Source organism: Salvelinus fontinalis, chromosome 29, assembly GCF_029448725.1.
Source record: "Salvelinus fontinalis isolate EN_2023a chromosome 29, ASM2944872v1, whole genome shotgun sequence".
Lineage (NCBI taxonomy): Eukaryota > Metazoa > Chordata > Actinopteri > Salmoniformes > Salmonidae > Salvelinus > Salvelinus fontinalis.
The window spans coordinates 23,294,463-23,564,720 of record NC_074693.1 but is presented as its reverse complement, the minus strand read 5'-3'; the positions used below and the strand labels follow the sequence as shown (position 1 = coordinate 23,564,720).

Below are 270,258 nucleotides of genomic sequence, written 5' to 3'. Positions count from 1 at the left end.
TCAGCGTGGCGCTAGCGGCACACCCCCCCCCCCCCACTGAAAAACCAGTGCCGCGAAATTCAAAAAAAAATTTTTTTTTAAATATTTAACTTTCACACATTAAAGTCCAATACAGCTAATGAAAGACACAGATCTTGTGAATCCAGTCAACATTTCCGATTTTTAAAATGTTTTACAGGGAAGACACAATATGTAAAGATGTACATCTATTACCTAAAAACACATTAGCATAATCCACCATCTTTTATTTGTCCACCAACACCAGTAGCCATCACCAATTCGGCTAAACTAAGATATTTATAGCCCCTAACCAACAAAAAAACTCATTAGATGACAGTCTGATAACATATTTATGGTATGGGATAGGTTTTGTTAGAAAAAAGTGCATATTTCAGGTAGATGGCATAGTTTACAATTGCACCCACCATCACAAATGGACTAGAATAATTACAATGAGCAACGTGTTTACCTAACTACTAATCATCAAACATTTCGTAAAAATACACAGCATACACGAATCGAAAGACACAGATCCTGTGAATACAGACAATATTTCAGATTTTCTAAGTGTCTTACAGCGAAAACACAATAAATCGTTATATTAGCTTAGCACATAGCAATTAGCAGCCCAGCATTGATTCTAGCCAAAGTGAGCGATAAAAGTCAACATCGCCAAAAGATATTAATTTTTTCACTAACCTTCTCAGAATTCTTCCGATGACACTCCTGTAACATCACATTACAACATGCATATACAGTTTGATCGAAAATGTTTATATTTAGCCACCAAAATCATGGTTAGACAATGTGAAATGTAACTCAGCTGGTCAGAATTTGTCCTTGCGCCACTTAGACAGTGATCTACTCTTATACATAAATACTCATAAACGTGACTAAAAAATATAGGGTGGACAGGGATTGATAGACAATTTAATTCTTAATACAATTGCGTTATTACATTTTTTAATTTATCCTTACTTTTCAATACAGTTTGCGCCAAGCGAAGCTACGTCAAAAAACATGGCGTCCTAAGCCACTAAAATGTTTCGACAGAAACACGATTTATCATAATAAAAATGTCCTACCTTGAGCTGTTCTTCCATCAGTATCTTGGGCAAAGGATCCTTTCTTGGGAGAAATCGTCTTTTGGTGGAAAGCTGTCCTCTTGCCATGTGGAAATGTCAACTGCGTTCGGGATGAACTGAAAAGCGTGCCCAACTTTTCACATCGTTGCAAAAATAAATGTCCCAAAATCGCACTAAACGGATATAAATTGCTATAAAACGCTTTAAATTAACTACCTTATGATGTTTTTAACTCCTATAACGAGTGAAAAGATGACCGGAGAAATATAACAGGCTAAACTAACGCTTGGAACAGGTGCGCGCCGGTGTCCTCTAGGCTCATGACGCAGCTCCCAAAGAATGACTAGCTTCAGGGTTTTTTCATTTGTAGGGCCTGTGAACGCGCAATCGACCCCGTTGGAATCGTCATCACGTAAAGGCATCCAGGGGAAGACGTAAGAAGTGTCCGTATAGTCATAGCAACGACAGTGCCCTTTTAACTGACTTCAGAAGAGTGGCCAACATTTCTCAAATCTGACTCCATGTCAGGGAAATTGCTGTAGAATGGGCTCTGTTCCACTTAGAGACAAAATTTAAACTCCTATAGAAACTATAGACTGTTTTCTATCCAATAATAATAATAATATGCATATTGTACGATCAAGGATTTTGTGGGAAGCCGTTTAAAAAATTAGCCAAATTAGCATAAATAGTCTAAACAGCGCCCCCATCCCCAACAGGTTTTTAAGAACCCACTGGATTCTCCAATTACATTGAATGAACTACAGGACAAAATACAAACCCTCCAACCCAAAAAGGCTTGTGGTGTTGATGGTATCCTAAATGAAATGATAAAATATACAGATCACAAATTCCAATTGGCTATACTAAACTCTTTAACATCCTCCTCAGCTCTTGCATATTCCCCAATATTTGGAACCAAGGACTGATCAGCCCAATCCACAAAAGTGGAGACAAATTTGACCCCAATAAGCCAGGGGATATGCATCAAAAGCAACCTTGGGAAAATCCTCTGCATTATCATTAACAGCAGACTCGTACATTTCATAATCCGAAAACAATGTACTGAGCAAATGTCAAAAATGGCTTCTTACCAAATGACCGTACAACAGACCACGTATTCACCCTGCATACCCTAATTGACAAGCAAACAAACCAAAACAAAGGCAAAGTCTTCTAAAGCTTTCGACTCAATTTGGCATGAGGGTCTGCTCTACAAATGAATGGAAAGTGGTGTTGGGGGAAATATGACACTATAAAATCCATGTACACAAACAACAACTGTGTGTTAAAACTTGGCAAAAAACACACACATTTCTTTCCACGGGGCCAGGGGGTGAGACAGGGATGCCCCACCCTCTTCAACATACGAATTGGCGAGGGCACTATAACAGTCTGCAGCACCCGGCTTCACCCTACTAGAATCTGAAGTCAAATGTCTACTGTTTGCTGATGATCTGGTGCTTCTGTCCCCACCCAAGGGAGGGCCTACAGCAGCACAAAGATCTTCAGCACAGATTCTGTCAGACCCTGACAGGAAATCTCAGTAAGACAAAAATAATGGTGTTACAAATAAGGTCCAGTTGCCAGGACCACAAATATAAATTCCATCTAGACACTGTTGCCCTAGAGCACACAAAAAGTGCTGCCCTAGAGCACAATAAACATCAGCGCCACAGGTTCACAAAGCTGGGAACGATCTGAGAGACAAGGCAAGAAGGGCCTTCTATGCCATCAAAAGGAACATAAAATTCGACATACCAATTAGGATCTGGCTAAAAATACTTGAATCAGTCATAGAGCCCATTGCCCTTCATGGTTGTGAGGTCTGGGTTCCGCTCACCAACCAAGAATTCACAAAATGGGACAAACACCAAATTGAGACTCTGCACGCAGAATTCTGCAAAAATGTCCTTCTTGTACAACGTAAAACACAGAATAATGCATGCAGAGCAGAATTAGGCCGATACTCACTAATTATCAAAATCCAGAAAAGAGACATTAAATTCTACAACCACCAAAAAGGAAGCGATTCACAAACCTTCCATAACAAAGCCATCACCTACAGAGAAATTAACCTGGAGAAGAGTCCCCTAAGCAAGCTGGACAGCAACACAATTAGATCCAACCAAATCATGAGAAAACAAAAAGATAATTACTTGACACATTGGAAAGAATTTACAAAAAATATAAACAAACTAGATTGTTATTTGGCCCTAAACAGAGAGTACACAATTGCAGAATACCTGACCACTGTGACTGACCCAAAATTAAGGACATCTTTGACTATGTACAGACTCAGTGAGCATAGCCTTGCTATTGAGAAAGGCCGCCGAAGACAGACCTGGCTCTCAAGAGAAGACAGGCTGTGTGCACACTGCCCACAAAATGAGGTGGAAACTGAGCTGCAATTCCTAACCTCCTGCCAAATGTATGACCATATTAGAGACACATATTTCCCTCAGATTACACAGACCCACAAAGAATTCGAAAACAAATCCAAGTTTGATAAACTCCCATATCTATTGGGTGAAATACCACAGTGTACAATCACAGCAGCAAGATGTGTGACCTGTCGCCACAAGAAAAGGGCAACCAGTGAAGAACAAACACCATTGTCAATACAACCTACATTTATGTTTATTTATTTTCCCTTTTGTACTTTAACTATTTGCACATCATTACAAAACTGTATACATAATATGAAATAATATGAAACATTTGAAATGTCTTTATTATTTTGGAACTTCTGTGAGTAATGTTTACTGTTAATTTTTTACTGTTTATTTAACTTTTGTTTATGATCTATTTCACTTTCTTTGGCAGTGTAAACATATGTTTCCCATGACAATAAAGTCCCTTAAATTGAAATTGAAATTGAATTGAGAGAGAGAGAGAGAGAGAGAGAGAGAGAGAGAGAGAGAGAGAGAGAGAGAGAGAGAGAGAGAGAGAGAGAGAGAGAGAGAGAGAGAGAGAGAGAGAGAGAGAGAGAGAGAGAGAGAGAGAGAGAGAGATGGAAAGTGGTGTTGGGGGTAAAACATACGACATTATAAAATCCATGTACACAAACAACAAGTGTGCGTTAAAATTGGCAAAAAACACACACATTTCTTCACACAGGGTCGTGGGGTGAGACAGGGATGCAGCTTAAGCCCCACCCTCTTCAACATATATATCAACGAATTGGCGCGGGCACTAGAACAGTCTGCAGCACCCGGCCTCACCCTACTAGACTTTGAAGTCAAATGTCTACTGTTTGCTGATGATCTGGTGCTTCTGTCACCAACCAAGGAGGGCCTACAGCAGCACCTAGATCTTCTGCACAGATTCTGTCAGACCTGGGCCCTGACAGTAAATCTCAGTAAGACCAAAATAATGGTATTCCAAAAAAGGTCCAGTCGCCAGGGCCACAAATTCCATCTAGACACTGTTGCGCTAGAGCACACAAAAAACTATACATACCTCGGCCTAAACATCAGCGCCACAGGTAACTTCCACAAAGCTGTGAACGATCTGAGAGACAAGGCAAGAAGGGCATTCTATGCCATCAAAAGGAACATACATTTCAACATACCAATTAGGATCTGGCTAAAAATACTTGAATCAGTCATAGAACCCATTGCCCTTTATGGTTGTGAGGTCTGGGGTCCGCTCACCAACCAAGACTTCACAAAATGGTACAAACACCAAATTGAGACTCTGCACGCAGAATTCTGCAAAAATATCCTCCGGGTACAACGTAGAACACCAAATAATGCATGCAGAGCAGAATTAGGCCGTTACCCAGTAATTATCAAAATCCAGAAAAGAGCCGTAAAATTCTACAACCACCTAAAAGGAAGCGATTCCCAAACCTTCCATAACAAAGCCATCACCTACAGCGAGATGAACCTGGAGAAGAGTCCCCTAAGCAAGCTGGTCCTAGGGCTCTGTTCACAAACACAAACACACCCCACAGAGCCCCAGGACAACAGCACAATTAGACCCAACCAAATCATGAGAAAACAAAAAGATAATTACTTGACACATTGGAAAGAATTTACAAAAAAACTGAGCAAACTAGAATGCTATTTGGCCCTAAACAGAGAGTACACAGCGGCAGAATACCTGACTACTGTGACTGACCCAAACTAAGGAAAGCTTTGACTATGTACAGACTCAGTGAACATAGCCTTGCTATTGAGAAAGGCCGCCGTAGGCAGACATGGCTCTCAAGAGAAGACAGGCTATGTGCTCACTGCCCACAAAATGAGGTGGAAACTGAGCTGCACTTCCTAACCTCCTGCCCAATGTATGACCATGTTAGAGAGACATATTTCCATCAGATTACACAGATCCACAAAGAATTTGAAAACAAATCCAATTTTGATAAACTCCCATATCTACTGGGTGAAATTCCACAGTGTGCCATCACAGCAGCAAGAGTGAAGAACAAACACCATTGTAAATACAACCCATATTTATGGTTATTTATTTTCCCTTGTGTACTTTAACCATTTGTACATTGTTACAACACTGTATATATATAATATGACATTTGTAATGTCTTTATTGTTTTGAAACTTTTGTATGTGTAATGTTTACTGTAAATTTTTATTGTTTATTTCACTTTTGTATATTATTATTACCTCACTTGCTTTGGCAATGTTAACACATGTTTCCCATGCCAATAAAGCCCCTTGAATTGAATTAGAGAGAGAGAGAGAGAGAGAGAGAGAGAGAGAGAGAGAGAGAGAGAGAGAGAGAGAGAGAGAGAGAGAGAGAGAGAGAGAGAGAGAGAGAGAGAGAGAGACAGACAGACAGACAGACAGACAGACAGACAGACAGACAGAGCTCTCTCAGAGGTCTCTCAGAGGTTTCTATGTGCCCCCAGGCAGAGCCATCTGGCTGCAGCCCACTGGAAGCCCCTCCAGTGCATTTATCAGGGAAACACACAGAGAACAAATCACCTAATCAACTCCATACCAGGGGATAATTAACCAGGCAAGAACATTAAACAAGACCAGATTAATGTCAAAGGAGTGCCATTAGTTCTACTTACACAACAGCAACTGCCTGGTAGTCAGGCTTTTGCCAACAGCCGAGATGAGAATGTTAACACAAAGGATGAAAAGGGGGTTGGGAAGTGTAGAGTGCACTTGCACTTTAAGGGGCCAGAGGTGGGTGGATGGTTATGCACTTGCCCTTTAAGGGGCCAGAGGTGGGTGGATGGTTCTATTAGTTACTGAGTCTTGTGTTCTTTTATCCTATACACAAGTACTTTTGGATTAAGACGTCCTTCTGTGGGTGTTTAAAGAGGCGAAAGAGTATTCTTGTGTGTATGGTAAAAGTGTTGGATTTTGTGTGTCTGGCTGGTTGGTTTTGTCTTTGGCTGTCTTCCATGGTGGTATTTGCAGAGTTTGCCATCTGTCCTGTCATGTTGTAAACCTGTCGCTCTCTGGAGCGGAGGAGGAAGGAAGATTTTCACCAAGCAGCAGAATCATACTTGTGGTCTCAGCTTCTTACAAGGAAAAACTCCCATGTTAACACAGACTGACTAATTCCTCCTTCTTCAACCCTCTCTCCCTCCCTCTCTCCCTCCCTCTTCCTTCCCTCTCCTTTCAATCTCACACCAGATGGTCTGTATCTCAGATGCATGTCTCAGGGTGTAAATGTATTAATGAGTTCTCCACGTCTTTTTCCTTGGAAGTCTGACATGGGACTCACATTAGGAGGTGAAGAGCCTCGCCCTGACATAACCAACCCACATAAACCTCTCCAATAAGAGGCTGTTTACTTTACAACCTCTGGGAAGAAAACATGACTTCTCCTTTGATGATGCTTCATTAAAAAATGTCTTGTATCATAGCTTTGGTCAAATAGCTTTTTACTGTGTAAGGAGGTTAACATGCTAAGGTCAAGTAGGGTTCGCCAGTGAAGATCCCTTAGCAATGTCAGAATAGTACCATTTCTTGCAACCTTGTCATTTTCACATAATTTACTGTACAAATTGTAACGACCATGCTCAGTATATCAATAGGGATAGTAAAGGGCTGGGGAAATAATGGCACATCTGTTGTATTGGCAACTGTATATATGCAATATTGTATCAACTGTTGGGCCTGCTCCAGTTATAACTGACCACATTAAGTTGTGATTATACACAGTCGCTTTTCAACTGTCATTGGTCAACAGTCCTGCAATATTCTATACTGAACACACTACTTACATTAGGATTCTTGGGGAAGTGTGGAAAGCAGTGGACAGAACCAACTTTGAACTCTTCAACAATTCCGGGGGTGTCCTCAGCTACATTAGTATTCCAACACTTACAGGGGGTGCCCTGGTGTGTTGTTGGAGGGAGTGCGCAGGCAGCTGGCCAGCACCCCTGGGCACCCTCATCATTTGTCCCCTGGTTGGTTGTTCCATATTGATGAGGGCATCCAGCAGGTGTGAAGAGCTGCTGTTAACCTGATTAGAGTATTACACAGGTGTCTGGTTCCTGCACACCTGGCCTGTCCTGGTGCCAGTGTACTCTAGTAAGTCTATAGGCTCATTTACAACAAGGCCATGTTCTTTGTCATAAAACGAGCGGCAAACGTTATTACCACAAGAAAAAAAGAATACGTTCATACATTGGTCACAAGTTTTTGACCAGTCCAAATGACAGCCAGGTGTTCACAACCCTCTTTAACGTGAGAGAATAGGGGCTTGGTCATCTGATACACAGCATGGTTCTAGAAAAAGAAAGCCACCTTAATAAATAACCAACGTCGTAACAACGTGACCTATCTATAAGTCTGGTATTGTTCTGACTCATATACTTTGATATCTAATAATACATCATTGAGATATTGTTCCTAAAAACATGATTTTTTTCTCTGTACTCAGTGATATCAGATACCTTGGTTGGTACATGTTTTTCTTCCCACACAGTCTGTCTTTAATCACACAGGCATGTGTATCATGTTTCTGAAACCCCACAGCTTAATCACAGCCGCAGATTGTTGAGATGGGCCCACTTTCTCATGCCAAACTGGAATGCATTAGTTTTAACGTACATCAGTGCCCTAAAGACTCCCTCATGCCCTGGCTCCTTGGAGGCACTGTTCCCATAAGTGCAGGGGGGGTTATGACAGGATACAGTGCTCTGTACTCTTTGGTAAATGTCACTCCTACCTGAGGGAGGCCTGCTTGGTGGACTAATGAGGTTAAACAGAACCCAGACCAGGGGGGGGGGGGGGTGCTGTGACCTTCTCATGCTCTACACACTACTCTACAGTGAGGGTTTTATAACCATAATCACCACCCATAGATGATGGGATGATTAGATTAGATTTTACTTTATTGTCTGATGTGTTTTGCATCACATGCTCCTTGCCACACAGGTATGATCATGATTAGCATCAGAGCTACTGTACTGTCTGGTATAAAAGTACTCCTGCTCTAGCTGCTCCCAGATTACAAACTAAATGACAAGGCAAACACAGAGCTTTTAGCCAAATGTAATTCAGTGTGTTTTCCACAACAGTCCCTAGGTGGACTATAGAAGGAAACTGTAAACATGGACACCCCAGAACAATTTGGAGAAGAACAGTAGAATGGGAACTAAGTTGAAGGTAAATTGAAGGTAAGCTGCAAAACATTTGGACTGTTGGAGTGGTCTTGTCTCTTGCCTTGTGTGCCAGTAGGCAAGAAACGGATAAGAAATTGTCTTCCATATTCTAAAGAATTTATTTTTATAAAAAATTATTCCAACATCCTCATAACGTGCTACCAGCAATTAAAGTGTGTTTTAACAAGATTGGAGGGTTGAGTGGAATGCTTAGACCCAGGGTCTGTAGCCCCACCCTACTGCTGAGTACAGTATGCAACTTCCCTAAGTATCCTGTTCACAGACTCAACCTCCACTCATATCTCCTGCCTACGTCAAAACACCTCTGGTTAGCCTGGTTTACTGGCATGACATGTTGCACAACTACCTCTTAGTCCAATAAACAACGTTCCTTTCCCTCCAAACATGCTGAAACGTCCCATTTCATGTTCTGAAGAATGACTGCAGCACAGACAGCAATCAGTCTAATTTCCAAAGTACTGTACAACCGAGGTAACTCTACCATGTTATCTTTGGGTCGTTCCACCAATTGGGTGCCTTTTGAGTTGTGTAACTTGGTGAGGAAAAAAACGTTTGATTTCACCTAATTTTATCGTTCTGTTATAAAGAGGACGTGTTCAACTTAATAAAAAACGTTTCACCATCTCAAAAAAAATACTGGGTAACAATTAAACACCCAAATGTGATTGTTTTCAATTAAAATGGCCAAAAAGACACAAAAATAGCTTCTTAGCAAAGAGCAATTTTTCACGCAAGATTTTAGCTAGGACTGTGTGAGAGTGGTCTCAGTGGAAAACGGAAAGCTAGCTGTTATTGGCAGAGATTTTCCACCTGGTGAATTACCACCACCTAATGTTTCGCCTGGTGATGTCACAAGGCATGCCAAAACTCCATCCCACCAAAACAGATTGAAATTTCAGGTGGTCTTTTCAAACAGCTCTTACACTAAGGGCATTGTCATCATTTTCACAATTTCACAGTATTATTGTGGAAATATATAAAACACTGGAAAATCACATTTAGTACTGCACTGGGCCTTTAAGTGCCAAATAAAGTAACAGGGTTGACTGTAACAGGGTTGACAATTTAATTTTAAAACAGCCATAAATCCACTTGTGACAGGGGGAATGGACATTTGTAGTGCGCAACAGGGAGGGGCAATTAAAAGTAAGCTTCACCCCAAACAATGTATTGTAAAAAGAATTTGAGCCTGTCTATCTATGGGTAATAGTGTTTACATGTTAAGTTCGACCACTTTTACATCACAAAACACCGGAACGTGGCGAAAAAGAGTAGAACCAGCTCACCTGCTTTTACACTATGGTTTGACTATTAGACTTTAAAAGGAATTATTTTACCACATTAAAACGAGAGTTCAGTTTACGTGACAGGGTTGACTTTAAAATGAGGGACAGACGTAAATGAATTACTAAACACATGAAATAAATAACAATGTTCAGAAATGACTTTGTCAAAGAAAGAAAATTACTATGGCTTGCAATGATGGTGAAAACTTGGAGAAAGTTTGGGATTAAGCGGGTTAAAAACTTCCTAGAAGTCACAAGATTGATTGAATTCTCCATGTGGTCTATATTAAAGGGGATTTCAATTAATACAGTGCCTTCGGAATGTATTCAGACCCCTTGACTTTTTCCACATTTTTGTTACGTTTCAGCCTCATTCTAAAATGGATTAAATACATAAAATCCTCAGAAATCTATACACAATACCCCATAATGAGAAAGTGAAAACAGGTTTTTTGATTTTTTTTGCAAATGTAATAAATATAAAAAACAGAAATGCTTTGTTTACATAAGAATTCAGACCCTTTGTTATGAGAATCGAAATTGAGCTCAGGTGCATCTCGTTTCCATTGATCGTCCTTGAGATGTTTCTACAACTTGATTGGAGTCCACCTGTGGTAAATTCAATTGATTGGACATGATTTGGAAAGGCACACACCTGTCTATATAAGGTCCCACATTTAACACTGCATGTTAGAGCAAACACCATGCCCTGAGGTCAAATGAATTGTCCATAGCTCTCCAAGACAGGATTGTGTTGAGGCACAGATCTGGGGTTCAGTACCAAAAAATGTCTGCATCATTGAAGGTTCCTAAGAACACAGTGGCCTCCATCATTGTTAAATGGAAGTAGTTTGGAACCACCAAGACTCTTCGTAGAGCTGGTCACCCGGTCAAAATGAGCAATCGGGGGAGAAGGTCCTTGGTCAGGGAGTCACTCTGACAGAACTCTAGAGTTTCTCTGTGGAGATGGGAGAACTTTCCAGAAGGACAACCATCTCTGCAACACTCCACCAATAAGGACACTCCACTTTATGGTGGAGTGGCCAGACGGAAACCACTCCTCAGTAAAAGGCACATGACAGCCTGCTTAAAGTTTGCTAAGAGGCACCTAAAGATTCTCAGACCATGAGAAACAAGATTCTCTAATCTGATGAAACCAAGATTGAACTCTTTGGCCTGAATGCCAAGCATCACGTCTGGAGGAAACCTGGCACCATCCCTACGGTGAAGCATGGTGGTGGCAGCATCATGCTGTGGGGATGTTTTTCAGCGGCAGGAGTAGTCAGGATCGAGGCAACGTACAGAGAGATCCTTGATGAAAACCTGCTCCAGAGTGTTCACGACCTCAGATTGGGGCGACGGTTCACCTTCCAACGGGACAACGACCCTAAGCACACAGCCAAGACTGTAACGGCTGTCGTCCTCCTCTTCCTCGGACGAGGAGAGGAGAGAAGGATCGGTGGACCAATACGCAGCAAGGTATGATGACATAATGTAATTTATTGAAAGACGAATACGAAAACACTTGGAAAATTACAAAATAAGAAAACGACGTAGACGAAACCTGAACATGAACTTACATAACTACACGTAGAACTCACGGACAGGAACAGACTACATCAAACGAATGAACAGCCAAACAGTCCCGTATGGTACAGACACGGACGACACAGGAGACAATCACCCACAAACAAACAGTGAGAAACAACCTCCCTATGTATGTCTCTCAATCAGAGGAAAACAAAAACACCTGTCTCTGATTGAGAGCAAACAAGGTCAATTAACCCTTTAACCCAACATAGAAACACAACACATAGAAATGCCCACCCAGCTCACGCCCTGACCAATAAACACATACAAAACAAGAGAAAACAGGTCAGGAACGTGACAAAGACAATGCTGGAGTGGCTTTGGGACAAGTCTCTGAATGTCCTTGAGCGGCTTAACCAGAGCCCGGACTTGAAAATCTGTTGATGTATCCTTGAGCAAGGCACTTAACCCTAATTACTTTGCTAAATTAATAAAATATAAATGTTATTACCTTTGACAACGTAAAGTGCCATTGATTCAATATTTCCTTTTCCAAGCCAACTGATTTGGCAGTTGAAAGGGGGCATCAAACACTTTATTGTCAACACTTCAGCAAGGACACTACTGTATTCTTGACAGAGCCACTACAGCCCTTCGTCAGTGGCTAGTATCTAGATCCATGGTTCACAAAATAATAGCAGTTAATGTCTAGCACAGCTTCAGAAACACAGAACCAACTGTAGCTGCAGCTATTAACAAACAATAAACCTCTACCCACCCATGGGGCCTTGCAATCAGACAATAATACTGTAGGAACGCCAAGTATCTCAGAAAAAACACCCAATTCCCTGCGAATGAATGCTATTGCTATCAATCTCCATGGGGCTTACAGAATTCTACATAGATTCTATCAACATCATGTGAGTTGTGACTGTGTCCTGTGGGACCCACTGCTGTAGCTTCAGCTGAAGGGGGAGCGGAGGTGGGGCCTTTGGGGAGAAGGAGAGGGGAAAGAGAAGGCAGTGGATGTGGATGTGTTGGGTAAATTACCTCAGGTCCCAAGAGGGAAAAAAGGTACATGAGTAGGGCTGATGAGCTGGGCTCCTGATTCCTGAGAGAGAGGGGGAGGGGGGGAGATAGACCAGAGAGAGAGAGATCAATAGATAGACCAGAGCGAGAGAGAGACCAGAGAGACAGAGAGAAACATTTCACTTGCTTTGGCAATGTAAACATACAATGCATTTGGAAAATATTCAGACCCCTTGACTTTTTCCAAATTTTCTTACATTATAGCCTTATTCTAAAATGGATTAAACAAAACATTTTCCTCATCAACCTACACACAATACCACAAAAAGACAAAGCGAAAACAGATTTTTAGACATTTTTGCAAATTTGTCCACCCGGCCAAACTGAGCAATCGGGAGAGAAGGGCCTTGGTCAGAGAGGTGGCCAAGAACCCGATGGTCACTCTGACAGAGCTACAGGGTGTTCCTCTGTGGAGATGGGAGAACTTTCCGGAAGGACAACCATCGCTGCAGCACTCCACCAATAAGGCCTTTATGGTAACGTGGCCAGACGGAAGGCACTCTTCAGTAAAAGGCACATGACAGCCTGCTTGGAGTTTGCCAAAAGGCACATAAACACTCTCAGACCAGACCATGACCAAGATTCTATGGTCTGATGAAACCAAGATTGAACTCTTTGGCCTGAATGCAAAGCATCACATCTGGAGGAAACCTGGCACCATCCCTACGGTGAAGCATTGTGGTGAACGGAGCAAAGTACAGAGAGATCCTTGATGAAAACCTGCTCCAGAGCGCTCAGGACCTCAGACTGGGGCGAAGGTTCACCTTCCAACACGACAATGACTCAAAGCACACAGCCAAGACAATGCAGGAGTGGCTTCAGAACAAGTCTCTGAATGTCCTTGAGTGCCCCAGCCAGAGGCCGGACTTGAACGCGATCGAACATCTCTGGAGAGACCTGAAAATAGCTGTGCAGCACCGCTCCCCATCCAATCTGACAGAGCTTGAGAGGATCTGCAAAGAAGAATGGGAGAAACTCCCCAAATACAGGTGTGCCAAGCTTGTAGCGTCATACCCAAGAAGACTTGAGGCTGTAATCTCTGCCAAAGGTGCTTCAACAAAGTGCTGAGTAAAGGGTCTGAATACTTATGTAAATGTGATATATATTTTTTATTTTTTATAAATTAGCAAAAAAGAAATTACCTGTTTTTGCTTTGTCATTATGGGGTATTGTGTGTAGACTGATGGGGGGGGGAACGATTTAATACATTTTAGAACAAGGCTGTAACGTTAAAAAAAAAATTTGAGAAAAGTTCAAGGGGTCTGAATACTTTCCGAATGCACTGATTGTTTCCCATGCCAATGAAGCCCCTTGAATTGAATTGAGAGAGAGAGAGAAAGAGAGAGAGAGATAACTTTTGTGAGTGTGATGTTTATTGGTCATTTATATTGTTTATTTCACTTTTGTTTAGTATCTACTTCACTTGCTTTGGCAATGTAAACATACCAATAAAGCCCTTTGAATTTAATTTAATTGAGAGAAAGAGAGAGAGAATAAAGAGGGAGAGAGAAAGAAAGACCTGCTCTGTCACCCTGCTCAAATTTTTCTCTCCCAACCATGGGGTGTTGGATGGCGATGCTGCGGGGCCCAACCGACAGTAGGCTAATTAGCAGCTAGGACCCAACAACCCAATGGTGTGCTGGAGGGCAACGTGGTCTCAGGGCAATTCATATTATTTTGTAGGTAAGTCTGTAACTCTCCATTTAGTATGATACTGTATGTTACGTTACATTAGGTTACATTATGAATGGAATAGCGGTCTTACGATATCATACAAATTATAGGAGATATAGTATCATACATATTACCCGGTTATACAATAGCATACAAATTGGATGATGTCGTTTATCATAAGTCTTGGAGGATTTATCTGAGACGAGGTTGCTTGTTGGACTGTAACAAAATGAAGAGAATTACAGGGAGAATTGACGTTGGCGGTTAGGGGAACTGATGGAAAAAGGTTAGGAGAACTAAAACGACAAAGGTTAGGTGAATTTGCGTAGCAGGTTAGGTGAATTGGGTTGAGTTTAAAATAAGGGTTAGGGAAGGGTTAGCTAAAATGCTACATTGTCCCCGACACGACTCATACATGCAACCTTTGGATTGCTAGACAGTCGTGGATTACGCCCACCCATCCTCCCTAACCATCCTCCCTTACCATCCTCCCTAACCATCCTCCCTAACCAACTGCCCTAATCATACTCCCTAATCATCATCCCTAACCATACTCCCTAATCATACTCCCTAATCATCATCCCTAATCATCATCCCTAATCATACTCCCTAATCATCATCCCTAACCATACTCCCTAATCATCATCCCTAACCATACTCCCTAATCATACTCCTAATCATACTCCCTAACCATACTCCCTAATCATCATCCCTAATCATACTCCCTAATCATACTCCCTAATCATCATCCCTAATCATACTCCCTAACCATACTCCCTAATCATACTCCCTAATCATCATCCCTAATCATACTCCCTAATCATATCCCTAATCATACTCCCTAATCATCATCCCTAATCATCATCCCTAACCATACTCCCTAACCATACTCCCTAATCATACTCCCTAATCATACTCCCTAACCATACTCCCTAATCATACTCCCTAATCATCATCCCTAATCATCATCCCTAATCATACTCCCTAATCATCATCCCTAACCATACTCCCTAATCATCATCCCTAACCATACTCCCTAATCATACTCCTAATCATACTCCCTAACCATACTCCCTAATCATCATCCCTAATCATACTCCCTAATCATACTCCCTAATCATCATCCCTAATCATACTCCCTAACCATACTCCCTAATCATACTCCCTAATCATCATCCCTAATCATACTCCCTAATCATACTCCCTAATCATCATCCCTAATCATCATCCCTAACCATACTCCCTAACCATACTCCCCAATCATACTCCCTAATCATACTCCCTAACCATACTCCCTAATCATACTCCCTAATCATCATCCCTAATCATACTCCCTAATCATACTCCCTAATCATACTCCCTAATCATCATCCCTAACCATACTCCCTAATCATACTCCCTAATCATCATCCCTAATCATACTCCCTAATCATATCCCTAATCATCATCCCTAATCATACTCCCTAATCATACTCCCTAATCCTCATCCCTAATCATACTCCCTAATCATACTCCCAATTCATACTCCCTAATTATACTCCCTAACCATCTTCCCTAATCCTCCTCCATACTTTAGTTTCTGTCTCAAGTAACTACACCATTAGTACACTCGTAGAAAAGGTTCTATCTAGAACCTAAAAGGGTTCTCCGGCTGTCCCTATAGGAGAACCCTTTAAGAACCCTTTTTTGTTCTGGGTTGAACCCTTTTGAGTTCCATGTAGAACCCTTTCCACCAAAAAGGGTTATCCTATAGGGACAGCCAAAGAACCCTTTTGGAACCCTTTTAGGTATCATATGTCTTGGAGGTGCTCACAAATACGTAAAGTATATTCCATATGGCTCTGAGACCAGGCTGAGGGAGTGGATTCACACACCATCACCACCACCACCACCCTCCTTCAACTCAACTCAACTCAACTCTACCACCATCATCACCCCTCTCTACATTAATGGAATGGCCCGGTTCCACTCGCTGTGTAATTGTGTTGTCAGTGTTTGTCCTACATTACTGTGTTGCAATGCATTCAGAGGCATATTTCCGCATGTTTATGGTCAACAGTGTTACTATGGGAAAAATAAATGTGGAAGTGTCTTTTTGTGTAACATAAAGGTAGTGTCAGCTGATACAGCTGTGAAGCTTGTGCAATACAGTTTTCAAATGTGTTTTCAATTTGGAAAATGCATTGCCTGACTAACTCAGTAGCAAAACAACATCCCACGCTGAGTTCACTTTGGCTAAGTACAGCCATTTGTGAAGATGAAAGGCAAACTAACTAAAGTCATGGCTCCTGGTCTCGTCTGTAGCCCTTGGTTTCCAATGTCGGGTTTCTTCAATCCAAGAGAGGTGGAAACAATTATGTTGCACAACAATAAACACAAACACTGACTCCACTAATTGTACATGTTCTCATGTAGGAATTGGAGTTCAGACAGAGTACATGATTTATAATAAGACAACAGGGACGTTATCCAAGACACAGAGAAGTGACTTTTTGGTCCCATCCCAACCTCTCTGGCTTGCTCCACCACCTGTATCTTTGTACAGTAGAAAATGTTGTCCTCTATGGCTGAGCTTCTTGGAACAATATCCCTATCCACAGCTGTGATAAGATCTTTATGAAGTGGAGCAGTGGCATCCCCCCTGTTTGTCTTGTGATGATAGCTGTCCTGGACTCAATGCTTCTGGTGAAGTCCCATTGTTGACCTGCTCTGTCAAATACTGCTTCATTCTAACACAGGCAGACAACAATACAGATCAAATTGAATGCTCTTTATTCCAGGTGCTTCTGGTGGCTTTGCATGTCACATTATGTATTTAGAGTTATAGCGATAGACAAGCACATATTCCCTATATTCACAGTCTTTTGTGAGCTGTGGCTATGTACCTCAAAAATGATCTTATTCATCAATGTTGGGAAAATGACTCATTGAATATCACAAGAACTTTCCCACTTAATTTCAACAACAAAAAATGGCAACGTGATGGTGTTGAATCAACGTGGAAAACGGATTGAATTTTCCAAAAGTCAGCAACCTAAGGGAATTTTGTATTTTTTTTTCACCCAAATGTTCACCTAAATCCAATGAGATAGTGAAATGTTTTGTTGATTTCTTGTTCAAATCACGTTAGTTGGCAACTCAACCAAATGTACATCAAAACTAGACGTTGAACTGACGTCTGTGCCCAGTGGGATCTGTCTGTTGAACTGACGTCTGTGCCCAGTGGGATCTGTCTGTTGAACTGACGTCTGTGCCCAGTGGGATCTGTCTGTTGAACTGACGTCTGTGCCCAGTGGGATCTGTCTGTTGAACTGATGTCTGTGCCTAGTGGGATCTGTCTGTTGAACTGACATCTGTGCCCAGTGGGATCTGTCTGTTGAACTGACGTCTCTGCCCAGTGGGATCTGTCTGTTGAACTGACGTCTGTGCCCAGTGGGATCTGTCTGTTGAACTGACGTCTGTGCCCAGTGGGATCTGTCTGTTGAACTGACGTCTGTGCCCAGTGGGATCTGTCTTTTATTTTATTTATTTAATCTTTATTTAACTAGGCAAGTCAGTTAAGAACAAATTCTTATTTACAATGACGGCCTACCAGAAGGCTATGGGCCTCCTGCGGGGACGGGGGCTGGGATTAAACATTTTAAATTAAATTAAAATATAGGACAAAACACACATCACGACAAGAGAGACACCACAACACCTAAGACAACAACATAGCATGACAGCAACACATGAAAACACAGCATGGTAGCAACACAACATGACAACAACATGGTAGCAAAACAACATGGCACAACATGGCAGCAGCACAACATGGTAGCAGCACAACAACTAACGTCTGTGCTCAGTGCGATCTGTCTGTTGAACTGACGTCTGTGCCTAGTGGGATCTGTCAATAGTATTATTTATCCTCTTCACAGAGTAAAAAAATCTGGTCAATTTGGAGTTATGAACTCCTGCTGTACCCCTATATGTACAGACTTTTTGAAAACATGTTGTACAACCAGCAGTCTTTGTGATTCTACAGGCAAAACTTTATTCAAAACCACTTAAACTTTATACTAAACATCATGTTTTAATCTGAAGGTACTGTATGTGCTTCAGGCCTCTGTTCAAACTGAACCTTTCCTTCGGGACAACTCTCACCGCAGTGACTCAAAAAGTGTTTCAAGCCAGTGATTTCCAGTCAATATAAAAACAATGCATAAACATTCTAATTATTATCTTTGCAGGAGATGACAATAAAAATTCATTGCGGGCTGACATTTCAGATCCATGTGCCAGTAGTCTTGTGTTTTCTCTGATTCTAGGGAAGACAGACATAATAAAACCTCATTTCTGGTCATCTCAGGGAAATGAATCCCAGTTCCGTTGGTAAGAGGATTACATTATAGTAAAGGTAATTATTGGCTTAGCCTCTGGCAATACAAGACTATCTACCCACGAGAATCCCTCCATCATTCCATCATTTCTCAGAGAGCAAGATTTATAAATGTAAATTTCCCTAACAAGTGCCTGTGGGATGACATCCTGTAATCTTTTCTATAAGCCCCTCATTGTCAGCTTCCAAATATGAATGTAGAGAAGTTTGATGACGAAAGTATCTAAATATCCCTTACATCAGATCAGACGTGCTCCACAAGTGTGTCATGAAGAAATATGCACATTGAGTGGGACAGTTGCATATAAAGTACGTCATAGTATTTTTATCTGAAATGGGGGACAAAAGGACTCTGTTTGACTTAGCTTTGTTTCATATCCAAACTCAAACAAACTGGGGATTTCTGTACATGAAGGGCATGAACAGTGAGAGTCACAAACTAAGAATTGAGTGCAACAATGTACTCAAAAAAATATGGTTACCATCATTCTTCATCGTTCTTCTTCATCACCATTCTCCTTTCTCTCACAGAAAGAGATTCTACTCAGTTGACTCATTTGATGACATCTCTGCTATCTGCGTCTGATTAATGGCAGGATGGAGATGGAGTCTGCCTGTAAGTCGCTCTGGATAAGAGTGTCTGCTAAATGACTAAAATGTCAATGTAAAGACAGAGAATCAGTCGCCCGCTCTGAAAAGTAAAATAGCCTGTTTCTCCTGGCTTGTGGAACAGTTGTGACGCTGTCCAGTCTGAGACTGCAGCATGCTGATGTTGGTGCAGTTACTCCAACAGGCATCTGCTTTCCACCGTGCCTGCCATTCCAAGTAGGGTTCCCCAAGCCAGCAGATAATGTGTGCACAAAGAAGCCATTATGACCGATGAAAAAATACCCTACCCACTGAGTGCCGGCTTGTCTCAGACCTTGTGTCTCATTCACAAATAGTTTCCGCAGCAGCAGGTCAATAGCAGTTGCTTGGATGCTGGGTTGGTCAACGAGACCTTGCCAAGGTTGAGCTTAAATCAATGAGGAAGGTGCCTGCTTTTTATGCCTGAGACAAAATCTGCACCCCGAGCAGTATTTGTTTGTTTTAAGACAATATTATTGCAGGTATTTAAATTCAGGTCCTTGCTCTTGGTCTGCTGAAGGTTCTAGAGTTCAGAAGGTGTAAGCTGACATTCTATATAATTCCATTGATAAAGGATCAGAACAACTGCAGGTTAGGAATGACTTTTCTACAACCTTTTGTAGGGATTTGGGCTGATTACATTGTTGTTTGTGATAAATAACACAGCTTTATTAATTTAGCAATACAACAGCAGGAAACTCAAGAACCAAATTTATACCGAATAATAGTATTCTGTTTTGTTGTTGGCCAAAGATAGGAAGGTCCACATGAAAAAGAAGGTATGTTGAGACTGTTGACTGTTTGTGATTGCAGGGCTTACAGTGAACGTGTATAGTGACTGGACAGATGGCCTAAGCTATTAGTAAAGTCAAAGAAATCTAAACCTTGCAGGGAGAATCCGGTGACCAAATATCCAGGTGATAGTGTCTCTGACGCCTGCCACATATAGTTTAAGGTTAAAGTAGATGGAGATAAGTGACAGACATTAAAAATGCAAAAGGTTCATGAATATCCAATGGCAATAAGCTGAATGCAAAGGCCTGGGTTTCTCCTTAAAAATGGCCTGAGGATCTCCTTAGAATGCCCTGAGTATCTCCTTGGAATGGCCTGAGCATCTCCTAAGAATGGCCTGAAGATATCATTAGAATGGCCTGAAGATCTCTTTAGAATGCCCTGAGCATCTCCTTAGAATGGATTGAGGATCTCCTTAGAATGGCCTGAAGATCTCTTTAGAATGCCCTGAGCATCTCCTTAGACTGGATTGAGGATCTCCTTAGAATGGCCTGAACTTCTCCTTTAAGATGTACTTCCTGACGGATGTAAGTAGTGAGACATCTCCGGGATATCCCTTTACATGTCACTGTAACAATTAAACACTTTGCGGATAGCTGTCTTGAGCCCGGCTTTAGCTCAATGAGCCATGTCGTATTCACAGTAAACAGAGTATGCACAGTGCACAACCTGCCACTACCCACCAATAACACACAAATCCTGATGACTCAGCACTCTGTGTGGAGAGACGTATCTGTGCAAACACTTTTGAGACAGTTGTTAAAACAGGGATTTGTGTGGATGTACATATTCTGTCTCAGGTGGGGCCTTTGATCAACATGAAGGTAGCACTTACTACCTCCAGGCCTGCTGTTCTTACAAATACTTCAGATTGGCTGGATTAAAGCGCTCCAATTTCTCTGTCAAGGTCACAGAGGACATACTACGCAGACCAGCTGAAACTATTGTTTTAGGTTAAGCCAGTAAGAGATGTGATTATACTACACTTATGTTGTCAGACATGGGACTGCCTAAATGCTAATAGGTGGAATTTGGTGAATTATGTGAAACACTGGATCTTAATCACATAACATGATGTTGTAAACATACCAGTTCCAGTTCCAATATCAATCAGTTGATATCTCTTCACAAATACTCTTCCCTATTTATCTAGGAAGCCTCATCATGTTAAAGCAAATTGTTTCTCAGTATTATTGATACATTTTCGTATTCTGACAATTAATCATCCCTCAGACACATTGACACAGCTGCTCTTTTAACAGTTTATTATTTGATGAACACCCAATATAAGTGATTCACCCGATTAAATAATAGCTCAAAAATTACTCTGCTCTAAATTGTTAAAAAACATACTCTGTGCCAGAGAAGATAGAGACAGATAGACTACACATGGGGTTTATTGAGTGAGGGGAGTGATAGCTAGATGTTGTTTGGACAGGGGTGCAGAAATCCTAGTGCAGACTGAGGTTGCGTCCCAAATGAAACCCTATTCCTTATTTGGTGCTCTACCTTTGACCAGAGCTCTATGGGATGTCATTTGAGACAGCCTGAAAGCATCAGTGGTGTGGAGATAATGGTGGGGGGCATTGGGCCTTGTGGGGCTAATCAGCTTATTTTACTGCTGTTTATTTACATTGTGGTGGGATAATGTTCTGGTTCTTGCCTAGCAACCTCAGTGACATCTAAAACCCGCAGGGCTTTATTTTCCCACAATCCACCCCCACTAATCTCATGCAATGTGGATTATTGTTGGGCTGCACTCCAGTTTAGCATTCTCCCACAGAGAATCAGACACCCTGCCTCCATTCCCCCAGTCCTTCTATCCCATTAGCCAGGAGTGTTCGTCTGTGTTCTCCGCTCCTACAATTACTCTATTCCCTTCATATTTTTTGACGAGCCCAGAGCTCTCTGTTTGGACATCAGGTTTTCGATGCAGATGGGTTTATCGCACCACTGGATTACATCAGTCCCACACTACAACATTCAAATAAACCATCTCTCTCTTGACCGACACAGACAATTACAGATTAATCATGTTCAGAAAAAGCAAGGAGATATGGATCCTGAGAGAAAAGGTTCACCTCGGTTTCGATACACCATTAATCAGCTGAATGTGTTTTGGAGAATCAGTGGACAAAGATGTCTTCCTTCCTAGCACAAACGACTTACTGGCTTGCTGGTGTTTCTTATATAGTAGAGGACCAAAGGGAGTGCTCTCAGTGACATGATTCTGGAATGCATCACAGAATGAAATCCCCAAACACCAGTAGAAGGTATAAAACACATAAAAAGTATCCTAAGCGATAAGGCCAAATCCATATGAAAATACCAGAGAGATGTTCCATACTGTATGTTCCCCTATGCAGTATGCACATAGTACAGAATGTTCTTCCTGCTGTCTGAAAATGTTATCACTATCCAGCTGGGTCTGTTGACAGCCTGGTACAGGCCTGGATTCCTTTACTTATGTGAGCAAATCTGGAGCCTGATGAAAGCGTGTCTTTTCACCCCAAGCCACTCTGACTGACTCTGACTATGGTTCTGGGAAGAAAAAAAAGAAAAGCACATCAATTGCTTCGTGGACTTTATGTAAAGTTTATGTAATTCAAGTAAACAGTGACCACAGAGATCCAGGAAGTATACATTTGATGCATTTCAAATGTCAAATGTCAGCTGATAAATGTGAACTGCACTGTTAGTTTTTAGAAGTGCCTTTTATATAATCAAGGTAACTTATATAACATCAACAACAAACCTGCCCTCTCTGTGAAATACCTCAAAATAGTACAAATCCTTGGCTAAAATGTGCTGCTTCCACCAGGAGCGGCTAAAGGTATAACTTACATAACCTTGTCTGTGAGTGTCCTTCACATGACTCACCAAAAACCAGACATTATGATGATGAGAATGATGTATGTAAATCTGCTGAGGCATAAGGCATGACATGTACTGAAGCATGGAACAGATCAACACTGCTGCAGGATCCTGGCATCTGCTAATGCCTCCTTCTGTTGATGTGTTGAATGAGATATGGGAGCATTTGGTTAAAATGATTTGAAATGGTCCTGTCTTAGATAAACTGTTTTGTTAGAGATTTGATAGAGTTTATTAGATAACTATTTCTGTGGCGGTACAAATCATATACAAAGGACATTGTGGTCTGGTTTAGTTCTTTCCACTGTTCCCTGACCTGGTTCAGACAGTCAGTCACTCTATATGCTCACGAGAAATCTATACATTGCTCAAACTGTTTCAGGTTAATAAAGGTTATTTCCAGGATTTTAATATTAAGAAACCTTGTATACTGTATCTTTGAGATTGTTGCGCACACTTTTGTTGGACAGTTGATAGACACTTGAATACAAAGAATGTTTTTTCTATCGTCGATAAAACTATGGTCTGCTCAATGTTGAGAGTTCTTCCACGCGTTTCTGAAATCATTTATTTTCTCTGGTAGTAGGATGATTCACGTGGTGAAAACAGAGAATCTGACACCAACAGTTAACTTTCAAAAGCTGCCTGTCATTTCAAATATGTCAGTTCCTACCTTCAGTTTAGTTTCTCAGACTGACAGTGATTCACTCAAGCATCCACTAGAACTTGTAATGGCTTGATTGAGTTTGATTTTAATTATTCATGTAACTCAATAAATAAAACAACCCTAAATATATAATCAAATTGTGATTAAAACTATTTGTGGACCATAAAACACCCCAAAATCGAATTGTATCCGGTCCTAATATAATGTAATGTAGAATATAATACTGGGTTGTGTTCTGTTTAAACAGACAATAATCATCCCCTCTGTAGCCCTATGGGCCCTTGGTCAAAAAGTAGTGCACTATGAATGGAATAGGGTGCCATTATGGAAGTAGACAAAATGATCTATGGCCCTCCAGGCCTAGGCCAATTAGGTTGCCAAGGTCTTTATTCGCCTGACAATGTCAACAGTGGCACAGCCCTGCTGTTGATTTCACTCATACTGTATCTCCCAGTCATACTGCACACTACTGGACCTTATAAATTCCTATGTAAGCTAACAGCCATCAGGGACATCTAATCAAATGGCTACCTAGCCCCCCCCCCCCTTTTACACTGCTGCTACTCTCTGTTGTTATCATCTATGCATAGTCACTTTAACAACTCTACATACGTGTACATATTACCTAAATTACCTTGACTAACCGGTGCCCCCGCACATTGACATTATACCGGTACCCCCCTGTATATAGTCTCGCTATTGTTATTTTACTGCTGCTCTTTAATTACTTGTTACTTTTATTTCTTATTCTTATTTGTACTGCATTGTTGGTTAGGGGCTTGTAAGTAAGCGTTTCACTGTAAGGTCTACACTTGCTGTATTCGGAGCATGTGACTAATAAAATGTGATTTGATATGAAGTCGTCCCTGGGAGTGAGCCAGCATATACACATACATTAATCAACTCAATGTTGCTAAAGACAGCTCAACCCACGTTGCCACCTTTGATTGGACTGGCAGGATTCAGACACTATATATAAGTGAAGCTCCATCACCAGCATCAGATATGATGAGGATCAGAAAGCAGCGCTCCTCTTCAGGAGTTGGTTGGGTTTCCTCAAAATGACTCAGAAGGTCACAGGCACATATGATTGCACACATGTAGGCCTTGGTGATGTCCCAGCAGCATCCTGAAAGGTGAACGTGAATCAATGTAGTTTTTGCGGTCAGCAAACAGGCGTCTTTGGCGGAGATGGACTGTGTGGACTTGATTAATCATCGCCTTCACTGGAACAACTAATGTTTGGAGAGACCCATCTCCCCATCCCACTCTGTCTGCGTCCCAAATGGAATCCTATTCCGTATATAGTGCACTACTTTTTCCAGAGCCATATTTTGACCAGGGCCCATAGGGCTCTGTAGGGAATATGGTGCCATTTGCTACTGAGAACCCAGAGAATTGAAACGTAGCTTAGCTGATCTGTTTGGGTTTCATAGCAAGACCATCTTTTGGCAGAAAAAAGGCTGCATTTCATCCAACACTGGCAGGGCCCCTCCATCAGTGACAATATCGCATCCAGTGGAAGACAAAGAATAGAATACAATGTTTGACTTAGGGATAAAGTTTACTTTGGGCTGTGAAGTAGTTCTGTGATAGACCATTGTCAAGTGTACTAAAAGCACACAGACACAATACAGGTGTGCTCCTAAGAGATGGGGAGTTTATAATTTCATAAACAGTTGTGCACGTTGTCTAACCCATAAATGTAAGCACAGCTATTTTTTTCATATAAATACTTCCGGTTAAATGAACTAAAGTGCTCAACTGATGATCTGCTGAATGTTAAACTTTGTTATTCAATTTTACACTTTTTGGATAACATTAAAAGTTTCCAATGTTTGAACTGGATAACAACCAACCAACCAAACTAGGTCCTAATTTTCTCTCAAAATCCTGAATGGATAAAGAAGGTATCACTGCCTTCTGTGGGTATGTATAAACCAGGTCAACAAACATCAACTAGCATTGATTTGGACTGATCCAATTGATTGGAATCCAGCTTCAATCTCTTCTCGTTGTGAATAGCTTCAAGTCAAACAGGCCAAATGTTACAGTTGGATTGCAAAGAATGACTTATGCTTAGCTTCAAATTTAATTTGCTCACTTTTCATTTTCCACACAGCTTCTGAGAGGCTGCAGAAAGAGGAGGAGGCCGGTATGAGTGAGTGATGGCAGATGGGATAAGAGGATTGGCTAAAAATCCAAGCCAGGAAAAGAAGGGTATATTCTGATGAAGGCTTTCTGTTCACCAAATTATTGTAGCACAAATGGGAGGGCCAAAAGGGTTTTCTCAGGGCTATCTTTTACAAGGAACAACACTGCATGGTAATCTGCAAAGAAACAATGGGTGCACGTATTCCCATGTACCCCTATTAACATTGTTTATCCACAAATGTTCCAAATAACTGTTTTATTATGACCAATACACAATATGCCAACACGTCTACAGTCAGTCACTTTTCAATAGGATGTTATAAGAAGCATGACTTCAGTTAGCTGGCTATAAATTCCTATTTTGAACTCTTCTTTTGTTTTGATACATTTTAAAATAAAATAGCACTGTGTTGTTCTATGGTATATGATCAAGGAATGGAGACAATTAACTGAGTACAAATGTTTTCTCATCTATTGCAATTATACTGTATGTCCCTCTATCAATGATCATCTAATTACTTCCAGATGTCAGTGTCAGTGTTTTCAATCTTTCTCAGGAATTTAAACAGGATAATCCCTTTGGAACGTCTTTGAAGTCTCTAAATTCCTGGAAGTCTTGAGATGGCACCAAAGTACTATTTCACCACTACTGTGATTATAAGACATGTTTGCCTTAGAAACATGTGTCAGTAGATTCAATCAGCCTGAAAATAAATATTTGGAATGGAGAGGCAGTGTGGGCCATGCACAAATGAACAGCTCTAGCTGTCCCAGGCAACTTTGAAAATCAGCATAATAACTTCAATCAAATATATAATTAGTAGGCTAATCTAATTCTAAACCTTCCATTTCCCCCTCCTTCTTTGATGTTTTTTCATAACTATTCCACTCTCTTTTATGTATTCCACTTCTCTTTTTCAAGTGTTTGATTCGTTGGCTGGCTGTGCATATTAATGAGATGGGACAGAGCTGGTTTTTAAAAGCTGCGGCTCAACAACATGTAGGGATAAAAGGCCAGAAACGCGAGTGCCGTCAAATGCGGATTACATTTCATCTGATTTGAGCGCTCTGGACCTAAGGAGTTCGTCAAAACTCGAGAGTATTCGGAAGAATAGAGATCAAATACTGTTCCTCCTGTCATCTCTAAAGTTAAGGAGCGAATACAAGGATAGTGTTGTTTGAGTGATTTTTACTAAGCGAAACCAGTCGGGAGGTCCGAATTTGAGGTTCATCATCAGCAGACAAGATGCATCGTTGTACAACAGCAGCGTTGCTTTTGTTAATTATTGCTTTATATTCCCTCCAAGCAGAAGGTAATTATCTATTACTATTTGAGTAATGAAAAACGTGTTTTAAGCATTTTACATGTTAATTAAACTGATGGTAATGAGTTTTTATAAACAATTGGTTGGTTTGGCAGCCACATTGCACGTGTAATGTTTTACCATTGCAATTAATTTACCATCTCCAAATCGGCTTGCTCACTTTTGGCAACAGTAGGCTATTGTTGTTTATAACCGTTGAGTTATTACTGCGTTGTACTTCTTGGGTTGTTTTGTAAAATTGTGGCTTTGTTCGTTTGTTGTGTTCACCACCCACCCACAGTCTGTAGCCAGGTTACTTTGTATCAATGTTATTCTTCATAGTTTTACATTTATCCAATTCATGGTGGTTAGCCGGTGCTGGTCTTCACCTAACAAAACATATTACAGTTTTGAAACTGCAGTAAAAGTGCAGTAACTGCACTCAACTGTTGTATTTTGGATGCAGTAATTGAAGAATAACTGCAGTGTACGCAGTTGAACTGCAGTTATACCACACTGTAACTGCAGTTACACTGCAAAATTACCTCATATTTTGGACAAGTATTTGTAGCATACTGAAGTTATACTACAGTCATACTGCATATTTTTTCTGATTAGTCTTGGTCAGTTATCGTGGTTGATGATGAGAATTGTAATGGAATTGGAGATGGTTGATGAGGTCGCCTTGAAGATGTGGGTCACACGTTCCATAGTGAGCACGAGCCTGACCACATGCATGCGCGGGAAAGCACTTCGAGATATTAGCTGATGTACGAAGGGCTATATAAAATAAACTTGATTTAATTTGAAACAATCCCAGTGGCGGTGTGAATCAGCGCGCCTTGATTTACAATGGAGATAATAATTACGTTTTTCTGTTTTATACTGTCGTTACTGAGCCCTCTTAAATCGTTCTCGTTCTCTTTGTTTTATTCCATACAGATTTAGTGAGTACTAGGCCTATGCTGCACCTGACAATCTGTGTGAAGTCAGGAAATCATACCAGAGAGCTAGTCTACAGATGGCTGAAAACGTTCAGACCAAAGTGTTTATTTGAAAGCTTTTATAAAACACATCTGTTTTCTTCACAGCCTACAAGTGCAGGTGCACAAGAAAAGGGCCAAAGATTCGCTACAAGGATGTGCAAAAGCTGGAGATTAAACCCAAACATCCTTTCTGCCAAGAGAAGATGATATTGTGAGTCTTTGAATCATTTATCTCTCTTGCTCTCTCTTTCTGCATTGCCATTGTCAATCCCATGTTCTGTTTGTTTCGGAGATGTCAGTCATTGTGTGCTATTCTGTTTGTTTGCCAAATGCAGTATCTTGTCTAAATAGTCACTCTGATGTTCTAATCTCCTACTGTATCAAAACAGCTGATTGGCCTATAAATATGTTGCTCTGGAATGGAATCTGATAACTCCTCAATCCAGACATTCTTGAGAAAACCTATTATCTTAAATTAGACAGTAAATGATGGTCTTTGTCCACATGCACCATCCAGTCGCCTATTATTCCCTATCATTTGATCTATTACTTCTATTACTTCTATTACTTAAAGCATTGCTTGCTCAACTGGACCACAGCACAGACAGCTACTGTTGTCAGTGTGAGTGGCCTTGGCATCCAATAGGGACTTTCCCTCTGCAGATAAGAGCGACTGTTTACCTCTTTTTGAGGGTTCAAAATGGAATTGTATTGCCCTATACTACTGCATGCATCAGACCCCATTGTCAAATACACACTGATCTTACATTGGAGTCATTTTCGGTGGAAGCAGACCTTACTTTTGTAAAAGGTCACATACTCTTTCGCCATCTGCTGTTCACTTGAGGTATCGCACAGAAATGTGTTCCCATCAACAACATAAAAATACCTTGAAAACAAATGTCGTTTTGTCCTGCTGTTATGGAGTACAGTACATTGCTCTCAATATGATCTTAAGACTTTATAGTCCGTCCAACAAAGAGTTGTGTTGGCCCTTGGACTATTAAACTGCTATTTGCTGCTTTATTTACTGCTGTCCTGGGGTCAATGTGATAAACCTAATATTCAGGCAGATTAAACTTTCACAGCAGTGCTTCCAACTCCAACTTAGGAGTTAACCAAATTAACCAAGACCTCTGTTGGCTGGGCAGGTGAATCATTCACTAAGAAGCAGACACACTAATAAGAGATTGATTTGAGAAGCCCCTGCATAGCTCTGGGCACAACACACAGCACATGTCATGACCGGCTGAAATATTTTTATTTATTTATTTTATTTTACCGTTATTTTACCAGGTAAGTTGACTGAGAACACGTTCTCATTTGCAGCAACGAACAGGGGAAGAGTTACAGGGGAGAGGAGGGGGATGAATGAGCCAATTGTAAACTGGGGATTATTAGGTGACCATGATGGTTTGAGGGCCAGATTGGGAATTTAGCCAGGACACCGGGGTTAACACCCCTACTCTTACGATAAGTGCCATGGGATCTTTAATGACCTCAGAGAGTCAGGACACCCGTTTAACGTCCCATCTGAAAGACGGCACCCTACACAGGGCAGTGTCCCCAATCACTGACCTGGGGCATTGGGATATTTTTTTTTTTTTTTTTTTTTTTAGACCAGAGGAAAGAGTGCCTCCTACTGGCCCTCCAACACCACTTCCAGCAGCATCTGGTCTCCCATCCAGGGACTGACCAGGACCAACCCTGCTTAGCTTCAGAAGCAAGCCAGCAGTGGTATGCAGGGTGGTATGCTGCTGGCAGGGTTATGCCATAATATGCCATAAAGACAGACTAGTATCTCTAACTGCTGGTCTGAATGTCAATGGGTTCATCTAGCCATGCTCAGAGATCATGTATAGGCCTGCCCACCCAGTGCTGTTTCTAAAGCCTGTTCATAGAACCCCTCCATGAGTGTTTACATTTAAGATGTCAGAGATAGAATGTATTAAACTTATTGCAGTATTCTTACCACATTGCTTCGGTTGTTATAATTACTTTGCAGCTAACATTAACCAACATCGCTTATGATTCTAAAGCAGTAAGGTGGATTAGCTATTTTCTCTTACACTTTTCCTCGCTTCTTTGTTTGTCAGTGTCACCATGGAGAATGTGTCGCGCTTCAAGGGGCAGGAGTACTGTCTGCACCCCAAACTGCAGAGCACCAAAAACCTGGTCAAGTGGTTCCGGATCTGGAAGGATAAGCATAGGTGAGAGGTCATCCCACTACATGAACTAAAGTTGTAAGAGTACTGTTGTTGCATACAGATATGATCTTATTTTAATCACCCTGTTGCAGGAGAACTTTACTGCAAGGCAGGAAATGTAAAACATGTAGTGTATTTGAGATTTAATAAGGCTTCTGAAGTTTTCATCATTAATTATAATCTACATAATAATTCACATTTCCTGTTGCTGCAGGATAATGTTCCTGCTGTAGCAAACTGGCTCAAATTAAGATCCTACATCTGTACTGCAGTTGAAACACATTTAGCATTTTGCAAACGGTTATGTTACATACTGTTTTATAGGAACAGAACTGGCACCTATTGTTCATAATACGAACTATAATGTATTATAGTGCTATTGAAAGTTTGGTTTTAGGAATCTATATAGCTATGTAATTGTGTATGATATTTGGCTGTATTTAATACTTTTTTTCTTGTCTCCTTTGTAGGGTGTATGAAGCTTAACATATAGATTATGTATACAAAGGGAACAAGTGAAAAAAAAAACATTAAGACTGTTTTTGTGAAGAACAAGACATTATCTCCCAGCAATCAGTACTTGGTCTTGGAGTGAGATTTATCAAGCAGTGATGTCTAGTTTTCTGGTGCCGTTTAAGTTGGCCATCAGGCTAATTATTGTTAGTCACTTAAGTCATTTCAACTGTAATAATGGTCATATTTCTCCAATGCCAACGTTCAAGGCTGTGAAAGATGATACAGGAGGAAATGCTGTGAAAGAGGTCCTTCATGAATCTGGCCCAAGGTGTTTTTCTTTCGAATAGGAGATGTTTTGTATGCCCTTGAATCATTTGTTTATTCTGGTGACTACAGTATGTGGATGTCTTGTAAGATGAAAGGAACATAGGGTTCTTGTTATTGTACCAACTGGGAGTAATCCTGCTGTATCTTGCTGTGCACTCCAGAAGTGTCAAACATAGCACACTGTATCTAGCGAATGTGATGAAGATAATTATTTAAAAACAACTCTGTATATCATTCATTTTGTACATTTGAGTCCATTCAAAGAGAATAGTGTACAAGAGAAAGAAACACATTCAGATGACTAGGTCAATGTCATTTTAGATGTCCTTGGTGCCATCCCCTTTCCATTATGCAATAAATCAGTTGTAGGTTATTATAAGGGGTATGTAAAGTCAGCCTGTTAATTTAGATCTTGTAAGACATATATTTTCTGTACTTGGTAGGAACTATTGTAAACAGCTATTGTATAATAAATTGTCCATTTGTCGTATTTTGTATCATTTTCCTGATGTCTTCAGTGTTCTTATGCTGTATTTTACAAAGACTGGAGTTCATCAATATGTTCCATTGTAGAAGAAACTCTTCATCCTTACCTATGGAAAAGTAATCTTATCAAGATATATCTAATTGTACATCATAAGAATCAAGACATTGAATCATGAAATTGTTACTTAACAAGTGGTTGATTATAAAGCATTTTCGTGATATTATCCAACACCTTTCTGAATGATAACCTTCAAGAAGGTGTGATTATTTTGTAAGCCATTGATATACGTTGTTACAATAGCGGTTACATTTTTATTTCACCAAACAGAATGCTCAATATACATTTTCTTCAAAGAAGGTGCATCCTCATTTTATATATACATATATCAACAACCATTTTGTAAATAGACCAATAGCCTATGTTAGTGAGAATGAATTCATCTCAGACGTTCTAGTGTAATGTATTGTATTATTGAGTTATTGTTGTTTTGCTATTTAAATGTTCATTCGGTAAGAGAATTTTGGAGTATCTGTTTGAACTGACCCACCAAGCACACATTAAAAACATTCTAAGGAGTGTATGTCAACAAGCACAGCTATATAAAACATTTAAAAAGCACTGTCTAAAACATCCCTTTTATTGTTTCCTTGATATTGTATGTTAATTGCTAAATCAACGTTGTATTTTCACTCCACACATCTATGAGCTTTCAGACAGCCTAAATATCAAAATATCAGTCCATTTGTTATCGCTAGATGGTACTGTGCTACTTAATGAACTGGTCACTAAGCCAACCTTCTCTGACAGAGCAACAAAGACACTACACAGATTAGATACAATTAGTCTTTCCTTATTTCCAGTGTATCTCAGACAGGACCCATACACACAGACAGCACACATGGTTATATCACACTTATATCACACTGGAACTTTACATTTGCCTTTCTAGAAATGCAGAGATGTCTGCATCACAAACACTGTTTTCGAAATTGAATTGTGTGGCTACCAATCTCAAATAATAAACAAACAATGGAACAAGTTTGCGATTTACCTCTGGTAGTGACACTGATGAAGAACGCATGGAGATTATGGTTGTTGTTGTTTTATTGAGCAGGGCAACAACAGCAAAAACGATCTAGTATTTTCCCCAGTAGATGGCGCACAAACGCTTTCTATCTGATCATTGTGGACAGTCCCAAATTATCACATTTCAAATTCAAGATACACAGTCTGTATCAAATAAAGTCATCTTTGGTTTGTAATCATGTCGAATCTATTGATCGAATATATTCAGTTTGGGACAGTCTGAAAAGTTAAACCTTTTAGCCCGAAGTGACCTGTGCATTTTCAAGCAGTAGCTAGTTATTTGTTGTAATTATTATTTTCAGGCCATATATTTTAATTTGTTAAAAATGATATGTGAACGACTGCAATTGTATGTATAGACAATTTGACACTTGCATATTTATTCATATGGTCAATTATTTTTTAGGCAGCATTACTGTATGTACATTTACCTGGTAAACATTTAGATTGTCTGAACTGTGACTGTCTCTTCAAAATATGTAATGCCAAAATATAGCTAGATATTATATATTCTGCATTTGAGTCGGCTGCAATGCTGTTAGTGTATCTGACATTCAGATGGTGGTGTTTGCTTGCTGCTACTGATGTGAGATGCGCGATGTGGATGGATGAGGAAGTTTTCAATTTGGTTGTCTGGTGGTGCATCTGGGTGATATTCATTAGAGAACGTGGAAAAACGTTAAACAAAATGTGCACCAAAAAACGAAAACAAGCTGTTCTTATAGGACAAGTCCATGTAGTCCCTTCCTGTTTTAGTAAAAAAAATCGTTTAGTGTCTTATGAATACAAACCTGTTCGATGGGAGAGGCGGGGATAACATTTGGCAGCTTCATCTCTTGTGGGTGTGAGCTGCGAACGGAATCTGAATTTTAACAAACGGGAACCGAATTGTTTTCAAATAGCTAGCTGTGTTCTCGACATTGTTTGTTTGCTAATATCTGTTTCATTTTGATCAAATTTGTCGTCCGTTAAGACGTCAATTAAAGACTCAAAACGAGAATTAATGGTTCTTGCTCTCCGTTCCTGTTGGATTTGACCTGGTAGGTGCACAACATTTGCTCGCCAGTTTAGCTAACATCGTTAGCATGCTAGCTTACATTTCCCAATGATGTGTACATGTATTTTTTGGCTGTTTGTTTGACTAAATAATTGCATTGTTCTGTGGTCACATTCACAGGCTGTGTGATGGTTATGAATTTGACAACGTCTTGCTAAAGATGTTCATTGTTTTCATTTAAACCATTGCCAAGAATTGTATGCTAGCTAGCAAACGTTGGCAAGCTTGGAAAAGCAGCGTTTGCTAGTTAGCTAGCTAACTTAAAGGGGAATTGAAACACTAACGTTTGGCTTCAGAACACCAGCTAACTGTAAATCGCCATATTGGCATTGTTGCATCATCGGTAGGAGAGTTTTGGAATTCCTGAATTTACTGAGACCATGACCTCTGCGTACATTAATGAACATACTTTGCTGGTGTCAAACCATATATGAAAACATGATACATGTTTTGAAAGCTGAGAAATGGCCCTTTCAAATGATGACAGTGCAGGAGCTTTCATCTTTCCAAGTCCGTCCATTAGACTATGTTCACCGAAATTCACAAATTACATTATGTTATAGAGACCTCTGATTATTCACTGTTTATACACATTTTCCATGACTTCTCTATGAATTTTGACCACATTTTCATGACTTATTATAGCCTTTATAGAAAAAGTAAGATTATTGACACCGGAAGGCTGCTGTGTCTGATCCCATGTAGACCTGCTGTTGTGCCCTTGATCAAGGCACTTAACCCCCCACAAAGTAGAACTGTACTGTTAATTACAGGTTGTCATCATGTGGTCAACCCTCCATCTGGGGAGCTCCTGGTTGTGCAGGCAACTTTACAACCAAATACTTTTGTCTTTTATTAAATTAATACATCAGGGATCAAATGGATAAGGTAGGCTACTTCAAAGCAAGGTATCTAACTAGACATGTTTATATATAAGGCTCAAATATTCATGTTTCGGGGGAGATCTATGCACAGTAAATTGTCAATTAGGCTATTAGAATATTGTTAACGTTGTCGCAATTACATTGCTGCTATTTAATAGGGAAATCCCATCTTTCCAAAGTTTCAGTGCTTGTAGAAAGGTGACATTAATTCTTAACTATAGTTAACTAGCAAGAACTGCTCTAAGTTATATTTTAAATTGGCTATCTAGTTAGCCTGTCATTATTTTATACCTGCTGCTGAAATGTCATTGGGCAATGGCCCACTGGCACACACGCAGCACAAACACACACTGAAGGGTCATTCTGAAAATGGCTGATACTGTAGATTTTTAAGTGATTGATAATATTTAAGTGTGCCTTCATGAATGACATTAACAGAAATTATGAAACTAATTTCCATGACTTTTCATGACCTTCCAAGTTGTCAAATGAGGTTTGTAACAGCACATCATGCACATACATACTGGCACATTTTCAATCTGCGCAATCTCGAACAGCCTACTGTCACGCACAGATTCACAGACTAGCGGCAAATAAACTTGAACAAAGCAGAATCGGGAAATTCATTCACACTCTCCATTGCTATTCAATGCAGATCCTGCCTTAATTCCGTTTTGATCAACCTTTTTTGCATCTGTGTGTGAGTCTGGGCCAGCGATAGACTACTTTGTTTGTTTTTAAGAGGAACCGGTACGCAATTCCCCAAAAATTAGAAGGGCCCGTACAACACTCCGGCCCAAGTCACGCACTGACAATAGCACCACATCAATCAAATGGTAATCAGTCAAGAAAAAACACCTGTGAAAATGTGTCTTTTATACGCCAAACAACTCCTAAATACACAACTTTCTAATGCAGGGGTTGTCAAAGTGGGATCTGAGGTAGTGCACGGGGTCCGCAGCCAGATTTTAAAAAATCTAGAAATAACCTTTCCTTTAAAAAAAAAAAAAAATGAATATTACGAAGAGATTAAACAACTTTTGGCCAAGTTATCAGTGGAATAAGTGTGCAACATGCAACAATTTAAATTATTTTACTGAGTTACAGATCATATTAGGAAATCAGTCAATTTTATATTCATTAGGCCCTAATCTATGAATTTCACATGACTGGGAATACACATGTATCTGTTGGTCACAGATACCTTAAAAAAAAATATATCAGGAAACCAGTCAATATCTGGTGTGACACATCTCCTTCGCATAATCAGGCTGTTGATTGTGGAATGTTGTCTCATTCCTCTTCAATGGCTGTGCGAAGTTGCTGGATATTGGCGGGAACTGGAAGACGCTGTCATACACTTCAATCCAGAGGATCCCAAACATGCTCAATGGGTGACATGTCTGAGCATACAGGCCTTAGAAGAACTGGGACATTTTCAGCTTACAGGAATTGTGTACAGATCCTTGCGACATGGGGCCGTGTATTATCATGCAACATAAGGTGATGGCAGTGGATGAATGGAACGACAATGGGCCTCAGGATCTTGTCATGGTATCACTGTGCATTGAAATTGCCATCGATAAAATGCAATTGTGTTCATTGTCTGTAACTTACAGTGCATTCGGAAAGTATTCAGACCCATTGACCTTTTTCCACATTTTATGTTACAGCCTTATTCTAAAATTGAATAAAAAATCCTTGTCAATCTACACACTATCCCATAATGACAACTAAAATGGGTTTTATACATTTTTGCAAATGTATTTAAAAAATAAACGGATACCGTCTCTACATAAGTATTCGGACCATTTGCTATGAGACTCAAAATTGACCTCAGGTGCATCCTGTTTTCGTTGATCATCCTTGAGATGTTTCTACATCTTGATTGGAGTCCACTTATGGTAAATTCAATTGATTGGATGTGATTTGGAAAGGCGCACACCTGTCTATATAAGATCCCACAGTTGACAGTGCATGTCAGAGCAAAAACCAAGCCATGAGGTGAAAGGAATTGTCCTTAGAGCTCAGACAGGATTGTGTCAAGGCACAGATCTAGGGATAGCCCACTTGGAGTTAGCCAAAAGGCACCTAAAGGACTCTCAGACCATGAGAAACAAGATTCTCTGGTCTGATGAAACCAAGATGGAACTCTTTGGCCTGAATGCCAAGCGTCACACCTGGAGGAAACCTTCCCTACGGTGAAGCATGGTGATGGCCGTATCATGCTGTGTTGATGTTTCTCAGCGGCAGTGACTGGGAGACTAGTCAGGATCGAGGGAAAGATGAACGGCGCAAAGTACGTAGAGATCCTTGATGAAAACCTGCTCCAGAGCGCTCAGGACCTCAGACTGGGGCGAAGGTTCATCTTCCAACAGGACAACAACCCTAAGCACACAGCCAAGACAACAAAGTGGCTTCGGGACAAGTCTTTGAATATCCTTGAGTGGTCCAGCCAGAGCCCGGACTTGAACCGGATCGATCATGTCTGGAGAGACTTGAAAATAGCTGTGCAGCGACGCTCCCCATCCAACCTGACAGAGCTTGAGAGGATCTGCAGAGAAGAATGTGAGAAACTCCCCAAATACGTCTGCCAAGCTTGTAGCGTCATACCCAAGAAGACTCGAGACTAATTGCTGCCAAAGGTGCTTCAACAAAGTCCTGAGTAAAGGGTCTGAATACTTGGTTAGGGGAAAACAAAGTTACATCATGCTATCACCTCCAATAGGCTAATTGACATCATTTGAGTCAATCAGAAGCTTCTAAAGCCATGACATTTTTCTGGAATTTTCCAAGCTGTTTAAAGGAACAGTCAACTTAGTGTATGTAAACTTCTGACCCACTGGAATTGTCATACAGTGAAATAATCTGTCTGTAAACAATTGTTGTAAAAATTACTTGTGTCATGCACAAAGTAGATGTCCTAACCGACTTGCCAAAACTATAGTTTGTTAACAAGAAATTTGTGGAGTGGTTGAAAAATAAGTTAATGACTCCAACCTAAGTGTATGTAAACCTCTGACTTCAACTGTACATACAACGTTCATTTCAGGAACGTCATCAAAATTCAACTGTAATTACAAAATATTTTAAGAATAAGACAATTGGCTTTTACAACTTCAATTCTTATTGCATACAATCCACTAAGTCTATAGCCTAATAATCATTTGGCTGTGCCTGCTAAAAAATCTTCTAAACTGTGTATGGACCAATAAACTTTGATTTTGAATACAGGAACAGTCAGAATGGGAACAAATTAAAAGCTTGCAAGAAAAGGGGAAAGACCAGTGACAATCTGAGCTACTGGGTGAAGACTAGGATTTCTCTTTGCTCGTAGCTATGTATGGTATGTGAGTCATGTGAGGGTGTGATTGTCCCTCAGCCCTGTTTGCAGCCACAGCAGCATGTTGTCCAGTCTCTCCAGCCCCTGCCTATCCTTGTCACCGTGGGGGCAGCTATTGACTCCCTGGCTCACAGGAGACATGTCTATAGTGTTGTCCTCTTCACAAAGGTCTGAGAGCTGACATCTATCACAGGGTCCTACAGACAGAGTGAGTATTTAAAAAATCAACACATTTTTATATATATAATATGCCGAATAGTACATTCAGATACTTTCCAGTCAAAAAGCTGAGCTGAGAGGGACCACGTGGTGCCTCTAACTTCCTCCAGCTCCTCCATTTCAATCTCATCCTCTTTGTCCTCGTCTTCCCCAAGTAGCACATAAAGGGAATCATGAATGGAAGGGAATTGTACAAGTTATCAATCGGCTTACAAGGCGGCAAAGTTACATTTTAATATCCCAAGGTTTTCATTTGATAACATATAACAATGTTATCTGATAGTCCATATCTGAAATAATGTGATGTATGCATGTAAGTAGCTGTCATGAACCAGCTACACCAGGATAGTTTAGTTACAAAGCTGACTACCAGCATTAGATTTCAGAAGTCGTTATAGACTTAATGCTAGGAGTATAAATACCATGCATCGTTTCCATTATCCAAGGTTATCGGACCCATGAGAACTCTGGTGCTTCAGAAACTTCTGCAAGGAGGAAAAAGTATCTGTACACTCAGTGCATTCGTACAGCACCTCTGCTGGACCAATTTTTTCACCATTCCAACCCTTGACATCATCAATGTCCCCATGACCCACTAAATCCATTACATTGTCTTGGTCTGAGTCCAGGTCTGGATTGGAGTCAGCAGTGGGAGATGCCTGTCCTTCCATGTCCGTATATGTTTTTTGTTGTTGGACATAACACTAAAATCACCAAGAAATCAGCTCAAAGTATTTGTTGTTGTTGGAAAATCTGTTCCCAAGTATTCCCATGCATAAATAGAGGCACATTTGTGATCATAACCCATTGTAAACAAGGTTTGAAATTATTCTGTTTTTGTCCAATTCTATATCTGTTAGGGATTCAGCAGCCATGGGACAATTTGTCCTTGAGCGAAGTGTAATTGGGGACCCCTGTCATAAGGGTTTTGCTTCAGGCTTAGGCTACATACATTCTTGCAATCAACATCCAGCAGGCTTACTATTGTTAGCTAGGATTCCTATCACAGATAACTTGATATATGATGTTGTTTTTATGTAGTTAGCTAGCTAGATAATTACTATAGCTTGTCTACTCGCCTTGTTATCAGTTTCATTTCACAGACTAATCAATCTGAAAAAATACTCAAATGTGCACATAGATATCCAAAATAAAAACAAATTGTTTCTTACCTTTATTCATGTCCTGATCTCAGTGACTGAGCTGTCAGTTGTGAGAAATTTTTCAGGTCCAGTAGAGGAAAGGTGCCTGCCAGTGGCAGCATTCACTTTCAGTATCCACGCTAAAACTCACATTTTGCTCACTTCTACCAGCGAGGCATTGGCGTCAGTCGTTAGTATGGAAATTAAAGATGGCGCTACCCAGACTTCTAATAAACATTGTTCAAGATCAAGATACTAAATATAGAGATGTTTTTATGTTACAAGCACATGTTTAGTATTAATGGATTGAAAACATCACTTTGCTTAGATCTACTTCCTGTAGTGTTTCCATTACCCTTTAACAACCTAAGTCACAAATATACTAACCAGCAAGCTACCATCAGCCCTCCAAGAGATCGCTAGCTACGTTTTAATATTGGTTTAGTATTCATGTTAACATTAGATATAGCTATGACATGACCCCAATTTTGATCAGAAATGCAATGGTTCATTGGATCAGTCTAAAATGATGCTCATACACTGCTGCCATCTAGTTGCCAAAATTTAAATTGCACCTGGGTTGGAATAATACATTATGGCCTTTCTCTTGCATTTCAAAGATGATGGTGCAAAAAAAAAAGAACGGTTGTATTATCTTTTACCAGATCTGATGGATTATATTCTACAACATTAATTTCACATTTCCACAAACTTCAAAGTGTTTCCTTTCAAATGGTATGAAGAATATGCATATCCTTGCTTCAGGTCCTGAGCTACAGGCAGTTAGATTTGGGTATGTCATTTTAGGCAAACATTTCTTTAAAGGGGCGGATCCTTAAGATAGGAACAGTGGGTTAACTGCCTTGTTCAGGGGCAGAACAACAGATTTTACCTTGTCAGCTCGGGGATTCGATCTTGCAACCTTTCGTTTACTAGTCCAACGCTCTAACCACTAGTCTACCTGCCGCCCATTAGTTGAAGGATGGCAAAACAGGAACATCAAGTCACTAAGTGCACAGCCTCCTGCCATGTGAGATTGTTGCTAGGGGATTGTTTTGTAATGGAAACGGGCCAAGCATAACCAAATCTGGTCAGATTCCCTGTCGAGCCTAGGACAGGACGTCCAAAGAGCCTGAAACCGATGAGCGTGAAACTAACCTGCTAACCCAAGAGGTTCTCGCAACAGAAAAAGGCGAGCCTTAGAATAACTTGGCTTCTTGGGGCCCCTGCCTGGGTAGGCCTATATCCAAAGGGATACGGACATATCTTGTGATCAGATGCTTGTAGAAGATGCGTTGAGGTGTCCTGTACTTTAAACCTGCTGAATGTCTTAGACAGTTCAGATTACCACAACCTAAATCAGCTATCAGGCCAGGGGGTTTCTCTGCTTGTTCTCCTCCTGGTCTTGGTTTGCCACTCCTTTCCATCGCTATAGATGGACAGTCGTGAACCAGGTGGTGCACCAGTATGAATTACCCCCCCCCCCCCCACATACTGTAGCTGTTGTGACTGTCTATCACTTTTTATTGAGTGAAAGTGTTCCTATGTCTTTAGGCTTATGTCTTGTTGTGATAACTTATTTCATGGGTCTAGTTATTTTGATTGTTTAGCTTTATGAGTGAAATGTTAGTAAACCTGATGTAGTCTAATGTCTGTAGGCAGGGAAGTGTTTGGCAGCAGAAGATGAACATGTTGGGATGAAGCACCATCTGACAACTGCTATATTGAGGCCATTTTGTTTTCCTGTTGATTGAGTGGAAAGAGCAGTGGATTTGAAGGCACAGGATTTTTCTTAACTTCTTAAAGCGTTGTTGTTTAAGGGCTTGTACGTAAGCATTTCACTTACGTAAGTCTGTTGTATTTGGTGCATGTGATATCAAATTTGATTTGATCCCACTATGTATGAAGCACAGCAGAGCTCCAAGCCTTCTGGACCAGTAGGATCCAAAGCTTGGGATGCTTCTTTGATGCTCTTTGAGGGCGACTTCAATTTAAATGTTTTGTCAATTCAGGAAATTACTTTTAAAATGTTCCATCTGGAAAATTCTGGATGTATTTACAGTTTGTTTCAAATGATTATCCTGTTCTATCTTGAGTTAGTGTATTTAAAATGGAAGGATCCCACTGCTGCTCATGGAGATGGATTCTGTTGTAACATTCCAGACTTTGATCTGCCTAGTGTTATGTTAACTGCCTCTTGTCACAATGACTCATGCCTTGGTGAGGCACTTACCATTATTACAATTCAGTTGTTACTTCCTTTCAGCCCTCTCGGCAAGACGGCAAAGAAGGGAGCTTCTGTCTGCAACGTCATTCTGTGTAGTTTTGTCATTGTCTTGATTTTAGTAGGTTCAGGTGAGGGTTAGGGTAATTTCGCGGAAGATATTAAATTCACACACACACATATCCAGCTGTTTTGAAAAAGCTTTGCCTATGTGTTAAGGTAGTGGTTCCCAACTCCAGTCCTCTTGTACCCCCAACAGTACACGTTTTATTGTAGTCCCAGACAAGCACACCAGAAGCTTTTTCCATATCATTGATTTGACAATGGTGTTTTTTTTTTAATGCTGATTTTATTTGAGCCAGAGGTGATAAAGTCGATGCTTAATCAATAATCAGAATGTCATTGTTTAAGGCAAGCAGACCAACACGGCTAAGGCGCAGGCATTTCATGTCTACACCCACACCAAGCCTTCACAGATGGCTGACATCCGTATCAAAGATGGAATTTGTATGCAAATGCAACAATATGATTAGCTCTGCCCATGCTCAGACAGTAAGATGGCATTGTGACTGAGACACTGTAGTAGCTGGAAGGCACACTAGGTCCTAACCAATTGTCTGTTTCCATATGCTTACTCAGTAAGATCTACAAAACAATCTAATCTATTGCCAACCTGTATACATGTATATCAGCACTGTAACCTGAAACATATTACACTAATTGGTATTTTGACCGTTCAGATCAGCTCTTAACTTCTATGAAAATATGTGAATGGTCAAAAGAGCAATTTGTGGAACAAATATCAGAATTGGGCTGCCTGTGTAAATGCACCCTCTGCCACCCTGGCCTCTGGTTTAAATAACAAGCCCTTCTCATTCCTATCCCTTAAAGTATCTAGTTATTAATGCCCAGGGAGGATCAGGCAACAGTAGCATAGCATCCCTGGCCCATCCCTACTACCCCCAGTTGTATCTCTCTCTCTACCTATATTATTGACACTCAATTAGAAAGTAGGTGTCCATTGGCAAAAAGTTTTCAACCTCGGGAAGAGCATTGGGGTCAACTGTAGTGTTGACATTGCAGACAGGGTCTCTCTGTCAAAGTCCCCCTAACCTATATCCTTCTCCCATCTTTCCTCCAGTCAGTACCACACTGCCCTGTTGTGAAACCTCTGTCAACATCACCTGTTCTCTTTCCATGCCAGTACCACTGAGAGGTTAGATGTGTCAGTACTTTGCGGTCACCTCAGCCCTACAATAGTAATCTGGCGAGGTGGAAGTCAATGACTTGGGTGTGTTTTAGTCATCATACCTCGTCCCCGTTGTGCTCTCTACTTGCTTTCAACACAGCCACCAACACACTACCCCTCCATCACTTCTGGAGATCAGATAAGAGAAAATCACATGTTGGTGTTTGAATAAGGTAATGATAGTGTAATGGATTGGAACTCAAGTCTCAATGGAGTCGTGAGCTTCTCAAATGACCATAAGCTGTCAAACTCCCAGGATTTCAGCAGATTAAGTTAAGATTCAGGAAGTAGCCTTTTAGTTTTTTTCATTTGTTGAAATGTCATTTGCATTAGTGATGTTTAATTGTTGAAAATGCCTAACGCTTCGAACACACCAACTGCGTCATTGCGTTTCGATACACCAGAAGTACATTCATTTCCAATGGAACGCTGCATTTGCCTTGCAGCATTGCGTTGCAGAGGCAGTTGCAGTGCGTTCTGTGTGGTGCATACGTTCGATAAATCGAACGTATGCATCAAATTGTATGAGTGGACTTGACAGAAAGTAGCAAAATATGAATGTAGATTTATTTTTTTTGCACACATTCAGTAAAAATTTGGGATTACATAAAAACAGATTGATTGCATAATTTCTTTACATTTTTTATTTATTTATTTGCCACGTATATTATTTATTCGATGACATCCTCAAATTAATTGTGAGAGCCTATAATATAATTTCCCTCCAAAATGCAGTTTGAGCGAAATGCAATAATAAATAGTCAAGATAGGCAGAGTAGGCTCTTTCAACAATGAGACCAACGTTGAGGAAGGTGGTCTTGATCGCGCTGTTGGGCCGGGACCAGCCCCGCCGAAAGCTAGCTAACGCTAACTAGCCACATCTAGCACAAGCTCACTACTAAACTGACCTGGCAATCCTACTATCGTGGACACTTGTCTCCAAGCAGCATTTTTTGTGTTTATGTCCCTGTAGCTGTCAGCAGTTGTGTCAAAAAGACACGGTTTTGAGGATACTGCGAAAATGATTCTCTCCTCCATGTGTCCAACCGCATGCGACCATTTGCAAAAGGTACCTGCATCAGGATAGTTGCTTGCTGCGCAAAATGTTATGCAGCAGTGATGCAATGACGCAGTCGGTGTGTTCGAAGCGTAAGTGAGACTGCTGCTCGGCCTGGCAAATGAGATGCAGAACAAGCCAGAAATAAGGAACCAGCTCATTGCCTGCTGGTTCTGTCCTGTCTGGCCCGCTCTCCTCCCCCCACGGGGGTTCAGCTCCTGCTCAGCCCAGTCAAAGCTCTTCTCTGTCCTGGCACCCCAATGGTGGAACCAGCCCCCCCCTGAAGCTAGGACAGCGGAGTCCCTGCCCATCTTCCCGAAGACGTCTGAAACCTTACTACTTCAAAGAGTATCTTAAATGAATCCCACAGATTGTGCTTAGCTTTCTATCAAGTTTGTCTGTGACCCTTGCCTAATTAAAAGCACATCTGATTTAAGAAGAACATACTGCATGGTCGTGGAAATCGCACACTGTGATAAACCAAGGCTTCATAGAGGTTGGTGACAAATGTGCATCCCAAATCGCACCCTAACCCAGGACGCTAGCCTGGGTTTTAGGATTAATAGATCATATGGACGCTAGCCTGGGTTTTAGGATTAATAGATCATATGGACGCTAGCCTGGGTTTTAGGATTAATAGATCATATGGACGCTAGCCTGGTTTTTAGGATTAATAGATCATATGGACGCTAGCCTGGTTTTTAGGATTAATAGGTCATATGACCGCTAGCCTGGTTTTTAGGATTAATAGTTACTGCACAGTGCCATTAATGGCGCTCAAACACCCTACTGTCTCCCCAGAGAAGGCATCTCTTACTTAGCCGACAAGCTAGAACAGCCTGTAGTTAGCGTAGCTTTGTTCGCTTGAAAGATTCCTGAGCTGAGGAATCGTTTGGGGGGCCATGAGACAGGCCAGTATGCACAGATTCCAGTTCCACCATCTAGCTACACTAGCCTAGTTAGGAAGAAGCCTTGCTCAACTGGACTCTATCATAGGTGTCATGTCTCTCACACCACACGCATGTGGATAGTTTCTGGATAAAATGTCCAGATTAGGCTATTCTCTAGAATGCTAACGGTATGCTTTGTGTGGGATACCTGGAATATCTTCATTTACTGTATTTTTGATAAATGTTTATGGAACTACATTTCTTTTGAACTATTAAAGTGCAGTTATTATTAGGCATGTTTTGTGGTCGTTGTGATGTGGATCAGCTGATGGTAATTAAGTGGTCATTGTGGCTTTGTGGTTTCTGAACCTAGCCAGGGAGTATGTGGCGACACGAGAGGGTTTACTACACCAAAAATCTGTCCAGGAAAATAAGACAACGAAGTGAGAAATTTGTGTGTGGAAGTAAATGAGTGTGTAGTTTGTTTGACAAATGTAATTGCTAATTTTCTACATGAGGCTTATTTGATCGAATACAAGTTTCGTCATGGTTAGAGTGTGACGAATGCCCTGATTTATAAATGGATGCGCGTGCAATTTCAGCTAATTTTTCTCGAGGATTAAAAATCCTTCTTTAACCGGTCTCTTCCCCTTCATCTACACTGATTGAAGTCTATTTAACAAGTGACGTCAGTAAGGGATCATAGCTTTCACCTGGTCAGTCTGTTATAGAAAGAGCAGGTGTTCCTAATGTTTTTTACACTCGGTGTATACTGCCCTAGTTTTTGTAAGAAAAGTGGATATAAAATGAATGATTTAATCTCTCGAAGTTGTATGACTTTACTTAAAACATGTTTTAAGACAAATGTTTGATAATGTAGGTGGAAAGTCGGGATTGGGCTTAATGCTTACCGAATGTACTCTTTAAGCCCATGGGTGATCCAAATAAACCCACCTCTTAAATAATCAATTTTAATTCATTTCCAAATGTTCAAAACTTAGACTGACATTATGTAAAATGTGATTATATTAATCTCCCCTAAAGTTATTCAAATATACTGGTCATTGCTATTCTTCATGAAAGTAGAACGTATGTCCAGTCGTATCCACAATGTGGACTTAGGCTTTAGTAGTTGTTGACCAGTACAAATCCCATTCAACTAATCATAGACTTCAATCAAGACATGATTAGTTGAATCAAGTGTTTTATTGCTTGGTTAGACCACAAATCTGGGCCTGCTGTGGATAAGAAGCTATGCAACAAGACCATAACACACACAACTTTATATTAATTATCTGAAAGCTGATTCACATTTGCTGTACTACTGTTCTTGTTAATTAGTTCCATTTGTATTCCTAACGTGGATGAATAAAGACAACCATATGACTATGATCCCAACCAAAAGTGCATGAGTAGTTGCCCAATAGTGATATTGTCCCTCATTTGTAGGTCTTCTATCTCTGTCCTTCAACCCTGGTCTTATTCTTCTAGCTCTGCATCAATGACTGTCCTCTCCAAATGTCTTTAGAGTTTTCTAACTGGTTCAAATCATGGTAAAGGCAGCCTGGCTAGATGCACAATAATTGCATAACTGTAGTTTTGGTGTGTTTTAATCAACATAAATCTGAACAAAAAACATTTATGCTTATGTTCATTGAATATTAGGGAAATCAACACACTATCCCCATGTGTTTTTCAATGCAAATAGGAGCATACTGGGCTTAATAGAAACAGTGATTTATGGTGAAAAAGACCAATAGCAAAGTCTACTCATAAAATGTTTGAACTAATAGACTACAATATTATGCAAAGTTATTATTAAACAATATTGCTTTGTCATTTACCTTTTGTATAGAGCAGGGTTCTCTCAACCCTGTTCCCGGAGATCTACCGTCCTGTAGGTTCTCTCCAACCCTGTTCCCGGAGATCTACCGTCCTGTAGGTTCTCTCCAACCCTGTTCCCGGAGATCTACCGTCCTGTAGGTTCTCTCCAACCCTGTTCCCGGAGATCTACCGTCCTGTAGGTTCTCTCCAACCCTGTTCCCGGAGATCTACCGTCCTGTAGGTTCTCTCCAACCCTGTTCCCGGAGATCTACCGTCCTGTAGGTTCTCTCCAACCCTGTTCCCGGAGATCTACCGTCCTGTAGGTTCTCTCAACCCTGTTCCCGGAGATCTACCGTCCTGTAGGTTCTCTCCAACCCTGTTCCCGGAGATCTACCGTCCTGTAGGTTCTCTCCAACCCTGTTCCCGGAGATCTACCGTCCTGTAGGTTCTCTCCAACCCTGTTCCCGGAGATCTACCGTCCTGTAGGTTCGCTCCAACCCTGTTCCCGGAGATCTACCGTCCTGTAGGTTCGCTCCAACCCTGTTCCCGGAGATCTACCGTCCTGTAGGTTCTCTCCAACCCTGTTCCCGGAGATCTACCGTCCTGTAGGTTCGCTCCAACCCTGTTCCCGGAGATCTACCGTCCTGTAGGTTCTCTCCAACCCTGTTCCCGGAGATCTACCGTCCTGTAGGTTCTCTCCAACCCTGTTCCCGGAGATCTACCGTCCTGTAGGTTCTCTCCAACCCTGTTCCCGGAGATCTACCGTCCTGTAGGTTCTCTCCAACCCTGTTCCCGGAGATCTACCGTCCTGTAGGTTCTCTCCAACCCTGTTCCCGGAGATCTACCGTCCTGTAGGTTCTCTCCAACCCTGTTCCCGGAGATCTACCGTCCTGTAGGTTCTCTCCAACCCTGTTCCCGGAGATCTACCGTCCTGTAGGTTCTCTCCAACCCTGTTCCCGGAGATCTACCGTCCTGTAGGTTCTCTCCAACCCTGTTCCCGGAGATCTACCGTCCTGTAGGTTCTCTCCAACCCTGTTCCCGGAGATCTACCGTCCTGTAGGTTCGCTCCAACCCTGTTCCCGGAGATCTACCGTCCTGTAGGTTCGCTCCAACCCTGTTCCCGGAGATCTACCGTCCTGTAGGTTCGCTCCAACCCTGTTCCCGGAGATCTACCGTCCTGTAGGTTCTCTCCAACCCTGTTCCCGGAGATCTACCGTCCTGTAGGTTCTCTCCAACCCTGTTCCCGGAGATCTACCGTCCTGTAGGTTCGCTCCAACCCTGTTCCCGGAGATCTACCGTCCTGTAGGTTCTCTCCAACCCTGTTCCCGGAGATCTACCGTCCTGTAGGTTCTCTCCAACCCTGTTCCCGGAGATCTACCGTCCTGTAGGTTCGCTCCAACCCTGTTCCCGGAGATCTACCGTCCTGTAGGTTCTCGCTCTAATCTAGCGCACCTGATTCTAATTATTAGCACGAGTACGAGTCCGTACGGGAGTTGCAGCAATGAGACAAGACAGTAACTACTACTAATTGGATACCACGAAATTGGGGGGAAAAAGGGGTAAAAAATCTAAATCTGACAATGTGTTTAAACATGTAATCTGTGAATGCCTGAAATCAATTATCTTGTTGTAGTTAACAAAATGATGTTGATACTGTGACATACAGGCACGACTGATGGCATGAAAAACCCATGTTTTAAATTGTCAAGAAATAGTCATGAATGCTCATAAAATATGCTGTGCGTATATCAGCACATCTCTTAATTTTAGATAAAAGATCACTTATCTTAGAAGGTAAAAATAAATGAAATGTGTTTATCTGAGGGTAGCCTTTGAAATGTGGAACTTACACAATTGTCAACAACTTAATAAAACACGTGATTGTCTTACTAAAAAGGTTATGGATATAACAACTAGATTAATTAGTTGAAACAAACAGCAGAAAATGTCCGTTTTTTTACAAATTTGAATCCAAATATGAAAGTGGACTTGATGGGTATGCTTACCTTAAAGCTCCTATCTTGCTGCGTAAATTCTCCTAACCTGATACGAAAACTCCATTTTAACATAAGTTGTATCCCATCTAGACAACCCTAGAATGGTCCCACCTGATCTTGCCTCCTACCTGCCTTCCATCTTTTGAGGACATGTATTTTCATTGTTCGAGCGATCATTCGACTATCTTATCAATATAATAGAATGTCTTGGAGCTAACGAAGCAGCTTCTTTCAAACACTTTATTTTCTTACTCTCTCCATTCTCTCCTGCAGCTTAGCTACTGAAGTCCTGATCAGGATTCGCGGTCTGTCAATGAGGAACTACAGGCTCATCTTTTGCCATAACCTGAAGCAGCCATAGATGACCATTCGATTCACTGCTAGTGAGTGGTGCTGAAGATAAGGTGAACTACTGGGTGTTTTAAGTGCTGAACGGTGAGTACAACAACATATAGGTTTGTGTGAGCATTGAGCTAACATTTTTGTCCTCATGTTTAGAACAAATGGAAAACCACAACACACCGTCCCGGGCCTTATTGCTTAAGTAGATCCATTCTTTAGGGAGGTCGCTGGCCTGGGTAGTGTGTGTTTGTTTGTTTAATAGTGCACAGAACACTGAAACCCGTCACTGACATGTGGCCTAGCTAGCGCTCCAAGCCCAAGCACCTGCTCCCATTAACATTGTAACTATCTATGCTTGTTCTGATGGCTGTCAGACACATCCACATGACACTACTTAATAACCCACTCACTCCGAGCTAGCTGGAACCTGATAACAACTACACTGGATCAGCGCTGTCTGGGTCTGATAACAACTACACTGGCTGCCCTGTGTGTGTTTAGATATGTATGTTCGATGGAGAACACAGCCCGTGACAGTGTCTCTCCCTCTGTCTCTCTCCTGTGTGTGTTTGGTGGTGGCTGACATCCAGACCTTCGGAAGCAGCTCGGCTGTGGAAGCGATGAGGAAGAGCCTCTCTCCTTCCCCCAGCAACTCCCTGACACCAGCCAGGGTTTTTGGGGTTCCCCTAGATGAGGTGCAGCAGAGCGGCCAGCCAGGCCAGGAGGTCCCCCTACTGGTCAGGCACATCGTAGAGTACGTCGAAGAGCATGGTGAGTGGGACATTCACAAGCTGTATTTCTAACTAGAGACTCATTCCTCAGGCATCAAACGGGAGCCAGTACTTCGTCCAAAAGCTTATTTCCTGTTTGTCTATCGACCGAGAGCAACACAGGAGAGCTCCACAGATTGGACCTCCAAAATACATGCTCCCTCTCTGGCAAATTAATCACCTCATTGAGCATCACATTTAACTTAAGGTATATTTTTATGTGCACTGTAAATCCCATTATTCTGCCACTGTCTTGTTTTATATCGTCGGGGATTGTTTTGACAATTCTCTCCGGTAGATGAACATGTACCTGTTGTCATTTCGTCATTTCAGCCGCTGTAATCCATCCCCACTGGCGACACTTCGACCTGTCGTCATTTCAGCCGCTGTAATCAATCCCCACTGGCGACACGTCGACCTGTCGTCATTTCAGCCGCTGTAATCAATCCCTACTGGCGACACTTCGACCTGTCGTCATTTCAGCCGCTGTAATCAATCCACACTGGCGACCCTTCGACCTGTCGTCATTTCAGCCGCTGTAATCAATCCCCACTGGCGACTCTTCGACCTGTCGTCATTTCAGCCGCTGTAATCAATCCCCACTGGCGACCCTTCGACCTGTCGTCATTTCAGCCGCTGTAATCAATCCCCACTGGCGACCCTTCGACCTGTCGTCATTTCAGCCGCTGTAATCAATCCCCACTGGCGACGCTTCGACCTGTCGTCATTTCAGCCGCTGTAATCAATCCCCACTGGCGACGCTTCGACCTGTCGTCATTTCAGCCGCTGTAATCAATCCCCACTGGCGACGCTTCGACCTGTCGTCATTTCAGCCGCTGTAATCAATCCCCACTGGCGACGCTTCGACCTGTCGTCATTTCAGCCGCTGTAATCAATCCCCACTGGCGACGCGTCGACCTGTCGTCATTTCAGCCGCTGTAATCAATCCCCACTGGCGACGCTTCGACCTGTCGTCATTTCAGCCGCTGTAATCAATCCCCACTGGCGACGCTTCGACCTGTCGTCATTTCAGCCGCTGTAATCAATCCCCACTGGCGACGCTTCGACCTGTCGTCATTTCAGCCGCTGTAATCAATCCCCACTGGCGACGCTTCGACCTGTCGTCATTTCAGCCGCTGTAATCAATCCCCACTGGCGACGCGTCGACCTGTCGTCATTTCAGCCGCTGTAATCAATCCCCACTGGCGACGCTTCGACCTGTCGTCATTTCAGCCGCTGTAATCAATCCCCACTGGCGACGCGTCGACCTGTCGTCACTTCAGCCTCTGTAATCAATCCCCACTGGCGACGCTTCTACTTGATTGACATAAGCACACAGATGATAGGGTGTAGGTTATTATTTAGGAAGAATCTGCTCATGTTCCGTATAGCCTAGCCGAACTACTGGCTGAAAAATAAACATTTACAGTCATGACTGTCCTCCTTGCAACACGATAAACCAAACATGTAGTTGAGAGATCTTCTCTTCTCACATGCTTCTTCCGTTGCATAGCTTTTTTTTTTTTTACCAACCTCGACTCCTTTTAAACTCTGAAAGAATGGGTGTAGGGGGGAAATGAGCTAGTCAATCCGACGCAGGCATAATGCTGCAACTCCACAGGCATAACATCCATTCAGTTCCTATTACCATGACAGGAATTCTCACTTCCTCCTATGCATTTCAGCTTGTTTTATCTGCAGGAAGCTTATCAGTCAACAAAATTCCATTTGACATCAGGTGTAATACATCACACACACCTTTCATTCACATGCCAGTCGCCATATTAATGATAATTGTGCAGTCCAGAAATGAATCCGTCTCTTTGCACTCACAACTGGATGCCATCACTGTAACTTAATAAGACCTCTGTGAGCAGCAGGAGACCAGGCCAGCGAAATGCTGCTGGGGTCCCAGTGGGGTTAGTTAGGCTGGGTATGGAGGGGAGCTGGGTAGGGGGCCTGCTGCTGGAGTCCCAGTGGGGTTAGTTAGGCTGGGTATGGAGGGGAGCTGGGCAGGGGGCCTGCTGCTGGAGTCCCAGTGGGGTTAGTTAGGCTGGGTATGGAGGGGAGCTGGGCAGGGGGCCTGCTGCTGGAGTCCCAGTGGGGTTAGTTAGGCTGGGTATGGAGGGGAGGTGAGCAGGGGGCCTACTGCTGGAGTCCCAGTTGGGTTAGTTAGGCTGGGTATGGAGGGGAGCTGGGCAGGGGGCCTGCTGCTGGAGTCCCAGTGGGGTTAGTTAGGCTGGGTATGGAGGGGAGCTGGGCAGAGGGCCTGCTGCTGGAGTCCCAGTGGGGTTAGTTAGGCTGGGTATGGAGGGGAGGTGAGCAGGGGGTCTGCTGCTGGAGTCCCAGTGGGGTTAGTTAGGCTGGGTATGGAGGGGAGGTGAGCAGGGGGCCTGCTCCTGGAGTCCCAGTGGGGTTAGTTAGGCTGGGTATGGAGGGGAGGTGAGCAGGGGGCCTGCTGCTGGAGTCCCAGTGGGGTTAGTTAGGCTGGGTATGGAGGGGAGCTGGGCAGGGGGCCTGCTGCTGGAGTCCCAGTGGGGTTAGTTAGGCTGGGTATGGAGGGGAGCTGGGCAGGGGGCCTGCTGCTGGAGTCCCAGTGGGGTTAGTTAGGCTGGGTATGGAGGGGAGGTGAGCAGGGGGCCTGCTGCTGGAGTCCCAGTGGGGTTAGTTAGGCTGGGTATGGAGGGGAGCTGGGCAGGGGGCCTGCTGCTGGAGTCCCAGTGGGGTTAGTTAGGCTGGGTATGGAGGGGAGCTGGGTAGGGGGCCTGCTGCTGGAGTCCCAGTGGGGTAGTTAGGCTGGGTATGGAGGGGAGCTGGGCAGGGGGCCTGCTGCTGGAGTCCCAGTGGGGTTAGTTAGGCTGGGTATGGAGGGGAGCTGGGCAGGGGGCCTGCTGCTGGAGTCCCAGTGGGGTTAGTTAGGCTGGGTATGGAGGGGAGCTGGGTAGGGGGCCTGCTGCTGGAGTCCCAGTGGGGTTAGTTAGGCTGGGTATGGAGGGGAGCTGGGCAGGGGGCCTGCTGCTGGAGTCCCAGTGGGGTTAGTTAGGCTGGGTATGGAGGGGAGCTGGGCAGGGGGCCTGCTGCTGGAGTCCCAGTGGGGTTAGTTAGGCTGGGTATGGAGGGGAGCTGGGCAGGGGGCCTGCTGCTGGAGTCCCAGTGGGGTTAGTTGGGCTGGGTATGGAGGGGAGCTGGGCAGGGGGCCTGCTGCTGGAGTCCCAGTGGGGTTAGTTAGGCTGGGTATGGAGGGGAGCTGGGCAGGGGGCCTGCTGCTGGAGTCCCAGTGGGGTTAGTTAGGCTGGGTATGGAGGGGAGCTGGGCAGGGGGCCTGCTGCTGGAGTCCCAGTGGGGTTAGTTAGGCTGGGTATGGAGGGGAGCTGGGCAGGGGGCCTGCTGCTGGAGTCCTAGTGGGGTTAGTTAGGCTGGGTATGGAGGGGAGCTGGGCAGGGGGCCTGCTGCTGGAGTCCCAGTGGGGTTAGTTAGGCTGGGTATGGAGGGGAGCTGGGCAGGGGGCCTGCTGCTGGAGTCCCAGTGGGGTTAGTTAGGCTGGGTATGGAGGGGAGCTGGGCAGGGGGCCTGCTGCTGGAGTCCCAGTGGGGTTAGTTAGGCTGGGTATGGAGGGGAGCTGGGTAGGGGGCCTGCTGCTGGAGTCCCAGTGGGGTTAGTTAGGCTGGGTATGGAGGGGAGCTGGGTAGGGGGCCTGCTGCTGGAGTCCCAGTTGGTTTAGTTAGGCTGGGTATGGAGGGGAGCTGGGCAGGAGGCCTGGTCTGGGCCAGGTCACATACCAGAGCGCTCTCCCTTACAGTTACCGCCCACTGTTTTCTTTAACCAGGCAGCTCACTATGAACAAAGCCTAGTGGCAGATCTCCTCATTCACTGTGGTGGAACAACCCAGAGTTGTGGAATGACATGACAGTGTAATGATTGCGTTCTTTGTTTCCTGGTTGTGGATTTCCTTGTGTACAGTACACACCCCCTGCTTCAATAGTGGGAATTGATTCAACGGACAGGCATGATGTCATCTGGCTGCTGCATCTGGAAACAGAGGAAGCCACTAACACAACCACTCACTGAAAGGGATTGTTGGTAAAATAAAATTCCTTCCTCCCCAACATTAATATGCTCTGTGATTGAGCTGTTAGTACATCTGCATAAATTGTAGTACCACTACAAATCTAGGAAATGGTGCAATTTCACCCATTTGAGAAATGACAAGTTGATAAGTTTATTTGTGTAATTAAATCACTGTGGGATCTGTTTGAGAAAGTCAAGCGGCCATTCTACCCATTCAAAGCGAATTAATGCTGTATTCACAGTCCTCATTGATATGGTCCATAGAGGATTCATTCATCAAGAACTGTTAAGCGGAGTGAGCCAGTGATTGACTACTATCCTCTGTGCCTCTGTGTTGCTCTCAGGGCGTCTGGATCTGGAGGGGCTATTCCTGGTCAACGGTAACGCGGAGCGGGTGGAGTGGCTACGGCAGCGCTATGACTCTGGGGAGGAGGTGGACCTGGAGAAAGAGGCTGACCTGGCCTCGGCCGTCAGCCTGCTCCGTCTCTTCCTGCAGGAGCTCCCAGAGCCCATCATCCCTGCAGGCATGCAGGCCCACATCCTGCAGCTCTACCAAGGTACGTTAATCTTAGTTCTCTTCATCATTCACCTCTCCACAGTCCCCTACCTCTTCATCCTCCTGTTGATGTTCTGTGGATCTGACCTGTACTCCCGATAAAGGTGCTGCACGTTATTCCTTCTCTAACTTTCCACCTGCCCTCTCACCTTACTTTCTTCCCTTGGCAGCATCATCTATAAACCCTTGTTGTTGTGTGTTGTCCAGACTACAGCAGTGAGGAGGAGCTCGCCCGCAACATGAAGTACTTCCTCCAGCAGCTGCCTCAGGTCAACTACAGCCTGCTGCGCTTCCTGTGCCGCTTCCTGTCCAGCGTGGCCTCGCTCCAGGAGGAGAGCTGGAGCATCGGAGCCCTCGCCGCCGTCTTCGGACCCGACATCTTCCAGTACGACCAACAATAGTGACAGCACATCAACTATCCATCCTAAATACCTCCATACCTAAGGCCTGTAGTACTTGTACATACCTGCATATCGATGGCTCTTTCACTTTGCTGCCACTTTTGCTCATAAGTGGTTATAGAGCACAAATTATATTTAATTATAAACTGGGTGGTTTGAGCCCTGAATGCTGATTGGCTGAATGCCGTGGTATGAGACTGTATACCACAAGAATGACACAAATATATTTCTACTGCTCTAATTATGTTTGTAACCAGTTTATTATGGCAATAAGGCACATCGGGGATTTGTGGTATACAGGATGGGCAATATACCATGGCTAAGGTCTGTATCCAGGCACTCTGCATTGCGTCGAGCAAAAGACCAGCCCTTAGCCGTGGTATATTGGCCATATATCACACCCCCTCGGGCCTTATTGCTTAATTGTATAACGTCAATTTATATTCTGAAATAAATAACCAAACCCAGATGACACCCAGATGTGTTTTGGAGACACGTGAGGAGTTGCTTTGCTCTGCAAAATAATAAAATAATCTTCTAGACTAGAGATTGTCTGTAGCCAATGTTCTGAAAACAGCCGTGTTCTGTTGACTTCAGGGAGATAACAGCTGTTCTGTCAATGCCAGAATCTAATTATAATACCACTAGCCGTATACGTGTTTGAAATGCATATTTCAAATCAAATGTTATTTGTCACATGCGCCGAATACAGCAGGTGTAGACCTTACCGTGAAATGCTTAACTTGCAAGCCCTCAACCAACAATGCAGTTCAAGAAATAGAGTTAAGAAAATATTTACTAAATTAAATTAACAGTAACGAGGCTATATCGTTGTGTACGTACTAACATGTATTTCTTAGTCATCTGACTTCACATCAGGTAACTTATCTGAAGTCAAACATAATGATGCAATAAGCTACTGTATTTTTATAAGGTGTGATGGTTGGGATAACAGCTGATCTGAGGTCATTTCCCCTCTCTTTTTGTACTGTAGTTTACACAGGGACGTAGAAGTCCTTTCAGTTATGAAGGTTTATCACAGCTGATCTGAGGTCCTTTTTTGCCTGTACTGTAGTTTAGTCACTGTGTTTATGATAACGGCTGATCTGAGGTCATATTTTCTGTAACTCTAGTTTAGACACAGATGTGGAGGACCTGAAGGAGCAGGAGTCAGTGAGCCGCATCCTGGCGGAGCTGCTGGAGAATCAGGAGGAGTTCTTTGACTCGGAGGACGATGACGTTTCTACCACCAACGACTACAGTTCCATCAACGAACAGGTAAGGCCCTTCTCTCCGTTATCCCCTCGAAATGTCTTATATTCTGGGCCTAATATACAACCTCACTCACTCTATTGCATGGGTTAACGGCTAAAAGCTTGGAGGTAGGGAGCCCGTATGTCAAGGCATAATGGTCTTTGGTTGTTATTACCTATGTAATAATTGGTAACTCCCTTCTGCCCTGCATGTGTTGAGCTGAAAATATGTTCTGTTGTATTTCAGTAATGAGGAAGTAGAAGGGTTTAACGTTATTCCAGCCACTCTGAGTGTGGCACTGCCATGGAAAAGGAAAGATTATGAAACAGATTCTGGAATTACTGCATTGTTGCTTTTCAAGGCAGTCTAAATGTTGAATATTGTTTTTTTGGCCCCAAGCCAAAGACAACTTGAGAGAATAGAGAAAGTAAAGAGGTGTTGAGGAGGAGTTCTGTCTGCATGCCTGTCTGTCTTTGTATAATAGGGATGGTTGCTCGAAGTAGCCAGCATTTAGTGGTAAAATGGGTGTTCAGGAGTTCCTCTCAGCCATGTCTCCCTAGCATCCACAGAACACACACACATCAGTCTTCAGATCAGCATTGAGTACAGTACCAGTCAAAAGTTTGGACACCTACTCATTCCAGGGTTTTTCTTTATTTTCTTTTTACTATTTTCTACATTGTAGAATAATAGTGAAGACATCAAAACAATGAAATAACACATGGAATCATGTACAGTCATGGCCAAAAGTTTTGAGAATGACACAAATATGAATTTTTCACAAAGTTTGCTGCTTCAGTGTCTTTAGATATTTTTGTCAGATGTTACTATGAAATACTGAAGTATAATTACAAGCATTTCATAAGTGTCAAAGGATTTTATTGACAATTACATGAAGTTGATGCAAAGTGTCAATATTTGCACTGTTGACCTTTCTTTTTCAAGACCTCTGCAATCTGCCCCGGCATGCTGTCAATTAACTTCTGGGCCACATCCTGACTGATGGCAGCCCATTCTTGCATAATCAATGCTTGGAGTTTGTCAGAATTTGTGAGGTTTTGTTTGTCCACCCGCCTCTTGAGGATTGACCACAAGTTCTCAATGGGATTAAGGTCTAGGGAGTTTCCTGGAGTTTCTATGGACCCAGAATATCGATGTTTTGTTCCCCGAGCCACTTAGTTATCACTTTTTTCCTTATGGTAAGGTGCTCCATCATGCTGGAAAAGGCATTGTTAGTCACCAAACTGTTCCTGGATGGTTGGGAGAAGTTGCTCTCGGAAGATGTGTTGGTACCATTTCTTTATTCATGGCTGTGTTCTTAGGCAAAATTGTGAGTGAGCCCACTCCCTTGGCTGGGAAGCAACCCCACACATGAATGGTCTCAGGATGCTTTACTGTTGGCATGACACAGGACTGATGGTAGCGCTCACCTTGTCTTCTCCGGACAAGCTTTTTTCCGGATGCCCCAAACAATCGGAAAGGGGATTCATCAGAGAAAATTACTTTACCCCAGTCATCAACAGTCCAATCCCTGTACCTTTTGCAGAATATCAGTCTGTCCCTGATGTTTTTCCTGGAGAGAAGTGGCTTCTTTGCTGCCCTTCTTGACACCAGGCCATCCTCCAAAAGTCTTTGCCTCACTGTGTGTGCCTGCTGCTGCCTGCTGCCATTCCTGAGCAAGCTCTGTACTGCTGGTCCCCCGATCCCGCAGCTGAATCTGCTTTATCTGCTTCCTGTCGCTTGCTGGACTTTCTTGGACGCCCTGAAGCCTTCTTCACAACAATTGAACCGCTCTCCTTGAAGTTCTTGATGATCCGATAAATGGTTGATTTAGGTGCAATCTTACTGGCAGCAATATCCTTCCCTGTGAAGCCCTTTTTGTGCAAAGCAATGATGACAGCACGTGTTTCCTTGCAAGTAGCCATGGATGACAGAGGAAGAACAATGATTCCAAGCACCACCCTCCTTTTGAAGCTTCCTGTCTGTTATTCGAACTCAATCAGCATGACAGAGTGATCTCCAGCCTTGTCCTCGTCAACACTCACACCTGGGTTAACGAGAGAATCACTGACATGTCAGCTGGTGTAACGCTCGTCTAATGCCTCCTCCTCGTACGAGGAGGAGGAGTAAGGGTCGGACCAAAACGCAGCGTTGTATGAAGACATAAATGAATTCATTAAACAAGACGAACACTGACACGAAATACACTTGAATAACTACAAAACAACAAAACGACGTAGACAGACCTGAACATGGAACTTACATAATAACACGAAGAACACAGGAACAGACTACATACACGAACGACAACGAAACAGTCCCGTGTGATGCGACATACACAGACATGGAAGACAATCACCCACCAACAAAGTGAGAACAGCCTACCTTAATATGGTTCTCAATCAGAGGAAACGTCAAACACCTGCCTTCTATGTGTTGTGTTTCTATGTTGGGTTTAATGTGTTGCCTGATATGAGAACCATATCAGGCAACACATTAAACCCAACATAGAAACACAACACATAGAATGCCCACCCCAACTCACACCCTGACCAACTAAACACATACAAAAACAATGGAAAACCGGTCAGGAACGTGACAGCTGGTCCTTTTGTGGCAGGTCTGAAATGCAGTGGAGATGTTTTTGGGGGGTTCAGTTCATTTGCATGGCAAAGAGGGACTTTGCAATTAATTGCAATTCATCTGATCACTCTTCATAACATTCTGGAGTATATGCAAATTGCCATCATACAAACTGAGGCAGCAGACTTTGTGAAAATTAATATTTGTGTCATTCTCAACTTTTGGCCACAACTGTAGTAACCAAAAAAAGTGTTAAACAAATCAAAAAATATATTTTATATTTGAAATTCATCAAATAGCCACCCTTTGCCTTGTTGACAGCTTTGCACACTCTTGGCATTCTCTCAATCAGCTTAATGAGGTAGTCACCTGGAATGCATTTCAATTAACAGGTGTGCCTTGTTAAAAGTTAATTTTGTGGAATTTCTTTCCTTAATGTGTTTGAACCGATCAGTTGTGTTGTGACAAGGTAGGTGGGGTATACAGAAGATGGCCCTATTTGGTAAAAGACCAAGTCCATATTATGGCAAGAACAGCTCAAATAAGCAAATAGAAATGACAATCCATCATTACTTTAAGACATGAAGGTCAGTCAGTTCTGAAAATGTCAAGAACTTTGAAAGTTTCTTCAAGTGCAGTTGCAAAAACCATCAAGCACTGTGATGAAACTGCCTCTCATGAGGACCACCACAGGAAAGGAAGACCCAGAGTTACCTCTGCTGCAGAGGATAAGTTCATTGGAGTTACCAGCCTCAGAAATTACAGCCCAAATAAATGCTTAACAGAGTAACAGACACATCTCAACATCAACTGTTCAGAGGAGACTGCATAAATCAGGCCTTCATGGTCGAATTGCTGCAAAGAAACCACTACTAAAGGACACCAATAAGAAGAGACTTGCTTAGGCCAGAAACATGAGCAATGGACATGAGACCAATGGAAATCTGTCCAAATGTGATTATTTTGGTTTCAACCGCCGTGTCTTTGTGAGACGCGGAGTAGGTGAACGGATCATCTCTGCATGTGTGGTTCCCACCGTGAAGCATGGAGGAGGTGTGATGGTGTGGGGGTGCTTTGCTGGTGACACTGTCAGTGATTTAATTGTATTTATTTAGAATTTAAGGCACACATAACCAGCATGGCTACCACAGCATTCTGCAGTGATACGCCAACCCATCTGGTTTGGGCTTAGTGGTCCTATCATTTGTTTTTCAACACCTCCAGGCTGTGTAAGGGCTATTTGACCAAGAAGGAGAGTGATGGAGTGTTGCATCAGATGACCTGGCCTCCACAATCACCCGACCTCAACCCAATTGAGATGGTTTGGGATGAGTAGGACCACAGAGTGAAGGAAAAGTAGCCAACAAGTACTCAGCATATGTGGGAACTCCAACACTGTTGAAAAAGCATTCCAGGTGAAGCTGGTTGAGAGCATGCAAAGTGTGCAAAGCTGTCATCAAGGCAAAGGGTGGCTACTTTGAAGAATATAAAATATATTTTGATTTCTTTAACACTTTTTTGGTTACTACATGATTGCATATGTTAATATTTTTGATGTCTTTGCTATTATTCTACAATGTAGAAAATGGTATAAAAACAATAACAAAAAAATGCTTGTGTGAATGAGTAAGTATGTCAAGTTTTGACTGGTACTGTATATGTGCCCCTTAATCTTGACCTAATCCTCGGCAACAGCAGCATATTTGCGTTCGAGGCAGGCGCTCTCTTACTCAGGAAGCTGACAATGATAAGCCACAAAGTCCTTCCATGTGACTCCTTTCTCCCCCCTGTATTGTGACTGAGTAGCCCAGGATTAGGCTGTTCAGAAATGGCCCTCTGTTCTCTGAAGGAAAATGTTTAACCGCTGTGCTTACATAACCATGGTGATGTAACGGTGGAACTGACACCTGCGACCGTCTCAGGAAACAGATGTCCCCAAACGGACCTTGAGGAGTATTAAGACAGCCTGGCCTGGATAGAATCTAACTCGCACAGGCAGCCAGTAGTGCTTATTCCATCCTGTCTGGCCAGAGACCATGGGTCGGAGTGGGAAGTGCTGCCTTTAGTTTCACTGCATTTCAGCCTTGGGGCTGGGCTAGTCCTGGCTGGCCTGGGCTAGTCCTGGCTGGCCTGGGCTAGTCCTGGCTGGCCTGGGCTAGTCCTGGCTGGCCTGGGCTAGTCCTGGCTGGCCTGGGCTAGTCCTGGCTGGCCTGGGCTAGTCATGGCTGACAACGATGAGACAGCCTATATGGAGGAGGTCAGAGAACTGGCAGTGTGGTGGCAGGACAGCAATCTTTTCCTCAATGTGAGCAAGACAAAGGAGCTGATCGTGGACTACAGGAAAAGGAGGGCCGAACAGGGCCCCATTAACATTGACGGGGCTGTAGTGGAGCAGGTTGAGAGCTTCAAGTTCCTTGGTGTCCACATCACCAACAAACTATCATGGTCCAAACACACCAAGACAGTCGTGAAGAGGGCACGACAAAACATTTTCCCCCTCAGGAGACTTGGCAATGGTCCCCAGATCCTCAAAGTTCTACAGCTGCACCATTGAGAGCATCCTGACCGGTTGCATCACCGCCTGCTATGGCAACTGCTCGGCATCTGACCGTAAAGCACTACAGAGGGTAGTGCGTACGGCCCAGTACATCCCTGGGGCCAAGCTTCCTGTCATCCAGGACCTATATAATTGCCTATGTCAGAGGAAAGCCTATAAAATTCAGAGACTCCAGTCACCCAAGTTATAGACTCTTTTCTCTGCTACCACACGGTAAGTGGTACCGGAGTGCCAAGTCTAGGACCAAAAGGCTCCTTAACAGCTTCTACCCCCAAGCCATAAGACTGCTGAACAATTAATCAAATGACCGCTGGACTATTTACATTGACACCCCCCTCCCTCCATCTGTTTTGTACACTGATGCTACTCGCTGTTTATTATCTCTGCATAGTCACTTCAGCCCTAACTACATGTACAAATTACCTACTGTATATAGGCTCGATATTGTTATTTGATTGTGTTACTTTTAATTTTCTACTTTAGTTTATTTGATAAATATTTTCTTAACTTCTTAAACTGCACTGTTGGGGCTTGTAAGTAAGCATTTCACAGTAAGGTCTACACTTGTTGTATTTGGCGCGTGTGACAGAGTTTGATTTGATCTAGGATCAGTTTTGTCTTTTAGATTATAATGAATAAGATTTATAGGTAGAGGTCCTAGATTAGCACTTCTACTCTGAAATGCTTTGTGGATAGGGCCCTCCTCAATAAAATTCACTTTTTGGTCCATCAGCCACTGGCAGGTGGATTTAATAATCTACCAGCTACTCAGATTTATCAGCCAAAATATGTATTTTCCACTAAAATTACACTAACAAAAAACGATGAGCATGCTTTGTAATGTTTCTTAAACAATGTGGTATATTGTTTAATTTCATTTGAGTCTTTTAACCAAAGTATCACAGATGAGCCAAACATTTTCACCTGCCCCTTTAAGGGTGGGAGGTTACCACATAAACGCGACTCGTAATGTTTGTGCCTCCTGAGATTGAGTCTGACAAGTAGAGGTGTTGTCTTCACTTCCCTAGCAGTTGAAACTCAAACATAGGAAAGCCTAGCTTGTGAACAAAACAATGTAAATAGCCAAGAAACATAAGGACAAAGTCTCACTTCAGACTTTTTTGTTTCAAGTAAATTAGACCAACTTTTATGCCTGTCCCCAGCCAGGCAGTGTTGCAGCGCGAGGTGGAATAGGCTATATAGGATTCATAGTTCTTTGTGCGATTTTAATTTACCTGCTATGAAACAAAACGGCATAAATACTTTGAAAACAGCTACTGCAGAATTTATTTTACTATAAATGTCATCATACTTCATTATTTTATTCACAAATGTGAGTGAAACGCTCGCACTGTGGAGCCCTGACCACCTGCCAACGTGGCTGGTAAAATAGATTTTGGTATTGGCGGGTAAAATGTCTGTGGCTGGCGTTTTTAATTTTAGGCCCTGGCTCCTGATCTCTGACTGCACTCTTCCTCCTCAAAACTCCCTTATGAGCTCTCTCTCTTTGACTGCAATTCTCCTCCTCAACACGCCCTTATGGCCTCACTCAGGAATTTTCAATTTATCAGGCTGAGCTTTCAGTGGTCCGAGCTGTGATGTCCTGAAGCAGGCCACATACACCAGGGTTTCCGTTAAAAAAATGTGGTGCTGGACAACGTGACCGGGAAGATTTTTACTTTACTGGCAATTTGATACATTTTACTGACCCATATGCATTGGGTGCATACCCCATTAGGGCATCTACCCACGGTGCTCAGAATGACCGAAACCACATTTAGGTTACGGTAATATCTTTAAAAAACGTGTAACCCGTGATGAAGCAGCCAGTAAAACGTAATTTTCAAACATTTGCCAAAATGCAATTAGTGAGAGAATACCATTCAAAACAGCGCACCTGATAGCGGTTCCATATGTGACAGAGATGAGAATGTTAGAAACTTAGAGGAGGAATTTAAAGATGCAACAACTAGGATGGGTTGCTAATATTACATGGACTGTGCCTTTGGCTTCTGGACAACAGAAAAAAATGTTGATATGAAAACCAATAGAACAGGAGAGAAATGGCATAGCGCTGGGTCCAATAGGGAAGTAAATGGAAATGCATGTATAAAAGCGTGTTTTACTCCAACAGCTGAGGAGCTGCAGGAGAAATCCTGCTCAAAATAGTTGTGTTGGGAAAATAAGATACATGATGACCAATGAAAATACACACAGGCCAATTTAATTGCACTAAATTGTTAAATGAACCATTCCATCAATGAATAAAAAGTATTTATCAATGGGATTTTTTTTTTTTTCTGTAATTTTGGCCACCAACAGGTTTTGATTTATTGGCTTTTCATAATTTTTACAGGGGCAAAATCTGTCAATTGCCGGCTAATGGAAACCCTGACACACATACTCACACACACACAGAAACCAAGGTTAATGCCCTCTTTTGTTCCTCACATTCTTGTCTCTGACCACTGACCCACACTGAGCCCTCTTTCTGAAACGTCATCCATTAGCTAGCATGTTGGGTCTGGAACTTTCCACTGACTCGGAGGGACTATTCTGTTTCTCTGATGGTGTGGGATACAGAGTCAGCTTGTGGCTGGTTCACTGTGTTTGACTTGGACTCATGGTGACAGCCTGGGATATTGGCCATCACGTTCACTAGTCAGTAACTAGGGGTGTAATGGTTCACCAAACCTACTGTTCAGTATGTATTGCGGTTTTGGATGACATTTCGGTACAGCAGGAAAATAAAATTCCAACAGGTACTTTAGTTAATTTGTTTATGAAAATCAAAGGTGTTGGTATTCCTGATTCATAGTGGGGAGAACAAGTAATTGATACACTGCCGATTTTGCAGGTTTTCCTACTTACAATGCATGTAGAGGTCTGTAATTATTATCATAGGTACACTTCAACTGTGCAGTTAATACAGGTAATGAGTGGAGAACAGAAGGGCTTCTTAAAGAAAACCTAACAGGTCTTTGAGAGCCGGAATTCTTACTGGTTGGTAGGTGATCAAATACTTATGTCATGCAATAAAATGCAAATTAATTACTTAAAAATCATACAATGTGATTTTCTGGATTTTTGTTTTAGATTCCGTCTCTCACAGTTGAAGTGTACCTATGATAAAAAATGACAGACCTCTACATGCTTTGTAAGTAGGAAACACTGCCGATTCTGCAGGTTATCAAATACTTGTTCTCCCCACTGTATATGATCACCATCAGGAATAACACCACTTTTTGGATTTTCTTAAATGAAAACACATGGACTATTCATCAACAACAACACTAAAATAAAGTGCAGTATGCGTGTGAAATCAATATCAAACATGGCTCAGACATTGTATAGGCCTATGCTAGTATGTTTTCTTACAAAGAGAAAAATATGCAAATTTTGTGTGACTTGTACAGTGCCTTCAAAGTATTCCCACCGCATGATGCTGTCTTACAGCCTGCCTTTTTTAAATGACCTACACACAATACCACATGATGTCAAAGTGGAATTATGTTTTTCAAAATATTTACAAATTAATAAAAAATGCAATGCTGAGATACCTTGAGTTAATAAGAATTCAACCCCTTTTGTTATGGCAAGCCTAAATAAGTTCAGGTGTAAACTGTTATTATTTACACTTTGGATGGTGTATCAATACACCCAGTCACTAAAAAGATGCAGGCACCCCTCCTAACTCTGTTGCCAGAGAGAAAGGAAACCACTCAGGGATTTCACCATGAGGCCAATGTTGACTTTATAACAGTTAGTTTAGTGATTGTGATAGCAGAAAACTGAGGATGGATTAACAACATTGTAGTTACTCCACAATACTAACCTAAATGACAGAGTGAAAAAGCCTGTACAGAAGAAAAAAATAATCCAAAACTTGCATCCTGTTTGCAATAATGCACTAAAGTAATACTGAATGAAATGTGGCAAAGAAATTACAAAAGAAATTCTGAATTCAAAGCGTTATGTTTGGGGCAAATCCAACAATGCATCACTGAATACAACTCTTCATATTTTAAAGCATGATGGTGGCTGCATCATATTATGGGTATGCTTGTCATCGACAATTTTTGGGGGATAAAAAGAAACAGAATTGAGCTAAGCACAGGCAAAATCCTAGAGGAAAACCTGGTTGTCTGCTTTCCAACAGACACATGGAGACATTCACTTTTCAGCAGCACAATTACCTACAACACAAGGCCAAATCTACACTGGAGTTGCTTACCATGACAACATTGAATGGTCCTGAGTGGCTTAGTTACAGTATTAACTTAAATCTGCTTGAAAATCTATGGCAAGACTTGAAAATGGCTGTCTAGCAATGATCAACAACAAACTTGACTGAACTTGAATATTTTAAGAATAATGGGCAAATATTGTACAATCCAGGTGTGCAAAGCTCTTAGACTTACCCAGAAAGACTCACAGCTGTAATTGCTGCCAAAGGGGATTCTAGCATGTATTGATCAGGAGGTTGAACACTTATCTAATCAAGACACACGGTGTACAAAACATTAGGAACATCTTTCCATTCGATTGACCAGGTGAAAGCTATAAATTCACTTGAATCTTGTGTAGATGAAGGGGAGGAGACAGGTTAAAGAAGGATTTTTAAGCCTTGAGACATGGACTGTGTATGTGTGCCATTCAGAAGGTGAATGGGCAAGACAAAATATTGAAATGCCATTGAACAGGGTTTGGTAGTAGGTGCCAGTCGTACTAGTTTAAGTGTGTCAAGAACTGCAATGCTGCTGTTTTTTTTCTGGGTTTTTTCATGTTCAACAGTTTCCCATGTGTATCTTGAATGGTCCACCACCCAAAGGATGTCCCGCCAACTTGACACAACCATGGGAAGCATCGACGTCAACAGCATGATTATATATGTGTATATTGTTGACAAAAAAATGAATTGAATCCCACTTTGTAATAATAATACAATAATTGTAATAATAATACACATAATAAAATGTGGAAAAAGTCAAGGGGTGTGAGTACTTTCTGAAGGCACTGTAAAGGGGGCATGCTGTAGCACGGTACTTGTCATTTCCCAGTCTGGGTAATGTGATATGGCTGTCACTGAAGTAGCCCTGGAGGTCCATCCATCGGTAGTAAGCGCAACACAGGGTGCATTGGCCAATTCGTTGGCAACTTCAGCTTTACCTTGCTTATATAGAGCGGGTACTGCCTGTTTGCTGAAATGGGTGCAAGAGTGCGAAGTTTGTAACGAGGTACATTACATTGTACAAGATGTTCCATAAAGATCTAAAGATACTATAGATCACACCATTCACCACCTTAGCTGAAAATTGTTCCACGCACTATGTTTAATCTCATTGCAAGGAGAGAGACCGACTCAGTGGGGTAACCTAACTGAGAATAGGAGTGACTAATAGATATTCAGTTTGCATCTATGGCTGTGTTTACACAGGCAGTACAATTCTGATATTTTGCCAATAATTGGTTGACTGCAGTCTAGAAGACAGAGCATTCCCCTGCTATTCTGATATCTCAGAACCCATACTCAGTCTCTCTCGACATCTCTACCCCTCCCTACCTCCATGCCAACTGCGATCTGCTGCCGTGTCACAGCCGCATTGCCAAGGTAACAGCTATCTGACACCTCTGATTGGATTTCAGGGCCTTCTCCCTCATCGTGTATGCAGATGGTTATGACTCATGGTTGTGTTTTCATGGCAGCGGTGTCTAGCCGCTGGCTGTAGTGTAGCAGCAGAAAAACAAACCGGGCCCAGAGGGGCGAGGATTCTCACTGTTCCACCTGATTAAACCCGTTTATCCACATCAACAAAGACCAGAACATTGCGCATTTAAATATACTGAAGGGGGAGACGACAAAAGAGATCTGAATAGAGAACGAGATCAAACACCTAAAAAAGGTCTCTAGTGGATGGATGGGGAGTCAAAGTAACCTTCACGTTTTACAACACCAGGTCCTGACAGCTGGAAATGCCCACTACAGAAAGACCATTGAACATTCCCCGTCATTGTCAGAAGCAGTTCATAAACTGCCCGGTGTGGACACTGAGAATTATACATTGAGAATGACCTAAAACAATTTCCCATCAAATTCAGATGTATAAATTCTTAATTTAGCTGCATTTCTGTTGATTGTTCTCAAAATGTAGACATGTAATTTTCATCCAAAATATTAAGTGATAGGGTAGTCAATGGCGTCTACTATCTGCTAAATGAGGAGGAAGTCATGCGTTCATATTATTCATGCATTCATATTATGTAACAGTATCAGCTGATTAAGGGTGAGGCCAGACTGGACCATTGATTTTTATCAATATCCTTGATTTCCAATGGTTTGTCAATGGGTGTTGTATGTTGACGGTCATCAGGGATGACGCGACCATATCCATAAAATGTTCATCCATTTTCACAGACAAAAATTATGCGTTCAAAACAACTGGGAACTCGGGGATAGCTCCGACTGGGTCAATACTTTTTGAACGGTCATCCAACTTTCCATGTCAGAAACGCAGACATCTTTCTAGAGCTCTGACTTTCTGACCTGAAGATCACTGACGTCATGATTTGATCTAGTTTCCCCCCCCCCCCCTTTCCCCCCCCCCCTTTTGATGGGCTGATGGATACGTAACAATCCGTTTAGCCAATTACGCACACGTTCTAGCATTTAAAACGCCACACAGACCACGGACCAAAATGTATCCGTTGTGATTTTGTATCCATTCTCCATGGATCAGTCTGGCCAGGCCTTGCCTTTAATTTCATTGGTCAAAATACCAATTATTGGCAAAATATCTGCATTTTACTGCCCGTGTAAACACAGACAGATGCAAAGACAAAATATCTATTAGTAATTCCTATTCTCAGTTAGGTTACGCCAACGAGTCTTTCTCGCCTTGCAATGAGATTAAACATAGCTGCAAATTGTTCCGTGCCCTAAGGTGGTGAGTGGTGTGATCTATAGTATCTTTATGGAACATCTTGTACAATGTAATGTACGACCCATATTAGCAGCAGGCTCTACACTCACTGCACCGACTGCAGAGTCATTATCTAGGTACATTTCAAGGGATGTCAACACCACCGAGTCAGTTAGGATCTATTTAAGGAACAGCCAAGCCTGGCTGAAAACGTACAGCAGCAATCACTAATTGGTAACAGATGTTTGCTTTGTGTTTCTAGTCGTTCTATGTTGTGAACTGTACAGAAAACATTGGAGCCCACATGACCGGTCCTGTATGGGAGATGCTTTGTTTGCAGTTTGTCTATGTACGTTATTTGTTGATATTGGTGCAAATTGCATATTGATTCATTAGGGCAATAATGGGATAGGTGCCCGTATGGATTTTTACAATACCGTCTATAACAATATTTTGATACAGCTAAATAAAAAGTAAAAGTTCAACAAATTGGACAATTTCACTGTCAGATTTGTCTTATTTTCTAAGTATAAAACATTCTGAATGGTGAAAGCAAATTCATGCTCTCTCCATCCGTGTAGAAATTAGACTGCAACCACAGCGCACACACCCAGGTAGCGAGAGTCGGGACCGACAGCAGACTGTCAAACCAGCAGGGTTTCCCTGTCACTGCTCACTTTGTGTCCTATCAATAGATCACTAGAAGATGCATATTATTCATTCTACCTGGAGAGGGTTTGGCTGACTTTAGTTCATTTAAGTGGGAAAGTACTTGGCTGAACATTATGCTGTAGTCGGCTGTATAGCCAACAGCCAGCGCTAATGGAAAACACTGCCATCAGAAATTAGAAACATTTGTGAAATTATATTTTGGCCATATTTCCCAGCCACTTGTAACCTACATAATGTTACATAATGTTGTCTGGCTGACAGTTTGTTGTGGTACAGCTCCGTCAGAGGTGTCATGTATGATGATACTTAAACCTTCTCGCCTACTTCAATAAGATGACATCTGTTGGAGTGCCTCTGTCGAAAATGTCCCCCAACCCTTCTCTCTCCTGCAGATCACAGAACTCCTGGACGATGACAAATTAGAGGCGTTTGAGGAGCTGCCCCAAGATGGCGAGGATGGCCCCCCTTCCGCCTCTGAATCCCCCCAACACAGTAACACCCAGGTCCAAGTCACCCCCTCCAGGTAAGATCAGATAAATAATGACTTGTTTTATGGCTTTGTGCATATATTGCAAACATATCAAGCGTAGACAAAGGACATGGACAATTACAGACCATAAATACACTGAGAATCGAAGTGTCTCTAATTCTTATGATTCATCTGTACACTATACACATCTACACTGTATAAACACAGACCCCTCCGTGTACTCTTGTCTCCTCCCTGGTGTACATACACCCACCTCTCATGTTTCAGTGTGTGTGGACATGTTCAGGCTGAATATGAGCGTGGTGTGGGGTCACATTCCAGCCCAGCTGCCTGCTTCACCACAGCTATGTTCTTGAATCTGGTGGGGGAAGCCATAAAGATCTCTTGCAGCACAATGTTATAGGGTCAGCTCAGCTCCCACATGATACAGTCTTACATAATTGGAATCGTGACACCATTTTTCAATCATGTGACCCCACATGTGCTCCTGAACCCAAGTTTCAATACACTGAGAAAAGTAGTGACTTAGATCATTATCATGTTTTTCTCATTCAATGCATGGAGCAAAATAGTGCTAGTCCAAACAACAGACTTTTCCCAGAACCGGGGTAGCAGCGTCTCTGCCAGGACAAAGCTGCTGTGATCTCAAGTCTCCACAGTGCTAAATGGATAAGTGTGTCTCCTTTCAAAAGTCCTGAGGTCTAGATCTGAGAGAGATTCCTGTTCCCTGGAAGTCTTTGTGCTGATCTCCTCTCTCTGTTTAGTTCCAGTGCTCCTGCACCCACTTTGATCTGAGCGGAGCGCCAACAGGGCTGTTGAGAGCTCCACCACAGGGCCACCATACAGCAGCTAAATGTCAGGCCGGTCTGGAATGACAGGCCGGTTAAATTATATTAATCAAATTTTATTAGTCACATGGGCCGACTACAACAGGTTTAGACCTTACAGTGAAATGCTTACTTGCGAACCCCTAACCAACAATGCAGTAAAAAAATAAAAATAAAAGCAACAAGTAATTAAAGAGCAGCAGTGAAATGACAATAGCGTGACTATATATAGGGGGGTACCGATAGTCAATGTGTGGGGGCACCGGTTATTTGAGATAGTATGTACATGTAGGTAGTTATTAAAGTGACTGTGTAGATGACAACAGAGTAGCAGTGGTGTAAAGGGGGTGGGGGCACTGCAAATAGTCTGGGTAGCCGTTTGACTAGATGTTCAGGAGTCCTATGGCTTGGGGGTAGAAGCTGTTTAGAAGCCTCCTGGACCTAGACTTGGCGCTCCGGTACCGCTTGCCGTGCGATAACAGAGAGAACAGTCTATGACTAGGGTGGCTGGAGTCTTTGAAAATTGTTAGGGCCATCCTCTGACACCGCCTGGTATAGAGGTCCTGGATGGCAGGAAGTTTGACTCCATTGATGTACTAGGTCGTTCGCATTACCCTCTAATGCCTTGCGGTCGGAGGCCGAGCAGTTGCCATACCAGGCAGTGATGCAACCAGTCAGGATGCTCTCGATGGTGCAGCTGTAGAAACTTTTGAGGATCTGTGGACCCATGCCAAATCTTTTCAGTCTCCTGAGGGGGAATAGGTTTTGTTGTGCCCTCTTCACAACTGTCTTGGTGTGCTTAGACCATGTTAGTTTGTTGGTGATGTGGACACCAAGGAACTTGAAGCTCTCAACCTGCTCCACAGCAGGGGCGTGCTCAGTCCTCTTTTAGTGCCCACAAAGCTCATCACTAAGCTAAGGACCCTGGGACTAAACACCTCCCTCTGCAACTGGATCCTGGACTTCCTGACGGGCCGCCCCCCAGGTCGTGAGGGTAGGCAACAACACATCTGCAACACTGGGTCCCCAGATCCTCAAAGTTCTACAGCTGCACCATCGAGAGCATCCTGACCTGTTGCATCACCGCCTGGTATGGCAACTGTTCAGCATCTAGATCTGAGAGAGATTCCTCTTCCCTGGAATTCTTTGTGCTGATCTCCTCTCTCTAAGGCGCTACAAAGGGTAGTGAGTACGGCCCAGTACATCAATGGGGCCAAGCTTCCTGCCATCCAGGACCTCTAGGCGGCGTCAGAGGAATGTCCAAAAAATTGTCCGACTTCCTAGTCTGTTCCCTCTGCTGTCCGCATGGCAAGCGGTACTGGAGCACCAATTCTAGGTCCAAAAAGCTCCTTAACAGCTTCTACTCCCCCAAGCCATAAGTCTGCTGAACAATTAATCAAATGGCTACACGGACTATTTGCATTGAACACACACACGCTGTTTATCTATGCATAGTAACTTTACCTCTACTTACATGTACATATTACCTCAATTACCTCGACTAACCTGTACCCCCAGACATTGACTCGGTACCGGTACCCCATTTGTACAGTGCATTCAGAAAGTATTCAGACCCCTTGACTTTTTTTCCTCATTAATCTACACACAATACCCCATAATGACAATGAAAAAACAGGTTTTTAGAGATGTTTGCAAATGTATTAAAAATAAGCATACAGTATCTGTCAAAAGTTTGGACACACCTACTCATTCCAGGGTTTTTCTTTATTTTGGCTATTTTCTACATTGTACAATAATAGTGAAGACATCAACTATGAAATAACACATGGAATCATGTAGTAACCAAAAAAGTGTCAGATAGGGATGCATGATATATCAGTGAACATATCGGAATCGGACGATATTAGCTAAAAATGTCAAAGCTGACGTGCATACCTATATAACGAAGGTACATGATGTAATGACACCACGTAAAATTTTGCGCTACACGTGCAACACAGATACAGTAGCACTGCCAAAGCTGTACAAAAAAAGTCAGCAAACACTGGCCACGAACGATGTGTTTACAATACCGCGTTGGTAATAAAGCATAATTTGTTCGACCGCAACTTCTGGGGTAGCTAGCTTTAGCTTGGTACCTAGCTAGCACCAATACAACCAGCCTGAAAACAATGACCAGTAGAAACTGCAGTCATTTTCATTATTCTTAGCAATGATTTAGGAATCCTTGTAAGTATTAACTAGGTTGCCACTTGTTTGCCTAAATAAATGGCTAGCCAGCTACTTAACCCTGTTGCCCAAAGCTAAAGTTATAAGCAGCCAGCTAGCTTCATCTGGCTAGTGAGGCTCGACCGGGTTATGTGTTGTGAAGCTATAAGGATTAGGCACAATAAGGATTAGGCACAATAGTGGAATTTGCGGTTTGCCTTCAAAATAAAAGTATGTCACTGACATTGATGCAAATTAATACAAATAGTAGAATTATGCCATACTTTTATTTTGAAGGCTAACCGCAAAGTCCACTATTGTGGCTAACTTCACATAGATGGGTCCGGCCAGCATTAATCAAATAAGAACTGTCTTATAAATTAGGGTTATTTTAGATGACACCTAGCTATATAGTTAGCTAGCTAACTATAGCTACTGAAACAGATTGTCGTTTTGCTATGTTTTTAGGGAAGAACATTGTTTGCATCCAAGAATTAGCTAGCTTTTGTTATGACAGGCACTGTAGGTGCGCGAGACAACTTTACCGGCATCATAGCATACGTATCGATGAATCGTTGTGACATATGAAATACGAGTGATAGTGTAATCGATGTGTAATAACCACGTAATAAATGTATGAACGCGTTAAATAATTATGTGATGTGCAGTGTAATTAAAGGTCCTGATTGGTCAACAAGCTTATTTGACACGTTAAATAGTTTATTTTTTGACACGCAAAGACCCTAACGGTGTTCCATAGAAATCCTGGTTGAGAATGAAACGAATGAACAATGAAACAGCACAGCAAGTAAGTTAAATAAATAGGTTTTGATTACGTTATACTGGTAATGGGGACATATACGTAAATGCCAACAATAACTTTTTTGGTGTGTGTAACCTTTTATTTAACTATGCAAGTACGTTAAGAACAAATTCTTATTTACAATGACGGCCAAACCCGGACGACGCTGGGCCAATTGTGAGCTGCCCTATGGGACTCCCAATCACGGCCGGATGTGATGCAGCCTGGATTCGAACCAGCGACTGTAGTGACGCCTCTTGCACTGCGATGCAGTGTCTTAGACCGCTGCGTCCGTGTGTGTGTGTGTTAACTATACTAGAATGCTTAAAAGGCCGCAAAAAAATGTGTATCGGTTATCGGTATCGTTTGTTTTTTTTGGCAAGGAAAATATCGGTATCGGCCAAAAAGGTCATATAGATGCACCACGTGTTAAATAAATCAAAATATATTTTGATTCTTCAAAATAGCCACCCTTTGCCTTGATGACAGCTTTGCACACTCTTGGCATTTTCTCAACCAGCTTCATGAGGTAGTCACCTGAAAAACAACCATGACACTGGCGGAATGTAAGTGCTTCAGGGCTATTGTTTTCCCATCAACCCGAGTGCTGCATTGTTCAACACTTTGGTATGCCAAACAAGAACAGAGAAGACCCCCTTCGCCAAGTTGACCTCTCCCTCAGTGCCTCCAGCTTCTGAATCATGTCACCAAGGAACCAGTAGTGAACTGTAGTTGTGTGTGTGCGCTTCTCCTGGTCGTTCTGTTTAAGGCTGGGTGGTGGTTGGACATGAAAGCATGTTGTGGTTAGTGGGATAGGGAAAGGCTTTGGGTGGCAGCTGCTACAGCTGACCCAGACATAATCATGCAGTTAACATTAAATGGCTTAATCAGTGCCTTCAGAAAGTATTCATACCCCTTGACTTGTTCCACATTTTGTTGGTACAGCCTGAATTCAAAATGGAGTCAATAGATTTCTTTCTCACCCATCTACACACAATACCCAATAATGACACAGTGAAAACATGTTTTTAGAAATGTTAGCAAATGTATTGAAAATGAAATACAGATATCTCATCTGCATAAGTATTCACGCCCTTGCCTCTCTTAATTGGTTCGTTTAAACCCTTGACATTCCACAAAGTGAATGTGAGCCCCGCCCCCCTCTCGTTTGTAGTTCCTATGGTGGCCTGCATAACATGTAACTGAATAAAAAGGTAAGAAAGCACACCAAACCATCACGATCAGCATATGTAGCACCTACACCCGAGCAGTATCCAACCAACCCCTCCCCCCCTGCAAGCACCTTGACTTCCCACCCTGTTCCCCTACTTTCCCCAACATTTACCCCCCCGATCAACCCACCTTTAACAAGCATACACGAATAGGAGAGAAAAAAATTGAAAAATAAAAATAATAAACACATTGTCTGGCCGATGCCAAAAAAGCACGGCGCGACCTCGAACGAGGTAAAACAAGAATAAAATCCCAACTATACGTATCTCACTATCCTAGAACTTCTACTTACATATGAACTGAGGAGGCTCCCGCGAATAAAGTGTTCAATTAGCATCTAATAAACCTAAAGAGAATAAGTTGCAACTTTAACATATTGCGCACTTAAGCGTCATCTTGGGTCAATCCCTGAGATAAGCAAGATATAGCATCACAAGATTATATTGCTAAGCAATGCCGGTCTAAACATGAACCATCAGCAACCGACATAGACAGCAGTACATTTACATATTGTGGGTTAGGAGATCGGAAACAAGGATTTTTCTAAATTAAACGTACCCCCCAATAAATAAATGAATTAAAAAATATATTTTATATATATATATATATATATATACACATATATACACGTGTATATATACACATACAGTGGGGCAAAAAAATATTTAGTCAGCCACCAATTGTGCAAGTTCTCCCACTTAAAAAGATGAGAGAGGCCTGTAATTTTCATCATAGGTACACTTCAACTATGACAGACAAAATGAGAAAAAAGTCCAGAAAATCACAATGTAGGATTTTTAATGAATTTATTTGCAAATTATATTGGAAAATAAGTATTTGGTCACCTACAAACAAGCAAGATTTCTGGCTCTCACAGACCTGTAACTTCTTCTTTAAGAGGCTCCTCTGTCCTCCACTCGTTACCTGTATTAATGGCACCTGTTTGAACTTGTTATCAGTATAAAAGACACCTGTCCACAACCTCAAACAGTCACACTCCAAACTCCACTATGGCCAAGACCAAAGAGCTGTCCAAAACCGAGGAGAGCCAAATCTTCTCACCGGAAGGCGGTGTAAAGTCTTGCAGGGAAGAGCAATGCTGGGCGAAGATGGAGTTTGTAGAGTTTGGTCATGACATCTCTGTAGCCGGTGCGGTGCTTTGCCACATCGGGCGCATAATCATCATAGACATGGAAGGGGTGCCCTTTATGTAACAGGTTGCCCCTCATTAGGGCCTCACGCAGGATAAGATCCTTGGTCTTGAAACTGTGACAACAGATGATTACTGGGTGAGGACGTTTCCCGGTCCAGGCACTGGGACAAGGGCGCGATGTGCACGGTCCAGCTGGGGATCCGAAGCCAAAACATCCGATCCCATTGCATCCTTCAATAGCTTGGCGAAGAAGTCGGTGGGGCGAGAGCCCGCCTCCACCCCCTCTGCCAGACCAACAACGCAAAGGTTATTACGTCTGGAACGGCCCTCCAGGTCGACCACTTTCACAGAAAGCCTCTGCACCCTATCCTGCAGTGACGAGCATAGCTTTTCTAACTCGTCGATCCTACCAGCGTTGAATTCAGAAGCTTTCTCAGGGTCCACAATACTCTGGCCCTGCGAAGCGACCGTTCGAATTGTGCTCTCGATTTTGGTGTCCAGTTCAGCAATAGTAGCCTTAAGATCCTCAGCTAAAGCAACACGTAGTTCTCCCAAAGCCCGGTTAAGTTCTGTAAGTGTCACGTTGTTGCCTGTGCCTTCCGCCATGTCTGTCTCGTTGTTTGGTGTGGAGAAGGCCTCCGGTGTGGATTTATTGTCCTTTGGTCGCTTATTACTTGGCATTTTTACACAGAACGTTACAATGTTGTATTAGAAAGAAACGTTTGTTGTAAAAAGTATCATAAAGTAGGTTAAGTTAGATTATTTCGCAAAAAAGTTGCAGAGCCTCTCACACACCGCCGTTCACTCCAACATGCTCGCTCCGCCCCCGACCACCATCCTCAACAAGAAGAATGTTGTCTTAAATGTTTTGATAGGCAAGTTTTGCTTATGATGGTGGTCATGGATCAACAGTAAAACTTGATCGATCATGTCCGATGTCGTTCAGTCATGGAGGGAAAAACTGCAGGCTTTGCTGACTTGTTTGTGCCGAGCCCTGACAGACATTAAGCTTGTCCACATTGTGCCCTGACAACATCTCAGCGACAGCTCCCATCAAATCTAAATATAAGCCCATTGGACCGTCCACCATCCGTTCCCCGCTACATTTTTTTTTATGGGGCACAGAAATAAACTCTGAGGAACAGCGTTCTTGAGACATGCTGTTGGCTGAGGTGCGAGACAGGGGAATGTGTGAACAGCCGTTTGCACCATAGTGACTGTCTGTGTGAGGTGGCAGGGTCACAGACCTCCCTCCACCTCTCCCTCTTCCCTCACCCTGTCCACCTCTCCAACTCAGTGCCTGCCTGCATTCCTTCCTTCCTTCATGACACCACCTACAAGCCAGTGGTTGCATCCAAAATGGCACCCTATTACCTACATTGTGCACCACTTTTGGCCAGGGCCCATAATAGGGTGTCATTTGAGACTTGGACAGTGTCCGAGTCAGAGGATCAACAGCCCCTGGGCTAAACTCCTCCTCATAGTCTACTTTCTCCAGCCAGACCTGTCCTGAGGACCCTGTGGACATTATTTATGAGGGCTCCGAGGCCACTGCATGCCACAGAAACCTGCCGCTCTTATTTGTGTCAACAGAGCACTTGCTGTCTCTTTCATGAGGACGGCGGAGTTACTCATCGTAGACACATTGAGAGGCGTTTACATGGTTAGCAGCACCCCACAAGGTGGACTCCGGCTCCACTCGTGGCCTGGGCCCATCAAAACAAGTTCCACCTACTGAATGTGTTCCATATACCCACTCCTGGTGTTGGTCTGCTCCTGGGTTTATTTTGAAGTAGCTGATCATTTATGTCCACTGCTGGTCCTCTGCGGGCGTGATGTCCAGCTACATTCCACCCCATTCACCTCTTAGTTACTTCCTACTACCATCCTTTCCCAGCTTACCTTGTCTCACTACCTGATTATGTCAAGGCTATAGGCACCAGAGCCGTATGTTTAGAATGTATGGCTCTGATATGCACTACCTGGCTTGGAATATAGTATCCACGCGACCTACATAACAAATATAACATATGTTATCAGTTCTCACTCACAGTAGTTAGACAGACTTATCTTAATTTTCTAGGAATTCTAACACACTTTCCACCCAGGAAAGATGACTTTTATAGCAACTAAACAACTGTAGCGATGATAAATGGGTCAACAAAACATTCAGTTAGATTAACAACAAACCTGACCCTTTTGCTGCAAGTGGACATGATGAAGCATTCTCAGAACACATGGAACTTTCTGAACTGATTCCATCATGGTCAGTTCAGGCGGGCCGGTGACCTGGCTCAGGATGTATGGAGAGTGTATGTGATGTTTGTTTGTCTCGGGAGTGATAAGGAACAGATGAGGTAATTGCTAAAGAGAGCCTGGGTGTGGCCATCCTGTCCCCCTAGCTGAGCTCCAGTCAGAAGCTATAAGTGAGCCAGCCCTGCCAGTGAGCCAGCCCTGCCAGTGGGATATGATTGTGTAGGATATGGGTGCCAAGCGGACATAGGGGTGATGTGCCTGTTATATAAAAGCCAGGGTGACAGGTTTCAGTGTGTGTGTTTAGTGATTGGGGGGCTGCTGTGTTGTATTCTGTGTTTACTGGGTGTCGGTTGGGGAAGCCCACCCCCTCAGGCCAGGTAACTGGCCAGCGGGTCAGGTTCCCTGGTTGTGTCAGGCAGCCCTGTATTTGAGCAGGGTTTTGGATTGTTTACTGCAGCTGAGCCCAACACTACGCAGCCAGCCAGCCAAGGACAGGGCTCCACAATATGTACCCAGGTAGTCAGGGTTTGTTCTTTGAGCTGCTCATACAGAATTTATCACCAATAAATGCTCAGTCCAGATAACCCACAAAAAAAACTACACTCGACTAACCAAGCAGAACCAAGAACCAGTGAAAATGGCGTGTGAAATTCTGCTGCACAGGTAAAGTCCCGGTGGGAAGGCTGAGAGGGAGGAGGATTGTGACAGCTTGTGTGTATTGTCACATACAGTTTTGAGATTTGTAGTGTATGATAGATTAATACAGCCCCATGATGTCAGAGGTCATGCCCAGGTAGTTAATGATGAACTTAATCAGAGGACTAATTCTACACCTCCACTACTTTCCCCCACAGGAAGGTTGCAGGTCTGATTGACAGACGTGTTTAGTTTTCATAAGGAAAAGAGGTGTTTACGAGCTGAAAGGTCAAGCCTGGGAGAGTGTGTAGGGGGGTGCTTTTCTTGAAGTACCTGCTGAAACAGTGTGATGTATGGCAGCATTTGACTCCCGGAAGAGTTTGAGTCAAAGCCTAGGCTACCTGTATTTTGGATGAAGATTGCTTTGACCTACCACTTGGAGCCCTTTTCCCTGTGATCAGGAGGTCAGGTCAGCAATCTACTTTGTCAAAGAGCTATGTGGCATATGATATGGCAGTCGTTCCCCTTACCCAAATCACTTTGGCAAAGCTGGCGCGCTTATTTCACCTCATTACGTTAGCCAAATGCATGAGGCCCTCCAGGGCTTTCTAAAGCTAGTAAAGCTTGTTGTCTTTGACTCCAAAAACCTTGGCCTGTGTTCCATCTAGTCACACATGCTGATTTCTCCACAGTCTGGGAAACAGGACTGATGAGAGGCAGTCTGATCTGATTCAGAGTGGGAGATGCACTAACAGATCTCTGTGCTGTGCGCTCTGGCCTTTGTCTGGCCCTGTCCAACAGCACTCTCATTGTTTCCCAAGCAGAGAGAATGTTACACTTACAGAACAACGCTGACTGCAAAATAAGGACTGCCTTGGGATTCAGTGAGATGGAATGGTACTGGTTATGTCATCTGAACTCAGTAGGCCAATACTCAACTATACTCTCTCTTTCTCTCTTGAGCCATACTGGCTGCTTCACTGGCCAAAGTCCAAACGAAGGCATCATTGTCTAGCTGTGCTGAAATGTTTACGTAACGTGTTTAACTTAACTGTCAGAAGGGGAGGTGCGGTGGTGGGCGACTGAGCGTCTGGCCTGTTTAGTCTCTGAAAAGCTTGTGGCTTCAGTGTTTATGCCTCTTACTGCAAAGTCAGTGTGTAATCAGAGTGCTGCTTTTTTCTCAGTAAACAAAATGGGGGGAGAAGGGGTGACGGGTGACTCTGTTAATAATTAAGGTGTTATTGAATATATTTGAGCAGCTGGGCAGAGACTGAGGTGAGAGCCAAGGGGATATATTTTTAACACTAGAGAAAGAGCACTGAATCCTATTGGCATATGGAGGTCCTGTTGGCTGTGAAAAGTGATACTGGAGATGGTGAACCCCTTTAATATTCTGTGATGGGTCAGAGTCTCTACTGTCAGTGGTTTCACAGATCTAGCCTAAGGATAGGATAGGAGAGGATAGGATGGGGCAGTAACACTATTCTACTGTTAACCTTTGTGCCTGTTTGTCTGTATGGCATGCTTGAGGAGGTGACCCACCCTGTCAATATCAACCTTTAGAGCACCTGTCTTTTCCCCTGGGGTGCCCCTTTAGTTGCCCCCCCCCCCCCCCCCCCAAAAGGGAAACTCTGGCTCAACCCGACACTGGCGCTAACAGTGGCGGGATGTTATGTAAGCACAGAATCCTGGCATGCAACAAACACTTTGTTTATGAGCCGGAGGGCGCATACTGCTGAATCAACCCGACCCCTTCTTCCTGTCAGCTGCCTCAACACTGCCTGATGAGCAGAGAGGCAGGTGTACTGTTTGACATTTACCCACATCATTGAAATGGACCCCGTATTTGTGTGGCATCAGGAAGGGGTTGCTAAGTACAGTAAAAAGGCCTCTGACTACCCGCCCGCACTTCCTGTGTGCCTGCCCTCTGTCCACCCTTGGTGCTTCTGGGAGTGGCGATTGAGAGTAAAATTAATGACATAAGGTAAGGACATGCAGTGCTCTCATGCAGTGTGCAGTGCTCTCATGCAGCACCCACGTCACGCACACTTCACGCACACTCACACCACACGCACACATTCACGTCATGCACACACTCACGCCACGCACACACTCACGCACAACCATGTCATGCTCACGTCACGCACACCCACGTCACGCACACCCACGTCACGCACACCCACGTCACGCACACCCACGTCACGCACACCACACGCACACTCACGTCACGCACACCACACGCACACTCACCACACGTACACTCACCACACGCACACTCACATCACGCACACCACACGCACACTCACGTCACGCACACTCACGTCACTCACACCCACGTCACGCACACGCACACCCACGTCACTCACACCCACGTCACTCACACCCACGTCACTCAAACCCACGTCACGCACACCCACGTCACGCACACCCACGTCACTCACACGCACACCCACGTCACTCACACGCACACCCACGTCACTCACACGCACACCCACCCACGTCACTCACACCCACGTCGCGCACACCCACATCGCGCACACTCACGTCGCGCACACACTCACGTCACTCACGCACACCCACGTCACGCACACACTCACGTCACTCACGCACACCCACGTCACGCACACCACACGCACACACCACACGCACACACTCACGTCACTCACACCACACGCACACACTCACGTCACTCACACGCACACAAACGTCACTCACACGCACACCCACGTCACGCACACCCACGTCATGCACACCACACGCACACACCACACGTGCACTCACATCACGCACGCGCACGTCACGCACACCCACGTCACGCACACCCACGTCACGCACACCCACGTCACGCACACCCGCGTCACGCACACTCGCGTCACGCACACTCGCGTCACGCACACCCACGTCACGCACACTTCACGTCACGCACACCCACGACACGCACACCCACGACACGCACACCCACGTCACACACACCCACGTCACACGCACACACTCACGTCACACCCACGCACACTCACACCCATGCACACACTCACGTCACACCCGCACTCACACCCACGCACACTCACGTCACACCCGCACTCACACCCACGCACACTCACGCACACTCGCGTCATGTGCACTCACGTCACGCACACTCGCGTCACGCACACCTACACCCACGTCACGACCACCTACACTCACGCACACCCACACTCACGTCATGCACACTCACACCTACACTCACGTCACGCACAGCTACACTCACACCATGCACACGCAGGTGGCCCAGCCAGAGCCCGGACTTGAACGCGATCTAACATCTCTGGAGAGAACTGAAAATATCTGTGGAGCAACGCTCCCTATCCAACCTGACAGAGCTTGAGAGGATTTGTAGAGAAGAATGGGAGAAACGCCCCCAAATACAGGTGTGCCAAGCTTGTAGCGTCATACCCAAGAAGACTCAAGGCTGTAATAACTGCCAAAGGTGCTTCAACAAAGTACTGAGTAAAGGGTCTGAATACTTACGTAAATGGGTTGTCTTATTTTATTTTTTTTATTACATTTGCAAAAATTTCTAAAGAACAGTTTTTTCTTTGTCATTATGGGGTATTGTGTGTAGATTGAGGGGGAAAAACTATAATATATTTTTGAAATAGTCTGTAAGGTAACAAAATGTGGAAAAAGTCAAAAGGTCTGAATATTTTACGAATGCACTGTATGTAAACAAAATGTCCTCTCTGAAAACGGATAAGGGTTTGTTGCAGAGCTGGGCACAGCCAATGATGTACATGCATATCTATTGGGCTCAACTATACCACAAAATGGTGACCAGGACTCTATGCAGTCTTGTGATTGGGTTCTTGCCAGGGGCTGCTTGGGCTTGACCAACCACTGGCACCTTCGTAGATGGCTATGCTGAAGCTAACCCTTTATCCATCTATGCACACTTCTGAAGCCAGGAATACAGCAGAGTTCAGTACAGCTTAATGAGCAGGGAGTTTGGTACTTAGTTCTGATATTGCTGTATTATATATCACAGGACTTTTCCCTGGTTGACTTTATTATACCTGCCAGAGATCAGGAAATGGGTCGCGGAGCAGTTCAACTCAGCTTCTCATGCTCCTTATTAGATGGATTCAGAGGGTTAGTACTGTGGCAACAGAAGTTAATACTTTGGGCTTGTGTTGTTTCTGCAGCATTATAAAGAGGACCATCCATGCTGCAGTGGGACAGCACTTCTTTTACCTCAAGAGCTCCATCGACAATGAGATCATCTATGAGAGCCAAGGGTGAGCAGTGAACACACACACGTACATGTACTAACAAGATATTGCACTTCACACACATACAAATGCACATTGGGCTCCCGAGTGGGTCAGCGGTTTAAGGCACTGCATCTCGGTGCATGAGACGTCAATACAGTCACTGGTTCGAATCCAGGCTGTATCACATCCGGCCATGATTGGTTAGTTATTGTAATTGTAAATAAGAATTTGTTCTTAACTGACTTGCCTAGTTAAATAAATCAAATTTCAACATACATGATGCAACTATTTCGACACGTACAGAATGACATGTATCAAAGCATGCACACTTAGAGTGAATGGCTAACATGCATGTCACCCTGTTCACCCATACTGTACATCCTGGACAGAACTGGGTGGCAGGCAGCTCCAGAAAGGTCGTGTTACCACAGCCAGCAATGCTGATTGTTGCTCCATGTGGCTTATTATGGCTAATGACTTGGTTGGTTCCCACAGGGCGGGCCCCAGTGAGAGGCCAGGGCCGGGGCCATGTGAGGGCCATGGTGAAGAGGGCCTGTGTGAGAGTGAGGAGGGCCCCACAAGCAGTTCCCTGTCAGCCCCAGAGACGGAGCAGCACTCAGAGCACAGCCCTGAGGCCCAACAGGTCAGTTATACTGTAAAGTCAGTCACTCAAACACACACACCGCAGACAAACAACTCCACATGCTCTGGCTGTCAGCAGAATATTGAATGTTTACCATGACTGGCGCTATCAATTCATTACAAGGTTGATGCTTGTTGCTATCAGCTTGGCCTTTTGTGTGGCCCATAACAAAGATGTAATTCTCCTGGGAGGGCTGGGGTGCTGGGAGACGAGAGGAGGTTTGTCAGATACATATACTGTTCTGTTCTCGCCAAGCAGAGCCAGTCATGCCTGACAATCACCATCACACACACTATATAACTGCCAATTCGATGCACTTTAGATATCCTACACAGAATCAGATTTAGCCTGTATAGCATAAGATGATGTCATGGATTTGGGGGGAGACATCTGAAGGAATCGTTGTATATGACTAGTCGTCTTCTGACATGGCAGTCATTGGTCCATCAGTGTTCCTGGGCACCATTTTAGCTCTCCTGGCTACTGGCCTTGGATAGAGGCTGGGTGAACCCTAGATAAAATGGCAGCTCGTTTACACTGATGTCTACCCAACTTCTCCTTCTCTCCTCCACCACCACATAGATAGCTGCTGGCTGGGCTCCATAGCTCCACAGCCCCTCAGCCCAGAGGTGGGACTCTCTCCATGAATTGGGTCACCCTCTTTAAATAGTCTGCCTGCCCCCCAAAGAATAACCACAACACCTGTTCAGACCACAGACACTCCTCCCCTCTCCATACATGTATACATACAGGGCCATCTTCACCCACTTAATAGAAAGGAAAGGAGGCCACATTCCAGGAATTCAAGCTATAGCATCTCATCAATATAACCTCACAGTTGGCTGTTAATGGTGCCTCCATTTGACAGAGAGCCTACATGTTGGGCTGTGCTTAAGGGTACTACTTGGCAAGTGGATGCGTAAGTGTGTGTGTGAGAGAAATTAAGTCTAATTCTTGAGACATTGTTTCTGTTTTCTCCCAGGAGGTCCAGGATTGTGACTCCCATAACGCCGCCCTGGAGGAGAGTTCTGGAATGGACCTGGACCACGCCGAGGCTCTCGTAGACGCAGAGAACAATATCAACACAGCCAGGTTGGCTTTGAAGCATTTAATTGTATTGCTAAAATCCACAATTACCTCAACGGCTTAAAACACCAAGGCTTTGCTGTCTACTTTACTTCCTGCCTTCTTAGAGAAGGCTGATGGCTGGCATTCAATCAAACAAGTTGTATGCTAATCTGGATTTTGGGGCTTTGTATGAGTGTTTAGTTATTACGTAGGACACAAACAGCTCTAACATGGTTTTGAAAATAATGATGTGATGTGAGCCATCCGCTGTGAATAGACTGGAGGGAGACGTTCTTCTGTAAATAGACCGAGACATGAGACTGTCATGTCTGTCTGGTGCTGCGGAGTGGAGGACACTTGACTCGTCATGATGTCTATTCTAATCAGTTGGATACGGCGTCATCCTACCTCTGCTCATCATTGGCCTCAACATAAAGCAAGCATACAGACACACACACCATGACAGTAGTCCTCAGTTATTGTCAGCTGATCAACGGTCACTCTAATACATTGTGCATAAGGCATTGTGTTCAATAGTCAATGGCGAAAATAGCCACAGTAACAAATTAAAACATTAGCATCACCAATGAGGTCAACCATCATACGTGCCTCTCTGTAGTTCAAATGGACCATTATTCACGTGTCTCTCTCTCTCTCTCTTGTTGCAGGCAAGAAAACCAAGCCTGTGAAAAGATGAACCAGGCTGATCTCATCGCCTGTGTAAGTGTCTATGCCAATGCCTTCTTCACGACTAGGGTCTACTGTACGCTGTTTAACCCTGTCTCTCCACCCAGGTCTCTGATGTGTGTGAGTGTGACCAGAATGCCAACACAGAAGCCAGGGGGTACCCCTCTCACCCTGCCAGCTGCCCCAGCTCCCACCACCTCCACCGCATCTTCCCCCACAGCCAGTGGGAAGGTAACTTTCTCACCATGGTTGTTGTGTGTTTAATACACAATGTTCCCTAAGAGACAGTTAGGATAGTGATGGAGTGAAGTGGGGGAGGCAGGTAGCCTAGTGGTTAGAGAATTGGGCTAGTAACCGAAAGGTTGCTAGATCGAATCCCCGAGCTGACATGGTAAAAATCTGTCGTTCTGCCCCTGAACAAGGCAGTTAACCCACTGTTCCTAGGCAGTCATTGAAAATAAGAATTTGTTCTTAACTGACTTGCCTAGTTAAATAAAATGAAAAATAAAAAAGTCAGTGGAGACTAACAAAAAAGCATTTCCAAGTAATAAACATGGATGCAAATGATTGATTAATTATGTATTGTGCTAGCTAGGAATGAAAGTGCCTTAGAATGCTTGCTCAAACTGGTTGCCTGAAACGTCAGCTCACGCGGTGTTCTCTGCCATCTCTCTCTCCCTCCTCCCTTAGCACCATCCCCAAACCATCTCCCCCTCATAGACTTCACATGTATGCACCTGCAGGGGAGAGGTCATGGTAAGTAGGAGCTCTCCATCCATCCATCCATCCATACTTCCTTCCTCATCATCCTTCTCTTTACTAATCCAGACCTTGTTGGACCGGGTCCCTGTCAGTGAGACTAATCCAGAGTTCTCTGTCCTTCACCTCTCTCTCGTCTTTTCTGGGCGACCAGCTTAGGGCTCACTCAGCAAGTTCATTCTCACACCTCTCCTAATGGTTACTCCTCAGTATCTAAGAGTCATCGAGAAGAGTCAACTGCAGACCCCTTTACTTTTCCCACATTTTGTTACGACTTATTCTAAAATGTATTATAGTTTGTTTTACCTCAATCTACACACAATACCCCATAATGACAAAGCAAAAACAGGTTGTGTTTTTTTTGTTGCTAAAAACTGAAATACCACAAGTATTCAGACCCTTTACTCAGTACTTTGTTGACGCACCTTTGGCAGTGATTACAGACTCGATCTTCTTGGGTATGACGCTACAAGCTTGGCACACCTGTATTTGGGCAGTTTCTCCCATTCTTCTCTACAGATCCTCTCAAGCTCTGTCAGGTTGGATGAGGAGCGTTGCTGCACAGCTATTTTTAGGTCTCCAGAGATGTTGGAAAGGGTTCAAGTCCGGGCTCTGGCTGGGCCACTAAAGGACATACATAGACTTGTCCCAAAGCCACTCCTGCGTTGTCTTGGCTGTGTGCTTAGGGTTGTTGTCCTGTTGGTAGGTGAACCTTCGCCCCAGTCTGAGGTCCTGAGCATTCGGGAGCAGGTTTTCATCAAGGATCTCTCTGTACTAGTCTCCTAGTCTCTGCTGCTGAAAATCATCCCCACAGCATGATGACAGATTTCCTCCAGATGTGACACTTGGCATTTAGGCCAAAGAGTTCAATCTTGGTTTCATCAGACCCGAGAATCTTGTTTTTCATGGTCAGAGACCTTTAGGTGCCTTTTGGCAAACTCAAAGCGGGCTGTCATGTGCCTTTTACTGAGGTGTGGCTTCCATCAGGCCACTACCATAAATGCCTGTTTTGGTGGAGTGCTGCAGAGTTGGTTGTCTTTCTGGAAGGTTCTCCCATCTCCACAGAGGAACTCTGGAGCTCTGTCGGGTTCTTGGTCACCTCCCTAACTTAAGGCCTTTCTCCCCCGATTGCTCCATTTGGCCAGGTTGGCCAGCTCTAGGAAGAGTCTTGGTGATTCCAAGCTTCTTCCATTTAAGAAGGATGGAGGCCACAGCATGATTTTTACACAGGTGCACCTTGTGCTGGGGGCAATAAAAGGCCACTCTAAAATATGCAGTTTTGTCACACAACACAATGCCACAGATGTCATCATTTTTGAGGGAGCGTGCGATTGGCATGCTGATTGCAGGAATGTCCACCAGAGATGTTGCCAGAGAATGGAATGTTCATTTCTCTACCGTAAATTGCATCCAACCTTGTTTTCGAGAATTTGGCAGGACGTCCAACCAGCTTCACGACTGCAGACCACGTGTATGGCATTGTGTGGGCGAGCGGTTTGCTGTTGTGAACAGAGTGCCACATGGTGGCGGTAGGGTTATGGTATGGGCAGGCATAAGCTACGGACAATGGACACAATTGCATTTTATAAATGGCAATTTGAATGCACAGAGATACCATCACCTGAACCTGAGGCCCATTGTTGTGCATTTCATTCGCTGCCATCACCTTATGTTTTAGCATGATAATGCACAGCCCCATATCGCAAGGATCTGTACACAATTCCTGGAAGCTGAACATTTCCCAGTTCTTCCATGGCCTACATACTCACCAGACATGTCAACCATTGAGCAAGTTTGGGATGCTCCGGATCGCTGTGTACAACAGCTTGTTCCAGTTCCCGCCAAGATCCAGCAACTTCGCACAGCCATAGAAGAGAAGTGGGACAACATTTCACAGGCTACAATCAACAGCCTGATCAACTTTATGCGAAGGAGAGGTGTCGCGCTGCAGGAGGCAAATGGTGGTCACACCAGATACTGACTGGTTTTCTGATCCACACCCCTACCTTTTTTTAAGGTATCTGTGACCAACAGATATCATATCTGTATTCTCATGTGAAATCCATAGATTATGGCCTAATGAATTTATTTCAGTTGACTTATTTCCTTAGGAACTGTAACTCAGTAAAAGCTTAGAAATTGTTGCATGATGCGTTGATATTTTTGTTCAGTATTTATTTCAGGCCACAAAGTGTGAAATTGAGCAAACAATACCAAGATGGAAAATCTAATGAGAGGTCTAAAGAAAGCTGAGGAAAGAACCATGTGTAGTGTAGTTGGCCTAGGCCTATTTTCATATTATTCTAGCGTTGTGCAACCTATCTTCAACACATAGTAGCCTCGGGTAATCATTTATAATGTTCCAGTTCTGAGGACAGCAGAGTTACTCTGCAGCCCAAGATGATTCTCGTTGACTGTCACTAGATTCATCTGCACGCTTCGGCACGGACATGCCCACACATCCTAGACAACTACACATGTCTTTAATGCCACAGCTCCACCAGAGAGGAATAGGCTCCAAAATATTATTTGTCAATAGTTCAGGTGACTCTTAGCCCTTCAGCAACCAAAGGAAAGGAGGGGTACTAAAAAACAATGACAAAACTTCCTAAAGGACAAATTAGAGGCAGAAAGGAGTTTGAGCACTCAACAAAAATGGCAGAGTGATTGATTTTAGCTCACTTTAATCCATTGTACAGGAGCCTGTCTCAGTAGGTCCTGGAACTGCAGTGCTGTAGATGACCATTGTTACACACTGAGACTCATCTGTACGTTTCTTTTTGTTCCACCCAGACCCCGTGCCAGCCTTCAAGTCATGGCAGGATGAGAGTGACTCTGGTGAGGCCCAGCTGTCCCCCCTGGCCGGGCGCATGGTGCCCCTGCCCCACGAGGAGGACTCCCATCCCCTCATGGCCCGCCGCTTCCTGGACTTTGGCTACAGCCAACGCTTCCTGCAGCACCCCGACGCAAACTCGCCCACTAAAGCCCACCAGTCCCTGGGGAGGTGAGAACACACTGACTCACTCATCAGGAATGGTTATTTCTATAGATATGATGGGCGACTTTGATGTTTTCCTGTTTAGTTATTCGATCTTATAAACCGTGTTTGTAAGCCAGGATTTTGCATTGAGACTTCAGGTGCATGGTCACCGCCTCTCACACTCTCACTCACTTGTCTCATCTAGGCCTCACCGTGCCTCCTTCACTTCCAAAGAGAGCGCTGTGAGGAACGACTCGGTCCCCCACCAGCTCACCAAAAAGCTGCAGAACCTCAAGAAGAAGATCAAACAATTTGAGGAACAGTTTGAGAAAGAGAGGAACTACAAGGTTAGATACAGTGCATTCGGAAAGTATTCAGACCCCTTGACTTTTTCCACATTTAGTTACGTTACAGCCTTATTCTAAAATTGATTCAATTGTTTTTATCCCTCATCAATTTACACACAATACTCCATAATGACAAAGCCAAAACATGTTTTTAGACATTTTTGCAAATGTATAAAAAAATGGAAATATCACATTTACGTAAGTATTCAGACCCTTTACTCAGTACTTTGTTGAAGCACCTTTGGCAACGATTACAGCCTCAAGTCTTCTTGGGTATGACGCTACAAACTTGGCACACCATAATTTGGGGAGTTTATCCCATTCTTCTCTGCAAGTCCTCTCAAGCTCTGTCAGTTTGGATGGGGAGTGTCACTGCACAGCTATTTTCAGGCCTCTCCAGAGATGTTCGATTGTGTTCAAATCCGGACTCTGGCTGGACCACTCAAGGACATGCATAGACTTGTCACGAAGCCACTCCTGCGTTGTCTTGGCTTTGTGCTTACAGTAGTTGTCCTTGTGGAAGGTGAACTTTCGCCTCAGCCTGAGGTCCTGAACATACTGAAGCAGGTTTTCATCAAGGATCTTTCTGTGCTTTGCTCTGTTCATCTTTCCCTCAATCCTGACTAGTCGCCCAGTACCTGCTGCTGAAAAGCATCCCCACATCATGCTGCCACCACCATGCTTTACTGTAAGGAGGGTTCCAGGTTTACGGGCCTTTTGGCAAACTCCAGGCGGGCTGCCATGTGCCTTTTACTGAATGGCTTCCGTCTGGCCACTCTACCATAAAGGCCTGCTTGGTGGAGTGCTGCAGAGATGGTTTTCCTTCTGGAAGGTTCTTCCATCTCCACAGATGAACTCTGGTGCTCTTTCAGAGTGACCATCAGGTTCTTGGTCACCTCACTGACCAAGGCCCTTCTCCCCAATTGCTCAGTTTGGCCGGGCAGCCACCTCTAGGAAGAGTCTTGGTGGATCCAAACTGCTTCCATTTAAGAATAATAGAGGCCACTGTGTTCTTGGGGACCTTCAATGCTGCAGAAATGTTTTGGTACCCTTCCCCAGATCTGAGTCTCGACACAATCCTGTCTCGGAGCTCTACGGACAGTTCCATCGACCTCATGGCTTAGTTTTTGCTCTGACATGCACTGTCAACTGTGGGACCTTAAATAGACAGGTGTGCCTTTTCCACAGAATAATAGTGAAGACATCAAAACTATGAAATAACACATGGAATCATGTAGAAACCAAAAAAGTGTTAAACAAATCCAAATATTTTCTATATTTGAGATTCCTTAAAGTAGCCACCATTTGCCTTGATGACAACTTTTCACACTTGGCATTCTCTCAACCAGCTTCATAAGGTAGTCACCTGGAATGCATTTCAATTAACATGTGTGCCTTGTTAAAAGTTAATTTGTGGAATTTCTTTCCTTAATGCCAATCAGTTGTGTTGTGACAAGGTAGGGGTGGTATACAGAAGATAGAGCTATTTGGTAAAAGAACAGCTCAAATAAACAAAGAGAAACGACAGTCCATTATTACTTTAAGACATGAAGGTGAGTCAATCCAGAAAATTTCAAGAACTTTGAGTGCAGTCAAGTGCAGTCGCAAAAACCATCAAGCACTATGATGAAACTGTCTCTCATGAGGACCGCCACAGGAAAGGAAGACCCAGAGTTACCTCTGCTGCAGAGGATAAATTCATTAGCGTTAACTGCACCTCAGATTGCAGCCCAAATAAATGCTAACTACTACAGAACACCAATAAGAAGAAGAGACTTGATTGGGCTAAGAAACACGAGCAATGGACATTAGACCTGTGGAAATTTTGGTTCCAACCGCCGTGTCTTTATGAGACGCAGAGTAGATGAACGGATGATCTCTGCATGTGTGGTCCCACCATGAAGCATGGAGGAGGTGGTGTGATGGTGCTTTGCTGGGGACACTGATTTATTTAGAATTCAAGGCACACTTAACCAGCATTGCTACCACAGCACTCTGCAGTGATACGCCATGCCATCTGGTTTGCGCTTAGTGGTACTATCATTTGTTTTTCAACAGGACAATGACCCAAAACACACCTCCAGGCTGTGTAAGGGCTATTTGACCAAGGAGAGTGATGGAGTGCTACATCAGATGACCTGGCGTCCACAATCCACCGACCTCAACCCAGTTGAGATGGCCCAGAGTTACCTCTGCTGCAGAGGATACATTCATTAGAGTTACCAGCCTCAGAAATTGCAGCCCAAATAAATGCTTCACAGAGTTCAAGCAACAGACATATCTCAACATCAACTGTTCAGAGGAGACTATGTAAATCAGGTCTTCATGGTCGAATTGCTGAAAAGAAACCACTACTTTTATTTAACATTTATTTAACTTGGCAAGTCCGTTAAGAACAGATTCTTATTTACAATGAAGGCCTACACAGATTTCCACAGTCTACTTCTAAAGGACACCGATAAGAAGAAGAGCCTTGCTTTTGCCAACAAACAAGATCAATGGACATTAGACCGTTTGCCAACACACCTCCAGGCTGTGTAAGGGCTATTTGACCACGAAGGAGAGTGACGGCGTGCTGCATCAGATGACCTGGCCTACACAATGACCTGACCTCAACCCAATTTGAGATGGTTTGGGATGAGTTGGACCGCAGAGTGAATGAAAAGCAGCCTATTGCTCAGCATATCTGGGAACTCCAGACTGTTGAAATAGTATTCCAGGTGAGGCTGGTTGAGAGAATGCCAAGAATGTGCAAAGCTGTCATAAAGGGTGGCTACTTTGAACAATCACTTTTTTGGTTACTACATGATTCCATGTGTTATTTCATAGTGTTCATGTAGTAAGTAGTAAAAATAAAGAAAAACCCTTGAATGAGTAGATGTGTCCACATTTTTGACTGGTACTGTATGTAAATAAAGTGTTTGTTTTAAATGTTTTATTGATGTGCAACAAATTATGAAAACCTGTTTTCCCTTTGTCATTATGGGGTATTGTGTGTAGATTGAGGGGAAACAATTTCATCAATTTTAGAAAAAGACTAACGTAACAAAATGTAGAAAAAGTCAAGGGGGCTGAATTCTTTCCGAATGCACTATAGATACTGCAATATGAGTAACAGTTTGAGAGAGTGGAAATACAAGGATATATAAATACACTGCAATATGAGGAACAAATTCATGCTTAGAATAAATGCACAATATGCCATCAGCTGGCAGGATGCCATTCATCATCAGTATTCACTGTCCTCCCCACAGCCGTCTCATGGTGATAGTGCAGCTAACCCAAAGGTCCTCAAGTGGATGACCGACCTCACCAAAATCCGCAAACAGTTAAAAGGTAAGAGCAGTCTCTGTCTGCATGGTTGTGTTGGTGGGAGTGGGAGGGTGCTTGGTTCCATGGCAGGGGTGGGGTTGGTTGGGCTGGGCTCAGCTTGTTGGGTAAACTTTTGTGTGCCATACTGTTCCTTCCCTGGGCAACCTGGTCCTGCCCTGACCCACCTGCCTGACTGCCCAGTCCAGTGGTGGCGGAGCTGGGTCAGTCTCATCAAGGCATGGGTATTACAGTACACACCAACTGTGGCTCTAACATAATGGCCTTCCCTCACTGTGTTGGTCCATTGTGAAAGTCCCCCCCCCCATCCATCTATATCAATTCCATTTGAACACCCCCCCCCCATCGGGAGATGCAAAGCCGAATAAGTTTCTCTCTCTTCTTTAAAATTCTAAAACCGGACGTCCCCCAACTGCAGGAAGACAGCATCTCTTTCTCAAAGGGTCCCTGAGGCACCAGGCGGTGCTTCAGTCATACAGACGCCACCACACCTCCTCCACCTCCGCCCCGAACACACCCCATTTTACACTTGCACGCCCCCTCACTGCCTCTAAACAGACACCCTACCTATGTAAGTACACTAACAGCAGTAAGTAGAAACCAAAAATACTTCCAACTGAAGGTAGACTCTGTTCTTTCTCTCTTCTCATAGCTCTCGCTCTCTCCCCCTCAATTAAATTCAAAGGGCTTTATTGGCATGGGAAACATATGTTTAAATTGCAAAGCAGGTGAAATAAACAAAAGTGACAAATCCACTGGTAACACAGAAGCACATCCCGCAGTCTGGGGTTTGGCAGTATGTCATGTAGTGGGGTAATTTGGGTGTAAATTCTGCGGCGAACAGGGTGGGAGTCTCTAGCCAGAGTGTGGAAGCTGGATTCCAACAGTTATTATTTTGAATGGATATGGTCCATGAGAACATGCGTTTTGGAACATTGTAAAAGGAATTTAGTGCAGACTGACTGGTTTATTTGATTTTCTGCTCATCCATCCGTATGCTCCTGTGGCTTTAGACAGACCTTTAGCAGTGGCTAGTCTGGTGTGTTTGTGTCTGTGGACATATGGTTGATTGTCAGGGCTATCCCTTTTCTCTGTCTCTGGTTGACAGACAGGAGGACTCATGGTAGCTGCAATAACAGCCCATCAAGCTCCTGCATGTCCACTGTTAATTAACCCCTCTGTTCCTCAGTCACCCTCACGTTTCTTCTCTTTACCTCTTTTCTCTCCCACTCAGATGCCAAACACAAGGAGGCTGAGCTGACCACTCAGACGCGGCCACGCAGCAACACCTTGCCCAAGAGCTTTGGTTCCACCCTGGACCAGGCAGGCCACGATGTTGGTGGAGAGGCCAAGGGCCACCTACCCACTAGAGAGGAGACCCTGAACCTCATCCAGCGCCGCGTCAAAGGCAAGAGAGAGGAGGACGGCTGGCCAGAGGACACCAAGGTGAGACCGGGGCAAAATACACTGTCTAGCTACAACCAGATAGTGAACTGAGTTCTGTCCTAAAACGTAATGGTCCCTGTGATAGCTGGAAAGCCATAACAGACAATTTATGCAATGAATGTCAAATGTTTTTTTCCCTGTAGAAAATGACCAAGGAGCAGCTGTCGTGTGAGAAGACGGTCCTACAAAAGAACCTCCTGCACTACGAGGGACTCCATGGTAGACCTGTGACCAGAGAGGAGAGGCTGGTGGTCAAACCGCTGTACGACCGCTACCGTCTGGTCAAGCAGATGCTCACCCGCGCCAGCATCACCCCCATCATCGCTTCCCCCTCCAGCAAGCGTCGCAACCACACCCTGAAGCCCATCATCGAGGGAGAGACTGCCCACTTCTGTGACGAGATCGAGGAGGAGGAGGAGGAGGAGGGCGAGGTGGAGGAAGAGGTGGCCACAGCCAAGGAGGAGGAGGAGAGCAGTGTGGAGCTCCAGAGCTCGGGGTCGGAGGTGATCATGGCTCTAGACCCAGTGTTCCAGCCCCAGACCAGCTCCCAGAGACACAGAGACAGCCTGCTCAGGCCCAAGATGGAGGAAACCTCCGGGAAACTGGTCCTGGACCTGCGCCTGTCCAGCGCCAACGCCTCGTCAATGTGAGCATACACACCTACACACACACACACACACACACACACCTACACACACACCTGCGCGCACACACACACACACACACAACCATCACATCTGCATGCCACTACACTCCATTCACAACAGCCTCCTCATTCCTCAATAATCTGGGACAGTCACCAGTGTAAATCTGCCATGTAGTTTACTACACACAAAACTGCACATCCAAACCCGAAATGTCGGCCGTGGAGGTTAAATGGGCTCTAGCTCTGGCTGTCATATGACGTGTATTTAAAGCACCTGGAACCGGGTTGATGGCAATTAGAGGAGCTGGTCTGAGGAGTGTAAACTGGATAAGGCAGTAATCTACCTAGGGGCGTGAGGGAGCACATAGCCCCGGGCGGCAGGTAGCCTAGTGGTTAGGGAGTTGGGCCAGTAACTGAAAGGTTGCTGGATAGAATCCCCGAGCTGACAAGGTAAAAATCTGTCGTTCTGCCCCTGAACAAGGCACTTAACCCACTAGGCCGTTATTGTAACTAAGAATTTGTTCTTAACTGACTTGCCTAGTTACAAAAGCAGAGGGCTGCCAGGCCAGATTTAAGACCAGGCAGCAGAGAGGACTGCCAGGCCAGGCCAGATTTAAGACCAGGCAGCAGGGCTGATTCAAGTGCTGTGACCGAAGGCAAAGATGATCTATTATATTGACAAGATAGCAGAGTGACCGCTCTAACAATGTAAATACACTGCTCAAAAAAATAAAGGGAACACTTAAACAACACAATGTAACTCCAAGTCAATCACACTTCTGTGAAATCAAACTGTCCAATTAGGAAGCAACACTGATTGACAATAAATTTCACATGCTGTTGTGCAAATGGAATAGACAAAAGGTGGAAATTATAGGCAATTAGCAAGACACCCCCCAAAACAGGAGTGATTCTACAGGTGGTGACCACAGACCACTTCTCAGTTCCTATGCTTCCTGGATGATGTTTTGGTCACTTTTGAATGCTGGCGGTGCTCTCACTCTAGTGGTAGCATGAGACGGAGTCTACAACCCTGCACATTTGTGGCCTGCTGGAGGTCATTTTGCAGGGCGCTGGCAGTGCACCTCCTTGCACAAAGGCGGAGGTAGCGGTCCTGCTGCTGGGTTGTTGCCCTCCTATGGCCTCATCCACGTCTCCTGATGTACTGGCCTGTCTCCTGGTAGCGCCTGCATGCTCTGGACACTACGCTGACAGACACAGCAAACCTTTTTGCCACAGTTCGCATTGATGTGCCATCCTGGATGAACTGCACTACCTGAGCCACTTGTGTGGGTTGTAGACTCTGTCTCATGCTACAACTAGAGTGAGAGCATCGCCAGCATTCAAAAGTGACCAAAACATCATCCAGGAAGCATAGGAACTGAGAAGTGGTCTGTGGTCACCACCTGCAGAATCACTCCTGTTTTGGGGGGTGTCTTGCTAATTGCCTATAATTTCCACCTTTTGTCTATTCCATTTGCACAACAGTATGTGAAATTTATTGTCAATCAGTGTTGCTTCCTAAGTGGACAGTTTGATTTCACAGAAGTGTGATTGACTTGGAGTTACATTGTGTTGTTTAAGTGTTCCCTTTATTTTTTTGAGCAGTGTACAAATCCTCAATGATTGAAGGCAGGCAAGATCAGTAGTTTGTCTCAAAGTTGCAAAGTTGCCGGAAGGCCACTTACAAATGTACTGATATAAGTGGATGCAACAGCCTAAACCCCTCAAACTCAACTCTGGACCTAGAAGCCAGTTTCAGTCCATGTTTTCTTCTCATCAAGGGCTGATTTAGACCTGGGACACCAGGTGGGTGCTATTAATGATCAGGTAGAACAGAAAACCAGTAGACTGGCCCTCATAGGGTAAGAGTTGAGTAACCCTGGCCTAAACATTACAAAACTTCTATTCGATCAAATAATTTGACGCTCTCATAGACCTCCGTACAAAAAAGGTTAATCTCACACGGACAGATTTTGGGCGTAGTAAATACTCTCACTTCGCCTCTTCCTCTCTGCCCTAGGTACTGACCTGACCTAACCTGACCTCTGTAATCTGGTCACTACCAAACCTGAACTCTCTAATCTGGTCACTACCTAACCTGACCTCTGTAATCTGGTCACTACCTAACCTGACCTCTGTAATCTGGTCACTACCTAACCTGACCTCTGTAATCTGGTCACTACCTAACCTGACCTCTGTAATCTGGTCACTACCTAACCTGAACTCTGTAATCTGGTCACTACCTAACCTGACCTCTGTAATCTGGTCACTACCTAACCTGACCTCTGTAATCTGGTCACTACCTAACCTGAACTCTGTAATCTGGTCACTACCTAACCTGACCTCTGTAATCTGGTCACTACCTAACCTGAACTCTGTAATCTGGTCACTACCTAACCTGAACTCTGTAATCTGGTTTGCCAGGGCAACAGCAATCACTTCCTGCTTCTAAACACACACTCTAAACAGACTTCCTGTTTTAATCTCAGATGATAAAACACATTAAGATGAATAGAGATTAGAGGTCGACCGATTATGATTTTTCAATGCCGATACCGATTATTGGCGGGCCAAAAAAAGCCGATGCCGATTTTTATTTATTTATTTGTAATAATGACAATTACAACAATACTGAATGAACACTTATTTTAATTTAATATAATACATCTATAAAATCAATTTAGCCTCAAATAAATGAAACATCTTCAATTTGGTTTAAATAATGCAGAAACAATGTTGGAGAAGAAAGTAAAAGTGCAATATGTGCCATGTAAGAAAGCTAATGTTTAAGTTCCTTGCTCAGAACATGAGAACATATGAAAGCTGGTGGTTCCTTTTAACATGAGTCTTCAATATTCCCAGTTAAGAAGTTTTAGGTTGTAGTTATTATAGGACTATTTCTCTCTATACCGTTTGTATTTCATATACCTTTGACTATTGGATGTTCTTATAGGCACTATAGTATTGCCAGCCTAATCTCGGGAGTTGATAGGCTTGAAGTCATAAACAGCGCAATGCTTGAAGCACAGCGAAGAGCTGCTGGCAAACGCAGGAAAGTGCTGTTTGAATGAATGCTTACGAGCCTGCTGCTGCCTACCACCGTTCAATCAGACTGCTCTATCAAATATCAAATCATAGACTTAATTATAATATAATAAACACAGAAATACGAGCCTTGGGTCATTAATATGGTCAAATCTGGAAACTATCATTTCTAAAACAAAACGTTTATTCTTTCAGTGAAATACGGAACCGTTCCATATTTTATCTAACGGGTGGCATCCCTAAGTCTAAATATTGCTGTTACATTGCACAACCTTCAATGTTATTTCATAATTATGTAAAATTCTGGCGAATTAATTACGATCTTTGTTAGGAAGAAATGGTCTTCACACAGTTCGCAACGAGCCAGGCGGCCCAAAATGCTGCATATACCCTGACTCTGCTTGCACTGAACGCAAGAGAAGTGACACAATTTCCCTAGTTAAAAGAAATTAATGTTAGCAGGCAATATTAACTAAATATGGAGGTTTTTTAAATATACTTGTGTATAGATTTAAAAAATTATATACTTGTGTATTGATTTTAAGAAAGGCATTGATGTTTATGGTTAGGTACACATTGGTGCAACAAAAGTGCTTTCTTCGAATGTGCTTGTTAAATAATCACCGCATTGATTATATGCAACGCAGGACAAGCTAGTTAAACTAGTAATATCATCAACCATGTGTAGTTAACTAGTGATTGTTAAGATTTTATTGTTTTTTTTAATAAAATAAGTTTAATGCTAGCTAGCAACTTACCTTGGCTCCTTGCTGCACTCGCGCAACAGGTGGCCAGCCTGCCACGCAATATAATCGGCCATAATCGGTGTCCAAAAATGCAGATTACCGATTGTTATCAAAGCTTGAAATTGGCCCCAATTAATCAGCCATGCCGATTTTAATTGGTCAACTACATATAGATAGATAGATATCTATACAGTACCAGTCAAAGGGTTGGACACACCTACGGTACTCGTTCAAGGGTTTTTCTTTACTTTTACTATTTTCTACATTACATCAAAACTATGAAATGACACATGTCATGTCGTAACCAAAAAAGTGTTAAATACATTTTTAAATGTTTTATATTTTTCAAAGTAGCCACGCTTTGCCTTGACAGCTTTGCATACTTTTGGCATTCTCTCAACTATCTTCATGAGGAAGGCTTTTCCAACAGTCTTGAACGAGTTCCCTGCTTTTCCTTCACTCTGCGGCCTAACTCATCCCAAACCATCTCAACTGGGTTGAGGTCGGTGGATTGTGGACGCCAGGTCATCTGATGTAGCACTCCATCACTCTCCTTCTTGGTCAAATAGCCCTTACACAGCCTGGAGGTGTGTTTTGGGTCATTGTCCTGTTGAAAAACAAATGATAGTACCACTAAACGCAAACCAGATGGCATGGCGTATCACTGCAGAGTGCTGTGGTAGCCATGCTGGTTAAGTGTGCCTTGAATTCTAAATAAATCAGTGTCCCCAGCAAAGCACCATCACACCACCTCCTCCATGCTTCATGGTGGGACCACACATGCAGAGATCATCCGTTCATCTACTCTGCATCTCATAAAGACACGGCGGTTGGAACCAAAATTTCCACCGGTCTAATGTCCATTGCTCGTGTTTCTTAGCCCAATCAAGTCTCTTCTTCTTATTGGTGTTCTGTAGTAGTTAGCATTTTTTTGGGCTGCAATCTGAGGTGCAGTTAACGCTAATGAATTTATCCTCTGCAGCAGAGGTAACTCTGGGTCTTCCTTTCCTGTGGCGGTCCTCATGAGAGACAGTTTCATCATAGTGCTTGATGGTTTTTGCGACTGCACTTGAAAAAACTTTCAAATTTCTTGATATTTTCTGGATTGACTCACCTTCATGTCTTAAAGTAATGATGGACTGTCGTTTCTCTTTGCTTATTTGAGCTGTTCTTGCCATAATATGGACTTGTTCTTTTACCAAATAGCGCTATCTTCTGTATACCACCCCTACCTTGTCACAACACAACTGATTGGCTCAAACGCATTAAGGAAAGAAATTCCACAAATGACCTTTTAACAAGGCACACCTGTTAATTTAAATGCATTCCACCTCATGAAGCTGGTTGAGAGAATGCCAAGAGTGTGCAAAGCTGTCATCAAGGAAAAGGGTGGCTGGCTACTTTGTTAAACAAATCTTATTTTTTTGGTTGCTACATGATTCCATGTGTGTTGTTTCATAGTTTTGATGTCTTCACTATTATTCTACAATGTAGAAAATAGTAAAAATAAAGAAAAACCCTTGAATGAGTAGGTGTCCAAACTTTTTGACTGGTACTGTACACACACACACTGTGTTCTGCATTGATGAAAGCCCTGGTTGAGATTGTCATGATGACCCCTCCTGTACAGGCCTGAGCTCCTGGAGCAGCTGTGGAAAGCCCGGGCTGAAAAGAAGAAGCTAAGGAACACCATCCGCCAGTTTGAGGATGAGTTCTACCAGCAGAACGGCAGGTTGGTACACACACACACACACCTACATACAGTGCATTTGGAAATTATTCAGACCCCTTGACTTTTTCCACATTTTGTTACAGCCTTATTTTAAAATGGATAAAAGTATTTTTTTCCCTCATCAATCTACACACGATACCCCATAATGACAAAGCGAAAACAGGTTTTATAAATGTTTGCAAATGTATAAAACATTAAAACAGAATTACCTTATTTACATAAGTATTCAGATCCTTTTCTGTGAGCCTCGAAATTGTGGTAATTATATTAATATAATTTATATAACATAAGGTCCCACAATTGATAGTGCATGTCAGAGAAAAAACCAAGCCATGAGGTCAAAGGAATTGTAGAGCTCCTAGACAGGATTGTGTCAAAGCACAAAAAAATTCTGCAGCATTGAAGGTCCCCAAGAACACAGTGGTCTCCATCATTCTTAAATGGAAGAAGTTTGGAACCACCAAGACTATTCCTAGAGCTGGCCGCCTGGCCAAACTTAGCAATCGGGGAAGAAAGGCTTTGATCAGGGAGGTGACCAAGAACTCGATGGTCACTCTGACAGAGCTCCAGTTCTCCAAATGGCACCTAAAGGACTCTGACCATTAGAAAAAAGATTCTCTGGTCTGATGAAACCAAGCTCTTTGGCCTGAATGCCAAGTGTCACATCTGGAGGAATCCTGGCACCATTCCTACAGTGAAGCACGGTGGTGGCCACATCATGCTGTGGGGGATGTTTTTCAGCGGCAGGGACTGGGAGACTAGTCAGGATCGAGGGAAAGATGAACGGAGCAAAGTACAGAGAGATCCTTGATGAAAACCTGCTCCCGAGCACTTAGGACCTCATACTGGGGCGACGGTTCACCTTCCAACAGGACAACAACCCTAAGCACACAGCCAAGACAACGCAGGAGTGGATTTGGGACAAGTCTCTGAATGTCCTTGAGTGGCCCAGCCAGAGCCCGAACATGAACCCGATCAAACATCTCTGGAGAGACCTGAAAATAGCTGTGCAGCGACACTCCCCATCCAACCTGACAGAGCTTGAGAGGATCTGCAGAGAAGAATGGGAGAAACTCCCAAAATACAGGTGTGCCGAGCTTGTAGCTTCATACCCAAGAAGACTTGAGGCTGTAATCACTGCCAAAGGGTCTGAATATTTATGTAAATGTGATACATTTGCAAACATTTCTAAAAACCTGTTTGCTTTGTCATAATGGGGTATTGTGTGTAAATTGATGGAAAACAATTGAAACTATTTTACAATAAGGCTGTAATGTAATAAAATTGGGGAAAGTAATGGGGTCTGAATACTTTACGAATGCACTGTACAGGGATGCTGAAGTTTTAGTACCTGCGTCATCTCCCCACCGTGACAGATGAAGCGCTTGGGATGACTAGTTGAGTTGTCTCAGACAGTGCTCCTGTCTTATTTACTACAACAGTTTCTTTGTTTATGATTGTTCAGCCTTCCGACGCAGTAAACAACCGACACGTATCCAACTGGTGTCTCAGGCCTTCTCCCTTTCCCTCGACAGGAACGTCCAGAAGGAGGACAGGCTACCCATGATGGACGAGTACAAAGAGTATAAACGGATCAAAGCCAAACTGCGCCTGCTGGAGGTGCTCATCAGCAAGCAGGATTCCTCTAAGTCTATCTAGAGAGAGAAGAGGGAGGGAGGCCACCCTGCTTCCCTCCATCCACCTGACTGAAGGTCCCCCATCTCACCCCTACATGGCCCCTCCCTTATCAACCATCCTCCTACCTGCACCCCTGAGAGATGGCACAGCATCCACCGTATCTCACTACTGTCTCCCCAAGACCACCCATCAGATTCTGCCATCCCCAGCTAATGTTCAGTGTAGGCTCCTTTCTAAGGACTCTGATGAAGAAGAGACATCTTCATCCCGCCAGTCAAGACTCGACACACCCTTTTGATTTCTTTCTACCTGTTTCATTGAGGAATTTCCTCTTTAGAGTTTAGTTTTTGTTTCAACTTAATTTGTTTCATTAACTTCATGTATGGTAGTTTGTCATACTGAGAAATCCTATTTGACAGGAGCGTGTAGTGTGTTGTAGTCGCCCGGCCACAAGATGAACTCTCCCTCTGAGCAAGGACACTGCTCATTCTATTTCAGATATTGATTCAGTTAACCAACTCCATCGTCATCATTCAACACTAGGATGTTTTTTGTGTCGTCTTGAGTGAGATTGTTTGGGGAAAAGTAATTAATTAATGTATGTTTTCTTGTACATAAATATTTACACAAATGTTTGTATGTTACAGTATGTCATTTTTCTTTAATGAAGAGATTCTCTCAAGTTTGAAAACAAACTTAGTTTTAAGTGTCTTATGCTATTCCAATTGTTACATTATTACACAATTGCCACTATGGAAACTGAGCGAGTTTTATCAGTTGGGACTGGTTGGGCTCATCCTTTCTGTTTTTATATTTTAATATTCAGTCATCACTGAAAGGAGTTTGACACATCAGGTGGGCAGGACAGCCAGTTAGGTTCATCACTTAGCATTGTTACCTTAACCGTCTCCATTTTTTGGCAATAAGGCTGGACGGCTTGACTTTAGCATATAAATATGTCCCAATTTATTTTATTTATATGCGTTCAATTTCAGTTGCAGAGTGGATCTTTGTGAGGTGTCTTGAGTTGGCTCTGATCTAAAGCTGTTCCAACTGCATCAGTATTATGCTAAATACAGCATATGGCAGTGTTAGGGCGTGATGACACTGGTTGGTGGAGTGTATGGGATATGTCCCATAATGAGCCAGAGTTTTTGGCCAGGCAATGTAGAGCCAGGTCATTGTCAGGTCCTGAGGAGTTGTCTGACCACAGAGCTCTGAGAAGCCTTTACCACGGCCAAGCAGAACCAATAGCACCTCGACCCCTGACATCAACAATTTGACCCTGTCCCTATTTATCCCAAAGTTCTTAAGGGCTTCATTCGAAAGGTCACATGCAACTACAACAGAGTCAAAATGATGCATGTTGGGAATGACACTGGGGTGTGTCTGGTCTTTTGGCGTCATGCCTCCTGCCTGCCACTCCGTAGATATTATCGACCCCAACCTTTTGACCCCTAGCTAAACTAGCAGTCAGCCTCGCGGCTGCCTCACATCACTATCCTTCAGAAGCTCTCTGGACTTGACAAGACCAAGCAGGAACTTTGTCTGTTCAATTGACTAGTTCTAGTCCTGGCGATTAAAATACACAAACCATTTAAGATCTGTTGTAGACTAGATGCCTACACACTCCTTAGGGCAGGGTGGGGAATTACTGCTGTATGCTAGTTGTCCAGGAATGGTTTGGAATGAGAAGACATCCCCAGTGGCACTGACTTTAAAGATCTGCATCTGTTTCAGCAGGTAGAATGTCAGACCAACACACCCAGAATGACGGAATCTAGGCTTGCCTGAAGGACGTTTGCGCTGAACCAGGTGTTTGGCCTTCGTCTCTCACTGGGACAAAACAAAGTCCTGTAACCTTTGTTTGAGTTGGCAGGGTTTGGTACACTGTATGTACGGGTGAACAGTGTGGAGAGGTTCTAGAAGTTATTTGCACAGCATTCTGAGAATGCAGCCCTTGTTTTGTTTGTAGATTTGTTCCTTTGTTTTAGAAGCACAATTTATATTGAAGGATGAACGTCAGAATTTGTATTATTTTTAACACGTTTGACCCGTTTTACTTTCTGTGATGTTCAAACATGAGAATGTGGTTGTTGTTTTTTTATGACCATTATTTAGTATAATATTTTTTGTAACCTCTCACTAATATAGTGTAGAATCTCTATTGAATAGGAATCTTCAGTGTTTTGTATAAGCTAGACTGTAGTTGGCTTGCATGGCAAAGATTTGTATTGTTTCTATTTTTGTGCCATGAAGATCAAGCAATAAATTAGTGTTGAGGCCTGTATCAATGGAATGTGGGGCCTTGTTAACCCTGTATGTGCATTTTCTGAGTATACGGCTGATTCATGTTTAATCTATTACTGGAACTAGCTGTTTTCTACCCTGCAGACCAACCCATGAAACTGTCACTTGACTATAACTGCTGTGAGAGTAACACTTCGACTCAGTTTTCTGTCTGCTAAATCAGCATTTTTATCATTTTTGTTGTCAGCATAATGTTGTTTGGAGCACTGCTTAAACCAAATGTGACAAGATTATCAATGTGGAGACATAGATGGAGGCACATTTGGACCGAACATTCCGATTTATATTATTTAAAAAGGAAACAAGTGAAATTGGTCGATCGATTTGTTATTTCCATGTCAAATTCTCTTTTTTACTAGATGATTTTTGCATTGTGCCTGCAGAGCCTGTTCATAGTCCCATGCCATCCCACGCATGTTTGTTTTCCTGACCCAGGTGGGCCGGTGGCAGGTTGCATCAACTGACCAGCCAATCAGCAACCGGCTCCCAGAGCTTCTATCTATCTGTGGACCTGTGTTTTTCATCTATACTGAACAAAAAATGTAAACGCAACATGTAAAATGTTGGTTTCAAGAGCTGACATTAAAGATCCCTGAAATGTTCCATATGAACAAAAAGCTTATTTCTCTCATGTTGTGCATTTATTTACATCCCTGTTAATGAGCATTTCTCCTTTTGCCAAGATAATCCATCCACCCGACAGGTGTGGCATATCAAGAAGCTGATTAAACAGCATGATCATTACACAGCTGCATCGTGTACTGGGGACAATAAAATGGCACTCTAAAATGTGCAGTTGTCACACGACACAATGCCACAAATGTCTCAAGTTGAGGGAGTGTACATGGCTTATGTTAGAGAAATTAACATTAAATTCTCTGGCAACAGCTCTGGTGGACTTTCTTGCAATCGTTTTAGAGAATTTGGCAGTATGTCCAACAGGCCTCACAACCGCAGACCACGTGTAACCACGCCAGCCCAGGACCTCCACATACGGCTTCTTCACCCACGGGATCATCCGAGACCAGCCACCCGGACAGATGATGAAACTGAGTATTTCTGTCTGTAATAAAGCCCTTTTGTGGGAAAAACTCATTTTGATTGGCTGGGCCTGGCTCCTCTGTAGAAAACAATATGGATTTCACATGACTAGTCATGTGAAATCCATAGATTAGGGCCTAATTTATTTATTTCAATTGACTGATTATACGGAGTGTAACAGAGAAATCTTTGAAATTGTTGCATGTTGTTTATTTTTGTTCAGTATGTATATGTTTGTGAATACTTGTTTTCCTTTATTTACAAATTATGAAGTACATTAAAATGCATACAAAAATAAAGATTATAATTTACGTGCCTTTTTGCTGAAGTTGTCTTCTTGGGTTCAACCTGAGGGGAAAGGTTACATTAACCAGATACAAATACATTAGCTTTATTGACAAATGTACTGCAACATATAAAGCCCAGTATCCATGCAACAACTAGGTGGTTTGCAGTCCATTGAGTCAGGTGAAGGCTATTAAGAGCTGAAATGTGTTTTTATGGAGGCCAGAGATTTTTTTATTTATTTCACCTTTATTTAACCAGGTAGGCAAATTGAGAACACGTTCTTATTTACAATTGCGACCTGGCCAAGATAAAGCAAAGCAGTTCGACACATACAACAACACATAGTTACACATGGAGTATAACAAACATACAGTCAATAATACAGTAAAAAATAAGTCTATACAATGTGAGCAAGTGAGGTGAGATAAGGGAGGTGAAGGCAAATAAAATATATTAATAAATACAAATATAAAAAAGGCCATGGTGGCGAAGTAAATACAATATAGCAAGTAAAAAAAACACTGGAATGGTTGGTTTGCAGTGGAAGAAGGTGCAAAGTAGAGATAGAAATAATGGGGTGCAAAGGAGCAAAATAAATAAATACAGTAGGTAAAGAGGTAGTTGTTTGGGCTAAATTATAGATGGGCTATGTACAGGTGCAGTAATCTATGAGCTGCTCTGACAGCTGGTGCTTAAAGCTAGTGAGGGAGATAAGTGTTTCCAGTTTCAGAGATTTTTGTAGTTCGTTCCAGTCATTGGCACCAGAGAACTGGAAGGAGAGGCTGCCAAAGACAAGAATTGGTATTGGTGGTGACCAGAGAGATATACCTGCTGGAGCGCGTGCTACAGGTAGGTGCTGCTATGGTGACCAGCGAGCTGAGATAAGGGGGGACTTTACCTAGCAGGGTTTTGTAGATGACCTGGAGCCAGTGGGTTTGGTGACGAGTGTGTCTGTGAGGAGAGGGTGACCATGACCCAGGAGAATAGAGGTCAGAGATGTCTGTGAGGAGAGGGTGACCATGACCCAGGAGAATAGAGGTCAGAGATGTCTGTGAGGAGAGGGTGACCATGACCCAGGAGAATAGAGGTCAGAGATGTCTGTGAGGAGAGGGTGACCATGACCCAGGAGAAGAGGTCAGATGTCTGTGAGGAGAGGGTGACCATGACCCAGGAGAATAGAGGCCAGAGATGTCTGTGAGGAGAGGGTGACCATGACCCAGGAGAATAGAGGTCAGAGATGTCTGTGAGGAGAGGGTGACCATGACCCAGGAGAATAGAGGTCAGAGATGTCTGTGAGGAGAGGGTGACCATGACCCAGGAGAATAGAGGTCAGAGATGTCTGTGAGGAGAGGGTGACCATGACCCAGGAGAATAGAGGTCAGCACACAAGGCCACAGTTGGAACAAGCTCAATCTGTGATATATTACACCAGAAGCGCCATTTATACCTGCTTTTAACATGTGTCCTTTGTCCTGATCGTGCCCACATTTTCAGGCAGGTGTAGACAATCAAAAGACACATTGTGATCGGATTGTGACTAGATCTTACTGACCACCTCTGGATATCTTACAAGTGTAGGCAGATTTGGACAGAGAAAACATTTAAATCATCATTATCCACCTAAAATCATTGACTGATTACATCAATACGTTTCTTACAATAAATCAATATTATTTTGAAAGAATAGCTGTGAAATCATTTGCATAAAGGAAGGGGCCAGGATATCTGGTCACAATGCAGACACAGTGGATGGAAAACAGACATTTCTTGAAATGTGGGCACAATCAGAATGTAGACAAGATCATGACAAAGGACCCATTTTAGCACCAGGGAGGTGTAAACAGGGCTAGAGATACACATAAATCCATCACCCTGGTCCCCTGAATTACCATAGCACATGTTGATCAGCTGATCATATGTAGGCTTTATCAAATGAATCTTTAACAAAATGTAGTGAATGATCAATGTATCCTTGAGACAAAAATGTAAAAATGTCATTGCCAATCACTCACTACCAGGGGAAAGAGCTTGGCCAGGTTGTCTTTTTATGTGTTACTGCTGTCCTCTAGTGTTCACAACCAACAATAACACTTGGGTAAAACTGAAGTCACGCTTTTTTTGGAGAGTCGCCCTAGATAGATCCTCAAACTACAAAGTGCAACAATTTGTTTGGGTTAAGATTATGGCTAAGGTCAGGGTTGAGCTGGGTGTGGACATGAAGCCATTCTAAGGGTTAGGGTTGCAGTTAGGATAGGGTTGAGGTTATGAAAAGACTAGGACCAGGGTTAGGGTTGCGGTTATGGTGGGTTAGGACTAGGGTTAGGGTTAAACTAGGGGGAAATTGACCTTAAAGAGGACAATCAAAGCACAGGCATGTGCTCTCTAATTCTATTGCTCCTAGGGATCCATCTTTCTAAAAGTTGTTGTATAAGAAGTGTGAAAACATTCCCAGAGGAAGGTTAAGGGCAGAGCCAAGACCTGGTCTAGTAACCTCTATCTAATGAACCCTTTGAACCTTTCACCTATTACTACCGGTCAGGACAATGAGATTGAGACTGTAACCTCATATAAATATCTTGGAATTTTAATTGATGACGGCCTCTCTTTTAAATTGCATATTCAACAATTTACAAAAATGTTTTAACTGAAGTTAGGATTTTATTTTAGGAATAAGGCCTGTTTTTCTTTTGAAGCCAGAAGGAGGCTAGTATCAACTACATTTATGCCTTTACTAGACTATGGGGATATTTTATATATGAACGCTTCCGCTCAGTGTTTGAGATCAATTGACACTCTTTACCATGGCGAACTGAGATTTATTTTAAACTGCAAAACCCTTACACACCACTGCACTTTATATACCAGGGTTGGCTGGCCTTCTCTAGTCATCTGTAGGCTCAGTCACTGGTATACTTTATTTACAAAGCCATTTTTGGTTTACTACCTTTTTATTTGGGCATTTTTATTGTTCAGAAATGTGGTGGGTACTCTCTTCGTTCGCAGGACTTTATCCTGCTAACTGTTCCAAATGCCCGAACTGAATTTGGTAAAAGGGCTTTTATGTACTCTGCGCCATCGGCTTGGAACACCTTACAAAATACTTTTAAACTGGAAGAACTTGTCCCGATTGGTGTTTTAAAATCACTGATGAAGGATTTTGAGACTGATTCCCTGACCTGTCACTGTTTTTAATTTGCTGTTTTACGATTTTGTTATACTCTTGTGAATTCGATCTTGTGATTCGTTTTCATGTTGTCTGTCTGTAATTGTGTACTGACTTGGTGCTGCCTATCTTGGCCAGGACGCTCTTGAAAAATAGATTTCAAAACTCAATGAGCCCTTCAAAGTAAAATAAAGGTTAAATAAAAATATATTTTTAAATAATCTTCAGAAAAAATCATCTTCAGGAACAAAACAACCAGTCCACCTGTCTTCTCAAAACTGTCCACTAGATGGAGAAAGAGGATCCTATGTGGACATGCCTTTCACTAATACTTCTTATTCAGACCTGTAGGGTCAATAGTACTCCATTTTTTTCATCCAAAAATCCAAAAACGCTCCTTAGTCTGTCTCTGTGTTAACGAGCCCCCTTGTTTAGATTCTAACAATGCTATTCTTAACTGTCGTACTATATGAGATCTAAATGTGTGTATAGTGTGGTTATGCTAGTGTGGTTGTACCTACATATCTTTCACATTTTTGTTTTGTCAATATACTGATATATATATATGTATTACTCTGAATTGTTGGAGAACCTCATCATCCTTTGTCTTCTAGAAATGACCCTTTTACTACAGAGTTAAACTTCATAGAAGACAGAGTGTGTGGGTACAAATGGGAGTTTGTCACCACATACTAGTCCTAACCCTACCAGAACATCACCATAACCCTAACCCTTGCAGAACCTCAATCCTAACCCTAACCGCAACTCTATCCCTAACTTATTGCCTTTTCTTCCTCTCGTTGTTGTATTTCTCTCATTGAACCATCGCAGGTGACCCCTCTGAGCTCTCGGCCTCCATTGATCCCTCAGGCAAACAAACGCCCCATGTTTTCCCACCCTCTCCTGACCAACTTGCAACATGCAGAGCAGGAAGTTGCAATAGACCTGTGCAACCCAGGGTTTGATACCAGCACAAAAAGAAACCATCTGAAACCTAATCCTAGCACTAACTCTAACCTTAACCCTTTACCCTAGCTTCATGTCCACATCCCAGCTCAACCCTAACTTAATGTCCATACTCTGGTTCAACACGGCCTAGTTTCATGTCCACAACCCGGTTCAACCCTAACACGAGCAAACTGTTTCATATCAACAGTTGCGGTTGATAGTTTAATGATTGAGCATCTATAGACCAAATAAGGCTCTCCAAATACAGTTTGACCAACGCGTCTTCATTTCTAGCTTCTAAATTACTCATTACCACTTAGCAGACACTTTTATCCAAAGTATTTTAGTAACTACACCGAACAAAAATATAAACTCAACATTCAACCAATTCAAAGATTTTACTTACAGTTCATAAAAGGAAATCAGTCAATTGAAATACATTCATTGTGCCCTGATCTATGGATTTCACATGACTGGGCAGGGGTCCAGCCTTAGGTGTGCTTGGGAGGGCATAGGCCCACCCACCTGGCAGCTGGGCCCAGCTAATCAGAATGAGTTTTCCCCACAAAAGGGCTTTATTAAAGGCAGAAGTACTCCTCAGCACACCAATTCTCTGGCAACAGCTCTGGTGGACATTCCTGCAGCCAGCATGCCAATTGCGTGCTCCCTCAAAACTTAAGACATCTGTGGCCTTGTGTTGTGTGACAAAACTGCACATTTTAAAGTGGCCTTTAGTCCCCAGCACAAGGTGCACCTGTATTATGATCATGCTATTTAATCAGCCTCTTGATATGCCACACGTCAGGTGGATGGATTATCTTGGCAAATGAGAAATGCCAACTAACAGGGATGTAAACAAAATGAGAAATTAGCTTTTTGTTCATATGGATAATTTCTGGGATTTTTTATTTAATCTCATGAAACATGGGGCCAACACTTTACATGTTGCGTTTATATTTTTGTTCAGTGTACATAGGATCCCTGCGGGACTGGAACACACAACCTTAGGCCACGCAATGCAAGTTTTAAAGGCAATGTTTCTGCAGGCAATGTTCGCAGAGACCACATTCACAGTTAACGCTGCATATGTTGGCTCAATCGGAAAGAGTGCATTGTCTAAATCGGCAATGGGATTGAATCCCAGCTTTGATATTGCAACTTGCTAGTGTGCTATACTCTTATCATGGTAATATATCATTGTCGAATTATAGAATATTTCACAAAAAGACAGACACCACATCTATGTAAAAAAATATATATCCATATAAACAGTTGATGTCGGAGGTTTCCATACACCTTAGCCAAATACATTTAAACTCAGTTTTTCACAATTCCTGACATCTACTTCGAGTAAGATTTCCCTGTTTTAGGTCATTTAGGATCACCTCTTAATTTTAAGAATGTGAAATGTCAGAATAATAGTCGAGAGAATTATTTATTTCAGCTTTTATTTCTTTCATCACATTCCCAGTGGGTCAGAAGTTTACATGCACTACACTCAAATAGTATTTGGTAGCATTGCCTTTAAATTGTTTAACTTGGGTCAAACGTTTCGGGTAGCCTTCCACAAGCTTCCCACAATAAGTTGGGTGAATTTTGGCCTATTCCTCCTGACAGGGCTGGTGTAACTGAGTCAGGTATGTAGGTCTCCTTGCTCGCACACACTTTTTCAGTTTGCTGTGCTGGTGACACTGATTTACTTAGAATTCAAAGCACACTTAAACGGCATGGCTACCACAGCATTCTGCAGCGATACACCATCCCATCTGGTTTGGGCTTAGTGGGACTATCATTTGTTTTTCAACAGGACAATGACCCAACACACCTCCAGGCTGTGTAAGAGCTGTTTGACCAAGAATTAGAGTGATGGAGTGCTGCATCAGATGACCTGGCCTCCACAATCACCCAACCTCTACCCAATTGAGATGGTTTGGGATGAGTTGGACCGCAGAGTGAAGGGAAAGCAGGGAACTCCATCAAGACTGTTGGAAAAGCATTCCTCATGAAGCTGGTTGAGAGAATGCCAAGAGTGTGCAAAGCTGTCATCAAGGCAAAGGGTGGCTACTTTGAAAGCTCTCAAAAAATATATTTTGAATTGTTTAACACTGACTACTACATGATTCCATGTGTTATTTCATAGTTTTGATGTCTTCACTATTATTGTACAATGTAGAAAATAGTAAAAATAAAGCAAAACCCTGGAATGAGTAGGTGTGTCCAAACTTCTGACTGGTACTGTATATAAAGATTAACACCATACACAGTCCCTACTGAATCCTAAAGATCCCATACAGTATCGTGTTAATGTTCCGCACTGTTAGACAATGATTCAAGGCCACACTTCCCCCACTTAAAATGCAAGGCCATTTTTATTGGTCATAAACCAAGCAGCTGAAGATATATGAGGACAGGTTGAGTGGAATGGACACAGTAAGGCCATACAGGGTTTTGCATACCCATGGTCTGTAAACCCAGGCTGGTGTTGTTATGCAGGCTCAGTGCAGGTCCCTGAGTGGTCCAGCTCTGACCTCTGTCTGCACCTCTCCAGAGGGACCCTGGGAAGATCTCAATTGCATACTCCTTGCGTCCTCAAATCCCATTGGATGAGAAGGTCAGAGGGGAGGGTCCTATGGTTTTCTCATCCAATGGGTTTTGAGAAGGCGACAAGGAAAGAGGACAGGGAGTATGCAATTGAGATCTTCCCCCTGTGACCCTACTCAGTCTAGGATTGTCAGTGACATGCTGTAGATAGCTAGTAGAAATATATGGTGTATTACTATTCCCACCAATGCAGAAAGTAGCCCTACATTCCATATGACAAGTGGCTTGAAATGTAATGTACAAGGCCACAAACATGGCTGCTGAGCTGATGGCGTTCACTAATAAAGTCACTGACAACTACAGATGTCATCCTCATACACTCCCAGTCTGAGTCACACACACACACACACACACACACACACACACCTCTCCTACCAATCCACATCTTACAATGGTGGCTCACATAGTCAGCTGCATAGTCCAAGTTAATAAAAAGCCAGGTTAGTTTCAGTAGCATTGAAAGTGTAAAGTAAAACTGCTCATGGTAATTTGGAGGGGATCTTGGTTCTATGACAAGAGGCAGATGTTCTAGAAATTAAAATGAAACCACCATAACCATGTACCCAAATGGAACCACAGTAACCATGTTTCCAAATAGAATCACAGTAACCATGTTTCCTCATAGAACCACCATAACCATGTTTCCAAATAGAACCACCATAACCATGTTTCCAAATAGAATCACAGTAACCATGTTTCCTCATAGAACCACCATAACCATGTTTCCTCATAGAACCACCACATCCATGTACCCAAATGGAACCACCATAACCATGTTTCCAAATGGAACCACCACAACCATGTTTCCAAATGGAACCACAATAACCATGTTTCCAAATGGAACCACAATAACCATGTTTCCAAATGGAACCCCAATAACCATGTTTCCAAATGGAACCCCAATAACCATGTTTCCAAATGGAACCACAATAACCATGTTTCCAAATGGAACCACAATAACCATGTTTCCAAATGGAACCACAATAACCATGTTTCCTCATAGAATCACAGTAACCATGTTTCCAAATGGAACCACCATTACCATGTTTCCAAATAGAACCACAATAACCATGTTTCCAAATGGAACCACAATAACCATGTTTCCTCATAGAATCACAGTAACCATGTTTCCAAATGGAACCACCATTACCATGTTTCCAAATAGAACCACAATAACCATGTTTCCAAATGGAACCACAATAACCATGTTTCCAAATGGAACCACAATAACCATGTTTCAAAATGGAACCACAATAACCATGTTTCCAAATGGAACCACAATAACCATGTTTCCAAATGGAACCACAATAACCATGTTTTAAAATGGAACCACAATAACCATGTTTCCTCATAGAATCACAGTAACCATGTTTCCAAATGGAACCACCATTACCATGTTTCCAAATAGAACCACCATAATCATGTTTTCAAATAGAACCACCACAACCATGTACCCAAATAGAACCACCATTACCATGTTTCCAAATAGAACCACAATAACCATGTTTCCAAATAGAACCACAATAACCATGTTTCCAAATAGAACCACCACAACCATGTACCCAACTAGAACCACCACAACCATGTTTCCAAATAGAACCACAATAACCATGTTTCCAAATAGAACCACAATAACCATGTTTCCAAATAGAACCACAATAACCATGTTTCCAAATAGAACCACCACAACCATGTACCCAAATAGAACCACAATAACCATGTTTCCAAATAGAACCACAATAACCATGTTTCCAAATAGAACCACAATAACCATGTTTCCAAATAGAACCACAATAACCATGCTTCCAAATAGAACCACCATAACCATGTTTCCTCATGGAACCATCGTAACCATGTACATTAATGGAACCACCGTAACCATGTACCCAAATGGGACCATCGTAACCATGTACATTAATGGAACCACCGTAACCATGTACCCAAATGGGACCACCGTAACCATGTACCCAAATGGAACCATCGTAACCATGTACCCAAATGGAACCACCGTAACCATGTACCCAAATGGAACCACCGTAACCATGTACCCAAATGGAACCACCGTAACCATGTACCCAAATGGAACCACCGTAATCATGTACCCAAATGGAACCACCGTAACCATTGTTGTGGCAGAATCAGATTTAGCTAGATAACATAGATAGATAAGATGTTATTTTCATCATATGCTTGTGAGATACTTGTCATTAGAATCTTCTGAGCTAGGGATTGGTAACTTGGGGCCAGAGAGGGGAGAGGTCAGGCTTGTCTTCATAAGTCAATGTATCTGTTAAACCATGTGGTGCTAAGTAGAATATCAGAAGGGGAGGAGGACAGAGTGGAATGTTGGTTTCTTATGGGAACGTTGTTTGTAACTATTCCTAAACCATGGGATGGAGTTATTAATTGGGAAACCAGTTAGTTATCTCATACAATGTCTGTACGCCAGTCACTCCCTACTTTTCTCATAGGGGGAAGGAGTTTGGCTGTGTTTGGAACCATTGTATGTCCCCTCTGAGGTTGCCCTTATCTTGACCTAGTATTTGACCTAAGGGGCTCACTGTCTGATTTTGAGTTTGTCCAGGTTTGGGAGTATCTAGAAATGACTATTGATATATGGCATTGGATGAGGTAATGTTTTGGTAGACAGGGAAGTATCAAGCATGAGATTTAAACCTTGTCTTGGGAGATCAAACTGAACAATGATTTATAGCTGATGCTGTCTAGCGATAGGATACTCCTCTTTCGGGTAAAGGATTCTTTGTAAGTTGAGAGGGGTGTATCTTGGCTATAAATGAAACTAAGAATTGTTTTGTAAGCACTCTCAGAGAATTCATTTATAGACACTGAATTGATCTGAGAGTCATTAAAGGGCTTTGGTGAAGCTTGTATATATATATATTAAAGATGGAATATATAATTTAACTCTGACTTGTGTGTGGTTGGCTTTCTCTCTCTCTCTCTATTGAGTAATACAGGAAATTACCACGACACCATGTACCCAAATGGAACCATCGTAACCATGTACCCAAATGGAACCACCGTAACCATGTACCCAAATGGAACCACTCCCTGAACAGAGGACTGATGCTCAAGAGAATTCTAAAGGTGGTACTATCATTTAATATCCACAATGAACCTTAGAAAATATTTCACTGACCTTGATAAAATATTTAATATACTTAACATTATACAAGTTGCCTATGTCCTGCATATTTCAACATTGCTCTGGGGTGGCTAACCATAACCATAGTAAACCTACAGATGGTGCAGTATATAGAATAATTTAAAATACCAAAATCTCAGTGGGAAAAAATTACAGTATAGGCTAGGCGTAGAAAAAGACAGTAGGGGTCAATTCCATTTCAAGTCAAGAGATTCATTATTATTCAAAAAGAGAACATTTAATCGTGGCTTAATTATATTTCCAAAGAGGATTTTTAAATTAATGAATTGAACTTCTGTTCGCTTCTTGAATTGATGAGAGTTGAAATGGAATTTAACCCAACAGGGGTAAAAGATGTTCTGAGCTTGAAATAATGTTAACCAGAATTATTGGCCCTGATCCAGAAGTTGTACAGTAGTCTTTTGCTCATGTTACAGTAAATTAGCTTAATACAAAACAAAAAGGTGATAATGCATTCATTCTTAGACACGGTGTTCATTGTCTAACGTTGTTTTTGCATCAATTTGGCACATCTCCTTCAGAGAGAGACAAGGTTTGTGAACAAACCCCCAGACACATTATGAAAACAGTATGGCACATAGAGTGCGCCAAGTCAAGACTGAGTGCATCTTGGTTATCACTTTGCAGTTGTCTTTACAGTGCATTTAAAACACTACATTAACATGGTGCCCCATTGCAGCCAATTCCAATATCCCAAAAAATACAATATCGATTTAAAATTGGAAATTGTACTTGAGGCATGTGGCTCCTGGTGAATGCTGGTCCAGGTTGGTCCTCCAGTCTACCTGCTGAGTTCTTCAGACCAGTAGTACAGGTGGTATTAAAAAGGGAGGGCCCAATCAGGCTGCAGACAGTGAAAGCCTGTTGGTTTCACCTTGGTAGTGACCATAGTGCCGCAGTCCTGCAGTCCATAGGTCTCCAATAGAGAACAGAGAGACTGACCTGATCATCAGTGCATTTCTACATCAGTAGTCCAGTCACTAAACCTCGAGTCCCAAGTCCCCTGTGCTCGAGTCCGAGTCAAGTCACGAGTCCCTATGGCTGAAGTCCGAGTCGAGTCCAAGTCATGAGTCAAGTCACTAATCCATCAATATATAATAGGTCTTATTAAGCAATTGTTTCTAGTTGCCACCAGATGGCAGTATATCACCACTCCCTCATGAAAAAAAACCAACTCACTAACTAATCATCACTACCTCACAAGTTCTAATCTATACCTGTGTTTCACTACTTATTTACTACAAAAATTAAGTCAGGCTATCAGCTACTGCCCACTGATATTTGAGTAGGTTTTTTATTGCAGAATAAAAACTAAAGGGAGACTTGTCAGAACCAGGGGTATAACCATTAAACCGATTCTGTTGCAAAACTTTTCCAAATTATTTACTCCAAACGGAAAGCGCAAACAAGAGTTTCTATTGGACAAATTCAGGTAGTTCCCTCCCCGTTTCGTTTTCTCCGTTTGGTTCTTAAACGGTAGATGGTTTCCGTAATGAATACACCCCTGGTTCTTAAACAGTAAACAGTTTCCGTAATGAATACATCCCTGGCGATGGGATGCAGGGGGGAAAGTGGGCGGCTAGAGCGAGACGACAAATTCAAAGACAGCTTACTTCTCTATCCTCAGGGTAGAGAGAGACAAATAGCTACAATGTTGTTTACTATTAAACTCAACACTAGTTCTGTTTTACATTTCATGAACCAGTTTGTGTTTCTTAACCAGGCAAAGCTAAATAGTAAGCTAGTGACTGATGGTTACGGGGAAGCAAGAAAGTTGCTTGCGCGATGTGTAGCAGCCAATGATTGGAGGCGTAGCCTGCCTTCCGGTCTTGCTCCCCCGCAGCTCACCAGCTGATGTAGGCTGTGTGTGGCGCGTCCTTCCTACTGCTAGAGAACAGAACCCTTGATGCTCTGCGCACCCAGTGCTGCTAATATTCTCCTTATTATAGTAGCCTATCCAGTCCAAGTGCAAATACAAGTCACCAGAAGGCGAGTCCGAGTCCGAATCACAAGTCATGAAAATCGTGACTTGAGTCAGACTCAAGTACTACAACACTGCCAGAGCTCATTGTTGGTTTGAGAGGCCCGTGTTAGCACAATGTGTGTCTGCACAGTCACAGTCCCACACCGCAGACTGACCGCAGTCTAGTTTCCCAGGCCAATCAACAACCTTCTTCTTGGTCATAGCTCATTTAATCAATCCCTCAAAACAAGGCCAGTGTATTTCCCCCTCTGATCAGTTGTAAGGAGTCTGAGGGGAGTGAGGCCCTCCTTATACTAATGTAGCTAAATGGCCCCCTGTGAGGCTGTAGGAAAACAGGCTCCCTCCAGTCTTAAGACACTCTGATCCAGGCAGATTTGTTGAGTCTTGGGGTCATTTTGACCATGGAAGCCAATGTCTCTCTCAGGTCCACTCTGCCTGGAAGGAATGCAGTTAGAGTTACAGGGCTGAGACAGCAGCTCTGCAGAGCACTGTCCGGGCTGGGGTCTCCCTCCCTCCTGAGCCACCCGTCAAGCTAGTGTTACTCCATGGAGTTGACTGTGAAATCAGACGTCTGTGTGGCTTCCTTTGATTGCTACCTGTTGCTGTGGGGTCCTGCTGCCGTCGGGACCTGATAGTCATAAAGGCTTGTCTATAACGGATACACCTTGAGTGGATATAGCAGGGTATATCAGGACATAGATTAATAACACACTAAATGGAGCATAACACATTCAACACCAAACCATCTCACGACCAACATGTCTTAATTCTTCAAAAGAGAAGGTTCTGAGTTTGGATGCAGAGACAAGCATTTGAAAGGTGGTATGAAAGGTCAGAGGTGAAAGGTTACCTGCATAGCTTCGGCCGTTGCTCATGTTGGTGGGGATGAGGCTCCACTTGTCTGTGGCAGGGTTGTAATACTCCACTGAGGAGAGGTTACACGAGCCGTCGTCTCCTCCAATCACATACAGCAGTCCGTTTATAGCACACACACCTGCATGAACACAGGGGAGGAGGTTAGTGAGTCTCACACACACACACACACACACACACACACACACACACACACACACACACACACACACACACACACACACACACACTCTAGAGACAATGATATGCAGAACATTTGGGCATAGGGGACTGTGTGTGTGTGTGTTGCATCAGGCTACTCACCAGCGTTCCTCCGACACATGTTCATGTCACACACCTGTCTCCAGGTGTTACTAGGTGGGTCGTACACCTCCACACTCTTCCTCACCAGGGGCCCATCATGACCCCCTGCTGCATACAGCTGCCCACTTAGCACCCCAACACCTGCACACACACACACACGTCTGGTTATATCTATTCCCACAAACACATATACTTGCACAAGCTACAGATGTTTCCCAGCAATAACTGCAGTCCATTAACTACCCACAAGGAGGAGCAATCACTTCCAATAATTCTCTTGTTAAGTGGGCCATCTACCTCTACGGCAATTATCTTATTTCAGTGCTCATTGGGTTTAGATCGGTGTATGCCTATGCAAAGAAAATATTGCTTGCAGTGCATTAAAACCACATCCTGTGAGTATTGTCTCATTTTCACTGATATGGTTGTGCTGTTCCCTCCTAGCTCCTGCTGCCAGTAAGTTAGTTAGCAGTAGAGTCCTGGATGAACCCAGGCAGTGTCCATAGGAATCAACGGGCTGCATTGTGTTGGTGCTACTTCCTCTGGCCAGCTGAGCAGACTGCACAATGAGCACAGGACACTCAAACACATTCAGAGCCAGGAGGCTCACACACAGAGAGGCCAATGGACCTCCACCAGATCACATTCAGAACAACAACCTTCACTGAGACAGAAACACTCTCACAGAACCAAACTAACAGAATGGGAGGGAAAATACACAACAGAACCCTTTGGGAAAGAGAGAAACCATCCCAATAGAATATGTTATTGTACAAGACCTTGGGTCTTGTGACACCTTGCCTATTTCCAAGGATCTCTGTAGACAGTAAGAGTTACTGTGTGAGGTTAGTTGAGCCCATTACAACTCTATATATAGTCCTATACCACACATACTACACAGCTCCATTACACATTCCCTGGACTTAAAGTCACAGCACTCCCATGTCTCTGTGGACACTGACAGTGTGAGTGCAGTGTGTCTGTGCGGCACAGAGGTAGCATTGCCTGCTTCTAAACACGTAGGATAGCTAGTCTGTGATAAGGAGAGGGTTGTTGATGGTGAGGACTGTCTGCACCTGCTCCGCTGCGTCTGGTGCTCATGTCAGCCATGTAGCCCCACTGGTTACTGACTGGGTTGTACTCCTCCACCGTGCTGAGACACTGCCGTGACGCCCCGTCGTAGCCACCCACCGCATACAGCTTCCCTGTACAACACAATACACACCCACTGAGGAATACAACGAGGAACACATACAAAAAGATGCTCAAAGTACAACCACAGACAGGAAACTGACAAATACACAGGCACAGAAACACTATAGACACTAAGTGGACAAAACATTAGGAACACCTGCTCTTTCTATTACATAGACTTACCAGGTGAATCCAGGTAAAAGCTACGATCCCTAATTGATGTCACTTGTTAAATCCACTTCAATCAGTGTAGATGAAGGGGAGAGACCGGTTAAAGAAGGAGCTTTAAGCCTTGAGACAATTGAGACATGGATTGTGTATATGTGCTATTCAGAGGATGAATGGGCAAGACCAAAAATGTAAGTGCCTTTGAACGGGGTATGTTAGTAGGTGCCAAGCGCACCAGTTTGTGTCCAGAACCCTCAACGCTGCTGGGTTTTTCACACTCAACAGTTTCCCACGTGTATCAAAAATGGTCCATCCAGACAACTTGACATAACTGTGGGAAACAGATGAATTGAGGCTGTTCTGAGGAGGGGGGGGTGCAACTCACTATTAAGGTGTTCCTAATGTTTGGTATACTCTGAGGAGAAGCTCTATATCGACACTGAGGAGCTCATAAAAAGCACTGTTGACACTATTCTTCTCTTACCGTCCACCCCTCCCACTCCGACACTACTGCGTCTCGTGTTCATGGGAGCAACAAACATCCACTCGTTGGTCTTATAGCTGTAGGCCTCCACTGACGACAGGCCTGAGACGGAGGGAGAAAAGGAAGGAGGGAAAAGAGCGAGAAGAAAGAGTTAACAAAGCAGCTCTAATTTACCTTCTGAAAGCAGGGCACAACACTTGGCCAACACTAATGCTCTCTCCTCTCCCCTGTCCTCTTTCCTATCCACTGTATCAATAACACTAATTCTCTCTCGCATCACATAAAGTCAGGGTGACATCACCACTGTGCCCAACCACACAATCTAGACATTCATCCTGGGGGTACTACTGTTCCCTGCTCCATTCAGTCACATTGCAACACGCTCCACTGCCTCTCAAAGGACTGCTGGAACACTTAGACAACACACTTTATTAGACTACACACTGGTGTTGGGCAGTGGTGATGCGAGGGGAGAAGAGCGGGGTAGGACTGTGTACCTGTGCTCCCGTCGAAACCCCCCACAGCGTAGAGCAGGTCCCCCAACACGGCTGCCCCCAGAGTGCTGCGCCGCTCTTGCATGCTGGGAACTGTGGTCCACTGGTCTCTCATCCCGTCGTACATGTCCACCGTCCTGACTCGCAACGAGCCGTTGAAGCCTCCCACAGCGTACACCCTCCCTGCCATGAACACCACACCTGAGAGAGAGAGACATTAAAGGCTTTTAGGTTTCCCCAGTAGAACAGACAAGTCAGAGAGGAGTGTGTGATTTCAGAGTTAGTAGCGACCAGAGGGAGGTGTGTTTACCTGCTCGACAGCGTCTGGACGGCAGGTCAGCCACCTGGTACCAGCGGTCCTCCTGGAAGTCATAGCACTCCACACTACGGATGGCCTTAGGAGCCTGCCCACCCACCACTATCATCACCTAACACAACAATAGGGCTCCGGTTGGTTCAGTCAGTGGGTATAAATAACTGTGTGTGTGGGCTTGTATTGCTCCCCTTGAGGGTACCGGAAATCCCCACAAGGATAGTAAAACAAGAAACATTCTCCCTCGTGGGGACATTTCCCAGTTCCCCACAAGTAAAGTAAAAAAGGCAAATTTAGGCTTAGGGGTTAGGTTTAGGGTTAGGAGATAGGGGTTAAAGTTATGTTAAGGAAAATATGATTTTTTAATGGGAATAAATGTTTTGGTCCCCACAACGATAATAAAACAAACGTGTGTGTGTGTGTCCGTGTGTGATGCAAGTGTTGTCTGACCTTGGGCAGGCTGATAGGCGTGCGTGGGCGTGTCCGGTCGGTCTTGATGAGGTGACGTTGGTCAGCGGGTAGGAGGTGGTACTTCATGGCCTCGATCAGGAAGTCCTTACAGGAGTTGTTGTTCTTGATCATGGCCTCCTTCTCCACTATCTGCTCCACAGGACACAGCACAGTGAGCAATACAGACACATGAAACAAGTTCACCATTTGTCAAGTACAACATCTTGAATAAAACAATGCAGTGGGTTTTCAAATATCACAGTTTGATTTGTATGATGGAGCATGTGGGTGCTTGATTAATTATTCATGCTATCTGACAACAAGGTGAATGGTGGTGCTGAGTGACCCACCTGTACTAGGTCATCTCTGGACCGTAGGACCCACCTGTACTAGGTCATCTCTGGACCGTAGGACCCACCTGTACTAGGTCATCTCTGGACCGTAGGACCCACCTGTACTAGGTCATCTCTGGACCGTAGGACCCACCTGTACTAGGTCATCTCTGGACCGTAGGACCCACCTGTACTAGGTCATCTCTGGACCGTAGGACCCACCTGTACTAGGTCATCTCTGGACCGTAGGACCCACCTGTACTAGGTCATCTCTGGACCGTAGGACCCACCTGTACTAGGTCATCTCTGGACCGTAGGACCCACCTGTACTAGGTCATCTCTGGACCGTAGGACCCACCTGTACTAGGTCATCTCTGGACCGTAGGACCCACCTGTACTAGGTCATCTCTGGACCGTAGGACCCACCTGTACTAGGTCATCTCTGGACCGTAGGACCCACCTGTACTAGGTCATCTCTGGACCGTAGGACCCACCTGTACTAGGTCATCTCTGGACCGTAGGACCCACCTGTACTAGGTCATCTCTGGACCGTAGGACCCACCTGTACTAGGTCATCTCTGGACCGTAGGACCCACCTGTACTAGGTCATCTCTGGACCGTAGGACCCACCTGTACTAGGTCATCTCTGGACCGTAGGACCCACCTGTACTAGGTCATCTCTGGACCGTAGGACCCACCTGTACTAGGTCATCTCTGGACCGTAGGACCCACCTGTACTAGGTCATCTCTGGACCGTAGGACCCACCTGTACTAGGTCATCTCTGGACCGTAGTACTCACCTGTACTAGGTCATCTCTGGACCGTAGTACTCACCTGTACTAGGTCATCTCTGGACCGTAGTACTCACCTGTACTAGGTCATCTCTGGACCGTAGTACTCACCTGTACTAGGTCATCTCTGGACCGTAGTACTCACCTGTACTAGGTCATCTCTGGACCGTAGTACTCACCTGTACTAGGTCATCTCTGGACCGTAGTACTCACCTGTACTAGGTCATCTCTGGACCGTAGTACTCACCTGTACTAGGTCATCTCTGGACCGTAGTACTCACCTGTACTAGGTCATCTCTGGACCGTAGTACTCACCTGTACTAGGTCATCTCTGGACCGTAGTACTCACCTGTACTAGGTCATCTCTGGACCGTAGTACTCACCTGTACTAGGTCATCTCTGGACCGTAGTACTCACCTGTACTAGGTCATCTCTGGACAGTAGTACTCACCTGTACTAGGTCATCTCTGGACTGTAGTACTCACCTGTACTAGGTCATCTCTGGACCGTAGTACTCACCTGTACTAGGTCATCTCTGGACCGTAGTACTCACCTGTACTAGGTCATCTCTGGACCGTAGTACTCACCTGTACTAGGTCATCTCTGGACCGTAGGACTCACCTGTACTAGGTCATCTCTGGACCGTAGGACTCACCTGTACTAGGTCATCTCTGGACAGTAGTACTCACCTGTACTAGGTCATCTCTGGACAGTAGTACTCACCTGTACTAGGTCATCTCTGGACCGTAGTACTCACCTGTACTAGGTCATCTCTGGACCGTAGTACTCACCTGTACTAGGTCATCTCTGGACCGTAGGACTCACCTGTACTAGGTCATCTCTGGACCGTAGGACTCACCTGTACTAGGTCATCTCTGGACAGTAGGACTCACCTGTACTAGGTCATCTCTGGACAGTAGGACTCTCCTGTACTAGGTCATCTCTGGACAGTAGGACCCACCTGTACTAGGTAATCTCTGGACAGTAGTGGCAGACGAACGTGCTCCATCAGCTTTGGCATGTGCTCCAGACGAGCCTCCTTGTCGTGCTTTATCCATGCAACAATGGCCTCAAATACCTGAGGAGAGAGAGAGTACACAAAGGGTTAATTACATTTACCAAGAGGGTAATAGGAACTGGATCTAACTTATGCTGACTCCCCTCCTTTATCTGAACACAGACTGAGACAGCCATCTACCATCCCTCGCTCTTTCTCATCAAACCTGCTCCTCCACTTTCCTGCTCCTGAAGATAGATAGGATCAGAGCTGTGAATGGATAGATAGGAAACGGGGGCCAGATAATAGAGACAAGGCTGGTGTCATGTTGCTGTGTACATCGGTTGAAGAGGAGGAGGCTACTTTGCTTTGTAATCACATTAGCAAGTGGAGCCTGAGGCCTGGAGTGGTGGGTCCGCAGCAGTAGTGCCAGCAGTAGTGTCATCAGTAGTACCATCAGTAGTGTCATCAGCAGTGCCAGCAGTAGTGCCAGCAGCAGTGCCAGCAGTAGTGCCAGCAGTAGTGCCAGCAGTAGTGCCAGCAGTAGTGCCAGCAGTAGTGCCAGCAGTAGTGCCAGCAGCAGTGCCAGCAGTAGTGCCATCAGTAGTGTCAGCAGTAGTGCCATCAGTAGTGCCATCAGTAGTGCCATCAGTAGTGCCATCAGTAGTACCATCAGTAGTGCCATCAGTAGTACCAGCAGTAGTACCAGCAGTAGTGCCATCAGTAGTACCAGCAGTAGTGCCAGCAGTAGTAAAAGCAGTAGAAGCAACAGGAGTAGCAACAGCATCAGCAACAGCATCAGCATCAGCAGTAGGAGTAGCAACAGCATCAGCAACAGTAGCAGCAGAAGAAGTAGCAACAGCAGCAGCAAAAGTAGCAGCAGTAGAGGTAGCAGTAGTACCAGCAGTAGTACCAGCAGTAGTGCCAGCAGTAGTAAAAGCAGTAGCAGCAACAGCAGCAGCAACAGGAGTAGCAACAGCATCAGCAACAGTAGTAGCAGTAGGAGTAGCAACAGTAGCAGCAGTAGGAGTAGCAGCAGTAGGAGTAGCAGCAGTAGGAGTAGCAGCAGTAGCATAAGCAACAGCAACAGTAGTAGCAGTAGGAGTAGCAGCAGTAGGAGTAGCAACAGTAGGAGTAGCAGCAGTAGCAGCAGCAGTAGCATAAGCAACAGCAACAGTAGCAGCAGTAGGAGTAGCAGCAGTAGGAGTAGCAACAGTAGGAGTAGCAGCAGGAGGAGTAGCAGCAGTAGGAGTAGCAACAGTAGCAGCAGTAGGAGTAGCAGCAGTAGGAGTAGCAACAGCAGCAGCAGCAACAACAGCAGCAGCAACAGCAGCAACAGCAGTAGTGTTACCGGAATTTATATGCTTAAAGTAATGATTCGAATATTCCACCCTGAAACCATATAATTGTATGAAATTGATTAAGATCATAAAATTATTATTAATGATGTGTGTAGTTTTAGTCAATAAAAGTATAATTAATGATTTGTGTAGTTTTAGTCAGAATTAGAACAAGGACCTTTTGTTCCTTTTTAGTATGTAAGCAGGGTGCATGTGGGAAACAAATGATAAGAGGAGCTATCGACAGACAAGCTGGACCACTGTGTTCCTTAAAGGACATTCTGTCTCCACCCGGGGAGGGGAGAAACTGTTAGGCTTCCAGAAGATTATGAAACACGTGGAAGAATTAGGGTAAAACAATATATCGGTACAATATGTTTTTATAGTATCTTAAACACAGACTGTCTGAGCAAAATTCGGTGCCGACCTGGCTTCCCACGGTCTTTCCCACGGTCTCCCTATCTTGAGGGAGGACGGGGAGTGATTCCCACGGTCTCCCTATCTTGAGGGAGGACGGGGAATGATTCTCACGGTCTCCCTATCTTGAGGGAGGACGGGGAGTGATTCCCACGGTCTCCCTATCTTGAGGGAGGACGGGGAGTGATTCCCACGGTCTCCCTATCTTGAGGGAGGACGGGGAGTGATTCCCACGGTCTCCCTATCTTGAGGGAGGACGGGGAGTGATTCCCACGGTCTCCCTATCTTGAGGGAGGACGGGGAGTGATTCCCACGGTCTCCCTAATCTTTGTCGGCTGGGTAGTAGGACAATATGTGCGTAGGATACCTACTGTTTGTGTGTGTATGTATGTGCGTAGGATACCTAATGTTAGTGTGTGAATGTAAGTAAGGAGCCAGTATAAAATGAATGGTTTTGTACAATGGACTAGCGCTATCGTAAATAAACTTTCTGACTATCGTAGCTGGGCCTCCGTCTGTTTCATTCAACCAGTATCTTACCGATTCTGGGTTGCAGACCGAGTAGTTTAATTGAATTGGGTTATGAACACTGAGAACATAATTCTCGTGACAATTTGGTCCTTCGAGAGCCGGATTCCAATACCTGTTCCTGCCGTCCAAAGGTACCACGCCGAAAACCGTGCACGGGCGGGTCATTGACCCGTAAACCTCTACTTCCTCACAAACCCGGATCCGGAAGCACCCAATCAGTAAAAAAGCTGACTAGCATAGCCTAGCATAGCGTCACAAGTAAATACTAGCATCTAAATATCATTAAATCACAAGTCCAAGACACCAGATGAAAGATACACATCTTGTGAATCCAGCCATCATTTCTGATTTTTAAAATGTTTTACAGGGAAGACACAATATGTAAATCTATTAGCTAACCACGATAGCAAAAGACACAACTTTTTATTCCACCATTTTTTTACTGCATAGGTAGCTATCACAATTTCGACCAAATAAAGATATAAATAGCCACTAACCAAGAAACAATTTCATCAGATGACAGTCTGATAACATATTTATTGTATAGCATATGTTTTGTTAGAAAAATGTGCATATTTCAGGTATATATCATAGTTTACCATTGCAGCCACCATCACAACTCTCACCAAAGCAACTAGAACAGGGGTGTCAAAGTCAAATGGACGGAGGGCCAAATAAAAAATTTAGCTACAAGCCGAGGGCCGGACTGTTCGAATGTTCATTGAAAAAATTTTAAATGACGCATATAGTCTAGTGAACCTAATTGAACCTACTGAAAACCTAACAAATATATTCCAATATGATCAGATAAATAAAGCAATATTTTCTTATGGCTCTGTCAGTAATCTTTAATTTTCAACAGACACAAAAGACAAATTTCAATGTCAGAAATGTCGGTGCTCTCATCCACAGCCAAGGAATATGCAATGAAATCTTTTCCCTTTTTCACAAGCTGCTCTTTTAGATTGATGGACAACTGGTCTACTCTCTCGGCAATGGTGTTTCTGCTCAGACTCACATTTAAAAAGAGTTGCCTTTTTTCTGGGCAAACTTCGTCACAAACTTTAATCATGCAGTTTTTGATGAAATCCCCCTCCGTAAATGGCCGGGCTGATTTAGCGATCTCTTCTGCCAAAATAAAACTGGCCTTGACAGCAGCCTGGCCTTGTGATTTGGCTTTTTTGAACAGAGCCTGTCGAGATTTGAGGCCTCGTTTTAATTCCTCTGCCTTTTGTAGCCTTTGTTCCATGTCCATATTCTTGTTTTTGTCCGCGTGTTTCGTTTCATAATGTCGTCTCAGATTATACTCTTTCAGTACCGCCACACTTTCTCCACACAGAAGACACACAGGTTTTCCAGCTACCTCCGTGAACATATACTCCGACTCCCACCTTGTTTGAAACCCCCGGTTCTCAGTGTCCACCTTCCGTTTTGCCATTTTTGATGGGTATCTGAAAGTTAATTTTACTGTGATGCTGACGACTGCTGTGCCAATAAATATTGAAATGAAGCAGCCTACTGCTCGGTGCGTCACCGTTGCATTGTGGGAAACGTAGTATTGGTGCGTGTAAAAGATCTGCGGGCTGCCGGCTTGCTGCGGTCTGCGGGCCGGTTCTAATAATAAATCAAGATCATCCCAGGGGCCGTAAAAAACCTTCTCGCGGGCCGGATGTGGCCCGCGGGCCTTGACTCTGACATATGTGAACTAGAATAACTACAGAGACCATCATGTATTACCTAAATACTCATCATAAAACATTTCTGAAAAATACACAGCATACAGCAAATGAAAGACAAAGATCTTGTGAATCCAGGCAATATTTCGGATTTTTTAAGTGTTTTACAGCGAAAACACAATATAGCATTATATTAGCTTACTGCAAGAGCCAACCACACAGCAGCATTGATTCATGCATGTTAGCGATAGCGAATAAACCAGCAAAAGATATTACATTTTTGACTAACCTTCTCAAAACTTCATCAGATGACAGTCCTATAACATCATATTACACAATACATATAGAGTTTGTTCGAAAATGTGCATATTTAGCGGTACAAATCGTGGTTATACAATGAGAAAAGTAGCCAGGCTGCCAACAATATGTCGGGAGAAATCTTGGGAGAGGCACCTAATCTAATCGATAACTAATCATAAACTTGACTAAAAAATACAGGTTGGACAGCAAATGAAAGATACATTAGTTCCTAATGCAATCGCTGTGTTTGATTTTTTAAATTAACGTTACTACAACATACAGCGTGCGTTAAAGTGAAACCGCACCTAGATTAATGGCAGAATATGAGTTCTACATTTTTCAACAGAATAACGAATTAACATCATAAATACTTCTTACTATTTAATGAGCTTCCATCAGAATCTTGGGCAAGGTGTCCTTTGTCCAAAAGAATCGTTGCTTGGTTGTAGATTGTCCTCTTCAACGTTCGAATTAGCAGTAAACATTAGCCATGTGGCAAAGAGGTGTCCGACTCACTAAAACGCAGCACAAATAAATACCCGAAAATCGCACTATACCGATATAAACTGATATAACTCGGTTTAATATAACAACATTATGATGTCTTTAACACCTATATCGAATAAAAACAGAGCCGGATATATCTAAGGCCTATAACCGGAGCGTTCTAGAACGACAGCCAGAGCTCCTTTCTGCGTCAGGGCGAAGAGGACAAAGGACGGACCCCACATTGCCAGCCCATTTATAAGCTCTCAGTTCTGCCTAGCAACTCCATTTCAATTCTCACTATTCGCTGACACCCAGGGGAAGACGTATGCAGTGCATCTCAACCAATAGAAGACAGGCAGATTTATAAACAGATCTCAGAACAGCCAGCAGATTTCAGCACTCACATCCTCATAGGAAAATTGCTCTAAGTCCAGTTCTGTTTTACTCACAGATATAATTCAAACGGTTTTAGAAACTAGAGAGTGTTTTCTATCCAATAGTAATAATAATATGCATATTGTACGAGCAAGAATTGAGTACAAGGCAGTTTAATTTGGGAACGAAATTATTACAAAGTGAAAACAGCACCCCCTATTGAGAAGAAGTTTTAAAGACCTGTCCCCTGACATTGGGGTTCTATAACAGGCCGGTATATATCTAAGGTCGGCAGAGACGGTGACGGAATCTAACCTACATTGCTTTTCCCAGTCTTCAAGACGAAGGTCAATAATCTTTATTCACGATTTAGGGGGGAATGATTTAAGATATCTTTGATTTGATGTTCTAAAATATTTAGAATTTAGCAACAATAGAAGCTTAATCATTCTAAATAGATTCACCAAGCGTTACTTTGTGTACGTCGATTGTTAACTAATTGTGCAGGTCCAAAATGACCTGAGGTAAGGTGCGCTACCATAAATAAAGATAGCTTAATAGATCTGGCCGACTTTGTAACGGCATGCAGGGTTTGTTAAAGCCGGGATTTGAATAGGTGTTGTGAGATAGGACGGGGATTTTGTACAAATAGGATAACTTAAATGGTTAATTAACATGTAGTAAATTAGCCATAGATCAAATTCAAAAGACATACCTAAATAAAGTCCTCATGAAACTGGTTGATATACAGCGAGGATATAAACTGGGTTTTGTCTTTGTGAAATAGACATAATTCTATGTGAACAGGATAACCCAACCAATTCAAAAGACAATACTGAAATAGATTCTAGAAAGAAGAAGGGAAGCCTAATATAGCGGAGTAAGATAAGAGATATTAACTTTAAAAGTCCTTTGACACAACAGAAAATAAGTTGTTAACTGGGACTTTACGACCCCTGGGAAATAGCTTATAGTTGTACGGGTAAGATTTCATGTCCAATAATGCACCTCTATAGATAAGGATTCCAGAAAGGAGATATACACATTAGAAAAGGTCGATAGCAATTGAGTAAGAGATTAAAGAGACCACACACAGTCAGGCAGGAGAGCAACTATAGTAATTGGATAACGGTAAAAAGCACATACATAGATCGTAGAAATACATAAACATAGATTTTGAGAATAAGCATAGCAACTACAAGGTTTACTAACAATGGGTAGTAAATCCTCAAAGGAGGTTCCGGAATTAACCGGGGATGAGCGGTATTTGCATTTAAAAGATAAAAGAAATGTCTACTTCTGTTTAAAGTGGAGGAAGGAGTACGAAGAAAACGGGAGCTACTAAGGAGGAAGAGACACAGAAAGGGGGACAGCATTTAGCAACCTTATTGAGAAAGTGGATAGAGGTAGAAAAGCATAGGAGAGAGGGTCAAAGGGAGGAACAGAGAGAAAAAGGTCAGGCGTCTACAGCCAGACTCAGAGGAGGAATAGAAAGAAGCAGATCACCTCGAGATAATTGTAGATAAGCATAAAGGAGGCTTTAAGGAAAAGAAAAATAAGAAAGAACAGAGAGGTGCAGAATATTTGATCGCCACTCTTGGGAAAATTGGAGGAAAGAGCAGGAAAGATTTTAAAAAGAAGGGGGAAGCATGGAGAGTAGAAAAGGGATAGAACCCGAGAACAGAAAGTGCTACAACTGCGATAAAACAGGCCACATGGCAGAGGATTGTAGGGCCCCACCAAGGAATAGCAGACAGAGACAGTTTAGGGATAGACAGAAAAGGGAACGTAGGCGAATGAGAGACGAGAGAGAGAGAGTAAGGAGAATCCTTGCTGGGGAAACACTTGGACCTTTAAATTAGGGCTATTTTCTGGGAATTGTCTCGGTACTACGTGCCCAAGTTTACGACTACAGACAATAATAATAATAGGGCTATTTGCGTCTCCGTCACTATTGATATGTTTTGCCTGGAAAGATACGGTCACTAGTGTTTGTATAAGACATACACTGAACGTTTTAATAGCTTGTTTAGGTTAAATTGAGAGACTAATTAATTCTAAATGATAGCGAGACGATTTCGATGTAATACATTGTCTTGTCTAAATGGTCTGCGGGAATAACGTATTGAGAATGGAATCGTATTTAAATGACTGAATCATAAAAGAGACAGTTACCTAAATCTAATGAATTCTAAATAATTACGGAGAGATAATTGCAATAGGAGTTGTGCCCATCGAAATGTGTACATATAACCATTGAGGAAACAGCAGTAGCAGCAGTAACAGCTCTCTCTCCCTCTGTGGTAAGTCACTCTGGGACTGGGACCAGGCTGTTTGTGACAGGGCTGTCACAGCAGGACGGGGACTCTGCTGTCACGGGGAGCGAGGGGGACTCTGCTGTCACGGGGAGCGATTGGGAGTCAAATCTGTTGTTATGGTGAGTGATGGGAAGCCTGTTGTTATGATAAGTGTTGTCTGAGGAAGACCAGAGATTGAGAGCTGAGCTGTACTGAGCTCATTGATAGCAAAGAGAAGAAGGAGTTGCCGGAGTGCACTTGTCTTGCATAATTATGGGAAATAAAGTAATCCTCACTTTACAGGGTAGAATAGGATATGAGCCTGCATTGTCCCTGAACAGAAAATAAGGGGTTGGTTTGGGATGTTCTGGTGGCTGGCCTACCTTCTCCTCTGTGGACACGGTGAGTTTGTCGCTGGATATGAGACCGCACACATGCTGCAGAGACAGGCCCATGAACTCCTCTCCCAGCATCACCTCGGAAAAATGCTGCTCTGTTAAACAAACAAGCACACAGTTAGACAAACACAAACACAACTAGGCTGTTTACGGTCTGTTACACCCCTGAGCAATGACAAAGGTTATCAGCATACGGCCAGCTAGCCCCAGCAGTTTACCACGCCTCCACAACACATCTTCTAAAAGCAGTCTGAGTCAAGAACTCCCTTCACTTGAAGCTCAAAGTAGTCTGTCATAAATACCCACTGTATGCTTTTTAACGGCAATCTGTTCATACTGACTGACCAAGACAGAGGGCAGTTTCTCCATCCCCTCCGCTAAGCTTACACCCTCTGCCTAGTGAAACGTAGAAGTGAGGTGGGGCTCCACTAACCAGAGTAGGCATGGGACTGGTTGAGGAGCTGTGTGCAGGTGTGGAGGTCGGCGAAGGCTCGAATGCCCAGACAGTTGGTGGGGTGCAGCTGGCTCTGCAGGAACTCGCAGCACACCTGCCTCACGTCCATCAGCTGCAGGAGGCTGGCTGCAGGCAGGAGCACCTACAGAGACACAACACAGGGGTCAGAACACGCAGCAGGAGACTGGACACTCTCTGTTCAGCCATCAGAGAGAGAAGGCGGACCCAATACAAGACAATATCATTAGGTTAATTAATAGAATACATAACAGGAAAATGCTCTCCTTGTCATTAATTTCTAACACCAAACAAATCTCCATGTTTTCAATTAGAATTCAGAGGATTTTAATACTAAAATGTGGTTTGAGGAATCTATGAGAGGCAAACTCATTTCAATTCCAGAGTCGAGTTAATACCAAAATTAAGGGCAACTCAAACAGAGAAAAACCCAAAACAGAGACAGCAGGGATAACAGAAGAACTCTGCAGCCCTGGCTCTCAGACTATAGCCGGACAACTAGAATAATGTGTACCGGTGGTACAAGGTGGTCAATTCTAAAGAAGACATTTGGCTTCTCTGGTTTATTAGCCTCTAGCCTGCCAGTCCTTCAGTAATATTGTGTGCTTTAACAGGCAGCCCAGCGCTCCCATTTGTCCACATCCCCACACAGGCAGGCACACAGAAACTAGGTCACTCAGCCAGGCTCTCCTTTAATTTAGGCCGGTGATTTCATTTTTGCCTGTTGCAAAAATGAAGGTCTGAACAGGGAGCTACAGGCTAACTATTATAGTGGGTGTTTTCAGCAGTTGTGGCCCACACATTCTGAGAACTAACATGGACAATACCGTAGCACCACACACACACACACACACACACACACACACACACACACACACACACACACACACACACACACACACACACACACACATGATCCAATCTAACGACAAGGCTTGGATGCCATTCTAAAACAAACACACACACAAAGCAGGCATGTTGCAAACATTGAGAGGATTTCCTCTCCATTCACATTTCCTGAGCTAATAATACGAGGAAAAGCCCTGCCTCTGTAAATGCTGGAGAAAGGGAAAGGGCTGGTAGGGGGAGACAACTTTATGCCACATATAAAGTATAATTCTGAAGAGACCAATGAAGGAATGCCAAAGCAACATGAAAGAATCAATTGACTCCACTGCTGTAAGCACTTAAACATGTCGGAGGACACAGAGAGGGACGCTGTAGCTCACCTGAACGTTGTCCTCCGTTACTTCAATTATAGCTGTATAGATATAGTCCACCAGTTTTTTTAGTGTTTGGCCATCCACATCCCTGATCTCCACCTGCTGGGCTTTGCTCTCACTCATGTCCCCTGTCCGCCACACACAGTGAGAGAACCCACTTGAGGTTTTATGTGACATGAGGGAAAAAATTATCTCACTGTCACAATAAAGTGGGCTTCACATTCACAACATGTTTCAATTGACCCACGGCTTTCACAATGATGACAAATGTAGCCTATATACACAACCGTATATAGTAGTCCATTTACCACGAACTGTAGGAAGGCTAATACCTGTGAACATGGCACAGAAGTAGGGGCTGCAGGAGGCTAGCACCAACTTGTGAGCTGTCACCTCTACATTTCCCGCCACCAACAGAACGTCGCACAGCATATTCTTACTGTAAACACAAAAGATGGTTGAACAGTGTTTTCCCAAATCATCATACTGAGGATTTCTAAATAACTGTTAACTGGATGTAAGTGCTCCAGCTGTGTGCCGGGGTTACTATAGTATTAGGTCATTCATTGCAAAGTAGACTATTTGGTGCCAAGGATAAGCCATTATGTATAATGTGAAGGCTATTACTGAGTCTAATGACACTGGGTTATATCAACATCTTACAAAGGCCATCACATGGCTTATTTTCAGTGATGAAAAAAGGGGATACTAGGCAACCAACCTACCACCTCATGTCATTCATCAGCTGAAATGCCTTTCTCATATGGGTGTGGTTGAAGGTGTGCATCCCCACATCCATGGCATCTTCCTCGGGGTCACAGGTCGGCTGCTGATCATTAGATTCTCGACTGGTCAAGGATAATAAACGGGACATTAATAGGCCTACCCAAGATAACTAAAGATCATTAACCTCATTCATAATAACCCCAGCCCTTTGACTTGTACAAAAATGGTATTAACAAAATCCCACTGTCATTCCAAAGACAATGCTAGAGATAAATTCGTGTTGCTCAAAATAACTGAACACGCATTTTAAATTACAATAAAGTATTGTAATGTATGCTTCAACAGTAGCTACAGTTGCTAGCTGGCTAACACAGTAATTTAGCAGCTGATGTTCGTAGCTAGTAATTTGTCAGCTCTTTCGCTAGCTAGTAACGTTACTTGGTTACTAGAACCACGTTACAATAAGTATGTGCCACTCTTATTGACGAACCTACTAACAAAGTACGGTAACATACAGTTGTCTTGGGCTACCTTTTACTCACGCTGTTCGTTTAGATTGCTAATACTAGAACTACATTGACAAACCAACGAGGCAGTACAGTAACGTTAGTTAGCTAAACTAGCAAATCATCCAGCTATCATAGAAAATGCCAAATCTCTCCAAATTATGGAGAAAGTAATCCGACAACAGCTGTACTGAATTCATCGGAAGCGTACACTTTCATCCCAACTATTATGTCAACTTACCCCAAGGTTATACAATCCATGATATCAGATGTGCTGCATAAGTACAGGGGATGGCTACGGGCCCATGCACAAAATGTATCGTCCAAACTAAGTCCAACACAACACTAGCATGAAATTGCTTATAATCGAATATTGACTCATTCATTAGCTGACAAATAAATCTAGCTAATAATAAGCAAGCATCTTCCCATGGTTACTGCTTCTTTCCTTTTTACTTTAAACTATTACAACATGTATTTTCTGAGAACTGATTAAGGAAGAATGTTTCCCCTGTCACCACTGCTGCTTCATCCGGCCACATTTCAATCGGCAAAGCTTTGTTCCACCGAGAGAAACATCTTGGTTCCACTTGCTCCCGCGTTGCTAGGTTACGGAGTGTCGGGTGAGAAGAAGAATCCACCCAAGAGACGTCATTGGGACAGTCGGTTACAAAGTAGCCATTCATGAGGTAACTTTATAGCTAATAATATCAATATTCATCATATCAAATTTAGAATATTGATATACAGTGCATTCTGAAAGTATTCAGACCCCTTGACTTTTTCCACATTTTGCTACCTACAGCCTTATTCTAAAATGGATCAAATGTTTTTTCCCCCTCATCAATCTACATACAATACCCCATAATGACAATGCAAAGCAGGTTTATAGAAATGTTTGCACATTTATTAAAAATTAAAAACGGAAATATCACATTTACCTAAAAATTCAGACCCCTTCCTCAGTACTCTGTTGAAGGACCTTTGGCAGAGATTACAGCCTCAAGTCTTCTTGGGTGTGAAGCTACAAGCTTAGCACACCTGTATTTGGGGAGTTTCTCCCATTCTTCTCCGCAGATCCTCTCAACATTTACATTACATTTAAGTCATTTAGCAGACGCTCTTATCCAGAGCGACTTACAAATTGGTGCATTCACCTTATGACATCCAGTGGAACAGCCACTTTACAATAGTGCATCTAAATCTTTTAGGGGGGGGGGGGGGGGGGGGAAGAAGGATCACTTTATTTTCTCTCAAGCTCTGTCAGGTTGGATGGGGAGCGTCGCTGCACAGCTATTTTCAGGTCTCTCCAGAGATGTTCAATCGGGTTCAAGTCCGGGCTCTGGCTGGGCCACTCAAGGACATTCAGAGACTTGTCCCGAAGCCACTCCTGCATTGTCTTGGCTGTGTGGTTAGGGTCTTTGTCCTGTTGGAAGATTAACCTTCGCCCCAGTCTGAGGTCCTGAGCACTCTGGAGCAGGTTTACATCAAGGATCTCTCTGTACTTTGCTTCGTTCATCTTTCTCCCAGTCCCTGCCTCTGAAAAACATCCCCACAGCATGATGCTGCCACCACCATACTTCACCGTAGAGATGGTGCCAGGTTTCCTCCAGATGTAACGCTTGGCATTCAGGCCAAAGAGTTCAATCTTGGTTTCATCAGACCAGAGAATCTTGTTTCTCATGGTCTGAGAGTCCTTTAGGTGCCTTTTGGCAAACTCCAAGTGGGCTGTCGTGTGCTTTTTAACTGAGGAGTGGCTTCCGTCTGGCCACTCTACCATGAAGGCCTGATTGGTGGAGTGCTGCAGAAATGGTTGTCCTTCTGGAATGTTCTCCCATCACCACAGAGGAACTCTGGAGCTCTGTCAGAGTGACCATCGGGTTCTTGGTCACCTCCCTGACCAAGGACCTTCTCCCCCGACTGCTCAGCTTGGCCAAGTGGCTAGCTCTAGGAAGAGTCTTTGTGGTTCCAAACTTCTTCCATTTAAGAATCATGGAGGCCACTGTGTTCTTGGGGACCTTCAATGCTGCTGACTTTTTTTGGTACCTTTCCCCAGATTTGTTGCTCGGCACAATACTGTCTCAGATCTCTACGGACAATTAATTCGACCTCATGGCTTGGTTTTTGCTGACTGTGAGAAATTATATAGACAGGTGTGTGCCTTTCCAAATCATGTCCAATTAATATAATTTACCACAGGTGGACTCCCAAGTTCTAGAAACATCTCAATGCTGATCAATGGAAACAGGATGTACCTGAGCTCAATTATGAGTCTCAAAGCAAAGGGTCTGAATACTAATGTAAATAAGATATTTGTTTTTAGGTTTTTATACATTTGCAAAAATGTCTCAAAACCTGTTCTCACTTTGTCATTTTGGGGTATTGTATGTAGATTGATGTGGATTTATTTAATCCATTTTAGAATAAGGCTGTAACGTAACAAAATGTGGAAAAAGTCAAGGATCTGAATACTTGTATAAGCTAAACAACATGACTTTATTTGAGGGAACTATTGTGAATAGCCTAACTATCTCACTCAACGCTTTAGCTAGCAAAATAGCATAGAAGCTATTATCTAGCCTGAGGGTCAGCAAACTTGAAATGTGATCATGTGTTTCACTTTGTTTACAAGATATGGTACAAGGTGGCTTACAAGATAAAACAGCATGCATCTAAAATTACATAAAAAAGGAGCTTAGTACACTGTCATAAGCACCACTTTACATTTTAGAAGAAATATCAATGTATAAGTTATCGATATTTATTGAATTGACTAATAACCATTACAGTACAGTATAAGCAGTGCAATTTATTCCACATACTGGAATACAAAACAAGGATACACATCTGAATGATTCAGTGAAAGTTTCAACCTTCCCAACAGATGGATATTAGGTCCTTCAAAAAACCTGCATCTTTCACAGACATCTTTTTTCATCCTGTGATGACAGGACCACAAGAGCTGGATCAGCACAGTCTTGGGTAACACCTGTCAAAATACATTGGAATTTGATAACCATTAAAACAATTATAAAACCCATGTAGTACCCAGTTAGCTATCCATTGGCACTTTAACCAAAATAGTAATTAACCCTTTATGAGCAAAGAAATGCTGCCCTCCTTAGGCTAAAGACAAAAAACATAAGGAAGTTCCTTTGACTTAAATGAAGCACTGTGAATCGATGAAAATGTGTAGGCCATATCATATGTGTAGGCCATTGTGAACAAAATGCATCTGTAATAAGCAAATTAGTAAACTCACCTTAGTCGTCCCGATGCCATAGACAGAGTTTTCCTCCTTATAGGAACTTGTCCTCATCTTGGTCCAATCGAAACCTGGCGCTTCCTCATTAACCAGCAGGACATAGGAAGAATGTGTCATAATATATCCATTTCGACAACTCTGTGGAAAGAGAACATTTTTGAAATTGTCATCCAGACATAAAAATGATGTTTCCCAGTGAAGTGGAATAGGCCCAGGACTATTTCAATGATGCATGTATTGTAACAAACCTGATATCTTATGGAAGCATATCCTATGGACTTTCAGCTGGAATTCTAGAGCTCGGAATACCCTGGAGATTCCCATGACATAGAAGACACAGCTAAGGTATCCAGCCTATTTGTTCACCAAGGGCCCGATTCCAACCCAAGTTAAGCACGTGTAAATGGAACATAATTCCCTTTCTATGCACCTCTCTCTATGCGTATTCTGACCTTTAATTTAAGCATGAGAATAGTATTCTATTCACCTGCTATTTGTTTTGGGTGGAGATTGAATAAATGAAGGTGTGGCGGAGGTGTGTCAACAGATACGCTGTATTCTGACCTTAACTTAATTCCACCACTTTTACACATGAGGAAACCATGAATAAGGTCTAGCAAACCTACAGGTTTCAATTGGAAAAAGCATCCACTTAATTTTTTATTAGAAATAACATTGGACTGTAATTTACAACTTAAGAGCTAGGTAAATGAGTAATCCGTTTGGATAAGGGAATTGTAAATATAAATGACGCTCGGTTTAGATATATTTTACCTTATAGTCGCTAGAGACAAATGTAAAACCAGTCATATGGCAGCAAACTGATGCATATCAACTGTCCTACTGTAAAGTTTATAAAATGCTGTGCAATTATGCAGAATTTAAATTGTACGGACTTTGACTTGCAGGGATGATCACTCAAATGTCTTAAATATAGGCTACCCCATCTTTCTCAGTTTCCTACTTCTATCATGTTAAATATCAGCCACTATTAGTATCGATCGTCAGTAGGCCTAATAACACATATTCAATTGCCAATTTACTGTTAGTTCCCTTCAGTTGGTATAACCTACATTATCATTCAATTTAATGATATTGTTTCGTTTACCTTAATTTGCTTCCTCTGTAAATGCCGTCATGACCATGTGGTTGTTGCTGAGGATCATTAGTAACAGTTGATTATATACACTACATGACCAAAAGCATGTGGACACCTGCTCATTGAACATTTAATTCTAAAATCATGGGCATAAATATGGAGTTGGTCCCCCCTTTGCTGATATAACAAACAGCTTCCACTCTTCTGAAAAGGCTTTCCACTTGATGTTGGAACATTGCTACGGAGACTTGCTTTCCTTCAGCCACAAGAGCATTAGTGAGGTCAGACACTGATGTTGGGCAATTAGGACTGACTCGCAGTCAGCGTTCCAATTCATCCCAAAGGTGTTCGATGAGGTTGAGGTCACGGTTCTGTGCAAGCCAGTCAAGTTCTTCCACACCGATCTTGACAAACCATTTCTGTATGGACCTCGCTTTGTGCACGGTGGCATTGTCATGCTGAAACAGGAAAGGGCATTCCCCAAACTGTTGCCCCAAAGCTGGAAGCACAGAATCGACAAGAATGTCAATATATGATTTAGCGTTAAGATTTAATTTCACTGGAACTAAGGGACCTAGATCGAACCATGAAAAACAGCCCCAGACCATTATTCCTCCACCACCAAACTTTACAGTTGGCACTATGCATTCGGGCAGGTAACGTTCTCCTGGCATCCGCCAAACCCAGATGCGTCCGTCGGACTGCCAGATGGTGAAGCATGATTCATCACTCCAGAGAACACGTTTCCACTGCTCCAGAGTCCAATGGCGGTGAGCTTTACACAACTCCAGCCGACGATTGGCATTGTGCATGGTGATCTTAGGCATGTGTGCAGCTGCTCGGCCATGGAAACCTATTTAATGAAGCTCCCAACGAACAGTTATTGTGCTGAAGTTGCTTCCAGAAGCAGTTTGGAACTCGGTGAGTGTTGCAACAGAAGACAATTTTTATGCGTGACACGCTTCAGCACTCAGCGGTCCTATTCTGTGAGCTTGTGTGGCCTACCACTTCGCGGCTGAGCCGTTGTTGCTCCTGGGCGTTTTCACTTCACAGTAACAGCACTTACAGATGACTGGGGCAGCTCTAGCAGGGCAGAAATTTGACAAACTGACTTGTTGGAAAAGTGGCATCCTATGACGCTGCCACGTTGAAAGTGACTGAGCTCTTCAGTAAGGCCATTCTATTGCTAATATTTGTCTATGGAGATTGCATGGCTGTGTGCTCGATTTTATACACCTGCCAGCAACGGGTGAGGTTGAAATAGCCGAATCCACTCATTTGAAGGGGTGTCCACATACTTTTGTGTGTATACATACAGTTGAAGTCGGAAGTTTACCTACACTTTGGTTCAAGTCATTAAAACTCGTTTTTCAACCACTACACAAATGTCTTGTTAACAAACTATAGTATTGGCAAGTCAGTTAGGACATCTACTTTGTGCATGACACAAGTCATTTTTCCAACAATTGTTTACAGATTATTTCACTTATTTCACGTATCACAATTCCAGTGGGTCAGATGATTACATACACTAAGTTGAATGTGCCTTTAAACAGCTTGGAAAATTCCAGAAAACGTCATGGCTTTAGAAGCTTCTGATAGGCTAATTGACATCATTTGAGTCAACTGGAGGTGTACCTGTGGATGTATTTCAAGGCCTACCTTCATACTCAGTGCCTCTTTGCTTGACATCATGGGAAAGTCAAAAAAAATCAGCCAAGACCTCAGAAAAAAAATTGTAGATCTCCACTAGTCTGCTTCATCCTTGGGAGCAATTTCCAAACGCCTGAAGGTACCACGTTCATCTGTACAAACAATAGTGCGCAAGTATAAACCATGGGACCACGCAGCCGTCATACCGCTCAGGAAGGAGACGCGTTCTGTCTCCTAGAGATAAACGTACTTTGGTGTGAAAAGTGCAAATCAATCCCAGAACAACAGCAAAGGACCTTGTGAAGATGCTGGAGGAAACAAGTACAAAAGTATTATATCCACAGTAAAACGAGTCCTATATTGACGTAACCTGAAAGGCCGCTCAGCAAGGAAAAAGCCACTGCTCCAAAACCTCCATAAAAAAGCCAGACTACGGTTTGCAACTGCACATGGGGACAAAGATTGTACTTTTTTGAGAAATATCCTCTGGTCTGATTAAACAAAAATGGAACTGTTTAGCCATAATGACCATTGTTATGCTTGGAGGAAAAAGGGGGAGGCTTGCAAGCCGAATAACCCCATCCCAACCGTGCAGCACAGGGGTGGCAGCATCATGTTGTGGGGGTGCTTTGCTGCAGGAGGGACTGGTGCACTTCACAAAATAGATGACATCAGGAGGGAGGAAAATGATGTGGATATATTGAAGCAACATCTCATGAGATCAGTCAGGAAGTTAAAGCTTGGTCACAAATGGGTCTTCCAAATTATACAATGAACCCGAGCATACTTCCAAAGTTGTGGCAAAATGGCTTAAGGACAACAAAGTCAAGGTATTGGAGTGGCCATCAAAAGCCCTGACCTCAATCCTATAGACAATTTGTGGGCAGAACTGAAAAAGAGTGTGCGAGCAAGGAGGCCTTACATAACTGACTCAGTTACACCAGCTCTATCAGGAGAAATAGGCCAAAATTCACCCAACTTATTGTGGGAAGCTTGTGGAAGGCTACCCGAAACATTTGATCAAAGTTAAACAATTTAAAGGCAATGCTACCAAGTACTAATTGAGTGTATGTAAACTTCTGACGCACTGGTAATGTGATGAAAGAAATAAAAGCTGAAAGAAATAATTCTCTCTACTCTTATTCTGACATTTCACATTCTTAAAATAAAGTGGTGATCCTAACTGACCTAAGACAGGGCATTTTTACTATGATTAAATGTCAGGAATTGTGAAAAACTGAGTTTAAATGTATGTAGGTGTATGTAAACTTCCACTTCAACTGTATATATAACATGTAGGCTAATTAAATCGTTATGTAGCATAGCGCAGACCAAGCCATAACAGTTTCAACCCAACAAATGGCAGAACACTTGGCTGTATCACAGTTCAATGGTTAGTGCAGGCAATCGATAAGGGTATAACCTACTATTGTACACTATTCTCCCTAATATAATGTGCTTGAATGAAATGTATTAGGAACCACACCTGCAAAGGCTGTTGCACACCTTCATAAGGTAAGTCTGAATACCAGCTACTGAGAAGTGCGTAGGAAAGTCGTGGTGTAAGAAAGGCTTCATTTCCTAAGTCGGAATCGGGCCCGTAGAGCTTTGGAACAGAGCATTAATTTCATGGAGGAATAAAGACATTCTGGATGTAATACATATATGTTCCAAGACAGAAATATAGTCTATTCATTATTCTACCAAATCTGATTGATTTAATATATTTTTGGGGGCCTAAGAGCTACTTGAATATCAAAACATGAGTGGCTAGCAAATCCAATTAGTATAAAGAATATTCATCAAAATCTAGGAATTAATTTTAAGGTGCTTAAAGAACAAACCCTGATAACGTTTTCTGTACCACAGCAGGTTACTTACTGTTGTTTCATACCCTAAGTTTTACCTGATTTAATTCAAAGTACTTAAGGTCTAATTCATTTCTATATAGAAGGGTTTATTAGATGGATATATTACACACAGTTTACTGAAAAACAATAAGTTTAACTCTGTTCACCAAAAATACACAAGACAGAAGCATAAAGATATATCCTTGTTACTGAAGTCTTTCTGGTTCTACTGTAAAATAGAAAAACTGGAAAGCTTAGATAACATCTGTTTACAGAATTTGAAGTAGTTGAAAAGTGAGAATATGTTAATGGTTAACAACTATAACATAATGATCATAGTAATGTTACAATTATTTTATATTCAAACTAAATGGGAATCACAAATCAAACACTACAACAAATAGCCTATATTTCAGTAACAGCAGTGAACCTTAAATAGTTAAAAAGTGTGACCTAGTCCTTATAGTCCAAAATAAATAATGTGTGGAGATTTCCCTTTGAAACCAAATGGTATTGGGCAGATATGTCATATACTTTGGTATAGTGCAGGGGCAATAAGAAATGTATGGGCAAAATAACTTAAGTTACCTTTAAACTACTTAGATGCAGAAAAGGACGCCATCAAGTTCACTACATGGCTAAGTCAAACAAGGGGTCCCAAATTAATAACACTCCAACTTAAATACAAATATTTTTAAACAAAATGTAATTTAGTTACAACACATTAAAGCAAATATAACAATCTACGATAACAAGCAGAGACGTATTAACTTAATTTTAACAGCATCTTGGCAAAATACAACCAGTGGTCCACTGCTCAAAATAAAAGAATCCAAAGGAGTAGTCCTATTACTTGTGGTGGATGGACAATGGCCATTTAGAGCTAAGTTATTTGAGAGCTTTGGAGTGATGACATCTGCCTCCTAGAGCTCAGTAGTTGCTATGGGGTGAAGACATCTGCCTTCTAGAGACATCTGTAGTTTCTATGGAGGTGAAGGTCTCCTAGAGAAATGTTGTTGCTATGAAGGTGGAGACATCTGCAGTTGCTATGAAGGTGGAGACATCTGCCCCCAAGATAATCTGTAGTTAGTTGCTAGATGGCCCTAACGTTGCCTATTTGGGTCAGCCTTGAATAGAGAATAATGTAGTAACTTTCCTGTCTGAACCACTTGGGCTCAGTGTTCAGTCACTCTCGTACCATTATAGAACGCTTGGTGGGAACTATGTTATGAAGGTGTAATCATTTTTGCCAAGGGAACGGGGCTGCTTTGAGTAAGATTTGCTGGAGCTCTAGTATGCGCCATCGTACCCCCCCCTGCCGTAACCACCACCACCTCGGGTGTAAGGTGCGCTGCTTCTGCCCGAGTAATTACCTTTCATGGGGCCATAATTAGATGACTGCTCGCTATAGCCAGCTCCAAAATCACTGTAGCCGTTCCCACCGTAGCCACCCATTTGGTCACCATAGCTTCCCCCGTAGCCTCCACTGTACCCCACGCCGTATCCACCGTCACTGCCTCCATAACCTCCTCCATAGCCACCACCGTATCCATTTTGAAACCTTCCTCCCCTCCCGCCACGGGTGCCAGCAGCCTGCATTTCTTGCTTGGTGAGGGCTTTTTTCACCTCTACTTTATGGCCATTTATATGGTGGAACTTCAGTACCACCGCTTTGTCGGCAGAATCATAATCTTCGAAATAAACAAAACCAAACCCCCTCTTCTTACCAGTTTGATTATCGCTAATAACCTCGGCCTTCTCGATAGTACCGAACTGAGAGAAGTACTCGTTCAGATGTCCATCCTCTATGTCTTCTTTCAGACCCCCGATAAATATTTTCTTAACCTTGGCCAGAGCCTCAGGTTTTCCCGCATCTTCACGTGCCACTGCTCTTTTCAGTTCAACATTGTTGCCATCCAGGGCATGAGGCCGCGCGGACATTGCAGCGTCTGCCTCATCAGCAGTAGCATAGGTTACAAACCCAAAACAGCGAGATCGCTGTAGTTGCTGGTTCTGAACAACTACGCAGTCGGTTAGCTGGCCATACTGTTCAAAGTGTTTACGAAGACCACCGTCAGTGGTGTGAACATTTAGTCCACCAATAAAGAGCTTGCAGAGTTGATTTTCCATCTCGCTTTGATGCAATTTATCTGGTTATGTCAACGCATAGACTTTTGACAGTGCTTCTCTTGGCGTCTAAAATGGCGGATGTAGACAAATGGTTGGCGTCGACGTAATGCTTACACGTCTACGAGCCTCCTAGGGGCGAGCTATTGTAAATTGTAGTTCTATTGGAGTTAATCATTCTAGCAAAAAAGTTCCCCATTTTACAGGTTTCCATAATCGTAAGGACCTAATGATTGGGCACATTGGAATAAAATTTGAACAGGACAAACTAGAATACAATCGTATGGACTAGTTTACATTTGGCACGGTATGCAGCAAGAAAAAAGATGTTGAAAGGTTTTATAAATTGGGTGGATCAAGCCCTGACTGGCTGACAGCCATGGTATATCAGACAACAGAGTGCCTGGATACAGCCCTTAGCCATGGTATATTGGCCATATACCACACCCCTCCATGCCTTATTGCTTAAGTATATCCAACGTACTGGAGAAAAATAACAATCCTCACTGCTATCCAAACAAACTAGGTGTCAGACAACCAAAAATCCCACATTGATTCAGATAGACCTAGTATTAGAAAAGACATCCCTTGGTAGTGTAACGGTCTTGCGACCAATCATGTTTCTCACTCCTCACTCAAGGACTGGTTGTAGACAGCGTAACAAAGGAAATTCTGGAAGGTCTGAAACAATTTTTTTATGAATTTAGGCCAGTTTCACACATGCCAGATTAGTCTATTCCTGAACAGGAAAGTAACCTGTGATGGTGTTTCATTCTGTAGGGTGTGCAACTGCTTCATATAACCGATCCTGAATAATCCTTTTGAAACAAAATGCCATATGGTTAAATTGACAACATTAAAAACTTTATTACAGGCAAAGGAGTGAGACTCAAGAGTCAACTAATTCAGGATTTTAGTAACATTCCACAACTGCATTGATTTACAAGGTATTGAACAGCACATATTGGACGGAGAAAAGCATTAGGAGGTAACCATTAAAAACAATAACCATAGTTCTTTAAATTCCTCAAAACACTTGTCACGAAATGTTATGATCTTAAACCACTCAAGCATTCATGAAGACTGCTTTCAACTCCATTAATACCCCTGAGTTTCATGTTGCAAAGCAATTTGACTTGTTATTAACCTTGCTCGTACTAAGGACAGAGCACAGGTGTCAAACTCATTCCACAGAAGGCCGAGTGTCTTCGCTCCTCCCTTGTACTTGATGAATTAAGGTCACTAATTAGTTAAGGAACTCCCCACACTGAAGCCTAGGGCGTAATTGAAAGGGGGGAAAAAGCTGCAAACACTAGACCCTCCATGGAACAAGTTTGACATCCCTGACATACAGTATCATAGGAAAGTCTTGAAGCACGGACGTTAACTACAATTTAATACAAAAAAATGTTTAAAGAATCACGAAACTACATCGACAAGTCAGAAAGTTGAACTGGTAACAAAGTCCATAATGTCTTTAGTAACGCCGCCTAGGGACAATGGTGTAGTCCAGATGGAGGGAGTAGAATAGGGGTTAAATCAGGGTGGGTGAGGGGCGCGAGTCCTTTTAAATTGGAGCAACAAAGAAATAGGGCACTCTGGCCCGTGTGTAAATTCAGTTCATTCAATCAGAAATTATGAACATTTCAAATCGGGGTTGAGAGGAAACGGTGTCTAATAACCACCATATCCACCCCTGCCATAGCCACCGGCACCTCCACGGGAGTACGGTGCAGCGCTCCTGCCTGAATAGCTACCCCCCTTCATTGCACCATAACCGGAAGACTGCTGACCATAATCTCCGCCAAAGTCATTGTAACCGTTCCCACCATAACTGCCCCCCATTTGATCGCCATAACCTCCTCCGTATCCCCCTTGGTTACCGTAACCACCTCCGTTGCCGTATCCTCCACCGTAGCCGCCATCGTTTCCTCCATAGCCACCGCCATAGCTGCCGTAGCCGCCACCTCTTCCGCCGTCGTAGCCATTTTGAGATCCCCTCATTCCTCTCCCACCCCGGCCACCACGACCACCGGCTGACTGCATCTCTTGTTTGGTGAGGGCCTTCTTCACCTCCACTTTGTGTCCATTGATGGTGTGGAACTTCAGCACTACCGCTTTGTCGGCAGAGTCATTATCTTCGAAGTAGACAAAGCCGAATCCCCTTTTTTTGAAAGTCTCTTTGTCGCTGATGACTTCGGCCTTCTCAATTGCGCCAAACTGAGAGAAATAATCATTCAAATGTTCGTCTTCGATGTCGTCTTTCAGCCCACCAATAAATATTTTCTTTACTTTGGCGAGTGCCTCTGGCCTACCAGCATCTTCCCGTGCAACGGCCCTTTTTAACTCCACGTTGGTACCATCGACGACATGTGGCCTGGCGGCCATGGCTGCGTCGGCCTCCTCCGCACTTGAGTAGGTTACAAAGCCGAAACAGCGAGACCTTTGTAGCTGCTGGTTCTGGACCACTACGCAGTCGGTTAACTGGCCGTACTGCTCGAAATGTTGACGAAGGCCATCGTCTGTAGTCTCGACGTTCAAGCCACCGACAAACAGTTTGCAAAGTTGGTTCGTCATGATTACTAGCAGTTGTTTTACAGCAAATAAAATGTAACCTGACAAAATCGCATCGCTTTAAAAGAAGCTACCGGCGACGCAATGACGTCTGGCGTAGGTTTGGAAATACGTCAACAGTTCTGATTGGTTGTTCCACTCAAATCCCACCTCATTTTATTCAAATTGCCGTTCTCATAATTTGTAAATGCATCCTTCTTGTTTCATACAATCTCTTCATATGTAATGATCTGAATATCCATTATCAACTTAGCTTTCACTAATCCAGATCTTTATTCACATCAGTACTCTGGTCATTTCAGTGTCCATTCATGTCAGTTCTGTTCTAGCACATGACACTGCTGTGCGCATTCAAAGCAGTATTGATGCCAATGATTTTTGGCTCATTTGTGGACGACCTTTCATTCCGTACTACATCTGTTACTCCTTTGTTACCCCTAACTATTAAAAAAGACTGACATTGAACATTCAAGTGTAAAAAAAAAAAAATCGTCAACTTGAATACATTCTCTTACCTAGAACTTACAGTAAGCAGTAATAGCATACCTTTTTCATACTGGTCCACTGTAGGAATTGAACCCAAAACCCTGGCTGTTTGAAGCACCATGCTCTACCAACTGAGCCACATGGATTTAATGTGAGTGTGAAGAAAGATATGAATACATTACAGGAATTGCAGATAATCCTGGCAGTGCTCAGCAGGCCACAATGCTGCTGAATTTGCATATAGAAATGTATCTTTTGCTAAAAATGTACCGTATAGTGTCCATCTTACTTATTCAGTCAGGATTGAGGCATAACACTACAGATGCCATGCAATATGGGTCCATTTCAACATTAAGTGGCTTTCGAGATCTGAAAACACCTGCCTAAATTTAATTTACCGGTTATAGTACAAGTAAATGTTCAATAACTGCATGGAGACAGGCAGCCCAATTCAGATCACTCACTTTGACCTGCATCTTTGGAGTTCAGAAGTTAAGATTCACTGTACCTGGCACAACTATTAAACTAAGCTGACTGCTCAAAATAGCAAATTAGTGGACTAATGGAATTGGGCTGCATGTCCAAAGTTCAGTAAATGTAACTTGAACATTTGAAGAGTTATAGAGTGCAATCCAAAGGCAAAAACATTCCCCTTCAAACCCATTGCACATGTCCCAATAAAACAATGTAAATCTTTAAAAAATATATAGTTTTATTACAATTGCAGCAAATTAAAAGCATAGCACACCAAGGCCATCATTGGTGTCCATTTTCCATAGTATGCAATGATCTAACATTTATGACCAACTTCCCTACAACGGGTAAGAACAGAATAAGTAGTCAATTACATCACCCTCCTAGATTGACTAGAATAAACCCACTGGCAATCATTGAAACCTGGTAAATACAATAAAGATTTTAATGCACACATTAGGCAGAATGTCCAGGGGTTCCACCCATGGTAGTGGGACAGCCTTAACTGCAATCCCCCAGTCCTGAAGGAAACCAAGGCCTTGCCAGATTGGTGTCCTGGCAGTCAGGTCACCATGGCTACCTGGAGAAGAGAGGAAAGGGGTAAAGAATGAGACAGTGCAGATAAATACATCAAGCCAAGTCAGGAGGTAACACCATGTGCCATTCCAGATATTTGCATTAATGTAGGAAGTGCACTTAGTCTCCTCAGACCATTATTTTAGATTTAGGACCAAGTAAGTGCAGTAAAATCCCCTCTTAAAAGATGCATAAGGCCAAAGACCAACTACTGATAAATGCAAAAAAACTATCAATAAATTAATCCTAATCAGTACAGTTGAGTACCATTTCAAATCCATATCTTTAATACTTGACCAACACATAGTGAAGACAGTTTGATTTACATACCTAGTTTGCTGATGTGATCCTAAAGAGATATTTCAGAGTCCTATGACAATCGACCCCAGGTATAGAACAGGGTACCTGTATAAAGTCAAACTGCTACTGCTATGTTGACGTACTTGGATAACAGTATGAACACCTAAATGTAGGAATCAAAGATAAATATGAGAGCCCTCAGGTCCACAAGTTAAAAGCCAGTTAACTTTATGGAACAATTTATGTTATTGCCAACCAACAAAGCCTCCATGCATTGGTCATGGGCAAACTTAACTGCAATCCATTCTTCACCCCTTAGCTGGGAAGAGCAATGGAAGAAATGCCATGAAGCTAATATTAAAATAAGTCACATAATATAACCAATCAGAAGTAGACTTAGAGGGATAGTTCGGGATTTTGACGAGGCCCATTACTTCCCCAGGAAGATGAACTTGTAGATGCCATTTATATGCACCTGCATGCAGTTCGAAGGAAGTATTGGCGCTCGAAAGCACTAACTTCCCTCATTCTGGACGCTGATGATTACAAATGGTATACATTGATTTGACTTTGGGGAAGTGGATAAAGCCATGTCAAAAACCCGAACTATTCATTTAAGACATCCTGGTAAAATGAGTAAAATAACTAAGTTTGTTTAACTTTTTATTTAAAATGAACATACATATGCATACCAATGCTTAACAATTGTAGTTTGATCTTCAGACAGATTATACAATATACATGAGATATTGCTGAAGTAAATGAAAGGAACATTAAGCTGATAGCGGACGCTATGTGTGTTGGGAAATTACTGTGACGTACTTCGTTGATTTACAAAACATTGTCAAGAATGAAACGTTTAAACTGGATCCGCCCCACCACCTAAGCGTCACCTAAAACCTATAGGCTAGTAGTGGATAGAATACAAATTTACATCAGAGTCATAGCTAATAAATACAACTCCATAGCACATGCGTCCCATTCCCCAAACATTGAAAAAAAGATTAGATCCCAGGGAAATTCGGAACTAATTGCTTAAAATGTAGATAAGAGAAAATAGTATCAAACAAAACAATCCTTGACTAAACTCAAACGAATGTACGCAAAACTAAAAAAAAAAAAAAAGCAAGCCAACTAACGACAGCTACACGCCCTCAACTTGGAACAAATGATAAATGGGTTTTGCAATCGAACTTTTCCTACAGCAACAGCTGGTCGTGCTAATCAGGTTCTGGGTCGGAAGTCATCTTCCTACCTGTTTGGTTTTGAGGTCTTCTTAATGATTAGGTTTCACAGTGTCGGCATTTTGCCAGTACTTTATGGCAGATGCCCGATGACAGAATTTTTTTTTAGTTCGGTTTGAGGTCGTCCGATCCAACGGTTGAGGGTGTAAAAGACATTTCTTTGCAAATAGTCTGTCGTAGCCACGGGTTTAGTAGCCGCCATAAGCCCCTCTGTTGTAGCCACCCGCACCGCCTCTGGGGGCGTATGGAGCGGGGCTCCTACCGGCATAGTTGCTGGCCCCTTTCATGGGCCCATAACCGGAGGACTGCTGGCTGTACCCACTGCCAAAGTCACTGTAGCCATTGCCGCCACCATAACCTCCCATCTGGTCGCCGTAGCCACCTCCGTAGCTTGCGCCTCCATAACCACCGCCATAGCCTCCACTTCCGTAGCCGCCGCCATAACCGCCGCTATTGCCTCCATAGCCCCCACCGAAACCGCCCCCGTAGCTGTCGTAACCACCTCTGCCGCCACCGAAGCCATTTTGTCCTCCTCTCATGCCTCTCCCACCTCTTCCACCCCTGCCGCCACCACCAGCTTGCATCTCCTGCTTGGTGAGGGCTTTCTTCACTTCCACCTTGTGCCCATTGATGGTGTGGAACTTTACAACCACTGCCTTGTCGGCCGAGTCGTTATCTGTGAAGTGAACAAAGCCGAAACCCCTTTTCTTTCCGGTTTCCTTCTCCGCGATTACTTCGGCCTTCTCGATCTCGCCGAACTGGGAAAAATAATCATTCAGATGTTCATCTTCGATGTCGTCTTTCAGTCCACCGATGAATATTTTCTTGACCTTGGCGAGTGCCTCGGGTTTTCCAGCATCTTCCCGAGCGACCGCTCTTTTCAACTCCACGTTGGTGCCATCAACGACATGTGGCCTAGCCGCCATTGCTGCATCGGCCTCCTCCCCGCTCGAGTAGGTAACAAAGCCGAAACAGCGGGACCTCTGTAGCTGCTTATTCACAACCACAACGCAGTCGGTCAGTTGACCATACTGCTCAAAATGTTTGCGGAGCCCGTCATCGTCGGTATCTACGTTCAATCCACCGACAAAAAGTTTGCAAAGTTGATTTGCGGCGTCCATTTCTTGACAGAAAATACTGCGTAGCTAGCTCGACAGAAAACCTGTATCAGCAAAGCTTGGAGGTAGGGAAATGGCGTCCAGGCCGTATTTATAACAAAGTTATAGTGACGTCAGACTACAGCAACATCACCGTTACGCCCCTGACATTGGGGTTGTCAGGGGCGTAGGTTGAAGCGAAACGCTGCGCAGATTATCGGATCTGTAGATCACGTCAACTTCCAAAGTACTCCTTTCAATGTAATTCATATACAGGGAGGATTAGCGAATTTACGCAGCCCCTAGTCACCCGTTGATCATTGTGAATAAACTGATCATCTTTTGTTCTTTTGAGGGTTGGAAAGTAATTTTGGAAATAAAGTTTATTTTAATTGTATAATTTAGTATCTTACTTATATCTGTAGAACTTGACTTTGTTGTGATTTTTTATTTATTTTTTATTTTATTTAACTAGGCAAGTCAGTTAAGAACAAATTCTTATTTACAATGACAGCCAACCAAAAGGCAAAAAGCCTCCTGCGGGGACAGGGGCCTCGGATTAAAATAAATAAATACAATATTAATTTAGGACAAAACACACATCACAACAAGAAAGACAACACAACACTACATAAAGAGAGACCTAGACAACAACATTGCAAGGCAGCAACACATGACAACACAGCATGGTAGCAACACAACATAACAACAACAACATGGTACAAACATTATTGGGCACAGTCAACAGCACAAAGGTCAAGAAGGTAGACACACAAAGCAGTGAATTTCGACCCCCCATTCACATACTTTACGCAAATTCCCCTCCTTGTATAACCCTACCTACATGTATAAATTACCTGACTAACCTGTACCCCTGCACATTGACTCGGTACCGGTACCCCCTGTAATATAGCCTCGTTATTGTTATTTTGTTGTGTTACTTTTTTATTAGTATTTTATCTTTTACTTTAGTTTATTTAGTAAATATTTTCTTAACTCTATTTCTTGAACTGCATTGTTGGTTAAGGGCTTGTAAGTTAGCATTTCACGGTAATGTCTACACCTGTTGAATTCAGCCCATGTGACAAATAAAAATTACTTTTTTTTTCTTTGTATCCCTTCAAATTGCTTATATAAATTGCAGTGTAAAATGATACCCCAAGCCAGCTTCCAACCAGCTATTGTATGGTGAAAGACTGTTTAGAGTGCCTTGATGTCTGCTTCAGACTTAACATTTGAGAGAGAAAAAAACAATAACAGACATTTAAGCTTAATATTTTTCCTATGAAGTTAGTGAAAAACATTAGCCTTTAACTTTGACATAATCTAAACTGCATTTGGGAAAAATGAAGAAAAATAGTCAAATGCAACAAACTATTTATTTTCATGGTGCACTGTGGAGCTAGTGCATAAAGCAAAAGTCATAATTTAATAGCATATAACCTTTACATAATCTAAAATTGAAATGATGCTGTTCCTGATGTAAATGGTTAGACTGATTGGATGTATTTGCACAACAACAGAGGTAGCGTCTGTGGTCAGCTCCTCAGACAATGGCATGGTATGCTGCTGCTCATTTGTGTTTGAATGGGGAGGCCCCTATTCTCTGGAGATGCGAAATCGAGGATTTTAGTACCACCAATGTTCAAACTATTCTTTTCACTGATGAGCAGCCTTCATCATGTGCATGGTCTTCCTCAGGTTGATTTAAGTACTCTGTCTCTCTGAATATTCCTGTTTTATGAGCTGATGGGTTAGAGACTGTTCAGTGCTCTATATATTATACACAGTGCACAAACTGGAACTATGTAATGTTAAATATTGATATATATATATATATATATATTTATTTTTTTAATTGAACCTATATTTAACTTATTTAACAGTTAAGAACAAATTCTTATTTACATTGACAGCCTACTGGGGAACAGTGGGTTAACTGCCCTGTTCAGGAGTAGGATGACATATTTTTACCTTGTCAGCTCAGGGATTCAATCCAGCACCCTTTCGGTTACTGGCCCAATGCTCTAACCACTAGGCTACCTGCCGATATTCAGCATATTCAGCAATATCTCCTTGTCAAACAATTATTTGAAGACTACATGAGTTAGATCTAGGCTAGATGGTAAGAAATAACTATTTATTTCAGCTTATGGTTAGAATATAAAAATCAAGCAGAATATCAAAGAGTAGTAATACTTCCCTCTAGTGGAACACATTTGGCAACTCTGCAACACTAAGAGGTAGTACAAATGAGATAAAAGTATATCCGATCTGCTAAACCTACAAAATAAGTATAATAGTAAGCCTTCATGATGAGATTATGAAATTATTTTGGAGTAATTACATGTAGCTAAAACCAGTTGACAAAGTGGCACAGGGTTAACATAGCTTTTGTTCTTATATGAGGTTTGTGTACTACTTTGATTTAATTGTAGTGTTTTAGTGTTTGGTCCTGCAGTCACTATAGTCTGAGCTTTAGTGGATTGCAATAGTTTGGAAGATTGGACATGGTTTCAGTGTGAGGTGAGAGACTGCATATTCCATTTAATTTCCACCACAACAGGGGATGTATCACTGGACATGTTTCACAAAGGTTATGTCACACCCAGAGATGCATGTGAAAGTTTCTGGTGATCAAACCATCTCAAGCACCACATCAATAGGCATAGCCTACATTGTTTACCATGTCTGTTTGGCTCAATGACTTTATCCAAATGCCTAGAATAAAATACAATATGTTAGAAAGACAATGTAAGTATTGTAATAGTGTTCATATTAAGTAAAACATGTTTTTTATAAAGCCAAGAAAATGGCACATTGACACACCTGAGAGAATAACATCATATTATGGGATAATATAATCATAGCAATAAACATGGTGGACTGCATTATATGCTCATAACATTTTCAAACACACGTTGTGCATTATTGACATAAAGTATTGATCCTTGTAAAAAGGCAGAGCAACAGACGTATCATTATCTGTCGCGATATTTGGCTTGTGGCTGGAGCTGGATCAAAATTCAAATCGTGTTTCGTAAATGGTGGAAAACCTAATAATATTTGAGGTGTGGTGGTTCGGTGCCCTTTTTGACGGCATGTGGAACGGTATGCTAACAAGCTAGGCTGCAAGCTAAACAGTTTGACAGTTATCCTCTTCAAATATGATCACTTACAACTTTTCGGAAGGTAACTGTCTTTGTGCAATCAACAGTTAGCTTGCAACTTTGCAAGCTAGCTAGCTAACCTCGTCCCCAGGCTCGATTGCTAGAGAGACAGCCGGCTTGTGGACGAGATTACAAGTTTAGCTAACGGAGCTAGTGAACTTGAATATCAGGAGGGGAAAAAAGCTTGATATCGTGTTACTAGCTAGCTATGAGGCCTAGCTTGTCAGATAAACAAAACTAACATTAGATCAAATACGTGTATCAGTTGTATGCTGCATTGTTCACTAGAAAGCATATGTATACAATCGTTTTATCCAGTTTCGTGCCTACTAAAAAGGACCCAGTTACTGAGTCCAAGTTATAGAGCAGTTACTACTAGCTACAACCTTTATCCATTGTTCTCTCAACACGGTTTAGATCCAGGTTTGTCTTTAGTCCATCATTAGACTAATATCTATTTGGCATCCTTGTTTGTTCTGTTCATTTAAATCAGATATTGTAATCACAGAATAGCCCACATGCGTTACATAATTGAACAACTATCCCACCTAACACCATATGAGCCATTGCTTGACTTAATGGATGTCCCACACCTTCCTTAATAAGTGTTCCTGTTAAGTTTATCTCTTTTTGCTTTTCTTCAATTGTGAAAGATGTCTACTTCAGGAGATGATTTTGATCCAGCGACTACAACACAAGTTGAAAGAAGCAGAAGGTACGCTGCAGAAAGCAACCCAATATGGCCTTCAGCTGCTGGATGGGCAGCTGGATCTGCAGAACAAGTTGGATGAACCGAGGATAGAGATTTCCAACACTGTGGAGGTGATCATTCACACTAGGCAATTACTGACATCATTAAAGGCAGCTGTCTTGACAGTTGATGAATGAATGACAGAAGCAGTATAACTCATTACAAAATAAGACAACTGCTTTCCATAAAAACTACTAATATGAATGGTGTAATCATCCTGATATTGCATGACAGGAATCTTGTTACTACTGATATTACAGGAATGTTAAACAGGGTTAGGATGAGAACACAGATAAAGTGGGTTGATGTTAGAGGTACGACTATAGTCTCTTGTGTGTCGGTTCTCAGGCCCTGAAGGAAGAGAAATACTCTCTGCAGCAGGAAGTGGAGCTGAAAAGCCGTGTGCTGGACAGCCTGCGCTCCGACTACGACTTGGTCAACAGCCAGCGGAGGCTGCAGTGGGAGAAACAGGAATCCATACTATGGAGCTCAATGAGTGCAAGAACAAGGTTGGGCTGCCAGTGATGTGGTTTGGGTTACCTGTACATCTCTGTACACCATTTGCAGTATTTGGGGGATATGCTGAATCTAGACGAGGAAGAATGAATGCAAAGTTACTTTGTTGTGGAATTCTCCACACTGAAATCATCTCTCTTAAGGACATCACAAGTTGTCTTTGAGTCAATTTGTTTTCCTTGACAATACGTAGTGCCCAGTCATTGTAGTGAATGAATGTGATGTGTGTGTTTGGCCGCAGGTGGAGAAAATGAAAGCTGAATTGGATGAGGCGCAGCTCATTGAGAAGCAGCTGAAGCATAACCTGGAGCTCCAGACAGAGACCCTGAGGAACAAGATGGAGGAGCTGCGTTTGGTCACAGAGCGGACTCCATGAAACCATGTCCTCAGAGTTGATGGAGTTGCAGGAGGAGAGGATGGAGCTGGAGGATGCTAAGGTGAACAAAATATTTAATATTACACTCTGTAAAGACCCATAAAGACTCAGGATAACTAGAAAAATAATTTGTTCATCCATTGCTGATTAAAATCTTGGTAAACAATGATTACATGTGGTACAGTATAGGTAGCCATTTTCTTTTTGTCCACTCAGGCCACCTTGGAGCAGGCACTTCAGGAGGCCCAGTACAAAGGCCAGCATCTGGAGCTGACCAACACAAACCTTCAATGTTAACTGGAGCGAATCACTGAGAAGGAAGAGCATGAGAGAGAAGCTGTCTCCTGCTTTAACGCCTTGGAGTAAAATAATAATCTTTTAGCAGTTTCGGATAAGGCTCAAGGTACTAAACGATATCATAACCGCCATCGATAAAAGACAGTACTGTGCAGCCGTCTTCATCGACCTGGCCAAGGCTTTCGACTCTGTCAATCACCGTATTCTTATCGGCAGACTTAATAGCCTTGGTTTCTCAAATGGCTGCCTCGCCTGGTTCACCAACTACTTTGCAGACAGAGTTCAGTGTGTAAAATCGGAGGGCCTGTTGTCCGGACCTCTGGCAGTCTCTATGGGGGTACCACAGGGTTCAATTCTCGGAACAACTCTTTTCTCTGTATATATCAACGATGCCGCTCTTGCTGCGGGTGATTCCCTGATCCATCTCTATGCAGACGACACCATTCTGTATACATCTGGCCCTTCTTTGGACACTGTGTTAACTAACCTCCAAACGAGCTTCAATGCCATACAACACTCCTTCTGTGGCCTCCAACTGCTCTTAAACGCTAGCAAAACCAAATGCATGCTTTTCAACCGTGCACTGCCCGCACCCGCTGGCCCGACTAGCATCACTACTCTGGACGGTTCTGACCTAGAATACGTGGACAACTACAAATACCTAGGTGTCTGGCTAGACTGTAAACTCTCCTTCTAGTCTCATATTAAACATCTCCAATCCAAAATGAAATCTAGAATCGGCTTTCTATTTCGCAACAAAGTCTCCTTCACTCACGTCGCAAAACTTACCCTAGTAAAACTGACTATCCTACCGATCCTCGACTTTGGCAATGTCATCTACAAAATAGCTTCCAATACTCTACTCAGCAAATTGGATGTAGTCTATCACAGTGCCATCCGTTTTGTTACCAAAGCGCCTTATACCACCCACCACTGCGACCTGTATGCTCTAGTTGGCTGGCCCTCGCTACATATTCGTTGCCAGACCCACTGGCTCCAGGTCATCTATAAGTCTATGCTAGGTAAAGCTCCGCCTTATCTCAGCTCACTGGTCACAATAACAACACCCACCCGTAGTACGCGCTCCAGCAGGTATATCTCAATGGTCATCCCCAAAGCCAACACTTCCTTTGGCCGCCTTTCCTTCCCATTCTCTGCTGCCAGTGACTGGAACGAATTGCAAAAATCGCTGAAGCTGGAGACTTACATTTTCCTCACTAACTTTAAACATCAGCTATCTGAACAGCTAACCAATCGCTGCAGCTGTACATAGTCCATCTGTAAATTGCCCACCCAATCTACCTACCTCATCCCCATATGGTTTTTATTTACTTTGCTGCTCTTTTGCACACCAGTATCACTACTTACACACCATCATCTGCTCATCTATCACTCCAGTGTTAATCTGCTAAATTGTAATTACTTTGCTACTATGGCCTATTTATTGCCTTACCACCTCATGCCATTTGCACACACTGTATATAGACTTCCTTTTTTCTATTGTGTTATTGACTGCACGCTTGTTTATTCCATGTGTAACTCTGTGTTGTTGTTTCTGTCGCACTGCTTTGCTTTATCTTGGCCAGGTCGCAGTTGTAAATGAGAACTTGTTCTCAACTAGCCTACCTGGTTAAATAAAGGTGGAAAAATATATATATATATTATGCATGCGTTACACTAGATTTATAGTCATTCATGGTAATGACACTATTGTTCCTATTTGCCTGCTTTAGAAAGCCCTGGAGGCCAACGAGAGCTCCAGATTCAACTGGATCAGGTGTTGCAACAGGCACAAGATCCAAACAGCAAGGGAAATTCTTTATTTGGAGAGGTAGGTGCTATATTTCTCTTTTAGCTTGAGGACAAGCGAGCAGCGATTAAGAGACAGTTGATCAGAATGAAATTACCGATCCCTTCAGAAGCAGCATGTGATCTCAGAACAACATCTTCATCGTATGAAGGTACAATACAAAACACTTTCCCTTGTGTTTCCAGTCAATCACTCCTAGTGACAATGTGAGACTGAACCAGAGATGCATTTGGAATTTATTAGCTTTTTCCTCTTGTTTTTTCCCTCCAGGCTCAGATAGCCACAATGATGCAGCTGCAAGGCTCCAGGGCAGGCCCTGCTCACTTGGAGCGCCTACAGTCCATTCTCTCAGAGTAGAACAGTGAGATACAAGCTTTCAAGATCAAACTACGTCACCCGGAGAAAGTAGAGGTGATATCCTCTTGTTTGTGGTCACTTCGATTCAAATCCATAACACTACAACATGTGATAGGACAACAGATTCACAGTATGAAGTGATTGTGTAGTTATGTCAATTGTTGGTTACTTTGTCTATGCAGATGACATTGAAGGCACAGCTCTCTTCAGCCCCAGTGGAAACGGACGGGACTTACTACACTGACCTGAAAATCCAGCTTTTGAACTCTGTGAGTTATCTCTGGTTTTAGTGTACAGTTAGTATTTACATGCTGAGTGGATGAAGGCCTTCAGTTTAACCCATAAATGGTCTGCATTTAAAGTTCAGTATACAAATTGGAGCTGTCATACCTGCGTCAGCGTTTGATTGTTGTGATGTGTGATGTTTGTGTGTGTAGGAAGGATGCAGAGCGACTGGGGGATGAGTTGTTCATGCAAATAATTAAGTCACTCTCTGAGAGTCAAAGCACTGGAGCTGGAGAGAAAGTTATTCAGTGTAGTGAGGGCCCTCGAACAGAGCCAGAGTGACAACATCAAGCTGCAAGTCAAAGTGGAAGAGTTTAGGTGGAAATATGAGCCCAATGGTAAATTTGCCTATATAGTGACATTCACTTGAACACAGGTGCAGTGATTACTTACATATTTCAAACATTTAGACAATAGGTAAGAGGTATTAACTCAATGATGTTGTGTTTTTAGTGGGGAATAAATATCTTATTCAGAAGCGCAAGTGCGAGAAACTCCCTGTAGACATGCCTAGTGACCTCCCAGAGGTGAAGAAAGAGGAGCCCATGGTCCTGGAGATGGATCTCCCCAAGCACATGAAAGAGGAAACGGAAGCAGAGGCCCACCCTTGTGTAAAGGAGAGGCCCACCGTTACCCCTCTGCAGCCCCCCCAACAGCCCCAAGCCTAACCCTGCCTTGCCTGGAGACAGCAAGTGTGTCCGCATCTGTGAGGAGCCCCCAACCACTATCCCCAACCCCCCATGTCAGTGTCCCTATGGTGCTGCAGACCCTTGTCTCCCCTCCGCTGTGTCAACTTTGGTTTCTCGGTGTTCTTCCTGGGTTTTGTTCGGGCTCTCACCACTCGTCCACCACTGCCTACCCTTCCCCTGCCTTTCGGGAGGGCTGTCACAGGAAAGAGTCTTCACTGATTTGCACTGATTTGCCTTTGACTTCCAGTAGGGGCAATTATGCTGCCACCTGACCTAAAAATTGTACTAAGATACCTTTTTATAAGTATTACACTTTTCGGGACATTTTTCCTACAAAGCTGACTGCCTGGATTAAGGCTAGAATTGCTATTAGGAGAACCCTTGTAATTTACTGTATACAGTGTACCATGAGTCAGTGTGTAACTTGTTATTCCGTTGCATGTACTGTATTAGATGATGTCATTTAAGTACTAATAATGGTTTACAGCCTGCTGCCTTTGGGAACAGTTTAAATTACATTTGTCATTGTTTTAGCATTTTTTTGTTCTTATTAACACATGTACTTGAATTTTGTCAAGTGGTTTTGGAATTAGCCTGTTTACCTTCAATCTAATGGGGTTTATTGTATGGCGTACCACGTATTGCACAAAAATATAAACGCAACATGTAAAGTGGTGGTATGATGTTTCATGTTTTTGTGCACAAATTTGTTTACATCACTGTTAGTGAGCATTTCTCCTTTGCCAAAATAATCCATCCACTTTACAGGTGAGGCATGTCAAGAAGCTGATTAAACGGCATGATCATTACACAGGTACACCTTGTGCTAGGGACAATAAAAGGGCACTCTAAAATCTGAAGTTTTGTCACACAACACAATGCCACAGATGTCTGAAGTTTTGAGGGAGTGTACAATTGGCATGCTGACTGCAGGAATGTCCACCAGAGCTGTTGCCAGAGAATTGAATGTTAATTTCTTTACCATAAGCCGCCTCCAACGTCGTTTTAGAGAATTTGTCAGTACGTCCACCGGCTTCACAACCGCAGACCACGTGTAACCAAGCAAGCCCTGGACCTCCAGTATAGATCAGTGTTAACCCGCTATAACCGACACACGGAAGAGTATTAGTCTCTTCTCCTGCTTATCTCTGTCTTCTGAGAAGAAAACACTATAGTTACTTTTTCTTATGTTGTAAGATTCATATACATGTTTACAGTACCATAACTGTTTTGACAAACTGGTGTGAGATTTTCTATGTAGGCCTACAGTTACAATGATCTGTTGCCACATTATGCAATATTCGATTTCTTGAAGAACCTCTAGAGGATGTATATCAATTTGATCAGGGGCTTGTGGGGAACAATTTAATGCCATCAAATCTTTGCCACCCTAAGATGGGCCAATTTTTGGTATGGCACATGGGCTATATGTACAGTTGTCAGTTCATGTAATAATATGAAATAAAACTTCCAAAAAGACTGATGAAATGTCATGTAATTACGTCACAAAGATCATACAGGGATCGCCATTAGCCAATCCGATCGCATAGATTTGAAAAGAGTGACACTCTTTTAAATACGATTGGCTCCCGGTCGTGATGACAAATACGGTGGGAGTGGTCTAATTTCTGACAAGTATCAACGTTACACGTCCATGCTTAAATCTGAAATGGTGCGGTCGGGTAAATAAATAGTACAATGCGTCGTAGTTCACATGAATTGTATTTGTCACCCTATAGTGTTATGATATCGATATTTTCACCATCAATATATTAGTTGTGTTAGCTATACTACAGCCAGTATGTTGACCGGATACCTGAGAAAAGGAAGTAAATCTACCAGGCTGAAGATGGCACTCATGCTCTTAGTATTGAGTTGTCAATTCGTCCATGTTCTCAGCGAAAAAGTGAGTTATTAATGAGTTAATGATATACCTATACTCGATATACTACTGTATAAATATATTGTTAAACAGTTTGTGTGTAGCCTACCAGAGTTTGATGAGAGTCTGTAGCCTACATGAATCTGATACAATCCCCTGGCCCTGTAGTCTTCCTCTGCTCTGACTGTTGTGGAGAGCACTGAGACCAGCCTGGATGATGAGGATGCGCACCACATGGAGGAAGAGAGCGATCCTGAGGATTTGGATTTGTTCCGTCCCACGGATCAGTGGCAGTCTCTCAAACCAGGTGATTGTTTGTTTTTTAAGTATTAATGCACAGGTGTCTCATGAAGTACACACAGTAGTAATACATGTATTTTATTAGGATCCCCCTTAGCGACTGTTAAAGCAGCAGCTACTCTTCCTGGGGTCCAGACAACATAAAACATGACATAATACAGAACATTTAATAGACAAGTACAGCACAAGGACAGAACTACATACATTTAAAATAAGAATGCACACATTCATATATTTATGCCTTAGCATTCCATGCACCATGTACTCAGTATAGCAGAAATACTGCAGCCATTTATTTTCCCATATATTGCAATCCTTTACTCTACTGTTACAATTGCTTTGTCTAAGCAGGTCCTGATGTCCTAATCTCACAGCACCAGCTGTTCTGTAAACACCAGAGAGAATCTCACAACATCATGAACCATCCGTGTCCTTGGTTCTTCCGTTTAGTGTCAATAATGATATGAATAATCATGTGATTCATAAATGCCACTGAATGCAAGTGCAACACACAGAAACAAGAAACGGCATGGAGTATTAATGTGTATGGCAGAATCAAAAGTATTCACTGTACAATATTGTTATCACTCAGGCCAGGCAGTCCCAAGGGGCTCTCACGTAAGGCTCAACCTCCAGACAAGACAGAGGGAGATCAAACTTGGGGAACATCAGATTCTCAAATACCAGATCGATGGACAAAGGTAAGGATCCTGTTGAAATGTTTCTGTCAGTTTGAAACACTGTAGAACATTTTTGCCATGTAGCTATTATACAGTAGAGGGCCATACTATCTTTGCTTGAGATTACATCAGACTACCCACATGTGTTTTCTCTGAGTCAGACAGGGGAAGGAGAACACACCAGGCCCATCCTTCAATGCTGAGGAGCTGAAGAAGGCTCTGAAAAATATAAAAGAAGGAGTGGATCCTGAAACTAGTGACAAAGAAAAAGAAGAGAAGGTTTGGCCTGATTTGATGTGTCTGTAGTCTCTGTTCACGGTGGAGACACGCGGCTGTGAAAAGAGCTGGGATCACCGAGGCATTCGTCTGTCTTTGATTTCCTTCTCGGTTGGCAAACTATTACTTATGGTTCTAGTGTGTTTCCCTGTGTGTTTAGGAGGCTCTCAGAGCCCAGTTTCGTCCCATGGAGGAGCTGAAAAGAGACATGGCCAAACTGGACATGCTGATGGAGTCAGACTTCCAGGTTATTAGCAGACTGATGTCCCAATTCAACAGCTCAAACACCACTGTGGAGGAGAAGATAAAAGCTTTACATGACCTAGAGTACCTTGTTCATCAGGTGAGCAATGAGATACTAATGAGGTGGGAGGCAACAAAATACTAATGAGGTGGGAGGCAATGAGATACAGTGGCTTCGGAAAGTTTTCAGACCCCTTTACTTTTTCCACATTTGTTGCATTACCACCTTATTCTAAAATTGATTGAATATCCCCCCCCCCCCCCCCCCCCCCAATCTACACACAATACCCCATAATGACAAGGGTTAAAGTTTTTTAAATTTTAGATAATGTATTTAAAAAAAATTGAACTGTAACATTTACATAATTATTCAGACCCTTTACTCAGTACTTCATTGAAGCACCTTTGGCAGCGATTACAGCTTCGAGTCTTCTTGGGTATGAAGCTACTAGCTTGGCACACCTGTATTTGGGGAGTTTCTCCCATTCCTCTCTGCAGAGCCTCTCCAGCTCTGTCAGGTTGGATGGGAAGCGTCGCTGCACAGCTATTTTCAGGTCTCCAGAGATGTTTGATCCGGTTCAAGTCCGGGCTCTGGCTGGGCCACTCAAGAACATTCAGAACATTCCCAGTCCCTGCCACTAAAAACATCCCTACAGCATGATGCTGCCACCACCATGCTTCACTGTAGAGATGGTGCCAGGTTTCTTCCAGACGTCATGCTTGGCATTCAGGCCAAAGAGTTACATCTTGATTTCATCAGACCAGAGAATCTTCTTTCTCTTGGACTGAGAGTCCTTTAGATGCCTTTTGGCAAACTCCAAGCGGGCTGTCACTGAGGAGTGGCTTCTGTCTGGCCACTCTACCATAAAGGCCTGATTGGCGGAGTGCTGCAGAGATGGTTGTCCTTCTGGAAGATTCTCCAATCTCCACAGAGGAGCTCTGTCAGAGTGATCATTGGGTTCTTGGTCACCTCCCTAACCAAGGCCCTTCTCTCCCGATTGCTAAGTTTGGCCGGGCGGACAGCTCTAGAAAGCGTCTTGGTGGTTCAAAACTGTTTCCATTTTAAGAATGACGGAGGCCATTGTGTTCTTGGGGACCTTCAATGCTGCAGAGATGTTTTGGTAACCTTCACCAGATCTGTGCTTCAACACAATCCTGTCTCGGAGCTCTACAGACGATTCCTTCGACCTCATGGCTTGGTTTTTGCTCTGACATGCACTGTCAACTGTGAGACCTTATCTAGACCGGTATATACCTTTCCAAATCATGTCCGTTCAATTGAATTTACCACAGATGGACTCCAATCAAGTTGTAGATACCTCTCAAGGATGATCAATGGAAACAGGATGCACCTGAGGTCAATTTTAACTCTCATAGCAATGGGTCTGAATACTTAAGTAAATAAGGTATTTCTGTTTTTTATTTTTAAGACGTTTTTGAAAATGTCTTAACCTGTTTTCACATTGTCATTATGGAGTGTTGTGTGTAGATTGAGGAAAACAAATAATTTAATTCATTTTTGGAATAAGGCTATAATGTAACAAAGTTAAAAAAAGGGAAGGGGTCTGAATAAACTAATGGTTTGGGAATATAAATTGTTGAGACAATAAAAGATGCAAAAATGATTTTACATGTTTGTTTTTTTTGTTTTAATTTGATTGTAGAAAAAACATTATAATTAGTTTCCTTGTTATCTGTGTTGTCAGGTGGACAATGCCCAGAACTTGGCGTCTAGGGGAGGATTGAAGCTTGTGGTTGATGCTTTGAACAGCACAGACTATCGCCTTCAGGAGAGTGCTGCTTTTGTCTTGGGGTCAGCTCTGTCAAGGTATAGCAGTCTCTATTAACCCATACCAACAGTCTAATTGTAAATACCAGCCAAAAGACAACATGTTTGTATTTGTGTGTGCGCCAGTAACATTATCATTGATTATGTTCTTCCTAGTAACCCGGTGGTGCAGGTGGAGGCAGTTGAAAGTGGTACCCTGCAGAAGCTGTTAATGTTACTCGCCACTCCACGACCCATGTCTGTTAAAAAGAAGGCAAGTCTTGTTCCCACATAATCAAATCCATTCGTTAGTACTCTGATTGTAATTGTAGCACCGTTAATTATCCAGTAGGAGACTCTCTTTCCATTTTAAAACTGTAAGGTTTCCTCACATCTGTCTACAGTGAAGTTTTACAATTAGCACACTATTTTGCATAATTCTCTACCTGGCACATTACTGATGCTAATGTTTGTCTGTATACAGGCGTTGTTTGCTGTGGCCTCTTTGCTACGTCACTTCCCCTTTGCCCAAAGCCACTTCCTGAAGCTGGGTGGGCTGCAGGTGTTGGGGGATCTTTTCCGAGCTTCCGAAGGCGGGGCTCTCCGTGTGAGGATTGTAACCATACTCTATGATATGATCAATGAGAAGGTGAGTGGTGCTCTTATGAAAACCTTGCCTATAAATGCAAGTCTAGTCATATGAAATCAAATGATGTGAATGGCACATTCTCTATTCTAGGAGCTGATCTCTCAGACTGGACTGGACCCCATTCCAGATGCTTCTCACAACGAGCGTTTGCAGCAGTACGCACAGGTCTCCCTCATGCCACTGCTGGCAGAGCAGGGCTGGTGCAGCCTGGTGCCTGAACTGTTGGCCTCCCCAGAGCACGACTGGAAGGAGAAGGCCCTGAGAACCATCCTGGCCATGATGCCTCACTGCCAGACTCAGTATCGGCAGGACTACACCCTGTCTTCCTCCCTCCGCACCCTACAGGAGCAGTACCAGGAACTGGTGCTCTCAGAGCAAGCCCTCGGAGATGAGGATGGGTACTTTGGGGAGATCCTGGTTCTTTTGGAGACAGTGCTGCTGAAACTGAAGTGAGCATAGGGCAGGGTGGAAAAACCCCATCAAAGGACAATAAAAACAAGTCTGCAGTTCTGTAATGTAACATTTTTAATTTGAGACTGTGTAATATGATCACACATCTGCAAATCAGAAGGTTGCCTTTTTCAGTTGCTGCCTCAGAGGGCTTAGCCTTCCTTACAGCTTTTTTTTTCTGCGTTTGTGATGCCTCATGCTTTGGCTTGTCTCAAAATAAGGCTCTCCAGTCCTCCCTGAGGAATACATTTAGCTGGGCTAAATTACATTATTTTCCCATATATATGACATGTTTCTTATTCAGTGTGCTCTATCGATCTTCTTGTTGGATTGCCCACTAATGTGAGACTGGTGCGCCTGTGGGTGGCGGGTAGAGCATTGGGTTAGTAACCGAAAGGTTGCTAGTTCGAATCCCAGAGCCGACTAGGTGAAAAAGTTGTCGATCTGCCCTTGAGCAAGGCACTTAACCCTAATTTCTACAGGGTTGGCTGATCCCAGGCCGTGACCCTACTCTCTGCAGGTGTCTCAGGGGGAGTGGGATATGCAACAAAAACATTTCCATTTCACACCACACACTTTTATAAGTTACGTACTTGTACATATGTGAAACAGGACAATAATAAGCACCCCCTATTTATCCTGCTGCTAACAATAATGAAATCAGAACTATATTGAACAAAAATATAAACGCAACAATTAATGATCTTACTGAGTTACAGTTCATAAAAGGAAATCAGTCAATTTAAGAAAATAAATTGGGCCCTAATCTAGGGATTTCACATGACTGGGTAGGGACGCAGCCTTGAGAGGGCATGGGCCCACCCATTTGGGAGCCAGGCTAACCCACTGGGGAGCCAGGCCCAGCCAATCAGAATTAGTTTTTCAACACAAAAGGAATTTATTACAGACAGAAATACTTTGTCTGTTTCATCAGCTGTCCGAGTGGCTGGTCTCAGACGATCCTGCAGGTGAAGAAGACGGATGTGGAGATCCTGGTTACATGTGGTCTGCTGTTGTGTGGCTGGTTGGATATTCTGCCAAATTCTCTAAAATGAAGTTGGAGATGGCTTAAATTAACATTAAATTCTCTGGCAACAGCTCTGGTGGACATTCCTGCAGTCAGCATGCCAACTGCACGCTCCCTCAACTTGAGACATCTGTGGCATTGTGTTGTGTGACAACTGCAGATTTTAGAGTGCCCTTTTATTGTCCCTAGCACAAAGTGCACCTGTGTAATGATGCTGTTTAATCAGCTTCTTGACATGCCTCACCTGTAAAGTGGATGGATTATTTTGGCAAAGGAGAAACGCTCACTAACAGGAATGTAAACAAATGTGTGTGCAAAATTGGAGAGAAATACGCTTTGAGTGTGTATGGAACATTTCTGGGATCTTTTATTTCAGCTCATGAAACATAAATGCAACATGTAAAGTGGTCGTCCCATATTTTTGTTCAATATACTTCCATAATATTCTATTAGCTTTCATAAGAGAAGAGACTACATTTTCATGCTTCATACTTTTATTAGTCTACAGATTTCGAAAGCTGATGTCCAGTGATACTCCTCCTCTGGATCATTCCGGCAGGACAGGTGTCCAGAGAGACTTCTTGTTATGCCTCACACACTCCTCCATGCTTGACCAGGACTTGCTTGTGTTTAAGCCTGTGAAAAAGAGGGCTTCTGTTAACAACTTAAAATGGAAGGTTCAAATATGGCACCTTCAATTCAAAAGGGCATGATTGAATGTAAAATGCTGAACAGAAACCTCAAGGATTGTTGAGTATAATATTGAGTCTACTTCTCTCAAATACACACTTTATTCTAATTGTCAGATGTCTTTTATTTTAAACTTTTTGGGGGTGCAGATCAGCTTTATATTGCAGATTATAGCTTCCATCAATGTAATTGTCTGTATCATTTCCAATCCTCCATACACACACATATATATAGTTGAAGTCAGAAGTTGACAAACACCTTAGCCAAATACATTTAAACTCAGTTTTTCACAATTCCCAACATTTAATCCAAGTAAAAAATTCCCTGTTTTAGGTCAGTTAGGATCACCACTTTATTTTAATAATGTGAAATGTCAAAATAATAGTCGAGAGTGATTTATTTTAGCTTATATTTCTTTCATCACATTCCCAGTGGGTCAGAAGTTTACATACACTCAATTAGTATTTGGTAGCATTGCCTTTAAATTGTTTAACTTGGGTCAAACGTTTCGGGTAGCCTTCCACAAGCTTTCCCACAATAAGTTGGGTGAATTTTGGCCCATTCATCCTGACAGAGCTGGTGTAGCTGGATCAGGTTTATAGGCCTCCTTGCTCACACAGGCTTTTTAGTTCTGCCCTCAAATTTTCTATACGATTGAGGTCAGGGCTTTTGATGGCCACTCCAATACCTTGACTTTGTTGTCCTTAAGCCATTTTGCCACAACTTTGGAAGTATGCTTGGGGTCATTGTCCATTTGGAAGACCCATTTCCAACCAAGCTTTAACTTCATGACTGATGTTGCTTCAATATATCCACATAATGTTTGTTCCTCATGAAGCCATCTATTTGAAGTGCACCAGTCCCTCCTGCAGCAAAGCACCACCACAACATGATGCTGCCACCCCCGTGCTTCACGGTTGGGATGGTGTTCTTCGGCTTGCAAGCATCCCCCTTTTTCCTCCAAACATAATGATGGTCATTATGGCCAAACAGTTCTATTTTTGTTTCATCAGACCAGAGGACATTTCTCCAAAAAGTATGATCTTTGTCCCCATTTGCAGTTGCAAACCATAGTCTGGCTTTTTTATGGTGGTTTTGGAGCAGTGGCTTCTTCCTTGCTGAGCGGCCTTTCAGGTTATGTAGATATAGGACTCGTTTTGCTGTTGATAAAGATACTTTTGTACCCGTTTCCTCCAGCATCTTCACAAGGTCCTTTGCTGTTGTTCTGGGATTGATTTACACTTTTCGCACCAAAGTACGTTCAACTCTAGGAGACAGAACACGTCTCCTTCCTGAGCGGTATGACTGCTGCGTGGTCCTATGGTGTTTATACTTACTATTGTTTGTACAGATGATTGTGGTACCTTAAGGCGTTTGGAAATTGCTCCCAAGGATGAACCAGACTTGTGGAGGTCTACAATTTTTTTCTGAAGTCTTGGCTGATTTCTTTTGATTTTCCCATGATGTCAAGCGAAGAGGCACTGAGTTTGAAGGTAGGCCTTGAAATACATCCACAGGTACACCTCCAATTGACTCAAATTATGTCAAATAGCCTTGTCCTAACCGACTTGCCAAAACTATAGTTTGTTAACAAGAAATTTGTGTAGTGGTTGAAAAACGAGTTTTAATGACTCCAACCTAAGTGTATGTAAACTTCCGACTTCAACTGTATATTATTATTTTCCACCATCCCTCCCCTAATTGGAGTAAACTTATGAACAACACTTCGGCTTCTACTTCCAGCTTAAACATACTATATACATTTTACAGACACAATCTATTTTACAATAGTTATCTTTTGTTTGTTATTACTCCTATCCTTCCGCTACCCTCAACCCCTCCCATCTATTTTTGAAGAACATTCTATTTGAAATGTCTTAACTAATAATGTCTAAGTTATTTGTTTACTGTTTATTTAAGCGTGGTTGATATGAATAAATGTATCGGGCATAAAGCATGATCTGCCTTTAACTGAAAAATGTTTTAATCTTTAACAAACCCTGCTAAATTTCTAGTCACAGTCAATAGGTAAGATTTGTGCGTCAGTGGCACTTCCCTTTCCTGATGATGCAACTGTTTCTAGAACATGGTCACGTAAAGTTACCTCACCGAAACTGGGGTAAGGTTTGGAGGTCCGTATCATTGATTCTAGGTGCATCTAGCACCTGCTTCATCATCTTATTTTCTCAGACTTCTGGGGAATGTTTTTCTTATTGACATATTGCCTAACTTTTCTGTGTGGTCTGGCCTCACTTTGCCAGTGATTGCTAGTGATTGAAATGGCCTAAAAGACAGCATCAATCATCTATATTATATAGGGAATAATTTTCTCTGAAACTTTATTTACGGCAGTTAAATAACCTCACCCTTGTGCTTTATACTTACATTACAGCACATAGTAGGATAGGTATAAAAAGAATAATACTCTCTCAGAAACCCTATTTACACAAGGTAAATAACCCATGTGTTTTATACTTACTTGTTCTCACGACACAGCACACACTCGGTGGTGTATGTGTTGCCATCGCTCCCACACACAGGATCAAACTCTCTGGAGCACATGCCGCCTTCATACACCTCACACTGAGGCTGTTTTAGGCAGGGGAAGAGCAGTCCTTACTATTATAGTTATTTTGACATACACATCCTCATAAAAAGTATTTTAATGTCCTTGCTTCCATAGAATAACAATTTTCTAATCTATCTCACCTCTCTGGGCTGTGGGCGTCTTTCTTCATCCATGGCAAAAACTGTACAAAACATGAAAAGAAAAGGGTATTCACTTTTTCCTTGATGTGATTCACAATATTCAGTGTGGGGGAAAAGGTTGGTGGAATGTTGCTCAGAAACTGTCTGAAAAGTATGCCTTCTTTTATTATTGGCCTTTGAAACAAGATCACATTCCACTTCTTTAAATACCTTATTGTTTTCCAGATGAAATGACTGTCCCTTGTTGAATTTACTCAATGTGTTATCTTTAGCTCTATGATGACACAGCCAGTGAGATACATACCAGTAACACCAATGTCAAGGTATCTATCTTGGAAATAACTTTTATCTTGGTATTAATGGCATGGGGTCTGAGACTGTTGTCCATATTCTCTCACCGGTGTCCTGTGACACTGGGGGACATGCATATAATTAGGAATTACAATAATTATTCATAGGAATTTAATAGGATCATGGCTCCCCACACGATGAGCTCTCTCAGTCAGCTTCATAGAAGTGCCTTGGTAGACAAAATGATATCACCTGACATTCTTTTCTTGGTGCAACTCTGACGTTCCATTTGTGTGGGCTCTTACAACTGGGTAGTCTATCCTAAACGTAGGTATCCTAAACGTAGATAACCTAAGCTGTCACCACTTCCTTATAGGCTACTCTTCATTCTTAAATTCATCTGAAAGCGTGTAACCAATTCAACTAGCATCGCTCACTGTGAAGAGTTGTCTGATTATTCCCAAAACCTCATTGATCTAAGTACAGAATAAGGTGAAATGTTCAATGTTAAAATATCAAGCAATATTTTTACATGTATGTCAAAACAGCTCATAAGTGCTTTTGGTTATGGCAATAGTACTCACCAGAGAGAGAGAGGAGCACGATAGCACAGAGCAGTATTGTCATCTTCATAGTCTCTGTGAAGGTATGGCTTGGAGTTGTGAGTCTGTAGGTTTGTGTTTCCTTTGCCATCTAGCCTGCCTTTTTATATGGTGCTTTTGGGACTTGACCTGTCAGTTAAATACCACTCCTCCCACCTCTCCATCTCTCCTCCCAGCTGGTTTGTTTGTTATTGCCACTGAGTTTTTGTCACATGGCAGTGTGTTGGCTAGCAGGGGCCAATGGTGATGTGTTCCAATGTATTCTGTTGCTTCCTCATTCAGCATGGTCATCATAACTAACACAGATCTGGATCGTGGGCCCACAAGATAAAACTAACAATAAGTACTGCAATTTTATGTTCTTGTGTACATGTTCTGCTTTCATTTGCTCAATACTTATTTATTAAATCTCTGCAATAAAACAAACACAGTACATATCTTCTCTTTTTCAATTCACATTGTCAGAATAAGATGTACTTATTTCTAAATAAGTATTTTTCTATTGTATAGGAATAAAAAAGAGACAAACCATTATTTTTCAGGCAAACCCCAGTTTCACTACACAGCTCCCAAAGTGAGTGACTGTTCATTGGTAGAAAATGAGTGGAATGACTGGAAAAAGTTTAACTTGGTTTCTAAAGAGGTCAATTGTGCTTTGAGACTGTAACAATGCAGGATATCAGTCATCCTTTGTCTTTGTCAATGTAATTTGTAGTCTCTAAATGAAAACGTGCATCCACAAATGACTCAGAAAGATAACCAAGTCACACAGTACACCATGTGCATTCTCAATTGAATAATTGCTCAAGAAGATAATCCGGTATATTTTAGAATGAATGGAAGTATCAGAGTAGTATGTAGCTAGGCTACTAATTTCTAAGGCATCTTTACAGCAGGTCATATGCTGCAAGCTCTGTCTGAGTTAAATCTTTTTTCCTCCATTTTCAGATGACTTTGAGGGGAGGCGTTAAACATGGATAAAACTATCATTTTGATTTCATGGATGGTCAATCCTTGCATCCATAGCCCCGTCTATGAATTTGAAATTGATACCATTCTCTAGGCCTATCCCTCTGCTTTTTACTAAAACAGAGGCAGGTGACCACTTTGTTATTGTTTCAATTAAAGGTAGACTCAGCGATATGACGTAGACGCAGAAAGTAAACAGCATAGTGGATCAGTTTACGCATCAACTAAGAGTGTTGAAGTATGAGGCTCAACTTCTTCCATTTTGTTTGCAATACATGTATCCCTGCCATTTTTAAAGTCATGCAACCCTCCGTCCTTGGCTTGAACTAAATAAGTATTTTTGACACACCTATGTTAGAATTTAGAGATCACAACATTAGTGTTATAAGCAGTTTTAGGAGGACATGTAATTACTTTCAGAACCACCAAAAAGTTACTTTTTCAAATCCTACAGGTGCAGGTAAGATGTTCTGATTTCTATATAGTATGAGAAAGAGCAGATTCTGAGGTTTCCAACACATTTACCTTTGCCGAATAACTCTCAAAATTGAAGATATGAACTCTATTTCAAAATGTCACTTTTTTCCAAGAATAACCACTGGTCCTTTATGTTCAACACAGTGAGCATGCAGCAATAGATCATCTACAGCAGTGGTTCCCAAACATTTATAGTCCCATACCCCTTCAAACATTCAACCTCCAGCTGCGTACCCCCTCTAGCACTAGGGTCAGCGTCCTCTCAAATGTTGTTTTTTGACATCAATGTAAGCCTTCCACACACACACTATACGATACATTTATTGAACATAAGAATGAGTGTGAGTTATTGTCACAACCTGGCTCGTGGGAAGTGACAAAGTGCTCTTATAGTACCAGGGCACAAATAATAATAATAATCAATAACTCTGCTCTTTATTTAACCATCTTACAAATAAAACCTTATTTGTTCATAAAAAATGGTGAATAACTCACCACAGGTTAATGAGAAGGGTGTGCTTGAAAGAATGAACATAACTCTGCAATGTTGGGTTGTATTGGAGAGTCTCAGTGCTAAATAATTTTCCACACAGTCTGTGCCTGTATTTAGTTTCATGCTAGTGAGGGCTGAGAATCCACTCTCACATAGGTACGTGGTTGCAAAGGGCATCAGTGTCTTAACAGCGCAATTTGCCAAAGCAGGATACTCTGAGCGCAGCACTATCCAGAAATCTGGAAGTGGCTTTTGATTAAATTAAATTTTCACAGAACTGCTTGTTGCAATTTCGATGAGGCTCTCTTGTTCAGATATCGGTAAGTGGACTGGAGGCAGGGCATGAAAGGGATAACGAATCCAGTTTTTTGTGTCATCTGTTTCGGGAAAGTACCTGTGTAATTGCGCACCCAATTTACTCAGGTGCTTCGCTAAATCACATATGATATTGTCCGTAAGCTTGAGTGTAACGCTCATCGGAAGGAGACCAAGGTGTAGTGTGGTACATGTTCATTCTTCTTTATTAAAAAACCCTAACACCAAACAAAACAACAACAACGAACGTAACGTCTTAAAGGCTACACAGAGCTAACAAAAACAACATCCCACAACATAAAGTGGCAAAACAGGCTGCCTAATATGATTCCCAATCAGAGACAACAATAGACAGCTGTCTCTGATTGAGAACCATACCAGGCCAAAACATAGAATCACAAATCATAGTAATAAAGAACATAGAATGCCCACCCCAAATCACACCCTGACCAAACCAAATAGAGACATAAAAAGGCTCTCTAAGGTCAGGGCATGACATTGAGTTAATTTGCACACCAAAAAATCATACAATGATGGAAAGACATGTTTGTTGTCCTTGTTAATGCAGTCAGAGAAGAGCTCCAACTTCTGAATCATAGCCTCAACTTTGTCCCGCACATTGAATATAGTTGCGGAGAGTCCCTGTAATCCTAAATTCAGATCATTTGGGTGAGAAAAAACATCCCCCAGATAGGCCAGTCATGTAAGAAACTCATCATCATGCAAGCGAATAGGTCAGACAAGTGAAAATTATGGTCAGTAAAGAAAACTTGAAGCTCGTCTCTCAATTCAAAAAAACGTGTCAATACTTTGCCCCTTGTTGTCAAAGTGTTACATGGTCGCTGCCCATATCATTTCATAGTGCAGAAAATATACGAGAGTTCAGGGGCCTTGCTTTAACAAAGTTAACCATTTTCACTGTAGTGTCCAAAACGTCTTTCAAGCTGTCAGGCATTGCCTTGGCAGCAAGAGTCTCTCGGTGGATGCTGCAGTGTACCCAAGTGGTGTTGGGAGCAACTGCTTGTACGTGCGCTACCACTCCACTATGTCTCCCTGTCATGGCTTTTGTGCCATCCGTACAGATGCCAACATGAGCAGCAGCTACGTTTGGCTACATACGGACCGTTAGTGGAATTCCCGCAAGACGTAACGGTTAATGTGATTGGATGTTAATTATTTGACTAGGCTACCTGTATTTGACATTGTGTTGTTATTTTTGCCGAACACTAGACGGTTCAATTTTATTTTTTGCAGTGAAACGAGGCTACTCAGGCGAGAAAAAAAACTCACCCAAATGTATAGCCCCGTTGGAAAATATAAATGGACTCTTTGAAAATGTTAAGGAAAGTAAATGTACAAATACAATTAACATTTTAGATTTTTTAAAATTTGAATCACATAATGCTATTGTGTTCTTTGAAAAAAATAATATTAATCAACCAAATTATTATTTTTCCGATGGCATATAAACGTCCCTTTTTCAGGACCCTGACCCAGCTTACAGACGGTAGGCAATTAAGGTCACAGTTATGAAAACTTAGGACACTAAAGAGGCCGTTCTACTGTCTCTGAAAAACACCAAAAGAAAGATGCCCAGGGTCCCTGCTCATCTGCGTGAACTTGCCTTAGGCATGCTACAAGGAGGCATGAGGACTGCAGATGTGGCCAGGGCAATAAATCGCAATGTCCGTACTGCGAGACGCCTAAGACAGCGCTACAGGGAGACAGGATGGACAGCTGATCGTCCTCGCAGTGGCAGACAACGTGTAACAACAGCTGCAAGTGATTGGTACATCCGAACAACACACCTGATGGCAACAACAACTGCCCGAGTTACACCAGGAACGCACAATCCCTCCATCAGAGCTCAGACTGTCTGCAATAGGCTGAGAGAGGCTGGACCGAGGGCTTGTAGACCTGTTGTAAGGCAGATCCTTGCCAGACATCACCGGCAACAACGTCACCTATGGGCACAAACCCACTGTTGCTGAACCAGACAGGACTGGCAAAAAGTTATCTTCACTGACAAGTTGCAGTTTTGTCTCACCAGGGGTGATGGTCGGATTCGTGTTTATCGTCGAAGGAATGAGCGTTACACCGAGGCCTGTACTCTGGAGGGGGATCAATTTGGAGGTGGAGAGTCCGTCATGGTCTGGGGCGGTGTGTCACAGCATCATCGGACTGAGCTTGTTGTCATTGCAGGCAATCTCACTGCTGTGCGTTACAGGGAAGACATCCTACTCCCTCATGTGGTACCCTTCCTGCAGGCTCATCCTGACATGACCCTCCAGCATGACAATGCCACTAGCAATACGGCTAGTTCTGTGCGTGATTTCCTGCAAGACAGGAATGTCAGTGTTCTGCCATGGCCAGCGAAGAGCCCGGATCTCAATCCCATTGAGCATGTCTGGCACCTGTTGGATCGGAGGGTGAGGGCTAGGGCCATTCCCCACAGACATGTCCAGGGACTTGCAGGTGCCTTGGTGGAAGAGTGGGGTAACATCTCACAGCAAGAACTGGCAAATCTGGTGCAGTCCACAAGGAGGAGATGCACTGCATTACTTAATGCAGCTGGTGGCCACACCAGATACTGACTGTTACTTTTGATTTTGGCCCCGCCTTTTGTTCAGGGGCACATTATTCCATTTCTGTTAGTCACATGTCTGTGGAACTTCTTCAGTTTATGTCTCACTTGTTGAATCTTGTTATGTTCATACAAATATTTACACATGTTAAATTTGCTGAAAACAAAGGCAGTTGACAGTGAGATAAAACATTTTTGTTGCTGAGTTTATTTTGTGTATTTATTGGACTGTTAGAATGTTCCAGTCAAAATGGCTGCCTATTGATATAGTAAGGGGGGTAGCAAGGCCATGGCTACAGTCCAAATTCAAAGTTGACAGCCCTCGGCCCAAAACCCTCAGCCCTTGAACATCACATCCGACTCCGAGTGTACCTTAAATGTGTGTGATCTGAGAAACAAAGGCCCTGGTGGAAATCTTGATTAAAAACAACCAACCTAAAGCTATGAATGTACATAGCTAGCTAGCACTCCTTTCAGGTAGCTAGCTAGCAACATTTACCCATAGTTGGCTAGCTAGTTTTATAGTTTGGTCATTTATTCCAATAAATTTGAAGCTAGCTAGGTTTTATAGGTTCCTCACTACCAGACTAAGCCAATTTGCCAATGCTAAAATCAATATCATCTTTATATATGTTTTATTAACTCTTGTGTAGTTTTTCATTCTGTATACTCACCTTGTTCTAACGGTCAAAAATGACCCGCCTTCACTAAACCTCTAAAATAAAGCAGCTTAATTTAATTTTAAACCCCAAATCTATTTTGCATGAAGAAACAACCTGTCATTCATCACAAACGTTGTGAATATCTGGGTTTCCCCTCTGCACAATGCAGAAAGACTGCATTTAATCAGTGGACACCCCTTGTTTTTATTACAACACACCTGTTATAATTGTTTACTTTACTAAAGTAGAGGTGTATTATTATTATTATTATTGCTAAAGCTACTGTAGAGGTATAAACATATTTATTTTAGCAAGCGATAGCACTTGTATAGCCTACGAAGTAACAGAAATGTGCAGAAAGTAGTTTTGAATGTATTTTATTGAAGGGAAACAATAACAGTCTTGAACTTTTTGGCAACATAGTGATATATTCTTATATACTGTACAATGAGGAATTCAACTACAAAATACTAGTTTTCTCCCATTCTTTGAACCATTGCCCCCACCCACAAGGTGTATAAACAACAACAATAATAAGAATAAAATAAGATAATAGATACAAAACTAAAACGTGAAGAACATAAATCAATCAACTCTAATTAGCACATGTAGGACAGTGTGCAAGTGTGTATGCATGGACTTTGCAGATGTATTTCTCACATGTGCAGCACACAGTATTTGTTTTACAGTCCTTCTTTGGGGGGCAGAATTGGCATCTCCTCCTCTTGCCTGCCCCAGCTGCAGCCTCAGGTGGATCAGGACAAGATTCAGCCCCCTGAACAGCTTTCACAAGCGCTGCAGAGGCTGCTGTGCGGGGAAGGGGCTCCCTTCTTTGAATGTGTGGGGTTACAAGTGCCTTTCCCAGCTGCTCCAGGAACACCCTCGTCTTGTTCCGCTTATCAGGCATCCAGGTAGGTTTGATCTTGTTCCATATCACTAAGGCATTATATGAGGACACATCAATGATGTTATGGAAGATGACCAGGGGCCAGCGGGCAGTCATCCTCCTGCAGCTGTACGTTCTAATCCCCTTGTCCAGGTTGTCTATGCCTCCTTTGTTGTGGTTGTAGTCCAGGATGATGGCTGGCTTCCTGTCCTCACGATCACTGATCTCAGCCGTTTTGTGCAGTGTGCTCAGGAGGACCACATTCTTGTTCCTCAATGGGAGGTAAGAAACTAGAGTGGTGGTGTGGGTGAAGGCAAACTTTGATGAGAAGGCCTCTCTCCCACTTATTGCGAGGAGTGCAGGGGTGAGCTCAGGCTTGTTCTTTCTAACTTTGCCAACCATGGTGATCTTCCTCTTCAGTTCAATCAGTAGCACACATAATCTCAATTTCTCATTGTTTGTGTGTGTGTGTCTTTGTGGTTTTTGTGGTGTGTAAATCGTTTTGTAACTGCCGTGTCAAAAATTACCCTAAGACAATCTTTGTACCCTGGTGGTGTACAGCTTTCATGGAAATATGTACAAAGGAGATGTTTCACTTTTTCGAATGTTGGGGTCACTAGGAAAAGTCATAAGATTTCAAGTTGAAAAAATATAATTTAGGGGGGGTTCTCTGCTGTTTAACATAGTGGCGGGTCATTTTTAACCTCTTAAGACAACACAAGGGTTAAGCTAGCTTCATAATTTTGTCTGACATGCCGAAAATGCAGCCGTCATATACTTCAGCCACCGGAGTATGAGTACAGTTTGCATTGAATTGTGGGTCATATCAACCCCACAAGTGATCATGGTTCTTCACTCGCTACCTCAAGCTGAATCGAGAGCCGAGGGGGTAACGTTAGTGAAATGGACCTCCACTTAAGATGTCAATCAAACTGCATCCGGCTAGTGCAAGGCCTGAGGGGTTAAAAATGACATGTTTGGACTGCAGCCCCAGTCTCATTCCCCTGCTCAGACATTGCATGCATCAACCAATGGTTGTGTGCCACGTTATCGACTGTGTCTTCTTGTTATGCCTCAAACACTCCTCCATGCTTGACCAGGACATGCTTACAGTTGAGCCTGTGAAAAATAAATGGAATGTGGCACCTTCAATTCAAAAGAGCATGATTGAATGTAAAATGCTTAACAGAAACCTCAAGGATTAATGAGCGTAATACTGAGTCTACACTCTTTCTCTTATTAAATTACAAGATTTATCTAATGATTTTATGTTTTTTAACAAATGATGATGTCTATAAGTTATTTGTTTAGTGTTTATTTAAGCATGGTTGATCAGAATAAATGTATCGGTTAAAGGACCGCTCATGATGTGTCTCTATCCCAAAATATGTTTTAATTTTTTTAATCACCCTACCGAATTTCTAGCCACAGTCAATACATAAGATAGATATGTGCGTCAGTGGCACATTTGTGCATCAGTGGTCCCTTTGGTGATAGGGAAAATGTTTCTAGAACATGGTCACGTAAAGTTACCTCACCGAAACTGGGGTAAGGTTTGGAGGTCCGTATCATTGATTCTAGGTGCATCTAGCACCTGCTTCATCATCTTATTTTCTCAGACTTCTGGGGAATGTTTTTCTTATTGACATATTGCCTAACCTTTCTGTGTGGTCTGGCATCACTTTGCCAGTGTTTGCTAGTGATTGAAATAGCCTAAAAGACAGCATCAATCATCTATATTATATAGGGAATAATTCTCTCCGAAGCTTTATTTACTGCAGGTAAATAACCTCACCCTTGTGCTTTATACTTACATTACAGCACATAGTAGGATAGGTATAAAAAGAATAATATTCTCTCAGAAACCCTATTTACACAAGGTAAATAACCCATGTGTTTTATACTTACTTGTTCTCTCTGGAGCACATGCCACCTTCATACACCTCACACTGAGCCCATTTTAGGGAGGGGAGGAGCAGTCATTACTACTCTCATAATTATGACTTATATACTGTATCTCATAATAATGTCTTACTATCTCATTATTATGACTTACATATCTGTATGAGCTCCATTCAAGACTATCTTATCAACCTGATCTGATGAACTATAATATCCTATGTTTCTCTGAGTTGTGGCTGAACAAGAACATGGTAAATATAAATCTAGCTGGTTTTTCTTTACATCGGCAGCACAGAACGGCAGAGTTGGTAAAGCTCAAGGGAGGGTGTGTGTGTATTTGTATTTATTATGGATTACTATTAGCTGCTGTGGTCCAGCAGAATTAAGGCAGTTTATACAATTTTAAAAACATTACAATACATTCACAGATTTCACAACACACTATGTGCCCTCAGGCCCCTACTCCACCACTAGAACATACTGTATCTACAGTACAGTACTAAATCCATGTGTATGTATAGTGCATCTGTTATCGTGTGTTTGTGTTTGTGTGTGTGTATGCATGAGTCTGTGCCAATGTTTGTGTTGCTTCACAGTCCCCGCTGTTCCATAAGGTGTTTTTTAATCTGTTTTTGAAATCTAATTTACCTGCTTGTGTCAGTTACTTGATGTGGAATAGAGTTCCATGTAGTCATTGCTCTATGTAGTACTGTGTGCCTCCCATAGTCTGTTCTGGACTTGGGGACTGTGAAGAGACCTCTTGTGGGATGTCTTGTGGGGTATGTATGGGTGTCCGAGCTGTGTGCAAGTAGTTTAGACAGACAGGTCGGTGCATTCAACATGTCAATACCTCTCATAAATAAAAGTAGTGATGAAGTCAATCTCTCCTCCACTTTCACCCAGGAGAGATTGACATGCATATTATTAATATTAGCTCTCTGTGTACATCCAAGGGCCAGCTGTGCTGCCATGTTCTGAGCCATTGCAATTTTCCTAAGTTATTTTTTTGTAGCACCTGACCACACAACTGAACAGTAGTCAACGTGCGACAAAACTAAGGCCTGTAGGACCTGCCTTGTTGATAGTGTTGTTAAGAAAGCAGAGCATCGCTTTATTATAGACAGACTTCTCCCCATCTTAGCTACTACTGCATCAATATGTTTTGACCATGACAGTATACAATCTAGGGTTACTCCAAGCAGTTTAGTCATCTCAACTTGCTCAATTTCCAATTTAGAGTTTAGTGAGTGTTTTCTTACAAATACAATGCTTTAAGTTTTAGAAATATTTAGTGCTAATGTCACGACTTACGCCGAAGTCGGTCCCTCTCCTTGTTCGGGCGGCGTTCGGCGGTCGACGTCACTGGTCTTCTAGCCATCACCGCTCCACCTTTCATTTTCCATTTGTTTTGTCTTGTTTTCCCGCACACCTGGTTCACATTCCCTCATCAGACTAAATGTATATTACCCTTTGTTTCCCCCATGTCTGTGTGTGGAATTGTTCTTTGTGTAGTTTGTTACGCTACAGGCAGGCTTGCGCTAGGTTTCTTTCAAACCTAGGTTTGTTTGTTTTGTTTAATCCGGTTCATGTTACAGTGGTTGTGCTTTGTGCTGCCTCGCCTGTGCCTTTGGGCCAGGGTGTATATTAAAGTTCTCCTGTTATCACCCATCTTTGCTGTCCTGCGCCTGACTTCCCGGCAACGACTCACTCACCCCGTTACAGAATTCCACACCCATCAATGTAGTTAGCAGGAGCGGGTGCCCCCTTTGTGGGGGTAGAGGAGCACGTCCGGGAGCACGCGGCGATGCTTCACCATCTCGGAGCTGTCATGGACCGCGTCATCCAGACTATGGACCACTGGGAGAGACAGGGAGTCCCTCCAGCGCCTCCACCAGCACAACAGGGGTCTCCACTACTCGCCTCCCCTGCACCCGGTCGCAGTGGGATTCGTCTCGCCTTTCCCAGGGAGTTTGATGGGACGGCGGCACTGTGCCAGGGGTTCCTGCTCCAGCTGGACCTGTATCTGGGGACCGTCCACCCGGCTCCTTCGGGACGTGAGAGGGTGTCCGCCCTCGTTTCGTGCCTCTCGGGGAAAGCCCTGGAGTGGACTAACGCCGTGTGGGTAGAAGGAGATGCGGTGCTGAACCACTTCAAGGAGTTCACCCGCCGCTTTCGGGCAGTCTTCGACCAGCCGCCCGAGGGTAGAGCGGCGGGTGAACGTCTCTTCCACCTGAGGCAGGGTGTCACGTTCTGACCCTAGTTCTTTTGTTATTTATTTGTTTTAGTGTGGTCAGGGCGTGAGTTGGGTGGGTTATCTATGTTTGTTTTTCTATGTTGGTTTTTTCGTTTGGCCTGGTATGATTCTCAATCAGAGGCAGGTGTCGTTAGTTGTCTCTGATTGAGAATCATACTTAGGTAGCCTTTTTCCACCTGGGTTTCGTGGGTGGTTATTTTCCGTGTCAGTGTTTGTCCCACACGGAACTGTTTCGGTTTGTATTTCACGTATCGTTTATTGTTTTGTTTCTGTGTTCGTTTGTCTCATTAAAATACATTATGGACACATACCACGCTGCGCATTGGTCCGACATTTCTTACTCCTCGTTAGAGGAGGGCGAAGAAAGCCATTACACAGGGGACGAGGAGCGCCCAGGAGTTCGCCCTGGACTTTCAGCATGCTTATAGGGAAGGACCCTCAACAAGCACAGAACTTACACAAATGACTGACGATTGGCTGAGAGAAATTTATGATAAAATGATTGTGGGGGCTATCTTGTTAGACTTCAGTGCAGCTTTTGACATTATCGATCATAGTCTGCTGCTGGAAAAACGTATGTGTTATGGCTTTACACCCCCTGCTATAATGTGGATAAAGAGTTACTTGTCTAACAGAACACAGAGGGTGTTCTATAATGGAAGCCTCTCAAATATAATCCAGTTAGAATCAGGAATTCCCCAGGGTAGCTGTTTAGGCCCCTTGCTTTTTAATTTTTTTACTAACGACATGCCACTGACTTTGAGTAAAGCCAGAGTGTCTATTTATGCAGATGACTCAACGCCATACACGTCAGCTACTACAGCGACTGAAATGACTGCAACACTCAACAAAGAGCTGGAGTTAGTTTCAGAGTGGGTGGCAAGGAATAAGTTAGCCCTAAATATTTCTGAATCCTAAAGCTTTGTATTTGGAACAAAACACTCACTAAACCCTAAACCTCAAATAAATCTTGTAATAAATCATGTGGAAATTGAGCAAATTGAGATGACTAAACTGCTTGGAGTAACCCTGGATTATATACTGTCATGGTCAAAACATATTGATACAACAGTAGCTAAGATGGGGAGAAGTCTGTCCCTAATAAAGCACTGCTCTGCTTTTTAAAAAACACTATTAACAAGGAACTCAAGAAAATTGCAATTGGCTCAGAACAGGGCAGCGCGGCTTGTCCTTAAATGTACATGGAGAGCTAACATTAATGATTTGCATGTCAATCTCTCATGGCTCAAAGTGGAGGAGAGATTGACTTCATCACTACTTGTTTTTGTAAGAGTTGTTGACAAGCTGAATGCGCCAAGCTGTCTGTTTAAACTACTTGCACACAGCTCGAACACCCATACATACCCCACAGACATGCCACCAGAGGTCTGTTCACAATCACCAAGTCCAGAACAGACTACGGGAGGCACACAGTGCTAGATAGAAGCATGACTACATAGAACTCTATTCCACAACCAAGTAACTGATGCAAGCAGTAGAATCAGATTTCAAAAACAGATAAAAAAATATACCTTATGGAACAGCAAGGACTGTGAAGAGATACACACACACAGGCACAGATACACGCATACTCACACATACATTTTGTGTTGTAGATATGTGGTGGTGTGACAGTGTTATATGATGTACTGTTTTATCTTTTGTTTTATGTGTAATATAAGTGTCTTAATGTGTTTGGACCGCAGGAAGAGTAGTTGCTGCCTTAGCAGGAACTAATGGGGATCCCTATAAAATACAAATACAGGGCTTGCAAACTATCACGGATTATAAAGGGAAACTCAGCCGGAGAGCTGTCCAGGAATGCGAGTCTACCAGTGAAGCTAAATACCTTCTCTGCTGCTACGAGGCTAGCAACACTGAACCATGCATGAGAGCACCAGCTGTTCCAGGCGACTGTGTGATCACGCTCTCCGTAGCCAATGTGAGTAAGACCTGTAAACAGGTTAACATTCATAAGGCCACAAAGCCAAACTAGTTACCAGGACGTGTACTCAGAGCATACACTGACCAACTGGCAAGTGTCTTCACTGACATTTTCATCCTCTCCTTGACCCAGTCTGTAGTACCTACATGTTTTAAGCAGACCACCATAGTCCCTGTGCCTAAGAACATCAAGGTAGCCTGTTTAAATAACTATTGCCCCGTAGCACTCACATCTGTAGCCATGAAATGCTTTGAAAGGCTGGTCATGGCTCACATCAACTCCATAATCTCAGACACCCTGGACCCACTCCAATTTGCATACCGCCTTAACAGATCCACAGATGACGCAATCTCTATTGCACTCCAAGACAAAGGAGCTGATCGTAGACTACAGAATGGCTGAGCACGGCCCCATCCACATTGACAGGGCTGTAGTGGAGCATGTTGAGTGCTTAAAGTTCCTCTGTGTCCATATCACTAAGGAATTATCAAGGTCCACACACACCAACACAGTCATGAAGAGGACACGACAACGCCTCTTTCCCCTCAGGAGGCTGAAAAGATTTGGCATGAGCCCTCAGATCCTCAAAAAGTTTTACAGCTGCACCACTGAGAGCATCTTGACTGGCTGCATCACTGCTTGGTATGGGAACTGCTTGGCATCCGACCGCAAGGCGCTACAGGGGGTAGTACGTACGGCTCATTGCATCACTGGGGCTGAGCTCCCTGCCATCCAGGATCTCTATACCAGGCGGTGTCAGAGGAAGGGCCTAAAAATTGTCAAAGACTCCAGCCACCCAAGTATGGCTGGGCACTGTGGCCTAAAAATCATATCTAACTTATGGCGATTCGCAATATATATCTTGATTTTTAAAATATTTTTCTCGAAACAAGCTTTGTTGCGCAATTGAAGGTCAATACACTGCATTTCAAACAGTCAGGAATAATCTAATGAATTCAGGGCTTATAAAATTATACCTAGGCTAAACATAAGCCTTCAACCATTAGACCCACTAATAATTTAATTATTTAATCAAAATAGTTTAACCTAATTTGTTTGCAATACTCATTGATCTGGCTTTCAAGTCTGTCTATGAAAATTCAGTTTTTGTTACAAATCTAACCAGAACCATGCACAATGCACATCCACTAATAATGACCAACTTCTGGTAGCAGGCATTATAGAAAATGAACACAGGTCTCTCAAGCACAAGTCCACTGCTAGTGAGGTAGCCAGCTAGTTTTTATATTTAAAGTCTAGCCAACGTGGATCTATTTGCTTGCTAACACGGTAGAACAGTCGAACTGTTATAAATACACCTTTCTGTCTATCTCCAAATGTTTGAACAACAGCTTGTTCACTTTGTTTAGATGTTGAAATCAAGTGGCCTGCCTGGATAGGAAGTTGATTATTTCTCAGAATGAGAAAGAGTTGCCAATTCCTTATGCAAATAGATATGTTTATGCTCATTGGATTAAATACATTTTTTGTCTCACCCATCTACACACAATACCCCATAATACCAGGAGTGTAAATACATTATTAAATTAGATAGAGAAATATCTAATTTAATGAAATATTTACACTACTACGTGAATAGATGTGAGAATCACCTTTGCCAGCGATTACAGCTGTGAGTCTTTCTGGGTAAATCTGTAAGAGCTTTGCACACCAGGATTGTACAATATTTGCACAAGATTATTTATTTTTTATTCTTCAAGCTTTGTCAAGTTGGTTGTTGATCACAGCAATTTCCAAGTCTTACTATAGATTTCAAGCCAATTTATGTCAAAATACACCTTTCTGTCTATCTCCAAATGTTTGAACAACAGCCTGTTCACTTTGTTTAGATGTTGAAATCAAGTGGCCTGCCTGGATAGGAAGTTGATTATTTCTCAGAATGAGAAAGAGTTATTCAGGTCACTCAGGAACTTTCAACGTTGTCTTGATACTGTAAGCCACTCCAGTGTACATTTGGCCTTTTAGGTTATTGTCCTGCTGAAAGGTGACTTTGTCCCCCAGTGTCTGTTGAAAAGCAGACTCAACCAGGTTTTCCTCTAGGGTTTTGCCTGTACTTAGCTCTATTCCATTTCCTATCCTCGCCAATGATAAGCATACCCATTGTTACGTTCTGACCTTAGTTATTTTGTTATTTCTTTGTTTTAGTATGGTCAGGGCGTGAGTTGGGTGGGTTATCTATGTTTGTGTTTCTATGTTGGGTTTTTCGTTTGGCCTGATATATTTCTCAATCAGAGGCAGGTGTCAGTCATTGTTTCTGATTGGGAACCATATTTAGGGAGCCTGTTTTCTGTTGTGTTTTGTGGGTGGTTGTCTTCCGTGTCTGTGTGTTCCACACGGAACTGTTTCAGTTTTCGTTCGTTCAATTTATTGTTTTGTATTTCAGTGTTCAGTTTGTTCTATTAAAGATTCATCATGAACACTTACCACGCAGCGCTTTGGTCCTCCTCTCTTTCTCCAGACGAAGATCGTTACACCCATAACATGATGCAGCCACCACCATGCTTGAAAATATGAAGAGTGGTACTCAGTGATGTGTTGTCTTTGATTTTCCCCAAACATGATACTTTGTATTCAGTTTTACTTTAATGCCTTGTTGCAAACAGGATCCATTTTTTTGAATATTTTTTTTCTATACAGGCTTCCTTCTTTTCACTCTGTCATTTAGGTTAGTATTGTGGAGTAACTACAATGTTGTTGATGCGTCCTCAGTTTTCTCCTATTACAGCCATTAAACTGGAACTGTTTTAAAGTCACCATTGGCCTCATTGTGAAATCCCTGTGCGGTTTTCTTCCTCTCCGGTGACTGAGTTAGGAAGGACACCTGTATCTTTGTAGTGAATGGGTGTATTGCTACACCATCCAAAGTGTAATTAATAACTTCACCATGATACCATGAACTTCACCATGATATATCAAATGGATATTCAATGTCTGCTTTTTTATTTTTACCCATCAATCAATCAATCAACAACATTTATTTATAAAGGCCTTCTTACATCAGCTGATGTCACAAAGTGATGTAGAGAAACCTAGCCTAAAACCCCAAACAGCAAGCAATGCAGGTATAGAAGCACGGTGGCTAGGAAAAACTCCCTAGGAAGGCTAGAACCTAGGAAGAAACCTAGAGAGGAACCAGGCTATGAGGGGTGCTCCTATCAATAGGTGCTCTTCTTTGCGAGACATTGGAAAACCTCTCTGGTCTTTGTGGTTAAATCTATGTTTGAAATTCACTGCTTGACTGAGGGACCTTACAGATGTGTGGGGTACAGAGATGAGGTAGTCATGTTAAACTATTATTGCACACAGAGTCCATGCAACTTATTAAGCACATTTTTACTCCTAAACTTATTTAGGCTTGCCATAACAAAGGGGTTTAATACTTATTGACTCAAAACATTTCAGCTTTTCATTTTTTATCAATTTGTATATCTTTTTTTAAACATAATTCCATTTTGACATTATGTGTCACGCCCTGGCCTTATTATTCTTTGTTTTCTTTATTATTTTAGTTAGGTCAGGGTGTGACATGGGGAATGTTTATGTTTTGTTGTTTTTGGGTGTTTATTTGGTAAAGGGGTTAATGGGTGTAGTATATGGTTTTGTGTTGAGTGTAGATGTCTAGCATTGTCTATGGTGGTTAGTTATCTAGGAGAGTCTATGGTTACCTGAATGAGTTCCCAATTAGAGACAGCTGATTTCGGTTGTCTCTGATTGGGAGCCTTATTTAGGGTAGCCATAGGCTCTCATTGGTTGTGGGTAATTGTCTATGTAAGAACGTTAGTAGCATGTATGTTTGTGCACAACGTTTGTAGCTTCACGGTCATTTTGTTGTTTTGTTAAAGTGTTTTTGTGTCGTGTTCATCTTCGTGTTAAAATAAAAGAAGATGGCATATTTTCCAACTGCTGCATTTTGGTCCGTTAATCCGCCACACGATCGTGACAGAATTACCCACTCTAGGACCAAGCGGCATGGAAGGCGGCAACAGGACCTACCTACACAGGATCTCTGGAGATGGGAGGACGAATTGGAAGGAAAGGGACCTTGGGATCAACCTGGAGAATATCGCCTCTCTCGTGAAGAGCTGGAGGCAGCGAAAGCCGAGAGGAGGCGATATGAGGAGGCAGCACGGAGACAAGGCTGGAGACCCGTGAGTACAACCCAAAAATTTCTTGGGGGGGGCCTTAAAGGGAGTGTGGCGAAGTCAGGTAGGAAACCTGCGCCTACTCCCTGTACTTACCGTGGAGAGCGGGAGTACGGGCAGACACCGTGTTACGCAGTAGAGCGCACGGTGTCTCCTGTACGCGTGCATAGCCCGGTTCGGTACATTTCAGCTCCACGTATCGGCCGGGCTAGACTGAGCGTTGAGCCATATGTCATGAAGCCGGCCCAACGCATCTGGTCACCAGTGCGTCTCCTCGGGCCGGCGTACATGGCACCAGCCTTACGCATGGTGTCCCCGGTTCGCCTACATAGGCCGGTGCGGGTTATTCCACCTCCCCGCACTGGTCAGGCGACGGGGAGCATAGAACCAGGTAAGGTTGGGCAGGCTCGGCGTTCAAGGGAGCCAGTACGCCTGCACGGTCCGGTATTTCCGGCGCCACCTCCCCGCCCCAACCCAGTACCACCAGTGCCTCCTCCACGCACTAGCTATATGGTGCGTGTCTCCAGCCCTTTACCACCAGTGTCTAAACCACGCACCAAGCCTCCTGTGTGTCCCCAGAGTCCTGTGCGTCCTGTTGCTGCTCCCCGCACTAGCCCTGAGATGCGTGTCCCCAGCCCGGTGCCACCAGTCCCGGCACCACGCACCAGGCCTACAGTGCGCCTCAGCCGGCAGGAGTCTGCCGTCTGCACAGCAAGGACTGAACTGCCCGTCTGCCAAGCGCCATCTGAGCCATCCGTCTCCCCAGCGCCATCTGAGCCATCCGTCTCCCCAGCGCTATCTGAGCCATCCGTCTGCAATGAGCCTGCAAAGCCGCCCGTCTGCCATGAGCCTGCAAAGCCGCCCGTCTGCCATGAGCCCACTGAGCCGTCCGCCAGACAGGAGCCGCTAGAGCCGCCAGCCAGACAGGAGCCGCTAGAGCCGTACGTCAGACAGGATCTGCCAGAGCCGCCAACCAGACAGGATCTGCCAGAGCCGCCAACCAGACAGGATCTGCCAGAGCCGCCAACCAGACAGGAGCAGCCAGAGCCGCCAACCAGACAGGAGCAGCCAGATCCGTCAGCCAGCCATGAGCAGCCAGATCCGTCAGCCAGCCATGAGCAGCCAGATCCGTCAGCCAGCCATGAGCAGCCAGATCCGTCAGCCAGCCATGAGCAGCCAGATCCGTCAGCCAGCCATGAGCAGCCAGATCCGTCAGCCAGCCATGAGCAGCCAGATCCGTCAGCCAGCCATGAGCAGCCAGATCCGTCAGCCAGCCATGAGCAGCCAGATCCGTCAGCCAGCCATGAGCAGCCAGATCCGTCAGCCAGCCATGAGCAGCCAGATCCGTCAGCCAGCCATGAGCAGCCAGATCCGTCAGCCAGCCATGAGCAGCCAGATCCGTCAGCCAGCCATGAGCAGCCAGATCCGTCAGCCAGCCATGAGCAGCCAGATCCGTCAGCCAGCCATGAGCAGCCAGATCCGTCAGCCAGCCATGAGCAGCCAGATCCGTCAGCCAGCCATGAGCAGCCAGATCCGTCAGCCAGCCATGAGCAGCCAGATCCGTCAGCCAGCCATGAGCAGCCAGATCCGTCAGCCAGCCATGAGCAGCCAGATCCGTCAGCCAGCCATGAGCAGCCAGATCCGTCAGCCAGCCATGAGCAGCCAGATCCGTCAGCCAGCCATGATCAGCCAGATCCGTCAGCCAGCCATGAGCAGCCAGATCCGTCAGCCAGCCATGAGCAGCCAGATCCGTCAGCCAGCCATGAGCAGCCAGATCCGTCAGCCAGCCATGAGCAGCCAGATCCGTCAGCCAGCCATGAGCAGCCAGATCCGTCAGCCAGCCATGAGCAGCCAGATCCGTCAGCCAGCCATGAGCAGCCAGATCCGTCAGCCAGCCATGGGCCGTCCCTCAGTTCGGAGCTGCAGTCCCTCAGTCCGGAGCTGCAGTCCCTCAGTCCGGAGCTGCCATTCCTCAGTCCGGAGCTGCCATTCCTCAGTCCGGAGCTGCCCCTTACCCTGGAGCTGCCCCTTACCCTGGAGCTGCCCCTTACCCTGGAGCTGCCCCTTACCCTGGTGCTGCCCCTTACCCTGGTGCTGCCCCTTACCCTGGTGCTGCCCCTTACCCTGGTGCTGCCCCTTACCCTGGTGCTGCCCCTTACCCTGGTGCTGCCCCTTACCCTGGTACTGGCCCTTAGTCCGGAGCTGTCCTTTAGTCCGGAACTGCCCCTTAATGCAATGGGGTTAATGTGGAGGGGGGTCGTTTGGAGAAAGCCTAGGAGGTGGTTAGGTACTGTGGTGACGAGGGGACTACGACCAGAGCCGGAGCCGCCACCGTGGAGGGGAGCCCACCCAGACCCTCCCCTAGACTGTGTATGGTGCGCCCGGAGTTCGCGCCTCAAGGGGGGGGTTATGTCACGCCCTGGCCTTATTATTCTTTGTTTTCTTTATTATTTTAGTTAGGTCAGGGTGTGACATGGGGAATGTTTATGTTTTGTTGTTTTTGGGTGTTTATTTGGTAAAGGGGTTAATGGGTGTAGTATATGGTTTTGTGTTGAGTGTAGATGTCTAGCATTGTCTATGGTGGTTAGTTATCTAGGAGAGTCTATGGTTACCTGAATGAGTTCCCAATTAGAGACAGCTGATTTCGGTTGTCTCTGATTGGGAGCCTTATTTAGGGTAGCCATAGGCTCTCATTGGTTGTGGGTAATTGTCTATGTAAGAACGTTAGTAGCCTGTATGTTTGTGCACAACGTTTGTAGCTTCACGGTCGTTTTGTTATTTTGTTGTTTTGTTAAAGTGTTTTTGTGTCGTGTTCATCTTCGTGTTAAAATAAAAGAAGATGGCATATTTTCCAACTGCTGCATTTTGGTCCGTTAATCCGCCACACGATCGTGACATTATGGGGTATTGTGTGTAGGCCAGTGACGCAGAATCTCAATTTAATCAATTTGAAATTCAGGCTGTAACACAAGAAAATGTGAAAAAAGTAAAGTGGTGTGAATAGGACCTACTTTCTGAAGGCATTGTACATATCTACAGTACCTTAATTACCTCGTACCCCTGCACATCGACTCGGCACTGGTACCCCATGTATATAGCCAAGTTATTGTTACTCATTGTGTATTTATTCCTTGTGTTATTATTCGTCTATTTTTCTATTGTTTCTCTTTTTTTCTCTCTGCATGGTAGGGTCCATAAGTAAGCATTTCACGGTTAGTCTACACCTGTTGTTTACGAAGCATGCGACAAATTTGATTTGATTGATTGTACTTACTATCACATAACTATAATGACTTAGTATCGCATTATTACGACTTACTATCTCATAATAATGACTTACGATCTTATAATTATGACTTACAATATCATTATTATCATTATCTCATATGACTTACAATCTCATAATTATGACATGGTATTTAATTATTATGAATTACTTATCTAATAATTATGACTTAGTATCTCATTATTATCACTATATCATAAATAGGACTTACTATCTCGTAATTATGACTTTAAATCTCATAATAATGACTTACAATCTCATTATTATGACTTACTATCTCATAATTATGGCTTTAAATCTCATAATAATGACTTACAATCTCATTATTATGACTTACTATCTCATTATTATCACTATATCATAAATATGACTTACTATCTCATAATTATGACTTATCTCATAATTATGACTTATCTCATTATTATCACTATATCATAAATATGACTTACTATCTCATAATTGTGACTTTAAATCTCATAATAATGACTTACAATCTCATTACTATAACTTACTATCTCGTAATTATGACTTTATTTCTCAATATGATTTACAATCTCATAATTATGACTTACTATCTCATTATCACTAGCTCATAAATATGACTTACTATCTCATAATTATGACTTTATATCGCATAATAATGACTTAGTATTTCATAATTAGGACTTAGTATCTCATTATTATGACTTACATATCTCATAATTATGACTTACTATCTCACAATAATGACTTACTTTCTCACAATAATAACGTAGTATCTCATAATTATGACTTAGTAATCCATTATTATATATCTAATAATTATGACTTACTTTCTCATAATGACTTGCTATCTCACAATTACTTTATATCTCATAATAATGACTTACTATCTCATAATTATGATTTACTATTGCATAACTCCTAGTCAGATTTGTTTTTTTGGGGGGGAGGGAAAACTTCCATAGGTTCCACTTCTTTAAAGACCTTATTGTTTTCTAGATGTGCTCTTGACTAGAAGTAATATTACCAACACAAATGACTGTTCCTTGTTTAACTTCCTCAATGGCACCAGATTGCTATAATTTATGTGATTAGCTGATATGTAAAATACCTATCCAGGCGTTGTAAGAGATGGAATGCGTCAGCAATGTCTGGGCAAGAGAATACAACCTAATAAGTGTTAAGAGGGAGGATAATGTCAAACAGGCTAGGATTTGTTTCACTAAAAAGATCTGTGAGTCAGTGAGGCAATAGATGGCACCAGTGAACCGTTGGAACACCGGTGACACTTAATACAATGACGCTGTCAGTATAGTAGCCTATGTAGAAATAACTGTCACCAAAATTAAACCGACATTTGTTAAAAATGGGTTCTCTAATGTCAAGTCCCAACACATAGGCTTTGCCTATATGATCCATGGCATAACATTCGCTTAGATTTTAAATGTGTCCCGAACATTAGATGAAAAGGTAGAGTGCGGCTTTTGATCTGAAAACATCAGTGGAAAGTACTCGATATCTTGCACACTAATTACAATGCACACATTGAACGTTGTAATATGCTAAACTGTTTCTTTATTTTTCTCACGCGCACTTACTAGGCAAGGCTCTCTTTCGTAAGCGCAAATTCAAAACGTCACAAGGCGTCCTCTGCGCTCGCGCCCCCCAGTGTTCCTCGCGCCCGCCTGCGCCTTGTTCTGAAGCTAAGCTAGCTAGGTAATCACCTCGAGACGGACGGTGGATTTTTGTGGAGTAGTGACAAGAAAATGGCGGAGTGAGTGGGTTGCGCTTTGAAGGAAAGCAGCGACCCTAGGTTTCCGTAAAATATAATACGAACAAAGGAGAATCACATAAAAGCTGTAACTTTCATCGAAAATTTGACAAACAAGAACAATATTGCCCCTCGCGGAGGTGGTACAAACAGATTATCGAACGGTGCTTCGCAGTACCACTGGTGTCATTTCGATAGCTCGAAGCTAGCGGGCTAGCGACGAGGCACTGGGCGACGGACAAACACGGCACAGTAGAAGTGTTTTCAGAATAATTGTTTGGCCTTTTTCGTGATATGTGTTGGGTTTATTTTGTATGTTTTTTTTACTAGCTAGCTAGTGAATAACGCATGAGAATAAACGAAGTCTGTCCTAGTTCGTTAACATTACATTGTTTCAAGTACATAGCACACGACCAACCAGGATTGTATGTTCACGATATGTTCTGATAACGAGCTGGCCAAGTAGGGGAACCGACGGAGCAGTCCCAGAGAAAACTATTTTAAACTGATTGGGGTTGCTCGTGATTTTGAGGATATGGCAAGCAGCAGCGGCTCAAAAGCCGAATTCATTGTCGGTGGAAAATACAAACTTGTCAGAAAAATTGGATCTGGATCATTTGGTGATATATACCTGGCGATCAACATCACAAATGGAGAGGTAACGTTAATAACCATTAAAGTAGTGGGTAACTAATTGTTCGCTGTTAACCAACAGCCAAGCCGACTACAAGATTGAACAGCAGATTGCTTAGTTAGCCTTCCTAACGTTAGCTAGCTAAGTTAGCTGAAATGTTGGCCAACGATGCTCATTGAATACCCAGTTAACATTAGCCCAGCTAGCTAACTGTCATCTAAGATACTTGTCGATATTGCCCACACTAAAACGTGCAGCGAACTACATAACGTTCGTAACTTAGAAATAACACATTTGTTGTACCTAGTAAATTACGATTGAATTGATGCATCTTAAACTAAAGCACCTAGTTAACGTTAATAACTAAACGCTGCCTTGCTAACGTGACTAGTCTAAAGTGTTACTAACTAGGTGGACGACTACGTTAGCTAACTTACTGATCATTTTGTTTTCCAGGAGGTAGCTGTAAAATTGGAATCTCAGAAAGCCAGACACCCACAGTTGTTATATGAAAGCAAGCTGTACAAAATATTACAAGGAGGAGTTGGAATCCCACACATAAGGTAATATACATTTTCATTATTTTGGACAGTTTAATATCGGAGATGTATGTGGAGAAAAGTCATAGCTAATTGTACAATATTTGTACAGTTACATTACTCATGCAAACATGTCTGGTTTACTTCCATATGCCAGTTGTAGTTGGTAAGTTAAGCTAGTTAATGTTAGCTGGCATTAGTTGGCTTTAATCGCCATGGCTTCATGATTTTCCTTGATCTTTGCTTATGAAAACGTTCCACATACATTCCCTTTTAACGTTAATATTATTCGAATGACCAATCCTTCATGAGCCGTGTAGATTTTCACCAATGTGTACACTGTTCTAGTTTTAACATGCAAAAAAATCACCAGGCCGCGAAAAAAAATCGGTGTGCTGGAAATGGCCGCTCCTCTTTTATTGTTTGTTCCAACATGTCTTCCTTCCCTGTTAGAAAATGGCGGCTCAGCACTAGCGAAAACAACTAGCTATCTGGGCCTATTGCTTTTGTCTCAAGGTGACTTCAACGGTGAAGCAGGACCATATCTCTCTCGTTAAACACCTACAATTAGTTTATTTTAGATTTCATGAGTTATAGGGCAATATGTAGAGGAGAACTTGGGTAATTTGTTAGTTCACTGACACATTGGTGAAATTAATAATCGAGGCAGGCATGCTGTAAACTGGCTGTGCACGTTTACAACAACCGAGTTAGGGTCATAATTACCCAGTTGACTTATAATATATCGATATTATCAGTGATACACAATTGTTTTATGGTGTTGTGACAAGATACACCACTTGTTTGCATTTGACTTGGAAAAGGGACATAAGGATACGAAAGCCATCAAAGATGATAGGATCAATTTTAATGTCCCCAAGGTAAAAATTATTGGACACAGTACTACTTTTTACAAAATAGACACTGTACATTACACATTCAGCGTAATACATTCATTAAACCTTACCCAACGTACACATTGTGCACTTCTCAAATAGCCACATACATAATACATATTGCACATTTCTCCTATATTCAATGGAGTACTGAATGTAGGGAAATGTGCAATATGTATGTGGCTATATAAGATTGTGTGGAGGCGAAAGAAACGCACACCTGTTTAGGCGAGGTGCTGGCTAGGGTAGAACACTTGAAAAAGAAAAGGAGAGACGCACACTAGGAGCTCAGATGAAATAATGCTCCTTCATCCTGGAACATGCTTTAAAATATATTTAAGTTGAGAGATTTAGTGCCCTTGTCGAACAGTCTAAAAACAGGCAACACGGTTTGTGATGGACGCAGTTGTTTCTAATCTTCAATTGTATCTGCAACTTGTGACACTTTGTCTTATGAGAATATTTTGTATTTTTCTGTAATTTATGTACATGCTGCTATTTCCCTTTTGCTTTCTTGCCAGGTCGCCCTCGTAAAATATGTTTCTAACCTCAATGGGTTTTACTTGGTTAAATAAAGGTAAAACGTTTTTTTATAATTTAATTACCAACGTTTCAACAGACAAGCTTGTCTTCATCAGGGTATAATGACAAACACTGCGGGTCACCAGTTTATATAGTTTCAAAGGACACACAGGTGTCTGTAATCATGGCTCGGTGTGGCTTTATTTCATTGGTTAATTTACATATATACACTACTGGTCAAAAGATTTAGAACATCATTCAAGGATTTTTCCTTATTTTTCCTCTTTTCTACATTGTAGAATAATAGTGAAGACATCACAACTATGAAATAACACATGGAATCATGTAGTAATCAAAAAAGTGTTAAATAAATTAATGTTATATTTGAGATTATTCAAATAGCCACCCTTTGCCTTGACAGCTTTGCACACTCTTGGCATTCTCTCAACCAGCTTCATGGGATAGTTAACTTAAATGTTAATTTGTGCAGTATTTTAATATGTTTGAGCCAATTAGTTGTGTGGTGACAAGGTAGGGGGGTTTACTTTGCACACTCTTGGCATTCTCTCAACCAGCTCCATCTGGAATGCTTTTCCCATCGTCTTGAAGGAGTTCCCACATATGCTGAGCACTTGTTGGCTGCTTTTCCTTCACTCTGCGGTCCGACTCATCCCAAACCATCTCAATTTGGTTGAGGTCGGAGGATTGTGGAGGCCAGATCATCTGATGTAGCACTCCATCACTCTCCTTGGTAGAATAGCCCTTACACAACCTGTAGGTGTGTAGGGTAATTGTCCTGTTGAAAAACAAATGATAGTCTCACTAAGCCCAAACCAGATGGGATGGTGTTTCACTGCAGTATGCTGTGGTAGCTATGCTGGTCAAGTGTGCCTTGAGTTTGAAATAAATCAGTGTCACCAGCAAAGCACCATCACACCACCACCTCCATGCTTTCGGGTGGGAAATAAGCATGTGGAGATCATCCGTTCACCCACAGCGCGTCTCACAAAGACATGGCAGTTGGAACCAAAAATCTCCAATTTGGACTCTAGACCAAAGGACAATTTTCCACCAGTCTAATGTCCATTTCTTGTGTTTCTTGGCCTGAGCAAGTCTCTTCTTATTGGTGTCCTTTGGTAGTGGTTTCTTTGCAGCAATTTGACCATGAAGGCCTGATTCATAGTCTCCTCTGAACAGTTGATGTTGAGATGTGTCTGTTACTTGAAACTCTGTGAAGCATTTATTTGGGCTGCAATCTAAGGTGCAGTTAACTCTAATCAACTCATCCACTGCAGCAGATGTCCAAATTGGAGATTTTTTGTTCCAACTACTGTGTCTTTGTGAGACGCGCTGTGGGTGAACGGAGGACCGCCACAGGAATGGAAGACCCAGAGTTACTTCTGCTGCAGAGTATAAGATCATTAGAGTTTCCAGCCTCAGAAATTGTAGCCCAAATAAATGCTTCACAGAGTACAAGTAACAAACACATCTCAACAACTGTTCAGAGGAGACTATGAATCAGGCCTTCAAGGTCAAATTGCTGCAAAGAAACCACTACTAAAGGACACCAGGGCAACTCCCGCACGGACTCGGGAAGGTCGGGAGGGGAAGGTCGAGAGTCATGCGTCCTCCGAAACACAACCCAACCAAGCCGCACTGCTTCTTAACACAGCGCGCATCCATCCCAACCCAGCCAGCCGCACCAATATGTCAGAGTTAACACCGTACATCTAGCGTGCACTGCGCCCGGCCCGCCACAGGAGTCGCTATTGCGTGATGAGACAAGGATATCCCTGCCGGCCAAATCCCCCCTACCCGGACGACGCTAGACCAATTGTTTCTGGGCTCGAACACAGTCTCTCTGGTGCCACAGCTCGCACTGCGTTGCAGTGCCTTCGATGCAGTGCCTTAGACCACTGCGCCACCCGGGAGGCCCAGTATAGGGAGATCCTTGATGAAATCCTGCTCCAGAGCGCTCAGGACCTCCAACGTGGGGCGATGGCTCATCTTCCAAGAGAACAATGACCCTAAGCACAAAGGAGGCTTTGGGACAAGTCTCGGAATTTTCTTGAGTGGCCTAATGTGCAGCAACGCTCTCCATCCAACCTGACAGAGCTTGAGAAGATCTGCAGAGAGGAATGGGAGTAACTCCCCAAATACAGGTGTGCCAAGCTTGTAGCGTCATACCCAAGAAGACTTGAAGCTGTAATTGCTGCCAAAATTGCTTCAACAAAGTACTGAGTAAAAAGGTTCTGAATAGTTATGTGATTTATGGTTTTTATTTTTAACAAATGTGCAAAAATGTCCAAACCCGTTTTTCCTTTGTCTATAGAGTATTGTGTGTAGCTTGAGGGGGGGGGGGGATATGAAATACATTGTTGAAAGGCTCTAACGTAACACAAGGTGGGAAAAAGTCAAAGGGGTCTATGTATGTATACATTGTATGTATACATTGTTGAATAATATGCACTACCCAACTAGAACAATTTAGACTAGAAATGTTGGGGCTGCCACACTATTTTATCTGCTATTCTCTCCAGGTTCTGTACTCTCATAGCCAATTGTTTGTGTTCAGGTACATCAGCATGTGGCTGGTGCACCTGTCTAGGGACCTTTCTGTTATTCAACTCACCTGACATTTTCTTTCCACAACGAGAGTTGGAAGTTTCAATCTGGAAAGTTCTCCAATGCTTTTCCCCCTCTCCTATTTTCATCACATTTTAATTAGACCTACTTATACCCATTTCAGACAGAATATGTGATGTTACATGTAAACAATACAAGGCCATGTTTATGACCCCCTGTCAAACAGCCCATTGTTTAGCATATTTGCAGGTATACCTACCCCTTTTATACATATCGTGGTGTAACTGGCAAAGTGGGGGTGTTGGTTAACCATGCGGCTGTTTGCATTTAAAATTAGGGACGTGTTAAACAATTTTCAATTAGGGAGGTGTTAAACACAATTTATGAATTGACCTGCTAAAAAGCAGAGAACCATTCACACGGATGAGTACTTGTATTTTGGTTACATGGTCTGTGAAATTGCAGGAATCATGACTAGGTCTTTAGGTGGCTTATTTTTCCATGATTTTTTTACCGCTTTCAGATGTTTGAAAAAGCTTGTATAAAAATGCAGGCGTGGTATATTAGTGGTATTTTGGTCTGTGTATGAAAGGGATATTAGACTAGAGCCAGTGGTTAAAAGTGCAAATATTCTGGAAAAATGGCACTACTTAATTGACTGAAGGGTTGTAGAGCCAAGTTATTGAGATTAAAATAATTCCATTATTACCTGCGTAGGGAGCTTGTGCAAACATTTTTATTTTTTTGTTGTAATTTAGCAGATGCTCTTATCCAGACTGACTTACAGGAGCAATTAGGTTTAAGTGCCTTGCTCAAGGACACAATGCTCTTAACCACTAGGCTGCCTGCAGCCCCAGATAGCCCAACTTCCTCTTTAGTAAAGAAGACCGTCAACAGATGAAGTCCACTTGAAACGTAGCCAACTGTGTGTTGGTATATTCAAACTAAGTTGATGATTGTTGACCAAGGCATGGTGGCTTACTGGTAACCTAATCTCTAGAGCTGCATTCTGTTACTTAGCTACGTACCGTGTACAGATAAGACCCATTTTGTGTTGGGTAACTCTAGTCATGGATATGCCAAGCCATTGGCTGTTGGTAGGTAAGTAGGGGGTTGGTGATTTCTAATTTGCACAACTGAAAGCTGTTTATCAGCTGGTACCTCCAGCAGATACTGGGTGTTACCCAGGCAGGTGACTTCTTCTCTTGGGCACCTCAAAGGGCTCAAGGCCATTTCAGAATTATTGGTACATGAGTGTGAATTGTACATTAATGTGCAGTGCAGGCTTTGAGGCTCAGTTGGTAGTGTCAGGAGCTATGTAGTGCTTTTGAATTGAGTTGTTTTAGGATGTTTGGTAATGTTACTGTAGGAACTAGCTGAGAGAGTGAAAGAACTGTCAAAGCCAGAAGAACCTGCTGAACAAGCCTTCCCACAATCAACTAATAGGAAGCCCTACGCAAATAACTTAAGTTCATTTTAAGTCGGAGGTCTCTTGTTTCCGACATGACGTGAACGCGGCATAATCAACAAAGGGAAGTCTTGTGCTTATGCATTTTCTCTTGGGTCCATTGAGATTATGAAACACTGCTCTTTTTAAAATTCCACCTTAAAAAATGCTAGGCCTATCGGTTAATGACTTGTTTCTTTCCTTAATTTAGTTTCCTTTGTAGTTACATTTTGGATTGTCTCTAAAGCAGCCTGGGTTTACACTGATATATTATGCCCATATTTCTCCTGTTTTATTTTATTTTTTTTTTCAGCTTATTTTAGAACTATGGAACTATTTAAGAAAAGTGCAAGGGTGCCAATATATTTGGCCGCAACTGTACATTGTCTGTACAATTATATTTCTATGGTGAGGTTTGAGTAAAGAATTGAGTTTACCCAGATCTGCCATGATTATCTTTGTATTTCGCGAGCTATTTTTTGACTGTCAACCCTCTATTTGACATTCTCAAATGTAGGAGGATACTACCTTCAAGATGTCACGCCACTTGCTTCATTAGCATATATATATTTTTTTCTTGTTTTGCATTCTAACGATTGGCAGGTTTAAATTGTTCTGCATCTGAGTTGTCTATCGCAGTGTCGACCGAGAGTCACCTGTTCAATTGCCCAAATTTTTCAAAGGTGTATTTTTCCATATAGACACCCGGTTTGAATAAAATCAACTGTATGTAGGCTACTGAGCTTTTCAGATGCTTTAGGCACTGTGATTTAATAATGAATCAGTGTAGCCTAAACAGAAGAAAACAAATATTTTCAAGGAACTAGAAACATTGTATCAACTATTAACTTAGTCCAGCCAGAAGCTAGTGCTAGCAAACTTATAACATTGTATAAAATATTCTGGGACCTCAGTTTCCCGTGCCAGTGAGCTCCAGACAGACACACAGCTGTCGGCTATTTGCGCAAGGCATAAGAAGTAATCAGGTTGGTCTATTTTATGACGTTTCCCCTGGATCAAAGCATGACATGTTTTTTCCCCCCCTTTCATGCTGAGTGGTTATGTAAAAGGGGAGAGCTGGAAAGATTTTTCAATAGGCTATGTTAGGGAACTATGATCTTTCTCAGTGGATGTAAATACAGACTGTTTATTTGCTGTTTGAGGCAAAGAAAAAAATAACTGTCTTAACTCGCCATCACTGGAGCTTTTCAATCAGAAATGGTATCAGATCCCCAAATGGGAACATTTATAGACCTACATTTGCACGTAGGCCAGGTAGCCTAGGTCTACTTCTATGCGTAATCACGTGCGTGTCCTTACAAGATTGACAGGAACGTGCCAAACAAAAGACAATTTAATAAATTGACAACTCGTAAATTGAATGAAATAATAAACCCAAACTTTTTCTCACAAGTGTAGCCTAGGTTGTGCGCTTTGCAAACAATGTGTCCACTCATACAATGACAACGGTGAGACTGTAATAATAATGTGATGAATGCATTAACAGAAATTACCGTAACCAAAAAAACACTGTGGTTTATAATTTATGATAAGTAAATGTACTACTGGTGTGCCATACCCACTGCCTCTGCAATGGATTAGTCCACTCAGACACACCTGAATCAGACAGGTGTCTCGTGTGCCATACAATTTTTTAAATATATATTTGTCACTGCTAGACTAAAAATCTCGGCCGACCATCAGCCTATCGACTAAACATTCGAGAGCTTTGCATAGACCTACCAAATTCTAGCACCATACTTTTTGGCTGCCACATGTTGGCTGTTACGCTTGTGCTTGGGAGTGTGTGTCCTGGGGGTGTGTAAGCTCGTAGAAATGCAGAGTTTGGAACGGTTTACTTTATTCAAAGTGCAATTTCTTTGCTGCCACCATGGACGGTCTTGTGAAAGTGTTATTGACTAACCACACCCGTAGCTAATTCCGCAAACAAGATCTGTCAGAGTAGCAAAATGGCTGTGTGGACTCTGCAGTACATCATTCCCACACAATACCTCTTTGTTTAGTGGAATCTTGGACAAGGTGGTTGCCTGGCGACTGCTGGCCTGGCAGTGTACTGGAGAAGTGTTGGGAGTCTCTTTGACCTCGAATGTCAGAGCTGTGAGGATTAGACCGACTAACTCTGGGCTTTCGAGCCCTGTTCCTAGAGAGCTACCCTCATGTAGGTTTTTTGCTCCAACCCCAGTTGTAACTAACCTGATTTGACTTATCAACCAGTTAATTATTAGACTCAGGTGCGCTAGATTGTGGTTGGAGTGAACCTACAGGATGGTAGCTCTCCAGGAACAGGGTTGAAGAGCCCTGCTTTAACTATTGTCAGGCCAGCCTAAAAAAAAGAAGAAGCATCTCTGTTAATGATAGATGAGGCCTCCCTTAATAACTCACTGGAGTCTTAGGGTTTGGGATGGTGTTATTATGACTTCCATACAAACAGGTTTTGGCCTAAAGACTAAAGTTCAACCTCCACATACATTTTTGCCTCTGGTATTGAAATATGAGATTTGACCACACAGAACTGTTGCATTACCGGTTATTTTACATAGGCCTAATAAATTACTATGCAATTGCTATGTAAAGTTTTACTTAAGACAACACTGATAACATTTTATGGTTATGAATATTGATGCATGGCTGGTGCTTTCTTGCAGGTGGTATGGCCAAGAAAAGGACTACAATGTCCTAGTGATGGACCTGCTGGGACCTAGTCTGGAAGACCTCTTCAACTTCTGCTCGCGCAGGTTCACGATGAAAACTGTACTAATGCTCGCAGACCAGGTAAAACTCCATTTAATCAATGCTCTTTATCTTCCACTTTGGCCCTTTGCTTAACTTTGTCTAGTTACAAAAAAAAAAACATTAATTCTGTATTTGCCAAAGGGAGAATATTACTTGTACATTTCTCATTCTTATGAAACGTTTGAAAATGGACTTAGAAGACCAGTCTATTTTGAAGTTCTGTGTTAGCTGATTGACAGGCGTTTTCCCCACAGATGATCAGCAGAATCGAGTATGTGCACACAAAGAACTTCATTCACAGAGATATCAAGCCAGACAACTTTTTAATGGGTATTGGCCGTCACTGTAACAAGGTAAGCGTTCAGCAGTTTCCCCCTCCTGAGATGCAGTAAGTGGAGTGAATCTCTTACCTAGTTTCACTTTTGTTTTATACACCATTGTGTGAAGTGATACAAGTAGCCCGTATTGTTAATAGAACTATCTTCTTTTGCTGGTTTCATGTATTTTTTTGTGGAAATATTGACTATCTAATCCTCAGTGAGGTCAATGTGATTAAAATATATATATATATATATATATATATATATATTTGAATAGGCTTCATGTCCTGGTAATGGACATTTTCAAGGGTAATTGTTTGTGGTTGGTTTAGTCCACTTGTTATGTGGATGGAATTGTTTTGTTAGTCACATTTAGGTACTTTTACAATCAGGTAATACAGGCCCTCTTAGACAGCATCATAGGTGTGGATCTGTTTGAGATCTTAGACAGGACAACATAAAGGTTTCTGCATGATGTGTAATCCCATTCATTCTTTCCCCTTTGCAGAAAATAATGTTAAGGCGTTTTTGATTCTTTTTTCATATACAAACTGTATCTCAAGTTGCCTGATTTGTATTTTGTTTTTAAATAACTCACTATTTTGAGCCCTTGCAGACAGGCAACATTTGGCAAAGTTAAAGCATGATGTGTGTTTTAACACGGACCTATCCACACCAGCTGTGGCTATCGTTAGTATTACGTGATATAAACTCATCAGACTAGTCTAATCAAAATGAAACGGTACCTTTTGGGTATTCAAGCATTGAAGCCTGTATTACAATTTTTTGGCAGTGCTGTCTGGAATAAGTGTTTACCATTGTGTGTCTGTGTGAATGCCAGCCTAAAGCGTATTTTATTTTTTTCATACACATGAAATTTTCACTTTGTTTATTTACTGAAATTGAACACCATTATAAAGGGTGCGCATACAATCCTTTTGGATTGCAAGTTCTGACACTGAACTCAATAGATGGGAAGACTGGCATAGCAGTAGCTTTTGCGATCCCCACTCTATCCTCATGTTTAAATCAACTGCCTTTCTCTTCACCTGAACTCACTTTGCATTCTGCTTCCTATCTGCTGTTTTACATTGGTGCTTATATACTCCTTAGCTTGTGCCCAATAGGGTGGTTGCCTTTAATTCAGGTAATGTGTTTCTGAAATAGTCTTCATTTGGACATGGCTTCATTGGTGAAAATATATCTCTGCCAAAGAGCAATTGTTAAACCTTAACCTTAATCCCCCATCTTAATAGATTGCATGTGAACACTGCACCAACACTAGCTTCTTCTCTATGGTTTGGAGAGTGATGCTCCGCTTGTTTTGTTGCTTTGTCCAGGGCTGCTCTATAGAAATCCTCTAATCAAGAGCCGCTATCACAAAGGCTGTCCTGTTACGCGTTTCTCGCAGCTGTACTAAATCTACTCTATGTATTGACGGCTACATGCAGATTAGTTCATGCTTCTTTCTTGTACTGCACGCTTTTCCTCTGTTTGGCGCTGTAGAGCTGCTAATTGCCAGATTGGGCTTTTCCAAAGTCTGCCAAAGTATTCTACCCTCTTCCTTACTGAAGGTGTCAACTGTTTATAACCCGTTTCAGGACAATTAAAATAATAATAATAATAATAAAAAAAAAAAAAAAATGGGGGACCCATTGCTTCCTGTGAGATCTCAAGGAGGTGGTGGGTTGGGTGGCTGCATTTTTCAAAGCTTTTTCATGCGTTATTGCTAAATAAGTACCCATGTTAGGGAATGGCCTTCATTATTTGAATTCTCTTTTAACCCTAGTTGTGCCAGTCAGTCAACTGCGTATTGTGTTCTGCACTCAGGCAGACTGTTGGTCCAAATTTGTAGGATGATTATGGTACAAAGCAATTATACTGTGGCCACTGCTAGCATTAAATGCTGGAATATCAAAAAGCCAATGCAAAGTCAAAAATGCAAAACAGGCTTGGAAATACTCGTGTTTTTTTTACATGAATAACATCGGGATTGGGCCGTTATTTTGTCTTCAATTCTGCCTCTACGACTGAAATTGGTATTGCAGTGTGGACTGCATATCCTGCAGGACATCTCCCTCCCGCCCCCATCTACCTAGCCTAAATACTGACTTGCATCTAAGCCCAGGCTAACTCCTAGGAAGTCCTACCACAGACTCCTCTCTGATTTTAGCTCATGCTTTGCTGGTGGATGAAGGATGGCCTTGGGCTTTCTCTTCCCCTTCTCCTCCCTCTCCTCCCGTTCTTTTTCTGAGCCTTGGTGTTGCCTGTCTGCGCTGGCCTTGTGGGGTTGTCAGCAATCCTGTTTGATGCACTGCACCCTCTATTTGTTCAGTGTTTGGAATCTCCAGTGGGGAAGAGGAAAAGAAGCTTGGCTGTTAGTTCTTCTCAGGACCCATCTTTCTCAGGATTAAACCAGGTCTGAAACTACAACCGCCTCTTAATACTCCCCCAAATTCTGTTGACTTTTTTCTTTTGGAGTTTATTTTACCCATTTAGAAGGAGTACTACTTTTTTATTTCATTAATTTGGTGAACACCATATTGGCATTAAACCAGACACACATGCTAAACAAATCTAGAGATGAACACCTACTCCAGATTGCAGGGATCTGTGTTTAGGTGTATGAAGGACATATGGTGACTAGTAGTGGAATATGCTATCGGATTTTTTGAGGAGGACGTGCTCCTCATTTGAAGTCGTCACGGCGCCCACCAGGCTAATTTTATATTTTGGTTTCTTTTCCATTTCCTTGGTGCTGTTTCTTGAGATTTACTTGCCAGTTAAACAGATGATTTATATTTCTTTTGGTTTCACAAATTATTATCTCTTTTGGGGTTTCAGGATATGTCAACACAGGAACATGTGTGTTAGCCAAAATGAGCCAACATTGAGTTGAGGGCAATTTTCTTAAATTCCTACAGATATTTTGTCGGTTCAGCAGTACTTTAGCTACTTGGTGACCTGCATGTAGCATTACAGTGGGTTAACTGCCTTGTTCAGGGGCAGATTCTGATCCAGCAACCTTTCGGTTACTGGCCCAACGCTCTAACCACTAGGCAACCTGCCGACCCATGATGAGCTGAAAAAAAGTAATGTTTGGAAAATGTAGGACCTAAAAAGCCAGATCGGGAACGAGCAAGACAGACGGGTGTGGTTAACTGATGTTTGCTCGCAGATTAGCAGACCTAGAGTTCAACATTTTTCAGTTCCTATTTTTCAAAGGGGAAGAGAACTAGACTCCTTGAAGGTTAATTACTAGTATGGCTTTGCAACCAGAACCCTCAGTCTGAAAATCTTCTGATGAAACATACTTTGACTTTAAAAGTATCTAGGTGCTTTGTTTCACAGTTTCGTTGGTTAGGGTGGGCCTGTGAAGTCTATGGTTGCTTTTGAGACGGTTGTGAATGTTCAGGTAATGGTATGTTGTTGAAGATTGAACTAAGAACCAAAATTCTAAGAAATGGAGTGACTCGGCATGTTAGAGTTGAAACCAACATGTAGCCTATTTTGAAAGTCATTGGCTTGTCAGATACAGTTCTGATGTTGAAGTATCTTTTACAAGGTAACTGACCCCCCCATTCACAATGACCTTGAATATTAGAAGAACATGGGATGCTTTTCATCAGAACAGGTCTTTTTTTGTGAAATTGTCCTCCACACATTGGATTGATTGTGTATTTGGACCACATTCTCAAATAGGTTACATTTCTACTGATGGTTCGAATGATGAAGCTAAGTTTCAGCAATCCTTCGACTGTACGCATTGCTCATGCAAGTGCTGTAATGGTTGGCTTATTTTCGCATTTAAAAAACAAAACTCATACTTACCATTTATGTAGTTCTTAAGGATTTAGACCTAGGTGAATCAGTGAATGTTCAAATGTCTTACCAGATAGCAGCTTACTTCAACTTAACACTTCCTTGATTTTATATTTCAGCTCTGCAGGTTTAATGAAAGCTCCTCCAGCCCCTGCTTTTGTTCTGTGAACACTGGACAATGCTATTTAGGGTGGCCACTGGCCTTGCTACGTTGTGTATTTATAGACTCTGAAATATTTCATTCTGCCTGCAATGTTGTTGCTATTGAACACCAGCTGAAGGTATATCAAGGTAGAGGACAAAGTTGCAAGTTAATGAATACTGCGGAAAAGGGAGTGTTACTTAGTTTACGGCAAGTGGATGGTTGCGTGTGAAACTGCCTTTCCTCCCGACCTGACTTTTCAGATCGAAGCATCACAATAGAACGTTCCGATAGGCGTAGACGGGAGGAAATAAGGTTTGAATCCCCAGCTGAGCCAAGCAAGCATAGGCACGGCTGAGTGGATCCGCCAGTCGGTCACTGCTGCCTCAGTGAAAAACTTCTGTTGGGTGAGGCACTCTCTCAGGGACTGCAACCTGCAGTTGTGTGTGGGCAGTAGAGTGGAGAAGTATGGCAGGCAGTCAACAAATGAGATCATTCCGATCTGAGACAAGACTGTGATGGCCGGGGAATTCAACAACCATAGAGAGCTGTTAGCAGGCAGGGAGCTATTAGTGAATGAAAACCTTCGTGAGTTTGCTGCAGAGATTCCATCTGACTCTGACCCCTGGGTGTTCCCTGATCCTGCCAGCACAGTTTTCATAGATAATAAGCAGGGGCCTTGAGGATGGCTGCCTCGCTAGTAAAATGGTACACGGAGCAGAGCAGGAAATTGGAAGAATAGACCCATGATCTCGCACAGTGGCAGCCTCCATTTTGCCAATCGTTCCCTGTGAATCAGGATATTTCTAAAATGTCAATGTTTTTTCTTTCCCCCATCCTTTCAGTTGTTCCTCATCGACTTTGGTCTGGCCAAAAAATACCGGGACAACAGGACACGACAGCACATACCCTACCGAGAAGACAAGAATCTCACCGGCACAGCACGCTATGCCAGCATCAACGCGCACCTGGGCATCGAGCAGAGGTAAGAGATCACCACCCAGTAACTACAGTCATCTGGAATCTATTTCAGCCTTCGCTGGATATTCTCTTCTCACTCCTTATTGTTTGCACGCTTTCAGCCAGAGTGATAGGATTCCTAGGGCTTAATATATAGGTTAATGTGTCTTTTCTGCACTTTATTGGGATCATTTTTGAGTGGCATGAAGGAGCTTTTGATGTTCAGACTGTGTGTTCCTGCTGGGGCTGCAAGCTGGCTCTCTAAGGACTTGCCCTCATGATGACCAAGCTGCACTCATTGGTCACGTTAGAATTTAGCCTCCACCAACAAGCTTGGCTGACCCAGAATCCTAATTTTGACACAGGGCTGTGTGATTTAGCCAGTCATGCTTCCCTTATATACCAAAACTCTGCACTGAGCTGTACAGTAGGCATGGAAGTCCAAGACTACATGTTTTTATTTGTATTGCATATTACAGCAACGTAAGCATGCAGTAATTTTCTTAAAACCTTTGATACATTGTGAGCATTGACTTTCGTAATAAGATAGAATTCAACATGGCTAGAAATCCTTTTGTTCCCGTCTAAACAGGCTTTTTATGAATGCTGGTTTTCATGTCATTTGAAGCATTCAGTTGGGATCTAAAAAAACACCGTATGTGGCTTCTCTACTGACCCGTGCTCCAAAAACAAAATATGTGGGAAAGGATTGCCTTCTGTTGAAACACCGTAACAGGATAGACATCCCACCCTCTAATTCAAGTGAATTATTCAATGACAGTGCCTGCTTGCACTTTACCAGTTAAATGCTATGTCACTGGTCTGAAAGTTAGTGTACAGCTTAGCCATTACAATTACAAAGGGCCTTGAGATTAATGTCAAATGTGTTGCTCTTGAACCAACTGTGATGTTACCTTTTTACGTGCTGAATGCCAAATGTCTCTGCTTGTTTGTTTCCAGTCGCCGAGATGACATGGAGTCGCTAGGCTACGTCCTGATGTACTTCAACAGAACCAGCCTGCCCTGGCAGGGTCTAAAGGTAGGCCAGGCAGGTACTCTAGGGCTCCCAGTCCACTATATAAGTGGTTCATATTTCACCTACTCACATTGAAACCAACTTGCTCGCTCGCCACTGCTTTTCCTCCATGATTCTGCTACTAGATTTCCCCCCCAATAAAAGAAACTGATTGTCAGCTGTCTCCATAACTTAATTTCAGATTATTTACAATTTTTATGACTTATTCACATTTGCATGTTTTATTTTATAGTTGTATTCTCTGACAACTTCAGGAATTAAATTGTTTAACATTACATAATATGCCTTGTAGAATGCAGGATGTTAGCTAGTCTTGTAGATAACCCCTAACTTTCCATTCAAGTTGTAGTGTTGAGGTCAGCTACTTCCCTAAGGTTTAGCTAGATACCTTTTTTTAAATTAATAAATCCTCCAGAGATATGGGGTGCCTCGAGTGTACTCCATTTTAAACTTTTGTAAAGTCACCAAGGCTTGCGTTTGCAGCATAATGCACCTTCCCCTTTTCTGACGCTACAAGGGTTAAATAGGGAACACGAGGTCTGTGCTGTGTGTTAATGTAATTACATGGAGCGGCAGCCTACAGTGATAGAAACTCAAGTCCTCAGCAAGGTGTTAGGTACATACCTACAGAACCAAGCCATTCTTCATATAGATACAGCCCCAGTTGCCCTGCCTATCAAGATAGGCTAGGTCACAAAACACTATGTACACATATTTGTATTACTGAGAAAAATACAAAACTTCCTCAAATGTCCCAACATTTTCCTGAATATTTCCCTTAGGTGGCTCTTTCACAGTGCTGTAAGTCACATCAGGCCAAACTAATACATTACATTCTGTATGGACCACTGACCTCACCGGCAGTGACAAACTTGTGTGTGATGAGAAATTGCAAAGGGTAGTGTTAAACTGTGGTGCACAACATTTTCATTTCTCGCCCACATGTTCCACAGGCTGCCACAAAGAAACAGAAGTACGAGAAGATTAGCGAGAAGAAGATGTCCACTCCAGTCGAGGTGTTGTGTAAGGTGAGTGAAACCATAGAAGAATCAACCTGGCACGCCCACCCGCGGACTGAGTTGGTCCTATTTTTATTTGGGGTCTCCGGGTCAGAAAGGTAGATGCTTACTATGGAAGTCCTTGAGTAGTCACATCAGCCAGTGAAGTACGAGCCTGTTTAAAGGAGTTCTAAAGGCTGTCTCGTAGCGTATGAAAGTAGAGATGTTGGCTGGTGTCGCTAATCTAATCCAGTCTTTAAATAGTGGCTGTTATGCATCCATCACCTTGGACCTGAAAGCATGATGGCCATTGCTCATTAAAATACTTAAGTAGCTGGCTGAGAGAGTGTGCTGCTAAACCTGATGCCTTGCATTAGGCTGTGGAGTAACTTGGGCAACATGCCCGCTCTTTTCTTTCGGTAACTTGCCTTACCAGAACGCATCTGAGTAGTTTATTAGGCACTGACTGTCATGGTAAATAATGTATACATGACCGTAAGCCAGACAGTTGGGCATGGATCGATAGATAACCTTCCTACTTTCCTGTGGTTGTTTCCAGGGTTTCCCAGCAGAGTTCGCCATGTACCTGAACTACTGTCGTGGGCTGCGGTTCGAGGAGGCGCCTGACTACATGTACCTGCGTCAGCTGTTCCGCATTCTCTTCAGGTGCTTGTCATTTCTCAACCTTTAACATGAACCTCTCTGTCCCCAAGGGAGCTGAAATGCACGTGCACCAAATCACATGTTTCTCTCACTGTCAAGACCCACGAGGCAGAAAAAATTACTTGGTTGCATTGCATGTAAAGCATATGGAGTCCTTAAGGTGTACTAGACGTTAATAGTGAAGTGTACTTTATGAAACAACAGTGAAAGGAGCAACCTCTTTAGGCCTGTGTTTTTCATGTAGTCTCTTTCTGCTTTTATGTATGTTTAGGCTGAAAACAAGTTGTCCTTTGGCAGCAGTAAAAAGTTGATGAATATAGGTGAGCTCAGTGTGACTGCATGTCTGAAAGTGTCTCTTTGTCCAGGACTTTGAACCACCAGTACGACTACACGTTTGACTGGACGATGCTGAAGCAGAAAGCAGCCCAGCAGGCTGCGTCCTCAGGGGGACAGGGGCAACCGGCACAAACTCCCTCAGGCAAGCAAACTGACAAACCCAAGAGTAACATGAAAGGTTAGTAGCAAAAAGCCAAGCGACGTTTCAAGTGCAAAAATGGAGACGCCAATTGCTTTTATTTTCGTTTCCCCTCCAAAGTGCTTGAAAAAAAAAATGTGGATTTGGAACATTCTCTCCCAGCGGATTAATGAGACCACAAACAACACAACAGTGTTAGTTCGAGGAGGCCCCTGAAAGATAAAGAGAAATTCAATTGGTCTGTCTTGCAGATGCAAAGACGTCCTTGGGAAATTTGACTACTAACTTTGTACCCCAATGTCTTTTATTCTTCTCTGGGACAAAGGGTTGTGGCTTTATTATCTTCTGTGGATGTTAAAATTGATTTCCCTCTTGAATTAACCCCTTCTCTAAATGATGTACGATTGACTCTTGATTTCTCGCAATCATTGTTCCTGGATCTAACACTTGTTAATCTTTATTGTAATGCTCTCAGATACAGTGGGAGTGAGATTCTAACCACACACTGCACACACATGTATGAGACCATTGTTCATGGTAATAAATGGCTGCCTGTGTTCATGTGAATTTTAGTGCTCATGTGATGTGACTCTTGAATGACCTCTTTTAATTCCAGTCTCTCCCCTCCCTCTCGTAGAGGGTATCCCGGGTGCCCAGGGTTGATGGCAGAAGAGTCAACCCAATTTTTCAAAAAACCTGAAGCAGTTTTCATCAGGTGATGACTAGGATTTCCACAGGGATTAGGCAATAGCCCATTTAGGTGTGTAATCTCTGGCATGAAATTGCAGAGCAGCCTTCCACTTGACCTGTATTGGTAGTAAAAGTAACGCTTACACCAAGTTAATGCCTCGCCCCCTTTTACTTAAAACCCCCATAGTGGTGGTGTTTTATTTGTCCCCACCCCATATTAAACAGCGACTTCGCCTAAGATGCAACTTATCGTTTTCAAAATGGCGTATGTGGCATCGATATGAGTCAAGCATTGATTATAGTGTCAAAATTCACTACAAAGTGTAAATATGATAATTTTGGTCTTAGTCTTGTCCAAAATGGAGATTTGAGAGATGATAGGAAATAATTGTATGTTAAATAATGAAGGGTACCTTAACATTTTCCGTGGGTTGGGTTTATTTTAATCCTACTCACAGCTGCCAGCACCCAAGTAATCATCAATTCAGAGCGCAGCTGCACACGACCCGATCATAATGCACATGGTTAATTTAATATGACATTCGATATCCCGATGGGGTTAGTTAAGGACCATCAGTAAATTACACAATGTTAATGAGATAATATTTTTTTTAAGTTGATGAACTCCAAATTTCAATGACTTAAAAACTTTAAACCAACTAAATTGCAGAAATTCATATACAATTATTGAAAGCATTTAATGAGAACTAAAAGATGTGCAACATAAAAATATTGTCCCATTTTGCATTGTGTAATTTATTGACTGTCCCTAACTATCCCCAGAGATGGGCTATCCAAAGTTTAACCAAATTTGCCATGATCGCACACCCAACAGGCTGAATCGAATTGGCTAAATAAATTGGCAAACTCTTCCCACCTGCGAACACCCACATGAAACTAACTCACATTTGAATTCAGTTATGGCCGCTAGCATTTCTTAATGAACCAAATCTAAAATGAGGCCAAATCAGCAAATGCAGTTGCCCTTTAAACCATGGCTGTCACATTGGCCCAGAACTCACTGCTCCACACACATCATGTGTTTGTGCCCACAGTGCATGGAGGACTCAAATGAAGCCCTCCCTCCCACGTGTATTAGTCCATATGTGCCTGCTTCCAAAATCTTAGGCAGGGCTGAATTAAATTCTCAGTACACAATCGGATTAAGTATTTATTAGACCAAAATGTTTTGGGTTTGCATGCAGGTTGATTGGGAAGGAAGAATGCCCATGTAAATGGGTGACGTGACCTGGATGGCACCCCTGAGAGGGCTCAGTGTATCGGTCCTGCTCTTCCCCAGCACGCCAGCCCCTCTGACTTATTAGCACATTACATTTTATGCTCCTCTACCATTTTGTTTGTGTGACGTATTGTTGGTTAAACCGTGTTTCGAACAGGGCTTCCTGTGACTTATATTTACTGCGGGTTACAGTTTTTTGTTGGATTAGATGTTTTCTCTCGGTGACGTCAGGCAAATCATTTTTGGCCCCTCTGTTGGCCTGACTTATACCAGTGCTGTGTCTTCACTGCCAAGAAGAGCTTTGAAATCCATTAAATATGAATAGGAAATCAAAGCACGAGGACTCTCTATGCCCCTCTCCCCCCTCTTTCAAGGAACATCCCACATGATGGCACTGAACAAGTGCTGTGATGAGGGGCTAGTTATAAATATGATTTTGCTGATGACGTGGTATTGGTCTATTCCATTGTGTACACGGTGTCTGTTTTAGTATGTGGACTCCATGCACACAGTAGCCTGCAGCACAGTTGAGCTCTGCTTTGTGCCTTTCATGCAGGGGTGGAGAGATCGAAGTTTTTCCTCTGGAACTGATCAAAAAATTACCTTTGTAAATGGACCCCCAGATTTTTTTTCTTCATGTTTTTGTTTTGAAGATGTATAGAAAAGGACATGTTATTTCTTGGTCTGGTGGTTAGTGTTTTCTCCTGCTAGCTGTCCATTTAAGATAACACTGCCAGTGAAGGTGCTGAGTAAATTTCTGGCTGTGGGTAAATAGCCGAGCTCTTGCTTATTGAAGCTTGAAAGAACTTGCTGGTTTCTTGGATACCGGTTTGACTTGGCCACACTTAGCCTTGTAACAATGGAAACGTTGTTAATGTGAGTTTGCATTTCAGCCCTCGTGTTTTGCCCAATGGCCTTGTATTATATGATATTTGTTTAGAGCAAGCCACGTTGACATAATCAGGTGAACACAAGTAGCCAACGCTCAAAGCAAACTCCATTAACCCAGCTATACTCTCAAAACTTTATGATGATCGCTTGGTCTTTAGTGTCTGTAAGGCCTAAATATCATCGCCATGTTGCTGTGACGTCTCCTAAAGGCTATTTGCTATATTAGAAGAGGCTGGATCTGTTAATGGTTTGTATATGGAGGATTGCGCTGCCCTTTCAACCCTGAGAGTCAGACTTGTCTTTTGCATCAGTTGGCCCCTCCAGACACTTAAAACGCCAGGAACATCCGCAGATCCGTGTTAGGTTTTGAATTGAACCAACGATTCACATTGAGCGAAAGCTGCAGACCATTTCATGTGTAATTAAGACCCATTACTTTTGCTTATTTGCATGGTGGATTAATCCTCTGACTCTCTGTAGACACCCTCCCATGTCATCCCTGCAGCAAAACTACCTTTCCTTTGAGTCAAACCACATTGGAGGGTACAGCTGTAGCGGAAGGTGGCTCCTGAGAGCTTGTCAAAAATGCCTCTCAAATCACTCAGATCTGTTGAGATCATGTCCCGACTTGCACTGCACTCATTTAAACCCACTGGATCAGGCTCGGCATGCATCATCAATGTGTGAAGGCTTGCTTGAGGAAGACAAGATTGTAGGAGCCCATAAGAAAGATGAAGGAATCCTCACATCTTTTAGGATTGTTGTGCCCATGTTTCTGTCCTGTGGATTGATGCCTCTCTAAAGGCCAATTGCTGCATGTCTTTGGTTAATGGCTGTCTGTAAAGGTTACCTTCCACTGCAGACAAGTATGAAGGAAGTGGGGCTCACATAAGCAGGACACGTCCCTATTTGTCTTTTAAAGGTGTTTTTGTTTGATCTCTGGGTAACGTTGCCCTTTCAAATAGGTTTATTGATAAGCTGCATTGTTTCCTTCATGACCGTTCCACTAGTGTCTTTCTGTCTGTACCCACTCCCTGGTACACTACACAGCTGCTGTTGTTTCCTGTGCTAGTTGTGAACATCTATACCCACTCCCTGGTACACTACACAGCTGCTGTTGTCTCCTGTGCTAGTTGTGAACATCTATACCCACTCCCTGGTACACTACACAGCTGCTGTTGTTTCCTGTGCTAGTTGTGAACATCTATACCCACTCCCTGGTACACTACACAGCTGCTGTTGTCTCCTGTGCTAGTTGTGAACATCTATACCCACTCCCCGGTACACTACACAGCTGCTGTGTTCTCCTGTGGTAGTTGTGAACATCTATACCCACTCCCCGGTACACTACACAGCTACTGTTGTCTCCTGTGCTAGTTGTGAACCTTTAAGCTGAAGCGGTGGTTAATATTTTCATTACAGGAGGCTCAGAGTAAAGGCTCCATAAATGTTTGATTCCCCCATCTCAGGCACTCTGCAGCAGCAGGTCCCAGCTTTGCTGCAGAGTGGGGCTGGTGACTGGGCACTTTTTATGTTACAGGGATGGAAAACTGCAGTGACTTAGTTGGCCTTGTTTATAGCAGTCACTCAACCCTGTTTGATAACCTGTTCTACTTGATGTGTAACCTATGGCCTCTCTCTGTCTCTTCGTTTGTCTTGCAGGCTTCTGAGCAGTAAGACAATGAAAGGAAGCAGAGCAGAGTGGCCGTAGCAGGATTTGCCTTCCAATCATACCCCGGCATCCAGGATCAAATTCACCAGAACCTGCCAGGCATTGTGGGCAACCCTTTTTTCCTGTTAAAGAACTTTCCTTCCATATACTATATATGTAATCGCTCTATATAGATAACATGCTCTGCATATATCTATATATTGTTATGTATATACTATATCCACACCGAAAGCAGGCTTGGTATGGAATTTTCCGAAGCTGTAGCCTTCTCTATTGTCCTGCCCCTGAAGATTTTTTGTTTCTTCAAAACGGAAAACTAAGAAATGGTTGGCTCACTGCGGATGTTTGTGCACCTGCCAATACTTTCCCCTTGATACTTTCTCCCTCTGAGAGCTGCTGTTTGGGTGCCTCCCTCACCTCATGGCTGCCTGTCAGAGCAGCTTTGCCCCCATTCCCTCTGTCACCGAGTGTGGCATGATGACCCAGACACACGTCAGTCAGATTGAACATTTGAAACAACCATTTTCTCTTCCTTATTCAACTTTTTTCCCTCATCCTCAAGCAAAATGAAAGATGTAATCTGAAACTTTTTCCTTTGTTATGAATGAATCCTGGGTATTTACTAAGCAAACATTGGATTTATTTTGTTTTCATAAAAAAGGTAATTAAGATTCTGCCTGCAGATATGTGCTAGAAGAGCTTCTAATGTGAAGATGAAAACACTAGGTTTCTCTTTAGAACGCTGTATTAATATTGTACTTCTGAAGTCTCAAACAACGAATAAAAAATATGAACTCCACAAAAGCATATTCATTATAAATTAGGCACCACTTGACTAAACCTGTTTGTAAATTGCTTAGAAAAAATTATGCATCAATGAATTTATTTTGAAAATGTTTTTGTTTCATGTAATTGCTATTATGGATGGCCTCAATGTTCCGTTTTTTGAGACAGACAAACGTGCTCACTCCACCCGCCCTTCCTGTTATAATTTATATATATATATATATATACACACTTTTTTATCAGAACGTTTTTTTCAGTTTTATAGTTGTCTTTCCCTGTATTGAATTGATAATTTTGGGGAAAGGGTGTTTTTGTTACTTTCTAAGGGGAAGCAGATCCTGTTGTAAAATACTCTGGGTCTTTCTCTCTGCAACTACATATTGCTGCTGCTTAGAGTAGCAACCGTTTCCTAATTTTCATTTTTTTATTGCGAAGAAAGTGTTGGAGGGTTTCTTTTTTTTATATACTTTGAGTCTTGTAAGGCAAGAACCATTTGGATTTCAGTCAGCCTGTAATCACAACAGATGCACACCAGGGGCTGTTTGTCCCGTCCCCCACACATTATTCCCCCTGACCCAGCATTAGCTATTTTACAGCTGGACGTTCTATAAAAGTGTAATTTATTCCCTTTTAGCATGTCAGAATAAATTCAAATGACTTGTCAGCACCACTGTCCCAGTCTGTAATTTGAAGAACACACGGACTTCTGCCTTATGCCTGGATGATGATGGCTGTTGAAGAAGAAAAAATAAGCATTTTTTGCTTTCCATTTGCTTGTCTTTACACATTTACCTGTTGACTACCACACAACCTTAGTATTGTAAGCATTTGGAAACTGGAGACATCGGCAGGATTGGGGATAGATAAGGAAAGACTTTTGTTCAAAGATTGCAGACTCCGATTGCTCTAGACAAAGGGACACATTTGTGGAAATGGTCTAAAAAGGTATTGCTGTAATCTAGAAAAAGCAGTTCCTGGTAAATGATGTTGTTGGGTTGGTGGGTAGTTGTAGGTGCTTGTGGTGGTGTTTTGAAAAAAATCTTACAGGATTTATATCTGTAAATATTAAAATGGCTTCAAATGGCTGTCGTGGAAAATCGTTTAATTATCTACACCTCATCGACTCTAAATAAAACTGCCCACAGCAAAGAAGAATCTGGCCTAGCAGTAAGTCTTCTGTATGAGACTCATATGCCTCATTATGCACTTGTGGGACAATGGGAGTAAGTGTCAAGGGTTAGTGGGACAACTGAGAAGGAATGCGAGAACTACACAATAGGTTTAGGAGCAAAGTGCAATGCAACAGAAGGTATTTCCCTCCCCCCCACAGCATGGAAATGGGAGTATTTCAAGTAAAAATGGACATGTGTATTAGACTAAACCTCCCCCTAACATTATTGGGGTGTTTGCATTGTTCTGTAAGATCTGTCATTGTAGTCATAGTGCATTGTCAATCCTGCATGGCCACTTCCAAAGCTGGTAGGAAATGTAGCAAAGGTGAAGTGCTCTAAGATGCTGTATCCCTCAGTAGCACACTGGCAATATATCCCCCAGTGTGTTTTCTGGTTTTGTGCAAATACCTAACTGCCTTTGGCAAGTCTGGGAGTCCTAGAAGGGGCCTTGTGTGGCCAAGGATTTGTCAACCATGACACACTAGACACCAGACTGCTTAGAGAAGTGCTGGATGGAGTGGGGGATGGGAGGGTTTTTAGACCAAGAGAGAAAGAGGTCTGTGAGACGTCAGTCTCCAGCCTAGGAAGACACAACAGCGCAAGGGTTGCGGCAGGGTGAATGAGGCCTGTTTGTCATTTTATCCATTGTGAGGTCAACACATGCGGAAAGCAGCTGTTTGCAGAGAGAGGCCCCAGACAGCCCTCTGGCCTGACAAAAGGGGCCAAAGGGATGACCCTGTCTGGAGAGATTTAAAAAATAAGGCTAGTATGTTTTTTTTATTTTACCGTTATTTTACCAGGTAAGTTGACTGAGAACACGTTCTCATTTGCAGCAACGACCTGGGGAATAGTTACAGGGGAGAGGAGGGGGATGAATGAGCCAATTGTAAACTGGGGATTATTAGGTGACCATGATGGTTTGAGGGCCAGATTGGGAATTTAGCCAGGACACCGGGGTTAACACCCCTACTCTTATGATAAGTGCCATGGGGTCTTTAATGACCTCAGAGAGTCAGGATACCCGTTTAACGTCCCATCCGAAAGACGGCACCCTACACAGGGCAGTGTCCCCAATCACTGCCCTGGGGCATTGGGATATTTTTTAGACCAGACGAAAGAGTGCCTCCTACTGGCCCTCCAACACCACTTCCAGCAGCATCTGGTCTCCCATCCAGGGACTGACCAGGACCAACCCTGCTTAGCTTCAGAAGCAAGCCAGCAGTGGTATGCAGGGTGGTATGCTGCTGTTGAGCTAGGTAAATAAAAAGAGTAGGTCAAACTTGAATCTCACAATTTGTCATTGTTAACGTTTTAAAGGTAACATGTCATCCGCCATTTCAAACTGTTCAATTCAACCATTATTGACCCACAGCAGCACCCCAGTGTCTTGGAAAGGATAGTATTTTGAAAACGGGGAGTATAAGATGTTTTTTATTTTTTAAGCTAATTAACCAATCCCATTCAGGATCAAGATTAATTCACCATCTCAGTAATAGAGGGTTTAAATAACTACCCCAGTGCCGCCTCTTCATAAAAGGCTCCGAAGCAGAGGAATGGCCTCGATGTGATATAAGCAGATCGAGTGGTTGTGAGGTATCACATGCTGATCTGGCTCCCCCTTTCCCTCTCCCTGATAGGGTTTTGTCTAGATGGGATACAGTTTATGTTAAAATTGTATTTTCGTAGCAGACTAGGAGAATTAGGTTAAGGTTCTCTAAAATAAAAAAATCTGTATCCCTTATAGACATGACTGCCTGCTAGAGCTGCTACTGCGGTGTAATGTAATACCTATGCCATACTAACTAAACCCTAGCTCTCTCTCTCTGGCCTTGTCCTCCGTTATACCTTTGCTCCCTCTAAAAACCAGGCAGGCACTACCCACAAAACAAAGAATTTCAGCTGCATGTGGGCACTAGAAAGTGGAATTAGAGAACTGTTGTATAATGCTGGGAGGTGCTAGAGAGGGAAGGTTCCATTGTATGAGGTGGTGAAGCCTGGTTGCTGGGTTTTGTCTAGAAGGGATACAGCTTTTAAGAACATACGCAGCAGGTTAGGAGAATTAACATAGCAGGTTAGGAGAATTAGGTTAAGGTTAGGAAAAGAGTTAGGGTTAGCTAAAAAGCAAATAACTACTTTTGAAATCAATCAAACACAAAAGCTGTAGGGAAGAGTGGGATAAGTTGTGTCCTTTTTTACATTCAGCATCACTCTGTCAAGTGAAATATAATATTATTTCTAATAAAACAGTTGAAGTCGTAAGTGTACATACACCTTAGCCATTAGCCACATTTAGCCATTAGCCACCTTAGCCATTAGCCACATTAGCCACATCACCTTAGCCACATTTAAACTCAGTTTTCACAATTCCTGACTTTTAATCCTAGTAAAAATTCCCTGTTTTAGGTCAGTTAGGATCACCATTTTATTTTAAGAATGTGAAATGTCAGAATGATAGTAGAGAGTGATTTATTTCAGCTTTTATTTCTTTTATCACATTCCCAGTGAGTGGGTCAGAAGTTTACATACACTCAATTAATATTTGGTAGCATTGCCTTTAAATTGTTTAACTTGGGTCAAACATTTCAGATAGCCTTCCACAAGCTTCCCACAATAAGTTGGGTGAATGTTGGCCCATTCCTCCTGACAGAGCTGGTGTAACTGAGTCAGGTTTGTAGGCCTCCTTGTTCGCACACACTTTTTCAGTTCTGCCCACAAATTTTCTATAGGTTTGAGGTCAGGGCTTTGTGATGGCCACTCCAATACCTTGACTTTGCTGTCCTTAAGCCATTTTGTCACAACTTTGGAAGTATGCTTGGGGTCATTATCCATTTGGAAGACCCATTTGCAATTTTTTTTCTGCGGTCTTGGCTGATTTCTTTTGATTTCCCATGATGTCAAGCAAAGAGTTTGAAGGTAGGCCTTGAAATACATCCACAGGTACACCTCCAATTGACTCTCAAATTATGTCAATTAGCCTATCAGAAGCTTCTAAAGCCATGACATCATTTTCTGGAATTTTCCAAGCTGTTTAAAGGCACAGTCAACTTAGTGTATGTAAACTTCTGACCCACTGGAATTGTGATACAGTGACTTATAAGTGAAGTAATCTGTCTGTAAATAATTGTTGGAAAATAAATTTGTGGAGTGGTTGAAAAAGGAGTTTTAATGACTCCAACCTAAGTGTATGTAAACTTCCGACTTTAACTGTATCTACATATATTTCAGGATGATGTGTATCCCTGGAAATAATCATAATGGTGTTAATGATGAGGGAGGACGCACATTTTTTTTACGAGCATGGCCTTATTTCTATTACAGCATATTGGATGACTGTCATTCAATATTCCGTTCACCCTGTTCAATGTAACATCGATAGGTACTCAAACGTTACTATACCCATCATGAGGTTGCTACAAACTAACCTATGAATGAAAGTTTACAACAGGTTGAGAAACATTTGAGTAATCAAGGTGACAGACATTGACACTTTCAATACCGCCTTGCACAATATTGCCTGCATCTAGCTGATCTAGGATGTAATCATTAGTCCAACAGTTCCAAACAATAGTTTCTATGGGACAAATTCAGGTATGTTGATCCCAGTTTCGTTCTGTTTAAGAAATATTTTTCAACAGAATTGGCGGAATGAATACACCCATGATCACACGCAAACACAGTTCACTTTCATAGCAACCGGATCGTTGCATAATTCCTTCTCGCATCTACACCTTCTCCTCCTCTCATCTCTTCCCTTCGCTTGTGGACTTCAGTGCACAACAAATCAGCTGTCAGTGACCAGGCGAAAAAAACTTTCCAAGCCAAACCTTCATATCATAACTGCTACACACAGCCTACGTCATTGTTACCATATTAGCTAATGCCAAGTCAACAACATCTACTAGAACTAACGCGTTAGTAAACCCGCTACAATCATGCAGTACAGTGTACAATTTGCAAGCAGTTTAGCAGTTATACCGGCAGGTCCCGGTGGCAATAAATTAATAAAACCAAAAGCTTACCTTGACTTGGAAGAGTTCCAGTGTTGGATAGCCATAGCCAGCTAGGTAACATAGCATATATCTATTTGAGCTGGGTGTTTGAGTAGGCTAAACTAGCTAGCTGCATTCGCCAGCTAAGTAAGTGAAAGTGAAAGAAATACAAAATGTAGCTTCTCTCTCTCTCTCTCTTGCTTCTCCTTAATTTTTTAAGAAATGTATTTGTTCAATACTGTACAACTGTTGTTTTTCTATCTCTTTGAGTCAACTACTCACCACATTTTATGCCCTGCAATGCTAGCTAGCTGTAGTTTAAACTTTCAGTACTAGATTCATTCTCTGATCCTTTGATTGGGTGGACAACATGTCAGTTCATGCTGCAAGAGCTCTGATAGGTTGTAGGACGTCCTCCAGAAGTTGCCATAATTACCGTGTAAGTCTATGGAAGGGGGTGAGAACCACTAGCCTCCTAGGTTTTGTATTGAAGTCAATGTACCCAGAGGAGGACAGAAATTAGCTGTCCTCCGGGTACACCATGGTGCTACCCTACAGACTGCCGTGGAGGCTACTGTAGACCTTCATTACAAAACAGTGTTTTAATCAATTATTTGGTGACATGAATATATTTAGAAAGTTTTATCTAAAAATGATAACTTTTTTAATGTTTCCCAATTTTTTATATTTTGAAATTCACTGAGGATTCCTCTTCGTCCTCTGATGAGCCTTCACTGAGTGTTAATGCTTACTTACAGGCCCCTCACAACAATGCAGAGAGACATTTCTTGAAATAATAGAAAAATAATAACACAAGGAATAAATATGGCTTATGGCTTGGGGGTAGAAGCTGTTCAGGGTCCTGTTGGTTCCAGACTTGGTACATCGGTGCCGCTTGTGTGCGGTAGCATAGAGAACAGTCTATGACTTGGGTGGCTGGAGTCTTTGACAATTTTTAGAGCCTTCCTTGGTCAATTGATTCATTTTGTGTATGGTTTCTTAGAAACAAGGGTGGCTCAACTTATCCCTTTGGCTCAACTTATCCCCTATTGACATGACCTGGTTGCTATTGTACAGTAGACTGAGCCTAGGCTGCTGGTGTGGTGTGGGGGAAGGGCTGAAGGATTGTTAAAAGCTCTGCTGCTCAGCTCTCTCTTGCCAGATTAAAATTGAGTAGCAGCACCACCACACATCTAATTTCCCAGACATTTTAATTGAAGATAACTATGTTGTTATCCTAATCCTAGTCATTTATTTGTCTTTGTAATGTTGTTTAGCCACATCTTGTACATCATCATCTTCTGCAAATTCATGAACAGTGAAGACATAATATGGAACAGATCCCCAAGGATTTGTGTCTGCAGTGCATATTTCAGAACATGATTTCAGCATTCCACATGGGAGGGGGATGTCTTTAGGACAAAATGTAACCTTTTAACAAGGCTAACACTCTTTTCACGCCACTTCCATACCGAAGTGACTTTTTGGTAGCAGGTTAGGAAAACTCAACAGGTTAGGATAATTAACGTAGAAGGTTAGGAGATTGAGGTTAATGTTGGGAAAAGGTTTAGCGAAAATGCTCTCCTAACCTGCCACGAAAATCACTTTGTATCGAAGTGGCGTGAAAAGAGTGTGTCCGGTTTTATCAAGTCCGCATTGTATCTCAGCGGCTGATTGGAGGTTCGATATTCACCCGCTATTACAGGTTGTACAGTTGATGTGCGGAATGCCATAAATGCGGCTACATTTATAGCAGCAGGGCGTAACGTTTGTGTTCACTGTGAAACAGAAACGTTATCATCTGCGATGTGAACCTTGTACTATGCCCCACAATATGACAGATGTAGCGTCCATGTGAAACTGCGCGACAGCATTGTGTATGAACACAAGTATTATATTTCTATCTGTCGTATCCCTTCGTCTGCTGGTAGGCAGAACATTGCCATTTTTGTTGCGTTACATCTTTTTTTCACATGGCTACAGAATGGTCTATTTGTGAACACGAATAAATATCCCCCTCCCATAACACTACCCCCCACCATATGCAGATGTTTTTGTCAGTCAGCCAATCTGACCAATATAAAAACATTTTTTCCTTTTTTATAGTCTCTCAATTATGTTGTTTACTGTTGATGGTACAATGGGCTACTGTTATTTTCCAATGCATAAAGTAACCTCAGAAATGCTTGCCTCACCTCACCTCGTTTTCCAGTGTATAGCCAACTTTGACTTTTACTTTAGTACATTCCCAAAGAAAATACTGTACTTTTTACTCCATACATTGTCCTTATCATACACCCTATTATACTCGTTACAGTTTGAATGCTTAGCAGGACAGGAAAATGGTCCAATTCCCTGGTCATCGCTACTGCCTCTGATCTGGCAGACTCACTAAACACATGCCTCGTTTGTAAATTATGTCTGAGCTTTGGAGTGTGCCCCTGGCTATCCGTAAATTAAACAAAACAAGAAAACCGTACCGTCTGGTTTGCTTAATAAAAAGAATTTGTACTTTTTATATTGAAGTACATTTGAGCAATTACATTTACTTTTGATACTTAAGTATATTATAAACCAAATAGTTTTAGACTTTTACTCAAGTAGGATTTTAATGGGTGACTTTCACTTTTACTGGAGACATTTTCTATTATAGTGTCTTTACTTTTACTTAAGAATGACAATTGGGTACTTTTTCCACCACTGTGTATAGCCTACCAATAGCTATTTTTTTCAGGCGGTGTAGTTTCCCTCCTTAAGTAATGTGAAAGGATTGGGTCATTGAAATACCCCCATGCACAATAACACAACAATGTTGCTTTCTTTATGTCCCACATATTAGGTAAACCTTTCCTGCTACATAACCAAATCCTGTCTTTATCTCAAACCAGCTCATTTGTGTGCTGGTATGAAGCAGCAAATCACCTCAGATTGTTTTTTTGCCAAGTTGTTTAGTATAGGATGTGTGGGTGTCTTTCTAATCCTTGTAGTACCCAGGTACTGTATCATCTTACATGTGGCCTAAAGTGGGTCATATACATGTAGGAATACATAGACTCTATGCTACCACTTTCCTTATAAAATATGAGGTCGTGCATGCGGGTAGAGAGACCCCACCCCACCCACTTCCTGTATATCTCTCCCCTGATACCTTGTAGGGATAAAGATGGATGATGGGAGGAGAAAGCTGGCACAGTAGCTGGAAAGGCTTTTTATCAATGAGGGAGGCTATAAAAAGATGAGCTGCCCCTAGGGGAAGCCCACTCTCTCTGCTACAGTTGTGTGTGAATGCAGCCCTGACTGAAGCGTTCAACACATCATCAGAGAGGACAACGTTATGTTTTACTAAATCTATATATTTTCTAGCTTCTTTAGAACATAATATCTGGGTCTTGCTCAGTCTTGCTGGTACTGCTTTGTGTATATGTACAGTGCAGTAGGAAAATATTCAGACCCCTTGACTTTTTCCACATTTTATTACGTTACAGCCTTATTCTGAAATATATTTTTTTCTTCATCACTTTACACACAATACCCCATAATGACAAAGCAAAAACTGTTTTTTAGAAATTTTTGCAAATGTATATAAAAAAAGAAATATCACATTTACATAAGTATTCAGACCCTTTACTCAGTACTTTGTTGAAGCACCTTTGGCATCGATTACAGCCTTGAGTCTTCTTGGGTATAACGCTACAAGCTTGGCACACCTGTATTTGGGCAGATTCTCCAATTCTTCTCTGCAGATCCTTTCAAACTCTGTCAGTTTGGATGGGGAGCAGCGCACAGCTATTTTCAGGCCTCTCCAGGGATGTTTGATTGGGTTCAATCCGGGCTCTGGCTGGGCCACTCAAGAACATTCAGAGACTTGTCCCGAAGCCACTCTTGTCTTAGGGTCCTTGTCCTGTTGGAATGTAAACTCTTGCCCAAGTCTGAGGTCCTGAGCGCTCTGGAGCAGGTTTTCATCAAGGATCTCTCTGTACTTTTCTCCGTTCAGCTTTCCCTCAATCCTGACAAGTCTCCCAGTCCCTGCCTCTGAAAAACATCCCCACAGCATGATGCTGCCACCACCATGCTTCACTGTAGGAATGGTGCCAAGTTTCCTCCAGACGTGATGCTTGGCATTCAGGCCAAAGAGTTCAATCTTGGTTTTATCAGACCAGAGAATCTTGTTTCTCATGGTCTGAGAGACCTTTAGGTATCTTTTGGCAAACTCCAAGTGGGCTGTCATGTGCCTTTTACTGAGGAGTGGCTTCCGTCTGGCTACTCTAACATAAATGCCTGATTGGTGGAGTGCTGCAGAGATGGTAGTCCTTCTGAAAGGTTATCTCATCTCCACAGAGGAACTCTGGAGCTATGTCAGAGTGACCATCGGGTTCTTGGTCACCTCTCTGACCAAAATTGTCCCCTAATTATGGATGGAGATTTGAACTTGGGGTTTTACTTAAATCTCTGTACTGGCCGATGATTATAACAGTGACTCAGATCCAACCATGAATTCATACATTGTTGTGCCCCTGGCCTGAGATGATGGAAGTTCAATATGTAGAAGGCTAATGTTTTTTTTATTTTTATTTTTTTAAATTTTTATCCCATTTTCTCCCCAATTTTCGTGGTATCCAATCGCTAGTAATTACTACCTTGTCTCCTCGCTACAACTCCCGTACGGGCTCGGGAGAGACGAAGGTCGAAAGCCATCCGAAGCACAACCCAACCAGCCGTACTGCTTCTTAACACAGCGCGCCTCCAACCCGGAAGCCAGCCGCACCAATGTGTTGGAGGAAACATCGTGTACCTGGCCCCCTTGGTTGGCGCGCACTGCGCCCGGCCCGCCACAGGAGTCGCTGGAGCGCGATGAGACAAGGATATCCCTACCGGCCAAACCCTCCCTACCCCGGACGACGCTATGCCAATTGTGCGTCGCCCCACGGACCTCCCGGTCGCGGCCGGCCGGCTGGAGCCTGGGCGCGAACCCAGAGACTCTGGTGGCGCAGTAGCACTGCGATGCAGTGCCCTAGACCACTGCACCACCCGGGAGGCGTAGAAGGCCTGTTAACTAGCTAACGTTTCCCATGAATGGAAGTTAGGCTAGCAAGGATTTTAGACAGTTAGCCCTGGACAACAAAAAATAAAAGCGTGTACGTATGAGTGAAAGACCGTTTTGTGAACGTGAAAGAGAAGATGATGGCATTGGCGTTTCTGTACAAGTAGGGTGAGTCAACATGTTTTCCTACTTGCATGAATGTGCACACACACACGCACACACATCATATTTAGTTTACATTGATTGGACTAAATCGTTTTTGTTATCTTTCAGTTGTCACTGTATTAGACTAAGCAGAGGGGATTTGATGATGTTGAAATATTGAAGTTGAAATGGTGCTGGAATAGTGGAGGCAGCTCCTGTTTTCTTTGTGACTTGCGGTAACCCTCTGTGGTTCTAAATCAATAGTTGTTTAGTTGTCCAAAAATGTTGGAAACATTAACTTGCTTGACCATGCTGTAGGTCATGTAACTGTCTGTTACTGTACATACAATATGCTTTCTGGACATCACTGGACAGAGGTTTTGTGATAAAACAAAGGTGTGTGTTGGGGGGGCTTGGCTTCCCCAGTGATTTGACCCATGCACCGCTACTGATAGGAAGTCCCACCCAGTTGACTACTTCTAAATAATAGTAAAAATCCTCAATGGCGCTTCCCATGCTTAAACTGGCTTTTGGGCACTAGATTCCTCTATCTCTACGGGAATAGCCAATACCCGTCCTGCACCTGGCCCAACAAGTCTGACTGCATGAAGAGCACTGGGATTCTCCCTTTCACACTAGCAGAGAGTGGCCTGTCGAGGTGCTGGTCAAACGCTATGGTTTGACTTTGGCGCAGCCGTGTCATTTGCCCTTCCCTTATCCACTCTCCAGTCTGGATGTAAAAAGTTAGACTCAGCTTGTTCTGTCTCTGATTCCAAGGCCTTGACAGCAGCTGGTGACTCAGCGAGGGGGTTGAACTGGGCAGAACCCAATTCAAGGTGTGTTGCAGTCAGCTTTATCAGCAGGTAAGGGAGTGTGGGTGTGTATTCAGGTGCCTCTGCGCTAAAGTGTGCCCCTCCCAGTGAGTCATCAATGGGAGGGAGCAGATAGCAGGAGGAGCAGATAAACCAGACCAACTTAATCAGATAGCATGAAACAGCTAGGCCTTATCTACAAGGTTATATGTTTGTTGTATTTGAATTCTTATTCATTGGTGGGACACATGCTATGCTACCTTTCATAGGTTACTTTAGAAACCTTTTGTGTATCATGGATAACATTTAGAGCCTAGTGAGTTAGCTGAGCTGTGACATAGAATGGTTGACATGGAATCTGGGAAATGCTAATACCCTAGTCCAAAGAGAGGCAAAGTTCAGACAGAAAGAATGCCAGTAAGAGTAAAGTGTTAACTACTTCCTTATGTATCTGTTAATGGTTTAAGTATTGTCATTTGATGCTGATAATAATTGTTTAATTCATATTGCTAACATCTTTGTCTATCTTTAATGCAGCAGTTCATCTCCACAGTAAATATAAGTCCTCTCTGATACATACAGCCACCCACAGTCTTACAAAGAGCCATCGAAGTCAACAGATTCAAAGTATGAATATGTTTATTTACTGCTGTAAATTACACTACCTTCTCTGTGTCTCCCCTGTTTCTCACAGTAGGGAACAATATTAACATTTCAAATCAACACAGTAGTGGATTCCAGTTGGCAAGTAGAGCCAAACATGACCAAGAACTTACAGCCTATAGGCATCTCAGAAGTGCCTTGTGTGTCTGTATGTGTGCACTCCCCTCCCCCACCCTCCTTTGAGGAATGGGCTTCCACAGTTGGTTGGAAGAGGTCCCTGAGGAGTCTCCAGATGGTTGGAAGAGGTTCCTGAGGAGTCTCCAGATGATTGGAAGAGGTCCCTGAGGAGTCTCCTGTTGATTGGATGAGGTCCCAGAGGTGTCTCCAGATAACCTTGAAGGGAGTGAGTTTTAAAGGGCCACCCTCTCCCTCTTTGCCTGCCTTCCTACTCATACGCTGTGCCTGTTACATTCCCCCTCTCTCTGCCCTCTTACAACTGCCTGCAGGCAGGCGACAGCAGAGCTAGGGAACATTTACCAAGGGGGTGCTCGTCTTTCTTATACCAGGCTGGAGAAAGCTCAGATTTATGCAGCCCACACAATGTTCTATGTCTAGTAGACGGTCAATGGGGGAACAGATGGTATTGTGTAGCAAAGCTATTATGAATGGGACTATCTATCTACGTGCCTACTTTGACGCGAGTCACCGCACATGTTCTTCCTGAATGCCTGAAGGGGTAAGGTTGTGTAGCACCTGTTTCTGGAGCCTAAAAGAACACTACATTCCCAGATATTTTCTAAATCTCTTCATAAGTGATTTCATGTCAAAGCACTTTCTTCTCCCTTTTCCCAATGCCCAAATAAAGGTTTTTATTGTTTCACATATTATATAAACATTGTACAGTCCCCTGCCTGTAGTCATATGAGCTTTGTCCAAGTTACCCATTTTAATAAATTGATACATACAAAAGGGATTTAGATTTTCCTACCAAAGGAGATCTATTTGTCTAAAACTAACACATTCTTTCAACTAGTCTTGTAATGGACACAGAACATCACGTTTGGGGTACACGCTCCCTGTTATCTTGAAGATGTCTGTAGAATAGTGCCCACAAACACTCATACACATTTCCTCTATGTCTAAATGCTACTCCATGTGAACTGAAATATGTTAAGATATAAAAAAATATATATATTTTTGGTCTGCCATAATGGCAATCTGATGTAGCACATGTAGGATGATGGCCTACCCCTAGTACATGTAAGGAAGTGGCTCAACTCTGACCCCTTGTGGTGAACGTTTTTGACAAGCAATGTGTAGTGTTGATATCTACACGTAGAGGGCACCGTTTTCATATTTGGCAGTTTGTCTAGAATTAGATTTGGGTCATTCCAGCAAGTTTACATGATGATCAAAATTGCAGTGTTGCAATAAAGTTGAACGACTGAGATAGTCATGTTGGAAATGTTAACTTTTATTGAATTTTAACATTTGCACAGTGGCAACATTGCCCATGAGAAAATAAGAAAAAAATGGAGTTATAAATAGCTATTATATAACATGATATGCCTTTATTAAGATTATCTGACAGTGAAATGCATATAAAATGGTGTAGCGTAATATACAGAGTATGCACCCAGAATGGCCTTGCATCAAGATATACTGTACAGTATTCAGTAACTAGTTTCATCTGTTTATTTATCGTCCTTCCCCAGTCATATCATTTTCACATGACATTACGTTGCAACCACATGCCTGTGGAACATATTACAAGCAGATTGTATTACTATCCCAGATCCATGTTGTCAAGCCCCACCCCCAAGAACAGTATTTCCAGGAATCCCCGTTGTGATTACCCAAGGGATTCCTGGGAAAACTGGACCCCGGGGACGAGGAAAAGCCCAGGGTAATGCTGTAAATGCACTCAGGAGGAGGAGATAAATTATAGCATGGAAAACACACCAGGAACTACAGTCTTTAATGGTCCATTAACATGTTAACATCCTGGGTGGAGCGATGATTTGGTATCTCAGATATGTGTCCAGACCTGCGAGAGACACAGAGAGAGAGAGAGAGAAAGAGAGAGAGAGAGAGAGAGAGACTGGGAGGGGCAGAACCAGTCACGGGGGGCCCTCCCTCCCTCCCTAATATCCAGAACACAGATCGCCACATTAACAGCTTCCATGCATGGTCTCCATGATTATAAGGCATAGAGATAGACTGAGCTATCCCTCTGTCCCAGACTACTCACCCCGCTGTAGCAGCACCCTCCTTCCCGAGCTACAGTGCTTCATCTCAGACTCCCAATTGACCAGAGATGCAGCACTGCACCTGGGGCCTGAGGACCAAGCAATAGAGCTACACAGTAAAATATCAATGCCAATGTTCTGGCACACCCACCCACCCAATCATACCTTACCTGTCTTCTCTTCACATCACTAAAGAAAAGGGTTGTTTTGACTAGCAAAGGGGATGGTGTTAGAACCTCTCTGGTTTGTTTCTTGTCTAAGACCCCAGCTCAGACTGACCTGTAGGGAAAAAAGAGCAATGGAAGGATTCTTAAGGGCATTCACCAAACAACATGAAGCACACATTCTGAACTCAATTGTGAAAGTTGTCTTGTCTGTACAGTCCTTTTCTAATTGGAAACTGTAAGAGAGATGGTATCATAAAGAGTGAGGCTGGCTGGCTGTATGTTGGGGAATGTGGGGGCTGTAAACGTTATTGTTGGGGAACAGGAAATGACTTTGACCCCTGCCTGCATATTTAAACGCTGCTCCATCCTGTCCCTGTTCCCACTAGCATTCCTCCCTGTAGCTTTCCCAAATCCCCCCCCTCGCATTGCACACAACAGCCCACCCCCCTGTGTGCAAGTTGCTAGCCCATCCCACCTTACCCCTATCTATATCCCAGTCCCTCACTGCTAGGGATTGGTATACTGGGGATGTTTTGGGATGCCTGTGGCACTGATTTTCCAGGAGCTTCAGCCATGTTGGATTGTGGCCACAGAGAGTTCTGATCAGCAGCATGTTGTTAAGAGATGCTGCCGTAATGACAGTAAGGGTGTGGTGCCATCTCCTGTTCCAGCACGTTCTTCTCACAGCAACTGCAGAGGGGGTAGAGTGCCAGCAGCATCACCCAAACTAAACCCCTAACTGCAGGACACCCACCCGAACCCCAACCAGGAGCTCCCTCTCTCCCTCTGTTCTAAACACACTTCCTCTACTCTTCATGCTACATCCAGGATTCCTCCCTCAGCCATACCACTCTGGAATCTCTTGCTCAATCACTGCTACTGTATAGGTACTTCTCATTTCTCATCCCGTTAGCCTTGCTCCCACTCCGTTGTCAATTAAAGTCTGCATGCACCATTTCTCAGTAGATTCTTATTGCTATTTATTTAGAATGTAGACTGGTGTAATCATATACGTTAGATAAGATAACCAGTTAATGAAATATTTTAACATTATAATAACAATTTAACTGACTGTAGATGTGTGTTGTGTTTATGCTAGTTGGTGTAGGGGCAGACTGTGTGTCACTGGGTTTCATGGTTACCAGCTCCCTGGGCCTCTGGGAATCCCTAAGGTCAGGACACCACAGTGCCCCACCTCCCAACATCAGACCTCAGCCACCACGAAGAGGAGAAGGAGGAGGAGAAACAGGGGGAGAAGGAAACTCCCATGGAGCTCAGAGACTTTATCTGATTTTAGTTACAGTAACTTATTTAGTGATTATGCTTGGTTGTAAAAATACAACTCTGAGTCAACAACACCCATAATCGAATTAGAGTTAAGAACACACTATCAGCTTATTCTATCGCGGGGGGAAGTGATGTTGTGGGACGCTGGGGATGGGAAGGTTTCAAACAAATTTCCTTGGATCTGAAATCATCTGATACACAGCCTTCCCCTCAGTGACTTTCAGCCAACTTAGACAGACGTACTGACTGTGCCCTTGAGGGATGGAAGTTGACCCGGGATGAGGGATGGGAGTTGACCCGGGATGAGGGATGGGAGTTGACCCGGGATGAGGGATGGGAGTTGACCCAGGATGAGGGATGGGAGTTGACCCAGGATGAGGGATGGGAGTTGACCCAGGATGAGGGATGGGAGTTGACCCAGGATGAGGGATGGGAGTTGACCCGGGATGAGGGATGGGAGTTGACCCAGGATGAGGGATGGGAGTTGACCCAGGATGAGGGATGGGAGTTGACCCAGGATGAGGGATGGGAGTTGACCCAGGATGAGGGAATGGAGTTGACCCAGGATGAGGGATGAGAGTTGACCCAGGATGAGGGATGGGAGTTGACTCGGGATGTGGGATGGGAGTTGACCCAGGATAACAGTTGACCCAGGATGAGGGATGGGAGTTGACCCAGGATGAGGGATGGGAGTTGACCCAGGATGAGAGTTGACACAGGATGAGAGTTGACCTAGGATGAGGGATGGGAATAGACCCAGGATGAGGGATGGGAGTTGACCCAGGATGAGGGATGGGAGTTGACCCAGGATGAGGGATGGGAGTTGACCCAAGTTGAGGGATCGGAGTTGACCCAAGTTGAGGGATGGGAGTTGACCCAGCGTGAGGGATAGGAGTTGACCCAGGATGTGGGATGGAAGTTGGCCCAGGATGTGGGATGGGGTTGACCCAGGGTGAGGGATGGGAGTTGACCCAGGATGAGAAATGGGAGTTGTGATACTCACAGTGACACACCAGACTACATGAAAGCATTATTATTACCATTTCTAAGAAGTGACATCAGCTATCTATCACAGCTAGGATTTCTGACCTCTGAGGAGGATTAGGTTGATGTAACCGTGGCAGACCGCATGTGACACTCACCTATGGGATACAGTGTATGTCCTGCTCTTAAGTTCAGTATATCCCGGCAGACCTCTGCTGTTTCCCCCACATTGAAATAGGATAGATATAGAAGAGAACAGTTCAACACTAGTTCCAGCAGACAGACAGCAGACTCACAAGACTTCACACAGACACACACAGGAACTGGACACTCAACAGTATGGGCTCATGGATAGCGGTGTCTAATTTTGTGCCTAAGGCATGGCCTGTAGAGATACTGACTAGCTTAGTGACGATGACCTACACAGAGCCATGCTCTACGTTGTTCTCACAGACAAGAGTCCAAACTAAGTGTCCAAAAGCTGCTATGATGAGGTCTATTTAGGAGTACAATACATCTCCTGTAATCTAACTGAAGGAGTTTTCAGTTTAGTCCAAAGAGGGAAAGCAAAACCAAAAAGAGGTGAAGAAAATAAAGAAGAAACAAGAGGAGAATTCCAGAGCAATTTGGAGCTCTCCCCGAGACGAAAGAGCTCTAGGTTGTCTCAACCCCCTCTCCTGGAGCCTCCCTCTGCCCTTATAAGGAATTCTGAGCCGGAAAATGTAGCTGTACTTTCGATAAGCATTCACTCTTTCAGGCTCTTGCAGGAAGGCAGATAGTTTGTCTCTGCTCTCAACGTGCATGCCCCTCCTCCACCTCTCCCTCTCGCTCCCTGGCTCTCTTGTCGGCTGGCTGCATACATTCCCTTTTCTAGTCACAGAATGCTGCTGACTGACATAAAAGGGAAAAGGGCGCGAAGGTGAAGGAGAAGCCAGAAAAACCCAAGAGCAGTCACAAAGAAGGGCTGCCGTATTGTCTAAATAACATGCTGGGAGTCTACCAGAGACTAAAGTGAGGTGTTGTCTAAATAACATGCTGGGAGTCTACCAGAGACTAAAGTGAGGTGTTGTCTAAATAACATGCTGGGAGGCTACCAGAGACTATAGTGAGGTGTTGTCTAAATAACATGCTGGGAGGCTACCAGAGACTATAGTGAGGTGTTGTCTAAATAACATGCTGGGAGTCTACCAGAGACTATAGTGAGGTGTTGTCTAAATAACATGCTGGGAGTCTACCAGAGACTATAGTGAGGTGTTGTCTAAATAACATGCTGGGAGTCTACCAGAGACTAAAGTGAGGTGTTGTCTAAATAACATGCTGGGAGTCTACCAGAGACTATAGTGAGGTGTTGTCTAAATAACATGCTGGGAGTCTACCAGAGACTATAGTGAGGTGTTGTCTAAATAACATGCTGGGAGTCTACCAGAGACTAAAGTGAGGTGTTGTCTAAATAACATGCTGGGAGTCTACCAGAGACTAAAGTGAGGTGTTGTCTAAATAACATGCTGGGAGTCTACCAGAGACTAAAGTGAGGTGTTGTCTAAATAACATGCTGGGAGTCTACCAGAGACTAAAGTGAGGTGTTGTCTAAATAACATGCTGGGAGTCTACCAGAGACTATAGTGAGGTGTTGTCTAAATAACATGCTGGGAGTCTACCAGAGACTAAAGTGAGGTGTTGTCTAAATAACATGCTGGGAGTCTACCAGAGACTAAAGTGAGGTGTTGTCTAAATAACATGCTGGGAGTCTACCAGAGACTAAAGTGAGGTGTTGTCTAAATAACATGCTGGGAGTCTACCAGAGACTATAGTGAGGTATTGCAGCAGCCAAGGTAATTTGTAAACATTTCTAAAAACATTATTCCACTTTGACATTATGGGGTATTGTGTGTAGGCCAGAGACAGAAAATCTCAATTTAATCAAGTGTCAATTCAGGCTGCATATAACACAACAACATGTAGAAAAAGTCAAGGGGTGCGTGTGAATACTTTCTGAATGCACTGTATATACAGGCCTCATCCAGGACCCCGGATGTCTTACCCAAACAGATATCTACAGGCCCGAGAAAACATGACTAACAAACACAACACTCTCCCATGCTCTGTGTCTAATGATACTGATACCACAGACACTTAATGACCAACACAAAACAATAAACATCACATTCTGTATTCATTTCCTGTTTCCCATGCTCCTTGTTAAAAACATTTTACTATTACACTGTAAGCCCAAAGCTATTTCGAACTCAAATACTTCTAGTAAGTTGAACTCAAAGTCACTGTTACTTAAATGTTTGTGATACTGACTCAAAACTAAATGAGAAGTCACACCAACAACATTTTTTAAAGTTATGATAACGAATTAACTTTTTCCCAGTATGCTCTACTGCAGATAGATTCTTTGAAAAAAATATATACTGTATCTGTGTTTTTGCATGTACATTGAGTGATTGATTTTATGCTACCCAAAGATAAATAACATAATTTTTGTTACTAATCCAATCATTTAGTTAGAATTTTTGCAACTGTTATTGAAATGGTTATTCCAGTTTAAATGGCTTAGGTAGTATCCTCCCACTGTTCCTGACCCTGGCAGACATTATGAATGCAGGCTGCTGGTGAATACAAATTTAAGCTGTTGGATATCCTAACTCTGGATGGATTTTAATAGGAATTACCCATCACTTTGCAAGCCAGAATAATGTGACTTGCAGGTAGGGTTGCAAAATTCTGTTACATTTCCCAGGTTTTCCAGAAATCGCATTAGTAAGATTCCTGGAAATCCTTCAACTAGGATTTTTTGAAAATATGGGAATTTTGCAACCCTACTTGCAGACCTGATGTGGCCTGCAAACCAGGAATTTCAGACCACTGTAATCAAGTAAAGCTAGGCCTCAAAATAAGACTAGGAGATATGTAATGTATTGTCATAAAGAGTTTAATTATAATGATAACATTTACCTATGGACTCACTTGGTGAAGGCCACAGGACTGAACATGAACAAATTCAACAATCATGTCAACAAACAGTGCCATCCGTTTTGTCACCAAAGCCCCATATACTACCCACCACTGCGACCTGTACACTCTCGTTGGCTGGCCCTCGCTTCATACTCGTCGCCAAACCCACTGGTTCCAGGTCATCTACAAGACCCTGCTAGGTAAAGTTCCCCCTTATCTCAGCTCGCTGGTCACCATAGCAGCACCTACCTGTAGCACGCGCTCCAGCAGGTATATCTCTCTAGTCACCCCCAAAACCAATTCTTCCTTTGGACGCCTCTCCTTCCAGTTCTCTGCTGCCAATGACTGGAACGAACTACAAAAATCTCTGAAACTGGAAACACCTATCTCCCTCACTAGCTTTAAGCACCAGCTGTCAGAGCAGCTCATAGATTACTGCACCTGTACATAACCCATCTACAATTTAGCCCAAACAACTACCTCTTTACCTACTGTATTTATTTGTTAATTTATTTTGCTCCTTTGCACCCCATTATTTCTGTCTCTACTTTGCACTTTCTTCCACTGCAAACCAACCATTCCAGTGTTTTTTAGTTTTTATTTTACTTGCTGTGTTGTACTCACTTCGCCTCCATGGCCTTTTTATATTTTTATTTATTTATACATATATCTGTTTGCCTTCACCTCCCTTATCTCACCTCACTTGCTCACATTGTATATAGACTTATTTTTTTTCACTGTATTATTGACTATATGTTTGTTTTACTCCATGTGTAACTATGTGTTGTTGTATGTGTCGAACTGCTTTGCTTTATCTTGGCCAGGTCGCAATTGTAAACGAGAACGTGTTCTCAATTTGCCTACCTGGTTAAATAAAGGTTAAATAAAAAATAAAATAAATAAAAATGTCTCTGTCACTAACAAATACAGCCATGGGTAGTAACTCCACAATTCACTCAAAAAGGCAAGGCCCACTGGGAAATTATATTGGAGGGGTGGCTTAATGGGGGTGTTAATAAAGAATTTCAAGCTGATACAACTCAAATCTGGACCCCTGGCCTACAGGGTCACAGTGACTCTATCGGTTTAAGTAATGACTATAAAATCACTTTATGTAACTGTACTCAGAAATATCTAGTGCAACAGGTTTCCTCAAAAAATGTGAGTAATGACAGCACATTGGGGTTTACAGTGAGGGAAGAGGGGAGAGTGGACAAAGCAAAAACCGTTTTTTAGAAATATTAGCTAATTCATAAAAAATTTAAACAGAAATACCTTATTTACATACGTATTCAGATTCTTTGCTATGACACTCAATATTGAGCTCAGGTGCATCCTTTGTCCATTGATCATCCTTCAGATGTTTCTACAACTTGATTACCACCTGTGGTAAATTCAATTGATTGGACATGATTTGGAAAGGCAAACACCTATCTATATAAGGTCCCAGAGTTGACAATGCATGTCAGAGCAAAAACCAAGCCATGAGGTCGAAGGAATGGTCCGTAGAAGGGTACCAAAACATTTCTGCAGCATTGAAGGTCCCCAAGACCACAATGGCTTCCATCATTCTTAAATGGAAGAAGATGGTAACCACCAAGACTCTTCCCAGAGCTGGCCACCAGGCCAAACTGAGCAATCGGAGGAGAAGGGCCTTGGTCAGTGAGGTGGCCAAGAACCCGATGGTCACTCTGACAGAGCTCCAGAGTTCCTCTGTGAAGAACCTTCCAAAAGGACAACCATCTCTGTGGCACTCCACCAATCAGGGCTTTATGGTAGAGTGGCCAAACGGAAGCCACTCTTCAGAAAGGCACGACAGCCCGCTTGGAGTTTGCCAAAAGGAACCTAAAGGACTCTCAGACCATGAGGAACAAGATTCTATGGTCTGATGAAACCAAGATTGAACTCTTTGGCCTTAATATCAAGTGTCATGTCTGGAGGAAACCTGGCAACATCCCTACGCTGAAGCATGGTGGTGGCAGCATCATGCTGTGGGGATGTTTTTCAGCGGCAGGGATTGGGAGACTTGTCAGGATTGAGAAAAAGAAGAACGGAGCAAAGTACATAGAGATCCTTGATGAAAACCCGCTCCAGAGCGCTTAGGACCTCAGACTGGGGCGAAAGTTCATCTTTCAACAGAACAAGCACACAGCCAAGACAACGCAGGAGTGGCTTTGGGACAGGTCTCTGAATGTCCTTGAGTGGACCAGCCAGAGCCCGGACTTGAACCTGATCGAACATCTCTGGAAAGACCTGAAAATAGCTGTGCAGCGACGCTCCCCATCCAACCTGAGAGCTTGAGAGTATCTGCAGAGAAGAATGGGAGAAACTCCTCAAAAACAGGTGTGCCACGCTTGTAGGGTCATAGCCAAGAAGACTCGACGCTGTAATCACTGCCAAAAGTGCTTCATCAAAGTCCTGAGTAAAGGGTCTGAATACTTATGTACTTAAATGTTCTATTCTTTATAACAAAAACTGTTTTTGCTTTGTCATTATGGAGCATTGTGTGTAGACTGATGAGGGAAAGAACGATATAATAAATTTTAGAATTAGGCTGTAACGTAACTAAATGTGGAAAAAGTCAAGGGGTCTGAATACTTTCCGAATGCACAGTATTTTTCAACTGTGCTGTGATGTTTCACAAAAGTTCTGAACCTTTTTTATTCTCATAGTTTTTACGGATTTGTAATTAAATATGCATTTTTTTGCTAAAAGTATTGTTATATTATTGATCGACTGGCTATGAGTAAAAGGAAACGTACAGTTACATTTGAGTAATGATAAATCATAGTTTCTAAGGTGGACTGCTAAACTCAAACATTTCAAGTACTTATTAAATTACTTTGACTTAAAAAGATGTCGTGTTCACTTCACCCTATTGATTTAATTGAACTAGTGGTTTATATGTATAGAGAAATCAAAATAATTCAAATCAGTTTGCTCATATTTTTTGAGTAGCTAGAACTTATCCGGTTTACCTAGTGTAGTTGTTATGACATCAATGTTCTCTAGCCATATACTACAGCAATGGTGCACATTCTGTTGAGTATTAAATGGTGTCTGTACTACTATGCATGTATAGGCAATTATATAGCTTTGCCTACAGTTTGCTATACACATTATGAACAATTTCCTAATATTGAACCCCCCCCCCCCCCCCCCTCAGAACAGCCTCAATTCGTCGAGGCATGGACTCTACAAGGTGTCGAAAGCGTTTCACAGTGATGCTGGCCAATGTTGACTCCAATGCGTCCCACAATCATATTAAGTTGGCAGGATGTCCTTTGGGTGGTGGACCACACACGGGCAACTGTTGACCACACTCAAACTGGTGCGCCAGGCACCTACTACCATACCGCGTTCGAAGGCACTTAAATCTTTTGTCTTGCCCATTCACCCCCTGAATGGCACACATACACAATGTCTCAATTGTCTGAAGGCCTAAAAATCCTTCTGTAACTTGTCTCCTCCCCTTCATCTACACTGATTGAAGTGGAATTAACAAGTGACGTCAGTAAGGGATTATAGCTTTCACCTAGTCTGTCTGTCATGGAAAGAGCAGTGTACATGGCATATGCTAGATGTTATGAATGTAATGTTCTGTATATCATTAGTTTAATTACCTGGCTATCTTAACGTATCACTGAAGACCTTTCCAGCCTAAACATCTGTCAAAATGATTTGTAAACCTTTTCACTTCAACTCTTCTCCCATGTCAAGAAACTACCACTTGAAAGTGACAAGGTGAAAAATACATTGCCAGGACTTGCTTACTTTGGTGTGTATGCGTGTGTATGTGAGTGAGTGTGTGCAAGTGTCTCTGTAACTGTGAAGTGCCTAAGCCTGTGCCAAAGTGCTCACCTCCACAGACATACAGACAGACGTGTAGGCAGACACTGTGTTTACACAGACCCATAGCCTGATAATGGACGCCCAAACATTGCCTTTTAAGGTCCCCTCTCATTTCTCCCCATCTCCTTAAATCATCTAGGCAGGAAGCGTGAGGAGGGTGAGGGGGGGGCTCCCTCTCTCTCCTCTTTTCTTTCTCCCTCTTCTGCCTGCTCTCTGTGTCTACCACAGAGGATGAATCAGATGTTGATGAAGCTCAGCACTCTAGTACCTCTGAGCTCTCTCTCTCTCGCTCTCTCTCTCAGAATTCAGAGGCAAAGAACAAAGAAACAAATGAATGTCACAGTAGAGGCTAATTGAATAGTCACGGTAAACATTCACGTGGGCCTTACTTTGTAACACATGCATATACATAGAGACATTATGGTCAGAGTAGTATTTGACAGAAACTTATGGAAGCAACTTTGTGCATCCCTGTCTAACTAAACCATCCAGAGGATAAATTATTACTGTGATCGATTGTGCTAATGCCTAAGCGACAGTCAAATAAGCTGTGAAATCAAAGGCTGTCAATGCGTCTCTTACATATTAAACTTTTTACTTGAAGCATATTTCTACTTTTGACGGCCCGTCCTGTTTGGACTTGAAAGTACATGCCCCATCTTCACCATTGTAAGTCAGTGTGCTGTGTTTCTCATCCTATCCCAGGTCCAGGACAGCAGAGGTCCCCCCCCCCCCCCCCCCCCCCCCCCCCCCAGGGCACCCCATGCCTGATCCCACAACGCTCCCTCAGATGCATTCCATAAACACAGGATTCCCAGCACTTTGGGAATTTGGGTTGGGTGGATTTCTCAAGACGGAGAGAGAATTTCTGAGAAAGGATGAATCTCTTATCCCAATGGGCCAAAGAAAGTTGTGTGTGTGTGTCCATTGGCTTGTGTGTAGGTTAGATAGTGAATTGTACATTATTTTTTAGAATAGCCAGAAAATAAAACAAAGATGATGAAGAACTATAATTTACTTAAAAACACTACAGATGAATAATACACTATCTTGGGCTCCCGAGTGGTGCAGCGGTCTAAGGCACTGCATCTCAGGGATAGAGGCGTCAATACAGACCCTGTTTCGATTCCAGGCTGTATCACAATCGGCCGTGCTTGCGATTCCCATAGGTCAGCGCACAATTGGCCCAGTGTCGTCCGGGTTAGGGTTTGGCCGGGGTAGGCGATCATTGTAATTAAGAATTTGTTCTAAAGTGACCGGCCTAGTTAAATAAATGTTAAAGAAAAAAATATGAATAATAATATAACAATAATGGACTTAAAACACAAGACGAATAATACATTATTAACAAAAACTATAATGGACTTAAAAACAGTACTTTCTTACACAGGGGGTGAAGTTCCTTCTTACGCTCATATGGCTCATGGATAAACAGAATTGAGCAATAATTGGGCAATTTCTTCAGTCAGGTGTCAAAGGTTGTGAATGTGCATCAAACATGCACACAATGAAATAAGAGAAGGAATTAGCAACATGTAAGAGGCAAAGAACAGTGGGCATGAAATTGACTAGATAAATCAGAGATTTCAAAAAGACACAATGTAGCCACATTGTCTTTTCAAAAAGACACAAAGCCCAGCAGGAAAAGCATTTTACAACACAGAGAGGAAGTTATAAAACGACCGAAGCATTCCCAGAATGCTGAGAGAGAGAGATGGAATCTGGAATGTGAGGCTGTAGCTACGGAAAAACTGCTTGAGCTGCTATAGCATCCAAAGGATGGTGAGACAAAGTATGGAGATAACCTCACCCACCCGTATAGACAGTATAGAAGAGAACCAAACAACCTCTGTGGTATTGTGTGTGTTCCTGAGAGGGAGGGAGAGAATACAGTATGTAGGTGTGTGTATGATCAGGCCAGGGCTTTCTGTCTGTCCTCCTTTGAGCATTGAAAAGAGGTCTTGGTCATTCTCTGAGGACTTAACCCCCTGTTTCCCCTCCCACCCCTAACCCACCCTGGTGTACATGTGAGAGGGACCCTGGGAACGGGGGTCCCCTGGGGAGGAGGAGAGTGAAACAGAGGACAGGCCAGAGAGCCAGGGCCATTACGGGGTCATGTGAAAAGGCTCTGTGGTTTGATGGCTTCCAGACGGTTTCATCTCCCTCCCTCACTGTCTCCATCTCCCATCCCCTCATTTTAATCAATCAATCAATCAATCAATCAATCAATCAATCAATCTATCTATCTATCTATCTATCTATCTATCTATCTATCTATCTATCTATCTATCTATACCATCCATCCATATACTGATATGGCATTCTGCAATAATACACAGATATGGTGGAAAATACCATTGTTTTTCCAAAGACAAGTCTACCAGAAATGTTCACATTTCCCTTTTCATACCCTGATGAAAGATAACTTCATGTCAGAAGACGCTACAGCGAGGCATTTATTTGTGTACACATTTTGTAGACTGTCACAATGTTAATGAATATCATTAAAGCGGTGTGTGGATGCACCTGTCGTTCTGTTGTGTGGCTGCCTAATATCACCCACCTAATCGACACGATGAAGTGCTGCATTAATCAGGATCACACTACTGATTTATAGGAAACAGCTAAACACCAGGCCTGTATCAAAGTTAAAGGAGCAAAAGAGGAAAACACCAGATACGTCTTGAACTAAATTTAGACAGTTAAAAGAATTGCTAAGCATGTTGAGGTAATATAAAGCAGACAACACATTCTTTTTAGTTTCCATGGTGATTAGATTCAGGCTGTATTGCTAGCCACTTGTTGTGAAGGAACAGAGTAATATTACAGTCCCACCAGTAGAAAGTGTCTGCCATTGTTCACTCCATTATGTGTCAGGTGATACTACTTGATTATACTTATTTATTATATTAATCAGCCCTCAACCTTGACCTCTTTCACTCTCCTTCATGTAAACACACACATATTGAAATAGCAGAGGTGAAAAGAGACCACATTGTTTCCATGACAGAAGTAAAAGGACAACAGAGACTGTAAATGCTGCTTGTCTAGCCTGATAGGATTACAACATCAGTTATACCTCCACCCTGACATGATTACAACTTCAGTTATACCTCCACCCTGACATGATTACAACTTCCGTTATACCTCCACCCTGACATGATTACAACTTCAGTTATACCTCCACCCTGACAGGATTACAACTTCGGTTATACCTCCACCCTGACAGGATTACAACTTCGGTTATACCTCCACCCTGACATGATTACAACTTTAGTTATACCTCCACCCTGACAGGATTATAACTTCGGTTATACCTCCACCCAGACAATGATTATAACTTCGGTTATACCTCCACCCACACAATGATTATAACTTCGGTTATACCTCCACCCTGACAGGATTATAACTTCGTTATACCTCCACCCTGACAGGATTATAACTTTGGTTATACCTCCACCCAGACAATGATTATAACTTTGGTTATACCTCCACCCTGACAGGATTATAACTTTGGTTATACCTCCACCCTGACATGATTACAACTTCAGTTATACCTCCACCCTGACAATGATTATAACTTCAGTTATACCTCCACCCTGACAGGATTACAACTTCAGTTATACCTCCAACCAGACAATGATTATAACTTCGGTTATACCTCCACCCTGACATGATTATAACTTCGATTATACCTCCACCCTGACATGATTACAACTTCAGTTATACCTCCACCCTGACAGGATTACAACTTCAGTTATACCTCCACCCTGACATGATTACAACTTCAGTTATACCTCCACCCTGACAGGATTACAACTTCAGTTATACCTCCACCCAGACAATGATTATAACTTTGGTTATACCTCCACCCAGACAATGATTATAACTTTGGTTATACCTCCACCCAGACAATGATTATAACTTTGGTTATACCTCCACACTCTTATTGATTGTTATATAAAACAACAAGAATATAGAAATGAGATCATTGTTAGTGGTGCTCGTCTGGCCCCACCACATTCAGATGAGTTGTTGTGTCACCTAACACAAGGTAAAGTATTCACTGAAGAAGCCTAATGCACTCCTGCCCGCACTAACTCAATAAACCATTGTCTTGCTGACAATGGCAGCAGCCTTAAGGTTGAAACCAACCAGTACCAAGAGTAACACTGGAGTGACACTGATTCTGTGTCCCAGTGAGAGCCATCATCTCATCTCCTGGCTGTTCATCAGCTCAGTGTCAGTTTAGCCTGCTGTCTGTCATCATGACACACGGACACAACAGACATGTCACCGTGGCGCTGCCACAGACGCGCCTGGCAGACAAAAACACCCTGACCCCAGGTCATCCAGCCCTCAGCCTCCAGCACAGACAGGAGAAGATGACAGGTGACAAAAAACTCTATCAGTCACCTTCAACCTTGTACCCTGTTGATCGTCTGCCCGTCCGCCACATCAAGACTTCTACCTATGAGCATCTATCAGGGTATCACTTGACCATACAATGTCACATAGTCCACAGTTGACTGGTATATTTTCCACTTTGGGGGAGTGAACCCTGTCTCTAAAGATGCACACTCCCCTAAGTATGTAATTGGACAGTGAAGCTAAAATATGTACATTTGGCTCTAAACTCCACCATTTTGGATTTGAGATCAAATGTTTTATATGAGATGACAGTACAGAATGTCACATTGTATTTGAGTTTTTTTTCATACAGTATGTGTTTTAGAAATGAAAGCACTTTATGTATTTAGTCCCCCATTTGAACATGTTCTTTTTCATACGTATTTGGACAAATTCACCTATATGAATGAATTGTGAATAATGCTGAGTGAGAAAGTTATAGAGGAACAAAGATCATACCCCCAAAATACTAACCTCTCCTGTTACTGGTAATGGTAAGAGGTTAGCATATCTTGGGGGTATGATATATAATGCTAACCTCTCCTGTTACTGGTAATGGTAAGAGGTTAGCATATCTTGGGGGTATGATATATAATGCTAACCTCTCCTGTTACTGGTAATGGTAAGAGGTTAGCATATCTTGGGGGTATGATATATAATGCTAACCTCTCCTGTTATTGGTAATGGTGAGAGGTTAGCATGTCTTGGGGGTATGATATATAATGCTAACCTCTCCTGTTATTGGTAATGGTGAGAGATTAGCTTGCTTTGAGGGGCATGCTCATTGTGTGTGTTCAGAAACATATTCTATTATTATTTACAATAAAAGTTCCTCCAAAATGACACAATACATTATTTACCATTAATTTATATTGAGCACAACATAACCCGAAATACATCTAAAACAAACTGCAAATGCATCCAACAAGTGTGTAGAGTCACAAGCGTTATGTAGTCATTGTGTGCTGGGAATATGGGACCAAATACTAAACATTTGACTACTTTAATACACTGTAAATTAATTTAACCAAATACTTAAGACACCTTCAAATGGGGGGACTAGATACATAAAGTGCTTTAATTTCTAAACGATATAATAGATATGTATGAAAATACGCTCAAATAAAAGGTGACATTCTGTACTTTCTCATCATACTAGACAATTCATCTCCAGTCCAGAATGCTGGAGTATAGAGCCAAATTAAAAGTTTTAGCTTCACTCTCCAAATAAATACTGTACGTAGGGGAGTGTATGTAAGGCTGTGTAGCAGAGGCAGACTTACCTTTGTGCTGTTGTCTTTTTGCCTGTGGCCCTGGTCCTCGGTGGCTCCTGTGTTGCTGTCTGTCCTAGACTTGGCCCGGTGGCTGACGTTGAGTGGTGAGGCCTGGGTGGGGGTGGAAGTGGGAGGTGTTGGGGGGCTTCCCAACACTGCTACCATGGCCGATGTGTGAGCCCAACTGGCTGAAGGGGGTTCCTGGTGCAAGGCTTGGGGAGCACAGACTGTTCTTTGACCTTATATGAGGCGAGGGGCAGGCACCAATGAGGGAAAGCCCCCAAAGCTCTGTGATTTGCTAGCGTGAGGGCCCCGTGACCTCAGCCTATGACCTGCAATGTCTGAGAAGGAGATCTACGGGGAGGGGGCAGGGTGAAGGGGGTGCTGGGCCTGTCTCCCTTGCAAACGAAGCCGCATTTGACCATTTTCATATTTCTTCTAAATTTGGAGTTTTCTGCCTGTGCTGTAGGCTTGGCCGCCCACTCCAGAGCTCCATGTGGAAACCATTAAGGAGGAGAGAGGGATCCTTGCCATTCCTGCCTGCTCTAGCCTGGTCGGGTCGGGTCTGGGAACATGAGTACAGCGCTCAGACACAGCTATTTGGAATAATTATCTTCCTCTCAAAAAGTCAGACTGCCCCATATGGGAAAGCATTCTCTGAATGTAAGCTGGGAATCATATACTGAAAGGTCAGGGAAAAAAGAGGAGGGAATACCAGAGAACAGAGGGAAAATAAGTTTGTTTGCTTTTAGAAAGGAGGGAGAATAATGGGGATGGAGGTAGTGAATTTTTCATAGCTAACCATCAGGGTGACTGTAGAGAGAGCTCACTAGAGCATGGAAGTGTTCGATGAAGACATTTCATGAAAGCCAACCACATGCACTGAAAAACACAGCTAGGTCTGGCTCACGTCAAATGATGGTGGGAAGGAGTCAGGGCACTATGGGAGGGAGAGCAACAGGAAGTGTGACGGGCCAACAGATCAGCTCATCAAGGTAATTGGCTACATATCCTGTGGCCGCGAGAGTGAAACATGCCAAAGCAGCTGGTGCCAATCCAACATGAAAAGACTGGCAATCATCTTCCAAATGTTGTCACAGTTTGCAGGGGAGACTATGGTGAGGAGCAATTTAGGAAACTGCGGGTGACGTTAGCCCTCAGCCCAGACGTTAGTCCTCAGCCCAGACGTTAGTCCTCAGCACAGACGTTAGCCCTCACCACAGACGTTAGCCCTCAGCCCAGACGTTAGCCCTCAGCCCAGACGTTAGCCCTCACCACAGACGTTAGCCCTCAGCCCAGACGTTAGCCCTCAGCCCAGACGTTAGCCCTCAGCCCAGACGTTAGCCCTCAGCCCAGACGTTAGCCCTCAGCCCAGACGTTAGCCCTCAGCCCAGACGTTAGCCCTCAGCCCAGACGTTAGCCCTCAGCCCAGACGTTAGCCCTCACCACAGACACGCACTTAATCCTACATCTCAGGAACATTTAGATACACTGCCTTCAGAAAGTATTCACACACCTCAACTTTTTTCACATTTTGAATTTAAAATGGATTCAATTGAGATTTGTTTGTCAATGGCCTACACACAATATCCCATAATGTCAAAGTGACATTTTTTTAATGTTTACAAATTAATTAAAAATGAAAAGCTGAAATGTCTTGAGTCAATAAGTATTCAACCCCTTCGTTATGGTAAGCCTAAATAAGTTCAGAAGTAAAAATCAGCTGAACAAGTCACAATAAGTTACATGGACTACCTCATCTTTGAATGACTACCTCATCTCTGTACCTCACACACACAATTATCTGTAAGGTCCCTCAGCCGAGCAGTGAATTTTAAATACAGATTCAACCACAAAGACCAGGTAGGTTTTCCAATGCCTCACAAAGAAGGGCACCTATTGGTAGATGGGTTAAATTTTTTAAAAAGCAGACATCGAATATCCCTTTAATCACACTTTGGATGGTGTATCAATACACCCAGTCACTACAAAGATACAGCCGTCCTTCCTAACTCAGTTGCCGGAGAGGAAGGAAATCGCTCGGGGATTTCACCATGAGGCCAATGATGACTTTAAAACATTATAGATTTTAATGGCTGTGATAGGAGAAAACTGAGGATGCATCAACAACATTGTAGTTACTCCACAAAACTAACTTAATTGACAGAGTGAAAAGAAGAAAGACTGTACAGACTGTAGAAAAGACTGTACAGAATAAAAATATTCCTGAAAATGCATCATGTTTCCAACAAGGCACTAAAGTAATGCTGCAAAAATGTGGCAAAGCAATTAACTTTTTGTCCTGAATACAAAGTCTTATGATTGGGGCAAATCCAATACACTACTGAGTATCATTCTCCATATTTTCAAGTATGTTGGTAGCGGCATCATGTTATGGGTATGCTTATAATCGTTAAGGACTGGGGAGTTTTCCAAGGTAAAAAATAAACGGAATGGAGCTAAGCACAGGCAAAATCCTAGAGGAAAACCTGGTTCAGTCTGCTTTCCACCAGACACTGGGAGATTAATTCACCTATCAGGAGGACAATAACCTAAAACACAAGGCCAAATCTACACTGAAGTTGCTAACCAAGACAGTGAATGTTCCTGAGTGGCACGAATTACAGTTTTGACTTAAATTTACTTGAAAATCTATGGCAAGACCTGAAAATGGTTGTCTAGCAATGATCACCAACACTTAAGTAAATTAGATATTTCTGTATTTCATTGTCAATAAATTAGTAAACATTTCTAAAAACATGTTTTCACTTTGTCATTATTGGGTATAATTTTTTTAATCCATTTTCATTTATTTTCTCCACACAGAAACATGCGGAATAAGTCAAGGGGATTTGAATACTTTAAAGGCACTGTATGTCTTTAACACTATCATATATTGTGGTGATCAGACATTCTGCTCACCAAGCCAAGTCAGCTAAGAAGATTCATCAGTGTTTTCATTCACTAAAGATGCCCTCCAGGATCTTAAGCACAACATGTTTGTAACATATAGTATGAATTAGATTCACTTTTGTCTCATGAGCACCACTTTCAAAACTACTGGCTGAAATTATACAAAAGATTGAGAGTGCATTTTTAAGAAAGAAAAAAACGGGACACAAAGCCATGACCTTGTGGCTCATACCCTGCCAGATGAAGTTTCCTCCTGTACGCCTACAGCTGTGGGGATCCAACACACAGACTGGACTGGGATCTCCTGGGGGTGGGGGGAGCGCCCTGCCATGTCTGTGAAATGTCACTCATTCTGTGTCAGCCACCCCCCACCCCTTGACCCGTACCCCTCATCCTCCAGACTCTCGAAGCCTAGGTGCTGCTGTTGCTTCCTGAGGTACTGCCTGGCTCGAAAAGACTACATTCAGACAGAGAGGGGACGACACTGAAGGAGAAAAAAGTGAAAAGAGTAAAACAAATGAGGGAATGTTGGTTTGCACCATGGCTGGGCGGGGCAGAACCTTCATTAGGGTTGTGCAGAAAGCTAGGGTCACCCCCAGCCCTGTTCCCTCCCTCCTGGAGAGGCCTTTAAAAGGCAATGTTAGGAGAAGCTCCTCTGTTTACATCTGGAGAAACGAGGGCTATTAAAGACGGCAGCCAACCAGTGCCTCATGGTTTGGCAGCTCCCAACCCTAATAGCCCAGCCGATAGGGACCTTTTTTCTTCTTGTAAATTGCAGGCTTCATGTGTGTACACTTTTTCCCTCATATGGAGAGGACCCATGACTTATGGGCTTCCCCCTAAATAGTTGTATATATTATATTATATATAGCGCCAAATGTGTGTTCCTGTGTTCTTTTTTTGTTCTTTCTCTGAACTGAGCGAAGAACCAAGAATTGATGGATATGTTAAGAGAACATTGTTGAAATAGAGACCCACCATGGAAAAGGAATTGTTATAGAAACCAAAGGGGTGATACATTATCAACTTTACTCAGACTGGGGCTTCACATTATACAGCTTGTTTAGATTGGCTGAGAAATTATTCTATGGCAGCATAAATATACAGAGATAAATATGAGCAGCAGTGTATACAAACATTCACCTTCCTCAAAAAACGTGCAAAATCTCTGTCTTTTGACCCTGTGGTCCATCCACCAACTCTAAAATCAGATTTGTGGTGAGTTGCCAGTTTCTATCTCTCAAACTGCTATTTCGCACCACTCAGTTATGTGTCTGGATTGGAGTCTGACCATGAAGTCTGATCTTTCTAGGATAGGGTGCAGAGGCACAAGATGAGACACAACAAATACTATGCTTCTCAGTTCTCTTTCATTTGAACTCCATGGAGAGATATTTGGTAGCAGTGACATTCTAGGTCATTAATAGGGACTTTTCTATTAGTCTAGGTCTAGAGTTGTTAATGACTTGAATGCCTTCAGCATTGTGTAATACCCCTGGGTCTATGTAATACCCGTTGGTCTATGTAATACCCCTGGGTCTAGAGTTGTTTTGCCACATGCAACACAAATACATAAAACACACACAATCCAATGGGAATTCCCACCAAGTCCCACATTCACTGTCTCAATGGATGTCACCAACCAACCCCATCTAGAAGCAATAGCCGTCTGTTGTTATTGGAGGGACTGAGCCATTTCAACAGAGCACTTAACTTAAAACACAAAAATGTGGGCAATGGGAGAAAGAAACTTAAATGCAGAAGACACATTTCAGTTGAATGCTTTCAGTTGTATCCCCTTTCCGTTCCCTTACTATTATATAGCACAGTATAGGTTGACAAGAGGCAGATGTGTCTCTGCTCTCAAAGACATACACTATATATACAAAAGTATGTGGACACCCCTTCAAATGAGTGGGTTTGGTTATTTTAGCCATAACCGTTGCTGACGGGTATATAAAAGCGAGCACAAAGCCATGCAATCTCCATAGACAAACACTGGCAGTAGAACGGCCTCACTGAAGAGCTCAGTGACTTTTAACGTGGACCGTCATAGGATGCTCTTTCCAACAAGTCAGTTTGTCAAATTTCTGCCCTGCTAGAGCTGCCCCGGTCAACTGTAAGTGGTGTTATTGTGAAGTGGAAACATCTAGGAGCAACAACGGCTCAGCCACGAAGTGGTAGGCCACATAAGCTCACAGAACGAGACCGCCGAGTGCTGAAACTTGTAGATTGTAAAAATCGTTTGCCCTCAGTTGCAACACTCACTACCAAGTTCCAAACTGCCTCTGGAAGCAACGTCAATGCAATAACTGTTCGTCAGGGAGCTTCATGAAATGGGTTTCAGTGGCGGAGCAGCCACACACAAGCTTAAGATTACCATGCACAACGCCAAGCGTCAGTTGGACTGGTGTAAAGCTCGCCACCATTGGACTCTGGAGCAGTGGAAACGCGTTCTCTGGAGTGATGAATCAGGCTTCACCATCTGGCAGTCCGGCGGGGGAATCTGGGTTTGGCGGATGCCAGGAGAAGTCTACCTGCCCGAATGTATAGTGCCAACTGTAAAGTTTGGTGGAGGAGGAATAATGGTCTGGGGCGGTTTTTCATGGTTCGGGCTAGGCTTTTTAGTTCCAGCGAAGGGAAATATTTTTGTGTGGAAGAACATGACTGGCCTGCTCAGAGCCCTGACCTCAACCCCATCGAACACCTTTGGGATGAATTGGAATGCTGACTGCGAGCCAGGCCTAACGTCAGTGCTCGACCTCACTAATGTTCCGCAGCAATGTTCCAACATCTATTGGAAAGCCTTCCCAGAAGAGTGGAGGATGTTATGTTATGTTGTGTTTTTTTTAGTTTTTATTTTACTTGCTGTGTTGTACTCACTTCGCCTCCATGGCCTTTTTATATTTTTATTTATTTATACATATATCTGTTTGCCTTCACCTCCCTTATCTCACCTCACTTGCTCACATTGTATATAGACTTATTTTTTTTATTTTTTTCACTGTATTATTGACTATATGTTTGTTTTTACTCCATGTGTAACTATGTGTTGTTGTATGTGTCGAACTGCTTTGCTTTATCTTGGCCAGGTCGCAATTGTAAATGAGAACGTGTTCTCAATTTGCCTACCTGGTTAAATAAAGGTTAAATAAATAAATAAATATGGAAGGAAAGGGGGGACCAACTCCTCCCTCACTCCATCTCCCTCCCTACCAGCTTGGGAGACCTGCCTGGGGGACCTGCCTGCTTGCCTGGGGGACCTGCCTGCTTGCCTGGGGGACCTGCCAACCTGCCTGGGGGACCTGCCGGCCTGGGGGACCTGCCGACCTGCCTGGGGGACCTGCTGCCTGGGGGACCTGCCGACCTGCCTGGGGGACCTGCCGACCTGCCTGGGGGACCTGCTGCCTGGGGGACCTGCCTGGTGGACCTGACGACCTGCCTGGGGGAGCTGCCGACCTGCCTGGGGGATCTGCCTGCCTCCCTCCCTCCTGCCACCCTGCCTGGGGGACCTGCCTCCCTCCCTCCCTGCTTGCCTCTCTCCCTCCCTCCCTGCCTCTACCTTCCTGCCTGTCTGTCTCCGTTCCTGCCAGCCTGACTCCCTGCCTGCCTGACCGGGAGAGGGATGACAGAAACCATACAGCCTGGCAGCAGGATATACTGTAGCAGGAGAGGAGCACATATCCTATTTGGCTGACAGTCAGAACTCTGGATGTATGAGGGAGACAAATAGAGGGATAGGAAGGTAAATGGATTGGGGTGAAGGGTGGAGTCGTGAACTTAGCAGCCATTTATGGAACCAAACGGATCCTTCAATTTAGGAGTCTCGAGTCTTCCCACTGCTGCTGGGACAAATAGATGACAGGGCTATATAAGGAAGTGGCTTTCAGAATCAGCACTGGCTGCCCTCGTTCGTTAGCTCTCTTATCAGCCTAGCACTTCAGCGGCCTGCTGTGTTGCACAAACACCAGTGTGTTCCAAAGGTATAAGAAAAAGAGAGAAGATAATTTAATTACAGTTAGCTTGATTTTCTTGCAGCCAGTCAGACCAATTACAGCTAAACAATCTGGGGAGAGAAGATAGTTAGTAAAAACAAACATACAGGGAGCACAAAACAGTTTGCGACATAATTAGCTGGACTGAGATTCAGAAGGGAATCTACGGGGTCTCAGCTATAAAACGACAGTCATAGAGGCTGGAATGAATACAGAACCGTTACTGGTTTGAGTCACCACACTGAATCCTCCCTCTTTCAACAATCTACATCACACAGATAGTGAGCCTGTTAGCCATTCAAATGAAATATAGCCTTGCCTGGCTCCGGCATAGCTTGCCTGTTTTGGTCATATTGATTGAAAAGACTGAAAAGATCTAGCGTCCTACACCCCGCTCCGTCTATAGACGTCTGCAAAGTACCAACTATAGGAAATTATGTTTATACGTCATGAACACAGTTAGGAGTCATTTCACAACTGTGGTCAATTATAAAACACAGATTTGTTCTGGTGGAAATGAAGATATGGATGTTGGGGCTGAGCACGCTAACATAGATAACAATAACAGCCTAGGGTTGAGAAGGCGGTTGGAGGAAGGGTCTTGCCAGATGTGTGCGTCCCAAATGGTACCCTATTCCCGACATAGTGCACTACTTATGTGGAATAGGGTGCCATTTGAAACGTAAATATTCAAATCATGTGTGTGAGGAATGTAGTTTTCCATAGACACAGGCAGCTTTGGAAACATCAACAGGAAAGAGTCAGGCTGTGAGACTTGGTAATTAGGGGGGTGGGCGCAGGCACCAGATCCAGCTCAGGAACATATTTTCCTTTTAATCAAAGTGGAAGAGGCGAAGCGAGAGGGATAACTGGGCCCCAAAATCTGTCTTCTCCAGCAGGTGGCGTTTATTAGTTTCTCGTCATCAAGCGAGGAGTTTGTGTATGGACATCAATGAGTGTCAAATTTGGTTAACAAAAAATGTTAGGGCTTATGTGCTACATGTGGCTTGTTTGATCGTATAGAAGTTTCGTAATGCTTAGGTTGTGTACTGATACAAGACGACTTTGAGCAATTTTGAGAAAACGTTTATCTCGGATTTGTGCCTGATCGTCACTAGTTACCACAGCCACAAACCCTTCTACAATTTAACTTCTTAAAAAGTGATTTTAAACCTAACCCTACCCACACTGGTAACCTTAATCCTAATCCTAACCTTAAAGTAAAACCAAAAACCACATTTTAGTTTTCATGAATTTTTCCCGAACTGACTTTGTGGCTGTGGAAACCGTTGTGCCCGTTGTTCACACGGGTATCTGCTCTCTCATTGGCTAGATTGGTCCCACCTGATCTTGCATCCTCCCATCTACCTTCCATTTTTGGAGACTTTTTCATTGTTAGAGCGGCCACTTGAGTATCTGGTCAATATAATGGATAATCTGTCCCCCCATCTCCTCTAATATGCAGTCTTGGCACAATTACATAGTTGGGTGTTCGAGGTGTTCTGTTAAACACTTTGCTGTACCAGACTTAATACACAACATTACCTAACACATCAATACACATCAGTACTTAGATATTACATATTAAGTGTCATATTATTTTGGTGTTAAACATTCTTAAACCTTTTTCTGAGGTTGAAAGATAAACTAATTCTAGCTCTTACTGGGATTAGCCAAACTGTCACACAGACATACTGCAGGTCCAACATGCTATCTCCACAAATCTTCTCCTCTTCCTGCTTAAACTAAGTAGAAGGGGACATTACACACCTATTATGTGCCAGAATGTATAAACAGTGTGACAATGACTTACTCCAGACCAGACACACAACCTATATTACAGTACTTGTCTTGTGAGTCCGCTTAAACTACAGCAAGGAAATGGATTCTCCACAGACGCAGGGCAGCATTACATAGTACACTGGCTAATTGAAAAGCTGGCAGTCTCCTCTCCTTGTCTCCAGGTCTTTTAGGGGTTCTACTAAGCCAATATATGGATAATTGTTTTATTTGTTTAATTTAATAGTCAAGTCAGTTATTAACAGTCTTATTTACAATGACGGCCTACCAAAAGGCATCCTGCGGGGAGGGGGGGCTGGAATTAAAAATACACAAAAAAAAATAATATATATATGTATATATATAGGACAAAAAAACACATCACGACAAGAGAGACAACACTACATAAAGAGAGAGCTAAGACAACAACATAGCATGGCAGCAACACATGACACAACACAGCATGGACGCAGCACAAAACAGGGTACAAACATTATTGGGCACAGACAACAGCACAAAGGGCAAGAAGGTAGAGACAACAATACATCACGCAAAGCAGCCACAACTGTCATTAAGAGCATCCATAATCAAGTCTTTGAATTTGTGTCTCTAGAATTTTAGGTCCCCTGTAAGTATAAAAAAATATATTGAATTTGCCCTTAACTGCTATAGCCCAAATAAACACCTTGAATAACACATTCATAAATAGCAAAACAAAGTCAAAAAATGTATCATAAGAAATAAGGTTTTGAAGTATCTGTCCTATATCTAGGAGATATAGTCTGCCCTGGCGGCTGATGTGTGCATCTATGGTTCTGTTGTCGGTCCGTATCAGTACATGTTGTCCTATCAGTACTGGGAGGAAGTGCCGGAGTCCAAGGTGAACTCCAGTACACTGACGTAAGCCGTTGTTCATGGTGCTGACCATACACCATGGACCCCTGAATGCTTCAAGACTGCTCCCCATCCCTGTACAGAGGCATCTGTGATCAAAGTCACCCGGTTGCAAACTGCACCTAGGAGAACTCCACTGGGAATTTAAGTGCTAGGCGCCACCATTGTATTGCTTTCCAGCAACTCATTGAAATGTCCAACTTTTTGTGTTGGTCCTTTCTGTGTTGGTCCTGTGTCTGTTGTACCAGTGCTGTATTAACCACATGTGGAGCAAGCCCAACAGTACAACATGGACTGCAGCAGCTAGGAGCCGCTGACTCTCTAGCGCCATCACCCGTTTTCTCAGTTTGAATGTTAAAAGACAATTTGTCAAAGATACCACTCTTTCTGGATAGTGTGGATCATGCACTTTGTGAAAGTGCGAGGGGTGAGCGAAAGGCATAAGGGTAGAACAGGAAACTGAAAAACATGTTATACCACGGCAAATCAGGTATTTTCTGTGTGATGGGGATATGGAAGTATGCCACTGTGGTGGACCAATCACCTGGTTTTACTGACTGAAGGATAGTTTTGATTGGCAGCATTTTGAAGTGCTGGAAGATGATGATTCAGGCATATTAGGTCCAGGATCGGACGGAGGCCTCCGCCCCGTTTTTGGCACAATAAAATAGATTGATTAGAACCCTCTGTTTTGTTGCGCTAGTTCTACCTCTTTGACTGCATGCTTTTCCAGGAACCAGGAGATTTCTGAGCAGAGTGTTTGCTTTTGTTTTTAAGACATCCCTGAAGCGTGGGGGTTGCTGACAAACTGTACTGCGTAGCCTTGCGTTAGAGTGCACAAAACACCCATTTGTTGGCCGTTGACTTTTTCCAGCTGGAATGGTGGTGCCAGAGGAAACGGTGTTGAGTCTTGGTCCAGGCTCTGCATGCTATGGTGCAGAGGGGATGCGGCCTGCATATCGTGTCGCCTCTGCGCTCCACCTCTTCGGTTTGGCTGAGAAGGTCTGCTCCTCCACAGCAGGTGCAGTGTGAGTCCGGGCCTGGTTTCCTGGCATCCCAGTTGGGGCCCTGCGACGGGAGTAATGGTTTGCTGCTGAAGCATTCCAGGCTTTGGAATGAGGCGCTGAACCTCCACCTGTGCTTCCCTGTCCTCCTTAAGACACTTGGAAGTAGGGCGCTGCTGGGCCAAATGTCTGGCCTGGTGATATGGGTACACCTAGGAGTGGAACCTTCTTTGTCAGGGAGCTTGGACTGCGGTAACCATAGGTGGCACCGTGCAACACACAGTATTGCCAAACATGTGATCATTGCCCTGAAGGCATTGGATGAGTAGGTCTGTAACTGTATACAGTTTGTTCATGGTCTCAGCATCCTAGTTTGCAGAGAAGCGGTCCCACAGCTCCTTCTGATAGAAGGCCGGTATCGCTGCTGAATTGCTAAGCCTAGCGGCTGAAGCAGTGCTGTCATGTGTCCTGCGTAGGAAGCGATCAGATGTCCTGCATCGTTTGTTAGGCAGCTCTTGGTCTGAACTGTGACGGAGAGAAGCAGGCAGAACAAGCAAAGCAAATGATTTGTCCATACGGGAGAAATTGACAAAATCATTCTCATCTGCACCAGGAACTGTAGCTAAGCGAGTGTGTATGTTTGGCATGGCAGGGGTTCGGTCATTTGGCGTGCTCCAAGTGCATTGGAGCTCACTCACAAAGTATTTGAACAACAGGATGGATGTCTCAGTCTTTGAAGAACTGAATTAATCAAAACTTGGATGTGGACGTCATGGCAGTAGGTACATGCTTCATATTGAGGTTTTCGTTTACCCTCTCAAAGATTTCAGACATGGATCTTTTCTGGTGAACCGTCACCGCGGCGAGCTGTGGTGCATAGCATTATCATCATCATCAGATTGCAAAGAGCTAGCGAGCTAACACAAGGATGGACATGCCCGACAAAAAGCAATCAGGTTAGCTAGTTGTAGAATTGTATAAGAGTAATCTGAAGGTGATTAATAGCAAACTCGTAATGTAAAACAAACTTGAGTGACGTATTAGACAGTATGTCATGCCACATAGCCATTTTTAGTGACAGGTCACATGGGTACAGTAAGGGTGTGGCGTGACTGTAAATATCTTCGATATTAAGCATATCAGTCACATCGCGTGAAGGGGAAGGAGTTCCCATAGCTCGTTTGGCGACCCGCTACAAAAACGAAAGAGGACACCATCGTGTTTGAGTCTCACCTTTCCATAGAGTGGTGATATTAGATTGTAGGCCAAACGGTTCAGACGCTAAAGACATTTGTGAGAAGAGTGATTTTCGGGATGTCTCCTGGTCTCTAAACAGCCGAAGATGATGAGGGCTGACAATCAGATATCTCTAGCTTAAACAGATGGATTTTGATGGGGACTTCATTATTTTAATTAGAATGATGCACAGGTGCTTTCTAGAGCCTATGTTCTATACAGTGCACTACTCTTGACCAGGGTCCATAGGGCTCTATTAAAAAGTAGAGCACTATATAGGGAATAGGGTGACATTTGGGATGCATTTTTTCAGTATAAAGACTCTATAGAGCTCACTGTGAACTGGTCAGTTTCAATAAAAAGAGGATTCACATTTAAATCACTAACAGACAACAGATGACACACAGTGATGCTCCACTTGATTCATGTCTCCCTTTTTATTATGTGAAATAGTTGTTTTTATATAAACATATAAAACAAATCTAAGATCCATTAAATACAGCGTATCTGTACATGTGTTTTTGTACAGGCTTTTTTCTGCAGTGATTAGCGTATTTAGATTAAATCCACAAGCATTACTATCTTGGCTTTGGAAGAGGAGGGTGGAGGCTGTCACCCAGGCTGGCTTGGCTTTGGAAGAGGAGGGTGGAGGGAGTCACCCAGGCTGGCTTGGCTTTAGAAGAGGAGGGTGGAGGGAGTCACCCAGACTGGCTTGGCTTTGGGAGAGGAGGGTGGAGGGAGTCACCCAGACTGGCTTGGCTTTGGAAGAGGAGGGTGGAGGGAGTCACCAAGACTGGCTTGGCTTTGGAAGAGGAGGGTGGATGGAGTTACCCAGGCTGGCTTGGCTTTGGAAGAGGAGGGTGGAGGGAGTCACCCAGACTGGCTTGGCTTTGGAAGAGGAGGGTGGATGGAGTCACCCAGGCTGGCTTGGCTTTGGAAGAGGAAGGTGGAGGGAGTCACCCAAGCTGGCTTGGCTTTGGAAGAGGAGGGTGGAGGGAGTCACCCAGGCTGGCTTGGCTTTGGAAGAGAAAGGTGGAGGGAGTCACCCAGGCTGGCTTGGCTTTGGAAGAGGAGGGTGGAGGGAGTCACCCAGACTAGAGAAACAGTAGAGCAGCAATAAATGGAGTCATCCCACTTTAATGGCTCTTCCTCAGACTCTTAAAGTGGCCTTCAAAATAGATTTCCTTAACTAACTTCAGTCCAGGAACACGGGGTTCTTTCACAGTTAACAGATTCAGCGTAGTCAAGACAAAATGCGTGTTTGTTGGCATACACCACCTGACTTCCTGTCCAACAGCCTGTTGAAACTCAAACATCCAAAAGGTAGGAGACACTAGGGAGCAAAGTAGTGTCTTTTTCACCTCCAGAGAGCTTGAAAAGAAGCTCCAGATCATATGGTACGTTCCTGTCCTGTTCTTCTCCTACCTCCTGTGTTACAGTGCAGTGCACATACATGAACAAAACTTAGCTGTGCTTCCCAAAGAGAAGTATTATTATTCCACATAAAACACAATGTGGAGCAAATGTGTTGAAGGAAGGTCCTCTTGCTTGGACACAGTCCGCATGCCTGCTGTCATCTAGAGATGAATGAGACATGCTTTTAGGACCCTATCTAGCCATGGCCCTTAAATCAAAGCATCCAGCGCCCTTCTTAGTCTCTTGAAATGAGGGTTCAATTAGAGGCAGGGAGAATTCTGAAATGCTTGTATGCATGAAAGACTAAATAAATTAAAATTATTTTTTCCTATTTTTCTTCTTCAGGATAAATTGTGGAAATTATTTGGTAACACATTTCTTTGGATTCTGCCGCGGTCCACTCTCGTTTTACCAAGTCATGAGGTAGATAGAACTGAGCAATACAGACCATAACTCATAATGCACACCAAACCAACCGACCCCCCCCAAATGACAGACCTCAGGAAAAGAGGTGAAGAAAAGGATTAAAAACAGGAAATACTAAGTTAAACAAAGCAAAAATAAGAAAAAAAACAAATGAGAAAAAACGAAACAAAAGCTAAATGTTCTTTACAAACAAATCTAAGGGCACTTGCAGCGTTTAGCTTGAGGATGCTTCTCTAAAGCTGGTTTCTGTCAGCACCAGAGGTAGGAGGTGAGAACACCTCCCGGGTGGCGCAGTGGTCTAGGGCACTGCATCGCAGTGCTAGCTGCGCCACCAGAGTCTCTGGGTTCGCGCCCAGGCTGGGCTGGGTTCGCGCCCAGGCTCTGTCGCAGCCGGCCGCAACCGGGAGGTCCGTGGGGCGACGCACAATTGGCATAGCGTCGTCCGGGTTAGGGAGGGTTTGGCCGGTAGGGATATCCTTGTCTCAGTATGTAAAAATGTAATAAAAATGTACTCTACTGTAAGTCGCTCTGGATAAGAGCGTCTGCTAAATGACTAAAATGTAAAAAAAAAAAAAAATGTAACACCAAACTCTCAAACACTGATATTCTTCCATGGCAGTGGAAATCTCTTCGAAACACAAAAAGGGATTTCAAAACTTCAGAAAAATAACATCCCAGTGAGAACTAATACTAAGCCCTGCGCTTTCAATTCTCCACCAAGCTAATGCTAACGTTTTCTCTCGATGCAGATATCCAATTCATACAATAACATAGGCATACACACTACCCTGGGTGCTTTCACACATACACCAGCCACCACACAATTCCAACATCACCTTTACTGAGAGGCAGTGCATGGAGAGATGAGAGGTCAACATAGCGTATCTATGAGTATGAATGGTAGCAACAGAGCAGAGCTCTAACTCCTCAAAGTTCAAGCAGCTGTCAATCCCCCACTGAGAGAAACAATCCCTAAACCATGGCTAAGAAGAGAACAAACACACTGAGCAGCCTTTCTCTCTCTCTCTCCCTTCATGTAAGGTCAGCAAATACAAAAACAAGGCAACTCGAGACAGACACCCCAGTGCCAACTCCCTGGAGCGCCATAGGAAAGGCAGTCAAGCACTAGTTCTCACTCAACACTGGGTGGGTGCAGAAGTCACAGTAGGAGCCTGGCAGGGAGGCACAAGGGGCGTTGGGTCTGCACTACAGAGCCCCTCCCGCCGTCTCTCTCCCAGGACAGAAAGCACTAGATGTGGTCATCGTCCACAGGTTCACCCTGTACGTCACAGTAGTGTATGAAGACCACGGCCACGCGCTGGAAGACGCCCTGCCGCATCTGGCGCCGCTCAGAGATCACCTCGCCAATGGTCTCCATGCAGAAATCTGCCGAGAGCTGGCCCTTCCTCCGTGGGGCGTAGATGGTAGCTGCAGGAGAGACACAGGAGAAGAGGGTTGACAATCACAGACTAAAATGGTGCTACCATTTTAGAGGAAGTTCAGAGTTCTTCTAACTACGTAAATGGCTCAAGACACAAAGACCACCTGTACTACTCATAACAGAACTGTAAATTATCTATAAATAGAGAACCTGTTTGCCAAAGACAGTGGCTGCAAGACAAAGAGAGTGGCTGCAGGACACAGGACAAAGAGAGTGGCTGCAGGACAAAGAGAGTGGCTGCAGGACAAAGACAGTGGTTGCAGGACAAAGAGAGTGGCTGCAGGACAAAGACAGTGGCTGCAGGACAAAGAGAGTGGCTGCAGGACAAAGAGAGTGGCTGCAGTGGCTGCAGGACAAAGAGAGTGGCTGCAGGACAAAGAGAGTGGCTGCAGGACAAAGAGAGTGGCTGCAGGACAAAGAGAGTGGCTGCAGGACAAAGACAGTGGCTGCAGGACAAAGAGAGTGGCTGCAGGACAAAGAGAGTGGCTGCAGGACAAAGAGAGTGGCTGCAGGACAAAGACAGTGGTTGCAGGACAAAGAGAGTGGCTGCAGGACAAAGACAGTGGCTGCAGGACAAAGACAGTGGCTGCAGGACAAAGAGAGTGGCTGCAGGACAAAGAGAGTGGCTGCAGGACAAAGAGAGTGGCTGCAGGACAAAGAGAGTGGCTGCAGGACAAAGAGAGTGGCTGCAGGACAAAGAGAGTGGCTGCAGGACAAAGACAGTGGCTGCAGGACAAAGAGAGTGGCTGCAGGACAAAGAGAGTGGCTGCAGGACAAAGACAGTGGTTGCAGGACAAAGAGAGTGGCTGCAGGACAAAGACAGTGGCTGCAGGACAAAGAGAGTGGCTGCAGGACAAAGAGAGTGGCTGCAGGACAAAGAGAGTGGCTGCAGGACAAAGAGAGTGGCTGCAGGACAAAGAGAGTGGCTGCAGGACAAAGACAGTGGCTGCAGGACAAAGACAGTGGCTGCAGGACAAAGAGAGTGGCTGCAGGACAAAGAGAGTGGCTGCAGGACAAAGAGAGTGGCTGCAGGACAAAGACAGTGGCTGCAGGACAAAGAGAGTGGCTGCAGGACAAAGAGAGTGGCTGCAGGACAAAGACAGTGGCTGCAGGACAAAGAGAGTGGCTGCAGGACAAAGAGAGTGGCTGCAGGACAAAGACAGTGGTTGCAGGACAAAGAGAGTGGCTGCAGGACAAAGACAGTGGCTGCAGGACAAAGAGAGTGGCTGCAGGACAAAGAGAGTGGCTGCAGTGGCTGCAGGACAAAGAGAGTGGCTGCAGGACAAAGAGAGTGGCTGCAGGACAAAGAGAGTGGCTGCAGGACAAAGAGAGTGGCTGCAGGACAAAGAGAGTGGCTGCAGGACAAAGAGAGTGGCTGCAGGACAAAGAGAGTGGCTGCAGGACAAAGAGAGTGGCTGCAGGACAAAGACAGTGGCTGCAGGACAAAGACAGTGGCTGCAGGACAAAGAGAGTGGCTGCAGGACAAAGACAGTGGCTGCAGGACTAAGAGAGTGGCTGCAGGACAAAGAGAGTGGCTGCAGGACAAAGAGAGTGGCTGCAGGACAAAGAGAGTGGCTGCAGGACTAAGAGAGTGGCTGCAGGACAAAGAGAGTGGCTGCAGGACTAAGAGAGTGGCTGCAGGACAAAGAGAGTGGCTGCAGGACTAAGAGAGTGGCTGCAGGACAAAGAGAGTGGCTGCAGGACTAAGAGAGTGGCTGCAGGACAAAGAGAGTGGCTGCACCTTATGATTGACTGGCACAGACTCAGTGCTACCTATCAGGTAGGTACCAGACCGATCACAGAAGGAGGCCCTGAAAAGATCTAAACATTCATGTGAATGGCTAAACAGACGGGGCGGCAGCGTAGCCTAGTGGTTAGAGCGTTGGACTAGTAACCAAAAGGTTGCAAGATCAAATCTGTCGTTCTGCCCCTGAACAAGGCAGTTAACCCACTGTTCCTAGGCCGTCATTGAAAATAATAATTTGTTCTTAACTGACTTGCCTCGTAAAATAAAATAATAAAGACAAAGAACCAGATCACTGGGCTCATATAACACATGATTGTAGAAATAAGACAGCAGTTTGGCCTGGTGGAGCTGTGGACATAGTGACGGTCACTCACTGCTCTCATCATCCTCAGTTGTAGCATGTGTAAATGTTGGGGTCAGCTGTACGTAGGGTACGGAGCCAGGGGAAGTCTGTGATCATGGAGTAGGGGACTTCATCTACCACTCCTACAGACAGAGAGAGTAGATACATCAGAACAGGGCAGAGCAGCAGCTGCCCCCAAAACACTAAGGGACTAGTGAAGGAACTATTGAGAAAAACTGATTAAATAATGTAGGAATTGCATCATGAAAACCTGAGGGGGACAATAAATGGAGCATGGAAAAACACAAAAGTTTAGTTTATGTAGCATAGTGACCCTAGGGGAGGACGTAGCATAGTGACCCTACGGGAGGACGTACCTCCGCTGTGAAGAGACCCAATCTCAGCCTCAGAGTGCTGAACAGGACTTCCTCCATCTCACCCTCCAAGGTGTTGATGTCTCGGCCCCAGGGGTAGTTGGGATACTTCTTCACATCCTCTTTCGTCCGCGTGGCTTCGGGGAAGAACTCATACTTAATGAGCTCCCTGTTGATGAAATGAAAGTGGTTGTTTATGTCGGGTTTTTAGATAGAGGAAGGAAGGAACTGGACACTGGTTCTTGACCACCATGTCAACAGTACAGTGATTGAGGTCAGAAAAGACTCAACAGCACCACCTGCTGGCTGTAGTTATAATGACACCAGGGCCATGATAAAGAAAGCGATCTACTGTAGGAAACAGAAGGGTAGCAAAACACACAAACATCAGGGGTTGGAACCCATTCAGGGAACAGAACAGAAAACTGTGAAAGAACAAACATTTTTAGAGGAACAGAACCAGATGCAAGAACGAAAGTGATCTATACTGTTCCGGAACAGAACCATTATTTTAAAAGCATGGGAACCAGTTAATAACATTATTTTATGTTCTGGTCATATATGAGAAAAGCAGTATGTAAACATTATTAAAGTGACTAGTGTTCCATTATTAAAAGTGGCCAGTGATACCATGTCTATAGGGCAGTAGCCTCTAAAGGCGTGATTCAGAAATTAGGGTGAATCATTTTTTATTAGAGAACAGTGGATTCACTTTTTCAATGCTAGTTAAGTGTACTCCAGTTATGCCATGTCTCATTGGATTTATTAATTACAAAAACATGTGTTTTTATTTTAATTCTGGTGCCCTTTGCACACACAAGCGTGCTAGCTAGCTAGCTTGTTAGCTAGCTCTGGTCTAGTTCTCTAAAACTCTATGCGGCACTTCGTGTAATGGAATGGAGAGTCATGGTCAAGGGCTAGCTCTGGTCCAACGTTAGTTAACCTCACTAGGGTAGGGGGCTCTATTATCACCTCCGGATGAAAAGCGTGCCCAAAGTAAACTGCCTGTTTCTCTGGCCCAGAAGCTAGGATATGCATATAATTGGTAGATTTGGATAGAAAACACTATAACGTTTCAAAAACTGTTAAAATAATGTCTGTGAGTATAACAGAACTGATATGGCAGACAAAAACCTGAGAAAAATCCATCCAGGAAGTGGGATTTTTCTATTTTTGTAGTTTTCCATTGACTGCCTATACAGATTCCATTGAATTAGGACTCAAATTGCACTTCCTGTGGCTTCCACTAGATGTCAACAGTCTTTAGAAATGGTTTCAGGCTTGTATTCTGAAAAATTAGGGAGTAAGACCACTTTGAATGAGTGGGTTGGCGCCCGCCCCTTGGTTTGTGCTGTGGTGGAGATCTTTGTTGGCTATACTCGGCCTTGTCTCAGGATTATAAGTTGGTGGTTGAAGATATCCCTCCAGTGGTGCGGGGGCTGTGCTTTGGCAAAGTGGGTGGGGTTATATCCTTCCTATTTGGCCCTGTCCGGGGGTATCTTCGGATGGGGCCACAGTGTCTCCTGACCGCTCCTGTCTCAGTCTCCAGTATTTATGTTGCAGTAGTTTGTGTCGGGGGGCTAGGGTCAGTTGGTTATACCTGGAGTACTTCTCCTGTCTTATCCAGTGTCCTGTGTGAATTTAAGTATGCTTTCTCTAATTCTCTCGTTCTCTCTTTCTTTCTCTCTCTGAGAACCTGAGCCCTAGGACCATACGTCAGGACTACCGGGCATGACGACTCCCTGCTGCCCCCAGTCCGCCTGGCCTTGCTGCTATTCCAGTTTCAACGGTTCTGCCTGCGGTTACGGAACCCCTACCTGTCCCAGACCTGCTGTTTTTAACTCTTAATGATCGGCTATGAAAAGCCAACAGATTTATTCCTGATTATTATTTGACCATGCTTGTCATTTATGAACATTTTGAAAATCTTGGCTCTCTCTAATTTTCTCCTTCTCTCTTTCTTTCTCTCGGAGGACCTGAGCCCTGGGACCATACGTCGGGACTGCCGGGCGTGGTGGCTCCTTGCTGTCCCCAGTCCGCCTGGCCTTGCTGCTGTTCCGGTTTCAGCTATTCTGCCTGCGGTTATGGAACCGCCACCTGTCCCAGACCTGTTGTTTTTCAACTCTTAATGATCGGCTATGAAAAGCCAACTGAATATTATTCATGATTATTATTTGACCATGCTTGTCACTTATGAACATTTTTGAACATCTTGGCATAGTTCTGTTATAATCTCCACCCGGCACAGCCAGAAGAGGAGCTGGCCACCCCTCATAGCCTGGTTCCTCTCTAGGTTTCTTCCTAGGTTTTGGCCTTTCTAGGGAGTTTTTCCTAGCCACCGTGCTTCTACACCTGCATTCTAGCTGTTTGGGGTTTTAGGCTGGGTCTCTGTACAGCACTTCGAGATATTAGCTGATGTACGAAGGGCTATATAAAATAAACTTGATTGATTGATTTATTGATTGGACCATTCAGTGTCCCAAAGATTTTTCATTCGCGAGACAGAGAGTGCACCTTTTTTGTTTACCTTTTATATTGTCCGTTTGAAATATTATCGATTATTTAGGCTAAAAACAACCTGAGAACTGATTATAAACATTATTTGACACGTTTCTACGAACTTCACTGATACTTTTCGGATTTTTCGTCTGGCTGTTGTGATTGCCTTTGAGCCTGTGGATTACTGAACAAAACGCAAACAAAACGGAGGTTTTTGTATATAAAGAGAGACTTGTGAGTGCAACCATATGAGGATCATCAAAGGTCAGTGATTAATTTTATCTCTACTTCTGACTTGCGTAACTCCTCTATTTGGCTGGTAACTGTTTGTACTGATTTGTCTGCTGGGCACTGTTCTCAGATAATCGCATGATATGCTTTCGCCGTAAAGCCTTTTTGAAATCTGACACCGTGGTTGGATTAACAACTCTCTGAAGTACAAATACATTCAAAGTTCCTCCATAGAAGCAGCTCCTCCGTAGGCCTAATTCAGGCAATGCATGTCATAACAAGATGGCCAGCGCTTCATGCCCAGCGCTCTCCTCACCTGCAAAATTTCAGTCACATGCCGCACCCTACATGTACATAGCCTGCCCGCTCCATAGCAAGCTGCTCTACCTATTGAAGTATTTTAATTTCGATACTAGATAGATACTAGATAATACTAGATAGCAGTATGTTTTACTCACTGGCTGATGTTGGCGATGGTGTCCATCCAGCTGCGTACTCTGACCTTGTTCCTGGCGTTGGGGGGGTTGCTGAACTCATGTATGATGGCGATATGGTAGGGGTACGGCCCATGGAACAGTTTCCTCTCCAGGGCCAGAGAGTCAATCTAGGACAGGGAACAAGGAGATGGTCAGAGTAAGACTAGGTTTACAAACCATATCATGCACATGTAACAGTATAACTTTACTACGTCCCCTCGCCGAACCAGGGACCCTCTGCACACATCAACAACAGTCGCCCACGAAGCATCGTTACCCATCGCTCCACAAAAGCCGCGGCCCTTGCAGAGCAAGGGGCAACACTACTTCTAAGTTTCAGAGCAAGTGACGTAACTGATTGAAATGCTAGTAGCGCGTACCCGCTAACTAGCTAGCCATTTCACATCCGTTACACTCACCCCCCTTTCAACCTCCTCCTCCTTTTCCGCAGCAACCAGTGATCCGGGTCAACAGCATCAATGTAACAGTATAACTTTATGGCGTCCCCTCGCCCCGGGCGCGAACCAGGGACCCTATGCACACATCAACAACGGTCGCCCACGAAGCATCGTTACCCATCGCTCCACAAAGGCCGCGGCCCTTGCAGAGCAAGGGGCAACACTACTTCTAGGTTTCAGAGCAAGTGACGTAACTGATTGAAATGCTAGTAGCGCGTACCCGCTAACTAGCTAGCCATTTCACATCCGTTACACACAAAGGGGTTATATAATGTGCTTTATGGAGAAAACCTGGTCACATTTCCTCTGCAAATCCTATTTAATGTGCAGACAGACTGAATTGAGATTATACACATATCTGACCTAGGTTACAATCCAATTTTATTAGTTGGGAGCTATGGACTATACAAGATTTCAGAAGGAGTTCCAGGCAGTGGTCCTGACCTGCTGCATGGGGCGCATGTAAATGATACGGTTCCTCTCAGGGGGCATGCGGAGGATCTGATCCAGGACCTGCTCCATGTCCAGCTTCTTACACTGGGCGTAGTCGAAACGGTTCACTATGGGAGCACTTTCCACCTTCAGATGCTTCAGCACTCTGCAGCGCGTGGCTAGAGGGACACAGCGGGGGACAGCAGAGGGTTAATGTTCATCCCAAATGGCACCCTACTCCCTATATAGAACACTACTTTTGACCAGGGCCCACATGCCTCTTAAATGTCCCCCTATTCTCTATATAGTACACTACTTCTCAAAAGTACGGTGCCATTTGGGACTTAACCTTAGTATGAGAGAATGGCCCACTAATTATGTTCCTTATCAAGCCCTGATTATACATAGAAGGGAAACCTACCGTGAACAAACATCTTGGGGCATCTTCAGCACCAGGTCAGGGATGCCACTGTTAGTGAGGGTGATTCCCACCAGGTTTTTGGATTTCAGTATCCGCACTTTCATGGCATAGGAAGGGATTGTGTCACAGGGCGCTGCAGTTAGAAGGGAGTTCATGTCCTTCATTTCACCATGAAGTTCTGTGCTGCTTTGCTCAGGGAGAAGGGTCCCCCCGCCCGAAATGGCACCCTATTCCCTATGTAGTGGCAATTGGGACGCAGCCTGAGACTCATCCCAGTAGGTGTAGTGTCCCTACCTGTACATGATCGTCCTCAGTGACCGGGTCGCTGGTGCTGGTGGACTTGGTGGACACATTTTCCACAGGCTTCCTCCTTCACTATTAAAGCCACAGACACACTCGACTACCTGTGTTTCTTCAGCTTACAATATTGAATACAATTTGATGACATGGATTTCAAATTATGAGTATTACAAGTGTTCCATGCTCTGACAGAGAGCGACAGTCTGCTGCGGGCGTGGGTGAAAGGTCTACTGGGGAAGCTGTCCCTTAACCCCCTGGGCTGGGGCTCTGCTCCGTGGACCTCCCTGAAGCTCTGGCCCGACATCCTCTCACCACCATGCCCCTCAGCCATACCCCTCGCCCTGGCTGGGCTCTCCTCAACAGGGTCCCCGGCCTCCAGCCCCTCTGCCCCTGCTCTCCCCCCCCAGATCCTGCCTCCTCTCTAGGGTCCTGTCCCCTCCTCCTGACCCTCCAGAGGATGGGTGGTTGGGCTCACCTCGAGTCCTTTCCTCTGGGCCGGGGCGAGCCCTACTGCAGGTGCAGCGAGTCCTGACCCCTCGTCTCCCAGCTCCCCTGCCCTGGCCTGTTCCTCCCGGTTCTCGGAGTCTTCTCTCCAGTGGACAGAGCATACACAGCCCCCTGTGGTGCAGACTGTCCCCCCAGCAGTCCCCGCCCCCCAGCCTCCCCTGCTCCTGCCGCAGGCTCCTTGGAGCTCTTGTCTTTGTCAGGGACCTCAGTTGCAGCCTTCAAGTCAGCCTTGATCTGCTCACTGGTGACCTGGCAGCTCTTCTCACAGCTGGGCTCCTGTAGGGGCGTCCCTCGCTGACGCAGGGGCGTCCCTCGCTGACGCAGGGGCGTCTTCCCTTTACCTGGAACACACACAGCACAGGACTAAGAACATACTGAGACTAGCTGTGACAATGTAAATACAAGCCATGGAAATAATTGAGTCTCATCGTAAGGATAGAAAATAGCTTTTCATCATCAACATTTTGGCTCTTATGGTCTCATATTCTACCAGAATTGTAAAAGCCTCTTTTCGATGTGAGGAGTATAGATTTGAGAGACTCACTACTAGGACTATGTAATGCAAATGGGTGCCGGTCTTACGGTAATTGACCATTAATTAACAAACATGTTTTGCATCTTAGCTGAATAAACTAGAAAAGGATATGAAGTGGCTATGTCGAGCGTAAAAGTCTTCTAGGCTAGATTTAGATTTATTTGGCAAATTTAGTTGTGTATTACACAAACCTTAGAATGTCTAAGAAATCTAATATACATGGGCTGCATGCTGCCACTATCCTACTGACTATTTGAAAAAAGGTAGCAAAAAAAGCTTGTGCCCTGTTCCTTGCCTCGGGCTGCACACCCTGTTCTCTCATCAAGTGATCATATATTGTCACCCATCAGACTACTCTCAATTTAAATCTTGTCGTATGTGGAAAATTTGTTTCGATTTAGAAATGGACAACTATCAAATGGGTAGGAACAGGGTCAGGGGGAAAAAATACCTAATCCGTATGCACGGAGGCCGCTTTCCCGCTGTTTAAATCATGCCGGTTTTAAAGGTGAGTGCCTGTGAAATACATATAGTAGCAGCTGGGATCCTCAAACATTACAACTATGCTTTCACACAGGATTGCATATATAGAAATGTCTTATAAGAACAGTTATTTCACGTCACGTATCAACCACTGGTTGAGGAGCATGCTGCCTCTTGCTGCGCTACAGGTGATATTCCACCCAATCTCTGTATGCCATGGGCTCTCCAACCCTGTGCTGCAGCTACCCAAAGCTTCATTTGGGAAACCAAGTGAAATCTGTTCGGGAACATCAACAGTAACATGTTTTCACAACGAAACATATTAAACGGTTGACAGCCCCCATCTTTGCGTGCTGGAGAAAGGAATGAAGGAAAGAGGAGAGATGGAAACACATGGTGGTGAGATACTCTATCTAAAAGTTCATGTGTCAGCCTATTATGAAAATATAAAAAATGCCCTATTACTAGGCTATTCAAAATTAAATTCACTATAATATACAGTAAAAAATCCTCAGCAATCTAGACAATACCCCATTATGACAAAGTGAAAAAAGGTTGTTAGAAATATTTGCTAATGTCTTCAAATGAAAAAACAGAAATACCTTATATACATAAGTATTCAGACCCTTTAATATGAGACTTGAAGTTGAGTTCAGGTGCATCCTGTTTCCATTGATCATCCTTGAGATGTTTCTACAACTTGATTGGAGTCCACCTGTGGTAAATTCAATTGATTGGACATGATTTGGAAAGGCACACATCTGTCTATATAAGATCCCACAGTTGACAGTGCACGTCACAGCAAAAACCAAGCCATGAGGTGGAAGGAATTGTCCGTAGAGCTCCGAGACAGGATTGTGACGAGGCACAGATGTGGGGAAGGGTACAAAAAAAATGTCTGCAGCATTGTAGGTCCCCAAGAAGACAGTCACCTCCATCATTATTAAATGGAAGAAGTTTGGAACCACCAAGACTCTCCCTACAGCAGGCCGCCAGGCCAAACGGAGAAACCGGGAGAGAAGGGCCTTGGTCAGGAAGGTGACCAAGAACCCGATGGTCACTCTGACAGAGCTCTAGAGTTCCTCTGTGGAAATTGGAGAACCTTCCGGAAGGACAACCATCTCTGCAACACTCCACCAATCAGGCCTTTATTGTAGAGTTGCCAGGCGGAAGCCACTCCTCAGTAAAAGGCGCATGACAGTCCGCTTGGAGGATTCTCAAGCCATGAGAAACAAGATTCTCTGGTCTGATGAAACCAAGATTGAACTTTTTGGCCTGAATGCCAAGCGTCACGTCTGGAGGAAACCTGGCACCATCCCTACGATGCAGCATGGTGGTGGCAGCATCATGCGGTGGGGATGTTTTTCAGTGGCAGGGACTGGCAGACTAGTCAGGATCGAGGGAAAAATGAACGGAGCACACAGATCCTTGATAAAAACCTGATCCAGAGCGCTCAGGACCTCAGACTGGGGCGAAGGTTCACCTTCCAACAGGACAACGACCCTAAGCACACAGCCAAGACAACACAGGAGTGGCTTTGGGACAAGTCTCAATGTCCTTGAGTGGCCCAGCCAGAGCATGGAATTGAACCCGATCTAACATCTCTGGAGAGACCTGAAGATAGCTGTGCAGCAACGCTCCCCATCACACCTGACAGAGCTTGAGAGCATCTGCAGAGAAGAATGGAAGTAACTCCCCAAATGCACAGGTGTGCCAAGCTTGTAGCGTTATACCCAAGAAGACACAACGCTGTAATTGCTGCCAAAGGTTCTTCAACAAAGTACTGAGTAAAGAGTCTGAATACTTATGTAAATGTGATATTTCAGTTTTTGCTTTGTCATTATGGGGTATTGTGTGTAGATTTGAGGGAAAAAAACGATTTAATACA

At 43.1% G+C, this 270,258-nt stretch overlaps 9 protein-coding genes and 1 pseudogene across 24 annotated transcripts; 5 read left to right on the top strand and 5 right to left on the bottom strand.

The window, feature by feature from the left end:
• The first annotated feature begins 26,734 nt into the window (after positions 1 to 26,734).
• On the top strand, positions 26,735 to 32,159 carry cxcl14 (chemokine (C-X-C motif) ligand 14). Its single transcript, XM_055888656.1, has 4 exons — positions 26,735 to 27,087; positions 28,170 to 28,275; positions 30,161 to 30,274; positions 30,742 to 32,159. Exons 1-4 carry the CDS (start codon positions 27,021 to 27,023, stop codon positions 30,755 to 30,757), a joined length of 303 nt encoding a protein of 100 aa, XP_055744631.1. The 5' UTR covers positions 26,735 to 27,020; the 3' UTR covers positions 30,758 to 32,159.
• A 1,028-nt stretch (positions 32,160 to 33,187) lies between these two features.
• LOC129827627 (protein FAM13B-like) lies at positions 33,188 to 105,185 on the top strand. Of its 3 annotated transcripts, none has more exons than XM_055888642.1 (20): positions 33,188 to 33,667; positions 48,787 to 48,948; positions 49,446 to 49,626; positions 54,038 to 54,250; positions 54,457 to 54,634; positions 55,784 to 55,928; positions 69,029 to 69,159; positions 82,381 to 82,473; positions 82,945 to 83,092; positions 84,075 to 84,184; positions 84,829 to 84,880; positions 84,955 to 85,078; positions 85,538 to 85,603; positions 88,400 to 88,610; positions 88,792 to 88,933; positions 92,188 to 92,269; positions 93,498 to 93,709; positions 93,853 to 94,355; positions 99,780 to 99,881; positions 101,347 to 101,433. In XM_055888642.1, exons 3-20 carry the CDS (start codon positions 49,476 to 49,478, stop codon positions 101,360 to 101,362), a joined length of 2,679 nt encoding a protein of 892 aa, XP_055744617.1. In that variant the 5' UTR covers positions 33,188 to 33,667; positions 48,787 to 48,948; positions 49,446 to 49,475; the 3' UTR covers positions 101,363 to 101,433. The 3 variants fall into 3 exon arrangements, with proteins under 3 accessions (XP_055744617.1, XP_055744615.1, XP_055744616.1); XM_055888640.1 differs by having other exon boundaries at positions 33,202 to 33,667; positions 101,417 to 105,185; XM_055888641.1 differs by lacking the exon at positions 85,538 to 85,603 and having other exon boundaries at positions 33,204 to 33,667; positions 101,417 to 105,185.
• Positions 105,186 to 109,639: 4,454 nt separating this feature from the next.
• Positions 109,640 to 142,049, bottom strand: LOC129827628 (kelch-like protein 3). Of its 7 annotated transcripts, XM_055888647.1 has the most exons (17): positions 140,217 to 142,049; positions 137,453 to 137,593; positions 137,034 to 137,179; positions 133,684 to 133,801; positions 133,267 to 133,397; positions 132,965 to 133,086; positions 131,697 to 131,859; positions 131,249 to 131,358; positions 123,405 to 123,521; positions 121,321 to 121,470; positions 120,868 to 120,985; positions 120,561 to 120,758; positions 120,064 to 120,165; positions 119,294 to 119,422; positions 118,218 to 118,358; positions 117,892 to 118,035; positions 109,640 to 117,669 (listed from the first exon to the last, which is right to left on the bottom strand). In XM_055888647.1, exons 4-17 carry the CDS (start codon positions 133,755 to 133,757, stop codon positions 117,605 to 117,607), a joined length of 1,764 nt encoding a protein of 587 aa, XP_055744622.1. In that variant the 5' UTR covers positions 133,758 to 133,801; positions 137,034 to 137,179; positions 137,453 to 137,593; positions 140,217 to 142,049; the 3' UTR covers positions 109,640 to 117,604. The 7 variants fall into 7 exon arrangements, with proteins under 7 accessions (XP_055744622.1, XP_055744620.1, XP_055744621.1 ...); XM_055888645.1 differs by having other exon boundaries at positions 137,453 to 142,049; XM_055888646.1 differs by having other exon boundaries at positions 133,684 to 133,787; positions 137,453 to 142,049.
• Positions 142,050 to 142,143: 94 nt separating this feature from the next.
• Positions 142,144 to 144,922, bottom strand: LOC129827633 (heterogeneous nuclear ribonucleoprotein A0-like). The gene has a single exon (XM_055888654.1). It carries the CDS (start codon positions 144,185 to 144,187, stop codon positions 143,348 to 143,350), a length of 840 nt encoding a protein of 279 aa, XP_055744629.1. The 5' UTR covers positions 144,188 to 144,922; the 3' UTR covers positions 142,144 to 143,347.
• A 104-nt stretch (positions 144,923 to 145,026) lies between these two features.
• On the bottom strand, positions 145,027 to 146,846 carry LOC129827632 (heterogeneous nuclear ribonucleoprotein A0-like). Its single transcript, XM_055888653.1, has one exon. It carries the CDS (start codon positions 146,759 to 146,761, stop codon positions 145,859 to 145,861), a length of 903 nt encoding a protein of 300 aa, XP_055744628.1. The 5' UTR covers positions 146,762 to 146,846; the 3' UTR covers positions 145,027 to 145,858.
• A 1,090-nt stretch (positions 146,847 to 147,936) lies between these two features.
• LOC129827631 (heterogeneous nuclear ribonucleoprotein A0-like) lies at positions 147,937 to 151,034 on the bottom strand. Its single transcript, XM_055888652.1, has 2 exons — positions 149,850 to 151,034; positions 147,937 to 148,298 (listed from the first exon to the last, which is right to left on the bottom strand). Exon 1 carries the CDS (start codon positions 150,957 to 150,959, stop codon positions 150,027 to 150,029), a length of 933 nt encoding a protein of 310 aa, XP_055744627.1. The 5' UTR covers positions 150,960 to 151,034; the 3' UTR covers positions 147,937 to 148,298; positions 149,850 to 150,026.
• Positions 151,035 to 154,758: 3,724 nt separating this feature from the next.
• LOC129827636 (protein Spindly-like) lies at positions 154,759 to 160,665 on the top strand (annotated as a pseudogene).
• A 140-nt stretch (positions 160,666 to 160,805) lies between these two features.
• On the top strand, positions 160,806 to 167,261 carry LOC129827630 (nucleotide exchange factor SIL1-like). Its single transcript, XM_055888650.1, has 9 exons — positions 160,806 to 161,092; positions 161,237 to 161,375; positions 161,961 to 162,069; positions 162,210 to 162,327; positions 162,485 to 162,667; positions 164,274 to 164,395; positions 164,513 to 164,609; positions 164,820 to 164,984; positions 165,075 to 167,261. Exons 1-9 carry the CDS (start codon positions 160,988 to 160,990, stop codon positions 165,435 to 165,437), a joined length of 1,401 nt encoding a protein of 466 aa, XP_055744625.1. The 5' UTR covers positions 160,806 to 160,987; the 3' UTR covers positions 165,438 to 167,261.
• LOC129827634 (serine protease inhibitor Kazal-type 1-like) lies at positions 166,938 to 170,938 on the bottom strand. The gene is made up of 4 exons (XM_055888655.1): positions 170,736 to 170,938; positions 169,861 to 169,901; positions 169,631 to 169,740; positions 166,938 to 167,097 (listed from the first exon to the last, which is right to left on the bottom strand). Exons 1-4 carry the CDS (start codon positions 170,842 to 170,844, stop codon positions 167,046 to 167,048), a joined length of 312 nt encoding a protein of 103 aa, XP_055744630.1. The 5' UTR covers positions 170,845 to 170,938; the 3' UTR covers positions 166,938 to 167,045.
• Positions 170,939 to 192,333: 21,395 nt separating this feature from the next.
• On the top strand, positions 192,334 to 216,600 carry LOC129827626 (casein kinase I-like). 8 transcript variants are annotated; one of them, XR_008755194.1, is made up of 12 exons: positions 192,334 to 193,100; positions 193,533 to 193,639; positions 201,733 to 201,859; positions 202,075 to 202,173; positions 204,476 to 204,559; positions 206,950 to 207,089; positions 208,025 to 208,112; positions 209,054 to 209,128; positions 209,658 to 209,764; positions 210,127 to 210,239; positions 210,853 to 210,951; positions 214,720 to 216,600. XR_008755194.1 is itself a non-coding variant. In XM_055888637.1 (11 exons), the coding sequence occupies exons 1-11, from the start codon at positions 192,978 to 192,980 to the stop codon at positions 214,725 to 214,727; spliced, it is 1,071 nt and encodes a 356-aa protein (XP_055744612.1). In that variant the 5' UTR covers positions 192,335 to 192,977; the 3' UTR covers positions 214,728 to 216,600. The 8 variants fall into 8 exon arrangements, 4 of the variants coding, with proteins under 4 accessions (XP_055744612.1, XP_055744610.1, XP_055744611.1 ...); XR_008755195.1 differs by having other exon boundaries at positions 192,336 to 193,100; positions 208,025 to 208,103; XM_055888637.1 differs by lacking the exon at positions 210,853 to 210,951 and having other exon boundaries at positions 192,335 to 193,100.
• Positions 216,601 to 270,258: the final 53,658 nt, after the last annotated feature.

Coding starts and splice junctions, on each gene's coding strand:
- cxcl14 (XM_055888656.1), top strand. CDS start 27,021: ATGCATCGTTGTACAACAGCAGCGTTGCTTTTGTTAATTATTGCTTTA. Junction 27,088..28,169: donor ATATTCCCTCCAAGCAGAAG/GTAATTATCTAT, acceptor TTTTCTTCACAG/CCTACAAGTGCAGGTGCACA. Junction 28,276..30,160: donor TGCCAAGAGAAGATGATATT/GTGAGTCTTTGA, acceptor TTTGTTTGTCAG/TGTCACCATGGAGAATGTGT.
- LOC129827634 (XM_055888655.1), bottom strand. CDS start 170,844: ATGGCAAAGGAAACACAAACCTACAGACTCACAACTCCAAGCCATACC. Junction 169,902..170,735: donor CGTGCTCCTCTCTCTCTCTG/GTGAGTACTATT, acceptor TGTTTTGTACAG/TTTTTGCCATGGATGAAGAA. Junction 167,098..169,630: donor GTGCTGTGTCGTGAGAACAA/GTAAGTATAAAA, acceptor TCTTTTTCACAG/GCTTAAACACAAGCAAGTCC.
- LOC129827633 (XM_055888654.1), bottom strand. CDS start 144,187: ATGGAAAATCAACTCTGCAAGCTCTTTATTGGTGGACTAAATGTTCAC.
- LOC129827626 (XM_055888635.1), top strand. CDS start 192,978: ATGGCAAGCAGCAGCGGCTCAAAAGCCGAATTCATTGTCGGTGGAAAA. Junction 193,101..193,532: donor TCAACATCACAAATGGAGAG/GTAACGTTAATA, acceptor TTTGTTTTCCAG/GAGGTAGCTGTAAAATTGGA. Junction 193,640..201,732: donor GTTGGAATCCCACACATAAG/GTAATATACATT, acceptor GCTTTCTTGCAG/GTGGTATGGCCAAGAAAAGG.
- LOC129827627 (XM_055888640.1), top strand. CDS start 49,476: ATGAGGAAGAGCCTCTCTCCTTCCCCCAGCAACTCCCTGACACCAGCC. Junction 85,604..88,399: donor CCTGCAGGGGAGAGGTCATG/GTAAGTAGGAGC, acceptor TGTTCCACCCAG/ACCCCGTGCCAGCCTTCAAG. Junction 94,356..99,779: donor AGCGCCAACGCCTCGTCAAT/GTGAGCATACAC, acceptor CCTCCTGTACAG/GCCTGAGCTCCTGGAGCAGC.
- LOC129827631 (XM_055888652.1), bottom strand. CDS start 150,959: ATGGACGCCGCAAATCAACTTTGCAAACTTTTTGTCGGTGGATTGAAC.
- LOC129827630 (XM_055888650.1), top strand. CDS start 160,988: ATGTTGACCGGATACCTGAGAAAAGGAAGTAAATCTACCAGGCTGAAG. Junction 162,328..162,484: donor ACAAAGAAAAAGAAGAGAAG/GTTTGGCCTGAT, acceptor CTGTGTGTTTAG/GAGGCTCTCAGAGCCCAGTT. Junction 164,396..164,512: donor TTGGGGTCAGCTCTGTCAAG/GTATAGCAGTCT, acceptor TGTTCTTCCTAG/TAACCCGGTGGTGCAGGTGG.
- LOC129827632 (XM_055888653.1), bottom strand. CDS start 146,761: ATGACGAACCAACTTTGCAAACTGTTTGTCGGTGGCTTGAACGTCGAG.
- LOC129827628 (XM_055888643.1), bottom strand. CDS start 133,832: ATGTCCCGTTTATTATCCTTGACCAGTCGAGAATCTAATGATCAGCAG. Junction 118,036..118,217: donor CATGTGTCGGAGGAACGCTG/GTGAGTAGCCTG, acceptor GTGTTCATGCAG/GTGTGTGTGCTATAAACGGA. Junction 117,670..117,891: donor CAACGGCCGAAGCTATGCAG/GTAACCTTTCAC, acceptor TATGACTATCAG/GTCCCGACGGCAGCAGGACC.